The following is a 248401-nucleotide window of genomic DNA, read 5'->3' on the forward strand; positions in this document are numbered from 1 at the left end:
GCCTCCCTCCCTCACCCCAATTATGTTTACACTTATGGATGCGCTGGCCAGTGACAGATGAAAAGAGCGCTGGCTGGCGTGACTGACGCCATGCGGCTGGATGAGGCTTGTTATTTCCAGTCTCTGAAAAAGGCTGGGGGAGGGGCCGGAGGGAAAGGGGTGTGTGTGTGTGTGTGTGTGTGTGTGTGTGTGTGTGTATAGTTCGTGCCCACTGAGTGGAAGAAAACCGCAACAGCATTCTGTGATTCAGCTGACACATCCTTCCATTGCCCTTTCAATCACCTGGGTTAATGGGGACCACAGAAAGCAGAGCTAATGACCGAAGCTCATCTCAGTTTAACCTTCTCTTTCAAAGCCCTTCCTTCCATGAGTTCCCTGCCTTCATTCTTCTGTTCAGTGGGGCTGTTACTGAAACATGAAATGGGAGAGGCCGGGCAGAGAAAGGAAGTGGGTCTCCAGGAAGCTGAGGGTTGCTTGTGTACTTTTCTGAAATGTTCCACTTTACTTTAGTGAGGGATTCTCCACTGGTGTGTTATCATGAAACAAGTCAAATAAATCTCTGAGCACAGGGCCTGTCTTTGATCAAATGCCAAAAGCAAACAAACAAACAAATAAATAAGCCATTCTTTGTTGCTCTTATCACTCTTTCTATTGTTCTGTTGGAAGCATTTTAAAGCATAGCATCAGAAAAACTCCTACCTCTGAGAGAGAACTCAGTGTTCAGTTCACTCAGACCCGAAATAGGAGAGAAGGAGAAAGAAATGCCATTGAAGGGATGGGAAAGAAAGAGGAGAAGAGACAAGGAAGAAAGAAATCAATGTAAAATGGAAACGTTAAAGAGACACTTTAAAGCACACAAGGAATACAGAAGGTGTTGCTGAGGGCTGTCTGCACTCAGAGCTTCGTGCCACACCCAGGGGAAAAACACTGGTGTAACAGAGGGTCTTTGTCTCCAAGTGCCTACCTTTTATTTGGGGGAACAGGATTGTTTATGAAAAGATGGTCCCCGGTTCAAGCTACAGTGAGTAGGATCTCAGAGGAGGCGGTGACTGCTGCCCGAAATAGTCAGGGTAAGGAGGAGGGAGGCCAGGAGAACAGACTGTGGGCTTGTGACGGTGGGGAAAACGGTGCTTTGTGGTAAGCCAGAGGATTCACAAGCCATCGGCTTACCTGGGCACATCTTCTTGGACCCTGGAGATTGGACTCAACCAATTTTACAGAGTGGCTATCATCTAAGATGTTTATATATTGATACAAACACAGATGGATGTATTATGTGCTAGGAATGCAAAATTCATATGAGTTTTTTATGTAAAACACAGGACTTGAAAGCAACATCTCCCTCTCTGTACTTGAGCCACCCTCCTCTGTAGTTTAGGGAGGCTTTGGTGGAGATGTTTGAGAGACACTGGTCTGTGAACACAGGGGTCAGCAGAGATAATGAGGAAACCACTGTGACTGGAGTGAAGGATTTCCTGAAAGGAAGGTCCGTGGGTTAGGTCGTGGAGACTCCAGTTGCCAGCCAGCCTGTGGGACCTGGATGCTCTCAGTAGAGAGTTGTTGAAAGTGGGTTTTTTTGTTTTGTTTGTTGAGAGAATGATGATTTGTGCAGAGTTCTAATAGAGTAATCTGGCTGCCTTGTAGAAGACAGTTTGAAGAAAGAACTAGCCAGACGCGGGAGGGGAAACAAGCTGGATATAACCAGTAGGTGAAGATGTCAATGGTCTAAATGCAAGATGGTGGCTGAGAGGCTAGAAGACGTAACGTTATGAATAAACAACGAATGGGAAGCATGGCTGGTGGCATGAGAGCAGGGAGAGAAGAGGGAGAAGAAAGGACTCCTGGTTTTGAGCTTGGATAAGAGAAGACACACAGTTCAGTTAGGTCCCCATCATTCCCCTGCCACGTTCCAGGCCTGGGTCCAGGTGCCGGGCATCAAGAGTGACTAAGAGACAAGATCCCTGCCCACAAGGAATGTTCATCCCAATGGGGACCTTAAAGACTCCAAGAGGTAAAAGAAGTGCTTGAGCAAAGTAGATCACAAGAGCCCAAGAGTGGGCACTTGCGACGTACAGTTCTGAGTAAAATTGTCATGTAAGATAAACATCTAAAGACGTTGGAAAGCCCCTTACAATTAGGAGAGATGAGAATCCCTAAACGCTTGATCATAACGACGATGATGCCTTTGTTACCGTCTCGCTGTGCGCCCGGTACTGTGCGTGTGCTCTGTATGCCTTATTTAATCCTTTAATGGCCCACAGGTAAGGACATCTGCCCAAGGTCAAAGGGCTAGGAGGTAACACATTTGGGAGTCAAATTCAGGTCTATCTTATCTTAAAGCTATTGTGGGGACTTCCCTGGTGATCCAGTGGTTAGGACTCCGTGCTCTCACTGCTGGGGGCCGAGGTTCCATCCCTGGTCAGGGAACTAAGATCCTGCAGGCTGCGCGGTGGGGGCGGGGGGGGGGGGTCACAGGAGAAAAAAAAAAAAAAAGCTACTGTGAACTGACTTAATCCAATTGGGCTGAGCACCACTCTTGGGTAATTTGGGTTTATGACGTCACTGAGACATTGAAGGCGTTTTTTATCATGTTATTAGGAAAGCAATTCTCAGACCAAATCTGGACACAAATACAGAACTTTTATTAAACAAGGGTTCCTTTAGAAAGCAGGCCCAGGACAATTCGTACAACCGTGAGCTTGGTGGATTCTATCTCTTGACTAAAAATTTCCCCTGAGGCACAAGCGACAATATTCCAGAGGTAGGGCCCTAGAACTGGCATTAGGCAACCAGAAATTTTAACCAATGGCAGCTCACAGGACTGTCTTTGGCCTCAGTGCCATCCCTATGCACATGACCCCAGCGGCACTGGCTCCTACAGCGTGCATTGGGGAGCATTTTTACAGTATTTTACCCAGGCTTCCGAACTTGAATACATTTCATTCTACCATTGAGGGTCTATTTCTGAAACTCATCGTGCAGACTAACAAGTCTCTCATTCTGCCAATAAAAACTCATTTCTGACATGCATTGTCTTAATACGCAAAGCCTCAGGTGGTGCTTGAAATTTGAAAAGCCGACATCTTTCTGATACATCGCCAGCTGACCACTCTCGGAGGCTGAATTTTCTATTACAGCAACTCAATGCCCCAAGAGTTAAGGCTTCAAATAATACCAACTCATGTTTCCATTCTCGATGTCAAGCTATTTTCAAGTAAACTATGGACAATAAAGTAAACTAATGCTCTTAACTGTTACTCCATAAAACCTGCCCTATAGATTTAAAAAAATTGATACAGGGACTTCCCTGGTGGCCCGTGCCCAATGTAGGGGACACGGGTTTGATCTCTGGTCCAGGAAGATCCCACATGCGGTGGAACAACAAAGCCCATGAGCCACAGCTACCGAAGCCCGCACTCACCTAGAGCCCGTGCTCCGCAACGAGAGAAGCCACCGCAATGAGAAGCCCGCGCATCGCAACGAAAAGTAGCCCCCACTCGCCGCAACTAGAGAAAGCCCGTGCACAGCAATGAAGACCCAACGCAGCCAAAAATAAATAATAAATAAATAAAAATATATATTGATACAGATAAAAAGTACCTATATTATTCTTTTTGACCAGGGAATCTTAAACTTATGGCCCAGGCATGAAAATAACAGCTAACGATGACCAGCTTTCATTATGGGCAAGGCATTGTGCTGAGAGCTTCAGACACATCTGCTCATTTAATCAGTAAAGTCGACTGATGATCAAGGTATTGTTATCACATGCCCACTTACGAAGGAGGAGAGTGAGCCTTAGAGAGAGTAAGTAACCTGTATCACAGAGCTCAGATGCGGTTTTGGGGTCTGGACCTCTGGGGTGGGGATGCTTAAGACCCCGAAATTATCCTCAAAACATGCATGTGTGGGTCTCCATGTTGTTTCTGAGGATGGGGGGTGGGAAGGGACTTGCTAAGGGTCCTCGAAGGCTTTCAGCCTGGGGGTCTAAATCAGCTCAGCCAGAATCCAGACGCCTCGTCTGACAGCAGCCCATTGTAAGTCATCTTCTTAATGGAGGCACAAGGCAAATACTTCATGTCCTCTTCCGCGGACAGACGTATTGAACTGGGTCTTTTAATCTAAAAACCTAGCATCGTTGTACTAATTTATGGAAAACATGTCAGGTAAGAAAAATCACATTCATAAGAAATCACTTGACCCTTTGTATCTCCCAATTTAGGACTGGGCTCAAAGAACAGGATGGCTTCACACCGGTGAAAAAGAAAAATCCAGGTCTTTTGCTTACTGTTTGTTTGTTAAAGAAATGTGACTTGAGGGAATTTTCCTGATAACGGCCTTGCAAGCCTTCCAGACTTTACAGGTGATTTCTAACTCTATGGTCCTTGGCTGTTTGAAAAAATAATCTACTACTCCCATATTTATTTATACCAAAGCAAAATGATCATATTTACCTCGGCTTTGGTGAGGTGTTGACAGAACGGATAATTGAAATATCTTACCGCCGGTAAAGCAAACTGACTTGAAAAAGAAGATGAGGAGAGATAGAGGAAGTAGACATTTTTTTGGAAATACTTTGTCCTTCCATCTTCCTTCTGAGGTATCTTGAGTCTTCATGGGAGAGTGCTTCAGGAATTCGTACAAAAAAGAAAATAGATGGTTTCTTTGATCCCTTCTCAAGCCAAACACATTTATCTTAAGAATTGCCTGAGATTTTTATAGAAGGAAGTGTATAAATTTTGCAAAACCTTGAACCATGTTCTACTTACACATGCCCAGCAATCCACCACTCTACTGCCTTTCTTATACTCTAGAAATGAGGCTAAAACAAATAAATGCCTGATTGTCCTTTGAGGCTCCTCTGCCCCTTATACAAAGAGTTCCTGTGAGCACTGAAGCTTTGCTCCTTATAATACGAGGATTTGGTTACATTAATGCAGAAATTCATGGATTTCCCATTATAATGCTGGGGTATGCGGAATTGAGAACCTATTTCGAGTTAGAATATCAGACCTGAGAGAGAAATTGGTGTGGAAATTGATTTTTCCAAAGCCTCCACATTGCAAATGCAAAACCTTGTTTATCTGGTTACTTCTGGGGAAATCACAGCTGGGAGCTAATGAATGGGAAAAGACACCAAGATATCTTAGTTTCGTGTTGGCCCTAATTCCCCTTCCACCACCAGTCCTAGGGGATGCTAGCTCTGAGCCTGAGCTCCTAGAAGTCTCCTCCTACTGTCAGTCCATGGCCAGTGGGCACTGGGGTCATTTTTCAGAGGTTGTCATGGTCATGCTGATTTACTCATATCCTCTGGCCTGATCCCAACTTCCTTGGGACTCCCACTCCCAATACATATGTGAACCACAGTAGAAGGGAGACATTTAAGGCTGGAGGCCGGTAAGAAGACCTTTCAATAATGAATAGCTTCCTCCTTCTTCAAACACCTAAAGCATCTCCACTCTCCACTATATGTCTCCTCTAAATCTCCACGACTAGATCGTAAATTCCATGAGACGAAAACCTTTGTCTTGCCTTTCTCTTGTGTATTTTCAACCACAAGCTGAGGGCTGTGAATACAGCGGACACCTGGTGAATACTGATAGATTAATTCCTTCTTTTATGAGGCAGAATCTTTCGTTGATGTTGTATTTTCTTTAGTAGATGGAAAGCTTCATGAAGACAGGGAGTATGTATTAAACACTTTTGCATCTTGTGCAACATCTAATTTAATTACTGATCGGAGTAGATGGAGAGACTGAAATAGATAAGGCAGCGATTTCAGGTTTTGTGCTGCTTCACCGGAGCGATTTATACCGTTGGAAAATGGGGAGGAGGTGGTATTTAGTTTTTCTTCCTGGCAATGGGAGCACTTCCCTGGCACGGCTGATCGCTCTCATCTCCCGGAACACTTTCTTCATTTGGCTTTCTTCTCACCTCATCCCGCTTCTCCCCGTCCTCTGCAGGGTTCGAGGTTAGAGCTCCCAGGCGGCAGAGCTCAGCTTGCAGGGATGATCTCCTGGATGTACTCTTACATCTACACTGAATTCTTCAGTGCTCTGCTCTACATGTGCCAGTTTCTAAATTTTTTTTCCTACAAAAAAAGACCTCTTTTTTTTAACCTCCAGATTAAATCTCCGATTTCCCTCACCTCCACTTAATATGTCCACAACAAAACCCCCGATTTGCCCAACCCCCAAATCACTTTCTCCCACCTTCCCCGTGGTCCTCAGCTCAGTAAACCGCGACTCTGTACTCACTGCTCAGGACGAGGCCTTGGGGTCAACTTCGGCTCCTCTTTCATTCTACCCAATCCTTAGAAAATCCTGTTGGTTTTACCTTCAAAAGATACAAAAACCCGACCATTTTCACCCCTCTGCCGCCTCCACCCTGTTCTAAGCTTCCACTGTCATTACGCTGTAAACTCAGGAAGGCACAGACCTGGTCTGTGTTGTTCGTCGCTGTATCTTCAGTTCCTGGAATGTTGCCCGGCACACAGTAGGCGCTCAGTTGCTATTTAATGAGTATATCTCTTGCCTAGATTATGGCGGTAATCCGCGAGCTCCGGATGTCTCAACCCTGGCACGACTGACATCTGGGGCTGGATGATTCTCTGTCGTGGAGGATTTGTGTGCCGTGCAGGTTGCTTGCAGCATACCCGCTGATACTCACCAATGCCAGTAGCACACTCCCTGACTCCCCAAGTTGTGAGAACCAAACGTGTGTCCAGGCACTGTGGGGTGTCCGCTAGGAAGCAGAACCACGGCCATGGCCCGCCCCCGCCTTTTGTGCTCATGCCACTCAGTGTCTGAGCGGCCAGAGTGACTCTCCAAACCTGTAAGTCAAACCATGGCTTCCTGTTGACTCAGAGCAAAATCCTAATACCTTACAGCACCCATAAGTCCTCTCCCTTCCCTGACCCCGTCCCTGCCCACTGCTCGCCCATCTCAGGCCCACTGTCGCTGGTCCTCTGGACACACCAGGCACGTTCTGCCTCGGGACCTCGCCGCTCACCGTCCCACTGCCTGCTCCACGGTCTCTCACATGGAACCTATAAAGCAGCATCCTCTTCTATCCTCAGCATCCCACCCCCTACCTTGCTCTGTGCCTTTGCAGTACTTACCGCCTCTTGATAGACAGATGTGCCCAGAATGGCACGGTGCCTGGTGGTGATTGGGTGTCGGGTGAACGGCCAGGGGATGGGTGGGTAGACACGGGCAACAGTGGTTCTATCGTGGGTCCTCCTTCACCCTCTGTCTTTGGCTCCCTCCTAAGTCTTGCCGAGTCACACGCTGGCTCTGTATCCTCCTAACACTGAAATAGGACCAGAACTCAACAAATGGTATAAAAGAAACCAACGTATTCAACCAAAAGCCTCACAGGGAATACCTTCCAGAAACCCGGCCGCTTTATGCCCTTACCTGTGACATGGGATAATAACATGACGGAATTCCCAGGGCTGTTGTGAGGATTAAGAGAGTTAATTATACATGTGAAGTGCTTAGGGAGGTAGCGGGCCCTGGATGAATATTTGCTGATGTCATTAGTCTGTGTGTGTTTTGCCTTCATGAGGATTTGGTGCCTGGTGAAAAGATGAGCCTTTGAAAGTTTCTGCAAGTCATTCGTTCAGTTGGTCCACAGGTATTGATGGCCTACTCTGTGCTGTGCTGCTCTAGGTGCTGGGAATATGGGTTGAAGAGGAGAAACAGGGCCCCTGGTTTTTTGGGGTTTACATTCTGCTTGGAGGATACAGCCAATAAGCAAATAAACAAAAACTGATCAGATAGTAGTAAGTGCTATGATAAGAATCGAACAGCGAGATGAGACGGGGGGAAGGGGTTGCCTTAGGTTTCATGATCCGGGCAATTTGCCCGGAGAGGCAGCTTTTAGGCTGTTACCTGAGTGACAACAAGGCAGCAGTCAGGCCAACACCCGGGGAAAGGATTTTCCAAGCACAGTTACCAGCTCATCGGGAGCCCTAAGCGGGCGTGGAACTAGGGGCACTGGAGACCACAGTAAAGGGTTTGGCTATTTTGTTCAAGGCTGGGGACTCATCAGAAGGTTTAAAGCAGGGGACTGGCGTTTTCCAAAGCCCTCTATGGCTGCTGGGCAGGGAACAGACTGCAGAGAGGCACGCATGAAAATCAGGACTCCCGCGGGGGACGATGACAAGTAAAGCACGTGACCAGTGGGATGATGATGGTGGAGGTTCTCTCACGATGTGATGCGCAGATGCAGCTGTCCATCCTGTTGTTGACGAGAGGCATCAGCACCCAGCGAGGATGTGGTCCAGGTACACGACCCATCCTCCCGACCCTGAAAAGTGGTTGGCTTAGCCCTTCAGGCCTCTTGCCTTTTTTCTCCCCAAGGAGATTTTAATGTAAAATTGTAACGTGATCAGTATGGGGGAAAAGGGTGAGGCTAGACTCCCTTTACTTCTAGAACTTTCTCCCACGGCTCCCAGGAATATTAAGAAAATAAACTAAAATAACGAATCTAAAGGGAGGAAAAGAGCATCTTTGCAAACGCTGACCAAGAATTCTGCGCTGACAATGGATTTATTTATTAAACAGCAAGTTTCTCATAGGGACAATACCTACATGTGGAAAATGTTTGTTTTAAGAATTTTGAATAAAACACACAGAGACTTCTTCCAAAGGTTAAAAGCAGAAAGGCCCCTTGTTCTCCCCATTCTATAAATTCTATTCTGAATGAGGCTGTATGTTTCACATTTAATAAACTGTCACTGGGTTGGAAGAATTTCTTCTCTGGATCTAATAGACTGAAAGCCAAAGGGTTTTTTGGTTTGGTTTTGGGTTTTTTTTTTTTTTCTGTTCTAATTTACACCACTATTTACAAACCTGCCATTTTCCGTACTTAGAATACTTTCCAAAATGCAGAGAAGAGGCCCAGTGAAGTTGTTAGAGGTCTTCTACCTCCTGGCTATTCAGAAGAAGCAAACAACTGCTGATCCCTGAAACAGTGGTCTTTGATCAGCCTATGTCAGATGTCCCCCCGTTTGTCCAGACAAGATCACTTATTGGGCAGCCTGGATTAGTGTTGCCAGATCAAATACAGAACACCCATTTCCACTTGAATTTCAGATTTTAAAAAGTGAATAGCAGTTTAGTATAAGTATGTCCCAAGCATCACAAGGACAAATAAGAGTTGTTTATTTGAAATGCAAATTTAAGTGGGCACACTGTCTGTGTTTTTATTTGATGAAGTGGCATCCCGAGCACTGGCTGGGGCTGGGTGGGAAGCATTTCCAGCAGCAGGAGCTGCTCGCTCACGCCACACATCTGCTGCCTGCTTGGGCCTGTCAATCTCTGGTCACCTGTTCTTCTTTACCCAGCTGGACTTGCCAACACACCCTAAGAGGGTGCTGTCACTGCAGTGACCAGCTCTCTCTCTTTACCTTCTTTCTTGTGTCTCAGTTAGACTCCCATGTCTATATTTAGGACATTCCCTCCTTCCCCTGCCCTGCAGTAGAAGCCATTATCCATCCAACCATCCATCCATCCATCCATCCATCCATCCATCCATCTATCCATCCATTCAATAAGTATTTATAGAACACCTTTTAAGTACCAGATACCATGCAGCAAAGCCATAATCTCTCTGGCAACACGTTATGTGAACAATTATTGCTCTGTCTTGGAGCCAACTTCTTGGAAACCCTCCAGAGCACAGGAAGAAGCTATCGTGACGAACATATCAGCATCTCTGGACCTTTCCAACTGAGCCTACATACCTCAGACGCCACCAGTTGTCCTGGAACTAGTCCTGTGAAATGGAGTAAAAGGAAGCCGAAAGCTTCCTGTCCCATTGTTCAGTTAAGGAAAGCTACTTGTTGTAACAAACAGACCCCGTGTGTAGTCACACGAGAGGTTTATTTCTTCTCCAGGTAATACTCCTGAGCAGGGGTGGAAATTGGTGGGCAGCCCGATTCAGCACAGCTATTCAGGGGCTTGGATTGGCAGAGGCTCTGTCCTCTTCACCAGGTCACTGGGCACTTCCAACGTTGCCCAGAGTCATCATCATTGCAGCCGGCCAGGAGAGCAGGGAGGCACGCGTGGGAGACTTACAAGACCACGCCTAGAAGAGGCCCAAGACGTTAAGGACATGGATTTGGTTAACGTCTCTGAGCCTCAGCTTCTTCGTCTGTGAGATTCTCCACAGATGCTTCTCAAAGTCAATTGGTAAAACCTCTGCTGGGATCCACCATTGGCAGGTCTGACAACATTCCCTGGTGCCCCTTTCCCAGCATCAGACCTCCCCATACACCCCAAAAGCCACCCTGTGGGTAAAGGAGAACTGATCCCTCTTCGATTTCCCCATCCTGCCTGTTTCTTGGTTCTCGCCCTTTTCAACTCACTGCAAGTGTGAAGACACTTCATCTGACAGGATGTGCCCCAGCAGTGCACTTACTGGCTGGTCTCTTTGGAACTTTGAATGCCTTTTTCCATGAAAGCAGCTGTAGGTGGCATGGTCCGAGCCCCACCGAAGCCCAGCCCCTCATCTTCTGGCCTCAGGGATGGGCTGGAGGGAGGCGCTGGAACCTGGGAAGTTCCCGAGGCAGCATCTGAGGAGGATCTGCGCAGGGAGTTGGGGGCGGAATTCAGGGCTCCCTGGAGGCTTTGTGACTGGCCGGTTCCCATGGCAACCGTGGGGTGGTCTCCACAACAGTCAGGAACCAGCGGCCCTGGCTCGAAGCTGACAGTAAGTTCTGTGCCTGTAAGTAAGCCTGGAGCCACCTGTGGATGCAACGCGGAGCAGACCGCCTTTCAAGCTGGGCTGCTTCCATCACCAGCAGGCCCCGGAGAGCTCTGTTTCTGTCTCACTGGAAGAAACATTTGCTGAGCATCTGTATGCCAAACACCGTAGTGGGTGCTGGGAACCCCAGAAGAAGATGGTCACTGGCTCTTGCCCGGCAGGACTCCCAGCCTGGAGGGGGAGTGAAACAAACATGCACACAGAGGGGCAGTGCCCATGGGACCCAGGCAGGAAGGAGGTGGTGGGAAGGCTCTGGGAGGAGGAGAGGCCGGAGGATGAGTAGGGTTTCAGGAGGAAGGGGGAAGGTTTGGTCTAAACAGCACCTGCAGAAGCTCAAAGCGAAGCTGCAGAGGCTTTGACAAGGTCATGTGCAGGGTGAGTGTGTGTGGGGGGGGTGGGGGTGGCACAGGGACTGCTGGTGGCCTTCTAGCAGGACCACCTAAGGACTCTCGGTCAAGCTCCAGGTGGCTGTGGACCCTGAAGCCTGCTCAGAGATGAGCACTTGAGGACGAAGAGTCCAAAGGATACATGAATACTTTCAAAAATTTTACCTAGATTTAGATTTCTTGGATTCGTTTAAAAAAAGAGAGAGAGAGAAAAACCCCAGGATGTTTCTCTAATGTTTGGCAAACCTTCTCCACTGACAAGTCCTGTGTGCACCCCGAAATGATCATGATGATTATATTCCGGCCTGGAGACCCGCTGGAACTTTTCTCAAAAGTTGGAGAACTTTACATTGTGGTCCCTGCCCTGCAGGGGGCGTCTTGTGGGCCGTGATCTTTCCCCTTGGTCCACGCAGCCCGGCATCTACGCTTGAGGCCACGGTAATGTCCAGGCATCCACATTCCCACGTGGGGTGACCAACTGTCCCGGTTTCAGCACCCAGAGTCCCTCATCCCAGGAAACCCCTCAGTCCCGGGGCAAACCTCCAGGACAGAAAGGAAAGACTCAGCCCAGACCTCAGGCTTCTAAGACGCTGCCGGGCAGGTGGGGTCATAGAGAGAAGGTTGGCTTTGAAGCCAGGCCTGCCCAGGTGTTGCTTGATCTCTCTGCTTAGCTGAGCGATCTTAGACAGGTTACTTCACCTTTTGGATCCTTTGTTTACTCATCTGTTATAGGGAAAAAAGAATACCTATCTTACGGGCCTGGTAGTAATGTACGTTAAACACTGACACGTAGGATGTGCTCAGTAAATGACAGTTCATATTTTCCAGGCGAAGGCATAGCAACAGTCACCATATAATGTGGTACAAGCTGTGTCGAGCTTTTCTGTAGAACGTTGAGGACGTAAAGGAGATGCGTATAACTTACAGTTGCTGCCCAGACTCGCAGGTGGGGCTCTCCTGCCTTGCACACAGCCACTGTGGCCTGTGATAGAAGTTAGAGGAAAAGCAAGTGCAGTGCAGGGAGGAGTTAGCGAGTAGCAAGAAAATTTGAGCGCAGAAGGTAACACACACAGAACACACCCAGTCTCTGAACTTGAGTTTCGTGCATGTCGGGGAAGGACACGCAGGGGGAGATTCTGAAGCCTGCAAGTGCCTGGAGCAGAGAGCTGGGTTGCCTAGATGGAGGGTATAGGCATTCCAGAATTCCCAGGGAGTCCTGGAACATTCTAGTATATCCTGGCATGCACTCCCTGTGGGTGAAGCTGGGGGCAGGGAGAAATTCACATTCTGTTTGTGAGAAGATGCTGCTTTTGAGGAAGAGGTTGAGTTTGCTGGCTTGTCTTCTTGAGGGTGTCTCCAGGAGGACCACAGCAGCCGTGTGGCCACATCTGGAGACGGCCACCCCTCTGGAGAGGTCAAGACTCTGGACAGTGAAGCAAACTTCCTCCAAGAGAGAGGCCAGGTCAAAACTGTACTGTGATTTCTTTCCCAGAAAAGCTGGATGTCTCCTCAATTTTTTTTTTTTTTTTTTTTTTTTTTTTGCGGTACGTGGGCCTCTCACTGTTGTGGTCTCTCCCGTTGCAGAACACAGGCTCCGGACGCACAGGCTCAGCGGCCATGGCTCACGGGCCCAGCCACTCCGCGGCATGTGGGATCTTCCAGGACCGGGGCACGAACCCGTGTCCCCTGCATCGGCAGGCGGACTCTCAACCACTGCGCCACCAGGGAAGCCTTGGATGTCTCCTCTTGAAGGTCATCTTTTGTGCTGAAGCTGCAGAGAAGGCACTTTTCTTTCTCGTTCAGGAGCCAGAGCTCCTTTAAGCACGGCATCTACAGTGACGGGAAGCAAGGTTAGTGATGAGAAGGTGTCCAGCCTCCCGAGGCTGCTCCTTGTCTCAGGACCAATGGCTCCAATAATGGTGATGGGGAAGATGAGGCTGGAAGGAACAGCTGGGCCTGGTGGCTTAGCTCAGCTGCCATCTAAAACGGCGGAGAAGTCGTCACGGGCCACATTTCCCTCCCGGAGCTGTGCCATGAGGCAGCTTATTAACAAGGCCGGGTCTGGGTCTACTGTCCTGTGAGGACCAGAACAGCGTTCTACCTCGACTTCTCCACTGAGCCATCTTTCCACCCCTCACCTGTGCACCTCTGATGGCTAGATGTCATCCCCAGGGCCACGTGCATCCCCTTCACCTGTTGACCCTCTACCTGGGGGGCCACTGATTAGAGACAATGACCATGGGCATTTCAAATCTGAGCCCTTTTGGGTGGAAACGTCCTTGATCTTAGCATCTCACCGGAGTGACCCTGGCAGAAGGTGGAGGGTGGTATTGCGTGCTTTGCCTTTGTCTCTGCATACTTTGGGTTCTTAATAAATATAGTAAATTCCTAAGCAGGGCCCCCCAAATTCAGTCTCATAAAATGTGGGCTTGTGTTATAATGGGGTAGGTGAAATGACCAGGTGAGCTCGGTGCAGAGGGCAGGACGTCAATCATCCCTCACTTTCTAGCCACCCGATCTTACATTATTGTAGGTGAGCTATCTTGGGGCTTCATTCTGTATGGAATGAAGGCATCATTTCCACCAGGTGCAAAACGAGCACATTTTACCTGCACTTTGCAGACACAGTTAGTGCGACGATGAGAGATTCAGACGATTAGGTCATGGTTTGAGCTGGGGAAAGCTCTGGCCTCGGTACTACACTCGTCCTATCGCCTGAGCCAGGCGTCCATGTGTGCGAGCGGCTGACCCTGGTGCACACCTGCAGGGCCCTGGGGTCAGGCAGTGGGAGTGTTGAGCCCCCAAGCCGGGCAGGGAGCCCCTCAGAACAGCGCCTGCACACCCTTCCCCCAAGCGCCCGCTGGAAAGCTGAGCAGGGCTGCTGGATCTCATTAGGCCACAGCTGCCCCGCAGCCTGGATACCGTGAGCAGAGCGCGGGCCTGGTTTCCATCACCTGAGTGCTGATTCATCCTGCAATCATCATCAGAGAGCACATTCCAGGTTCGTGGTTTAAGAGGAAAACAAACTTTTGTCTACAATCAAGGAGCCATTCCTCTCTGAGCGTTTAATGCTTCGCTGAGGTTTAGCACACCTCCTCCTGTCTGGATCGGACCATCTAGCTTTGATTTCAAAGACAGACCAGGAGGATGCTTGCAAGGGCACGGGGGCCCCCAGTCTGGATTTGCCTGAGATCTTAAAAGTGCAGATGTGGCCAGATGAATGTGCGCCGTGTGGATTCCCCAGGGAACGTTGGGCCCTGCGTCTTTATTGGAAACACCCAATAAACCACGGGCCTCAAGGCTCTGTTGTTTCAGTGCAGGGCTTAAATGCAGCATCCTTCAGGCTGCCAAGGCACCTTTGAGCACACCGCTGGTTGCGGTCCCCAGCAAACACGACGCCCTGAGGCCCCAGGCTGCTCCAGCAGAGCCAGCTGGGAGCAGAGGAAGCTCCAGTTTGCCCTTCATGTGCAGGGCACGTTCTCAATGCAGGAACCCACTCTGCTCTGTGCACCAGATGACAAGAGGGCCACCTGTCATCAGGGATGGAGCGGTGGGAGAGCCGTGCCCAGCCAGGCACCCGCTCAACCACGGGACATTTTGAGAGCCAGCTGGGTGCGCCCTGGGGTGAAGGGACAGAGTTTGTCTGAGTGCGGCCAACCCACGTTCAACATTTCTCTAGGTCACAACCAGCCCAGACAGCTATCCAATAATCAAGCTCAGATGGAATTTCTATTGGCCGGAGAGCCAGGAAATTAAGGCCCGTGTGTTGCATAGCTTCACGTAAGAGGAAATTTGTGTCTCAGCTACAGGGAGGTTCTGTTGTCGCTGAGGCCTGGAGAAGGCTGGCCTCCCGGCCGAGGGCTCAGCCGGCTCACGCTCGGAGGGTGGCCTTCCAGGCTGAGCTCAGTGGAACGCCACCAATGGACACGTGCGCAGCGGGCCAGCCAGACACAAGTCAGGGCAGGCTCCTGGCGCTCAGGAATCTGGGGTCAATTAGGGATCAATGGTGCCAGAGGACTGAAAACAATTGCAAACAGCAGGGCAGGCACTGGTGGTAACAGCAGTGGAATGCAGAATGCACAGATACAACTGTGCTATCCCTAAAGTAAATCAAAATTTTACCCCTCGGCAAGGCCTTTTTCTCCACAAGTGGGATTGTCCGCGTTCAAGCTCGAACCACTGCTTAGCGCAAAGACCAATGACTTGGCTGATCACTTACCCTTCGCCATGGGTGCCAAATTCATAGTCATTTAGGGGAGGTGTCTGCAAGCTCCTGAAGTACCACTGATCCTTTCCTCATCTGATTTCACCCACACCTGCCATTTTTAAGCTGCTGGATTCCGTGATTCTTTGACTAACCAGAATGCTGGGTCTATATTTGTCTCTGTCATTTTTTCTCATGGCTGTGCCTGCTGTTACCTCCACGGCAGGAGTTGGGGGTGGGCTGAGTTTCTAACACAGAGGGAGGAACACTGACTCAGGGGACTGGAGGGTAAGTGGCGGCTCTTGGCAGAAATCAGAGGCAGCCGGACAGGACCTGGACACCCCGGTGACAACATCTAGGAGATGACAGAGCCCTCCCAGGCCTCCTTTCCCACAAGCTGCTGTGTATACACTGAAGTTTGCATCCTGGATTCGAATGACTCCTTCCTGCTCTTGCCGCCTGTCCCCCCCTCTTTGATGGAACGGCCTTTGGTCCCCGAATGGGAGCTGTCATCCGTCCCTCTCTAGGTCTCTGCCTCCCCTAGAGGGGAGGATGTCTGAGCCAGCCCCTCCCTGAGATGCATCGGGATGACAGCTGGTGGGGAAGAGGTGCTCCTTTTTGGGAGAAGAGCCTGGTGGCCGCTGGTGGTCACGGTCCCCATCTCCTGGAGAAAAGCGTCCACCACCTTCTGGTGACAATGAAACCAAAATGCGGAGAGCAGCATATGGCGAGAGCGGCCTGCAGGTTCTGTCGGAAGTTGAATGCCTGCTCCCGTGGTCCCCGCGTTGCTCCTGCTGTCTCTTGGGTCTATGGGCCGATGCTCTTCCTTCTGTCCAAGTTCAAGTTGCGTTTCTTGCTATTATACTTGTTAACAGATTCTTAGTGTTCAGCGTCATGTCGTCACTATTATTTCTGGTGCACAAGTTGGGGCACATTTTGGCAGCTGAACACCCATTCATTTCAGCAGCTCCCGACACGCGGGGTGGGCTTGGGCGGCGATCGTCCCGAGCGAAGGCTCAGAAGACAGGCAGGACTTTGCTTCTTCCCATCAGAATCTGGCATTGAACGAACACGTTCAAGCTCCTGTTTTATAACTGGGTCAAGACACAGTTACACTCAGGTATAGACAGCCGATACTCAGTATAAAAAGTGTTATTTCATTTTGCACTTAGTGAAACATTTACTATTTATGAGGAAAGATGAAAGGCAACAACAAGAAAAGATAAGCTGGAGATGACTCTATAACCTCTCGTGAATACTAGGGTTTGCGGTCCTTATGGAGGCTGACAACCGTTAGCTTCCCCTCCAATGAAGAGTGAGCACATGGGATTTAGATCAGATGTCAGATCTCCCCGTTCTTTCAATCCATCCTGCAAATCTTAATTCAGTCCAACAAATAACAATGGAGCAGGCACCAGAAAGGTAAGTCCCTGTCTTACAGACAGACCCATAAGTATCCCTAACACGTTGATCTCATCCTGTCACTCAAAAACCCTTCAGCAAGCCTTCCCAAATGCCCTCAGCCTAAAGTCTTAGCTGGAAGTAGCTTTCAGGCCCTATGGGACCTCCTGCACTCAGCCTGTCATCCTCACATCCCCAGAGGCTGCGGGGGGGGTGTCTCTGTGCTGTGCTGTTCCCCACACTTGCCCAGCCTCCAGCCTCCGGGAGGGCCAGCCTCCACGAGGGTCAGCCTCCACACTGAGAAGGTTCCTCCTTCACCCCCAGCCCCCAGCCATCTACTCCCCATCCCCCCATCAGTTCTGACTCACACCCTTGCCTCTCGAACTCTTCCCCGCGTCCAGTCCTTACACATCTTTCTGGTGGAATTTCCCCACCATTTACATTTTTTTTTTTTTTTTTTTGCGGTACGCGGGCCTCTCACTGTTGTGGCCTCTCCCGCTGCGGAGCACAGGCTCCGGACGCGCAGGCTCAGCGGCCATGGCTCACGGGCCCAGCCGCTCCGCGGCATGTGGGATCCTCCCGGACCGGGGCATGAACCCGCGTCCCCTGCGTCGGCAGGCGGACGCTCAACCACTGTGCCACCAGGGAAGCCCCCCACCATTTACTTTTAAACTCTCTCAAACAGGGACTTCTATGGTTGATTTAAACTGTGCCCGCAGCATGCATCTGGTTGTCCCTTTGCAGACGATACACTCCTTGAGGGCCGCCAGCAGCTGAGTCATTCGTGCAGTGTCCCAAAGCAGCAGAAAGTGCGGGGGACGGAAGGTCTAGGTCTCAGCTGTGGGATCTTGGGCAGCCGCCCACGCCCCCGGGGGGCTCCCTGGCTCCCCCTGCCTGCAGCTCCCTCCCCTGGGCTGCCTGGTGGTCTCCGCTGACTGCCTTTTTGAGTTCAAGGCTCTCCTCATGAGAGGGACCTCCCAGTTAGCCCCAGTCTCCTTCCTCTGGGTCCCTTCCAATCTTGGGGATACTGCTAACTGGTCTTGTCAACCGTGCTGGCTGTCCTTGCTGAGGTGTCTGCCTCGCCTCCTGCCAGGAGCTCCCAGGATTACTGCAGGACCTGGTGTCTAGTAAGGACTTAATACGGGTTCATTTCATGAGTCTAAGTTGGATCTGCTGACCTCACGGGATAAGATCTCCCAAATAACAACAAAATAACAATTCTCTAGTAATAGTAGGTCACTAAATGGCCTTGTCTTTGTCATGTGTCTCACCTAACAGCACAGTCTATGAGGTAAGTATGGACTATTGTTATCGGCGTTGTAAAGATGCGTGTATTAAATTACCTGTCATAAATGACCACAAACCCAGTGGCTTGAAACAACACAAATTCATTACCTCATAGTTCTGGACGTCAAAGTTCTAAAGTCAAGGTGTCGGCAGGGCTGCGGTCCTCCTGGATGCTCTTGGGAGAATCCTTCCTGTGTCTTTTTCAGCTTCTAGAGGCTGCCTGTATTCCTCGGCTCACGGCCACATCACTCCAACCATCTGCTTCTCTCACCTCATCTCTTAGGACAGACTCTGACCCCTTGACTTTATTCTATAAGGACCTTGGTGATGACACTGGGTTCATCTGGATAACCCAGGATAATCTCAATCTCAAAATCCTCCATCTCAGCTGCAAAGTCCCTTTTACCACGTGAGGTCACCTATTCACAGTTTCCAGGGATTAAGACGTGGGCATCTTGGGGGCACGATTCTGCCAGCCACAGTGAGGAAACTCAGAAACACAGAGGCAATTCTGTGAAAGTGTGCTGCGAAGTACAAAGTGCTTTGTAAGCAGGCGATCTTGATAATTTTCCTCATAGCATCAAGCACTTGGGAGATATTCAACAAACATTTTGGAGTTGAAGTGATTCTTTAAAAGGGAAATGAATTGTCCCAGTATCTATTAAAATACCTGCTTGAAGATTTTAAACTTTAGTTTTCCAGGTTTTTAAAAAAATTATCTTCGAATTCTAGAGGTCTTCTTATTCTCATTTTCCTATGATCTTTTGAACATTAGGTTATTATTTAGTTCCTGGTTATTCCTTCGGAGAGATCTGTGAGACAGTGTAAGCTTATTTACCACCTGAGGAAACAAAATCATAGCGACTATCTTTGAGTGAGAAAGTACTGCATTAAGTTTGCAACAAAAGCAATGATCAGACCCTTCCTGTCGCAGAATATGGATTGGAAATGCAAATGTAGTTTCTCTTTTCAGGCCACTATGCATTCATTCCTCTGCCATTCGGCATCTATAGGGCGCCTTCCAGGCACCAAGCCCTGGACGACATACGCGCGGAGCATAGACGAACACAAGAAGATCCACCCTCTGAAGAGCGTGCAGTTCGCAGAGGGGGACAAATGTGTAACTATGCGATTATGACGCCACGCAAAAGGAGTATCAACCAGCAGGGAACAAGCAGGCTGTACTCCTCGGCAGCGGTGACTAGGGAGCCCAGGCACCACGCCGTGTAAGAAGGAACTGTGGACGTAGACGTGGCTGTGAGTGATGCAGGGAACAGAGGCTGGAAGGGTCTGCTGTGGCTGGTGAACCCTGAGGTCTGTGTGGGGAGCAGAGGGTGCTCAGGAGGGAGCAGGCACAGGGGCCGGGGTGACGGAAGGTGAGGGCGAAGCAGGCTCTACGTCTCTTACGATTTGGCTTCCTTGGTCCTGTTCACTGCCCAGTCCCTTAATCCTGCATTGTTCTATTTGCGTTTGCCTCTGTCTTTCCATTCCCTTGAGTCTTAATAAATATATACGTTGAGATAAGACAGAGTCTATTTGCCCAGTGGGCATCCAGGAGGCATCAGAGGCTTAGCATTGACCTGGGAGAGACCTGGAGGCGTCCCGACCAACACGGGAGTTCTCTCTAAGTCTCTGAAGGTAAGTTACTGACGAGGCTGCAGGGCTAAAAAGAGCAGCATTGATTCCCTCTCTCCATCAGCAGATCTCCCAACTCTGGCCTCATCCTGTAGCCCCCTCGTTCTGTGAGCAGACAGTTTAACCTCTCTGAGCCTTCATTTCTTGGTGACGATAATAAGAGCCCCTTCTCTGGCTGTTGTAAGGATTAAAAGATTCAATACAGACGGACCCCAACTTACGATGCTTCGGATTATGATTTTTCGTCTTTACGATTGTGCAAAAGCAGTCTGCATTCAGTAGAAACCTTCAAGCGCTTCAAATTTTGAACTTGGATCTTTTCCTGGGCCAGTGATCTGTGGCCCGAGCCTCTCTGGTGATGCTGGGCGGTGGCAGCGAGCACAGCTCCCTGCCGGCCATGCGATCGAGAGGTAACCGGCTGATACGCCTACAGCCATTCCGGACCCAGACTCTGTTTTTCAGTTTCAGTATAGAATTCAATACATGACATGAGATATTCAATACTTTATTGTGAACTAGGCTTTGCGTTAGGTGATTTTGCCCAGCCGTAGGCTAATGTAAGTGTTCTGAGCACGTTGAAGGTAGGCTGGGCTAAGCTATGAGGTTCTGTGGGTTAGGTGTATTTACCGCATTTTTGGCTTAAGATATTTTCAGTTTACGATGGGTTTACCAGGACGTAACCCCACTGTAAGTCAAGGAAGATCTGTATATGTAAAGTTCTCAGCTTAGAGCCTGGAGCTTAACGGGCACACAAGAAATGTGTTAATTCTCATCACTGGGAAATTTTGCCCAAGGGAAGCTTTAATTACAGTTCCTTTCTCTCTCTCTCCCAGTTCAAGGATTTGTTTCCAAGACAATTAACAGGCCACGGAATTCTGCCACCTATCAGCCACTGGTAGTAGCCGAGAGACTCCTGGTATTGGCATCAACACCGTCTCTCTCTCGAAGCCGGGACGCTTAGGCAGGTGACAGTGTGTTGCTCCACGGCTCCCTCTGCATCCAGATTGGTGACCGTTACACAAGACACGTGCTTAAATATTTACTATGTGCAGAGTCACCCCAGCATGGCAGGGCTCAGGAGAAAATCCAAGAAGCAAGACGGCTTTGGTATCATCCGCTCCCTAGCCTGGTGGAGCATATGCCTTGACGGGAGGTATCGTCAGCAGCCTGGGCAAACTGTTGCTTGAAAAATCTAACAATAATTATCTCCCCTCAGGGACTTCCCTGGCAGTCCAGTGGTTAAGACTCTGCACTTCCACTGCAGGAGGCAGGGGTTCGATCCCTGGTCGGGGAACGAAGATCCCACATGCCGCGCGGCGCAGCCAGACCACCTCCCCGCAAAACAATAATTATCTCCCCTCAAACTCAGGAGTAAATATCAGGTGTGACAGATTGGATGTCAAACGAGGGCAATTAGAATGGCTCCCTGGTACCATTTCCCTGAGTGTCCCAGTACCTGAGTTCCCAGCCTGGATGCCTGGTGCGAATGCTATAGGCAGAGAGGGGGAGGGACAGACATGTTTCACATCATCTCAAAGCTGCAGGAACATTATCTTTATTGTTATTATATTTTCTCTTTTACAGGTAAGAAAATCTCTGGCTCAGAGAAGGTGAATTATGTACCTAAGACTATGCAGAATGAGAGGAAGGGCCAGGGTTTGGCTCCCAGCTCCCTGCTTCTACAGGCATGGCACAGAGGAAAGGCTCGCACAGGAAGAATGTCCCAGCATCCTTTCGAAAGTCTCCTTGAGGAGATGGGTCTCAAGGGCTACCCTGGTGGCCAAGAGGCCCTGGCTTCATTTGGCAGTCAGAGGTAGGGAATTCCTTCCACTAAAGGCAGCCCTGATTCTCAGGCCTCTCTGTAAATTTCCTCCAGAGAAGGTTCATGGTAGTGTCTCTGGGGATGCGAACAAGATAGGGCCAGATCCAATGCCAAACAGGCAGCCAGGGGGACGAAGGCCATCGCCAGGGTAACCAAAATCCATGCTATCCAGGGATTTCTGGAGGGATTCGAATTCTCTCTTGGATTCTACCCAGGGGCATGGAGATGAAAACAACACCAGCGCACACAAGAAGATTTCAGAGTCCGGAGGGGAGGCAGGCACAGCCTGCTGACCGCCGCATTGGGAGGGCACGCCTCAGAGGTCCCCTGCAGCCTCCAGGCAGCGTTCCCTCCCGGGGAGCCTGGTATTTCTACACCTGGAAGAAAGTCTGCTCGGACTATCATGGGAGCCCAGGAGGGAGGCCTGTTTCGGGGACCCAGAGGCCGGTGCAGACACCCTTCGGGTCTCTGCCCTGTGTCGAAGCCGCGTCACACCCCCCCACCCATCCCTGGAAAGCTCCTGATTCTGGAGGTGGCGGGGCTGCTGGCAACGCTGAGGGAGAGTCTGCATTTTCCTGGTGACTCTGATGTGGAGGCCTGTGGGCCGTATTGTGAACACTGCTGCTTTTCCTGCCAACACAGCTTCCACGGCCTCCAGTCTGGCCACAGCAACACCTACAGCCACCTGGAGTCTCAGGGCGTTCTCTAGAAGACGAACCCACACTGGCGTCAAGAGGCGTCTTCCCTGGGCTCATCATAGAGCTGTAGGGGCCCAGGGGCGGGGCTGCTCCTGTGATTCCCCCCGGGGAGCAGTGTCCCCACCAGGAATAGTGTCCCTCTCCTACCCCAGAGCCCGGAGAGGGCAGTCTGGGCTCACCCAGAGACGGACAGGCATGTGCTCAGAGCAGGACGGCTCCCTGCAGCCCGCTGGCCCCGAGAGGGTTAAGGGTCTGCCTGGAAGCCTGGATTCCAAGGAGTAACTTGAGCACCGGGAAAACAGGGCCCTTTCTGTATGGCGCTCTGGGCACCCCAGCTTTGGTGCCTGCCCCTGGGGGGTCAAGACCCCGAGCCTCCCCGCCACGGTGGGAAGGGGTCAGCCAGCAGCCCCAGCACAAAGAACGTGCGCGCAGGGGAGGATGGGGCTCCATCTACACAACACTTCTGAACATTCTCAAAAGGAAAATAAACAAGTGCGTGAGGTAGTGACTGAGATATTCAAACTATTTCCCTCTGAAGTGGGAGAAGTCTGTCCCCTGTCTCTCACTTCACTTTAGGCCCTTCTGGCTTTCTTGATCTTTCAGGGTTATAACTGCTATCTCAGTGACTAGTAGAAAACTCCATTAGGCTCCTGCTTGAGGAAGGGAATTAATGACTGAAAGTTTAGTGCTTTGTAAACACAGCAAGGAAAGCGTTTCCCCCAGGCTTTGCTGATTCCTTGGCAGGGAGGGAGGCTGGACGGGAAAGTGAATGTTTCCAGCAGAGGCCTCCACACCAAACACTGCCTGCTTCTTGTAAAGTCCAGCCCTACAGCACTGGGGTGCTCAAAAATCCTGAAAAAGGAATCCCAGAGAAAGCAAAAGAAACAGCAGCCAGGGAGAATGAGACCCGTCTGTTGAGTTGAAAAAATACCAATGGGTGAAATTTTCTAATCTAAATGCATATTTTCAGTAAAAAATGTATGTCTTTGGCAAGTCCAGCTTTTGACCTGAATTAGAGAAATCAGTTGTTTACACAGCCCAAACCCGCAGACTAATTACCCCCTTTGTTCTCTTAAACGGTTAGGCCTGGCCGATGACATAAAACCCCTGGAAATAGAAAACCTCTCAGGACAAGCATTCAGAAGTAGGCATGGGAATCGGGATGGTGGTGTTATGCGTTGCTGGCATCCGTACAGCAAGTTACTAACACTCGAGGGAGGGGAGGTCAGGGGAGAGGGCGGGGAGGGGGCACGTTTGATAAAACAGCAACGTTCCAGGCCCTTTCCCAGAGAAGTTTCCTGGGCCACCAGATCTTTCTCCTTCAAAGCTGCCTTTCCCAGAGACTGGCCCTTTCCTGCCTAGTTACTTCCTCCTTGAGAAAACCACAGTAACATCATTTTAGTGGATCCTCATAACTCTGAAAGTTGGCCAGTCCCACTTGGAGACCTGGGGGATGGAACTGCCAAGGCTTGACCCAGGAGATTCACTCATTCTTCCCCAGCTTCTTGGTTTGGTTGTGGGAACACATTTATTCTTTGAACAATGGTACTGACTGCTTACTGTGTTCAGATTTTGGGGGCGAATCATTGAGATTCAGGAATCAAGGCCTTCAAAGACTGTCTCAATATTCGTCATAGCAACAGCAGCCAAAAAGGCGTATTACTTTGGGGATATCTGAGTTTTCGAGTCAACCCGCCATGACTTTCTCTCTGTTTCTTCCTATGTTTCCACGGCACCAGCCAGACCTGTGCAATGGTATTGCTGTGGGTCTTCCAGGCCTCGGAGCTTGGAATGACCCTTCCTATTATTTCAACATCATTGTGTATTTAATTTAATTTGCAAAAAAGTTCAGCAGTCATTTATAATAGGATTGTAAACCAGTCTAAAATTTTAAAAAATGAATCTGCTACCTAAGTCCCCTGAGAAGTTAGAATATACTTTCCGAGTTTAGAAAATCAGAAAAATTAGGCTTTGTGTATCACATACGAAAGAGAAAAGTCTAGAAGACACAACTCGGAGGTGTCCAAATCAAAGATTAAGCAAAATTAAAGATGCTGGTAAGTAAAATAAATAGCATTGGAAAATGTCACCGCTCAGGTAGGCTGGCAGAGAATTTTAAAATTCTCTCTTCTTACAAAGGAGTACAGGCAACAAATACTCAGGAGCCCTTTGACCTAATGCTGTACCACAGAAAGAATGCATCTGATGTCCATTTTATTTTATTTGCATTTTGCTCTGTTCCACAAAGGAAGGGTTTAAGGGAGTTTACAGAGGAGACACAAAATATAAGTTTAATATACACTGAAAATAGGAGCAAGTGAAAAAGGAAAGATAAGGGTGGTTGACATACAATGGAGCCAGGAGTGAAGCGAGGAAAAAATAGAAAATATACTGCTCAGGTTTATAGACTTCCCTCCAATTGGCCACAAGTTTGGCACTAGGAGTTAACGAAGAAAGGGAAACAGATGAGTGTTTAACATAAAAGGGATCAGTTACTTCCGAGATCACTATTTTTGGAACCAAGGAAAGGCAGGCATTTTTCCTGAGGGCCTTTCCTCGCCCATCTGTGTAATGTACTAAGCCACAACCTTAATGGCATCCTGTATATGACCTCGCGTCAAATTTAGAACTGTGACACTTGCTTAGGACTTCATTTTTTCTTGGTGCACAGTCCGCTCCCACATACCACATACCTGGGCACACACTTATTCAGTTTGGAACTGTGTACTTTGGTCCAGACAATGGCATCTTCCGGAATCTGCCCTACAGATCAAGTAGACAGAAAATATCACCAATGACTGTATTTTTCAATCCCCACGTTGTAAGGAACGTCCTGACAACGTGAGTGTCCGAGTGGGACTAATAAGAAAATTGAGTATGAAGCAAAGATCACCTGATGGGTGTGGAGTATTGGACAAGCCCCCAACCTTCAGCCTGTCTGGGGGAGGGGGCGGGGCTCCGTGGGATCCAGGCCCTCTTGAGACCCATCCCAGGTCCAATCTACATGCCACGGAGACCAGAATGGGCGGTTTGGTATTTTTAAACGGTAACAAGTCTGTATTCCACCCCTTAGATGCTCTCCCCCTCTGGTCACATTAAATGTGTTTAATTGATGCTTCTTCATGTTAGAGTATAAATAAGCTGTTCCCTTTGATAGAAGCCTGGAGCTTTCCCTAGGAGGAGGGCACATCGGGATCAGCCTTCTCATTAAATGGCAATTAAACGACCGGTTTCCTCGCCTAGTGCCCGGGCTCCCGCGCTCCCGGAGTAGGGAAGGGCGGACGCGCCATCTAGTGGTCGCTCTCAGAACGTCCCCCAAGGGCGGGCTCCTGAGGCTCCAGGCACTCTGGGATGAGAGGCCCCGGCACTCCAGAGGTTAACCAAGAGCTTGTTGGGTCTCGCGTTCTCCTTCCAGCCCGGCTGAGCCTTTCCGTGACGGTGGTCGCAAAGCGGCCTGGGCTGGTGGTAGGCAGGGAACCCGGTTAAGAACGATGCGGCGTACCCTCCCTGCAGGGCAGCGTGCCTTTGCCGCAGGGACCCCCTCCTTGACTCAGACCCCTGGTCCTTCTGCATCCCTGTGTTACGTCTCTCTGCTGCCTTGGCCGCAGAAGCCCTGGGACGCCCCTGGCTCCGCACCGCAGCTGCTTCTACCCCCTAATGCTGGCACATTTCTCCTTGTCCTCTACTGTGCAGGGTTCCCGGGGCAACTCAGAGGAGATCGCCCTTGGTGTCTTCCGGGTCTTGGAGCTCAGGATGACCGATGACCCTTCTTACTATTTCAACATCATTATGAATTAAATAGGTTTTTGCAAAAAAAAAAAAAAAAAAAAAAGCCCCGGGGAACATTTATAATAGAATTTCCATGAGAAAATGTATTCCATATTCCAAACAACTAGCGTGTATACAATCCAATCATAAGGTAAGGGCTTCCCTTGTCTATAACCTCTCCTACCCAGCATCTCATCCCCCCTAGTTCTCTTCCCCAGGCCAGGATCAGGGCCCAGGACTCTGGGACCCCGTATTCGCTAAGTCAGGGGTGAGGGGCCCAGCTTGGCTTAGGCCGGGCCACTTGTAGGAGTCAGATCGGATCTGCCTAGGCAAGTCAGATGGACTGTGCAGTGGCCGCCCAGAGCACGTAGCAGGCACAGAGATGCACGGCCCAGATCCCCTTCTAGAAAGGGCATGAGGCCCAGTTACAAGGAGCGCGGCTGGCTGACAGCCTCCAGCTGTCAGCTCCTCCAGGACATGCCTCAGCTTTCGAACCTGGTTCTACACTTCTTCGGGCGGCCCAGGCCAACCTCAGAGCAAGGCTGTGGCCCAAAGGCCCGGTGTTTCTGCCCAACACGGGACTCCTTTCCTGGACGGGCTGTGCTCCAGAATCCCTGCTGAGATGCCCCTCTTGCCTGATGGTACCCCTCCCACAGGAGTTTCTCGGCTGCCTGCTTCACTCCATCTCTGGGTCGTTCCTGGAGAAGGAACCTAACAGGTTGACTTACCCTATGGAAGTCAGCATCCTTGGCATTTTGGGGGTCATGATACCCTTTGAGAGCACGACAGTAACTCTGGGGGTCTTCCCAGGAAATGTACACACACACGCTCAGTTTCACTGAGTGCACGCCTCCCAGGCCACCCCAGGGGGCTCTGAGTCAGGTTGAGAACCCCTGGTTTGAGGGAGGGTGTGGGCGCAGGAGGGGAGGGGGATGGTGAGATGGGGGTGTGGGTTGATGAGAGAGCTTCAGGCATTTGCAGAGAAGGCTTAATTCTAATTTCTGCCTCGGCTGTGACCCTTAGCCCAGCTTCCTATGAGCTCATGGACTCTGTGAGGACAGATCGGAAGCCAATTCCCTTAAGTGCTCTGCAAGGCCCTTCAGGCAAGCTGCCCAGCTTGGTCCCATATGGCTCTGGCTTAGAGAACAGAGCTGGCTCAGCCTTGGAGCGCCAGGGCCCGGTCGCCCATCTGGCAGGGATGGGGGTGGGCACCACGTTGTCTGGGGAGACCACCATGTCTACCAGGCCCTGGAGAAAAGGTTCTAGGCACCTTGGAAGGCAGCATCCTTGAAGGTGGACGTCACTGAACAATGTCCAGCCGGAGAGAAAGAGATGCAGCTCGGAACTTGCATCTAACAGTACCTCCTCCAGAAAGTCCCCCTGCCTGAAATAACTGGCATGGGTGTGCAGGGGGTAGGTGTCCTCCATGAGCAGGTGGGAAAAGGAGTCAGAAAAACAGGATTCTGCAAGCTGGGCAGTGGTGTTGTAGGACTTACAAAGGCAGACACAGAGCACTTATTATCTACCAGGCACCATTTAAGCACTGACATATAGCACCTGATTTCGTTCTCATATAAACCCATGTGACAGGTCCTATCATGAGTCCCATTCTGCACTCAAAGCCACTGATGCCCAGAGAGGTTTAGCGACCTGCTAAAGTCACACAGCTGAAAATCAGCAGAGCTCGGATTTGATCCCACACAGTGCGGGGGTCTACGTTTTTGATCTCTATCTGTGCTGGCTCTGTGCTCTACAGTGGTCAAGAACTTGGACCTTGATGTCAAATGGCTTAGAGTACATTCCCAGCTCCCCCTCTTACAAGTTGTATGATGTCAGTAGGTTTCAGACCTCTCCATGACTCAATTTCCTCAACTGAGTGTAAAATGACATTAATCCCACCTCACAGAGATCTGTGAGGTTTAAACGAGTTAGTCCTGTGAAGGGCTTTTGCTGGCACTCAGAAAAATGCTCAGTGACATTGCATGTATAACGAAGTCTTGGATGTATGCCATCCACAGAACTCCAAGTGGCTTCTTCAAAGAAACTTGTGTTCCAAACCTCCCAGGCTGGCCCAGGCCAGCCCAGCCACAGAGGGCCTTGAGGTCAGGAGGCCTGGGGCAGGCACGGAGTTAAGGAAGCCAGGCGCATCTTTCCCCGCGGGTTCCTTGCTGGGCCCGCCCACCCCCCCCCCCCCACCACCTCCAAGCACTCCTGGTTGCCTGGAGCTCTCTATCTTCAAAGGGTTTATGTCCTGGGAGCCTGCCCAGGCCCTGCTCATTCCTACCAGTGCCCGAATCAATAATGCTATTGTTTCCCTGAGAGACGAGGGGCGTGTGGGAGAAGGCTGACGGGACCCTGTCACCCACCCAGCTGTCTGAAGGCTGGCCTGAGCCGGGAGGGGAGCGCCCACGTGGGCCCCAGGTCCCGCCTGCTTTCCATCAGGCCAGCCTGTGGCTTCGAACAAAGGACCGGTTACAGGGAGCGCGGCTTGCTTTGTAAGAAGACACCCTTCTAGGGGGTTTAAAAGCCTCTGATGAATACAAATTTAATCAACGTGAAACTTCTCTACTACACGTACTTTGTGTAAAGCAATACGCACTCACATTCAGGAATACCGAACCCCAGTTCTACAGAAAAGTTCCTACAGGCAGAAAGAAGAGAGAATCCCGGTTCTGAGACAGGGGAGGTCGGGGAGAGGCGGTGGATGAGGGCGGGGCTGTGTAGGTGTAGAGCGTGGGGCGCAGGGCTGGGAAGAAAGGAGGAGCTTTTGGAATGGATTTTCACCGATTAATACATTATGTGGGTGTTTGTTTAAAATAGGATATGAAATAATTAAAAACACAACGCAATTTCACTTTATAATTTGCATTCCATCAATCAGGATCCACAAATACTCAAAGGCCTTCAAATGGAGGCTTTTCTTGAATGAACCTAAATTTTAATCTTTTACTTCTTATTTCAGAGTTCATTACTCTTGTCTCCTTAGAGGCTTTTTTTCCCCTGGCATGGCATTAAGAGCTGGAGAGTGTAGTCTCATCATATAAATGAACTTTATAAGCCACAGGTTCCTCCATTCTCACTTTAGCTGGAAGCATGAGCTACTTGCAAGGACTGCAAATAGTCATTTCACCCCTGACTTTCTTTCCCTGTACGCAGCATCAGAACTCAGGTCACTTTGGGACTTCCATGGCCGTCCAGTGGTTAGGACTGTGCTTCCACTGCAGGGGGCACGGGTTCGATCCCTGGGTGGGGAACTAAGATCCCAAAAGCCGTGAAGTGCAGCCAAAACAAAGAAACAAACAAAAACCAACCAAACAGAAAAACCTCAGGTCACTTAGCATCTTTTACAGATACAGCAGTAAGAGGTGGGTTTTTTTTTCCACACAAATTTGTATAAATATATTTTTCCTAACAAATGATGCTTGGTTAAATCAGTTCATTTAATTATAAGAGCACCAGAAAAGTTTATTTTTAAAAACTGTCCTAGTGACTTCCTTGGCGGTCCAGTGGTTAAGACTCCACGCTCCCAATGCAGGGACCACAGGTTCGATCCCTGGTTGGGGAACTAAGGTCCTGCATGCCACATGGCATGGCCAAAAAATTAAAATTAAAAAAAAAAAAAGCATCAGCCCAACATGCTTCAAATAATTCATTGATGTGGCTCTACTCCCTGTAGATTGGATTATATAAGAGATTGCCTATTACTTCCTGCTTAAAAAGAAAAATAAAACTGCCCTATAGTTCTTAGTTTTCATTTTTATTCTTTTTTATTGGCTTTACTCAACAAATTGTAAGTGCTTATTATAGACCAAGCACTGGTCTAGCCATGGGGATATAGCACTGAACAAAATAGACAAAGGTTCTGCTTTCCTGGAGCTTTGATTTTAGAATAAGCATATTTTTCAGGCGAGTGAACTAATTTCTGAGTGTTACGGTAGTGGTGTGCAGGAGGCATGAACTGGCAAGTCCTTCCGGGGGGTGTGTGTCTGGATTGAGATGTGGATGCCAGCCATGTAAATGTGCGGCAGTAGGCTGTCTAGGGAGCAGGACAGCAAGTGCAAAGGCACCGAGGTAGGCATCCACTCAGCGAGTCCAAGAACAGAAGGGTCTCCTGGCTGGAGCGGAGTGAGAAGATGCCATCCGAGTGGTCAAGCAGTGCCCTGAGTGTCCCAGTGAGGTTAGGGCTTCACTTTCAATGCCTTGAGAAGCTATGGTAGGTTTTTCAGCTAGGAAGTGACTAGATCTGATTTGCTTATAAAGATCCTCTGCTGTCAAGGATCTGCTGCAAAGTAGTGTGGGGAGAGGGGAGAAGTGGGTCAGGGTCTGGTTAAAACAAGACTGGCCGTGGGTTGCTAAGTATTGAAGCTGGGTGGTGGGGTTTCGGGGGGGTATTACATTCACTTCTGTTTTGTGTGTGCTTGAAAATTGCTGTAATGAAAGTTTACAGGAGAACTCTTTAGACTGCAGAAGAAACAAAAGTGGGAAAAAAGAACCCTTTAAACTGCAAACGGACAAAACCAAGCAATAGCAAAATACCTTCTCTGGTGAACAGATTATGTCGGGCTGGAGGGCAGGGGACATCCAGGTAGAGGGTTTCTGCAATGGTTCAGGCAAGCACCGTGGGGCAGGGGGAACGGAAGACGTGAAGTAGGTCTGGGCCATTTTGGAGCTGGAGCCCACTGGACTTGCTGGTGGGCTGGGGGTGTGGGGAAGGGTGGGAGGTGTCAGCACAAAGGACTGTAGGGCAAGTCATTATCCCCAAATGTGCCTCTTGCCACTAGACGGGACTGCATCTATTGAACTGCATTAATTAGCTTATTAGTTGGAGGATGTGTATTTTTATCACATCTTTGAGTTTCTGTATTTTCTGGTGCTTTGACCTGTGGGCTTTGCTGTTCCTGGAGGGACTGCCCCTCCCAGGGTTAGCAGTTCCTAGAAAGAAGCAGCAACTGGCCTGTGAGAACACTTTTCAAATACAAACCAACCAATCCAGAGCCCACAACCCACATCCTAGCCACCTCCCTTGTCTATCGGGCTCTTACACTCGGGGCCACTAATCCCCGGCCCTAATCACCCCAGGCCCAGGAACCGGACAACTGAGGCCAGCCTGTATACTCCAGAGCCTGCTGAACCATTCCCAAAGCCAATCCCAAGCCTGCTTGCCCTGCCTTGTCCATCCCCACCAGTGGGTAAACCATAGTGAAGGCCATTCCCCCTCATTCCCACCTCCATCTCTGCCTCCTGATTACCTAGTGCTTCCCCGTGTGGCCCTGCCCTTGGAAGCCATGAGTCTTACTTTACAATAGCAGTTGTCTCCTGATCTGCTGGCCTCACCATACCTGAATAGTCATACAACTTACATTTCAAAACAGAGGGCATTGCCTGGTGCTATTCGAGGGGCACCAGGAAGCCCTCCCCACCCAAATGGATGACCCTCACCATTGGCAGCCTGAAGTCCTTCCCTTTCTGTCTGCACGGATCTGTGTCTGCCACCGACCTCCTGCGTAGACGCAAGTGTCTCAGAGTTGAGTTGTGTTGTGTTGCGTTTTCAGTCCTTTATGACTTACTGGGAGGAAACCCAGTAGGACTTCTCTCTTCCAAGCACCCAACTTAAGACACATTGAAAAGGGGGAATTTGATGAGAGAAGAGAGAAAAAAGGACCATTTGCCAATGGAGCCCTCTTGGGGCTGATAAGCCTGGCAGGATACTGAGGGACGCGGGGCAGCCAGTGGGGCCACGTTAGGGCACTGCTACCTGCTAGAGCCTTCCAGAGAAAAGCCAAGAAGAGGGATACAATGAACAAGGGAAGTGGAAGGTACCTAAAAATTCTCTCGTGCTCTTAAACAGGGCTGCACGTTACACAGCTCCAGGGGAGTGGTAGCTGTGTGGATGCTGCCCTGGAACTTGTAGGGCACTTGGCTCTTCCAAGAGGGTACAAGAAGTGGCAGGAGGTCAAGAAGTTACGAGAGCTTTCTCTCCTACAGGCTGTGACCTGCTGCCATGGCAGGGACTCTCAGGGTCCCCTTGTGAGAGCTATTGCTGGACGAGGCTGCCCACCACAGGTTCCATCTCTCATGCCTCTGCCCAGTCCCTGTATCGCCATGGGACCATGTGACCACCTGGCTAATGGAACTCAGTGCAAGCTGTGTGCATCACTACTGGCCAAGAGGGTGAGGTGTCCAGGTGTCTTCCCATGATCTTTTGTCCATAAAGGTGACCTGGGAGGCCAGGTGTTGAAGCTGGAAGTGCCACATGACAGAAGGAGCCTTGAGTCACTCCTCGGAGGAGGACATTCATGAGTGAGAAATGAACTTTTACGGCATTCGTCTGAGCTTCTGAGATTCAGGGGTTATTTGTTAAAGCAGTCGGCCTATTCTGACCAGTACTACTGCCTGCTCTGAGTGGACAGAAATCTCATGGATAATTGGAGTCACAAATAATCCCCACATGATAGCTTAGCCAGTAATTAGAGCTCTGGTCTTGTGTGGACTCAGTGAAAGAGAAGCAAATGTCTTTTCCTACCCACTCCATGATAAGGATTGTTAATGAACATCAAAATGGCCAGGAGACTGAGAACAAAATGCAGGAGGAATGAAAGGCCTTAAAAAAAAGCACAGATCGAACAACCAAACCTGAGAACATCACTTAGCCAAATTGTAGAGGGAACTGTGAATAAGAAAAAAAGTTTAACACAGTGACTGCCAAATCAGTCATCCTTTATGCAGTAAACATTTAGTGACCACCTGCTATGTCCAGGCGCTGTGCTGGGTGTGCCGTGGAAAATAAGTCAGACAGGGTGCCTGTCCTGAAGGAAATTATAATCTAGGTTTGGGAGATGGAGACAAAAATGAATATGTAAAACAATAAGTGAAATAATTGTGAGTTGTATCAGGGGCTTTGAAGGACTCAGAAAAGGGATGAAACAGAACAACTGTGGGAAAGCGTAAGGGGGAGAGGGGAGATCTCTCCCTCAGAGCCAAAGGGAAGAGAAGGGTGGGTTACAGGCTGAGCAGGGTAAAGGTCAGGGCTTGGAAAGCTAGGAGGATGGAGAAGGGGAGCCAGAAGCATTCCCGGCAGGGGGGCAGCACGTGCAAAGGCCCTGAGGCTGTGGCTGTACATGCTTGAGCAGCTGAGTAAAGACCACTGTGAGACCAGGTCGGGGTGAGGGAAGGTGGCATGAAATGAGAGACAGAGAGGCTGGATTAAACAGGGCCTGGGCCGTGGTGAGAATTCTGACTTTTATTCTCATTTCAGTCTCTCACTGCTTTCTGTTTCAAAGGGCCCACCTCCTACAAGCTATTAGGTAGAAAATAAACTGCAAAGATCTATTGTACAACACGGAGACTACAGCCAGTATTTTATAATAACCATAAATGGAATATAAGCTTTAGAAATTGTGAATCATTATATTGTACCCCTGTAACTTATATAATATTGTACATCAACCATACTTCACTAAAGAAATAAAGAGATTAAAAAATTAATAAGTAAAAGGGCCCACCTCCACCTTCATCCAGGCACTCTGGAAGTTTTACAGAGAACCTCTTTCCAGCCTCTTCTGAGTGGGTGGCCATCTGCTCCAGATTGAGTGCAGCCCAGCGGGGGCTTCATTTTCTCCACCTCCTCTAACTCTAGCACCAGACACAGGGCATGGCTTCCCGCCACATGAAAGGCAGGACCCGGGCTTGTGGGGACCTGGACCTGGTCATCGCTGCTGGAGGTTTCCATCCTGTCTCCGAGGAGCCAGGTCAGCCTGTTGCTGCCAGGAAGCTTCACACCCTGTGCTTTTGGGATCAGGGGAAACACACACACACACAGCACCATCCTCCCAGGGCCCTGGCCTGAAGCCAGCATCGGAGGGGAGTAAGCTACAGAGGAAACTGATCAGGGACCGCCCTGGGTGCACCGAGGGGCGGGGCTGAAACTGCCTGCCCCGCGGCGGGCGTGGTTCCGGTGAGCAGGCCCCGCGCGGGGTGATGAGGTCAACGCCGAGGCATGACGGGAGCTTGCCTGACACGCTCTCTGACACCAGCCTCAGTGGCCAAGCTCTGCCTTGAGGACTACTCACACAGTGTCCAAACCAGCCCTGTCGCTCAAGCCACACTATTTCTGACAGGCAGCTGCAGCGGGGCAGGCGCCGGCCGCGGCGCAGGTGTGGAGCCTCCATGCTCAGGCTCCTTCCACCATCCTCCTTCCCGCCCAGTTAACTCCCCAGAGACCCGGCCTGAGGACTGATTTGTCATGAGGACGGACAACACGAGGGTCTGTAGAGCGTGCTGCACGGAGCCGAGGCTGGAATCCCAGGCGCTCTTTCCTAGCGGGTCCTCTGCTCAGGTGGCCTGATTTCAGCAGAAATCCACAGCGGAGGCCCAGAGCTGCACCGCCACCTGCACTGCAGAATTCAGAATCACAGGTAATGGGTCCCAATGGGCAGGCTTTCATGAACGTCCTACCAGCCTTCAAGGGTTCAGCAGTCACGGGTCACGTAAAACGTACGTACCTTTAATATACAGTTTCATTTGCTTGACTAGCAGCCTGGGTGCAAGTCATCAAAGAATGGCTTGGGCTGGACAATTTCCAGCCAGAGCTGCCAAGCCATATATGTGTCAATGTTGCAATTTCCACCCTGCACTTCAGGTCAAGATTAACTCGCTGAAAAATATTATTTCACAATGCAGTAGACACCTTCTGAGTTGGAGAGCAGGAGGGATCCAGGGGGATAGATGAGGCATGGGGTATGTTTTGCCAAATGGTGAAAGCGGGGAAGTCTTTGAGAGAGGGTTCCAGGGAGAGCAGTATTTTTCTTTGCCTCAACTAGTCAACTCTGCTGTCATAGCAGACGGTACATAAATGATGTCTCTGTGTTCTAGTAGAATTTTATTTGTGGACACATAACATTTGAGTTTCACATGTAATGAAATAATCTTTTCGTCTTTTTCTACCATTTAAAAATGTAAAGGTAACTCTTAGTTCACGAGCAGTGCAAAACTAGTTGGTGGGCTAGATTTGGCCCCCAGACCTTAGTTTTCTGACCCTTGAGATGGTTAAGGGTTCTCTCTACCCATCACTCAGTTTCAGCAAAAATCAGCTCATGGTCCATCTTGTTTCATCTCTTCCCCTATTCTTTCCCCTCCCATTGGATTCTTGGAAGCAAACGCTAATCAACAAATTATTTCATTCGTATTTATATTTCAGTATTGATCGCCAAAAGAGGCTCTAATTTTAAGTATAAAACTACACCACCTTGGGGCTTCCCTGGTGGCGCAGTGGTTGAGAGTCCGCCTGCCGATGCAGGGGACGCGGGTTCGTGCCCCGGTCTGGGAAGATCCCACATGCCGCGGAGCGGCTGGGCCCATGAGCCGTGGCCGCTGAGCCTGCGCGTCCGGAGCCTGTCCTCCGCAACGGGAGAGGCCACAACAGTGAGAGGCCCGCGTAACGCATAAAAAAAAAAAAAAAAAAAAAAAAAAAAAAAAAAAAAAAAAAAAAAAAACTACACCACCTTGATCACATCTAAAAATATTAACAGTAATTTCTTAATATAAAATATCCAATTTGTATTCAGTTTTTCCAACTGTCTCATCAAGGTTTATTATTGCATGTTTTGAGGGTTTTTTTCACCCAGTTTGTTTGTTTGACTCGGGATCTAAAGAAGGTCCCCATATTGTAATTGCTTGATAGGTCGCCTAAGTCTCTTCAATCTATGAGTTCCCTTTCTATCTTTTTTGTTTCTCTTTACAAATTATTTGTTAAAGAACTTGTAATTTTGTTCTGCAGTGTTCACAATAGTCTGTGTTTTGCTGGTTGCATCCCTGAGTTGTGGTTGGATATACTGCTTTGTTCTGCATATTTTCTACAGTGCGATGGTATTTTCTGCCGATTGGAAGTTAGAGCTAAAGGTTTGATGGGATTCAAGTTTTCTTTTGTTTTCGGTTTGTTCTGTGGTACCATTATTCTGCAGGTGGTATTCTGTTCTTTCATCAGGAGGCATATAACCCGCGGTTGTTTTGCTGTTTGTACATTAGCAGCCGTTGATGACTGTTGCCTAGATCAATTCCTTTTAAAAGAATAAATAGAGTTAATATTTTTAGGAGCAGTTTTAGATTTACAAAGAAATTGAGCAGACATTACAGAGAGTTCCCACAGACTCTCACGCTGCCACCCACAATGTCCCCTATTAGTAACATCCTGCAACTAGTGTGTACCTTTGTTACAACTGATGAACCAATATTGATACATTCTTATTTAATCCGTAGTTTACATTAAGGCTCACTCGTTGTTTTGTACAATTCTATGGTTTTGACAAATGTGTGATGACATGTATCCACCACACACGATCATGCAGAATAGTTTTACTGCCCTAAAAATACGCTGCACTCCACCCATTCATCCACCCCTGCATCTCTAAGTCCCTGGCAACCAGTGATCCTTTTATGGGCTCCATAGTTTTGCCTTTTCCAGAATTTCAGGTAGTTGGAATCATACAGTCTGTAGCCTTTCAGCTCGGCTTCTTTTACTTAACAACATGCATTTAAGTTTCCTCTATATCTTTTGGTGGTTTGAGAGCTCAGTTCTTTTTAGATTCTTTTTATTTCTTTTATTTATGTGCTGAATAGTATTCCACTCTATAGATGTACCACAGTTTGTTGATCCATTCATCTACGAAAGTTTCCAGTTTGGGGCAATTACAGGTAAAACTGCTATAAACGTTCAGGTACAAATTTTTGTGTGGGCATAAGTACTTAACTCGGGCAAATACCAAGGAGCACAATTACTGTAACGTAAGGTAAGAATATGTTTAGCTTTTAAGAAACTGCCCGTCTTCCAAAGTGGCTGCACCATTTTTACCTTCCTACCAGCGATGAATGGGAGTCCCTGTGGTTCCACATCCTTCCTACCAGCGATGAGTGGGAGTCCCTGTGGTTCCACATCCTTCCTACCAGCCATGAATGAGAGTCCCTGTGGTTCCACATCCTTCCTACCAGCCATGAATGAGAGTCCCTGGGGTTCCACATCCTTCCTACCAGCGATGAATGGGAGTCCCTGGGGTTCCACATCCTTCCTACCAGCGATGAATGGGAGTCCCTGGGGTTCCACATCCTTCCTACCAGCGATGAATGGGAGTCCCTGTGGTTCCACATCCTTCCTACCAGTGATGAATGGGAGTCCCTGTGGTTCCACATTCTTCCTACCAGTGATGAATGGGAGTCCCTGTGGTTCCACATCCTGTGGTTCCACATCCTTCCTACCAGCCATGAATGAGAGTCCCTGGGGTTCCACATCCTTCCTACCAGTGATGAATGGTAGTCCCTGGGGTTCCACATCCTTCCTACCAGCGATGAATGGGAGTCCCTGGGGTTCCACATCCTTCCTACCAGCGATGAATGGGAGTCCCTGGGGTTCCACATCCTTCCTACCAGCGATGAATGGGAGTCCCTGGGGTTCCACATCCTTCCTACCAGCGATGAATGGGAGTCCCTGTGGTTCCACATCCTTCCTACCAGCGATGAATGGGAGTCCCTGGGGTTCCACGTCCTTCCTACCAGCGATGAATGGGAGTCCCTGGGGTTCCACATCCTTCCTACCAGCGATGAATGGGAGTCCCTGGGGTTCCACATCCTTCCTACCAGCGATGAATGGGAGTCCCTGTGGTTCCACATTCTTCCTACCAGTGATGAATGGGAGTCCCTGTGGTTCCACATCCTGTGGTTCCACATCCTTCCTACCAGCCATGAATGAGAGTCCCTGGGGTTCCACATCCTTCCTACCAGTGATGAATGGTAGTCCCTGGGGTTCCACATCCTTCCTACCAGCGATGAATGGGAGTCCCTGGGGTTCCACATCCTTCCTACCAGCGATGAATGGGAGTCCCTGTGGTTCCACATCCTTCCTACCAGCGATGAATGGGAGTCCCTGGGGTTCCACATCCTTCCTACCAGCGATGAATGGGAGTCCCTGTGGTTCCACATCCTTCCTACCAGCGATGAATGGGAGTCCCTGGGGTTCCACATCCTTCCTACCAGCGATGAATGGGAGTCCCTGGGGTTCCACATCCTTCCTACCAGCGATGAATGGGAGTCCCTGTGGTTCCACATCCTTCCTACCAGCGATGAATGGGAGTCCCTGTGGTTCCACATTCTTCCTACCAGTGATGAATGGGAGTCCCTGTGGTTCCACATCCTGTGGTTCCACATCCTTCCTACCAGCCATGAATGAGAGTCCCTGGGGTTCCACATCCTTCCTACCAGTGATGAATGGTAGTCCCTGGGGTTCCACATCCTTCCTACCAGCGATGAATGGGAGTCCCTGGGGTTCCACATCCTTCCTACCAGCGATGAATGGGAGTCCCTGGGGTTCCACATCCTTCCTACCAGCGATGAATGGGAGTCCCTGGGGTTCCACATCCTTCCTACCAGCGATGAATGGGAGTCCCTGTGGTTCCACATCCTTCCTACCAGCGATGAATGGGAGTCCCTGGGGTTCCACATCCTTCCTACCAGCGATGAATGGGAGTCCCTGGGGTTCCACATCCTTCCTACCAGCCATGAATGGGAGTCCCTGTGGTTCCACATCCTTCCTACCAGCCATGAATGAGAGTCCCTGTGGTTCCACATCCTTCCTACCAGCGATGAATGGGAGTCCCTGTGGTTCCACATCCTTGCCAGTTGTTGAGATGATCACTCCTTTGGATTTTGGTCATTCTAACAGGTGTGCGTTGGAATCTCGTTTTAATTTGCAGCTCCCTAATGGCGTGATGTGGAGCATCTTTTCAGATCCTTGTTTGCCATCTATGTATCTTCTTTGGTGAGGTGTCTTTGCCCATGTATAAATTGTTTATTTTACTGTTGAGCTTTAAGAGTTCTTTAGACACAAGTCCGTTATCAGATTTGCGTTTTGCAAACATTTCCTCCAAGTCTATAGTTTGTCTTAATAATGTCTTTCACAGAACAAAAGTTTTTAATTCAATAAAGCCCAGATTTGGATTATTTTCTTTCTTGAGCCATGTTCTTGGAGTTGTATCTAAAAACTCATTACCAAACTCAAGGTCGTTTAGATTTTTTTCCTTTGCTATCTTTTAAAATGTTTTATATTGATATTTGGCATTTTACATTTAGGTCTGTTGTCCCTTTTGAGTCAGTTTTGTGAAGGGTATACGGTCTATGTCCAGATTCATTTTATGCCATGTGGATGTCCAGTTGTTCCAGCACTATTTGTTGAAAAGACTATATTTTCTCCCTTGTGTTGCTTTGCTACTTTGTCAAAGATGGATTGACTGTATTTGTGAGGGTCTATTTCTGGGCTCTCTATTCTATTCCATGGACCTGTTTGTCTATTTTCTCACCAATACCACACTGTCTTGATTACTGTAGCTTTATAATAAGTCTTTTTTTTTCTTTTGGCTGCGTTGGGTCTTCGTTGCTGCGCGCGGGCTTTCTCTCGTTGCGGCGAGCGGGGGCTACTCTTCGTTGTGGTGCTCAGCCTTCTCATTGCGGTGGCTTCTCTTGTTGTGGAGCATGGGCTCCAGGCACGTGAGCTTCAGTAGTTGCAGCACGCGGGCTCAGTAGTTGTGCCGCGGGGGCTTTAGAGCGCAGGCGCAGTAGTTGTGGCGCACGGGCTTAGTTGCTCCGCAGCATGTGGGATCTTCCCCGACCAGGGATAGAACCCGTGTCCCCTGCACTGGCAGGTGGATTCTTAACCACTGCGCCACCAAGGAAGTCCCTATAATAAGTCTTGACATCAGGTAGTATCAGTCCTCTAACTTTTTTCTCCTTCAGTACTTTGTTGGCTGTCCTGGGTCTTTTGCCTTTCCGTAAAAACTTGAGAATCAGTTTTTTTGATACCCACAAAATAACTTGCTGGAATTTTGACTGAGATAGCACTGAGTCTACAAATCAAGTTGGGAAGAACTGACTTAATAATATTGTCTTCTTATCCATGAACATGAAATCTCTCTCTGTTTATTTAGATTTTCTTTGATTTCTTTCATCAAAATTTTCTAGCTCTCTTCATATGGCTCTTGTGCATATTATTTTGGATTTACTCGAGTATCACATTTTTGGATGTGTAACGTAAATGGTATTGTGTTTTTTTAATCTCAAATTCAAATTTTCCTACTAGTGCAGATCCACTCTTTTTTAGCAGGCACAGAATAGTGATATGCTATCATCCCTTCTTCATTTATTAGCTGACAAACTTCTATATTAAAAAAATTCCCCTCATCAACTCTTTGGTTATTCAGAAGAATGGATCCTTTAGGGAAAAAAGTATCTTTATGTGATACCTTCTTTAATTATCATTATAAAAATATTTTATATATTTTAGTATCCTATTGTATTTAGTTTCCTTATTGGTGCTTATACTGTCCCCTTAGCACTGGGGGACCTTTGCAATTGACATCTGACATGCCCTGCGGCTTCTGATAGTTTCTTTCTTTCCTTATGTGACAAGGTGGTCCGGGCTCATCTTATACGTGTCCTTTCTCTGACCTATAACCAGCCATTTATCCAAGGAGCCCAGGTCCCTTTTAGTAGGAAACGGTGTTTAGAAGCCACTGAAATACACATGTCTGTCTTTTCAGTGGTCAGAGCTGGGAATTGTACATTTCATTTGTTTAAGATAAAGTATATCATGAATTTATACTGACATACTCAATTTAGAACAGTGAGGTTTTCACTTAGTCCCACTGGTTTTGTAATGTTTTCCTTTCTTCCATCTTGGAATTGCTTTATTCCACAGTACACATACAATAGTCTCAGAATATAATACCACTGTTACCACCAACAATATATTTATGGAAAACAGTTTAGGTTGTTTTTTTCTCTTTTCTAGTCCTTGTGCTTAGGGTATATCCCATTAGAGATATACAACAGAATGTGGTGTTTTAAAGTTTTCTGGTGTCGTTCCTGTTTGTGTGGTTATGCCACCAAGAGGTTATAGAGTGAAGTTTGTTTCAATTTGGTTTTGCTTTTTAAAAACTTAGGCATTTAAAAATTGCTATGTGCGTTTGTCTTTTCATATTTCTTTTTATATTTTTGCCAGTTTATCTTTGGAATGAATTCTTAGAACTGGAATTGCTGCTTCAAAGGGCAAATACATATGTAATTTTGCTAGGTACTGCCAAATTCCCCTCAGCAGGGGTTGTACCATTTTACATTTTACTGGCAAAAAGAACCTGATTCCCCATCTTAAAGGTTCATCCCTTACATTTGTAAAGTGTGTTAGGGCGTGCTAAGTGTTTTCTTACAACATATTTTATTTTATCCTGGCAACAGCCCTAGGAGTTAGGTATCATTCTCACGCTAACTTTGTAGATGGCAGAACTGAGGCCCAAGAGAGCTGAAGTGTCCTGAACACAATAGGAAATGAGCTGACCGTAGCCTGGGATCCACGCTCAGGATCCCTTGGCACACTTGGGCAAGACAGTGTCTGTCTCTTGTGTCCAAGTGGCTCTGCCCGCCAGCCTCCAAGTTTTCTTTGAGCTTATGGAAATTTGCCAGGTGTGTTCCACAGCAGATCAGAAGTATGGGCTCATTAACGTGCCCTGGGGTGTCCTCCAGCCACAGAGAACGGGAGCCCCGCATCCTTCAGAGGCATGGCTCTGAGACCCATTATTCCTCAGGGCGCCTCCAGTGAGATGGAGCCCGTTGTCACAGCCGTAACCTGCTCAGTAGCTCACCTTTCACTGGTTTTTCCCTTCCTTCCTGACTCCCTCCCTCCTTCTTCCCGGGATCACCTTCCAAATAAACACACCAGACCCAAGTCCCCAGTGTGGGCTTTGTTTTGGGGAAACCTGAACTAGACAAACGGTAACAGCATCTGCCTGGCTCTGAGCTGAGCTGGGCTTCGGGCCCCTTGAGGTCCCAGCTGGGTGGACTGTAGCTCCAGCTCCCTGGGGATAAAGCAGCCCGACTCCTACGGGGCCACCTCATAGCTGGTCCCTGGCCCTCTCCCCTATAACCATGGGCACAACACGCTCTTGGAACAGATGCGCTGGGAAGTACGGTTCTATCAAGGCTCTCCCTGCAGTGTTTGCCCCTCACCCTCTATGGCCCCAGACCATTGGTTTGTGTGAGCTTTGCCTGAAGTTGGACCATCACTCGTGTAGAGAGGGGAGGGATACAGCTGTGGCCCTGCGCTGGCTTCAGCATTCTTTGGTTTAGAAGACATTTGCTTCCGACACTCTGGTCTTTCCTCGGTGTCTGGAAAGGGGCGATTGGACATAGGGCCTTCTAGATACAAAACCCGGGAAAGGGAAGAAGATGCCAGTGTCTGCTGGCAATGGCAATGCAGTTGCCTAGGTGGCCTTGATGGTCTAGATGTTTCTGCAGAGGTCGTGTGACCCATGAGGTGTGTACTTGGAGGTGTCCAGCAGAACGGAGGTTGCTTGCTTCAGGGAGGGGCCCATTCTCCAAGGTTCAGGCACACACTTATCTTCCGTGGCCTGGCCTGGTGGTTCCTGTTGGGACTACATACCCCAGGCCCTTCACACTCCTGGGACAGCTCCTCATGTGGGCCTCACGGAGAGTTTTTTCATCCTCCCACCCCCATCCCATGTAAACCATTCCTGCAAACCGAAGTGCCCCTCTGGACGGCTCCAAACTCAGTCCCCTCCACCCTCTCGGTAAGAAAAGCAGAGAGGTAGATTAGATGAGGTTCAGGATTTGCAGTCAGGAAACAACTCTTGGTGTTTCCTTGTCTTGTTTTCAGCTGGATTCTCCCCTCCCCCTCAGAGTCTGGAGGGTGAGGGCATGGCTCCAGCAGGGTCCCTTGGCTATTTAATTCCTTCCTTCATTTATTTAAGAAAAGGCACTAGGCAAGAGGCACATACCAGGGAAGGTGAGAGCTCACTCAGAGCTCTCGGTCTGGGGAGGGTACATGTGTGTAAGTCTGCCTCTGCTGTGGAGAAAACCTGGGGAATTGAGGAAACTGCAAAGATGTCCAAACGACTGTAAATTGTAGCGTGTCTGGTTATAGAATTGCCGGTAGGTTCCTTAGAAGTCCCACAGTAGTGTCCGGCCTACCAGGGTTTGGAAATCCCAGTCTGTGACATGATCGTAAATATCTCAGGTCCCGCCACCTTCCTGTGTCTGCTGTCACCACCCCAAAGCTTCCGACATTAGGCAGAAATGCCTGTTTCTCAGGGGTCTTCTCATGTCTCCCCCACCCAGCCCGGTGGCAGCCACTGTGGACCAAAATCTGCAGGTGACTGGTGTACCAGGAAATTCTGAAGGCTAGCCTACCAGCGAAAGGCAACCTAAAAATATGCAGATTAGACAGCAATTGGATTATAGAAAACTGTGTCTGGGAAGAGAGAGAAAGGAGGAAATGTTTTTCGAGTGTTTACAAGTCTGAATTTGCCTTTGTTTACTAGAACAAAAAGTTGGCTGGTGAGTTAAGGGACTGAGAATTACACTGAACCTTGATCAACATGTTCTTGCGGGGGGGGGGGGGGGGAGGGGGCTGATAAATAAAAATAAAGATCTTTGCCCCAGGATCAGATATATCCTTGACCTGCTTGATAGAGGTTAACGGAAGTAGTGAGATTAATGAGCAGTGATCCTGGGGCAAACTTCCTTGATTTTGTATGGGCGAACCCCCAGAATAAAACTTCGGGGCCCACAGTAGACACTGAACCTGCCCCCAACTCCACTGCATCAACCTGGTCTCTCCAAACCATCCAGGGCACATGTAGGTACATTTGACTGAAACATTGTGATACATGACTCTTTAAACATCGGAAACCCTAAGGTTTCTCCTGTGTAGAGATAACAGTGATCCTTTAAGCTAGCTGTTAATGGGTTCCCTAGAACAATGAATCAGTGTGGATATGAAATTTAGGAAGTTGGATGTGAAGTTATGTCACTCAGATCATTTCTGCACTTCAGAATCGTTTTCCAGAAACCCGAGGTCTGTTCTTTTCTCTCTCGTCTCATTCATGCCCAAGACAGCCATGACCATCTAGACAATGATAAATTAATTCCCAGTTTGTATCTCTAGCCTGCATGTCTTATCTGCATGTCTCCCAATGGCTGCTCGGATGTTTCACTGCCACCCCATCCTGCAAATCTGTCCAGTTCTGGTGGGTGAGACCACATTCTTCGAGATACGTAAACCGAAAGTGTAGGAATCCTTACTGACACGCCCCTCCCCCTTGTTCCTGGAGATCTGTTTATTCCCAATGCCTATGTATTTTATCTCCTGTATGACACTTGCATCCATCTCCTTGTTTCCATCTGTCCTCCACCCACTTTCCTAGTCTCAATACCAGCCACTCAAGGCTAACTAGCTTCCTAACTAGTCTCCCTGACTTCCTCTGCTTTTACATCTCTCCAATCCAACTTCTGCATTGCTACCTAAACATTATTTCTCTGTGTGCACCCCTTCTTAAAACCTTTGATAGGTTCCAGTTGCCTTTAGAGTGAAGGCCAGTTCTTCTTCCTTGTTTTTTAAAAAATATTTATTTATTTATTTGGCTGCGCCAGGTCTTAGTTGCTGCACGCGGGGTCTTTAGTTGCGGCAGGTGAACTCTTAGCTGCTGTATGTGGGATTCTAGTTCCTTGACCAGGGATCGAATCCGGGCCCGCTGTATTGGGAGCAAGGAGTCTCAGCCACTGGACCACCAGGGACGTCCCGAAGACGAGGTTCTTGGACTCCTGGCTCCATTAGGTCCGGTCCCGTCTGCACCTCCCCTGACTCTTGCTGCTCAGGCCACACCTGTGTCCTTCACTGTGCATCACAGGCCGCGTCCCTACCCCACCCTCCCCTCAACACGCCGCCCCTGTGGCCTTCCGGACCCCGAGCATCCCTCACGTCTCAGCTCAGACGTCCCTTTCTCGGCCACACCTTCCCTGACCTTCAGCTTAGACCAGGTGTGTGGTCATCTGCTCTCAGAGAGCTGCTCCATCTGTGCTATCATGCAGCCCAGCTTGGGATTATACACTGTACGTGCCATCACCCCATGTCCTGTGTCTGCCTCGCCAGCCCAGGGCTTCATCAGACCAAGAACTGTGTCTGTTTTTACCATTGGACCCTCAGCTACTTGCACGGTGCCTGGCACAATGTCCCTGCCCAGTCCACGCTCATGGGGGGTGAATAAAGCAACTGAATCGCCTCCAGGAAGGGCCTTTGAGGTCTGTGCCAATTCACCAGAATAATCTAAAATAAGCAGCTCTGGAAAAAAGTACTGTATACATTTGATGCCACAAAGTAGAATTCTAACAGAAAAGCGTGCTCTGAACCTTCTAAGGCACTTATACTAGGGAGATGGGGTCTAGAATGAATAGCTTGTCAGCTTAATAATGAGTTTGATGTTTTCTTTCCTGTAGGATTATGACTAATGTAACATGACTGTAGGTATAATTAGCCCTGGTGTTTGCACCTTACCTTTTGCACCTATCAGTTTTCATGGAAGTAAATCTTGACTCCTCAGCTGTCATTGAAGTGGATGCTGAAATTGCAATGACATCATGGTGATAATGATGTGGAGTATTTACGACTGAGCTCTTTGGTGTGCGCACTTGTGATGTCTCTTCTGTTCAGCGTTACTATATCTCCATGATAATTATTAGGCTGATTATTTGTTAAAACAACACAGACCCACTTTCCAGAAGAGAATTCGGTGCCATCGCATGATAACCTGCTCTAAGCAGAGAATGATGAAAACATTGAGATTTGCTCCCAGCGATGCAGAACTAATCCTGAACGGATAATAAACTAGGTCATATAGTTAGGTCTGCGGAGAATAGGTACATCCTCTGAGCGATTAAGACCTCGGAAACCAGTACAGCTTCCAAATGGGAGAAACTAGTTAATTTCCACATACTGTGATGACCTCAGGGGAACCTCAGTCAGATTTTAGAAATGTCCCAAATAAATTTAAGGCTGGTATCCTGGATTAAGCAAGGGTCAAGAACACAGCGGGATGAGAAGGAACATGTGTGTTATGTGTGTATGTGTGTTGGCCAGGATTTTTTTTTTTTTTTTTGCGGTACTTGGGCCTCTCACTGCTGCGGCCTTTCCCGTTGCGGAGCACAGGCTCCGGATGCGCAGACTCAGCGGCCATGGCCCACGGGCCCAGCCACTCCGCGGCGTGTGGGATCCTCCGGGACCGGGGCACGAACCTGTGTCCCCTGCATCGGCAGGCGGACTCTCAACCACTGCGCCACCAGGGAAGCCCTGCAGGTATATTTTAAGCCTTCAGTTTGAGCACATAACTCCCATTGACAGTAATAGGAATTGAACATCCAGACAAAGAGAACAAAATGCAAACCAATCCCCAGGGCACAGTGTAAATTAGCTACGTAAAAGAAAATGGAACCAGCGACTCACTATGTGAGTCTAAGAGGAGGAAGACATCTTGAAACATTAATAAGCATCGCCTGTTAAAAACTGGTCCAAAACCGTCCTCTCAATCCTCTTAATGCTGATGGATGTGGCATTACTCTCCGAGCAGTGTGTGTGACCAAGGAAATACACTGTTCCTGATTTTTATGCTTGGACCATCTTATACACAAATGGACATTTTTCAGGAATAGGATGCACGAACTGACATAGCTAAATAAGGAAAGTCAGTGCGTTAATCTTGTTTAACTCCGATTCACTGACAGCTTCAGCTTCCTGCTAGTCTAAATAAATGTTCATTCATCAGGCTGTGCCTGTGCCATAAAGGCAAAATTTAATTCACTTTGGCCAAATTTTGACCCATTTAGGAGGTCTGGGAAGTAGAAGGTGTTAGGTTGATTCCTTTCCCCTGTGAATTCTCCAAGTCTCCTGTTAGAGGGATTTGTAGCCAGAAATCATACCTACTTCCTCAATTATTATATGCCTACCCTTTCATCCTAATTGCAGAAAGGGGATGTCTTTGAAATAAATCTAAGGGAGTAGTTCCCAAACCAATCTGCTTGACAGAGTCCCCTGGGGAGCTTTAAAAACATACAGATTCCCGGATCCCATCACAGATCTACTGAATCAGAGACTCTGGTGGTGGGGACAGGAACAGAGGTCCCCAGGAGATTCTGATGCAGTCAGCCTGGGCCAACAATTAGAAGAAGCCCCAGCCTTTATTGCAAGAGAAGAAGGAAGAAAATAATCGCGGGGTGGAGTTTTAGAGGAAGGAAAGTAGCCTTTGTGGCAGCAGCTGAGTTGTAGCTCCGAGTCCAGCTCAGACCCTTCTAAGTCCTTAGAACATTTCCAGGCTCTTTACTTGGGGGTGATTCTGGTCCAGTGTGTACCTGGGCATCCAAGGCCTCAATTTTCCTTGGGTGGCTCTGGGTAGCTGCCTCCTGGAAGGAACATTCTACTCTGTCCGCTCTGCACTGCTTTTCCAAATCCAGAGCATCTTCAAGGCCCAGCCAGAGATCCACCTCTTCCATGAAAACGGCATTGCATACATTAGCTTCTTCTCCCCCTGGGCTAGTCAGAGGCATATAATTTAACACTTAATTGTTTTCTAATTGCTTCCGATCTGTTCTGTTCCCTCACCCTATTATAAGCAGCTCAAGGGCGGAGTCCGTGGTGGTTTTAACAAGGCTGCTAGCCTGCCTGGCTCACCATCGTGGCCCCAGAGCTCCAGACTGACTTGGAGCTGGTGCTCCATGAATATCTGTTGAATTAATGAATTTGGTGATGGAATGCCCATTGGAACATTTAGTCAGAAAACCACAGCCTGGAAACAAATTACCCATAGCATGCTCCATTCTGTTCCAGTCAATCAGCATCTAGTAGATATGAGCCAACCAACAACCTCCTGTGGGCCAGGCACTGTCCTAGGTGCTGGGGGTACAGCAGTGAATGTCCCTCATTGTCTACTAAGTGCTAACTTTTAAAGGAGGGTAAATTTGAAGCTTCTGAAATTGCTCCTACAGGTCCTGTAAAATATGAAAAACAGGACAGAGATCAGTTCAATAAGAACCATTATCTCCGGGAAACATAGGATGACGATCCGGTGCCTGTAATTGGATTTTGCAGTATTACTGTGTGAAGTAGCCCAGTGACAGCTGGATTTCTTCCCTTTCAAAGCCCTCCCCATCACCTTTCTGGAGTGATAAAGGCCTGTACAAAAAAGGCACCGTTACTCATTTTCGGTTTTTGGTATTTTTTATGTTAAGAGTTTCGCTCTTTGGCAGTATACGCAGAACAGGGCCGAGTCTCGCCCATTGGCCATTGGTGTCCTCTGATGTCGTCTCTTTGTGTGTGAAGAATTCTAGAGCCGAGATGTCAAGACTTCACTGTGGGCAAGTTGATCTGAAAGCACCCGAGACTTGGTGATTTGGGTCTAAAGGGACAACGGTGTTAGTTTTGCGGAAACAAATTCTCTTTTTCTGTTCGAGGTGATTTTGGTTTTGAAAACGTGGTGAATCTGTGTCTCCTGCTCTGCGTTTCCGCTGTACGTGTTGTCCTTCTGTGCACACACGGCCGTCAGCAGCCCCAGAATCTCAACCTGACCTGCTGCCCCTCCCCAGCACGTGGCTCTGGCTGCTCTGGCTCATGGTAATTACTGAGCGAACTGATCGAGGGAGAAGCAGCCCACAGAGATTTCTACTGCCAGGCAATTACGGCCAGAGAAGTTCCATAGACCATTAGTGTCACTTTGGGGAACAGGATTTTACAGACATCGTGGCAGGCACTTGATCCGAAGTCCTGTGTCTTTTCAAGTAGGAATGAATGTCAGAAAAAGAGAGGAAGGGACGGAGACGTGAATGAGAAAACAGAGGGAGAGAAATTCATCCAAATAGGGATGAGGAGGAAAGGTAGAGAGAAAGAGAGAGAGGCTTAGGCTGGGGCAGTTTTCTATTTATCAAAGAAGACAGCCAGGGTATTCACTTAAAGGATCAAGGATTTGTTTTGACCCTGTAGCTGTCTCTGAGCAAGTTGCAATCCAAATGACACCAGCGATGTGTCTCTCCCATTGGCTTCCCTAGGTTGGGGGCCATTTGCTCCCAGGCTGCCCCTGAGTCCCTGGCAGGGGAGGGACTTCCTATAATGGGGCACCTGGTGCTTTACCTCATTCCCTTCGCCAGGAGTCCAAGTCATTCTTCCCAGCAAAGGTAGCTTGGTGAAGTTTTGGTAGTTACTTTGAGGCATTAGTAAAATGGATTTGGTTTCAATAAATGGTCTATCTCATGAGGTAGGAGTGAGATCAGGCTCAGAGAGGCAGGGAAATGACTTGTTTTCTCCTATCATGCTCAAAATACATTTGAGTATATCGGTTTTCTGGTTTCCTGGAATAGAGGTGCCACCACATCGTACCAAGGCAGGAGTCAGACCCGTCCCTGGGTAGTGTCCAGCATGGATTTCTGATTTGATGTTATTCTGATTTCTGTACACCTGGATTTCCTGATTTGATGTCACTGAACATCTTCAGTAAGAGCAATTATTATATGACAAAATAAACAAGACCTCATTTATTTATTGATTTTGGGCTGTGTCGGGTCTTCGTTGCTGCGCGTGGGCTTTCTCTAGTTGCGGCGAGCAGGGACTACTCTTTGTTGCAGCGTGCGGGCTTCTCATCGCGGTGGCTTCTCTTGTTGCGGAGCACGGGCTCTAGGCACGGGGGCTTCAGTAGTCGTGGCATGCGGGCTCAGTAGTTGTGGCTCGCGGGCTGTAGAGCGCAGGCTCAGTAGTTGTGGCGCACGGGCTTAGTTGCTCCGTGGCATGTGGGGTCTTCCCGGACCAGGGCTTGAACCCGTGTCCCCTGCATTGGCAGGTGGATTCTTAACCACTGCACCACCAGGGAAGCCCAAGACTTCATTTTTAAACCTTTGTAAAACCTGATGATAAAACAAATCAGAAAAGTAAAATGATGGCAGTCTGTGCAGAAAATTTTTATTTTAAAAACTGGGTCACTCTAGGAGACCCCAGAAATCTTGGGCTACATACCCCCAACTTGGCTATCTATCTATCTATCTCTATCTAATCTATCAATCACCTATCTATCATGTACCAATATCTATATCTTATCTATCTATCTATCTAGTATTTATCTGTCTATTAATAATTTCTCTAGCAGTTGTTTCCTCACAGCAAGCTGTGTCCCTGAGTTCTGGGTGATTCTTCATACTGTCCTCATATCACATCTCAGAGTCTAGCATTCGCCTGGATTCTTAAGGTAATGCCTCCATACTATGGGCTTGTTCCTTGTCTTTAGGCTTCCCGAACACTCTGAAAGCTGAGGGCCCAGCCAATCAACACCTCAGTGGGGACTGTGCTAGAATTGCATCTGCTGGATGTGGTCACTCTAATTTGTCTCAGGAACAACCTGTTAGTTCCCCAGCTTGAAAACAGTTCTGCTTGTGAAGTTCTCGCCGACGGGCTGTTCTCTAGCCTGGTGCCAACAGCAGCCAGCAAACGACATCCAGGGGCCAGGCCCTGCATATGCTGACATGCACGCTCTGTGTCCACCTGGGCAGCTCTGCCTGTGTCCAGAGCTCAGCTCTCCCATCACCTTTCCTATGAAGGCTCCTCCAGCCACTTCCTGATGCTTCCCTGCCTCTCCCCGTGGTGCTCTGTATTTGTGTCTCCAGTTGTACTTGTGTGGCAACTCTGCCAGGAGCCCCACCAGACAGACCGTGGCCCCCCGGGATGGAAGCTGTGTTAATTCATCCTTGTTTTTTGAAGACAAGTACCACGCTCAGGTGTGGGCTGCAGGTGCTATGTGGCATGTGGGATCTTAGTTCCCCGACCAGGGATCAAACCTGTACCCCCTGCATTGGAAGCACAGAGTCTTAACCACTGTACCGCCAGGGAAGTCCCGGGTTTTGTTTGTTTTTAACTGCTCAGTCTAAATATTTATCACCGATTGGCTGGGCCTCTGCTCTGTGTTGCCCTCTTTCTGGGACCCAAGTGATGGAGAAGCTTCCGTCTGGGTTGTTATTGGTCGATGGGACACAGGTGAAAATACTGCAGTGAATCACTCACTGGCTCTTGAGATTTTCTTGCAGAAGTGACACCATCACTGTTCACATCTCATTGTTCACATCAAGTCACACAGTCGCACATAATTTCAAGGGGGCTAGAAAATGCAATTCAGCTGTGTGACTAGCGGGAGAACCGAAAATGTTTGGCAAAAGGTACTGATGACGACCACAGCCCAAGAGAGGATATGTGTATGTATGTGTGCATGTGTATGTGCGTGTATGTGCATATATACATGTGTGTATGTGCGTGTGTGCATGGATGTGTACAGAGAGAGGGAGAGAATGAGATTTATGGCCACACCTCTGCTTTGCTGAGCCCATTTTACTAAGCTGGGGGCTTCTTTTCTCCAGGTATACTCCCCCCTTTAATACCTCCTGTTACAAAAGGAACCCCCAAATGAAGGCGACACCTGGGCTTCTCCGTATGTTCTGACCCAATATCCAAACTGACCCTGAGAACCGCCTTCCATGACGGCCTTACTCTATCAGTTTCATTTATCACCCCCACCCCCAGGTCTGGGGTGGTGATGGACGTGGGGACAAGGAAGTGTCAACAGCCTTGTGGGAAGGCAAGCAGGGGGTGCTGAGGCCCCACCAGGCCAGTTAGGACTTTAAGCCTCAGGCTCTCTGCACAAATGACCTGCTGCTCTGTCCCCTCCGTGAGCTGAAGCCTCAGCCTTCTCCCCTATTTGCCTCTGTCTCCCTGACTGCATCCTCTCCGCATGGGTCTCCTGTGTTCTGAATCTTATTGTGACCACGGAGTGGGGAGGGGACCCTGTTCTCCTGGGTGTAGGGCAAGTCCTTCCCTAATGTCCCTCCGCAAAGCAGAAACCAGGTTGAAGCAGAGTCCACAGGGCTCGAGAAGGTCCAGGGATACACGGAAGGGAAGCACGGCACAAAGAATGTGATCCTTACAGACCCAGACCCCAGGCGCCTCTTACTGGGCAGGCCTCCTGCTTTCTTCCAAACTTGGCTCCAAGGGCATCATAAACATCCCTGAATCTCTGGGCCTCGGTGTCAGGGCCACCACGTATGTCTGGCTGCAGGAAAGGACATTTCCTGCACCGCAGCCTCCTTTCTGTCCCAGGTGGGCTGCTCCCAGCATGACAAGCTGTGGGAACGTTAATTCCTTTCTAGGGACAGTCCGCTTCCAGCCTTGGTCAGGTCAGGTCTTCCAAAGAGCAGACAAGGGCACAGGATGAGATGCACTAGAGGCGTGTTGGGGGAAGTGCAGGTGAGGCACAAAGGGGAGGGACTATAGGAGAAGGTGCGAGGTGGGGGTGGGGGTGGGGGTGGTGGGCTGCAGTCAGGGGGCGGAGCTGTCACCGCAGAAGGACACTGAGGAAAGGGGGTGGGAAGAGTCTCCGTCTGCTTCAGTTAAGAGGGTCTCCGCCAGGCTTCGGGGTTGACCTCGAGCAAAGGGTTCCTGTAGCAGGAGGCCGGTATGTAGCCATTGGCCGGATGCATCCCGGGGGCGGGGAGTGAGCTCAGCGGAGGCCCGGGGGGGATCTGGAAGTGCTGGAGGCCGCAGCAGGACCCTCAAAGGGGAGCTGAACGCCACACTCCACGGCCGCCACCATCCACCCTTGTGCTGGACCGATTTGCTCCTGCAAGCAGGTTTGGGGAATACGGTCCCTTGGGCCTTTCTTCCTAAGAGGATACTTAGGAGAGGGAGGGGGTGGGAAGAACACCTCCCCTGTCACCACAGGTGGTCTTGCGACGCCACAACAGGTATCCCTTGCCTTGTTTCTTGGCTCTGCCCTTTTTTTTTTTAATAGTTTATTGAAAACCCAAGACCACCTTACCTACTAATTTTTCATCACTGACTGTGAATTTTTAAAATTTTATTTATTTATTTATTTATTTATTTATTTATTTATTTTTGGCTGTGTTGGGTCTTCGTTTCTGTGCGAGGGCTTTCTCTAGTTGCGATGAGTGGGGGCCACTCTTCATCGCGGTGCGCGGGCCTCTCATTATCGCGACCTCTCTTGTTGCGGATCACAGGCTCCAGACGCGCAGGCTCAGTAGTTGTGGCTCACGGGCCCAGTTGCTCCGCGGCATGTGGGATCTTCCCAGACCACGGCTCAAACCCGTGTCCCCTGCATTGGCAGGCGGACTCTCAACCACTGCGCCACCAGGGAAGCCTTGGCTCTGCCTTTTAAATCCCCCTCTCCCTCATCTGTCACCTAGACAGGTCTTGGTGGTGTGGCCCGTACCCTGATTCCTGAGCTTCTGAGCTCTTGGTGATGTGCCCTTCTCAGGCCAGGATGGATGCTGCACGTGTTTGTTTACAGTTGTAATAGGGCCAGGAAGGACCAAGAGACACCTACGGGGTCACCTGGATTCCAAACATACTCCCACCTGAGCAGCCCCATCTTCTCCTGCAGATCAGAATCAACTACCGCTGCCAAGGTGCGAATCCCCCTCTTGCCTACTGGTCAGTGGACACAAGCCGTAACCCACAAGCTGGGACCCTCCCTGTGGTGTCCCGTGGCGAGAGCGCATCCCCTTTGGGGACCGGGATCTCTAACCCCGCAGAGCCCAGAATTGTAGGAACTGGAGCACAAAGTTCCGGCTATGGTTTGAATGTTCAAAATCCGTATGTTGAAGTCTGCTAGGGAAAAAACCATCCTGTGTGTTGCCTCTACTTTCAAAACACTGTGGTGATGGTACTGCATATCTGACACCAGATGTGTGGGTTTTCCACACGCCAAGCAGTTCTTTTTTTTCCTTTTTAAATAAATTTATTTTTTATTTATTATTTTTGGCTGCATTGAATCTCGCCCACACCTTGGTAAACAAACCCTTTTTGTTTACCTGAAATGAAAATGCAAGCCTGCTTCCCCCTCCACCCCTCCCCGCCACCCCGAATAAGCCATTCCTTCAGTCTTTGCTTTGCCACCTGGCCGCGCTTGGCAATCGCCAAGCGAGACACAGATCTGTAAGGCACAGATGCCAGGGCCCAGCCCAGAGACTCTGTTTAATGGACCAGTGGGACCCAGGCGACTGCATGTCTGGATCCTCGTGTGCAGCCAGGGCCTCCTGAGAGCTGTGAGCCTGAAACCTTCATCGGTTGAGTCTGTGTGCCCAGAGCCATCTATGAGCAAAGCTGGTGCCAGGTGCAGGCCGACGGTAGATTGCGGGGGGAAACCGGGGGTCGGGGAGTGGCTAAAGGCCTTCATAGTTTTGTCCAGTGCTGGCCATGCTGGGGTAGAGAAGATTCGGGGACTTCCAGCAGGTCTTGTTGTGGTCCAGCTGGCCTGGGACGCGGGCTCAGGAGATGCCCATCTGCTGGGAGGAAGGCATTTGGGAAACTGTGCATCCGAGGTGCACGGTGTGCCTCCAGGGAGCGAACCAGTCTCTGGAGCGGACGGTCCAGGGCGAGCTGAGGGGGGATGCGCCCTCAGGTCCCACAGACACAGGCTGCATCTTGTCTTCCTTTCTGTGTTAAGATTTGGTTCATCATGGATGTTTTGCATTAATTTCGGTTTTTTAAATATTGCATTCAAACATTGTTTATTGTCATTGAGTTTTTGGTGCTCGGTTCCATTTTGCACCGGAAGCCAGTAAGACTCACCTCACCCTCCTCCTGGCCCTGCTCTGGGGAAGGGAAGTGGCATTTACTGCCACCCTCCTGGGTGCAGCTTACAGTTATGGAACAGGCTTTGTGGTGGAACGGACTTGCATTTGGATCTCAGCCTCAGCTGTGTGACCTTGGACAGGTCACTAACCTCTCTGAGCCTTAGTTTCATTCACCGTCACCTGGGGATACTAATCCAAGCCCTATTAGGAGGGTTTGCTGTGGGCGCAAAGTTAACCAATAGGGTGTAAATGCAGTGGGTAACTCAGGGCCTGGTACAGGGTGAATTTAATGAAGGACCCTGCCCCTGGCAGTGCATTTGGGCATCACATGGGAAGGGTGAAAGGCAGGGCTGCCCCACAGGGTCCCTGCACTGGGCCTTTTGTTCCCTGTGGGTTTGGGTGCCTTCTCTTTCTAGGTATGAATGATCCTGGGCAGCCTGAGGACCCCATCACCCACTGCACCCAGTGGCTAGGGTGGGGCCGCAGGCTTCCCCTGCTCCGGGCGCCACTTCTGGCTCCCCACGTGCTTGTCCCCGCCGCGCACAGGAGGCCCCTTTGTCTGTGCCCACACCTGACTCGCACGGGGAGGTGTGGAGAGAACTGCTGGGCGTGGCCAGGGCACCCTCAGCAGTGACAGCAGTAGTCGTGCCTCTTCCAGAAACTGCCTCGTAAACTGCTTCGGGGTCTGGGTGGCCCTGGGTGGGCGTTTTTCATTTCCTTTCCATGTTGGTTTTTAAAGGCAGGCTGCTTTTTTGTGCCAAGCAGAGACTGGGTCAGTCTTGGGTCGGCTCCCTGCTGCTCTGGCTGCAGGGGACCGGTCACCACACTGGCCCCCTGCAGAGCTGTCCAGTGCAAGCTGTCCGCCCCCCCCCCCCAACACCACACCCAAAGGCTCCAACATGAGTGCAAACCTCTAGGTCCCCTGCCACTTAGGAGGGTCACCTTGAAGTCAGCTCCTTTGTTCCCAGAGCAGGTGCTGCCCCATCATTGGCCCTGGCCCTTCTCCGCAGATGCAAGGCTGCTCAGAACTACTGGTTTTCTTAACCAGCCCTCGGCTTCCATCATGGGGGAGACAGGAATCGTGTTTGCATTTGGAACGGGGATGACAGTGAAACCTGCTCGCTCAGCATGTTGGGATGCGACAGCCCCGCACTAGATGGGATCCTTCTCAAAAAGCCCTGGGACCCGTCACTGGGGGGCCTGGCACTAGGGGGCTCCTGGCCTGGGGCTGAGGTGGGACTGGCAGTAAGATTTGAAGCCGGTTGTCAGTACAGCTGAAAATTGGAGTGTGCTGACTGAGGTGTTCTTTCTGGCTGTCCAAGGAGCTTAGTGTTTTTCTCTCCCCATCCCTACCACCCGGGCATATGGTAGGATGACATTTTCTTGTCTTGTTGAACTCGGGCATTTGTGTCCAAGTGGCTGGGTCGCTTCTGAGTGTAAGTTTTAAAAGCCTGTGCTTTGCTTTGCAGCATCCTTTCCCTTTGCAGCGTCCTTTCCCTTTGCCTTGCTAACTGGCGATGTCCTAGATAGTGGTCTCCCCGTCCCACTCTCCACCCCTCCCTCCAGCCTGGGTCCCGGCGTGGGGATGTGGGCGGCTGGCGTCGGGGTTTGTGTGCCACCTCAGTGTGACCCAGCCTGTGGGGACTGCGGCACTGACCCGCCCCTCCCGGCTCCTTGCTGGCCACCGTGAGAGGCAGGAGGAAACACAGTGCCCACCCCTCCCCTTGCAGGCCTGCAGTTTCTCCTTGTGACGCAGAGGGACGTCTCTGCAGGGGTCAGAGGGGCACGTGAAAGTGTGGCAGCCGCGGCTCTCTACGTGCCCACATCTCCCTCATCTTTGAAAACTTAGATGAAATATTGTTTACTCCCTGAAGTCTTCCAAAAATAGGGTAGACAGGTTTAGCACATAAAACCCCAGGACACACAGTTAAATTTGCATGTCAGACAAACAGTGCTAAACAATACGTCATGTTTTTAGTATAGGAGTGTCCCAAGCAATATTTGTGACATACTAACAAAATGTTCATTGTTTATCTGACATGCAAATTAACTGGGCATCTAGTGTTTTATCTGGCAACCCTATCTGTAAACCTCTCTTGCCTCTAAACTACATAGCATCGGAGGTCTATCAATCATTTTCTCTCTGGTGCTGTAATAATCGAGACCCCACTTCATCTGTCCCATGGGACTTCCGGCTTCTTTAGGGCACACCCATATCTGATGCAACTTGGTATCTCCCTCGGCTCCAAGCGCGGACCTCCCTCACACAGCACAGGTGTTCATTCAATGAAACAGTTGGTTTTGATGTGGCAGAAGGCTCTGAGAGGTACTCAGAGAAAAGCAATCAAAAGTGCAAAGCATCAGACACTTCTGTACTTTTCTGTCTTCCTCCTTCCTTCCAAACGTTAGGAGGATCTAGCATTGTACATCCTGCCGTGACCGTGGTCCCAGCAGCTGGTATGAAAGCCTGGCATCTTTTTCAGGTTGTGCTCATCTTTCCCAGCAGACCCTGTGCAGGAAACTGACCCGTTCCTCCAGGGACCTCCAGGGACCTCCAGGGTCCCTACATCACCCCGGGAAGGTGCACAGCAAATGCAGTGTCCCAGGGGCAGGAAGCACACCTCTGAAAAGTGAGCATCTCACGGAGGGTCAAATTCCCCGGGGGCCTTCCTGTGCGTCCGGCACCTAGGCTGACCCCCGAGGCACCTCTGCTGATGCAGGTTCTGCTGACGACACTTGAGAATGAAGCGACAGGTGACCGCAGGGTCCTGCCGGCCTCCACTCGGTCAGTGGCACCTTTTCGGGGGGGCACACTACCCCACCTCGAGCCTTGCAGACCATCTCCGAGGTGCTGAGGTCCCTGCAGGCTGGACCTCTGCCAGCATCTGCGTTTTGGCCCTCAGAGAAGTGCCACTGGGTAGCTGCCTCTCACCTCTCTTCCATACCGTGTCTGTTCATCCTCCTGTCACAGAAGCTTCACCCGGCACTGAGGCCCCGACTGGCTGGCCATGTCCTCCCCAAGGCTCCTGGGACAGTGGCGGGGCGGAGAAGGAAACTACCCCAGTTTTCAGAATCATGAAGTTTTAGACTACAACTACTGCTGGTAGTAGCCAATCTGATGCCTCAAACCCAACTCAAAGGGGTAAACTTTCATAGACATTTATGCAGCCAGTGCATTTCTCTACATTGCAATATTTCCGCCACATTCATTCCAGTTCAGTTCTCCCCCGTCTCCATAACAACCTATATCCCAGAATAAGCGGAGAGAGAGAGCTGTGACCAACAGAACTGGAAGGGGGTGCTCTGGGTATTTCTTTATGGGGTTTTCTTATCTTCTTGTAGGCCCTTGATATGTGGCTCTTGTATTTAGTCCCCCAAACGGGCCACAACGGATCGAGGGGTCCCCAACATTCTCAGCACTTAGGTCCATATGAATGTTCCCGCATAACCAACACCCATACAACGTGTGCGCACAAGGCAGGCACGAGAATACACAGCCTGCATACAGAAAGGGGGAAGGAGCTCTGATTACTCACTAATGCACTAGTTCTCTCCTCTCTCTCACACACACCCCATACTATCATAAAGCATGAAAGCGTGACAGTGTCATGTTACCTGGTGGAATTAGCACAAAAGAATTTCCAAAGGAATCAAGCACACTGCTCAAAGGACCCAAAAGGGCAAAGGGGAGGTTCCTGCTGCAGTGTAACCGACACCCCGTCCCCACAAAGGCCCAGGGGAGGGGCTTGGGGAGCTCTGCCCTACACAGCAGGGAGACGTGCGAGAGCACAGATGCCCCCAGAATAACCTCCATAACAAACCCCCATGGAACCCTCAGCCCTTGCACAGGGCCTGGCATGCAACGTATACCTGCTGAATGAATGAGTGAGGGAGGGAAGGGAGGGAGGACGGATGTGCATTTTCCCTCATGCTCCTTTTCTTCCCTGAGCTCACCTGTCCTTGATGCAGAACAGGACCCATTCAGAAGCTGAGGGCAGGATGTGGATGTGGAGAGATGCCTCAGGATCGGGTGTTCCAGATCTCCTCCGACTCTGGGTCCCATTTCCCTTTGAATTTTCATTTTCCTCTCGGCATCTTGCATATACTCCTTGATCCCTGCCCCAGGATCAGCCCTAGCACGGGACAGAGCTATCCCCCTCAATTTCCCTGCAGCACTCCCCCTGCCCCCCATTATCAGATAAATGAACAATTTCTACTGGAAATGAGGCTTAAAGGCAAAAAGGCCTATATCTAGCACCACATATCAACTAAGTAAAACACGAATACCAGGCCTTCTGTTCTTAAAAACCCTCTTGGCCATTGCCACCAACTCCCGCTGTGGCCTCCCACCGTGTCACCTCCCTGCCCCTGTGTCCTCTCCTCCAATTTTTCCCCACCTTAAACTCCTGCCCACATGAAGCTGTGGCCAGGAGGGGCTCACAAGGCAGGGCTTCTGAGATCCTGGCCGTGTTCTCTGTCTTAACTTCGGTGCTGGTTACGTGGGTATTTTCTCTATAATTATTTTTTAAACTGAACATATATGACCTACTCTTCTATAGGGACATCTCACATACAAAAGAGAAGGAAAAGAAATTCTTGTTCATTTCTTACGTGCTGTGGTTCCCTGTCTCTTGCTTATTTCCTTCTAACCAGGTCTGAGAGCCCCGTCTTCTATCCCAAGGCAGTTTACCTGGTATTTTTCTAGTATTTTGCTCTGTGTAGGCAGTTCTCCCCTCAAGAGGAATGGCTTTAACAGAAGTTTCTTAGCAGGATGGGCACCACACAGTTTTGAAAACAGCTTGGCTCTAGTATGGCCGGAGAGTTGGGGCTGAGGGGAAAGAGGCAAGAGACCAGGCTGGGAAGGTGAGCTGCACCCAGCTGAGGCCCTACACACCAGGATCCGACATGTACCTTCCTTCTTGGAGTCAGAGGGGCCACGGACCTGAGCACAGTCAGGCTGGGTCAGAGGTCACGATGGGGTGAGTTTAGCACCTGGGAGGCCAAAGAGGAGGGGATGCAATGAGTTCAGGGACAAGTGGGCTGGAGCTGGGGCGATGGGAGTGGAGAGAAAGGGACACACAGCAGACGTGCTTTGGGGATGGGAAGCACAGGACTAGATGACAGATGAGACATGGCGTGAAAGGGGGAAGAGTCTGAGATACAGTCAGAATTCTAGCTTGACCACCATGCGGATGGTCCTGCCACTGTGAGATGGAGAAGGTGGAGGGAAGCAGGCTGCCTGCCCTGGGTTGTGCCTCTGTGGTACCCACGCGCAGAATGCAGAGAAACTCCTTCAGAACCCCAAGGTGGATAACGATAACACAGAGGGCTCGCTCTTTTCTTTTTGCACCCATCTAGGAGTCAACAATTTCCCTTCTGGCTAGTTAAGACGGCAAGTAGGCAACCCCAGCCCTTCGTCTCCATGGCCTGGGTGAGCGAGCTCCTTAGCTGTGAGCATCACCGTCCTAGGCAGGGACAGTGGAGAAAAGGCTAGGAAGGAAAGTGGAGGAAAGACATGGGGCGGGAGGGTAAAGGCGGAAGGGAGACAGGAGAGGAAAAGGGGGAGGATGGAGGTGGGGATGGGGGAGGGCAGGCCATAGGTGGCATTTGTTTCATCAGGGTGTTGACTCATTCATTCAAGCATTCATTCATTCAAGAAGTATTCCTTGAGTGCAGGCTCTGCACGCAGGCTCAGTGCAGGTTCCCTGATAGATCAGACACGGTCCCTACCCAGCTGGAGTTTACAGTCCGGTAGGTGAGGCAAACAATGAGCAAATAAATACAAGTTAAATATATAATTACAAAGTGTGATAAGGGCGTTGAAGGAAGTAAAGGAGGCTGTGAGAGAGTCACAAGGGGGACTGAATTTGGGCGTGTGTGTGTGTGTATGTAAGCAGAGCCGAGGAAGACTTCTTCATGGAGGGTTGACAGTCTCTCAGCCAGGCTGCACTGGGCAAAATAGGTGGTAACAACCAACCCCCAAATCTCTGTGGTGTAGCCCATTAAAATGTTACTTTTCACTCACATTAGATCAGCTGAGGGTCTGGGCAGCTCTAGGACAGCTGCCTTCCACATGGGGCTTAAGGTCCAGGAGGCTTTGATCTGACGGCACCTCCCCATTAACTTGTCTCCCAGAGCAGCGTGGCAGGGAGCAGGGCGTGCAGGAATGCACTCCCGCTCTTAATGCATCTGCTGGGGGTGACGCACGTCACTTACGCGGCACTGCACTGGCCACAGCAAATAGCACAGCCAGGCCTAACTTCAAGGGGACATGAGCCCAGGAGAGAGAACAAGAAATCTTGGTGAGTGCTGGTAACGTCCACCCTCTCTGCTCTGGCCAAGAGTGGGGAGAAGGGCATTCCAGAGGGGAAAAGAGCTCAGAAATGCGGGTGAGGATGGGGGTGGGGCGGAGGGAGGGAAGTGGGCAGAGGTAAAGTGGTGAGAGTTGATTAAAGTGGTGGTCAGGGCTCAGATCGTATACGGGAAGGGTTATGTATTCTATCATATCCTATTCTGTGCTATTATGTACAATTGAAGGTTTTAAAGCAAGGGGTGTATAATTTATTGTTTAAAAAGGTGGTTTGCATTATTGTATGGAGAAGTGGATGAAGAGGCCATTGAAATAGTGCAGGCTAGAAATGATGGTGCCTTAGAGCAGGATAGTAGAGATGGAGAGAAGCGGTATAATTGAGAGATATCTTGGGGGTAGAATTGATGAAGTTGGGTGATGGATTGGAATGGAGCGAGAAGAAGGGTCAAGGATGACAGCAAATTTTCTGACTTAAGCAACTTAATGGAGATGTCGTGTGTGAAGGCAGGGAGGCTGTGGGAGGAGTAGATTCTGTGTGTGTGTGTGTGTGTGTGTGTGTGTGTGTGTGTGTCTGTGTTGGGAAGAGCTCTACTGATGTACAGTGCAGGTAGAGATACCTATGGAACACCCAGCAGGGATGCAAGGGAGGGCAGCTGGATATGATACCTGGATCTCTGGGGTATCAATATTAGATGAGCAAAAGCCTCAGTGTGGCTCTTATAGGAAGCCGGAGACTGACAGGACAGTGCTGGATTCTCTCTCTTCTCACCCAAAGGCCTTTCCCCAAGTACAAGAGTTACTGCCGGTTTTAAAATGTAGTGTATGAATAGGAAACCTGAGACACAGTAAGACCAATAGATCAGGAGCTGACTGCCATTGAAAGATGGCTTATTATATTCACAGTTTCCAAGAGGAGGGGATGTGCCAGCCCCGGCAGGCAGGGCCACATGGGCTGCTCTTCAGGCAGAGGGATGGGGGGAGCCTCAGGCCAGAGCCTTGGTTGTGGTTTCCTAGGGAAGGAAGGGCTGAGACAGGGCCAGCAGGCTTAGGTTTGGCTAGCTTGGGTGATTTCAGGGGGCTCTGGGCCACAGGCTCTCCCTAGGTGTCTGGTCCTGGCCCCTGGGCTATTCGGGCAGGTAGAGAATGGCCCAGGGTCTGAGAGCCCATAACCGAGGTGGTGCAGATGTGGGCTCTGGATTAGTTGGTTTGCGTTTGAAAAGCACGTCGCTCACGAGCTCTAGGGCTTGATTAACCCTGGGGGGTCAGTCCCTCCAGGGCCAGCAGAGCCCCTCTTGTCAAAGACTCAGAATATAGAAAATAAAAGGCCTGGTCACGGAACTGCCGCCCTGTGTAACAGATTCCCACAGTGTGCCCTCAAGGTGACCTAAAGTTCAACGAGGCTTAGAGGAGGACTGTTTAATGGCATTTTTAAAAGCATTTGTGAACTGTGTTGTTAAGAGATATCCCAACATGTTCCCCACCCAACAACACATTTGTTAGCTGTCTTGGCCCAGAGACCCATATAACCACAGTATATATATATCCACTCGACTCCCGACCAAACACATACCTTTCTTGGCCTCAGTGACTCTGTAAATGAAGTCAGCGTAGCCCAAACACATGGAGAAAGATGGAAAAGCCTTGGTTTTATATTTAATTCTAATTTGCTCTTCCGAGAAGTGGTATGTTTTTGTGAGAGAGATGGGTTGCCTGGGAGATACGGTTCTCAGGCCAGAATTTCAGTTGTCTGCAAAGTAGCATGGATGTCATTTAAGACGTTCTCAGACAATGGAAAGATGGAGAAGAGACACTTGGAGAGATGGAGATGCAGAGGCTGCGGCCTGGTGTGACTGCCCCACACACCCCTGCCGTGTATGCCAGACGGCAGGGCTCATCACACAGATGCCTAAGTAGGTCAAGGTGCCCACAGCGTCTGCCCTGGAACTGCTCCCTCCCCAGGAGTGGGGGGCGGCTTGCCAGCTGCCGGCTACAAGGCTTTCTGCTCACTCAAAGAGCCCTGGACCCTGGGCTCCCGAGCTGCTGAGTGACAGTATGTGGTTGGTCATGTAGCTCCGTGGACTTGGGGCAGGGGAACCAGGGCAAATGTGTGGACACTCTGTGGAGTGAGACTCTTGTGAATAATAGTTTTTCATCTCTGATTCCGGCATCTCGTGTCCGGGAAACGTCTTAGCTTGAAGGTGAGGTAAAATCACAGACCCTCCGCAGGTCTGGACATAAGAAAGCACTGTTGCATCAAGTATAACTGGGTGTGAGTTACAAAGCAGCCGTCAGTCCACTGAACAAGGAGACCTGGGCTAAGGTGAGAGGGACTCCTAAACACTGATGGCTGTTTTAACAAGGAGGCCAGCACCTGTCTCATTAGGATTCAAGGCTGTTGCGCATGAGATGACATGAACCTACAAGAAAGAATCAAAATGTAGTCAGAACACCTTCTTCTGCATTCCTTGTGATTACAGTGTTCCCGGCAAATTAATGATGCTTTGTTTTAAAGATGTGTAGAGACGTGGATGGACCTAGAGACTGTCATCCAGAGTGAAGTCAGTCAGAAAGAGAAAGACAAATATCGCATATTATAACACTTATATGTGGAATCTAGAAAAATGGTAGAGATGATCTTATTTGCAAAGCAGAAATAGAGACACAGACATAGAGATCAAATGTATGGATACCAAGGGGAAGGGGGGGTGGGATGAATTGGGAGATTGGGATTGACATATATACACTATTGATATACATTGATATTGATGTATAAAATGGATAAGTAATGAGAACCTACTGTATAGCACAGGAAACTCTGCTCAGTGCTCTGTGGTGACCTAAATGGGAAGGAAATCCAAAAAAGAGGGGATATATGTATACATATAGCTGATTCACTTTGCTGTACAGTAGAAACTAACACGACATTGTAAAGCAACTCTACTCCAATAAAAATTAATTAAAAAATAAAGATGAAAACTCCTAGGGCAAGAAGGGGTCACTGGGAAGGAAGAACTTAAGCTTAATAATGATCTGTGGGGTGATTTTCTGGAGAGGAAAGCATGCTTTGTTCAGGTGGCGATCCTCCTGGGGAATTCCATGGAAGCCAGGGAAGACAGCCTCCCCAGTCATCCCCCCACCCAAGGGTTGTCTCGCACTCGTCCAGGCAGGTGGCCGGAGACAGCACTGGTAATGGGTGGACGGTGGGCTAGCCCAGAGCTGCCCTGCAGCCCCGAGAGGCTGTCCCTCCATCACCGTGGTCCCTGGTCACTGCAGTGGGCAGAACGCACACGACCCCTCCCTTCCTTTCGTCTCCTCCAAGCATGTCTCTGTTGCACCCGTGTTCAATTTTAGCCTCAACATCTGTCCTTCACCACAGGCTCCTCACATCTCTGTGGGAATTTAATGATCAAGAGGTGAAGACAGGCCCCATGTGAAGGGATGATTCACACCCTTTCACTTGACAATCTCAGTCTCAAACCTGCCAGGGAGTGATTTGTGATGTAGCTATTTTTTCCCAAGTTCAGAGTGAGGGCAGCCAACGGAGGACCAGGTGGGTATCTTAGTCTGTTCTGGCTGCTATAACAAAAACCACAGACTGAGTGGCTTACAAACAACAGAAACTTATTTCTCACAGTTCTGGGGGCTGCAAGTCCAAGATCAGAGTGCCAGCATGTCAGGTGAGGGCCCTCTTCTGGGTTGCAGATTTCTGGTTGTGTCCTCACATGGTTACAACAGCCAGGGAGCTGGGAGCTCTCTGAGCATCTTTTGTAAGGGCACTAATCCTATTTATGAGGGCTCCACCCTCATGACCTGAGCACCTCCCAAAGGCTTCATCTCCAAATACCATCATGTTTCAGCATTAAGATTTCAACATATGAATTTTGGGGGGGACACAAACATTTAGGCCACAGCAGTAGGAGACTAAATGTCTCTTGCTTGGTGACGAAGACTTCTAACTGGTTTCCACTCTTGTCCCTTTCAATTTCTTCTCTTCACACCAGCCAGAGTCAACCTGTTGAATTGTAAGTCAGACCAGGATCCTCCAATGTTCAGGAAATTCAATGGCATCCAACCTTATTACTCAAAATAAATAGCAAAGTCCTAGTATGTGTCCTAATGTGCACACGTGAGCCACCGAGAATCTTGTGAAGATGCAGATCCTGACCTGGGCCTGGGGTAGGGCCTGAGATTCTGCATTTCTATCAAACTCGGTAGTTGTTGGATGTACTAGGTGTACTATTAATCTCTCTCATGATGGGCGAGGAATTAGATATACTTTCACCAATCATAGCAGGTGCCCAAATGTTTTTGAATAAATTAAAAGTAAGAACGGAGCGCTCTCTGTGCCAGGGACTGGACTGAGTGTTATACTTACCTTATTTTCATACTTCTGTGATGGTTAGTTTGGTCAACGTAGCCAGGCTGTAGTACTCAGTTCTTTAACCAAAGACTAATCTAGGCTTTGCTGCGAAGGCATTTTGTAGATGTGGCTAACATCTCCTGTCAGTTGCTCTTAAGGAAAGGAGATTACCCTCCGTAAGATGGGTGGGCCTCATCCAATCAGTTGAAAGGCCTTATGAGCCAAAACTGAGGTTTCCTAGAGAAGAAGAAATTCTTCAGAGTATCAACTCCTGCCTGAGTTTCCAGCCTGACTCATGGCTTCTGACTTGCCAGCCCCCATAATCCTGTAAGCCAACTCCTTAAAATAAATCTCTTAATATATATGAAGGATATATCTATATATAGAGATGGAGATATTCTGTTTCTCTGGAGAACCCTGATACATCTTCTAACAATTCTATGATTAGCTCCGTTTTGCAGCTGAGGAATCGGAGGCTCAGAGATGTTGAGTTAGGGGATTTCCTCCAAGTCCAAGTTAGTAAGAGGCAGAGCTGGGTCTGTCTGTTTCCAAAATCTGTGGTTTAAGTGCCCCAATCCATGGCCTCACCAGGGCAGCTGAAATAAAAGAAGTCCAGCCAGGGAGGGCTGGAGAAATGAGTGCTGAAGTGTATATGTCAGCTCTGTAGTCATTCCTGAAGGGTTCCCAGGAGTTTGAGTTGAAGATGGACTCTTGATTCTTGGAGAACCAGCTTCTTCACAACCTGGACATCGCTGACAAACCAATGCTGGCTGCTGCTCAACTCTTTCGGCCGCCGCTCACCCTGTGGGCATCCCGGCCAACCTGGCCCACCTGCCCCTTCGTCAGCACCTGGACCACACACGTCCCCAGCACACCTGCGCCCCGCTGCGGGGTAACTGGTGACCGGTCCGTCTCCCCCACGTTTCTGTCTCAAGGGCAGGACCATGTGTTCATCTCTATCGCTGGGGAATTCCGGACACGCGGCTCGGTGCTTGGCACTTACTTCAACCCCGTAAGCATGTGTTGAAGGAAGTCGTGAATGGTTGCTGTAAATGTTTCCACTTTGCAGGGTGATTTGAACTTGTCTCCATCCTCCATTTCTGGGAAAGTGCTGAAAAGGGGCCAATAGCCCCAAGACTTGCAGTCATTATGGAAGCAGATCTCAGATTTCAGCTGTTGGATGAGCTGCCAGTGACTGCACAAGCAACCTGCCGCTTACTATCAGCGAAGACCTTGCCCGGGGCCTCCAAGGGCCAGGAAGGCACAGCCAGAGACACCAGCCTGCTCCTGGGTGGTCTTCACCCAGGAAATCCACGTTAGCTGCACCCCCCTTGGAGTGCACTGTCAGAGTCAACAACCTAGGGACGGATTTGCAAAAGCCTGTCATCCAGTATATAACAAGGGCAAACCTTTAGAAAATGCGCATTCCTTTAGACTCAGTAAACATCCGCAGGACCGGCAGAAACCGGCCCTTGGGATAGAGCGAGCTGGGCCAGACAGGAGTAGGGAGTGCTCGGTGTTTGTCATGTGACTGTTGGGCTGTCGCCCAGAGTCGGCTGGGGAATTCTCAGAGTCGAGTGATCTGGTGTGACGTGTAAAATCGTGATATAGTAAAAAAAGTACTGGTTTGGGGGTTTGATGATCTGGGCAAATTCTTAAACCCTCCAGGCCTTAATTTCATTATTAGGGTAATTGGTCATCAGGGGCTTCCCTGGATGTTAAGGCAGGATTGCCTCGAACCTCCACTTGGGCAGCGTGGATGTCCGAAGTCCTCACTGAGTTTGTGCAAAGCCCTGGGGACCTCCCCCCTCGGTTGCCTTTCCCTCTCACCCAGCAGCAGCTTGGATCCCAAACTCAGTCACAGCAGTTGTTTCCCCATATGCCCCGCTCTTGCTAAGATCTGTCCACCACAAGGTGGTGAGTATGGGGGGGTCCACACCGACATCACCTCCACCTCTACTCAGTGCTGCACCCGAGACCCCGGAACTTTGGACGAACCAAGGCTGCCCGGCGCTCTTCTCTAAGACGGGGCAGATCCTCGCTGGCACCAGGGGGCCCCACTTGTGTGCTTACGTCTTCCAGAGGGTTTGGCTAAACAACCAGTGCCCTGAGATGCTGGCCTGGGAGACCAAGCTGGTGGCCCTTGCCAGGCCACGTGCTGGAGCAGCTTCCCTCGCTTCCCTCGGACCGCAGAGCCACATGGGGCCCCTCTGCTTCATCTTCTCCCAGTGTGGGTTCTTTAATGCCTTGGCGAACATGGTCGCGGTTGTGGTTCTGTTCTCCCAACATGTGGGATGAATACTGGGGTGGACGCAGCTCAAGTTCAAGGGCCTCCACTGCAGAGGAACAGGCGAATGAATCAGGAAACCTGATTCCAGGGCAAGTTCCAGAATGGACCAGCTGTGTGACTTTAGGCAAGTCTCTGACCTCTCGGAGCCTCAGTTTCCACTTAAGATGGCAAAAGAGCCATGTTTTCCATTCCTTCCACAGGTTGGGTGAGGCTCAAATGAGCTAACATATGTGAAAGAACACACTTTATTTCACACGCAATCTCAATATACGGTGTTACAAAAACACAAAGCATACGGAGGGAGCTTATCTCTCAGTGTTCACATTTAGGATTCTCCTCCTAGCTCTGCCTGGAATGGAGGTGTGGAGGGGGGTGAGCTCAAATTTTGCCATTTTTTATCCAGAGAAACTTGGAATAAAATCTGACAATTGCTCACATAAGGAGGAAGCTGAAAGCATCAAGATAGTTAATGCTTGGTCAGATGCTCATCTTAGAAAGTGTTTGAACGATGTGACTGGGTTTGGGGTGGATTTTTTGAAATGTCCAAAGGATGCACACCCGGGCTTGAGCTTCTGTGGCTCTTGTCACAGTGGTGATGCCCTTCCTTTCCCGGCTCTGGCCGTGCACATCCACTGGCCAGTGTCCGTGCCGGCAGGTGCACCATGAACCCCTCCAACCAATCCCGCTAATCAGGCAGGCTTATCAGCAGGAAGTTTGGCTGAGTTTTCCCCTGAGTTTGGTGCCCACCTGCACCTATGGGATAATTACTGTTTTCTGACTTTCACATATGAGCTGCTTCCTTCTGGGAGATTTCTCAGGCGGATGGGTCACCTGAACTCTCCGTTTCCTCGACTCTCTCTGCCCCAAAGCACCTGTGTTTCTTTATTTTGGTATATTCTGTTCTCTCTTCTCTTAGGATAGGAAATTGAGATTTGGTTTAGCAGTGTTAAATCTGAGATGTCCTTTCCACATCCAAGTAGAGGAGGAAGTTAGATGCGGTATCAGTGATCTAGTGCTGCGTAACAAATGACCCCTAAACTTAGAGCTTTAAAACAAATGGTATTTCACAGTTTCTGGGGCCAGCGTCTGGGTGTGGCCTCGCCGGGTCCTGTGATTCAGGGTCTCTCGGGCTGCAGTGCTGTCCTTCACAGCTTTGGGCTGAGGGCCTCAGGTCCCCACTGGCTGTTGGCCAGAGGCCACGCCCAGCTCCTCGCCATGTGGGCCTGTCCTTAGGGCAGCGCGCAGCAGGCAGCTGCCTGTGTGTAGCCAGCAAAGGGAAGGGCAGGAGGGCCAGCGATGGGAGCCAACTGCGGAAGCAGCCTCCCATCGCTTTGGCTGCATCCGATTTCTCAGAAGCAAGTCATGGATCCAGCCCACACTCAGGGGAGGTGAACCTCAAGTGGAGGGGACCTCAGGGGTCATCCCAGAGGCTGCCCCAGGATGCCAGGCTGGGGTTCCAGGGAGGAGCGGGGAGCTGCCGGGCCGCTTAGAGACAAGCTACCAAGAGTGAACGTCTACACCAGAGAAGAACTTGGAGGGCTGAGCCTTGAGGAATCAGAATCTGGGAAGGAACAAACAGGAGGGGACCAGGACCAGGAGGGCCAGTGAGGTCGGATGGGCAGGGTGGGCTGCAAGGGATCAGAGATGCACAGTGAGATGTGGAAGGGGAGGGGCTCCCAGCTCCGTGGACGCAGGGAGATGGAGGTGGGAGATGGGGAGCAGGGAGCGAGCCCCAGCCCCCTGGCCACTCCCAACGTTCTGCTCTTAAAGAGGTTGTTCGCTGAAAAGAGGAGCCCTTCTCCATCCTCAGAGCTCAGTAACCCCTCGTCCCCACACCCAACCATTTAAATAATGGACAGTAAGCTGGTGGTCAGCCCTCTTAGCTTACGGCTGGCAGGGGCGTCCTGGGAAAGGGGCAGGGGGCAGGCATACAATCCAGGAAGCATCTGCATAAGAGGGAGAGGGGGGTCGCTGCTTCCCCTGATCAGTGCATTTAGGCCTCAGCAGGCAGGACCGCTTGGGCCAGCACAGGAGCTGCGGGAGCAAAGCCGTTGACTTTGCTCCGAGCCCCCCCAGAGCTGAATTCCCAGCCAGGCAGTCAGATGGGAAAAGGTGCAATTAAGCAACAGAAACAAAGAAGGACATAAGGACAGGCAGGCAGGGAACTGGCGGCAGTGTGAGAATGACTGTTTCCTGTCTTCCGGGGCACTCCCCTGACTTAGGATGCCGGGTGTCCGTTCATTCATTCATTCAGGAAGTAGTTATGGAACAGCTTCTATGCCTCAAGTCCGGTGTAGATGCCAGGAATCAACAGTAAGCAGAAATCGACCATGGTCTTGCCCTCGAGGAGCTTAAGTCTGGAAGAGGAGGCAGACACGAATGATGCGGCCACACAGATTCATAAGCATTAGAGTGCTGGCAACTGACGAGAACTCTCCTCGACCCTGTGGTAGCCGGGCTTCTCGACTAGATGCTGGGCTCGCATGGCGCGTCTTAGCAAGAAGCCTGCTAAGTTAGTATAGTGAGACTCCCCCTACCCTTGATTCCTGATCACCTAAGGTATGGGATCGAATTCCTCATCCCCCGCCCTTGACACCTGACCATGCTGGCCTGCCTTCAGGTAGGCTTATTAAGTCGGGTTAGCAAAAAGCCCTGCCCTTGACGTCTCGTTAGTAATTTCCATCCACTGACCCCCTCCCTCTGCTGGTTGGCTATAACCCCACACTTGTCTTTGTGTTGGGAGCTGAGCCTGGTCTCTCTCCTACTGTAAAAGTCTCAGCACTATTGCTGATCCAGAATAAGTCTTCCTCACCATTTTAACAAGTGTCGGAATAAGATTTTCTCTCACCTAGCTGCTGCGAACGGGAGATGCTCGATGCTGTGGAAGCAAGTGAATGGGGGATCTGAGCTTGTCAGGGAAGTCAAGGAAGGCCTGTCTGAGGAACGAGGCTTGAGCTGAGACCGAATGGCTTAAGGCAGGATGGAAGCGGGATGTTAAAATTGGTCCAGAACTTGGAAATAAAGCAAGAGGGTGACTGCACGACCTTTCAGGGTCAAATTGGAACATTGTTGAAAAGGCCCACGCTAGAACCATCTGGAGGAACAAAGCTGGTTTGATCTACTCATTACTTGTGATTAGGGCCCAAGCTCTGCCAAGTTAGAAGTTGACTCGTAGACAATCAGTCAGCTGCAGGTGATTTGTTTGTCCAGTAGAGATGCACACATTTCCATCCAAGTGAAAAAAATAACCTGAAAGGTTACGGTTGTCTTGCCCTGTAGGACATTAACTTGCTTTGTATCTAACTTAGCAAAATTATTTCAACATGCCTTTCCTGAGAGAGCATATAAATGTCTGTTCCACAAATGCTCTTTGGGCCAGTTTTACCATCCTGCTGGTTTCCTCATTAGTGAGAAAAAGAACTCTTTAGGGCTTCCCTGGTGGCGCAGTGGTTGAGAGTCTGCCTGCCGATGCAGGGGACACGGGTTCGTGCCCCGGTCCGGGAAGATCCCACATGCCGCGGAGCGGCTGGGCACCTGAGCCATGGCCTCTGAGCCTGCGCGTCCGGAGCCTGTGCTCCACGATGGGAGAGGCCACAACAGTGAGAGGCCTGCGTACTGCAAAAAAAAAAAAAAGAACTCTTTAGCAGGTGCTCTGTATATATTTGTATGCGAGTCATGCTTTGAATGATTTAAAAATCATTAAAAAAAAAAAACCCACTTGGTCAGAGGTGGGTGGAGGATGTCAGAAAACTGTGGGTGGTACTTATTTACTGAGGACCCAGAACCTGGACTTTGAGAAAAGCTGGCGAAATCTATTGATGTGGTAGTTGTGTTTGTTGAGTTCCTGGATTCATGAGCAAATAAGGACATCACTAGGTTGTCTACTCAGCGAGGTGTCGCACAGCGAGGGCCACACTGTCTCCTAGTCAGCCGTCGTCGTTGGGGGCTATTGATGTCCATCACTTGACACTAGTTTATGGATCTAAACAAGCCCCCCACCCCCATCTCTTCCTGTTCCATCTTTGCTGGGGTGTTTTGTCAAGGAGGCATTTTCTCTCCATCTTCCAGGTTCAAAGCCCCGATGTTGCCCTTGGGTGGTCCTTCTCCCTCCCATTCCTCAGCTAGTCAGTTACTAAGTTCCATCAGTGCTTCCTTCAGCCTCGACTCTGGGAACTGCCCCTTCATCTCTGTCGCCATGGTCACCACCCATTCCAGGTGCTTGAATCCTTGAGGACTTATCCTGGAATCCTCATGATTCTTCCAGTTCTCAGGCCTTTCCATCTCCAATCCATTCCCATATGTTTTTTTAATAAATTTATTTTACTTTTTATTTATTTATTTTTGGCTGCATTGGGTCTTCGTTGCTGCGCACGGACTTTCTCTAGCTGCAGAGAGCGGGGGGCTACTCTTCGTAGCGATGCGCGGGCTTCTCATTGCGGTGGCTTCTCTTGCTGCGGAGCACGGGCTCTAGGCACGCAGGCTTCACTAGTTGTGGCTCGCGGGCTCTAGAGCACAGGCTCAGTAGTTGTGGCGCACGGGCTTAGTTGCTCCGCGGCATGTGGGATCTTCCCAGACCAGGGCTCGAACCTGTGTCCCCTGCATTGGCAGGCAGATTCTTAACCACTGTGCCACCAGGGAAGTCCTCATTCCCATGTGTTGTTGCCAGATTCGTCTTCCTTATAAAAATGCTGCTTTCACTTGTCACCACCCTGTTTAAAATCCTCGGGTGCCTCTGCAGTTGTAACTCAGATTTATTTCCGGACTTTCAGAAACTTTGTACAGGAAAAGCCAAGTGAGGTGCTGGCTGGGTGTATTTTCTCCTTCTGGGAATCCTCAGGGTGTCTCTCCTCACCCCTAGGGTGCCCCAACTAGTGGGATCTGAGCACAGCTTGCCAAGCCGTGAGACCCTCTAGTAAACTGGTTAGCCCGTGAGTGGGTACTGGATTCGTGAGCAGCCGGCACAGGTGGCCTGGCATAAAGATCTGCCCGACAGGAACAGCTGTGCTGGATGGAGGCCACTGGACGAATCTGATCCTCTCCTGGGAGTCTAACTCCAGACAGGGCAGTGGAGGAGAGTCAGCAAGGGGCTGAGGATGAGTCACCCAATCTGCGGCACTGGAGTGGCAGCCACGGGGGCAGCAGGACGACTGCACTGCTAGAGCCACACTGGTCCTGAATGATCTCTTGGTGTATTAACCATGCATGTCTTTAATTTTCTATATTCTGATTCTTTGACATCTGGGGCTTTGCTGACCCTGAAGGGACTGCCTCTCCTAGGGTTAGACAAGTCTTAGAGCTGGTAAACAACTCATCCAAGAACATGCTTTCCAAACCCAAACCAACCAATCCAGAGCCCACGCCCCACCACCTCTTTATGGCTCTCGCACTCGGGGCCACTAGTCCCCTGCCCTAATCACCCCAGGGCCAGGGACCCAAAAACTAAGGACAGCTCTGTGCCCCAGGGACTGCTGAAATTACTCAAACCGGCCAATCCTAAATCCACTCCCTCTTCCTCACCCACTCGTTCTGCGTACGTCACAATACAGGCTCCTGCCCCAGCTCTGCCGGCCTCCCCCGGCCTGTAGACTGGCCCTGGTGCTGCCCCGTGAGGCCCTGTGTGGTGTGGTGTGCCCCCTCCTCTTGAGTGCTGTGAGTATCAAACTATCCTTTCAGTGGAAATCATCTTCTAACCTGTTGGCCTTACTGTACCTCAACTTTTCTGTGAATACACGGGACCTCGAAGCACTCTGTTCCCACACTCCACTGTCTCTATGGAGCTTGGCGGTGCGGTTGTCCCTGCTGTCCTCAGAGGCAGGACTGTGCTCTTCCTTCCTTATCCCTCACGTCTTAGATTCAACCCCCTTCGCTTAAGGTAAATTAAGCGGTTCTATTCCTTGCATTCCAAAAAAGCCAACTACAGGATTCCAGATCTGACCTGTACCTACTTCTCCCACCCTTTCTCTTACTGTGCTTCTCAGACCTTTCAGCTGCAACCACACAGGGTATCTTTTTATTCTCGACTGTTCCCAGTTTCCACATCTTGTTCATCCAAGATCTCCGTCAGGAATGCCCTCCTCCTTCCCTCTGTTGGCTAAGTCTACTCTTCCTTTAAGGCCCAACTCCAGCCTCACCTTTCCTTTGAGGTTTCCATGACTTCATCACCATAACAACCATATCCTTCTCTGGACGCCTGCATCTCCCGCTGCATGGGACATTTATAGGACAGTCCTTGCCCCTCACATTGGCATCACTCACCTCTCAATGTTCTGGAAGTATCTTAACCTAAGGATTTTTTTGTTTTCTTTTTTAGGATTTTTTTGATGTGGACCATTTTTTAAAGACTTTATTGAATTTGTTACTATATTGCTTCTGTTTTATGTTTTGGTTTTGGGGCCATGAGGCATGTGGGATCTTAGCGCCCTGACCAGGGATCGAACCCGCACCCCCTGCATTGGAAGGTGAAGTCTTAACCACTGGACCGCCAGGGACGTCCCTCTCCCTAAGGTTTTACATTCTCTTAGTTCAGGGACCAAATACTTGATTCTGTGCAATGACGGGATGCACTTGATACCAACTATATCCTCCACATCTTCCTTCTCACTGAGCTGGTATATAAGATCCCCAGATGCGAGAACAGTTGTTGCCATGTTGAGCCAGGGCCTGGCCGGGAGGGGAAGCCAGGGAACTAACTATCTGTTCACCTGTCCATCTGGGCCTAACCCATCTGGGCGGTGGGGCCGCCTGACCCCAGCTTCCCTGAGAGGAGAGCCTGCCTTCTCCTGACACTTCGTGACACTCGGGAAGAGCTTGCTTCCTTTAGTTCCCTCTCTGGCCTGGGAGGGAAGGTGAAATGTAACTAAAAGAAATGAGAGAGGAACTAGAGGGGGTCCCAGGTCACAGGGGATGCGGGGACTCTTTCTTTGTGGAGGCTTGGAAATCAAACGGGTCCTTCACAGTTTGGTCTTAGGCTGACTTGTTTATAATAAAAACATTTGGTTTGACTTCCAGAGAATCCAACCTATGATGTAAATGCTCAAGCGTTCCAGCCCACATTCCTTTTAGTCCCCAGAGAAGTTCTGTTCAGAAAGCATGAGGGGTGGAAACAAACAGTTCCTGGGACTGTCTCCAGTCTGCGACCTTGCATTTAGAGTCTGAGCTGTGGAAATAATTCAGATACCAAAATTCAAGCCCTACATATACCTTTTAAATGACATATGAATTATGTGTCCAAGGAGATGGACAGTGTCTCTTTAAATGTTCTTTCTGTTCCCCGGGCATGTTGTAATCAGCAGATGGCCGGCCCTACCTTCCCCACGGCCCCCCTTTCAGCAGACCCTTCTAATAGCTAATATCCTGCAGTGACCAAAGCCATTAGAAGGATTAGGTCCTTACCATCCTGTCCAGCAAACACACAGTGCTCACGAGGACTGCCTTTTCCGCTTTGGTGGTTGTCTTCATGGATGAATCAGGACCCAATGATTGATTGAAAAATCAGAACGGGGAGGGCAGAGGGTTATGGTCATTCTTTTCGGGGACACCTCCCAAACAGCCTTGGGATTTGAGGTTCCTTTGTAAGAAGGAGGGCAGATATCAGCTTTGTGGCTTAAGCAAGCTCTGAGAGTACAGACAGCACGCGGACCTCTGCCCTCGTCACCATAATATCTCCTTCTCGATTTCTCAATTTCTCGAGCACCACGGCGAGCCTCTTTGCTCTGCCCATTCACGCCGCCCTGTCCCTGCCGCCCAAGACAAACCACCAGCCCAGCCCCGAGCCACGTAGCAGGCTGAGGAGTGCTCTGAAACACTGCCACCCAGAGGCGCCTCCGAGGCACAACAGTCCACAGCCAAGGAGCAGGGAACCTGGTGTTGGGAGCTGAAGGACCAGGGGCAGGGGTGGGGGGCTGGGTGTGAAAGCTGGTCCGGAACCGCGAGGGCGAGCTGCAGAAAAGCACGCTTCTAGGCACCAAGGCAAGTAACTAGTTTGGAGCTGGCTAAATCGGGTGGGTGATGGAAACATGGAGAGAGGTGGCTGGGATATAAAGAGAATGAAGAAGGTAATGACGTGGTACGGATGAGCCGTTTTTTTCTAAATGGAAGAAATACACACTTTCTCTAAGTGAGAGCTGGAGAAAGATGACAGGGAGGTGAATCAATGGAATGCACTCTTTGGAGTCGGCCTCAGTTAGCATGACTCAGTCTCTCACATGTCTGGGTGTTTAAGGATCCTTGGGCTCTACTGACTCGGGGGGACGTCACTAGACCTCGGTTTCTTTACCCAAAGAAGCTGAGCAAGGTCTCTAAATCTCCTTGCAGCCCTAACATTGTGAGATTTTATTATCCAAGCAAACAAGCAACGCAGGAATACAGGCAATGTAAGCCGTGGGCAATCCATAAATCCCTGGTGTCTGACTTCCAAATGCAATACGAGAGAACAGAAAAGATGCCTCCATTTTCACCTCTTGATGGCTCCGTGCTGGGACAAAGCTTGGAAGGTATCCCTGCAGGACGCTGGGTGATTCTCAGAAAGAACCTGCTGGCTCACCTTGCAGCACCAGTGGAGGAGGGCCAGCTCCCCGGGATCTGGAACCTTCCAACACTTTCTGTGTGTAGGGGGAGGGGGAGAGGGCTCAGAAGGGAAGTTCTACTCCGTTAAAATCGAAGCTAAACCAGAAACGAGTGGGTCAGTCATTTAATAGTTCACTCTTTTCAGTAATATATTTATTTTTAAAAGGAAACTTCTGTTAGAAGGCAAGTTATTCCAAAGAAGTCAGATTCTGCTGGTTGAAATGTGAGGAATGCAGGCCGGAGGGAGGGGGAAGGCGTTTCGGTTCCTCTCATCTTATCTGATAGCTCCCATCCAGCCCCAGTCGGCAGTATTTCTTGGGAGACAGCATATGTGATCACAATTTTAAAGACTGTTGGAATCCCTTTCCAGCCAAAGTCTGAAAGAAGATTTGGGTCCAGGCTCTATTTGAAGAAACCCAGGTTGTACTTCTCCCAGCATTCAAGGCTCGGTGGTTTCTGCTTATCTGAAGTGCTCACATTGCAAATATAAGCAGCAGAGCCGGGGATTTAAATTCTGTCTTGATGGGAATTTGAACTGAAATATTCTGCCCACTGCCACTTTATAAGCCGGGAATCATCAAGCTGCTACAAATACCTCCAGGGGGCCTTGCAGTTGCTCAACATAAATCAGCAAAATGACAGGCAATTGACTCTGAAGACAGCTCTCACATGGCTGAGTGGCTGGAGCTGCCTGAAGCAGACGAGGGCATTTTCCCGTAAACATGTCTGTGATCAGCCCCGGAGTGAACAGGGGAGCGAGCTCTATCTGTCGGACTCCAGGCTGCTCTGGATTTTCCATGAGGTAGAAATCAACGTGTGACTCGGTGCAGCAAAGTTGGCAATTCTGAGAAAGAAGTTTGTATTGCAACACCTGGTGAATACTTCTTCCGATCTCCCCGGGAGGTAAGCAAGAAGGTCACTTGACCTGGCTGTGTTTTTCTGGAGCAATAAAATAGGAGTGTGGGAACCAGACCGTCCAAGGTAAAAGGAGTCGGCTTGTAGTCCATGATCTGATGCTGCCTAACGAAGTTTGGCACAGCTCGGCCTTTGGCGAAGGGGAAAGGTGCACCTCTGAAGGGCTGACCTTACTAATGCCATCTGAGGTCACCCACTCACAGGCCTGAAGAGGTCAGGAAGGTGACATCTGTAGCTAAGCTGCCTGGGGGGCCGAGGCCACCTGGAGTGTGCAGGACACATCCAGGGAGGCAGGCTGATCCTGCTTCAGCTGGGGTTTTGCCAAAGGGGACAGAGAGGCTGGGGTGGGCATATGAACTGAGTTTTCAGAAGAAGCCAGAAATCAGGATTCTCATGAGACACTATGTCTGCCAAAGCAAATATGCCTACAGGCCAACAACAACCTCTGGTGCAAAGGGAACCCTGCTACACTGCTGGTGGGAATGTAAACTGCTGCAGCCACTATGGAAAACAGTATGAGGGGTACTCAAAAAATTAAATAGAGTTGCCGTATGGTCCAGCAATCCCACTCCTGGGCATATATCTGGACAAAACTGTAATTCGAAAAGATACAGGCACCCCTATGTTCATAGCAGCACTGTTCACAATAGCCAAGATATGGAAGCAACCTAAATGCTCATCGACAGATGAATGGATAAAGAAGATGCAGTGTGTATACACACACACACACACACACACACACACACACACACACACACACACAGTGGAATACTACTCAGCCATAAAAAAGAATGAAATAATGTCATTTGCAGCAACATGCATGGTTGGACCTAGAGATGATCATACTAAGTGAATTAAGTTAGACAAATACCATATAATACCATTTATACGTGGAATCTAAACTATGACACAAATGAACTTATCTATGAGACAGAAACAGACTCACAGACATAGAGAACAGACTTGTGGTTGCCAAGGGGGAGGAGGGGTGGGAGAGGAATGGATTTGGAGTGTGGGATTAGCAGATGTAAGCTATTATATGTAGAATGGATAAACAACAAGGTTGTACTGTATAGCACAGGGAACCATATTCAATATCCTGCAGTAAACTGTAATGGAAAGGAATATGAAAAAGAATATGTATATGTATAACTGAATCACTTTGCTGTACAGCAGAAATTAACACAACATTGTAAATCAACCATACTTCAATAAAATAAATTTTTTTAAAAAGTGAGATTGGTTCAAGATGGCAGAGTAGAAGGACGTGCTCTCACTCCCTCTTGTGAGAGCACCAGAATCACAACTAACTGCTGAAAAATCATCGACAGGAAGACACTGGAACTCACCAGAAAAGATACCCCACATCCAAAGACAAAGGAGAAGCCACAATGAGACGGTAGGAGGGGCGCAATCACAATAAAATCAAATCCCGTAACGGCTGGGTGGGTGACTCACAGACTGGAGAACACTTATACCACAGAAGTCCACCCACTGGAGTGAAGGTTCTGAGCCCCACGTCAGGCTTCCCAACCTGGGGGTCCGGCAACAAGAGGAGGAATTCCTAGAGAATCAGACTTTGAAGCCTAGTGGGAATTGATTGCAGGACTTCGACAGGACTGGGGGAAACAGAGACTCCACTCTTGGAGGACACACATAAAGTAGTGTGTGCATCAGGACCCAGGGGAAGGAGCAGTGACCCCATAGGAGACTGAACCAGACCTACCTGGTAGTGTTGGAGGGTCTTCTGCAGAGGCGGGTGGTGGCTGTGGCTCACCATGGGGACAAGGACACGGGCAGCCGAAGTTCTAGGAAGTACTCTTTGGCGTGAGCCCTCCCAGAGTCTGTCATTAGCCCCACCAAAGAGACCAGGTAGGCTCCAGTGTTGGGTTGCCTCAGGCCAAACAACCAACAGGGAGGGAACCCAGCCCCACCCATCAGCAGACAGCAGAATAAAGTTTTACTGAGCTGAGCAAAGAAAACAATAGCAAAGATCAATAAAACTAAAAGCTGGTTCTTTGAGAAGACAAACAAAATTGATAAACGATTAGCCAGACTCATCAAGAAAAAGAGGAAGGGGACTCAAATCAATAAAATTAGAAATGAAAAAGGAGAAGTTACAACAGACACCACAGAAATACAAAGCATCCTAAGAGACTACTACAAGCAACTCTATGCCAATAAAATGGACAACCATCAAGAAATGGACAAATCCTTAGAAAAGTATAGCCTTCCAAGACTGAACCAGGAAGAAATAGAAAATATAAGGAGACCAATCACAAGTAATGAAATTGAAACTGTGATTAAAAATCTTCCAACAAACAAAAGCCCAGGACCAGATGGCTTCATAGGTGGATTCTATCAATCATTTAGAGAAGAGCTAACACCCATCCTTCTCAAACTCTTCCAAAAAATTTCAGAGGAAGGAACACTCCCAAACTCATTCTTTGAGGCCACCATCACCCTGATACCAAAACCAGACAAGGATACTACAAAAAAAAATTACAGACCAATATCACTGATGAATATAGATGCAAAAATCCTCAACAAAATACTAGCAAACAGAATCCAACAATACATTAAAAGGATCATACACCATGATCAAGTGGGATTTATCCCAGGGATGCAAGGATTCTTCAATATACACAAATCAATCAATGTGATACATCAGATTAACAAATTGAAGAATAAAAACCATATGATCATCTCAATAGATGCAGAAAAAGTTTTTCACAAAATTCAACACCAATTTATGTTAAAAACTCTCCAGAAAGTGGGCATAGAGGGAACCTACCTCAACATAATAAAGGCCATATACGACAAACCCACAGCAAACATCATTCTCAATGGTGAAAAACTGAAAGCCCTCTAAGATCAGGAACAAGACAAGGATGTCCACTCTCGCCACTATTATTCAACATAGTTTTGGAAGTCCTAGCCACAGCAATCAGAGAAGAAAAAGAAATAAAAGGAATACAAATTAGAAAAGAAGTAAAACTGTCACTGTTTGCAGATGACATGATACTATACATAGAAAACCCTAAAAATGCTACCAGAAAAGTACTAGAGCTAATCAATGAATTTGGTAAAGTAGCAGGATACAAAATTAATGCACAGAAATCTCTTGCATTCCTATACACTAACAACGAAAGATCAGAAAGAGAAATTAAGGAAACACTCCCATTCACCATTGCAACAAAAAGAATAAAATACCTAGGAATAAACCTACCTGAGGAAGTAAAAGACCTGTACTCAGAAAACTATAAGACACTGATTAAAGAAATCAAAGATGACACAAACAGATGGAGGGATGTTCTTGGTCTGGAAGATTCAATATTGTGGAAATGACTATACTACCCAAAGCAACCTACAGATTCAATGCAATCCCTATCAAATTACCAGTGGCATTTTTTTATAGAGCTAGAACAAAAAAATCTTAAAATTTGTATGGAAACACAAAAGACCCCAAATATCCAAAGCAGTCTTGAGGGAAAAAAAAAAACAAGCTGGAGGAATCAGACTCCCTGACTTCAGACTATACTACAGAGCTACAGTAATCAAGACAATATGGTACTGGCACAAAAACAGAAATATAGATCAATGGAACAGGATAGAAAGCCCAGAGATAAACACACACACCTATGGTCAACTCATCTATGACAAAGGAGGCAAAGATATACAATGGAGAAAAGACAGTCTCTTCAATAAGTGGTGCTGGGAAAACTGGACAGTTACATGTCAAAGAATGAAATTAGAACACTTCTTAACACCATACACAGAAATAAACTCAAAATGGATTAGAGACCTAAATTTAAGACTGGACACTATAAAATTCTTAGAGGAAAACATAGGAAGAACACTCTTTGACATAAATCACAGCAAGATTTTTTTTGATCTACCTCCTAGAGTAATGGAAATAAAAACAAAAATAAACAAATGGGACCTAATGAAACTTCAAAGCTTTTGCAAAGCAAAGGAAACTACAAACAAGAAGAAAAGAGAACCCTCAGAATGGGAGAAAATATTTGCAAACGAATCAACAGACAAAGGATTAATCTCCAAAATATATAAACAGTTCATGCACCTCAATATTAAAAAAAGAGCAAACCAATCCAAAAATGGGCAGAAGACCTTAATAGACATTTCTTCAAAGAAGACATAGAGATGGCCAAGAAGCACATGAAAAGCTACTCAACATCACTAATTATTAGAGAAATGCAAATCAAAACTACAATGAGATATCACCTCACAAGAGTTAGAATGGGCATCATCAGAAAATCTACAAACAACACATGCTGGAGAGGGTGTGGAGAAAGGGAACCCTCTTGCACTGTTGGTGGGAATGTAAATTGATGCAGCCACTATGGAGAACAGTATGGAGGTTCCTTAAAAAACTAAAAATAGAATTACCACATGACCCAGCAATGGGCATATACCCAGAGAAAACCATAATTCAAAAACACACATGCACTTCAATGTTCACTGCAGCACTATTTACAGTAGCCAGGCCATGGAAGCAACCTAAATGCCCATAGACAGACGAATGGATAAAGAAGATGTGGTACATATATACAATGGAATATTACTCAGCCATAAAAAGGAATGAAATTGGGTCATTTGTAGAGACATGGATGAATCTAGAGACCGTCATACAGAGTGAAGTAAGTCAGGAAGAGAAAAACAAATATCGTGTATTAGCGCATGTATGTGGAACCTAGAAAAATGGTACAGATGAACCAGTTTGCAGGGCAGAAATAGAGACACAGATGTAGAGAACAAACATATGGACACCAAGGGAGGAAAGTGGTGGGGTGCAGGGGGTGGTGGTGGGATGAATTGGGAGATTGAAATTGACATATATACACTAATATGTATAAAATAGATGATTAATACGAACCTCCTGTATAAAAAATAAATACAATAAAATTCAGAAATTCAAAAAAAAAGCAACCTCTCATGTTGAGTGGCAGAACTATTTTCATTTTGGTTTCTCCAAACTCATTCCAGCTATACCATGTCTCTGAGCCATTTAAAAGGATTTCCAGAAGGCGAGAGAGAGGTGGCATAGACCCCCTTGGCAAGAGAATAGAAAGTCTACCAGCTCTCCAGATCTAGAAGATTTTTTTTTAAATTTCAAATTTAGATCTTTCGTACTGCCACTTCAACCCCTCTTTTTATTCTCAGTCAGTGGAAATCCAGAGCTGCTCATCACTGCCAGAATAGTCATAACTCACAGAAGAATTTTAAACTCAATTGGCAGTTAGCAGAAGGCAACCCTGTTGATCGCTCTGGATCCTGTTCCCTCGCAGGTAGCTTGTGCCGTGGGGGAACAACAAGGCCGTGGCTCTGCTGGGCCTGGGACTGGTCACTGGGTGCTGTGAACCTCCGTTTGCCCTTTATAGAAAGACCCCTCCACCTCACCAGGTGGTCTCCTGTGAAGGACAGGTTCTGGCCGAGGGCAGGAAGATGTGTCTGTCTCTTCAGGGTTCAGCTCGTCTGACTACGACTCTCAAAGCCACTACTTGTCACTTGTGTGACTTGGGGCAAATTTCTTCGCCTTTCTAAGTCTTGTTCTCATCTGTAAGATAGGCATTACAATAGTGTTTGCTCCATAGACTTCTGGTGAGAAGTAAATGAAACAGTCTAAATTTGTGCTCAGCTCTGGTCCTGACATGTGGTGAGTCTGGAAGGAACAGATTAGGTGATGAGCTGGGTGCAGTCGTGGTATAGGGAGGGGGGAGTCTAAGGGGATTCCAGGTTTCTGGGTGACTGGGTGGGTAGTGGAGCCATTAACCAAGACACGTGATACCAGAAAAAGACCAGGTTGGGAGACACGTGATTTGCTTCATTCATGATATACTAGATGGAAGTCACCTCAGAACTTTGAGGTGGAGCAGTCCAGTCGGAAGCTGAGATGTGGGTTTGGATTCTTTTTTTTTTTCTTTAAATAGTGATCTTGAGGTCTTCTTATTTTTATTTTATTTATTTTTGGCTGTGTTGGGTCTTCGTTTCGGTGCGAGGGCTTTCTGTAGTTGCGGCGAGCGGGGGCCACTCTTCATCGCGGCGCGCGAGCCTCTCACTATCGCGGCCTCTTTTGTTGCGGAGCACAGGCTCCAGACGCGCAGGCTCAGTAGTTGTGGCTCACAGGCCTAGTTGCTCTGCAGCATGTGGGATCTTCCCAGACCAGGGCTCGAACCCGTGTCCCCTGCATTAGCAGGCAGATTCTCAACCACTGCGCCACCAGGGAAGCCCTGGGTTTGGATTCTTGGTTGGGACCGTCAGTCTCAGCTTGGAGGCAGCAGTGGCGACTGCGTGTGGGGGAGGTTGCCCAAAGTGTAGCTTCAGGGGGGGAGGGACCACAAGAGGACTGAGACCCTAAACCAGAGTTTCAATGGCCAGGGAGCCAGGGAGGAGAACAGAGAGGGTGTATGTCAGACAGGTGGAGGGAGGGACCCCCAGAAAAGAGTTTCATGGGAACCAACAGAGAAATGGAGGGTGTGGTTCCACCTTTGAGAGGTTTACAGTCTGATGAAAAAGCCAAAACAAACGCTGGCAACAACCAAAGGGCTTCTCAAGATGATGTGTCCAGAGAGGTGGAGGGAAGGACCCCCAGAGCGTATCTCCACTATAGCATAGGAACGACGCTGATAGGTGATCCTTAGGGCTGAGCGGTGTCTGAGGGCATGTAGGTGAGGCCCTTTGGAGACAGTGACAGCGGAGGTTTGGGGTATCCACACAGCCCAGTGGCCCGCACTGGAGTGCACCGGGGGCCCCAGAAGGCTCTGCAGGGTAGAGTGGGGGGCAGGCCTTCTGCCTCCAGCAAGTGCACCCCAGGGTCGCGTTTGCTTGCTCTCTGCTGAGCGTTCTGGGGCCTGAATGGGGAACAAAGGCTCCAGGTCGCCATCTCCCAGGAGAGGCAGCAGCCTCTCTCTGCCTGTTTAGGGCTGACAGCAGGTACCACAGGGGGTGGAGTGTGCAGGGGGCCCAAGTGCCGGGAGGAGGGCGGGGCGCTGGCATCGCTGCATGGTGCTCCGTGAGCGTGAGGGGACCACAGAGAGGCGCCGGAAGCAGAGGGATGGTGGAGGCTAAGGGACCCCAGCAGACGGACGGAGGAACACAGAGAGGGATGGAAAATCCCAGAAAATGAAGAGAGATGTTTCAGAGGGGAAACATCATTGCACCAGAGGAAGTAGCCGTTACATTTTGCTGATGGAGACAGGAGCCCACCAGACAGTGCTGGAGGCTGCAGATGGTCACTGAAGGCCAGCCACCATGGGCCTGCAGCCCTGAGCCTGCCCTGGCCCTTCCGTCTGTGTGGCCGGGACCTCCCTGCCCCCCGGGGGAGGAGCAGCCGGTGGACACTATGCTTTCGGGAAGATCCGGTTGCCTGTGCGTGGGCGCACTTGACGGAGACACAGGGTCACGTGGCAGGGACCTGCCCGCCAGGGGCAGCCAGATAGCCCAGCGAGGCTGCCACCGCACAGCCCAAGTCCTTCCCAGGCTTCAGGAGGGCCCCTAACTGGCATCTGTTCTGTGTCTCCCTTTGAACTCGAACCCAGCCAAGCCAGAGCCACACTAAAAACAGCACCCGGAGCAGGTGCTGATGCAAGGTGGCAGGGTCAGCCCCCGGCTCTTCTTCCCAGGCTGGCCCGGTACCTCTGGAGCTGTTGCCTTTGTTCTTTTCCCACGTAAAACTGCTCAGGACCCACGTCAGCTCCCAGTTCCGATGCGGAAAATATAGCAGCACACAATATGTTGTTTTGGCAGAAAGCTATGAATTTGAGTATGGAATGTCTGTTACGGGGGCCCATCCAATTAACTCGCGTGTCGAGAAATCAGAATAAATAGTTGAGAGGAGGTGAGTGATGCAGTGCTCAGACCTTTATTTCTTGCTTGCTCTCCTGGTTTAGCAAGTGCACTCCCCAGGGCGTCGATTTCGGGTGGAGGAGGAAAGAATACGTGTCTTCCCCTTGGTTCTGCTCTTCGAGGGAAGAAAGGGGGTCATTTCCATGCCTTTCGCGCTCTAGAATTCTGGTGAACTTCAGTTTACGAAAGAGTTAGAGGGGCAATCCTGGCAGACTGCCTGGAGTCTCAGGTTTACTGCTTCTGTTCAGTCTGAGACAAGGCCTGGGCTTGACCCCAGAAGGCTTCCCTCCCTCCTTAGATTTTCCTCTGAGGCTGACGGGCTTGGCTGTGTCCAGCAAGCGGGGGGACAGGCCAGCCTGACACACACGCCCGCGGGAGCTGGGATCCCTGGACAGGCCCTGAAGGGAGGGCTCCAGGCTCTGGGGATGAACAGAGGCACTGGCCCCCTGAGTTGGGAGCTGATGTGGCCTCCAGGGTAGGCTTTGCGAGAGGACCCCCTACACCAGCGAGGCCCTTGAGAAAGAAGCACCCGGGGCACATGCAGGTCAGAGCCCCGGGCAGGAGCTTTCCCAGCTCCAGCATTGCCCAGGATGACTTTAAAGGAATTCAGCAGAGAAAACTCTGCGCAGAGAACGTCTTCCTTGGAGCTTCTTCCCGCGGCTCTCTGTCTTTACATCCTTGCTAAGGTGGAGGTGAAGCCCAAGGCCCTCGGCATGGTGCCTGCATCTCTGAGTTCTGAAGAACTTATGGTGAGTGAGTTTCCTGCAGCTACGGGGGCAGCCGAGGGACTGAGCCTCAGTGGCCCACGAGGGGATGGCCCGGAGCACCTGCACACCTGTGCCCCGCTCAGTGCTTCTGTAAAGGTGCCCTCCCAGCATCCGAGGGCCCCCGTCCCTACCCCCAGTCTCCAGCACTGCAACCTCCCCTTCCCAGCACCCACACACTCGGGGTTTACATCAGTATTCCTCCAATAGTGGTGCAAAAGCTCCATCCCAGGCAAAAGCATTTTTGGACCTTTGCTCTTGGAGGCAAGCGCCCCAAGTAATGAGGACCTGGAAGAAGAAAAGGGCATCCTGTCTGTAGCGCTGCAGCCCAGATCCCACATCTTGGGCGTCATCAGGAGTCAAAGCCTCCTTCTTCAAGGGCTGCAGACTAAGTTTGTCTTTGTGCTGTGGTACTGCTTCCATTTCAAAGGCTTCATCAGCGAATCTCGTGAGTCATTCCTGGAACCTTCAGGAGTCTCCATGGTGACGGGGTTGAGTGGGGGGGGGAGGGGGGTGGAAGCCAGCATTCACTCCACTTTCCGACTAGTTCCTCTTCTCTGATTTTTTTTTTTTTTCAATAGAGACCACGGCTGAGGATTTAGCTTTTTGTTTTTTAAGCAAATCATAAAATGGGAACTCCCTAAGCTCCTTTTCTGTTTTGTCAAAAAACCTTCTATGTAAATATGTATTCTTGTCTTTACCTGCCTTTGTTGAGACCATAAAAAAACAAAACAAAACAAAAACTATGCATTTGTGGGGTTTTTTTTTTTTGTCCAGTGTTTTGAGAAAGGGTCTGATTTTCCTGTTTACCTCAATGGAAAGGTTCTGGGTAAACTCTTGTTGTCTGGAACGAAGACATCAGCCTCATCAACCCTAGAGGATTGAACGCCTTTCTAGCCCACCAGCCACACAGCAGAGGTCGACCAGAAGTCTGAAAATACCATCCACTCACAGTTGGCAGAGATGTGCCCCCAGTTCTCCTTCTGTGATGCTCAGGGCAAAGCATGGTACTCTGGGCCCATTAGGGAATGAGCGTTGCCATCACTGTCTTGGTCAGAAGAATCTGAGCAAGAATCTAGGGTTTTTTGTTTTTCAAATAGAACTGACTATTAAAAGCTGACCCCGGGGTTCCCTGGTGGCGCAGTGGTTGAGAGTCCGCCTGCTGATGCAGGGGACGCGGGTTTGTGCCCCGGTCCGGGAAGATCCCACATGCCGCGGAGCGGCTGGGCACCTGAGCCATGGCCTCTGAGCCTGCGCGTCCGGAGCCTGTGCTCCGCAACGGGAGAGACCACAGCAGTGAGAGACCCGCGTACCGCAAAAAAAAAAAAAAAAAGCTGTCCCCAACGTAATGAGCATTGGTCAACCTAAATATATTTGTATAATCTTTTTGTGGTACAAATCCTGTGTCACAGCAGTGTGTCACCTGAATATTCCCATGTCTGTGGGTGGCGATGTGTCTACAGCACATGACAGCCTGAATTCTGTTGTTTACATTGTCCCCCTGGCTGCAGCAGGACGCTCAGCCCCCTGAATCTCCCCCCCATCTCTGGGGTCTCCAGAGCCATCGTGTGTGTGCTCTGCTCTGTAGATGCAGCCAGTCTCCATTGGTGGTTACTGAAGGCTCAGTGGACCAAACCTTTGCAGGGCCCTTGGGAGGGGGATGGAGAATGGCCTTCTATGCTGCGTCAGTCCCTGATGGGGCCCCAAAGCAAGGGCACCCGGGCCTCTACATACCAGCCTTCCAGTCGTTGCTTTCAGTCTTCTCCCGTCACCTCTAGGAGTCCTGTCAAGTCGAAGCTGTGGCTTTGGAACTAGAATTTCTCTGACGACTGAAGCTGTTCTCATGGGTCTCACTCACTAAGTCTTCCTCTGGTTTCTTAGGACACAGTTTCTTAATTTTGGGGGGTCACAGAGGCTTTCAAAAGGGTAATAAAAGCCCTATCTCAGAAAAGTGTATGCATACACGTAGCGTTTCACAGACACACTCAGAACTTTACAGACCTGGGAAGCCAATGCCTGGGCCTCTGGGTAAGAATCCTGCCAAAGGAGGAATTTTCTTGCAAGAATTTTCTTAGCACTGCTTTGGTCTCTCGTCCAATCCAACTCACCAGTGTGCCAGACACACCCAGTACAGCTGAATCCCCACCGTGGGTGTACCCAGGCCCAAGCCGAGGATATTCACACGTGCACATGAATTTTCAATTCCCTTATTCCACATATGCTGTCTATAAATAAGCATGTACAAGAAAGTGTTTCCTACTCAAGCCTGCTCTTCAGGGCCTCTTGTAAAGATGAGTCTAGCTCCACTTGGAAAGGCAGATTGCTGAGGTTACGTGCCAAACCCCAGACAGCCCAGGACTCCAGCACTTGGGGTTGATGGATCCAAAATATATGTGCGTGGGTCCTTAGCTAGTTTGAATTTTTAAGAAATCACACATGCCATTAATTTTCCTATTTTTCTGCCTATTGTTTTCTTTCTTGTAAAGAAGCTACTTAGAAAGCAAATTTTATCTGTCGTTTCCCTGCCCTGCATTTTGTCCCTAAGCTTCTGGATGTTGGGATGGTCCCCTGTATCCATTTCCTAGGGCTGCTGTAACAATTTACCACAAACTTGGTGGCTTAAAACAATAGAAATGTATTCTCTCACAGTTCTGGAAGACAGATGTCCAAAATTAAAGTGTTGGCAGGGTCACGCTCCCACTGTAGACTTTAGACGAGGATCCTTCCTTGCTTCTTCCAATGGCCAGTGGCTCCAAATATTCCTTGACTTCAGTCTCTGTCTCCATCTTCCCATATCTCCTCCTTCTCCCTGTGTGTCTCTTATAAAGACACTTGTCACTGGATTTAGGGACCACCCAGCTAATCCAAGATGATCTCATCTAAAGATCCCTAACAGAACTTAATTACACCCACAAAGACCCTTCTTTTTTTAATTTTTGTTTTTACGGTACACGGGCCTCTCACTGCTGTGGCCTCTCCCGTTGCAGAGCACAGGCTCCGGACACGCAGGCTCAGCGGCCGTGGCTCATGGGCCCAGCTGCTCTGCGGCATGTGGGATCTTCCTGGACCGGGGCACGAACCCGCGTCCCCTAGCATCGGCAGGCGGACTCTCAACCACTGCGCCACCAGGGAAGCCCAAAGACCCTTTTCCAAATAAGATCACATTCGCAGATTCCAGGGATTAGGATGTGGATATACCTTTGGAGCCACCACTCAGCCACTATGGTATTGCTCATTTATATCCCCAGGATCTCACGGTGGCTGGCCCATAGTCACAGCCCAGCAGGCAACTGTGTATTTGTGTTTGACGGTTTGGAATCAAACTTTGCACCCGTGTATTCTATCTGCCCGATTCTGAATAAAGGTGGTTTGTGCTGGGAAGAAGCTAGTGTCTTCAGCATTCCTTGACTATGAAAATAGCTACCAGACTAATTAAAGCATATACTTTCTTGCTTTCCTTGGGGAATTGCTGATAGAGTATTTGATGCCGTTGTTTCAACTTACCACATTTATGTATGCAGGAATTATCTGGGAATAAAGCAAATATGTTTGAAGGTCTTTTTTCTCCCCTGAAGTAGGGTCTTTTCAGACCCTCAGTGTCTGAAAATAAGTTGAGTTTTATTTCTGAGATAACCTTTTGTGTATATACTTCATAATATTTATTAGGATAAAAGATGCGCATTTATAAGAGTACAACTATAAATTTTCATGTAGGTGGTCTCATTTCTGTCATATGGCATTTCATTAACATCTAATATTGACTTCATTTAGATGATACACGTACAAAGGAAGTGACATGCCTTTTCTTTCCTTAAAAACACATAATAGAGGGGCTTCCCTGGTGGTGCAGTGGTTAAGAATCCGCCTGCCAATGCAGGGGACACGGGTTGGAGCCCTGGTCCAGGAAGATCCCACATGCTGCAGAGTAACTAAGCCCATGTGCCACAACTACCAAGCCTGCCGTTCTAGAGCCCACGAGCCACAACTACTGATCCCACACACCGTGTCTACTGAAGCCCACAAGCTCTAGAGCCCACGCACAGCAATGAAGACCCAACACAGCCCAAAATAATAGGTAAATAAAATAAATTTATAAAAAAAGAAATATTTTAAAAAATACATAATAGACGCCATCATAGAGCATAAATGAATATAATCAGATTTTCCCCTACTCTAGAGTGCAAATTTTAAGCTTTCAGCGTACCGTGAAGTCTCGCCAACCTCCCTATCTGGAGTGGTTTTATTTGACAGGGTTAAAAGTGGCAGTGCGAAGTCTGGCTTTGCCAGCAGGAGCTTTTGAAAACAACGGCTCCTTGTGAATATAATTCCCACAGTCCATACCTTGCAATTTCATGCGGCTGGTCATATTTTATTTATGAAATGTTTGGAATCTGGAATCCAAAATTAGGGAAGGTCCAAAGTCTTTGTTCCCTATTCATAGTGTAAATGAGTTCAAGTTGCTTTATTTTCATGGTTTTGGTTCCACATTCTTTTATATATCAGGCTTTAGGGGGGTTATTAATAATTTTTGTCATCATTTATCCATCTTCTAATGAAGAAACAACAGAAGAATCAGAAGAGAGCCGGAGAAAAAGCAGGTTCCCTGTCTAAGTGGTCACACCACGTGCATTCGGGAATGGCAGAAACACCCAAGCCAGACTGCCACCCCATCAAAGCACACTGCCCAGCACAGTTAAGTTTAAACGAGGGTGTGCGTGGTGAGTCTTGAAGCTGAAGATGCGTTAACATCAAGCGTTTCAACTTCACATAGTAACAAACCCCAGCAACAACACAGCATCGGTCAACTAAATGAGAGTTCGCTAAAAAAAGCCTACACGTACCCCCGCGGGATCCCTGCAGACAGATTCCACGTCCGAGTTGAAAAGATGGTTAGAATTGCCCCCTTCGGGCTTCCCTCGTGGCGCAGTGGTTAAGAACCCACCTGCCAATGCAGGGGACATGGGCTCGAGCCCTGGTCCGGGAAGATCCCACATGCCGCGGAGCAACTAAGCCCATGCGCCACAACTCCTGAGCCTGCGCTCTAGAGCCCGTGAGCCACAACTACTGAGCCTGCGTGCCTAGAGCCCCTGCTCTGCAACAAGAGAAGCCACCGCAATGAGAAGCCCGCGCACCGCAACGAAGAGTAACTCTCGCTCGCCGCAACTAGAAAAAGCCCGCGCGCAGCAACGAAGACCCAATGCAGCCAAAAATAAAATAAATAAGAAAATGAATTTATATTAAAAAAAATTGCCTCCTTCTTGTCCTGCCCTCTGCTCTGTGAACACTTTACAATTTTCTTTCTTTCCTGAAAGTATTCTAGCTCATCTACAAATAGTCTGGCTCCTCTGCAAAAACTAGCTGATTTGGCTGCCACGATTAGTAAGCCTCATTGTTTCAAGTTACTATGTATTTGATTTTTAAGCTCCCTGACGGCTCTGTGTGGTTTTAATTAACTTCTTGGAATACAGTTTTTTTCAGCTCAACTGTTCCTGGATAAAAATGATCGCGCTCAGTTTGTGTCAGTGTGTGTGTTGTAAGCCTGTGGTAAGCTTTTCCTTTTGTGTCAGTGTGTGTGTTGTAAGCCTGTGGTAAGCTTTTCCTTTGCTTTAACTGGCTGCAAATAGATGGAAGGCTATTTATTTATCAAAGGCTGGCTTTTCCTGCATATCTTTGTGATAGATACCCACTGGGATTATTTCGTATAAAGTTGGGCCCAGACCAGATAAGGTGTAGGGAAGAACAGCCGACTCTGGCTTTCAGTACTATTTGTGGTTGCAGTTACTTACAAGTTCAGTGTCTGAGACCCATCTTGTTTATAACACTTAGCTAGCATTGTGACACAGGCTTTTAAAAACACGATTTCTTGAGCACGTTCAGTACACCTAAGTGTTGGGCCCTACCTGTTGGCTCTTTGAACTTGCCAGATACAGGGTAGCCGTATACGTTTTTGTCCCTGAAAGTGGATGGGAGATGGGATGCCATGACAGCAGGTGTAAACCAGGACATCCTGGCAAACGGGTGCATAGGGTCCTCCCCAGACACATGGAACTCTTCTGCCCCCTGGGCCACTACCAAGGGCTTTTTTGTTTTGTTTTGTTTTGTTTTTGCGGTACGTGGGCCTCTCACCGTTGTGGCCTCTCCCGTTGCGGAGCACAGGCTCCGGACGCGCAGGCTCAGTGGCCGTGGATAGGAACATGATAGTACCTACCTCATGGGCTTGAAGCAAAGATCAACTGAGTTAATATACGTAAAGTAGTTGTCATGGCGTCTAGTGCATAAGAGGCACCTGGTGTAGATTGGTTGCTGTTCTCAGCATCTGTCCTGGAACTTGAGGTGATGGTCATTGGGAGACGTGTGTCGGGTGTCCTGGAGAAGTTGCCCTCATACTTCCTTCAACTGTGGGGAGCCCTGTGTAGCTCCACCAGGGGAAATTCAACAACGAACTGAGAACACAGGGCCCCTCTTTTTATTAGAAGCACTGGTGAGGACAGCACCACCCCCTCTGAGAGCATCCACTGCAGGAAGGCCAACGTCAACTGCTGGAGAACCATCAGGCAGAGATGGATACAAGAGTGACCATTAGCAACACAAGTGGAGACAGATTACGGCCATTAGGTCACAGGCTGGAAACAGGCAAGAAATCTTTATTAATCACCAAGGAGAGACTCTGCCAGGAGGAAGGAGATCAGAGCACCCATGGTTCGTCTGGGTGGCAGCTCAAAGCCAGTGGATTGCCACCAGCTGCACCTCTAGTATGACCCAGACTGTGGTGGTCTGTAGAACTAGGGGTTACACACAACACAGAATCACAATTCCAGGGAAAGAAAACTGTTTCCAGGTACATCTGTACCTGACTCATACATCTGTCTTATTCCAAGAATCCCCAAGGAAGGGAATTCCACCAAATTTTCTTGCCACTCTGTGCCAATAATTAGCAATTTTTCTTTATGTGTATTCTTATTAAGGCCTTTTTGTTCTTCATTTCTGCTCATGGAAAGATAGACAGCTAAGGGGGTTTGCAGTCTCCTACAGCAAGCACGACTCAGAGAATCCAAATGGCGGTTGCCGTCAGTTGATTTTCACTTAGAGCTTAAGCTCTCAGTTTATTTCACGTGGACTCTGGATATTAAAGTAGAAATAATGCTTTGTGACCTTCAAGCAAGGCACCGGCTGCTCCTCCACCCTTTCCCCTGTGGTTTTGTGAACCACACAGTCCATTGCTGTAACACCCTTATTTCTGGACTCCCAACCTCTCTCCTAGCGGGAGGTGACTCATGCGAAAAGCCACGTGTTACACCATGGCTGACTAGGCACCACACCACATGCCCCGTTTGAGGCATCCTTTCAAATGGCAATACCTGTCCTTGGAATCAAGGTTAAATTGAGTTAAAGAAAGAAGCCCCAACTTTGCCCAGACCCCTCTTCAAACCTGGTGCCTTTCCCTCCCTAATGATGTAACGAGAAAGATTTCAGAGGGGAGCACACTGGTGGGTCTCAGAAACACCCCGGGGGAGTTCCAGCGAGTGCTGTGACTCTGTGATGCTCTGACCGTGGAGTGGGCTTGCAGTAAACTTGTCCTTGGCAGGAGCTGTGCACATCATCATTTCTGCTCTGGTAAAGTAGATTTCAAGGGCAGCGTAGGGAGGGGCTGCAGTGGGGGTGAGGAAGCAGTAAGGAAAATTTTTTTTTTTTGCGATACGCGGGCCTCTCACTGTTGCGGCCTCTCCCGTTGAGGAGCACAGGCTCCGGACGCGCAGGCTCAGCGGCCGTGGCTCACGGGCCCAGCCGCTCCGCGGCATGTGGGATCCTCCCGGACCGGGGCACAAACCCGTGTGCCCTGCATCGGCAGGCGGACTCTCAACCACTGCGCCACCAGGGAAACCCAGGAAAACTTTCTTTAGTGTTCTCCAGATCTTTCAAACCAAGCTTTCCTCTGTGTTGCTATTCCCCTCCCATCCCCCTACCTCTATCCCCCCGCAGAGGTCTGGGTGGTAGCTCAGGCTCTGAAGTTGTCATGGCTTCTAGGTTGATGGGCTGGAGGAGGCCAAGGAATGAAGAGAGGTCAAGGCTGGAGCGATCGCTTGTGCGGGGACAGGGTTCAAGGACTCCACCCACTCACCCACCCAACACTCCTGTCCCAGCCCAGCCCGCGCTTCCCACGCCCACCTCCAAAGAGGAAGAAACCTGGCTGCATAAATACTCTGTCACTCTACAGTAGTGAAGACCCGAGGGAGCCGGGTGTGGAGAGAGGGAGAGAAAAGCAGGGCCAGCTGTCTGGACAAGCGTGGGGTGAGAAACCGTGAGGTGGGCTGGAAATACCCAGGGGAGTATGCTGGGGACCGGCCCTGTGGGTCCCCTTTGGGTTTTCGGAAAGTGAGTCAAAGGTTGGAGTTATTTTGAAATTCCATTTGTTTGTACAACTCTGTTTGTTCTGCTGCCCCCTGAGGGTCCAGGCTGGGCAAAGACCACACAGGGAAGCAGGCAGTGGGCCTGGGGAAGGGTTTCTACCCCCTGGGTCCTGGGGTAGCATAACCCTTGTGGAAAAGGAGTGAAAAGGGAGACGCTGGGGTGTGGGGTGTATGGAACAGGCACCGGTGAGAAGTGGGAGTGGTGCTGTAAGTGGAGGTGGCCTTGGTTTATGTGCAAACACCTTGACTAGTGACTTTATATTCTGCCAGGAAGCTGGAATCCCGGAGTCCTGGCTGGTGGGCTGTAGGTAGGGAACTTCCCTTCCTTGTGTCCTCCGTGGTCTCTGTTGTTGGCAACTGGAAACAGGAGGGGACCATGAAGACAATACTAAAGTTTAATGTCCTTTTTACGACGAGCTTTTGTTGCTGGCACCTTCCTCTTGGAATAAGACACTGATTCATGACTGAACAACCGCTACACCCAGAGAAAAAAACCTCCTTGGAGTCTCTCGGTTGGTTTCTGTTTACAAGAACGGATGGTTTCCAAAGACTCTTCAGAAAATGGCTGAGAGAAGTCAGAGCAAAAAAGTTAATGTTTTTATTTCTGTCTCTTTCTTTCCACGGAGGAGTCTGAAATTCTTGCTTTGGGCCATATGGAGTGGATATTCTAGAAGGAAATTATATACGGCTCTGTTTCTGCTCAAATGCTTTTCACTTTGTCAAGCGGACCCTTTGAAGCAGACTTCTCCTTACCTCAGATTCTGACATGAATAATTGTTTAATTGCCTTTCAGCCTACACAAGATAAGGACGCACGTCTCAAAATTGTGTAATTCTCTTAACCAAACAATAGCTGAGCCACCCAGAGCAGTTTTCAAAGAAAGAAAAGAATTCCTTACATATGTTAAGCATTTTATTCCTTGCAAAGTGCTTTGCTCTGGAGTGTTTTGTTAAATTGGATAATGCGTATGAAGCGCTGTGTAAATTGTATCATATAACAGAAAAGTAAGATTTTATAACAATTATTGATTTGATTTTCCATATAAGAAACTGAAGCCCAGGGAAGGGAATTACAGCCCAGATCACAGCCGTCAAGCTCAGCTCAGACAGAGGTCTGTCTCCTTCCTCTGTCCCAGTCGAGGCCAAGATCACCCTGGACCCACCAGAGACTTCCTGGGAGGGCTGGGCCCGGAAGCGGATCCACACAGGCATGTTTCCTGATCTGGGTTACCTCCCCCTGACCCGCTGTCTCCCCTCACAGGCTTCAGGCAAAGACTTGCCTTTTTATCTTGCTCCTTTTCTGCCAGCCATTCTCGGCAGAGCCCTTTTCCTCAGGCTGGGACAGAGGAGTTGTTACTTACATTAAAAAATATATAGGTTGCTTTCTCTTTTAAAAAAATGTTGTCCCTGAAGTAAGCACAGGCTCAGCGGCCATGGCTTACGGGCCCAGCTGCTCTGCGGCATGTGGGATCTTCCCGGACCAGGGCTCGAACCCGTGTCCCCTGCATCGGCAGGCGGACTCTCAACCACTGCGCCACCGGGGAAGCCCCATTTTCTGTATCTTTTAAAAGCTGTCAGTAAATTCTCCTGGTAGGATGTCGTCTTTAGCTTCCAGTGTGTTAGGACAAGGCCTGGGGAAGCCCTGCTGGGGGCTGGAGTCACAGGGAATTGGAGCACCCACCAACCCATCCTCCACCTGCCGCCAGGACAGAGCCCACCTTGCAAGGCAGCAGGACGCAAGGCCTAGGAAGGTCCCAACGTCCGCTAACATCCCTGTGGGGATGTGCAGGGGAACCTGAGAGAAGGGGCTGGATGCAGGTGGGGACGGTGTTTCATGTGCCACAGGAGACGGTCCCTGTGCAGCAAAGGACACACTCAGAGTGAAAAGGCAACCACGGAGTGAGAGGAAATATTTGCAATTACATGTCTGATAAGGGATTAATATCCAGTATGTATAAAGAACTCACAAGTCAACAGTAACAAGAAAACAGCCCAAATAAAAAGTGGGCAAAGGACTTGAATAGACATTTCTCCAAAGAAGATATACAGATGGTCAATAATCATGTGATAAGATGCTCAGCTAATCATCAGGGAAATGCAAATCAAAAGCACAATGAGATTCCACTTCACACCCGTTAGGGCCACTGTTGTCAAAAACAAAACCCAAAAAGACCCTCAGCAAACCAGAAGATAACAAGTGTAGGTGAGGACACAGAGAAACGCACTCTGTGCACTGCTGGTGGGAATGTAAAATGGTACAGCCACTGTGGAAAACAGTATGGCAGTGTCTCAAAAAATGAAACTTAGAATTAACACATGATCCAGCCATTTCACTTCTGGATATATACCGGAAATCATTGAAAGCAGGAACTCTAACAAATATTTGTATACCAGTGTTCATAGCAGCATTCACAATAGCCAGAAGGTGGAAACCACCCAAATGCCCACTGATGATGAGTGGATAAACAAAGTGTGGCACATACATACAATGGAATACTATCCAGCCTTTAAAAGGAAAGAACTTCTGACACAGGCTATAACATAGATCAACCTTGAAAACATAAGCTGTAGTGAATATAATGGCTATAAGTTCCACCTGTGGAAGAGGTCCTTTATAATTGTTTTATGTGGAATTCTGAGTGTATAACTCTGGCCTAGGGGTGGCCCAGCCTTATCCAGATAAATGATTCAGAGGTTTTATTTTTTTTAAAGAAATGAGAAATCATCATACTTGACTAACTAGTGATTTGAATAAGATATTTAAACAGGAAAAATCTTTTTAAAAATCCTTGAAAGTATCTATCATCAGACAGGCATACCCTTATTTTTTTTAATAGTTGTATAAATGTCAAAAATTCATCTAAACTATATAGCAATTATTTGGAGTAGAAGAGCGAATTATGTCAATGAATCTGTTAATTATCTTACTTATCAGAGCCCTAATTGTGTTTCTGTAACCTTTATATACATCATAGAATGTCTATTCATGCCTCTAGTTTTTCCAAATATTGAGATTTTTTTTAAGTTCATCTGGCGCTGTAAAATGGATTTCAGGCAGCAATGCTGGTTGACTCTTGCTTCAAATTCAGCTAATGGTTGCATATTCTTTATCCATTTCCCTTCATCCCCATTCTCTACCCAGGAGCCAACCACTTTCTACTGGGGATCCATGAGGTTCCAGGGAAGCTGATTTCATGTCCATCTTCTCGGTTGGGGTGTGTAGTCTATGCTAAGCCAGTCCATCTTCTCGGTTGGGGTGTGTAGTCTATGCTAAGCCAATCAGTGCCTTCCATCCCTCTGGACACAGACATTGGTTACAGAGCGGGCGCGTGACCGAAGGAGGACCAGTTGGAATGGATCTTAAGATTTTTTTTTTTTTTTTTGGAAAGGCTGGGCAGGGATGCTCTGTCTTCTCTTCTGGACTAGAAGGAGGAAGTACCATCCCTGAGAGCTGCTGGAAGCTATGGGGGACCTTAATGGGAGTTAAGAATTTAGAATTTGACACCAGAAAGGGCAAAATGAAGAACCTTGATGGTTTAAGCCATTTTAAGAGAAGCTTTCTGTTACTTGCATTGTAACTGATAGAGCTTATCAGTGATATATTAGTATACAACTAAACAGTTTACAAATCATCTGATCCTACTTCATTTTCACAACATCTCCATGGGGATATTCAGAACGGCTGTAATTCCTCTCATATTATATGAAGAAAAGAGCCACGAAGGCATTGCTCCAGGTTAACCAGATGGTTAAGTTAAAAAGTTATGTGAGGGGCTTCCCTGGTGGCGCAGGGGTTGAGAGTCCGCCTGCCGATGCAGGGAACACGGGCTCATGCCCCGGTACGGGAGGATCCCACATGCCGCGGAGCGGCTGGGCCCGTGAGCCGTGGCCGCTGAGCCTGCGCGTCCGGAGCCTGTGCTCCGCAACGGGAGAGGCCACAGCAGTGAGAGGCCCGCGTACCGCAAAAAAAAAAACGTTATGTGAGGATAGGCAGTATACTGTATTCTCAGCGTCTTTTACAGTGCTTGTCAACTGGATAGAAGAAATGTTGAAAAAATAAAGAAATTGAAGAACAGAACCAACATAGAAAAAAGAGCAACCGGCTTTGTTTTAATTATTCCTTTTTTCAACAAATATTTACCAAATGCCTACTCTGTACCAGGCATGAGACTACGTGTTCAAATTCAATACTTTCTGTGTCAGCACCTCCCATACAAAAAAAAGAGAGAGAGAGAAAAGTGTTGAAGTCTTTAATATTCTTATGCTCTTTTAAAAGTTTCAAACAGTTAAGAGATTATTTAAGGGTCTGCAATGATTTGCTAGAGAGGATCCTTGTGTTTTAAAACCTCTTCTCTTTTCTGTTACTTGTATCCATGTTTTCTGCCTCATTGAACTCGGGTAGAAAGACGCGTCGGTGGTTGTATGTTGTAAGTTCTCCATGCAGCCCAATACCTTGTAAATACTGAACTACAGTCTCTTCAGTGTCTAAGTCTTTCTCTGACTTTATGTTAGATGTCTGCTCATTCAAATCTCTGGGGGACCATTAAGATGGACTTTTACTATTTTAGTATGTATCACAGTAGATCAAAAATCCATACTTAACCAGAAAAGGCAATATATAGAATTGAAACTCTGTCAGTTTTTAGAGTAACAAGAAAGTATAAGGAAGATTACCCTGAGGGAATGAGGCACTAACCAACTAGTCAGGAAAATAGCCTGAACTGTAATTTCCCAGGGATGGAATGTGGAACCGAAGAAAGACGCAACCAAGAAAGGTTAAGCCCTTATATCAAATAGAAACCTCAGAGAATTAAATCCACAGAATCAACGGATGAAAATTGTTCCATGATTTAAAAACTCAGCAAGGTTTTTCCCCCCTTCTCCTGTCCTGCATGAAAACAGAGAAAAGAGCTGCCCGTTCGATGCCTTTTGGAGGTCAAATTTAGGAAAGTCAGCCCTGAGCAGTGAGTGGAAAGAGCAAACTCTTTAGAGGAAGACTGAGCTGGGTTCAAATCCTACCTCTGATAATTCAGGCCGGTTACTTAATCCTTCCGAGATTCCTTTCCTCACCTGGAAAACAGTGATAATAGTTACTTAACAGGGTGCTGTGGCAGTCAGATACGTGCATATCAAGTGCCTGGCATATACCAGGCGCGTAGGAAGTGTCAGCTATTATTTCGTACTTTTTATATAAGTAGGACAAACTTGGATTTATTAAAAAAGGGTTGTCACACCTAACTTCTGCTTTTCTGATCAGTAAAAAAGATTTCTCTTCACATAGTGTCCGATGGCACAGAAAGGGAAAAGCAAATGAAGAACACATGGTACTTTGCAGAGCATTGAAATTTCTTACTCAAAATTCAGTCACGGCTGCATAATGAGGGTGGAACATGGCCCTCGTGTACCTCTTACTGCTAAATTTACTACATTCATCTGAGAAAATGAGGGAGGCTTTGTTCACATCCTTGAAAACCACTCCAAGTGCCTCATGTTTCTGACATTGTCCTTCAGGACCTTGAGCAAACTAACGATAAAAGAGATGGATGACTGAGGATTATTCAGTGGGTTACTGGCAGCCTTTCAGAAATGTTAAAAACAGTTTTGTAACTGTTTACTCATAAACCTGTGCTGTTTCCCCTTAGGTAATGTCTCTCATCTTTGAAGCTGAGTCCACGTCGGCTGTCAACGGCGCGGTCTGTTCCTGTTAAGTACCAAGGAGGAAGCAGAAGGGTGAGTGGCTGTGGGCCCCCTCCTCGTCCCCTCTGGTGATGGATCCGGAGCACACCGGGTCCTGGTGCAAGGCTACGTGTGGGTGGAGGCAGCTCTGAGCCAAGCCCTCCGACCTACTCCTTATCTACACTATTCTGATTAGAGACAATAACAAGGCGAAAGTTTGCAAATATTGTGCTGTAGAAGTGGCAATCTTGCACAATACTGATAAATTTGCCATGAGGTTTACGGAGAATCAAAGCAATTTAGGAAATGGAGGTTTTTTTGGGTTTTTTTTTTTTCCAGCTGAAATACGTAATAAGAACCACTTCTAACTTTTCAAGTTATAAAACTTGAATTTTACTTTTTTTTTTTGGACAGGATATAAAGTCAACTCTGTGATATTCTAAAGGTATAAAGTGTCGTTGACATGTTGAAACCATACCTTTACGCCATAAAATCCCAAATGCCTCCCTGCTCCCGGCTTTAGTAAGCTTACTGGTCATTCAGAATCAGGGAAACTTAGAGCTGAAAATTCTCACTTCTCCTCAAAGTCTTGGAAGAAATCCTCAAACCTTTCAATTCTGTGTCTCACGCCTTTCACATCCTAAAGTTGAATTTGGTGGGAATTGTATACACTGCTATGTCACTTAATACTTTTCAAAATGTGTATATTCACAATATAGCAAGCAGGGGAGATTTCATTATTTTCACTTTTTGGAGGAGAAAAAAAATTGACTGAGTTGGATAATGATCAGTTTATAGAATCACTGAGTCTGCGGGAGAAACCGTACATATTAGAAACAGGTGGCCAAATAAGCTTGATATAAACTCAATTTTTAAATGTAAAAATGAAATTATAAGTATTTTGGAAGAAAATAGAATAATTATTATAATCTGAAGGGTGATTCTAGAGAAGGATTTTATAACCATGACTTCTAGGACAAAAGTCATAGTGGAAAATATTGCTGGATTTGTGTACTTAAAACTTACATATGCACACAAAAAAACTTCTGAATGGTGAAAAATATACTCTGACATACTTTGGCATTTAACAAAATTTAAAGGCAGACGATAAACTTAAAAATACAAGGAACACCTATAATATATAAAGAGCTCTTACAAACCAATAAGGAAATGATGAATCCATATGTTAACAATGGACATAAATAGCAAATTCCCAGTGGAAAAATTAAAGTAGCCAATAAACATAAACAAAAATGTTTAACCTTGCTGGTATCAAAATAAATAAAAATGAAAACAATAAAACTCCCCAACCTGATGAAAAAATAGAATAGGATGAAAATATCCAGTATTATCAAGAATTTAGGATAAGAGGCACCTTCCTGCTATGCTGCTGGGATGTTAAAGTCCCTTTTGGAGAGCAATTCAGCATTATGTATCAGAATCCTTAAAAAAGAGCACAGCATCTGACCCAGCTTCTAGCCATAAATTCTAAGCAAGTAATTGGAAAAGTTGCCAAAGATCCAAGTGCAGAAATGTAAATGGCAGTTTGCTTTTTTTAATAATAGTGAAGAATGAGAAACAATCTAAAATACTGACAATATGAGATCATATATATCATAATTAACCCACAAAAAAGAAGAGCTACCAAATACCGTGAATAGTTGATGTATTTGTTGAAGAAAAATGCATGTATATATTAATGAATACACACACACACACAACACACACGGAGAGCAGTGCTAGTTGCTGTCTCAGTGCTTTACATATGATACTCCATTTAATCCTCACTACAACCCTGTGATGTCGGTGCCATAAAGAACTCTACAGCACAGTTGAGGAAAATGAGGCAGAAAGAAGGCAGCTTTTGCCTGAAGTCACACAGCTGGCAAGGGCAGAGGCTGGATTCCAGTCCAGGTCCTGTGGCTCCAAGGCGCCTGGTCTTAACTACCAGCCCGGCTCCACTAGGTGAAAAAGTGTGCTTTACGCACTCACTTTACACAGAGAAAGAAAAGAATGGGGATCACACACTGCCCAGCCTTCAGTGCTGCCTCTGATGGGGGAAGTTACAGAGGGAAGACTTCTGTTTATTTTTATTTATTTATTTTTTTAAGACTTCTGTTTATTAATTTAAAATTAGAGCAATGTCTTCTGATTTTTCCGCACTTGACACACATCCCTTACTGGTAACAAATTACAAGCTTTTCAAAGCTGCAAGGTTGTCGAAAATGGTGAGGAAATATTCATTCTCCCCCTCGTTCCGCTGTTTTGGTAATTTACAGACCAAAATAGGATTAAGGAAGGGCCCACTCAGCTTTCCCAACCCCTGTCTCTGCTAAGCCCTTGATTGTAAAGCCTCACAAGACACAAAATGTGTTGTGTGTTGTTTGTTAAATTTCACTCCTTTCTGAACATTCTGTGCCTGTCCTTTTTTTTCTTCTAAAAGGATTACTGCACTAGGGCCCAGCATTCCAAAGGCCTGACGCTGGGACTGGGGATTCGGGCCCCTCTTCCCACTGCTGTCGGCCCGATATTGCCAAGATCCTTATTATTTCTGTTCTGTGTTTTCTCAAAAATCCCAGAGGATCTTGGTGAGAGGAAAATTCTTATTTTTTTCCTGACTCAAATCTTGAGATTGTAACAAATACCAAGGGGACTAGAAATAGCACAGTGTTCCCTGGTATCAAAAGAGAGAACACACTCAGGGTTGTTTTCTGTAAATCTGTGTCAACTTTATCTGCTCCGAGATGGGGACTGATTGGATTCTTCAGCAACGAGAGAGATGTCCGTGGTGATGCTGGTATAATTCTCTGGAACTGATCCCGTGCACCCTTCCCCCGTACAAAGGACTTTGCACACACTATTTTCCTTAGCGCTCCACACAAAAGTGAGAGGGGGGTAAAAGCACCCCCACTTCTTCACTTCTTCAGGCCTCATTAGTTTAGACGCTTCTGTGCAGGCGGAGTTCGCAAGTGGCAGAGCCAGGATCTTAACCCAGTTCTGTCCAAGTGCCAAGTCTGTGCCTTGACCATTGAGGTCAGGGTCTAAGACTGGAGATAACTACTGACTCTGTGGGGGCTGAAGGTCCACTCCCCACTCCCTCACCCACCCTAGAGAGCACCAAGGCCAAGGGACTTGACCACTGTTTGTGGAATGAATGAATGGGTGAATGAATGTGTCGACAGGGCTACCGCCAACCTGCCAGGGTGTGAAAGTGGCCATGGAGTCAGGTTACTTTTTTTTTTTTCTTTGAGAGAGGGGTTTGGGGGATTGAGGGTCTGGGTTTTGGGGGTAGCTTTTGTTCTCCTGTGGTCAGGAATCTCTTCCATGGTGGGTGTGGTGGGGTACTTTATGCTATGGAGAGATTGCGGGGGCAGAGTGCTGCCTCCAGGACAGGGAGGTGTCCTGGCGAGGGGAACTCACTCCAGACTCCAGTCTGGACCCAGAACAGGGACTGGCACGTGTTCTCTGTAAAGGGCCAGGCAGTAAATATTTTATTATTTTTTAAAACTAATTCATCTTTGTTTTTAATTGAGGTAATGCTGGTTTATAACATTACGTAAGGTGCGTGTGTACAGCATTATATTTCTACTTTAGACGTAAATATTTTAGGCTTTGAGAGCCAGGCACGCCCAACCCTCCTGTTACAGCAACAGCAGGCAGATGTCAACAAGAGTGTGGCTGTGTGTCAAAAAAACTTTATTTATGGGCACTGAACTTTGAACTTCTTAGAAGTTTTAGGCATCATGAAATATGACTCTTCCTTTGATATTTTCTGACTATTTAAAACACATCCTTAATCACAGGTGTACAGAAACAGGTGACAGGCTGCACTTGGCCTGGGGACCATGTTCTGCCCACCTGTTCTGGACTCAAGGCCAATGAAAGGAGTGAACCTTTCCATCTAGGGTGTCAGTTCAGCCACCTGGAGTAGGAAGGGGTTTAGGAAAAGTGCTTCTCCATTGTACCACCTCTGCAGCCTCGGGCAAGTTACAGGTGTTCAATGTGCATCTATTTCTCCATCCATCCTGTGGGACTATGAATAATCCCTAGCTTGGAGGATGCGAAGGGATAATCCATTGACGCCACTTAGGACAGGGAAGTCTTCACTAAATATTAGCCATCATTGCTATGATTACTATCATGGCTAATGCTGTAACTGGGATGCAGAAAGATGCAAAATCCCAGAGACAGTTTGTCATGCTTATTTCTTCCAGGGACAGCAGTGATTTTGAGGGTACTGAGGGGGTCCCTGGGTCCATCTCTCCGCCCTCCCAATCTGCTCATATTAGAGTCTTAAGTGTTCAGAGTTGGAACCTCTTATTCCAACAAGAGAAGTTGCAGTTGGAATCTTATCTGCAGCCACTATTACAGAGCCACCTCCAACCAGTGAGATTTCAACTGCATCCAAACGCATTAAAAGTTCTGGAGATGCCCTTGGTTCCCTCCTATATCTAATTAAGACTTTGCATCCTGACACTCTCCACCACGTATCTGGATGCCTTCATGCCTCCTCCTTTCTTCTCTTTGTCCTTCTCCATCTCCTCTTCCAACAGTTATTGAATACTCGTACCTGGCTTGGCTTGAGGTCCCTAGAGGCAGGAAACAGATCTTAGGCATCTGCATCCCAAGCCCCCCAAGCCCACACGAGCCTCCAATCAGCATTTGTAAAATTGAATTGGCCGTTTGTTCCCACACTTGGTTCTCGTCAACACAGCACTCTTCTCCAGTCATCTGTGCTTCCTCCAGATGCTCTCCTTGTGCCAGGTGCTTCCGGCTGCTGCAACATCCTAACGCACATTCGCCTCCGTGCCCACATCACTCGGTGCCCCACCAGCAATTAAAGAGGTTTAACCAAGGGGGCTTCCCTGGTGGCGCAGTGGTTAAGAATCCGCCTGCCAATGCGGGAGACATGGGTTCAATCCCTGGTCCGGGAAGATCCCACATGCCGCAGAGCAACTAAGCCTGTGAGCCACAACTACTGAGCCCGCGTGCCACAACAAATGAAGCCCACGCACCTAGAGCCCGTGCTCCACAACAAGAGAAGCCACCACAATGAGAAGCCCACGCACTGCCCCCGCTCGCCGCAACTAGAGAAAGCCCATGTGCAGCAACGAAGACCCAATGCTGCCAAAGATAATAAATAAATAAATTAATTTTAAAAAATAAAATAAAATAAAGAGGTTTAACCAAATCTCCAAAGAACGTAACAGGATGAACCAGCTGGCCTGGGTAGGCTTGCGTGCGAACTCTGCCACGGAGAGGGAGTGTTTATTTGGGCAGACAGTGGACTCAGAGATGAACACAGCCAGAGCCCGATGAGGTCAACATACAGGGAAGGAAGTAAAATTTTCCATTCCAGTTCAGCCATGACTAAAGTTATCAGGAACCAGTGCAATAACTATGAGTTTGAAGTGCTTTGCATGGGTAAATCTCTCTGCAGATCTGGGCTTTTATTTTCCCATATGTTCTTACTTTAGCTTTCAGAAGACTCCAACAGCTACAACGGCAGAAAAAGTGATTCAAAGCATGTTCAGCATAATTTTGTCCATTTAATGAGCAAACACTCAATAGTACATATTGGGTGTCAGGTACCATTCTAAGAACTTTATGTATAATGGCGCAATGCTGCCTTTCATTCATTTATTCATTCATTCAATACAAATAAATTGGATGTATTCTGTGAAACCACACTGTGCTAGGAATGAAAAAGGCATCGGATACAGTTTTTTTTCCCTCTCTCTCATGGGCTTAGTGGGAGAGACAGACAAAGAAATCAACAGCACAATGTCTGGAATAGGGGCACGCGCAGCAGGTATCATTTGTCCCGAGGCTGAGAAGAAGAGCGTGTAACCTGCCCTGAGAAGGTGATGTTTACACCGACTCTTGAAGGGTGCGTGCGGGGCTGCAACAGGAGGGGCAGGGTCCCAGGAGGAGCCTGTGCACAGGACTGAGGGAGCGGCAAGCGCTACCCCACAAGCCTAGAGCAGAGGGTGTGGATCTGAGCCTGAGGCGGGGTCTCAGTCTGCTCAGTCTGCCATACAAAAAGCCACGGACTGGGGCGGGGCTGAAACAACATTTATTTTCTCACAGCTCTGAGCCTAAAGTCCAAGAGCAAGGTGTCAGCAGTTTAGGTACCTCCTGAGGCCTCTCTTTGGCTTTTAGATGCTGCTGTCTTGCTCTGTCCTCACATGGCCATCCTTCTGGGCAAGGCTGTCAGGTGTCTCTTCCTCTACTTATAGGGACACCCATCCTATTGGACGAGGGCCCCTCCCTAGAGGGACACAATTCATCTGAATGCCACGAGAAGGAAGAGGGATGGAGGGGGTGAGGCCGGTATGGCAGCTTCTGAAATAGTCCAGGGGGAGAGTGATGGAAAGCTAAGTGAACAACAGCATTGGGCGTGGAAAGAAAGCAGGAGATTCTTGAGATTTGTATCGGTAGAAGAATCTGCAGATGGAGGCAGCCAGTGGGCTGGGAGGACACAGGTGGAGGGAGGAGGTCAGAGGGTGGGGTGACTCGAAAGTTCTGAACCGAAGGATGGCGATGCTTCCTGGCATGAGGAACAGTGTAAGAGGAGAGCATCTGGAGGTGGAAGGAAGATGGTGAGTGAGAAGTGCCAGTGGAAAACCACGGGGAGAGTTTAGCAGGGAGCTGGGATGGTGGTCTAAGAAGCTGGAAACAGGTCTGGCCTGGAGCTAGAGATTCGGGAGCCATCAGCTAGCTTGGGGCCAAAGATTTGCAGCCAAGGATTTGAACAAGGTCACCCAGAGAAAGAGAAGGTGGCCAAGGACAGACCCCTGGGACTCAGGAAAAGGAGTGGCCTGAGAAGTGGGAGGAAAACCCGGAGGTGAGAGGGAGCTGGCGCTGACCAAACGTGGGCCTGCACTGAGCCAGGCACCGTGCGAGGTGCGGTGACAGCATCTCATGTGACTCTTACAGAAGTGCCCTCCTGTAGGCGTAAAGCAAACACTTAAAGAGCGCTTACTGTATGCCAGCCGCTGTTCACAATAATCTGTGGTAGACCATCGAGTTCCCACCAAGCCTCCCCATTTACACCTGCGGAAACTGCAGCACACGGGGTGACCGCTCACGATCGCAGAGCTGGACACGGAACTGGGTTCCAGCTGATAAGACACCGCAGGCTGAGCTCAGAGCCACATCGCTCTTCTGCCTCCACCCGCCGCGCACTGATTTTAGGGATGAGAAAGTCAAGGACCAGAGAGGGGAAGACGACATGGCTAGTAAGTGTCAGAGTCCGGTTTCAAACTGAAATCTTTGATTGGAACAGTTGCTAATGGGGGCGGGGGGGCAGCCAAGAAACCACCCGAGGCGAGATTAAAGGGACCAGAGGAGCTCAGCAAGATTAGGAGGCGACCATCTGAGAGGAGTTCAAGGGAGTGCGCCCTAATCCTCTCAGCAGCCCCACCCTTGAACCATTGTTATAAAACCCCTCATCAGGTTGGGACGCAGAGGGCAGGAGCCTGCTGTGGCCCCCTTTGCCTGGCAAAGTAATAAAGCTGTTCTTTTCTACTTCACCCAAAGCTCTATCTCCGAGATTCCATTGGGCACCAGTGTACAGAGGCTGAGATATTGGCAGCAAATTCAGGGGAAGGAATGGTGCCGGGAAAGGCTGAGAGGGCGGAAACGCAGGAAATGATCTGGAAGGGAAAAAGCCAAAACTGAGATTAGGTGACGGTGGTTGGCAACTGACTCCAACTTGGGGGCGGGGCGTGGGAGCCGAGGTGAGAGGTCCAGCGCTGCCCGGACGAGCCGGGCCCTGGTGCGGAGCGGGGAGAGGGACGCTTGCCTCCCTCTCTGACCAGTGCGATGAGGTGTGGTGCTTTGGGGGAGGGTGGGAGCTGCACACCCTCCCTCCCACCGCGGGCCAGACCCGGCACCCCCGGTGGAGTCTCCCGCACCCGCCTCAGCCTCTCCCCACTCCCTCTCCCGGCAGCGTCCCCCCACCTCCGGCAGTGTCCGTCCCCGGCAGTGTCCCCCCACCCGGCAGTGTCCCCCCCCACCCGGCAGTGTCCCCCACCGGCAGCGTGTCCCCCCCCCAGCCCCAGGCAGTGTCCAGGCAGGGGCGGGACCAGCCCCAGGCGTGGAGCAGCGCCCCCCTGGGGGATGAGTAACCCTTGGCTGCAAGCGGGCGCAGCCAGGCGGGAGCGTGCCAAGTCCTGAGATGCCGGAACGCGCCCTGAGCGTCTGGGGTCGTGCCCGAGGGCCGGGAGGGGCGCGGGGCGGATAAAAGGGCCGCGCGGCGCCGGGGCCGCTTTCTCCGCGCGGTGCCTGCAGAGCTTCGCTCCTCGCCGGCGGGCAGGCGGCCCGGCAGCACCTGAGCGGCGACCCGGGCGCGGGGCCGACCGAGTCGGGGCGCCCGGCCCCTGTCGGGGTCCATCGACGGCAGGAGCGCGGGCCGGGCCATGGCGGGGCTGGAAAGCGCGCCGGCGGCCAGGCCGAGCCTGACCTCCATCTCGTCGGGGGAGCTGCGCAGCCTGTGGACGTGCGACTGCGAGCTGGCCCTGCTGCCCCTGGCCCAGCTGCTGCGCCTGCAGCCCGGCGCCTTCCAGCTGCGCGGCGACCAGCTGGTGGTCCCGGGCCCCGCGGAGCCTGCGGCCACGCGCGGGGGCTTCAACGTCTTCAGCGACGGCCTCGTGCGCCTCGACGGACAGCTCTACCGCCTCAGCAGCTACATCAGGAGGTGGGTGGGCCCGCCCGCCCCCTGGTCCCCGCCGAGGCCTTCACCCCGCTGCCCATCCCAGTCCTCTGGCCTCACTTCCTGAGATCCAGCCTGGATCGCCTCCTTCATCACATTTTCAGATTTTTCTCATTGCTAACGTCACTCGGAGGTGCAAAGCTCCCCCAATTCCCCCGCCCCGCTCCGCCCCCGGCCCTGGCTTTCTCTGCCCTTGGCACTGACGTTCTGCAGCTGTCCAAGCTGCCCCGGGAGGGCATTAGGGCAGGCGCTTGAGGGAGAGTAGGGTGGGGAGTGCGCGAACTGGTGGATGATTCTTCCTTCTGGCTCCTTAACTGGATCAAATGAGCTCAAATTGGGGGCACACCCTTTGGGGATGTTTGCTAAGCAGAGACTCACACCCTGGCTTTAGACTGGGGGGGAAGGGAAGGGGAGAGGATGTTCTCTTCTGTGCCCTAGGAGCTTTATCTAGTGAGGAGGCCCGGGGAGAAGCGTGCAGAAGTTTAAAGTTTCCCATCTTTGGCCTCAGTGAGTTTTCAAAAAATAAATCAATTAACGGTGGCTGAGAAGGGACCAAAGACCTGTGAAGTCCAGCCCAGGGCCGTGTGGGCTGTCGAGTGGGCAGTTCAGTTCTGGGAAAATGAGAGGGATCGAGTGTGGCTTCCAGGATCCGGGGACGGAGCTTGGGCCAAACCGAACCTGATGGAGGGTCATAGGATGCTTAACTGTGGTGGCCAAAGTGCCTGAAGCGCTTCCTAGCAGACTGGAAGCCAGCAGGGATGTAGTCTATCGGAAGCAGGCTTTGATGGGGTAAAGGAGGAGGGAGCTTCACGCTGCATTCTGCGCCCCTTGCTACCAGAGGTCACCCTGTGCCTCCAGAGGTCACGGTGGGGGGGCGGGCGGGTGGTGGTGCTTATGTTTGTGTTGCAGAGCTGAGTGCTGGGAAGCGGGCAGTGCAGTCTCGAGGTTGGTTCAGAGGTGGGGAAGCTGGCCAGCTATTAAGATAGAAAGCCTTAGCTCCGGGGAAAGACAAGGGCCGGGGTCACCCTGTGGGTGGGACCGAGCCAAGAGGGGGAAGCAAACAAAATGAGATGTTTAAAATACCTTCTTCAAAGCTGCTGGGGAAAACCTTGCTTTTCCACACAAAGATACTAAGGGCTTTGAGGGCCTGAAAAACCATTCCCCAGCAAGAATTTCTCCCTTTCTTAGTGAATTGAAAATTCCAAGCCATAAGCAGGGGACGGTGGGAGGAACTGAGTTAGAAATAAGATTTGCAAAGATTTTAAAAGAAGATAACCGTTGTATTAACAGAGTATGAAAAATTGAAATGTCCAGAATTAATTGAAGCTATAGGTTAGGCTTTGACAGAGTCAGCTCTCCCAGTCTCAGCAAACAATGCTGCAAAGCTTACAATGGTTTTGAAGTCTGGTTGTTCAACTCTTGCTTTGAACACCTCCTCCCCGAAGGAACAGCAGTGTTCCCCTGGCAGTTTAGAGTCCAGAATAAACAATGACCACAGACCAGGGTGCAAACCGGAATCAGCAAATACAAGGTTCTCGTTGTCTAAGCGATCGTGTGAAGGCTTTTGTACCCTGGGAGTACCAAGGCGCCCCTGAGAATAATCGGGGAGGTGGAAGGAACAACCTGTCTTCCTCTCCGGGGACACACTGTGCCAGCGCAGCAGCCTCTTCTACCTGGGCGTACAGTCCTGGAGGACGATAGGGAGGGAACCTGGTCTGAATGGAGAGAGCCTTCTAGAAAGAGGGGGAAGACGGCCGTGGACAGCAGTGAGAGGTTTTGCTCTCATGCATCAGGAGTGGGGTGCATAGCTGAATACAGATGTCTGAAGTGGCCGCTCCTCAAATTGACACAGATTTACCCAGTTGTCTTTGGTCTGGAGATAGCATACAACTTCCTCTCTCAAAAAGCAGTACTTCATTTCTCTTTTCCTCTCTTCCGCCCTTCCTTCCTCTCTCTCTCTCTCCCTCCCTTCCTTCCTTCAATAAGCTCTAGCCAGTTTAGCTGAAGAAGAATTTTACACGGTTTCCTTTTTACCAGTCAGCTCTGGCACACTTCTAAAGATCCCAGAACCACGTGGCTCAGGGACAGCCCCTTGCATACTCTAGTATTTCTTTCAGGCTCTGCCCAGTTCAGTGTCATCGCCCCTGTGGTCCTGGACACCAGTTTTGGCCGACGTGGCATATTTCCTCGAGGTCAGGCAGTTCCTGGCGAGGATGGCCAGTTTTGCTTTGCCTTCCTAGTCTATCATCTTCAGAGTCACCTTGTACTCCACCATGCACTTTCCACTTTTTATAACACCCTGGGGCCTAGAGTTGATGGACTCCAGTGGCGTTTTTGTCTTCTTTGTGGCCCGTATTCCTGCCTTAGGTGTATGGTCCCCAACCAAGAGCAGCTGCCGAGATGGCTGGAGAGTAAGAAACACAGGGTGATGATTCTTAATCATTTTGGACCATCAAGCTTTTGAGAATCATAGGTAGACCTTCTTCCCAGAGGGGTCGAGTTACACCTAATGTTGCTGACCATGCAGGTAGTTTATGAGATGCTTGGATCCAGGTGAAGAACCCTTCCTCTTTACTTAGTTTTTTTGGTTTTCCTTTAATCATTCAACAAATATTTTGGTGTGGGATAAGCCCACAGCATAAGCAGGATTTCTTTTCGTGGCCTCAGAAGTGTGTGCTGTGACTTTCACAAGGTCCTTTCCCAGAGAACCCCGAGAGGCTAAGAGCTACTGACGCTGACATTCATATAATTCACGTGCTCAGAGAGTAAGAGGAGATTTCAGTGGTTCTACGTGCTCTGGTTTGTTTTGTAATACTGGAACATTTTCCTAAATATGTACCTGCTAAATAAGCCTCAGGAAAACTAGGGTGGTGGGAAGGTCTAGTGATGGCACCCAGTCCTGAGAGCCTGCTTTAAAATTCTTTGTCCTCCTGTCGGGGATTTATGGCGAGATCTCTATTGCTATTTTTTTTCTTTCAAGCTCAGGATTCCCACCCATGTTACAAACGAAACTTGCTCAGGGTTCCAGGTGCAAATTACCATTAACTGCCCCCCCCCCCCACACACACACCCTTACCTCTTTTTCCTATAACGCAGCCTTTTAGTGGGATGTAATGGCACACATTTGACAAAGAGGAGCTCTACTTCCCTGTTTTCAGTGGTCCTCTAGCATGAAAGAGGCTGCTTGGGTAATAAAAATAAGAACAATGATAGTGGTGGCCGCTAATGCTTACTTGAGTACCAGCAATGAGCGCAAAGTATCTCACAGCTATCTCACAAAAGCTGACAAAGTCGGCACCATTGTTTCCCTTTTTTACAGATGAGAAAATTAGGACTCAGAGAGATTAAATAATTTCCCTGGGTGAGATGCTGGTGAGCTGCGGGACCGGGGCCTCTCCACAGCGTTTAGCTAACCATGCAGCCCACCCTGTCAGCAAACTGCCTCGAACCTGGAATAATTCTGGCTTCCTATAGACCGCAGCAGCTTTCTTATAGATTTCCGGAACTTCAAATTAATAACTGGAATGACGTCAGCCAGTACACATCTTATATAATCAGCCTAAAAGAGAAAGTAAGTCCAGTGGTTTGAAGGAAGCCACTAAAAGCAGTGCTGTGACCTGCTTCTGCCCAGATCTGACCAGCTGTTAGCTGGGTGACAGTCACACCTACCTCGAGATCAGCTGCCTGGGGCAGGGGACACAGGGGAGGAGAGTCAGGGTTGGATCATACTTAGATTTTCACTGGGGGGAGGTGCTTGGGCTCTGTCTGTGGCCCAGGCCACCTCTCAGAAACATCCCTGTATGCAGCCCGGCCACCCTTGCTGTTGCCCTCCGCAAGCTCCCGACCTGTCCTCTGCTTTGGTCCTCATGTCTGAGTCTTGGATTTGTTGACCTGCCCAGGACAGCAGCCCCTAAACAGGACTCATAGTGATATTGATGAATTATAATCTCTCACGTGTTGAGCTATTTTTACGGGATTCAATTCGGAGTAAGTGTGGACAAGCATGAACGCCAGGACCAGGCTGCCTTGGTTTGAGTCCTAGTTCTGCTGCTTACTAGCTGAGTGACTTGGGAAAGTTACTTAATCTCTGTGACTCAGGCTTCTCAGCTGTAAAATGGGAATAATATTGCCAACAACCTTATAGGGTTGTTGTTCACAATTAAAATGTATGAAGTTCTCAAAACAGTCATTGGTACCTATTCATCATGGGACAAATGTCAGCTTATGTACCTCCCAAGCAACCCCAACGCCAAGTGCTTCACACACACTATTTAGTCTTTCAGCCACCTCATGGGGTACCTCTTATCAGCCAGATTTTACAGGTGAGGAAATGCATCTCAACAAGGTTAAGAAACTTGCTGAACTCACAGAGACAGGAATCAAACACAAATCGGGTGATTCAAAACAAAGGGCACTAGACTTTACTACCTTCTCCCTCCTGAGGCTCTTGCTTTGCCCTTTCAGCTACACTCCGATCCTTGCAAATGCCTGTCTGTGGGCCTGGATGCCTCCACTTGCAGTCCACAAGGCTTAGCTAAACCAAGACTCCCCCCGGGGTCCCCATCTCCCTCCTGCTTCTGCCCTCCCATTGGCAGTCTGTTTGGCCCAACGGAACAATCCCTCCTTTGTTCCTGTCCCAGCTCAGTAAGTGGCTCTAGCTCCAAGCCCCTTGGCTTTGCTCCTTCTTATTTACGTTACTAGGACATGGCCCTGTGGATGCCTGAGCGCAGAGAACTGTGCATCCTTCTGGCATGTGTGTGTTTGAATGATTAACTCGTTTGTAAGCCTCTGAAAAACAGGGACCGTGGCTTAGATCAGTGCTTCTTAAACTTTAAATAAGTTTTTGCAGGTCTCCTTAGGCTCTTGTGAAAATACAGATTTTCGAGCAAATACATTTGGAGAGGGACCCAGGATTCTGCAGGTTTGCAAGCTCCCCCGTGATGCCAGTACTGTTGGTCCAACGATCAGACTTGAAGCAACAAGGCCTTAGATGTGTATCATTTCATATTGAAATGATACATTTTCTTAGCTGTCTCCCCAATAGACTATATGCTTCTGGAAAGTGGGACTGTTTCCTTCTTCGTTTTGTGTCCCCGGTGCCCAGCACATAGTAGGTGCTCAGTAAATGTTTCTTGCACGAAGGAATGAATGAATGAATGAACACGTGTATCGTTAATTAGAGTTACAGATGTTAGAGTGATAAATCTGAAATGTTTGCTTATTTAACAAACAGTTGGGGCAGAAGAAGGAGGTGAGGGAGTGAACAGAAGGAATTGTTTAAGTGTGTAGGGAAGGCTTTGCATAAAACTAACAAGTTAACACTGGAAAGAATGTCCCTGTAAGCTTTTGCTTAGTCACAGCAAAGGACTGTGGAAGCTGTTAGCAATTTCTGGCCCTTTTACACAAGGACTATTCCAATATATTTCTCTTTTTATCTGCTCCTTCCTCCATACTTTAAAAAATGAACACACACACACACACACACACACACACACACACACACACACACACACGAGATGGGAGCCGTGTGTTTGAATTCCTATTTGTCTTTGAGCATTCAATTATCAGGGGCCAGGGAAATTTGGAGCAGCTTTTCAAATCATGCTAAAGATGATGTAAAATTTGAAGAAAACTCTGGAGAAGGGTTGGCATCTTAGAGGGTGGGTGACCTTTCAGCTACTCCTGATTTGCTAGAAGCAAAATTTCAATGTTCTGTCTTGGTCCCATCTTTCAGGTGTTGCCTTCGTTAAGCTGCTCCCTCTAGCCTTCCAAACTGAAAAGATGAGGAAAGAAATTGGAGCAAGGAAAGAGAAACCCTTACTTATTTTTTAGATATTCATATAGTCCTCCTTTCCTGGTCACTCAAATGAACACAGGCCTGGTTGTGTGTCAGAAGCTTACAGAACTTCATGCTAAGGCCAGCAGAGTTGGCCAGAATTAAAGACACTAATAATGTTTGTTGAGCATCTACTATGGGCCCAAGTACATATGTCTATGTTACTGGCACTGCGTTACATCATCAAATGGAAGGCAATACCATTATATCCCTTTTACAGATGAGGGAATGGGTTCAGTGGGTTAAGTAACTCACTGAAGGTCATAATGAGTTGTGGCTCTGGGACTGAGTTCACACAGCCAGTCAATTAGGACATGAATTAAATCTTATTTCGAATCACTATGCTTTCTATCACATTGTTCTGCCTTTCAATCTTTGGATTAAAGCCAGGTGTAGAAAGTTCCAGCCTAGCAGCATTTTGGGGCCAGGATAAAAGCAATGAAGAAATGAGAGTTTAAAGGAACTATCTTAAACTGTTTGCTTCTCATCCCTAATGAAAACTTCAGCGAATAGAATAAATATCTCGGACACAGAAGCTATATTTGCATGAGTAATTCATAAATATGCATGATTGAAGATGAGCTAACTGGTCCCTAAGGTCGTCTTGAAACAAAACTGGTGGTTGAATGTCAGGTACTTAAAGACCTGTGAGATTTAGCAACTAGGTCCTCAATCTTTGTATTTTAGTGACTTACATATCCAAATTTCATACCAGTGAATTCCAAAGGGATGCTCACATGTATTTATTCCACTGCAATTTTGAGGTGTTTAATGATTGGACAGTAACTGGGAGGCTGGGGATGGATGAATTAAGGAAGTGGTTCTTATTTGTGACCTGGTTTAAACAGAGAGTTAAGTAGGGATCTTGCCACAATCTCTTGTCTGTAAATTGTGTTATCAGAGCTCTCGAGTGAGCAGCCTTTTCCCACATCTGTGGTACAGTGATAACTGGCGATGCTCTGTGATGATGTTTACAGCCCTGTTAAGATCCTAAGAGTGCCTCTAAATCATCAAAGGAAGATTAAGTTATGTCGGGCATAGTCTTATGATTCAGGATATCTTATTAAATTCAGACTCCAAAAGAGGTGACTCATGGATAGGTTATGCATTAAACTCAATATGTAACTCTCCAGAAGATGCCCCCTTCCCCTCCCCCGCCCAGTCTCCCCTCTTTGATCCGGCCAAATAACAGCTCTTTGAGCCCTACAGCAGTCAAAAAAGTCTTCCAGAGAATTTGGTGGAAAACTGATGATTTTTCCAACCAGTGATCGTTGCCAAGTTGAGATTTTTATCTTCCTCCTGCCAGTGATGCCTCCAATGAGATGTCAGTCGACTTTGTCGGCAGAGGCAAGTACTGCACTGCCATTTGGGTCATCAGAATAGTATTCAAAACTGCAGATTTTCTGGGTGTCCTACACACACGCACGCACCATGTCCATGCCCTAGAGAGTGACAGTCAGACCGTGGATATTGAGAGAGCAGAGCAATCGCTTTGAGGGAAATATTAAGTGCTTAAATGACTATAAATTAACTCCATGATACACAAGGTGGGAGAACGTGAAAATTGCTTTGGATGGATCACAGGTGGTACCCGACTCCCAGCCAGCATCGTGCATCTATCTCTTTGATGTTTAGTCCAATCAGGCTTGCCCTTCTTTTGCTAAAGGCTCTTCTTCCTGCTTTCTCCCCCTGCCCCTCCCCACACCCCCCGGCAACCACAGGCCTCACGGGCCGGCCTCTCCTGTACCACTGCCCAGGTCTCTCTGCCCACCTGGGCCAGGTCCTTGGCAGCTGAATAGATGGATGGTGGAAGGGTGGGGCGTACAAAGGGTCCCTGTACTGCCGCACTGCTACCCCATCCCCACTTCCTGGACCCTGAGCTCCTCAGATGTGCAAGGCACGTGTCAGCACACCATCGGTGCTTAGTGAACGCTGCTGAATGAATGAGAGTGAGTGAACCCAGCAAATCATGGTTCCCTTTCTCCTTCCTTCTCCGTCGCTTCCTTTCTCCAGTACCTTTTGGCAGTTGGTCAGTTGGGACAAAGAACAGGAAACTTCTCCCTCTGCTGATGTGGGACACAGTGCCGCTCCCGCCAGGTGCCCCTTTACCCCATCCTCACTGTGCACTGCTCTGCCCAGAGGAGGATGGGGGTAGGGGAGGCACGGAGGGAGAACCCTAGGAAATCCCTGGTCTGCGTCTGCATTATCATACCAGTCCACGCCACTGCGAACCCCCTTCTCCATTCCCACCCTCCTCTCCCCTCGCTCCCACACCCCTGAACAGCGACACCTGCACCCACTCTCTTTCCCCGGGTGCACCAGCCCGTGTGCCCCTCCCCACCGCAGGACCAGCCCCCTAACTACCCACGTGCCCCGGGTTGGGAGATGGACGCTACATTAAAAGCCTAGTGAAATAGAAGGCAGGAAGCATTTTAGATGCTCCATCGGGGGTCAGGTTTTAAAAGCTCTCAAAATCAGATCTGACAATCCAAGAAAAAAGGATAATGACACAGATTTCTAAGAAACCAAGTTGGAGGCAGACAGTGGAAGCTGTTTTTTCCTGACTCGGGGGGTGGATATTCTCCCACTGCTCTTGATCCAGGCCTGGGTCCCCGTCTCGTGCTCCGGCCCCTCTAAGTGGGCTGTGGGGAGAGGACAATGGGGAAGGAGGCTGAGGGGACTTTGCGGCCAGAGCTCTCTGCTGCGGGCGCTCCCCAGGGCTGGTATTTTCATGTCAGGCTCTGGAAGGACAAGAAGCCGGAAAGAAATGGAGGAGCCGTCTCTGCCGGGGACTAGATGTCAGAAGCCAACATGCGGCCCTTTAGCAAAAGCAGCCCATTCAGTCCATGCAGACCTCACAGTAGTGCCAGTCAGTGGGGAAGCCGCTGTATCTTGAAGAGGGACTGGGGTATCCGCATCCCCAGCATGCTGGATGCCACTCAGCCTGCCCGTGTCCACGCCGCTTCTGAGCTTGGGTTTGGTTAGAAAATTAGCGTTCTTCTTGAAGGAAGCCAATTTGCACTTGCATCTGTCTTTTTTAAAATCAACAGTGCAGGTAGAGACACAGAAAGGCTGCTTGGAAAATGTGCAGAGCAGGGAGACAAAGCTGACATATTGGAGGACAGAGTCAAAAAGCACAAAGATCTTCCTGGGCTGGAATAATGAACTAACACCAAGGAGGCTAAATGTAACAGGGCCCTGGGCAGAAATCCAACATTAGTTTTGTTTTTTTTAACTTGCACAAGCTCATGATCAGGGAGATGTGAATTGGTTCATATGAATATTGGTTGATTGTCTAATCAATGGAGCCGCCTGGGTTTATCCTGGGATTAGAGAAGGAAAGGAAAATTTCAGACCCACCAGTTAGGATGACTACACTGGAGAAGACCCAGAAAATTCCACTTACTGAGTATAATTCATTCTCAACCCAGAGAGACATAGGGCTCCTGTAGCTTCAAATGAACGCTTACAGCCCAAAGATAGACGGTACTAGTCATCATCTGGTACAGGCTGCCCTTGAGAGCCAGGTATTGGTGCCAGCACCCCCAGGACCAGGGCCACCTTTAGTTTGCATGCTGATTAGGGGAGGGGATTTATTTATTTGGTACAAGATATGGTTGCCTCCCGAAGGACACTTTAGGGGACTTCCCTCAGAGGGTCTGAGGATGTAGTAGGCACCTGTCCAGTACGTCCCCTTCCTGACCTCGATGGGAAGGTACATCGCACTTGTAATCATCTCTTCTTTTTTTCATAGATATGTGGAACTGACCAACTACTGCGATTATAAAGACTACCGGGAAACTGTATTGAGCAAACCAATGCTATTCTTTATTAATGTACAGACCAAAAAGGACTCCTCGAAAGGTAGGTTTGTAATGTTTGGGTTTGGTTCTGCCTTGCTGGGTTGTGGACTGTAGCCTGCTGATGAGGTAGAAGTTGGGTGTGGAGAAAGCAGGGCAGATGTCAGCTTGTGCAAGGCTGGAAGCCTGGTGTGTGAGGCCATCAGCACAGCACAAGCCTGCAGAGCAAACCTCTAAGTGATCCTACGGCAGAAGCCATCTGTCTCTGAATCTTGTTTCATACTTCCTGTCTAAGCAGGAAGTGATCTCTGAGCCTGCAGGGGTTGCAAAAATGACCAGAGTGATGAAGATGATGATATATAATATTGCCTACCATGTATCAAGCACTTCTGTGAGGCATGTGCTAATGTGAATAATTGGTCAACAGCCCAGTAGGGCATATCATCCAAAGGAGAACATTTTTGAGCATGAAAGCAGGAACTGTAATAAGTATGCTGGGATAAAGGTATAAACTAGAACTGACTCAGGCATAACTAGGATGCCTGGCCATCCTGCCTATGTGGTACTTATCCCATCCCCATTTTATAGATGGGAAAAGTAAGGTAAAGAAAATAAACGCTTATGTAGATGCTTTTATGTTTCATGCTCTGGCCTTCGAATTTCAATTTTAGAGATATCTCTTTATTGTTTCTTCGGAAATCAGACTGATAACAACTATATTAACTCAAATTCCGATACGAAAATATCTCAATTTTCCCTTCTCCCTCCCGCTCAGTGATACATGGGGAAAGTCATGGGCATAAGTGCTGTAATAGCAGTAGCATTTCTTACACTTACTTCTAAATAACGTTCTTCAAATGAGACCAAGAGAGTAAGAATTGATCTACAAATTCCAAATAGACTTCCTCAGACATGCCCTTCCTCATTCAGATTCATTGGACCTGATTCTCTGCTCGTCTCATTCAGAGTCATTCAGATTCCCTTCTCACTTCATAATTCAAAGTCACAATGTCCTTCTTGGCAGGAGGGGCCGGGAACAGATCACACTGTAACAAGCAATGCTCGGTAGAGCATCTGAGCCCCTGATGCTATTTGGCTTGCTGGTGACCAGAAAGCTGAGAATTCTCTAAGAATGTAATGCACAGATGTATCCAGTATACCTCCCGCATTGATCTCTCAGGAGGGTTCTTAAGAAAGAATAAGAGACCTCTCCATTTTAACATTGTAATGAACATACAGGGAGTGGTATAAGGAAATATTTGTGGGTGACCTTGAAAAGATTCACAGTTATATAATGCTTGTGGAAGGAGGTAGAGAAACCCAGTCCTCATTGGCTGTGAGGAAAGCCGTGAAATGAAGAGATTCTGTGACACAAAGCTTAAGATGGTCAAGTTTAAATTATGAAAATTTTGATTAGGGCAACACGTCCAGCCCTGCTGCTATCCTAAACTTGTACTTTTGTGCAAATTTAGAAGCAGCCACCATTAACTCAAGACAATTTACTGATCCTTCCCAGAAGTTTGTCATAATAAATGTACAAGTAGACAATGTGGAAGCGATTGGCATCCTCTAGAATTGTGCAGTGCACAGCCTGCCCAACCTGCACAACGGTGGATGGAGGGTGGCGGCCTTAAGTATCTAATGAGCCCAAAGGTCTTGGTTTAGTTTATGTGAAAGTTAATTCAAGGTATCAAATAGCTGGCTTGCTTTACTTGCTTATTTATATATTTTCTCAAAGAGGAAATAAGGTAGTTTCTATCTAAAGTGCCCCAAAAAATAATCTGGGGGAAAGGAAAACAGGGGAAGGAAAAAGAAGATGGATAAGGTTAGTGCAAAGGTTAGTTCAAAATGTATTCCCCAAGGACGTAACACTTGCTATTGGTGGACCACAGGTTTGATGCTCAAAGCCCGTGTAGGATGTTCAGTTCCCCAAATCACATGATGGCTGGTCCATGGCCTTTAAACAAAGGGTGGCATTCTATGTTATGGGTCTTCCTAGAAAAAGTGCTTGAGTAATGAAGGACATGGAGCTTGATTCCGGGGGCTGGAAAAGTTAAGAGGTTGTTGGTTCGCAGTATTTAAAATTTCCTAGGGAGTAAACAACCACCCCTTTGCTTAGATTAGATAGAACTGGACAGAATTGGATTTAAACCAAACCAAACCGATCAAATAAAGAACAAAAAACAACGGCCAGGACACAGACATGGCATTATTTAAACAATGGGAGGGACATTTCCGCTGGGCTTGTGCTGGGCTGGGACGTGGAGGAGAACCAATCTCAGATTACCTTGGTCCTTAGAACTCTAGACTAGCCCTTTGCAGACTGAAAGCCAGGTCTCTGGGGGAGGACAGGGAATGATGAGGGAGGGGGAAGGCAGGGGGAAGCGTCCTTCCCTGGACTGATTTTCTGCTTTGTAAGTGAGGAAATGTGGGTGAGAGCCAAGCTGCTGTTTATCCAGCAAGGCAGTGACACGAAAACCAGCCATCTCCAGTTTTCACTTTGGCTCCCATGCTGGCTGCACACAGAGGAGACTCAGTGCTTATCTGTGATAATTATGGACTGGAACTTTCGATTTCTGAGGCAAGAGTGACAAAGTGCAGCCTGGGGGGGAGCTGATTTTCTAACCTGCGTTGACAATATCCTGGAGCTTCCTCACGCCTGCAAATTTCTTGGAAACATTTCTAGAAACCTGGTTAGGCTTTGCAGTGAGGGAGCAGCAAGGGAGCTTATAAATTAATAAAATCTCCAAATATGGTGGGAATCACTGCTTTGTCAGATACTAAGAAGTACACATGCACCCTTGTTTTTTGACTTCTACTTCCTAATTTCTAGAAAGAACGTATGCGTTTCTTGTGAACACCAGGCACCCCAAGATAAGAAGACAGATAGAGCAGGGGATGGACATGGTCATTTCCTCAGTGATTGGAGAAAGCTACTGGCTTCAGGTGAGGTTGGCTTGTGTGAATCCAGGGCTGCCAACACACAGAAGAGGGTCTGGGCGTTTCAGGCCAGGACTGAGTCCCTAGAGCTTAACTCTAACTTAAATGAATCCAGACACAGACCTTTTCGATTGCTTCATTATCACTACCAGTAAAATGAACTTAGTTTCTAGCAGCTTCTTAGAAATAGGGTAAGAATAAATATAAATTTGACCAAGCAGTTCACGGTCTTTACACGGATTTTGATGCAAATGCAAAGATTTGTTTTAAAAAAATAAAGGCAACTGACTGAGGGCAGACACCAAAACCAATAGGAACTATGAACCTGCAGCCCGCGAAAAGGAGACCCTAAACACAGTAAGTTAAGCAAAATGAGAAGACAGAGAAACACACAGCAGATGGAGCAGCAAGGAAGGAGCAACACACCAGACCAAACAAATGAAGAGGAAATAGGCAGTCTACCTGAAAAAGAATTCGGAGTAATGATAGTAAAGATGATCCAAAATCTTGGAAATGGAATGGAGGAAATACAAGAAACGTTTAACAAGGACCTAGAAGAACTAAAGAGCAAACAAACAATGATGAACAACACAATAAATGAAATTAAAAATTCTCTAGAAGGGATCAATAGCAGAATAACTGAGGCAGAAGAACGGATAACTGACCAGGAAGATAAATAGTGGAAATAACTACTGCAGAGCAGAATAAAGAAAGAAGAATGAAAAGAATTGAGGACAGTCTCAGAGACCTCTGGGAAAACATTAAACGCACCAACATTCGAATTATAGGGGTCCCAGAAGAAGAAGAGAAAAAGAAAGGGACTGAGAAAATATTTGAAGAGATTATAGTTGAAAACTTCCCTAATATGGGAAAGGAAATAGTCAAGTCCAGGAAGTGCAGAGAGTCCCATACAGGATAAATCCAAGGAGACACACTCCAAGACACATATTAATCAAACTATCAAAAATTAAATACAAAGAAAACATATTAAAAGCAGCAAGGGAAAAACAACAAATAACTTACAAGGGAATCCCCATAAGGTTAATAGTTGATCTTTCAGCAGAAACTCTGCAAGCCAGAAGGGACTGGCAGGAGATACTTAAAATGATGAAAGGGAAAAACGTAAAACCAAGATTCCTCTACCCAGCAAGGATCTCATTCAGATTTGACGGAGAAATTAAAACCTTTACAGACAAGCAAAAACTACTAGAATTCAGCAACACCAAACCAGCTTTACAACAAATGCTACAGGAACTTCTCTAGGCAGGAAACACAAGAGAAGGAAAAGACCTACAATAACAAACCCAAAACAATTAAGAAAATGGGAATAGGAACATACGTATTGATTACTACCTTAAATGTAAATGGATTAAATGCTCCAACCAAAAGACATAGACTGGCTGAATGGATACAAAAACAAGACCCATATATATGCTGTCTACAAGAGACCCACTTCAGACCTAGGGACACATACAGACTGAAAGTGAGGGGATGGAAAAAGATATTCCATGCAAATGGAAATCAAAAGAAAGCTGGAGTAGCAATTCTCATATCAGACAAAATAGACTTTAAAATAAAGACTATTACGAGAGACAAAGAAGGACACTACATAATGAACAAGGGATCAATCCAAGAAGATGAAATAACAATTCTAAATATTTATGCACCCAACATAGGAACACCTCAATACACAAGGCAAATGCTAACAGCCGTAAAACTGACAGTAACACAATCCTAGTAGGGGACTTTAACACTCCACTTTCACCAATGGACAGATCATCCAAGATGAAAATAAATAAGGAAACACAAGCTTTAAATGATACATTAAACAAGATGTACTTAATTGATATTTATCGGACATTCCATCCAAAAACAATAGAATACCCTTTCTTCTCAAGTGCTCAAGGAACATTCTCCAGGATAGATCATGTCTTGGGTCACAAATCAAGCTTTGGTAAATTTAAGAAAATTGAAATCACATCAAGTATCTTTTCTGACCACAACACTATGAGACTAGATATCAATTACAGGAAAACAATCTGTAAAAAATGCAAACACATGGAGGGTAAACAATACACTACTAAATAACCAAGAGATCACTGAAGAAATCAAAGAGGAAATCAAAAAATACCTAGAGCCAAATGACAATGAAAACACGATGACCCCAAACCTATGGGATGCAGCAAAAGCAGTTCTAAGAGGGAAGTTTATAGCAATAGACTCCTACCTCAGGGAACAAGAAACATCTCAAATAAACAACCTAACCTTACACCTAAAGCAATTAGAGAAAGAAGAACAAATAAAACCCAGAGTTAGCAAAAGGAAGGAAATCTGAAAAATCAGATCAGAAATAAATGAAAAAGAAATGACGGAAACAGTAGCAAAGATCAGTAAAACTAAAAGCTGGTTCTTTGAGAAGATAAAATTGATAAACCATTAGCCAGACTCATCAACAGAAAAAGGGAGAAGACTCAAATCAATAGAATTTGAAATGAAAAAGGAGAAGTAACAACTGGCACTGCAGAAATACAAAGATCATGAGAGATTACTGCAAGCAACTCTATGCCAATAAAATGGACAACCTGGAAGAAATGGACAAATTCTTAGAAAGGTACAACCTTCTGAGACTGAACCAGGAAGAAATCGAAAAAATAAACAGACCAACCACAAGCACTGAAATTGAGACTGTGATGAAAAATCTTCCAACAAACAAAAGCCCAGGACCAGATGGCTTCACAGGTGAATTCTATCAAACATTTAGAGAAGAGCTAACACCTGTCCTTCTCAAACTCTTCCAAAATATAGCAGAGGGAGGAACACTCCTAAACTCATTCTAGGAGGCCACCATCACCCTGATACCAAAACCAGACAAAGATGTCACAAAGAAAACTACAGACCAATATCCCTGAGGAACATAGATGCAAAAATGCTCAACAAAATACGAGCAAACAGAATCCAACAGCACATTAAAAGGAGAATACACCATGATCAAGTGGAGTTTATCCCAGAAATGCAAGGATTCTTCAACATACGCAAATCAATCAATGTGATAAACCATATTAACAAATTGAAGGAGAAAAACCATATGATCACCTCAATAGATGCAGAAAAAGCTTTCAACAAAATTCAACACCCGTTTATGATAAAAACCCTCCAGAAAGTAATCATAGAGGGAAGCTACCTCAACATAATAAAGCCCATGTATGACAAACCCACAGCCAACATCATTTGCAGTGGTGAAAAACTGAACCCAGTTTCTCTAAGATCAGGAATAAGACAAGGTTGTCCACTCTCACCACTATTATTCAACATAGTTTTGAAAGTTTGAGCCAGAGTGATGAGAGAAGAAAAAGAAATAAAAGGAACACAAATTGAAAAAGAAGAAGTAAAGCTGTCACTGTTGGCAGATGACATGATACTATACATAGAGAATCCTAAAGAAGCTACCAGAAGACTACAGCTAATCAATGAATTTGGTAAAGTAGCAGTATACAGAATTAATGCACAGAAATCTCTTGCATTCCTAAACACTAATGATGAAAACTCTGAAAGAGAAATTAAGGAAATAGTCTCATTTACCATTGCAACAAAAAGAATAAAATACCTAGGAATAAGCCTACCTAAGGAGACAAAAGACCTGTATGCAGAAAACTATAAGACACTGATGAAAGAAATTAAAGGTGATATAAACAGATAGAGAGAAATACCATGTTCTTGGATTGGAAGAATCAACATTGTGAAAATGACTATACTACCCAAAGCAATCTACAGATTCAATTCAATCTGTATCCAGCTACCAATGGCAGTTTTCACAGAACTACAACAAAAAATTTCACAATGTGTATGGAAAAATAAAAGACCCCGAAAAAAAAAAGACCACGAATAGCCAGAGCAATCTTGAGAAAGAAAAATGGAGTTGAAGGAATCAGGCTCCCTGACTTCAGACTATACTACAAATCTACAGTAATCAAGACAGTATAGTACTGGCACAAAAACAGAAATATAGATCAATGGAACAGGATAGAAAGCCCAGAGATAAACCCATGCACATATGGTCACCTTATTTATTTTTTATAGCCCTGTTGCTCGCACATGCGAAAGCAACTTCATTGACTGGACTTTTTTTCTTTTTTTTTTTTTGCGGTATGCAGGCCTCTCTCTGTTGTGGCCTCTCCTGCTATGGAGCACAGGCTCCGGACGCACAGGCTTAGTGGCCATGGCTCACGGGCCCAGCCACTCTGCAGCATGTGGGATCTTCCTGGACCGGGGCACGAACCTGTGTCCACTGCATCGGCAGGCGGACTCTCAACCACTGCGCCACCAGGGAAGCCCCCGGTCACCTTATTTTTGATAAAGGAGGCAAGAATATACAATGGAGAAAAGACAGCCTCTTCAATAAGTGGTGCTGAGAAAACTGGACAGGTACATGTAAAAGAATGAAATTAGAACACTCCCTAACACCATACACGAAAATAAACTCCAAATGGATTAAAGACCCAAATGTAAGGCCAGACACTATAAAACTCTAAGGGGAAAACATAAGCAGAACACTCTATGACATAAATCACAGCAAGATCCTTTTTGACCCAGCTCCTTGAGAAATGGAAATAAAAACAAAAATAAACAAATGGGACCTAATGAAACTTAAAAGCTTTTGCACAGCAAAGGAAACCATAAACAAGACCAAAAGACAACCCTCAGAATGGGAGAAAATATTTGCAAATAAAGCAACTGACAAAGGATTAATCCCCAGAATTTACAAGGAGCTCATGCAGCTCAGTATCAAAAAAACAACCCAATCCAAAAATGGGCAAAAGACCTAAATAGACATTTCTCCAAAGAAGATATACAGATTACCAATAAACACATGAAAGGATGCTCAACATCACTAATCATTAGAGAAGTGCAGATCAAAACTACAAAGAGGTATCACCTCACACCAGTCAGAATGGCCATCATCAAAAAATCTACAAACAATAAATGCTGGGGAGGGTGTGGAGAAAAGGGAACCCTCCTGCACTGTTGGTGAGAATGTAAATTGATACATTCACTATGGAGAACAGTATGGAGTTTCCTTAAAAAACTAAAAATAGAACTACCATACGACCCAGCAGTCCCACTACTGGGCATATACCCTGAGAAAACCGTAATTCAAAAAGAGTCATGTACCAAAATGTTCATTGCAGCTCTGTTTACAATAGCCAGGACATGGAAGCAACCTAAGTGTCCATCGACAGATGAATGGATAAAGAAGATGTGGCACATATATGCAATGGAATATTACTCAGCCATAGAAAGAAACAAAATTGAGTTATTTGTAGTGAGGTGGATGGCCCTAGAGTCTGTCATACAAGTGAAGTAAGTCAGAAAGAGAAAAACAAATACAGTATGCTAACACGTATGTATGGAATCTAAAAAAAAAAAAAAAAAGGTTCTGCAGAACCTAGGGACAGGACAGGAATAAAGACGCAGACTGAGAGAACGGACTTGAGGACACGGGGAGGGGGAAGGGTGAGCTGGGACGAAGTGAGAGAGTGGCATGGACTTATTATATATACGCTACCAAACGTAAAATAGATAGCTAATGGGAAGCAGCCGCATAGCACAGGGAGATCAGCTCTGTGCTTTGTGACCACCTAGAGGGGTGGGATAGGGAGGGAGGGAGGGAGACGCAAGACAGAGGAGATATGGGGATGTATGTATATGTATAGCTGATTCACTCTGTTGTACAGCAGAAACTAACACACCATTGTAAAGCAACTATACCCCAATTAAAAAAAAATCTATACCTTCTTGTTTGGAAAAAAAGTATGTCAGAAAGGAAGAGAAATAAGGGGTGTGATATTTTGGACATTTGGACAGTTGTTAATTCTATAATATAATTCTATGATATAAGCTGTAATACAACATTATCATTATATCACTGAAATTAATCAAATGCTTCGCTCTCTTTCAGTTTGATTTTCAAGAGGCAGTAAAGAATTTTCTCCCTCCAGGAAACAAGGTGGTTAATGGAGAAAATTTGAGCTTTGCGTATGAATTCAAAGCTGACGCATTATTTGATTTCTTCTATTGGTTTGGGCTCAGCAATTCCACTGTAAAAGTGAATGGAAAAGTTCTGAATTTGTCAAGTACAAGTCCAGAAAAGAAGGAGACCATTAAATTATTTCTGGAAAAAATGAGTGAACCTTTAATCCGAAGGAGCAGTTTCTCTGACCGAAAATTCAGTGTAACTTCCAGAGGTATGTTAAAAATTCTCAAGTACCCGAGGAACGTAGTTAAATTAAAGGGTAGAATAATATCATGGGGGAGAAGAATCAATTAATGGAAAAGGTAAGGCTTCTTGGTAAAGGGGAAATATAATATCCCATATTTCGGAAACTAGGAAGTGAGAAACATTTACTACCAAAAAGAAATATAGTAAACTAACACAACATTGTAAATCAATTACACGTCAATAAAAATTAAAAAAAAAAAAAGAAATATAGTGACTTTTCCTTTTAGGCTCCTTTAAGTTTTCTGACATAACAGTTTTACAGCGCAGCATACCCAGAAAATAATTTTAAAATATATATTTAATGTAAATACACATTAATGCTCATTGAAATATTATTAACAATAATTTAACTATAGAAGAATGCTGCTTTCCTGATTTGCATATTCAGGGCAACAGAATGTTAAGGAAAAGTGTTGGCTGAGGGGGGAAGACACATGGTCGAGATATCCATCTTTATAAATATTTGGAAGTGTTCTGCAGGGTTTCTAAGACAACAAAAGAATATCTCTTAAGACTGCTTCACTGAACAGACCGCAGGTCACACCTGGTGCGTTCTAGATTTTACATCCAGGGTCTCCTTCCCAGGACTTGGGGAGACTTTTCAGTCCGATGTGGCTAAGGCAGTGATATCAGTCAAGTCATCTGGATCTGTCTTCTGCTGAGCCTGCTGTCTGTCCCAGGCTAGTCTGTGCTGGAAGGCAACTTCCCTGAACCAGGACTTTTGCTGCTCATTGCAAACAAACAAACAAAGAAAAACAAGCAAAAGACAACAACAAAACACCAGTCTCTACGAACCTGTCGTTTTCAAAAAATTAAAAAAAAAAAAATTACAGAGGCTTCATTAGTTGCATTTAATGACAATTGCTTTCTTCCAATGTTTCTAGCGAAAATGCTTACTCCTAGCTATTTCTTATCCTGGAAAGTAGCTTCCCTCTGTCTCTGTCTGTCTCTGTCTCTCCCTCCTTCCCTCCCTCCCTCCTGCCTTTCCCCCTCCTCCTTCTCTCTCCCTCTTTGTTGCTTTGCTTTCTCTGTCTGGGTGCTTCTTACAAAGATGCCTTTGTTCTCTGCTCCATTGCTGCCATGGTGGGGGGGGGGAGGGGAAGTTATATGCTCATCCTTTTGGGGGAAGATTACCTTGCCTGGTTGTGGCCATCCCAGATGCCAGGTCCTTCCTGGGACACCCCCCAGCCCACCCACTGGCCACAGCAGCCTGAGCAGGGTTTTTCTGTTTCTCCATCGCTCACCCACTGTCCTTTATGCTGCCCGGGTGTTCACTGGCATCCTGGGGGGACTGAGGGGCATGTGAAGTTGGGCAGTGCTTCCTTGCAAGTTTACTCCAAGCCGGCCCTGGGGCCACTTCTACTTCAGAGCAGTGGGGAAGGATTCTTCAAGGCCCCCCTGAGTCGTCATTATGCACTGCAGGTGACCCAACCGCCATGCATCAGCCACTCAGCAGGCAGCTCCGCTGGCTCAGCCCTGGTGATCACTTAGCCTGGCTTCATCTCCTTCTCGAGAACAGACCTTTGTCCTAGGCATCTTTTCCCCACCTGTGGGCCTTTTGTCATCAAGTGAGAAAGGGTACCTGTAACTCCAGCCCATGGAGAAGCAAGTGACAATCCACATCCTCCTGGTGAACAGAAAGCAACACGTTTCTGTCAGCTTTTTGAGTTTTTCTGAGGAAGCCAGGATTCCCTATTCATTATTGAAATGGTTACGTTGGATGCTGCATGGGCCTTAGGTACCGTTGGATTTGGGTTTTAGTTTTCCAGAGATGGTAATAATGCAAGCCCTGTTTACTTTTCTCAGGTTCACTAGATGAAGTTTTTAACTGCAGTCTGTCACCCAGATCATCTCTGATGGAGCCTCTTTTGGCAGAATTACCATTTCCATGTGTTCTGGAATCTGAAGAGACACCCAACCCATTTATCTGATTGGATTGGACATTTTGCAGCTCCTCCTACACCCCAGGCCTGTGCCAGAACCCAAGGCTGAGGGGATCCAAGAGAGATGGGAGGCGGGTACCTCTGCCCTCTGCTCCTACAGAGACCCCACCTTTCCATTTTTTTTTTCTTTTTTTTTTGCTGTACGCGGGCCTCTCACTGCTGTGGCCTATCCCGTTGCGGAGCACAGGCTCCAGACGCGCAGACTCAGCGGCTATGGCTCACGGGCCCAGCCGCTCCGCGGCATGTGGGATCTTCCCAGCCCGGGGCACGATCCCGCGTCCCCTGCATCGGCAGGTGGACTCTCAACCACTGCGCCACCAGGGAAGCCCCTCTCCTTTCCATTTTTGTGGGTGATGCTTTGGCAGGGCTGATGAAGCTGTCTTCAGGATGGGAGGGCTTTGGCCCCATGGCCTGGGCGGTTCCTCTCCTTTTAACACTTCTCCAAAGAGGCAGAGGGAGTGGCAGAGTCCTGCCACCCTGAATATTTCGCTTATACCCTGGCGTCCTGGGAGCTCCCTGGGTAGCCTTTGTGGGAGCCATCTGACCTGGGTTTTGCCCTGTGATGCTTCATAAATCTGGGTTTAGCCCTCTGCTTGTCTGAACCCAAACCCAGCAAGCATGGGGTTAGCGGTGCCATTCTCTTGCAAACCTTGCTGAGCAAAAAGCCCAGGACATCCTTCATCAGAAGGCAAGTATGTTTTTCATCCTGCCCATAGGATGAAACCTTAGGAGAAACATTCACGGTGAGGCTCGCGGGAGGATTGGCCAGGTTGATAAGGCGGTAACCCTGCCACCCGCTGCCTGAAATTTGAACTCCCTTGACCTCCCTCTTAACAAAGTGGCCCATGTAGAAAGAGGCCAGGTGTTGTGATACCAAACATGACAGGAGAAGGATAATGTATGCGGCATTGTCCTCTCTGTTAAAAGCACATTATGTCAGTTGGGTATTTCATAAGCTTTTAGCAATCCTTACACTAAAAGCAGAATAGAAGAAAGCTATACCATTACCATAATACATTGTTACAGCAATACGTTTTTCATCTCATAGCTACAGTGGAGTTCTTCCAAAAGAAACAAAAAATCATCCTATTTACATCCTAAAAACCTGCATGAATGAGTTGCTACACAGGCTTATAATGAGAAAGATTTCTGGGTCCTGAGTATAATTTTTCTGTCCTTTTAAAAAATATTCCTGTATTATACATTATGATAGCACTACTGATTGTCCTTTCATTTATATTTGAAATGGTATGTACTATATTTGTGCAATTAAATTTTTCCTTAACATTCAGCATCGAATTGAGTAAATTTGTGACCAAGTATGTGTGATCTTTCCGTCACACTCTGCAGGTGGTATGTTGGCCTTGTAACTTATTACAGTAAGAATTGTGGTTTTACAGCTACTTTATCAAGAGCCTTCTTTGAAGAATAGGTCTATGAAGTATTTGGAGAAAAAGAATTGATACTGATGTTTCAGAAAACGGGAATGTTCCTTAATAACAGAAGATGATAAACATTTGTTATTCACTCTGCAAAATGAAGAGTATTAACAAAAAAGTAAGTTATACACCAGAACAAACAAACCTTAGGTGAATATCCAATGGTATCTGCTTCCCAAAGGAAACAGAAACTCTATTCACAAAAATTGACAAAGTCCATTTATTGAAAATAGTTGAATTCAGGAAAACCTTTGGTAATCGCTCCAGAAATGGACTAAAGATCTGGAAGTTTTCTTTTTTAAATTTATTATTTTATTTATTTATTGTTTTGGGCTACGTTGGGTCTTCGTTGCTGCCCGCGGGCTTTCTCTAGTTGCGGCGAGCGGGGTCTACTGTTCGTTTTCGTGCGCGGGCTTCTCATTGCCGTGGCTTCTCTTGTTGCGGAGCACAGGCTCTAGGCACGCGGGCTTCAGTAGTTGTGGCTCGCGAGCTTCAGTAGTTGTGGCTCATGGGCTCTAGAGCGCAGGTTCAGTAGTTGTGGCGCACGGGCTTAGTTGCTCCGCGGCACGTGGGATCTTCCTGGACCAGGGCTGAAACCCGTGTCCGCCCCTGGAAGGTTTCTTTTATCATTAAAAATTGTTTTCAGTCAACTCATAGCCAAATGCATTTACTTAATTCGATATTCACTTACCAAAGTTTTATGACTGCCTCCAAGGAAATATACAGTGTGCTAATGTATATTTCATTAGCAAATGTCACAAAGAATTGATACTGGGAAATCTATAAAATGGGTGAAAAGTCTATTGGGACAGATCTCCCTGGGTCAAAGTGACCTCAGTCTGGATGTATATTTGCCCTAATTCAGACATCTTAAACAGTTTAAGATCAGTAGGAATGTATAGGACAAGAATGGCCTAAGCAATCATTCATTCCATTCATTCATTTATTTCTCACATATGATTGAGTGCCTACTGTGTGCAGTGCACTGGAGCTGGTATATAAAGGCGCCTAAAACATGGCCCCTGCTCTCAAGGAACATCCAGTCTTGTAAAAGACAGATGTACAGCTAGTAAGAACAATAAAATCAGTGCTACGGGAGAGATTCAAAAAGGAGAGCGTCTAAAACGCTTATGATCCAGTTTTGGAGATAAAATTACTGACGTGTAACTGTAAAATTTAGTTTTAAAAGAAACATGTAAGGATCAATTTATCCAAGCAACTGATTTACTGAAGTTCTCAGTGAAAGAGTCACCTTGGAAGCTATTAATTTTTTCCAACAAGAATGCAATCCGGACATTATCTACAGAATAAGGGAGTTTTTCTCTTATTACCTCATGGTTAGAGTTTGATTTTTGGCCAAAGGAAAACATTGTCCAACTTGATTGCCTACCTTAATTATCAGCTCGAATGTCTTCTTACTGTTTCAAATACCCGTCTATCTTCAAAGAGCAAAGTTATACCCCAATTTAAGAAATTCAAAAGAATGTGCATCAGTGTTTGAAGGGAGTTTCTAAAGAATTTCAAAGATGCTTTAAGCAATGGCAGTGTCATTATAATAAATGCTTACTTTGAAGGAGAGAACGTTCATTTGGATGGCTAACTGCCGGTCTAACAGATTTAGAATGACTGTTCACACTTGATACTCACGGCTTGAATAAACTTCAGAGACCCAATAATGCAAGGCGTTAGTAATTGTTCTTAAGGGTTCATAGAAGAGAAAAACACAAGAATCAGAGACAGCAGAGATGGCCCAGGAAGGAGGTGACATTTATATACGATTGATGAGGTTTTGATAGAATCAAACGTCTGAACTTGCTGTTACGGCTTTATTTGGATAAAATGTGAGTTTGGTGAGTGGCAGGTTAGAAGCAGAGCTTAGAATTTACCCTGTTAAACTGGACTGTCCTAATAAAATAGAGACCATTACAAAATGTTCTTTTCTGGATTTTTCAATAAAAACAGAGCAATCATTCTTGGACGGCTTAAACACAACCCCTCTTAGTGTCAGATGTGAACCAGGTGACCTCAGGAAGACCTGGATCTCTGATGGTAATTTTAAGTGTCAGTTTGGCTGGGCCACGGTGTCCAGATGTGTCGACAAACATTATTCTTGATGTTTCTATGAGGGTGTTTTGGATGAGGCTAACATTTAAATCAGTGGACTTTAAGTAAAGCAGATTGCCCTCCACAATGTGAATGGACCTCTCCCATCAGCTGAAGGCCTGAATAGAACAAAAGTCTGACCTCCCCTAAGCAAGACAAAATTTTGCACAGATGACCTTCAGACTTGAACTGCAATGTAGGATCTGCCCTGGGCTGCCCTGGTCCTCTGGCCTGCTGGCCTACTTTGCAGATTTAGGACTTGCCAGTCCCCACAATTGTGTGATCCAGTTCCTTAAACTAAGTTTCTTTCTCTCTCTCTATACACACACACACACACACACACACACACACACACACACACACACGATTGGTTCTGTTTCTCTAGAGAACCCTTAATAATACAGAGTCCATCACAGAAATGGAGAAAATGTTTTACGAGTTAATCCATCAGCTAAAACAAAGAGAAAAGACAGTTTTGTTTTGTTTTTTTACATGAAGACACTTGAATAAAAGCATTGCATACCACATAATAACAGGAAGTCTTGCCAAAATACAGCAAGCAAGCCAGAAAACCTTCACTCAGTACATTCATATCCAAAGCACTTGGCATTGCTGAAGAATGTCCGTGACCTCTTCTGGGCTTTTGGAAACAGTCACCGGCCAAGTCTCCCATCAACTCTTTCACATTCTTCCTCTTGTTCCGGAGACAACCTTTCCTCTCATGTTACCCGGAGCAGAGGTCCTCAAACTTGAATGTGCCCTGGAATCTCTTGGAGGTTTAGCTGCAGATCCTGACTCAGGAGCTCGGTGGGGGAGGGAGGGAGAGCTGTGTTTCTGCGTTTCTAACCAGTTCCCAGGTGATGCCGAGGTCGCCGGCCCTGGGACAAGGCTCTAGACCTGTCCATCTCGAGCGTTACGAATCACCTGGGGATCTTGTTAGAAAAGCAGAATCTTGCTCCCCCACCGACTTACTGACTCAGAACTCGTGTTCTTGTCAAATGCCCAGGTGGTGTGGACACGCTCAGTTTGGGGATAGCTTGCTGGCACATCTGCTTTCTCCTGGCTGGGACCCTGTCTACTCTCTCCTGGAGCATCAAGTCCTCTCTCTCTCTCCCTGCTTCTTACCTTTGGCCTATGAGCTTGGTTATTCTTCTCTCCTTTCAAGTAATAACTCTCCATGTGATCCACACCCTCCTCCCCCACTAGACCCTCTTCTCCTTCACAGGCAAAATTTGAGTGTTCGGGCTTCCCTGGTGGCACAGTGGTTGAGAGTCCGCCTGCCGATGCAGAGGACACGGGTTCGTACCCCGGTCCGGGAAGACCCCACATGCCGCGGAGCGGCTGGGCCCGTGAGCCATGGCCGCTGAGCCTGCGCGTCCGGAGCCTGTGCTCCGCAACGGGAGAGGCCACAGCAGTGAGAGGCCCACGTACCGCAAAAAAGGAAGAAAGAAAAAAAAAAAATTTGAGTGTTCCTTCGTTGCTGTCTCTTCCCTCCACCACCCACCCCCATCTTGACTTCTTCATATCACGCTCCCTCTGTACGTGTGTGTGGCAGAAAGAAATTTCTTGTAATAATGTGAATTGGAAACCAGTTCCCATTTAACTCATTTGATGCAGCTACTCTCGGTTGGTTTTTGTCGATTCAAAACTCTGTCACAGGAGCATTGGTAACCTCAAGGTCTTAGTTTCTGTGTGATGGATCTACTCTGGCAGGTGAATGGAACCTTGCTTCTCTTACTCCTGGAAAAGAGGATTTACTTAAACTACTGACCTGCGCCCTCACGCCGTTGCCTAACCCGCTCAGTGCACACTCCTCGTGTTAGGTGGAGCTCCTCAGCGGGGCTCTGGGGCTGCTTGGCTGTCCCCCTCCCCCTTCACAGTATGGCAAGACCAAGCTCGCAGGACCTCTGGAGGACACAGGCCGTTTCCCCCTCCTGGGTCCTTCCTGGGCCTTGGGGCACCTCTCCCTCTTCACCTGGTTGCCTCCCAGGCATCTTGGAAAACTCAGCTCAAGCAATTCCTCTCCCCCTCCCCCAAGGTCCCATAATACTCTGGGCACTGCCCTTAATGTCATCATCCAGCTCACTTCAGGTGCGCAGTATTTGTTGAGGGAAAGAAGAAAGGAAAAATATTCTGCTTAATCCTTAAACGGAGTTGCCTCAAGGAACCCAAATTCAAAGGCAGGAAGAGTGCTGTACTGCTCATAATGAAATGGACCTGTATCAACCATCCGTCTGCAGAAGCAGAAGCAGAAATGAAAGGCTATAAAAAAGAATGAAGGACTTCCCTGGTGGCGCAGTGGTTAAGAATCCACCTGCCAGTGCAGGGGACACGGGTTCAAGCCCTGGTCTGGGGAGATCCCACATGCCGCAGAGCATCTAAGCTCGTGAGCCACAACCACTGAGCCTGCTCTCTAGAGCCTGTGAGCCGCAACTACTGAGCCCGCGTGCCACAGCTAGTGAAGCCCGCGCGCCTGGAGTCCGTCCTCCACGACAAGAGAAACCACTGTTATGAGAAGCCAGCGCACGGCAACGAAGAGTAGCCCCAGCTTGCCACAACTAAGAAAGCCTGCACGCAGAAATGAAGACCCAACACAACCAAAAATAAAATAAATAATTTTAAAAATTTTAAAAATAAAATAAAATTTTTAAAAAAAGATCAAAAGAGTAATAAGACAAAAGAGCAATACCTTAGGTGTGTGTGGCTTTACGATTTATAAATTATCGTTAGAATGATTCATCTTTACAGCCCATTGAGGTGGGTACTCATATATTCATTTTACAGGTAAGGAAGCTGAGGCTCGGAGCAGTACCTGCTTTACGCCCAAGGCCTTCAGGTAGAAAGTGACAGATCTTCTGGCTCTCGATTCAGCACGTATCCCTCCCCGCCATTTCACAGCTTGCCTAAGACGAGACACATGTAAGATATTAATACAAATTCACTGCAAAAATTCTATATACTCACTGCTCTATTTTTAAAGTGTATTTCTTTTAAATTATGCTATGCTAATTAGCTCTACTATTTCCAGACAGTAATCTGTTATTGGGTGTTACTTTCTTTATTTAGACTCCACTACTAAATCCTAATTTAGACTCATCCCTTCTAATAACATCGACAGAAGTCTGTGTGTCCCACCATTCATTGCTATAGATTTGAGAGCCTCAATCTGTTATATTCATTCCATTACATGGATGGGACTCTACTCTCAGAAACTTCTGGTTGAGCTCTTCAGTTTAGAGAAATCCTTGCATATATACATGGGTCCTTACTTTGATGCCTATTCTGTCTCCTTTGATAAACTCCCTCTTGTTACTTCACTGTTCACTTAAGGTCTATGTTAGAATAACCCCTTGAAAGCTTAAGGGATGGTTGTAAATTGCTTTCTAAACATGGTGCCAGCAGTCTCCAATGCATACTTACTGTCTCCTCTTCGCATCCAAGTGGGTAATAGCTGTGTCCTAGCCGGGAGACATTCAGTATCACTAAGCACCTACTATGTGCCAAATGACCAGGTAGCTGTCAAATAATATGAATATAAAAGACCCTCCACATACATGGGGGTGAGAGACCCAGTTGAACCTGTGGGGACAGAAGAACGATGAAATTGACCGTCACAAAAAACGATTTTTGGTGCCAGGAACATGGCCTGGTGAGAAGAAAGGTGTCGCACACATCCCTACTCACTCCTCTTTCCAAGCGCACTTTTCTTTCACCTCCCTGCCGGCTCCTAATTCCTGTGCAGAGATGACCAGTTTGATGGCATGAAACTGTCTCAGAAACTCTGGTTCTGGTTCCACGTAACACAAGATTACTTGTGATTTTTAATTTCTTTTGCTCGGATCCTGCAAGATCCCTGACGACTTCGACTTCATTCGCTTAAGCTGAAAACTGTGCATAGCTGGAAATTTGCAGTTGAAAATCTGACAATATTACTTTCTCTTCAGCCCCTTTTGCTCCTCTCCCCAAATATATATAAGACAGTTCTCGGGAAAGCTCATTGCATGAACTAGACAAATACACGAAAGTAAGGTATCCATCATATTACTAGAAACACATCTTTTTACTTTCATCACCGGGTCCCCCAGCCGGCCCGGTGAAGCGCCCTGCACCTCGTCTGCCAGGGGCTGAGCCGCTGGGAACCTACCCGCGTCTCCATGGCGAAGCGTCTCAAAGCAGCCGCGCAGCACCCAGCCCGGCTGGTGCGAGAGGCCCAGCGACGGCCTCTTCTAGCAAGAATGGCAGAGCCTGGGCCCGAGGCTCCGTGTGTCCTTCTCAATGCGGCCACAAGCTCCTGCCAAGTAAAACTGCGGACCCTGCCAGCCGGCGGGGGGCGGGGACGGGGTCTCCCTTGGAGACGCGGTGCCTGGAGCGAAGGCTGCTCGGGTCTTCAAGGGCGTGTGCCTCCCCCTTACGGGTGGGACTCGATTTAAGGAGAGGCTGGGAGTCAGGGAAAATGAAAGGGTGTTCACGACCTTGCCCCTTTCCAGCCCTTCGCCATACCTTCTGTCAAAGCCCTCCCTAAACAGCTCGGAGTTTAAACACCCCATGAAATGTCCAGGAGGGGACAAGCAAAAGGAAGGCCTAGTGTCTGGAGAACAAAGACAACGACAAAGAAGCAACAGAGGTCGGGAGCTCTGAAGAGAGCAGACCCAGCGGGGGCCCTGATCCCCGGCAGGATCTGGGAAACAGCGCAGAAAGAGGGCGGGGAGGGGCTGCAGAATGCAGAGAAGCAACCCCCAAGTGGGTCTGCAGCGTCCCCCACCCCCACCCCGGTGGCTGTAGCAGAGGCTGGGAACTATGGCATTCAGCTGTTGCTTCTAAACTTCGCTGGTTTTTCTTTCAAAGGGATTTTGTATTTAACAGAGGCAGTGCTTCTAATGCTAATGTTGCATGCGAATGCAGCTGGTTTACTAACTCAGCTTTTTGTGTCAGTGGAAGGAGAGCCACTCTAGCTGTGGTGCTACTGGCGTGACTACTGTGTAGTCAGCTCCACCCTGGTCTTTCTCATGGCAATAATAAGCCATCGCAGCCCTCTAGCTGGGTAATTGTGGTTCCCTGGCGGCTACAGAGCAGTGGGGGTTGTTCAACTGCAAACTCCCTGGAACTGTAGTCCCAGGAGAATGAATGAAATGCACACTTTCATCCCATTCATCCCTTTGTAAATTACGAATAGCAAATGAAAACAATTAATACAAAAATATTTACAACACGAGTTTCTCTATGGTGTCCAGGCAGAGGAGCTGGAGCCCTCCCCAGGAACCCCGCCCCCCGCCCCACCCCCCTGAGTCTCATCCTCCATTTCTAGCCACCCTGTCGTGGTTTCTTTCACTGTCTGCTCTCCCCCCTCTTGTCTGGGAACGTTGGCATCCTCCAGGTTTTCTCCTTCTTGGTTTACATCTCCTATGTGAGCGGCCATATCCTGCCACAGGGCTTCTAGTCTACATAAAGGTGCCAATCAATGGCTCTCTCATCTTTATCTCTAACTCAGATGCTCTTCCTAAATCTCAGACCAAAATATCCATCTGTCTACCAGATGCATTTGGATGTCACAGAAGGGCCTCAAACGCAACACGTACAAAACTATACTCTTTGTCTTCCTAGACTTGGAAGCTCAGTATGGAGGGTCCCATCTGCTTAAAGGAGAGGGGAGGGCAGCTTCACTGACACCTCAATGTCATCACCAGGTGTCACTGATTCTGCCTCCAAAGTGTCCCTTCCCCTGGGGGAGTTTGCCCCTTCACCTCCGGTCCTGAGTCTCTAACAGCCACTCTGTGCTACTCCATCCTCCACTGATGGAAGGGTCACCCTCTAAAAGGTGGGCCTAATGTGTCACTGTCCAGCTCTGGTCTCAAAATAGGATGAGGCTGATGACGTCTATGGACGAATTGCTATCGAACTATTACTATCGACTGGGCTCTTAAGTGCTGTATTCCTTCCAAGGACCGCCATAAACTTCCACAAACTGGTGGCTGAAAACAATAGAAATTTATTTTTTTCACATTTTGGAGGCCAGAAGCCTGGTATCAAGCTATTGGCACGGCTGCACTCCCTCTGGTGGCCCTTGGGGAGAATCCGTCCTTGCGTCTTCCAGCTTCTGGTGGCTGTCGGCATTCTTTTTTTTTTTTTTTTTTTTGCGGTACGCGAGCCTCTCACTGTTGTGACCTCTCCCGTTGCGGAGCACAGGCTCCGGACGCTCAGGCTCAGCGGCCATGACTCACGGGCCCAGCCGCTCCACAGCATGTGGGATCCTCCCAGACCGGGGCACGAACCCGTGTCCTCTGCATCGGCAGGCGGACTCTCAACCACTGCACCACCAGGGAAGCCCTGTCAGCATTCTTGACCTGTGGCCCATCACTCCAGTCTCGGCCTCCATGGTCACATCACCTCCTCCTCTTCCGTGGCCAACCTCCCCCTGCCTTTCTTATGAGGACACTGAAATTGCATTTAGGGCCCACCGGATAATCTAGGGTGTTCTTCATCTCAAATCCTACTTGCGTCTGCAAAGAGTGATCAGGCCTAGACTGGCGTTGCTTGCTTCGGAAAAAGACAGTCTCTGTGCAGAAGATCCTTCCAGATCCTTCTAAGAGTCAAGCTCAGAGCTTCAAATCAGGTGAAGTGCTAGTTTATTTTAAGAGCAACACAGCCTCACAATTTCTCCCCACCTACCTGTCCGTGCTTGAAATTCTCTTAACAAAGAACATTAATTCTGCTGTTGGAATAAAATGCTTTAAAGTATAAAGTGGTTCCCACTAAAGCAGAAGAATCAAAGGATAATGTCATTTCTAGTATAATGGGATCAGAGCGTAGACACCAGCCAGGAGTCTGTGAACAGAAGGACAGAGTGTGACAGGCAGGGGCTAAGGCTTTAGTTAGCCCGGGGAAGCCTCAAGTGGAGGTGAAACTCACCCTGTGTGAAGGCGGCGGAGGAATAGTTACAGAGGGGCAGATGCAGCTGCCTGACTGGATTCAAGGACCTGTTCGATGAGAAACAAGCCCTGGATGGCAGAGATGGAGAGATGGGAGAGATGGGGAGAAGTACACAGATGGCAAAAATTAAATGTTTCTTTTTTATATGTAGGCAGTGGCATATAGGTTTTCAGACTATTTGGAAATTGAAGACACCTTTGAGAAAGATGCTTTACGGCAATTGTATTCAGGATGCGTGAACGGGAGAAAAGGCAGGCAGTGAGGTGGGTGCGGTGTGAGAGGTGAGGTGATGGACCCCAGACGGCTTTGCTTCGAACATGGAAGGGATCATTTCACCCAGGTGCTAGTGAAATCTAAAAAGCCACAGGTAACTGCCTAGATATGAAGAAAGAGAGAATGATCGAATTAAATTTTTAAAATATATTCCCAAGTAATCTGGTGGTACCTCCGTTCACAAGGGGAGGTTGGGGCAGATCAAGCCTCGTGTCTGCATACCGGTGAATTCTCCATCCTCACCCTCCGGGCCCGCCAGCAGCATTTGCCGTTGTAGGTGTCCCTCCCTCCTCCTGGAATCATGTTTTTCCTTCGGCCATCAGGACACCATAGCCTCCTGGGTCTCCACTCACCTCGCTCACTGAGCTTCTCAGCCTCCTTCACCGGCTTCCCCTCATCTCCCCAGCCTCTTGACACTGGGGGGCCCCGGGCTTCAGCCTTTGGACGTCACCTCCTCTAATGCCACTCCCTCCCTTGCTGAGCTCACTCACTCTCACAGCTTTAAAGAACAGCTGTGCCGCGGAATCTCGCACAGTCGTTACAAAGAATTACTTAGAGCTGCACCAGACGAGTCAGAGGGGCTTCCCATACGGCGCCGTTAAGTGACAGGTAGAAGAGGACACTTTGTGTAAGATGAGCCTGTTTTTGTAAAACAAAATAGGACTAGAACCCAATGTGATAATGTATTGATATACGTATATATCAATCTGTATATGATTATAGTAGCAGTTATAAAAATCTGGAAAGAAACAGGCACAATTGTTAACATGGGCTACCTGGGAGGAGGGTGATTACAAGCAGGGCCAGGAAGGAGCCACGACAAGGGGTCCAGGAGAGAACCTGACATGGAAACTATGACCCTCTTTGTGTAAAATCAGTTCATGCATTTACAGGTATATCTAATATGATGCATGAAAAGTCAGGCAATAAAGCAGCGATGGTGAACATCCTCAGATGATAGAATTTCAAATGAACTCTTGTCTTTATGTTTTTATGTATTGCTCGAATTCTTTAAAATAGTATATGTGAATTCTCAAGAAAAACAACAGACCTATTTTCATCTAGGGGGGCAACTCCTAATTAAATTGAGCTTCCCCTCTTCCCTAGTGGAGCTCACAAGTTGGCCTTCATTCCTCTACACTCTGCATTACCACCCGGAATGTTTGTCTCTTGCAAAATTATTTTAATTATTAAAACAACATTTGATCAAAATATGCTGGCTTGCCACATTTAAAACTGTTTTATTGTGCTTCTAGCAGGTGATACCGATCGGGATTCCTACGCCACCACGACGAAGACTGCGTTCACACCTAAGACAGGAGCGGTGCCTGCTTTAATTCGGTACATCCCTATTCAAATCAGATTGATATACACGCTTGAATTTGTTCACCTTTCTTCTATTATTCAGAGTCCAAAACCAACAGAGAGTAATCAGACAAGGCTTATAGAAAATGAACTCAGATAAGACCCACTGCACGCACAGGTCTCCTCCAAGCATCAGAGGGGGTTTCCCCTTCAAAGAGTATCCCAAGCTCCTACAGGAAAATTGAGAAAATTAACACATGGATCCTTCATAAAGCCACTGTGTATCATGCTTTACAACAGAGCCAGTATACAGTTAATAGAACTGTGCTACCTAAACATGGAGCATGTATTGAGTTCATTACCTGGTATACAGTAGGCAGGCAATGACAACTGAATGACTGGATAAGTGAGTAATTGTTAGCACTTCCACCCAACACTAGTCTTGGAAGCTGGAACAAGGCCACAGTCCCCTTACCCCTACCTTCACTCCTCCAACTATTGCTTCCTAAAGCAACGTTTGCTTACAACTTCTCCCTCAATTCCACCTGAACCGAGGGTGGTGGGAATTTCTGTCCATCAGCTGCCTCTCTAAGCTCATTGGTGGCTGAGAGAGGGTGGGGCTGCGAAAGCCCTGCCATCTTTCATTGCATCAACGGTAGGTGGGAAATTAGCATGGAGGACCTTCCCTTGTCTGTGTTCACTCTGTAAATTACTTCCAATATAGAGGATCTTTTCACCTTTAAAGTTCACATTGTCGAGAAGTCAAATGGAGTACTGTCCAGACTGTGTGGTGCAGTCAGGCAGAAATGGGTTCCAGCCTCAGCTCCCTGCTCTAATTACCCCTTATTTTCTCTGCTCCCTTAGGCGAGTAACCAGCCAGCTACAGCTCAGGTTTATGGTTGGCAAAGTGGGAACGATGACTGCTGCATTAGGTGGTGGTTCTGAGGACAAACTGAAAGCACTAGTCCAGTGACTATAGCACGAAGAAGTTACCCCCCAAATTTTCATTCATTTTCCCCCAGCATAATATACGACAGACTTCCAAAAAGTGCAGGTCTAAAGGACTCCTAATTTCCGAGTTACCGGCTATCCCACTGAGTCACGTTATATCCCCTACTGGGAGGTTTACCATCTGACGGTAAGGATTATGCCAGCTTCCCAAACAGTAACAGTTGTCTGAAGAAGAAACATTTGGGATGAAAGCCAAAACCAAATGGGTACTTATGGAGTCTAGGTCAGTGGTCTTCAAATTCACATATTTTTAAAGTCCACAGAAAAGTTCTTATTATAAATTTAAATAGCTGTAAAAGATAAAACTTCCAGCCCATCCTAAATATTGACGTTTTAAAACAAGACCATTAAATCATTTCTTTACATATAACCAGTGGGTAATCTAACCACCTTAGCAAATTGATACTCACTCTGACCCTTTTAAAAAAATATATACGAACAAGCTCTTCTTTAACAGATCATTTATTTCATTCCCTTTCCTTCTTGAGCTCTTACTCCCAGTCTACTTCCTCCATAGAATTTTGCGCTGCTCTAATATATTTTGTGTTTGAAAGCAATTTATCGATCACCCCATTATACCTCTTTGCAACTATTTCAGTACATTCATTGACATTAATTTTTAAACATGTTATAGGACCCTAAGTATTGAGTTATCACAATTATTTTTAGTACAGACTTGCTCAAAGCAATAAACACATTACAAATGTTAATAATTACTAAACAGAAAAAGTAGATTTTTTGGAATTGCATCTTGATGAGATAAATGGGGCTGTTTTGTTTTCAATTACTTTATGTCTCCAGATTTGAGTGTTCTTATGTTGGGAATGAGACCACATTCAGCATCAATTTTTCCTGCTTTTTTTTTTTTTCAATTTATAAATGCTAGTGTTGAGAAACCTTGTTCTCATAATTAAGTAGATGTGAATGAAAGGAGTTTTAGTGTAGCATTGCCATTCGATACTCTGAACTCTTTATGGTTATATGCCAAAAATCACAAGGTGATTTTTTAATGATTGATTGGCTGACAGCTTGGTTGTGTACTCCTTCAGTTTCATTGAAAGCAAATAATTAGATGATTTGTCATCCAGTTATTGAGTTATTCCCTATCTCGTTTTTCTGAGAAGTATACTGAAAAGGCCTGTCTTTTTTTTATATTTGAATTTTATTTTTATTTTATTGTATTTTTATATAAAATTTTTATTAAAATATTTTATTTTATTTTTGTAGACATGTTCTTATTAGTTATCAGTTTTATACATATTGGTGTATACATGTCAATCCCAATCTCCCAATTCATCCCACCACCACCAAGCTCCCCCCTCCCCGCCACTCCCCCCTTGGTGTCCGTACATTTGGTCTCTACATCTGTGTCTCAATTTCTGCCCTGCAAACCGGTTCATCTGTACCATTTATCTAGATTCCACATACATGTGTTAATATATGATATTTGTTTTTCTCTTTCTGACTTACTTCACTCTGTATGACAGTCTCTAGGTCCATCCACGTCTCTACAAATGACCCAATTTCGTTCCTTTTTATGGCTGAGTAATATTCCATTGTACATATGTACCACATCTTCTTTATCCATTCGTCTGTCGACGGGCATTTAGGTTGCATCCATGACCTAGCTATTGTAAATAGCGCTGCAATGAACATTGGGGTACATGTGTATTTTTGAATTATGGTTTTCTCAGGGTATATGCCCAGTAGTGGGATTGCTGGGTCATATGGTAATTCTGTTTTTAGTTTTTTAAGGAACCCCCATACTGTTCTCCATAGTGGCTGTATCAATTTACATTCCCACCAACAGTGCAAGAGGGTTCCCTTTTCTCCACACCCTCTCCAGCATTTGTTGTTTGCAGATTTTCTGATGATGCCCATTCTAAGTGGTGTGAGGTGATACCTCATTGTAGTTTTGATTTGCATTTCTCTAATAATTAGTGATGTTGAGCAGCTTTTCATGTGCCTCTTGGCCATCTGTATGTCTTCTTTGGAGAAGTGTCTGTTTAGGTCTTCTGCCCATTTTTTTGATTGGGTTGTTTTTTTTTTAATATTGAGCTGCATGAGCTGTTTATATATTTCGGAGATTAATCCTTCGTCTGTTGATTTGTTTGCAAATATTTTCTCCCATTCTGAGTGTTGTCTTTTCATCTTATTTATATTTTCCTTTGCTGTGCAAAAGTTTTAAGTTTCATTAGGTCCCATTTGTTTATTTTTGTTTTTATTTCCATTACTCTAATAGGTGGGTCTAAAAGATTTTGCTGTGATTTATGTCAAAGAGTGTTCTTCCTATGTTATTTTGTGCATTAATTTTGATTTTCATTTTGAGATTTTTGTGCATTAATTTTGTATCCTGCAACTTTATCAAATTCATTGATTATCTCTAGTAGTTTTCTGGTGGCACCTTTAGGATTCTCTATGTATAGTATCATGTCATCTGCAAACAGTGACAGTTTTACTTCTTCTTTTCTGATTTGGGTTCCTTTTATTTCTTTTTCTTCTCCGATGGCCATGGCTAGGACTTCCAAAACTATGTTGAATGATAGTGACAAGAGTGGACATCCTTGTCTTGTGTCTGATCTTAGAGGAAATGCTTTCAATTTTTCACCACTGAGAATGATGTTTGCTGTGGGTTTGTCATATATGGCCTGAAAAGGCACGTCTTAACAAATGACTATTAAATTACATCTGTTGCTCCTTCATTTGGAAGAAACTTATTTAATATTGTATACTCAAAAAGGACTTGGAAAATAGGAACATTAATTTCAATAAAGGTTTTCCAATATAATCTTTTTTTTTATAAAAATGCTTTTGTCATTGCATACTCTAAATATATTTTTATCCAAATCTTTGAGCTGAAGATTTAACTCATACAATTTACACCATGTTCACCTAGCTGGTAAAATCAGTCCTTCTGCTCCAACCAACAAGTGAAATTAGGTTTACTTCCTGTCAAAATAAAAATCTGACTACAATTCTAGTTTAAATAAATGTTAATATATGTTTTGAGGGATATTATGAAAACTACTGATAAATTATAGAATACATATTGTAGGGAAGATTATTAAAAGTAGACAGGAGAAGTGTAGAAAGATTCAGGTCTAATATGATTAATTACATCCAAGTAACAAAAATAATGCAATGAAATGTGTAGCTAAATATGTAAGTTATCTGTGAAGTGAGGAGTATGATAAAAACTATGAGGTTCTTTAGTTAGATATGTTCTCATGTGTGCAGAACTCTGGTGCTTGACTTTGGAAAATAATTAAATAATATCATGCATAAAAATCAGAAACAATTTCATTGATTTCTTTGGAAACCAAATCAAACATTTACTATGTATTTAATGAAAGAGAAAGTTATATATGGTAAGTATATAGTTATGTATGGAAAATTACTAGTCTGACAAGCTAGCGTATACTTTCATGTATTGTTAAATATCTTACATCATAAAATAAAATGAGGACTGGCTATATTGAAGTAAATATTCCATAATATGTTTGGGTTAAAAACTTAGCTTTAAATACCTTATTGAATGATGAATACAAAATCTGAAAAAAAGATCACAAGATTTTTATGTACCAGTTTTATCCAGTGAATCTTTAAAAATTTGATAGTCTCAGAAAAGATTCCAGGTACATTGAAAAGAATCAGCATCGCCATCCTGTACTGCTTCATCTAAACAGAGATGCTCTTCTTTCCAGCTAGTGACGTATCCTAGGGATTTTTTTAAAGCTGGAAAAATGCTTACCTTTAAATATGTAGGGGAAAGAGCCATTTTCAGCAATCTATATTCTCTGCTCTCCTCTTAGAAGCTTCTCCTTAAAGAGGGATGAACATTTGATAATTTTTAGGACAGGGAAAACTAGCCATTACTCTCAGCCACACCAATCTACAGTGTACCTACATTCAGAACATCCCTGCACCGGCCATAATGCTCTGGTTATAGCCCCACCCTTTACTCTTGACCTAGAACAGCAAGCCCTAGGTAAGTATATGGAATTTGGGTTACAAAGGAGTTCCCTGAAATCACCAAAATGAAGTTCCCTTTGCCCGGCGTCCCTCTCACCATTGGCAGCTAACACCCTGAGGTGTAATGCACCTTAGTAAGATCCTATGGTGAAGTGGGGAAGGGAGAAAAGGATGCGGGAAGGAAAAGACCCACTAGATATGCAGCTTTGTTCTCAGGCAGATACATGTTAAGAAAGAATATGCTGAGAAATGCGGATGTGAAAATCTATTCCTTTAAAGCAATTTGTGCTGTGATCCCTTTGGAAAGGTCTTCATGCACCTTCGAGGACTTCAGTTTGATTTAGGACCACAGTCATGCTTGAATCTGTACATCTGAATGACAAGTGAAATAGTACAGCATCCAGATGTATCCCAATTTCCAGATGTTTGGTTTCTTACAGACGTAACCTGAATCTTACCCAGCCCTCTTTTTTAAAAAAGTCAATATGAAATATTTTAGACACACGCAAAGGAATATACAATAAATCCCCAGCTATCATCCAGCTATAATAATCAACAACACATGGACATTCTTAATGTATATCCTCCACTTAGCCTTCCCACTGGCTAATGTTGAAGCAAATTCCAGGCATTATATCATAAGTCTAAGTATATTTTTATGTATCTCTTGAAAGATAAGGATGCTTTAAAAATATGTAACAATACCATTATCTCACCTAAAAAAGCAATTCCTTAATATCAAATAGCCAATAAGCGATCAAGTTTTCCCCAGTTGTCTCATAATTTAAAAAAAAAAACCAAACAGTTGGTTAGAAATTGAATCCAGACAAGGTCTCTGCATTGTATTCTCTTACTTCATTTAATCTGCAGGTTCCTCCACTTTTTTTTTCTGAGAATTTCTTTGTTGAAGAAACAGATGATTTGTCCTGGATTTTTCTGACTCCATCCCCATAGTGTCATTTAAAACTATCCTTCTTTTCATGTATTTCCTGTAATCTAATATTCCAAAGACTTCATCTGATTCAGGTTGGGTATTTTCACAAAAGTATTTAATAGGTGGTGTTGGGTATGTATATCCAATGCTGATCATCGCCTAGATGCATTATTTCATTAGGGACTTGCAAGCTAGTGGTATCCTAATTCTTATATTTTTCCTTTTATTAACTGGAATACTTTTTACATAAAGAAACTTTCCTTCACCAAGTATTTAGTTATACTCAAGAACTGTTTACACAGAAGAGTACTCATCTCTTTAAAAAAATTAATTAAAAAATTAATGAATTTCAGATTATTCTTTTAAATTTAGGACACTCTTACTTTTGTTAAGGGCCATAATAATATACAGGATTGTTTCTTTTCAGGGAAACCTAGAAATTAAATTATTTCTGGCATCAAGTCTTAAGGCAGCCAATCTTTCAAAAATTATTTGACATGTGTACTCTTGTGAAATTTGGTATTTAATCCCTTACTCTAGTTTCCACCCTTTTCTCACAGTCAGAAAAGTACCAGAAGATTAGGATATACATATTCACTTAGTTATCCTGTTCCCAACCAGACACAGTACAATGATGAGTATGTTTGGAAATCATATTCTAAAGAAGATTTGATCAACATTGGAACTTCAAGAGGAATCAAGAACCACAAATCTTATTACCCCAGTCAAGTAAGATAATATCTACATATCTTTTGAACGTGAGATTCTATCAATAATCCGTAAGAATGAGAGTTTGGATATATCCCAAAGATCCTTCATCATCTACAGCTGTGGTCCTTCTTAGACTATTTTTTGCTCACCTTCTCACATTTATTTCTAACTCCTACTTCCTTATCCCCTTACATAAGAAACATTTATTTTAATAAATTTATTTATTTTATTTATTTATTTTTGGCTGCGCTGGGTCTTCACCACTGTGTGCGGGCCTCTCACGGCAATGGCCTCCCCAGTTGTGGAGCACAGGCTCCAGGCACATGGGCCCCAGCAGTTGCAGCACGCAGGCCCAGTAGCTGTGGCTCACGGGCTCCAGAGCACAGGCCCACTAGTTGTGGCGCATGGGCTTAGTTGCTCCACGGCATGTGGGATCCTCCTGGACCAGAGCTCGAACCGGCTTCCCCTGCCCTGGCAGGCGGACTCTCAACCACTGCGCCACCAGGGAAGTCCCTGAAAGTTTTTTTTTTTATTGAAGTGAAATTCACGTAGCGTGGAATTAACCATTTTAATGTGAACAGATCACTGGCTATTAGTACATTCATAATGTTCTACAACCACCACCTCTGCCGCATTTCAAAATATTTTCATAATCTCAAGAGGAAACCCTGTACCCATTAAGAAAGTATTCCCTGTTTCCCTCTCCCCTAGTCTCTAGCAACTACCAATCTGCTTTCTGTCTCTAGATATTTTATATGTGGAATCATACTATACAATATGTGACCTTGGTCAGGTCCTTTTGTATCAGGAACTTCTCTTAATAATGCCGAAGGAGCTCATTAACATGAAATTTTATACAGACAATAAAACCATTAGTCAAGAAGAACTAATAGGTACTTTAAGCACATATCACATAGGCAGTAACTAGAGTGTGGTTCAGATTAATTGCTAATACATAGCAATTACATTTCTTTTTTTTTCTTTTATTCACTCTTTAATTTAGTAAATATTTACTGAGGTCTATTACAGTGGTATGTACTAAGGATCAATGAAGAATAAGACTTAATCTTAATTAAGTACATAAAGGCACAGACGTGGAGAACAAACATATGGATACCGAGGGGGAAAGTGGAGGGATGGGAGGAATTGGGAGATCGGGATTGACACATATACACTATTGATACTGTGTATAAAATAGGTAACTAATGAGAACCTGCTGTATAGCACAGGGGACTCTACTCAATGCTCAGTGGTGACCTAAATGGGAAGGAAGTCCGAAAGGGAGAGGATGTACGTATATGTACGGCTGATTCATTTTGCTGTGCAGTAGGAACTAACACAACATTGTAAAGCAACTCTACTCCAATAAAAATTAATTTTAAAAAGAGACTTAGGGGCTTCCCTGGTGGCGCAGTGGTTGAGAGTCCGCCTGCCGATGCAGGGGACACGGGTTCGCGCCCCAGTCTGGGAGGATCCCACATGCCGTGGAGCGGCTGGGCCCGTGAGCCATGGCCGCTGAGCCTGCGCGTCCGGAGCCTGTGCTCCGCAACGGGAGAGGCCACAACAGTGAGAGGCTCGCGTACTGCAAAAAAAAAAAAAAAAAAAAAAAAAAGACTTAATCTTTATCTTCAAAGGAACGCAGAGTAAATCCAGAGCCTGACTTTTGTCTTTTCTGGGTCTTCATCTCCAGTTGCTCTACTTCTATGCTGGTCCATCCTGGTCCACATGGACCAGCCCCTCAATACCCTTCTCAGCGTGGCTCCTAACTTTCCTCTCCTGCTTCACCCTCAGCCAGTCCCCACTTCCCTGCGTTCCTCACTCGCACCAACTAGACCGCATTTCATGAACACTCTGTGCATCTTTTGCTTCGGTGTTGACCCATTTTCAAAACACGCCTTTTGCTGTGTGTGCTTTTTTGATTCTTGTCTTCCTTCCCTTCCGGTAACAGAGCCTCTGGGCTTCTGTAGCACCTTATCCACAGCTCTGAGTGAGTGATTCTTATGAGAAGCTTGTTCACAATATAAGTGCCTGGGTCCCACTTCTAGAAAGTCTCAATGTCTGGGATAAGGTTCAGCAGGTATATTTTGGAATAACCTTCCTAGGTATTTCTGATGTATTATCTCCATGTGAGAACCACAGTTCCAAGTGTTATGGTTGCAAGATATCACATTCCATATCCGTGTATCCTGTATATCTCTTTCTAATCACACTGGTTTGAGATTGTCTTGAGGTAGAACAATGACTTAATTACCTTTAACCTTGGCACAGAATCCATATAGGAACTGAAAACATTTGCTTTTGAGTGTCAGCTAGGGGAGAAGGATAGGCATCTGTATCAAGTATTTCAACGGGAATTTATTTATTAATAAAGTCATTAGTAATTTACAAAAACCAACTTATAGATGCTGCTTACTGGGAACAATACCAGATGATTTTCCAAAATAGCTTAAGGAATGTCCTGATGTTTGAGCCCGAGAGTTTTCTTCTCTCTCTATAACCTTGCCTTCTCCTCGGGTGGTTTATGAGGTCATTATGAGGGCCATTGAGTACCCATGGCCTCTCTCCCTGAGTCATCTAAACTAAGAGGCACCATGTAGTGAAACCCTTTCCCACTGTGCTGGTCTGGACAGAGATCAATTTTTACAAATCAGTATTAAAATGCTCTCGAGTACCAGTAGATGACATCACATATTGTTTGATATACAATGTACATTTGAATTTATTTTGAAAAGACCTATTGAAAAACTATTTTGGAAAAAGAATAGAGGTTTGTGTTAACAGTAATTAGCACTGTTGTGACATTGCTCATCATATTTGTGGCTTTTTTTTTTTTAGGGTTATGAATACTTTATTTTTTCTAGTATCACTTATTTTATTTTTTCAGAGAAGACTTTGATCTTTATTTCTAATCTCTTTTTCATCTCCTATCACAAGTAGCTGATTTTGTCCATATTTCCACGATTTGAATTTTTTCTCTTCATTTTATTTATTTTTAAAAAATTTTTATTGGAGTATACTTGATTTACAATGTTGTGTGAGTTTCAGGTGTACAGCAATGTGAATCGGTTATATGTATACATACGTCCACTCTTTTTTAGATTCTTTTCCCACATAGTCCATTACAGAGTATTGAGTAGAGTTCCCTGTGCTATACAGTAGGTCCTTATTAGGTGATATTCATGTTTTTAATATCTGTGTCCCAATTAAAGTTGGTGTTGTATGATGTGCCTCTGAATCAACGTTTTGTAGCAAGAATTAGGGATGAACTCGCTCCAGGTGAAATGACGTGTGATTCTCTCCTCAGTTAATCTGGTGGTGCTTGTGGAACCTGGTTTTAGTCAGTGCTTCAGAGGTATTTAAGGATCATATGTTTAATGAGTATTCGTCAGCAGAGTTATTTCCAAAAATAATAGTGCTACAGTCCACTAATGACAATGATCTTACCTAACCCTCCATCGGTAAGGTTCTTTTCCTTTGAGTGGTTCTTTTCCAGATAATGGGGATGATATGCACTGCCCTGTCTAAGGTTGCCAGGTTTAGCAAATAAAAATACAGGGTGCCCAGTTAAATCTGAATAATGATGTATAACAGGTAAAAAAATGTGTACCTATACATACTTACACTAAGAAATTATTCATTGTTTATCTGAAATTCAAATTTAACTGGCATCCAGGAATTCCCTGGTAGTCCAGTAGTTAGGACCCTGTGCTTCCATTGCAGGGGGCACGGGTTTGATCCCTGGTTGGGATCAAGTCACATGGCGTGGCCCCCCCCAAATTTAAGTGGCACCCTATGTTTTATATGGCGACCGTAGCCCTAACTAAAATCTCTCACTCTGCACCCTAACCCCTGCCCCAGGGACTAGGCAGGACTACTGGAGTGAGACATGCTTCCTGAGTCCACGGAGCAGAAACAAATGAGCACTCCTAACTGATGTACAATATACTCATTAGAAACTACTTCTAATCATTTGAACTTGTACTTCCTGTGCCTCATAAAGCAGAAAATTATTTCCTGGTTGAAATGTCCCTAAAAAGTACATCGACCATACCTCCAAATGCAAGAAGAGTGTGTCTTAGTGTGATAAATTGGGAGTTACTGACAGAAGCAGAATGGAATGAAAATATGAGGCTATTTAGAAAGAGCCTACAAGGAGTAATTATTGCCTTTCATCTGTACCCCAGCTCAAAAGATTAAGCAACATTCTCAGATGTTTCTGGAATGGAAAAACTCACTTCCCCGACCAGCAGACACTGAATCTCGATGGAATTACCAAATTCCAGCTAAAATTCCTGAGCTTCAGGATTTTAGTTTCAAATATGGATGTTACTCAAGCCTACCCATTACTTCTCAGGGCCTAGGTAAGTACACCTGTAGCTTTTTTTTTTTTTTTTTTTTTTTTTGCTGTATGTGGGCCTCTCACTGTTGTGGCCTCTCCCATTGCAGAACACAGGCTCACGAGCCATGGCTCACGGGCCCAGCCGCTCCGCGGCATGTGGGATCTTCCCGGACCGGGGCACGAACCCGCGTCCCCTGCATCGGCAGGCGGACTCTCAACCACTGCGCCACCAGGGAAGCCCTCACACCTGCAGCTTTTAAAACAACTTCATAGACTGTTCTCGCTCCAAGATTCCTCAACACATAGGGCCCTGGTGGGTGACCTTGATAATAGTCATAGAGAATGTCAATGACCCCTGAATGGAATCAAAACTAGGACTCTGGGGCACTTAGCCTCAAACCCAGGGAATGAGGATGATGTCTCAGAAGAGAAATGACTGCTTGTGCTGTGAAATGAGTACATCCTCTGCCTGGGAGGGACAGTTGTTGGGATTGGGGGACATGCCCCCCACATAAAATGAAAGGAAGGGTTTAGTTGCTATTAAACAACCAAAAGAAAAAAAAAGTTCCTCGGGAATCAAATTAGACTTGTCAGTTATCCCCTGGAAGTTTATCCACACAGCACATCCTTCAAGCATCTTTGCATTCAGCAGTGATTTTACTTGAGTGTTCTTTTATGACCCCAACTGCTACTGTTTACAACAGAAAAGTTTTTAAAAGTTCCATTGACCAAGCCACCTCCGAGTTCCTGGGTAAGAGGACGATCTGGCGTTAGTCTGAGACAGTGATTTATTCCTTGCATGGAGTTGGGATCAAGTAGCGCTTTAGACAAAAATCACATAACTGGAGAGTAAACCAGGAACACCCCCCGCCCCCCCCCCCCCACACCTGATATCCAGCCCTCAGCTGGCGTTTGTAACACTGAGCATGACAACATGGACATTGAATAGGAAAACATGTTATCACTCGCATTCTTCCTTTCTCTTAGTTTTGGCTGCAGAGATGGCAAGTGCTAGAAGTGACAAAGCTTTACAGTTTCACAAAGTACAATTTAAAAATACGTCATTAGGATTAGGGGACCATAGATGTTCAGAACCAGAAAAGACTCCTTCAATTTCTAGGTGAGGAAATGGAGGCCAGAGAGTTGAAGGGCCTCCCATGATCAGTTATCACTCAAAGATTGCAAAGCTTCCCAACACTGCTGGGCAGAAAAGCAACGCTGGCTTGGATGAAACTTTTGGAACAATAGTCTCTATTGTTTTGTTTATCATCACATCACCCAGACCAAGCCCTGTCTAGGTGCTTCACACATAGCATTCCTTGTCCATTCAACTGCGCTAGGTAAGTATCATTACCTGTATTCAAAGATGAGGAAATGAATAAATGGAGAGGACAGGTGTATTTGCCAGCGCAGAACTGAAACCTAAGTTTATTTCATTCCGAAATCCATGCTCTTTCCAGGAAGTCTTGCTGATCCCTTGAATACTGTTTGCTCTTTTTAATCAATAATTAACATAATTGTGTCTTTTTAGCTATTAGACATACTATCCTTTGATTATTTTGGTCTCATTGATTTTATATTTAGAGTACTATTATCAGGTATTTGCCTCCTTCCTAGAATTTCTCTATTTAGCATTTAAATAGTTAAATAGAAATTTTCATCCTGTTTTTCTTCATAATTTTCAGACCGACAGATTCTTGATCGCTTTATTTACTCTTACTGTGATGTTGACAAAGGGACGGAGATGTTGACAAAGGGACGGATAAAAAAGGAAAATAGTTCAAATGAAGAAAATCTGAACGTAACTAGGTTATTTTCTCAATAATCAAGGAAAAATAAGATCCAAATTGTTCTAAGTATAATTTCATCATGACTTTGTGTTATTTTGTTTGTGTGTGTGTGTGTGTGTATGTGTTTTAATTAACTAATTTATTTATTTTTGGCTGCGTTGGGTCTTCGTTGCCGCGCGTGGGCTTTTCTCTAGTTGCGGCGAGCGGAGGCTACTCTTCATTGTGGTGCGCAGCCTTCTCACTGAGGTGGCTTCTCTTGTTGTGGAGCATGGTCTCTAGGCGCGCGGGCTTCAGTAGTTGTGGCTCGCGGGCTCTAGAGCGCAGGCTCAGTGGTTGTGGCGCACGGGCTTAGTTGCTCCGCGGGATGTGGGATCTTCTTGGACCAGAGCTTGAACCCGTGTCCCCTGCATTGGCAGGCGGATTCTCAACCACTGCACCACCAGGAAAGCCCTGGGTTTTTATCTGTTTGTTTTGTTTTTTTTTAAGAAGATGTTGGGGGTAGGAGTTTATTAATTTATTTATTTTGTCTGTGTTGGATCTTCGTTTCTGTGCGAGGGCTTTCTCTAGTTGTGGCAAGCGGGGGCCACTCTTCATCGCGGCGCGCGGGCCTCTCACTATTGCGGCCTCTCTTGTTGAGGAGCACAGGCTCCAGACGCGCAGGCTCAGCAGTTATGGCTCACGGGCCCAGTTGCTCCGCGGCATGTGGGATCCTCCCAGACCAGAGCTCGAACCCGTGTCCCCTGCATTAGTAGGCAGATTCTCAACCACTGTGCCACCAGGGAAGGCTACCCTGTTTGTTTTATTTTTAAACAATAAAATCATTTAGGGCTGCAAGTCATCTCTTCCCTTCCCACCTCCCTACCTACCTAGTTTTAACTGTATCCAGTAGGTTTTTTTTTTATTTATTTATTTTTTATTTATTTATTTTTGGCTGCATTGGGTCTTTGTTGCTGCACGCAAGCTTTCTCTAGTTGTGGCGAGCAGGGGCTACTCTTCATTGCGGTGTGATGGCTTGTCATTGCTGAGGCTTCTCTTGTTGCGGAGCACAAGCTCTAGGCACGTGGGCTCAGTAGTTGTGGCGCATGGGCTTAGTTGCTCCACGGCATGTGGGATCTTCCCGGACCAGGGCTAGAACCCATGTCCGCTGCCTTGGCAGGTGGATTCTTAACCACTGTGCCACCAGGGAAGGCCCCAATAGCTTTTGATATAATGTTTTTTTCCTATTCTCTTTTGGATGCTTAATTTGTGTCTTCAATTCTGATTTTCTCTTTGAACCAAGAAGTATGTGGAAGAGGTTTCTTAACTTTTCAATAATTACGGGATTAAAAAATCCTTTTTATTATTGATTTCCTATTTGAAAGTTAAAAAACAAATCTCTGCTTTGGGAAAATTAGCAAGAAAATTTTTATGCCAAGATTAATTTGTGTATTAGATGAATATCAGAAGAAAAAATGTGTAGTTTATTGTATTTTTCAAGCCCCTTCTACCTTTGCCTTAATTGCATATTTGACCTGTCAAATTCTGAGGCAATAATATTTGAAACATTCCACAATAAAAATGTTTTCATCAATATGTCCTTGTATTTCTGGGATTTTTGCTACATATTTTTGGCTACTATGTTGTTTATCAATGCTTATGACTTATACAGAGCTTCTTCATTAATTAATTTTTTTCCCATTACATGTTATTCCTCTTTGACCCCGTTAATGATTTTGACCTTAAATTACATTTTAATTGATATTCATGTTGCCATTCATGCTGGGTTTGTATTTTATTTGCATTTACTTAATTCCCCATTTTTCTTTTTTGCTGTTTATGTCTTTCTTGGAGCACTGGGGACTGTAGCTGTGGCCAACCAGTAGTTTCATGTGGATTCTCTCTTAGTTTAGTATATATAGTGGGACTTCCTGTCCTCACAACACTCTCCAAATCATGGTCCATATTCCATCGGGATCTTAAACTAAATATTAAAAAATGAGTCGTCCTTCATTCAATAAATATTTATTGAACACCTGCTATGTGGCAGTGTTGTAGGTCATGGGAATATATTTGTAGTGAAAAAACATACATGGAGCTTACATTCTAGAAGAAGGGCCAGATCAAAAACAAGTCAAAATGAACAGTATAATTACAAAATGTAAGTGCCACACACAGTGTAAGCAGTGCTGTGATGGGGGGCCTCACAGCACTCATGTGAGGAGGCCTCACACAGCTGTGAGGAGGCCTCATTTAAGCTGACCCATTAAGAGGGGAAAGAACCAGCCATGTGAAGAGATGAGCAACAGCTTTCCAGGCTTGCGGACCAGCAAGGCAAGGGCGTCAAAGTAGGAAAGAGCTTGAAGTGTTTCTTGAAACGTCCTAGAAACAGTCAGAAGGTAGAGTGGCTGAAGCATTGTGAGTTGGCTAGGGACAGGGCAGAGGGTCAGTCATACAAAAGAGGTCACAGGGGCGGGGGTCAGATCATGCATGGACTGAGTGCCATTGGCTCCTAATAGCATGGACTCTCTTGTTGTAGTTTCTGTGTTCCAGAATAGTCAATAAATTTCTGTTGGTTCAAGTTGTGGGCCCCTCATGAACGTGGTTTGGTTTTACGTTAATCCTCTAACAAAGCCTTGTCTGGGGCTGGAGTGTTCACCCCTGCAGACGTGTTGTGGCTGCGTCTTCAGCATTTGCTGTCCTCCGGGAATCCCAGATGGGATCCTTGACCTCTTAAATGAATTTCTGAAAAAATTTATATACATTAGAGTTCACTCTTTGTGCTGTAAATTTTCTATGTTTTGACAGAAGCATAGTGTCATATCCATCATTATAGTATCATACAGAAAAGTTTCACCACCTAAAATATCCCCTTGCTTCACCTAGTTGACTCTCCTCCCAAACCTGTCGTTACTTCTTTGGAGACAGTTTTGGTATTCTAAGGGCAGGACAGCCAAGAAAAGCCACTATCACCCACTGCCTCGCAGCAGACAGCCTGGGGATGAATGTAGCCTCCCATCTGGCTGGAAACAGAAAGGCATACCACATACAGAATTGTAGAACAGGTAAGTGACTGCCACTCTAGAGCCAGAAATGCTACATTTATAAACATGCACTATTAGACAGACTTTTTCTTTGGGCACTGTGGTAAACTAAATTATTGTCCCCAGTTCTTCATCTCTCCCTGCCTCCACACTCTTTGGAAGGTATTTCCCCAGCCTTTGACTGTGAGCTTGGTCATGTGACTTGCTTTAGCCAATGGGATGTTAGCAGACATAAGTCTGGGCTGCCCACTGGTCCCAGGAGAAGGATGAGAGTCACGTGGATGGGAGCTACTGCTGTGGTCAGTTTGCGTACCCCCAGAATTCATCTGTTGAAATTCTAATCCCCAAGGTGACGATGGTATTAGGAGGTGGGACCTTTGGAGGTGATGAGGTCATGAAGCAGAGCCCTCATGATTGGGATTAGTGCCCTTATAAAAGAGACCCCACAGAGCTCCCTTCTGCCATGTAAGGACACAGAGAAAAGATGGCCATCTGAACCAGAAAGTCCTCACCAGACACCAGATCTGTTTGTGCCATGATCTTGGAATTCCAGCCTCCAGAAATATGAGAAATAAATGTTTGTTGCTTATAAACTACCTAGTTTATGATGTTTTGTTTTAGCAGCCTAATACAGCTACCCTAGCTGACCCTCCCTAGGGACCCACAAAGTGTGAGTGAGAAATAAGTGCTTCCCATTGCATGCCACTGAGATTAATACAGCAAGAGCTAATAGATACAGGCACAGTATTTATTTAGATGAGACGTCTCTGGAACCCTCAAAATGAAATGAAAGGTTTGGTAGAATCCGCTTTCCCTCTTAAAAATATTGTCTGATCACCACTGACAAATGCATTTAAAAAGTGATTGTCTTCTAAGATAGGAGAGTGTTGTTGTGGTCCTTTTGTATTTTAAAACCTGCCAAATAATGAAGGCATTTTAAACGTTGAACACTTCAAAGGTTCTCACGAGGCCAGTGGCCACGGCTTATTTTAATGTGCCAAAGGATGTGAATGAGTGCTTTAATATGTTCCTTTTTTCAGAGCAGATTGTCAAGACCAGATCAATGTACTTGATGTGAGTTAATTATGTACCTTCATTATTATATTTCAAAGAGAGCAGTGTTTCAACACAGATAATGATTCTGAAATTCTTTCTATTGTGGTATATACCCCTGATGGCTCTTTTGATTCTCTTTCTAACCTCCTGCAAAACTCACTGCCCCCTGCCGACACACACACATCCTATCCCAAAAAGTACATGTTTCTATGCTTTCCAGAAACATCTGTTCTTTGTTTTTAACCTCTTGAAAAAAACTGTTTTATAAATAGGTTTTTTCCCCCATTTTTTTCTAGTTTTATTGAGATATAATTGATATATAACATTGTATTAGTTTAAGGTGTACAACATAATGATTTGATATATGTTTATATTGCAAAATGATCACAATAGGTTTAGTTGACATCCATCACCTCACATAGTTGCAGTTTTTTTCCTTGTGATGAGAACTTTTAAGGTTTACTCTCAGCAACTTTCAAAAATACAATACAGTATTGTTAACTATAGTTACCATGCTGTACATTAGATTCCCCAAAACGTATTGATCTTATAACTGGAAGTTCGTACCTTTTGACCACCTTCACTCATTTCCCCTTCCCTCAGTCTTCCGTACCCCCCAACTATCACCAGTCTTTTGCCTGAACCTTATCATTCAACCTAGCTCTAGCTCTTGGTTGTCTCCTTTTTTTTTTTTTAATTTTATATTATTTATTCTTGTATACAGCAGGTCCTTATTAGTCATCAGTTTTATACACATCAGTGTGTACATGTCAATCCCAATCGCCCAATTCATCACACCACCCCCCCACCCCCCCGCCGCGTTCCCCCCTTGGTGTCCAGGCGTTTGTTCTCTACATCTGTGTCTCAATTTCTGCCCTGCAAACTGGTTCATCTGTACCATTTTTCTAGGTTCCACATACATGTGTTAATATAACATATTTGTTTTTCTCTTTCTGACTTACTTCACTCTGTATGACAGTCTCTAGATCCACCCACGTCTCTACAACTGACCCAATTTCGTTCCTTTTTATGGCTGAGTAATATTCCATTGTATATATGTACCACATCTTCTTTATCCACTCGTCTGTCGATGGGCATTTAGGTTGCTTCCATGACCTGGCTACTGTAAATAGTGCTGCAATGAACATTGGGGTGCATGTGTATTTTTGAATTATAGTTTTCTCAGGGTGTATGCCCAGTAGTGGGACTGCTGGGTCATATGGTAATTCTATTTTTAGTTTTTTAAGGAAGCTCCATACTGTTCTCCATAGTGGCTGTATCAGTTTACATTCCCACCAACAGTGCAAGAGGGTTCCCTTTTCTCCACACCCTCTCCAGCATGTGTTGTTTGTAGATTTTCTGATGATGCCCATTCTAGCTGGTGTGAGGTGATACCTCATTGTAGTTTTGATTTGCATTTCTCTAGTAATTAGTGATGTTGAGCAGCTTTTCATGTGCTTCTTGGCCATCTGTATGTCTTCTTTGGAGAAATGTCTATTTAGGTCTTCTGCCCATTTTTGGATTGGGATTTTTTTTTTTTAATATTGAGCTACATGAGCTGTCTATATATTTTGAAGATTAATCCTTTGTCTGTTGATTCGTTGGCAAATATTTTCTCCCATGCTGAGGATTGTCTTTTCGTCTTGTTTATGGTTTCCTTTGCTGTGCAAAACCTTTGAAGTTTCATTAGGTCCCATTTGTTTATTTTTGTTTTCATTTCCATTATTCTAGGAGGTGGATCAAAAAAGATCTTTCTGTGATTTATGTCAAAGAGTGTTCTTCCTATGTTTTCCTGTAAGAGTTTTATAGTGTCCAGTCTTACATTTAGGTCTATAATCCATTTGGAGTTTATTTTTGTGTATGGTGTTAGGGAGTGTTCTAATTTCATTCTTTGACATGTACCTGTCCAGTTTTCCAAGCACCACTTATTGAAGAGACTGTCTTTTCTCCATTGTATATCCTTGCCTTCTTTGTCATAGGTGAGTTGACCATAGGTGTGTGTGTTTATCTCTGGGCTTTCTATCCTGTTCCATTGATCTATATTTCTGTTTTTGTGCCAGTACCATATTGTCTTGATTACTGTAGATTTGTAGTATAGTCTGAAGTCAGGGAGTCTGATTCCTCCAGCTCTGTTTTTTTTCCTCAAGATTGCTTTGGCTATTCGGGGTCTTTTGTGTTTCCATACAAATTTTAAGATTTTTTCGTTCTAGTTCTATAAAAAAAATGCCACTGGTAATTTGATAGGGATTGCATTGAATCTGTAGGTTGCTTTGGGTAGTATAGTCATTTTCACAATATTGATTCTTCCAGACCAAGAACATGGTATATCCCTCCATCTGTTTGTGTCATCTTTGATTTCTTTCATCAGTGTCTTATAGTTTTCTGAGTACAGGTCTTTTACTTCCTTAGGTAGGTTTATTCCTAGGTATTTTATTCTTTTTGTTGCAATGGTGAATGGGATTGTTTCCTTAATTTCTCTTTCTGATCTTTCGTTGTTAGTGTATAGGAATGCAAGAGATTTCTGCACATTAATTTTGCATCCTGCTACTTTACCAAATTCATTGATTAGCTCTAGTACTTTTCTGGTAGCATTTTTAGGATTCTCTATGTATAGTATCATGTCATCTGCAAACAGTGACAGTTTTACTTCTTCTTTCCCAATTTGTATTCCTTTTATTTCTTTTTCTTCTCTGATTGCCATGGCTAGGACTTGCAAAACTATGTTAAATAATAGTGGCGAGAGTGGACATCCTTGTCTTGTTCCTGATCTTAGAGTGCTTTCAGTTTTTCAACATTGAGAATGATGTTTGTCATATATGGCCTGTGGGTTTGTCATATATAGCCTTTATTATGTTATTATGTACTTTTCTTTTTTTGTAGTATCCTTGTCTGGTTTTGGTATCAGGGTGATGGTGGCCTCATAGAATGAGTTTGGGAGTGTTCCTTCCTCTGAAATTTTTTGGAAGAGTTTGAGAAGGATGGGTGTTAGCTCTTCTCTAAATGATTGATAGAATTCACCTGTGAAGCCATCTGGTCCTGGGCTTTTGTTTGTTGGAAGATTTTTAATCACAGTTTCAATTTCATTACTTGTGATTGGTTTGCTTATATTTTCTATTTCTTCCTGGTTCAGTCTTGGAAGGCTATACTTTTCTAAGGATTTGTCCATTTCTTGATGGTTGTCCATTTTATTGGCATAGAGTTGCTTGTAGTAGTAGTCTCTTAGGATGCTTTGTATTTCTGCGGTGTCTGTTGTAACTTCTCCTTTTTCATTTCTAATTTTATTGATTTGAGTCCCCTTCCTCTTTTTCTTGATGAGTCTGGCTAATGGTTTATCAATTTTGTTTGTCTTCTCAAAGAACCAGCTTTTAGTTTTATTGGTCTTTGCTATTGTTTTCTTTGCTCAGCTCAGTAAAACTTTATTCTGCTGTCTGCTGATGGGTGGGGCTGGGTTCCCTCCCTGTTGGTTGTTTGGCCTGAGGCAACCCAACACTGGAGCCTACCTGGGCTCTTTGGTGGGGCTAATGACAGACTCTGGGAGGGCTCACGCCAAGGAGTACTTCCTAGAACTTCTGCTGCCTGTGTCCTTGTCCCCACGGTGAACCACAGCCACCACCCGCCTCTGCAGGAGACCCTCCAACACTAGCAGGTAGGTCTGGTTCAGTCTCCTGTGGGGTCACTGTTCCTTCCCCTGGGTCCCGATGTGCACACTACTTTGTGTGTGCCCTCCAAGAGTGGAGTCTCTGTTTTCCCCAGTTCTGTCGAAGTCCTGCAATCACATCCCTCTAGTCTTCAAAGTCTGATTCACTAGGAATTCATCCTCCCGTTGCTGGACCTCCAGGTTGGGAAGCCTGACGTGGGGCTCAGAACCTTCAGTCCAGTGGGTGGACTTCTGTGGTATAAGTGTTCTCCAGTCTGTGAGTCACCCACCCATCCGTTACGGGATTTGATTTTGCTGTGATTGCGCCCCCCCACCATCTCATTGTGGCTTCTCCTTTGTCTTTGGTTGTGAGATATCTTTTCTGATGAGTTCCAGTGTCTTCCTGTCGATGGTTGTCCAGCAGCTAGTTGTGATGCTGGTGTTCTCGCCAGAGGGAGTGAGAGCACGTCCTTCTACTCCGCCATCTTGGTTCCTTATCTATAAATATGTTTATGCTCTATTTTGTTAAAAAATGCTTTCATGAATAGAAGAGTAGAAAAATAACATCACTTTAAACTGAAGACTGCAATAATTTGTAAAAAATTTAAAAATCACAATGGGACATGTGTAGATGAGTTTTCATTATGTGGTAAAAATCTCCTGTCTGTACAAGAGGTATATGAGCCAGAGCAATGCTTCTCAATCTTGACTGCACGATAGAAGGGCCTGGAGAGATTGGAGGATAGAGGCCACTCCCCAGACCAACTGCATCAGAAAATCTAGGGATGGAACCTGCAGCAGTCTGTTCTAAAATTCCCTAGGGTGATTCCAATGCACAGCAAAGAGGAAGCCACACTGACCTAGGGGAGCGGCAAGTTGTACCTGCTTAGTTTAAGTGGATGGCTCAGTCAGGCTCTAGGCAGGAAACAGAATCCCCCCCATTTGTTTCACATGATGGGGCTTGAATGAACGGACTACTTCTGAGGGTGAGGTTTGCAGAGGCTAACAATGGAAGGAAGCTGTTACCAGCTCTAGGCCTGAACGGACAATGTGACTGGAGCCCAGTGAGACCCAGTTGCGTGGAGGAGCTGCTGTCCCCTGGGGCTGTGGTCACAGAGAGAAAGAGCCGTGGCCAGAGACATGAAACAGGGAGAGACAGGGGGAGAAATACTCCACTCTTGCTTTCTCCTTCCCTCCGATACAATCTGAGCTCCTCCAGCGGCGCTCATTGACCAAGCCCAACGGACGCCACCAGAAATGTACTGAGGAAGATGCAGCCCAAAGGGTCAGGCTCCGGTGGCACAGAGTGGGCTAGGGAAGGTATTAAGGGGATCTGGAGGCCAAACAGAACATAACCAACACAGCCGGCCAGCTTTTCTCAACCAAAACCAAAAGCAGAGTGTGTGGCCAAGTACTGAATATGATTTCTGAATGTGATTTTGTAGAACACTTTATAAAACAGCGAATTTATTCATTTAAAGAATCATCTTTTAAAAAATAATCACATTTCATGAATTGAGATGGTTCCAGAAAATCCAAACTGTTCAAACTTTATCCCTCATTCAACATTTAAAGCAAAATATTTTCAGGAATTCCCTGTCAGTCCAGGTTGGGACTCCGAGCTTTCACTGCCGAGGACCCAGGTTCAATCTCTGGTCGGGAAACTAAGGTCCCACAAGCTACATGGCATGGCCAAAAATAAAAATAAAATATTTTTAAGTCTTTTGTGCCAGACACTGTGCTGTACTAGATACCGAAATCAAAGACGGAATAACCATTCTTAAAGATTTAAGAGTCTAGTGGGGAATACAGACAAGTTAGCGATGTTACATTTTACCAGCCCAGGGTGGTGTACCCCACTTCGGGGGCACTCCCTGCCCCCAACTCCAGGCACATGGTTCTGATGTCAGCTGAAAACCCACTGCAGTCAGCCTGGGCCATGTTTCGTACCTCTCCTCTCTGGCCACCGTTGGGGTCCAGCCCGGGTTTTCCTCAGTGGAGATGTGGGCAGAGCTCTCTTTCCTCTGTGCTTATGAGGCTGTAAGACACATCCAGAGCTACCCGTGGTCTTTCTTCCAGCCTCATGGGGACAACCAGCCAGAGAATGGAGACATGGGAGAGGATGCATGAAAGAGAGGGAGGGTCCTGATGAGACTGGAGTGAGTCCTTAAGTCCAGCTGCACCTCAGCCACACGAGCCAATTCATGTCCCCTTTTGACGAAAGCAGCGTTGAGCTGGGAGTCAATAGTGTTCTAACTAATACAGAAAGAATTGTCAATAAACTCTGAAGAGACATATGACAGAGCCAAGCACAGGGTGTTATGGGATTTCTGAGAAGCTTGCCTAACCCAGCCTGAAGGGTCAGGAAGGTTGCTGGAATGATGTTGGGCCTATAGGTCTTTCCTGGAGGCGATGGCATTGTGATTATGCTATTTTCACAAGCAAGAGCCTCAATGCCTACAGCGGCCTGGCAGATGACCGAGATGAGGGCAGTGGGCCAGGTGTGAGGCCATAGGGGGTGGTGAGGACGAGGGTGAACTGGAGAGTGCCTGCCATGTCTGGAAGGGGCTGGTGACATCCCTTCTAGACAATTGTAGCCCTGTTAGCTTGTATCAGTTGTGTAGGGTTTCAGGAAAATCCCTTTTTTCACTGTATCACTACAATGTCCCTCTTTATGTTCCATAGTATTCCATATGCTGAAGTCTACTTTGATATTAATGTAGCTATTTCTGTTCTTTTGGTTAGTTTCAGTATACTTTTCCATCCTTTTGCTTTTAACCCATCTGTGTCTTTTCATTTAAAGTGGGTTTCACATACGTATAATACGCCATGTAAATATATAATACAGTGTTGAATTCAGGAGTATGAAGAAAACTACAGCAGGCTAAAGACAGAGAGGCATGGGGGCTGCTATCTTAAGTGGGGTGGCCGGGAAGGCCTCTATAACATGGCACTGAGCTCACTCCTGACAGAAGTGAGGCAGGAGGGGAGAAGCTTGTGGATGTTTGCAGGAAGGACTTTCCAGGTAGAGGGAACAAGGGCAGAAGCCCTGCAAGTTATAAGAGAAGGTCAAGGTTGTCCTGGAGAAGTGAGGGGAGAACAGTAGGAGATGAGGTCAGACAGGTAGAAGGGCAGATCAGAGAAGCCTCCAAGGTTATGGATTTTACTTTGAATGATATGAGGAGCATGGCAGGTATTTGAGTAGAGGGTTGACATTGTCCAACTTCTGTTTTTAAAAGACCACTCCTTACATAGAACACATTGTAGTGGGGGCAGAAATGAAAACTGGGAGACGAGTCAGGAGGTACTGCCAAGGTCCAGGTGAGAGACATGGGTGGCTTGGACTAGGAGGTATTGGTGGCAGAAGTGAGGAGTGGCTAGATTCTGAAGACACTTCAAAGGTAGAACAAATAGGATTTGTTGGTGGACTGAATGTGTGCTTGGGAGAAAAAAGAGGGGAGGGAGATGACTCCAAAGGTTTTTCCCTAGGCAATTAGGAAAATGGAGTTGTTATGTGAGACAGGGCAGGTGGAGGAGGCGTGGGATTGGGTAATCAAGGGTTCCATTTTGGACAGTGGATAGCACCCACATATAATTACCATTAATTGCGCCCTGGCAGGACAAGATGGTAAGAGAGCATTTTTAATACCAGTTATTTTCCTCTTTGTTCACTCCCTGGCATTTCCTCCCACCCCACCTCCCAGCTTCATGTTAGCATCAATTACCTTCACATGTGATGGGATTAATGCACCCGGGGTGGTGGGGGAGGGAGGAGGGGGAGAGGGGGGAGGGGGAGGGGGGAGGGGGAGGGGGGAGGGGGAGGGGAGGGGGAGGGGGGGAGGGGGAGGGGAGGGGGGAGAGGAGGAACCTCCCCAGGTACTCCAGTTACAAATCCTGGCACAGTGAGGGGTGAGCCACCACTGTGGGTACAGCTCATCAGCACTGGCTGCTCCCAGCAAGAAAGTAGCAAGATTTTCTTCACCTGGCATCTCTGTGATCATCAGTAATGACCCCTGGGGACAGAGTAGACATGATCCTAATCAGTACAGGAGTCCCTGGCAGGTTTTGCTGTCTGATACCACGAACTGGAGAGGAAGAAGAGCAGGTTCTGCTTTGGGAAGGTTAGAAACATCTCATGCTAACAGGTAAGAAAACGTTCTCTTCGTCCTTTTCTTTTCTTTTCTTTTCTTTTTAATCTCATAGAATTTTCTAGAATTCTGCTTGGGGTACAGGCAGAGAGCTGTTTGCAGTAAAAATGGGTATTATAAGGTAACTGTTTACATTGTCAAGGAAGCAGGTTTTGCTCCTCAGGAGGAAGGTAAAGGGAAGTTTGTCCCATTCATTGTAAAGACTGACCACATGCCCCCCTCAGCCTGGCACAAACATGGGGTGCAGCAGTGCACGGGGCTTAGTGTGCTCAGCTAGCTGTTGCTATGGAATTTTGTCCCTGCAATCAGAGCCTCTGCCTTGATAACTTAATTGTACTTAAAAAAAAAACACACAAAAAGAACCCTTGAATTTGAGTAAATCCTGAGAATATCATGAAGGCTTTTGACTAATGTAAAATTAAAGCTCTTTCAGAAGCATTAATTGAATTAAAAAAAACACTATTCAAAGAGCTGTAAGGATGGCCCAAACCATTTGAAGATATACAGTCATTATCTTAAAATCTGGTTAATTAAGGCACTAAGTGTCATCAAACACCTTGACTTCAGGGCACTTTATTTATATTTAAGTTCCTGTCTCATTTTCTTGTTGTTCTGACCCTTTGATATCTATGTTTCCTTCCTGCATTGCCCTATCCTGAATCTTTTCCATGTTCGCTGGAAAATAAACCCTAGAATATTTCCAGCTCTCTTTCTCAGCATCCTTCTTGCTGACCAGGTGTGGATGAGATGTCATAATTAAAAGTGACCCATTTCTTCTGAGATTGCTGAGATAAAACATGCTTTTAGCTTGGCAGAAGAATTTTGTCTTTGTTGAAAGAAACAAGCTGTAAGCATAATATTAACTCAGTATTAAGAGTGACAAACAATACACTTAAAAGTTGGGGAAATTACTATTCCCTCAAATAAGGTAAAAGAAGCCGTTAAGTTCTGAGCGAAACGTCACCCTCAAGCCCTTGGCACAATCCTCTCACCAGCAGGCGTGAGTCACCTTGATCTCTGTCGTGTGAAACCACAGGTACCACCTAGGATGCTTAGAGCTACACACAGGTCATAGAAACCCACAATGCCCGAATATTTAGAAAATTGATTACCTTACAAAATAAATCTGTTGGTAGGGAGTGCTCCACACTTGGTTAATTCAACAATTCAAAGGTGTAATTTAACACAAATATCCTTTGTAGCTTTGTTGTTTGGGCTCTGGGGCTCACATTTGTCCTGTTGGCAAGATGGCTGCAGCATCTCCATCCAGAGGCCACATCTGAGGCAGGAGAGGCACTCAGTTTCCCCCCTTCCTTCACTTTTCAAAAGCATGGGAACCTTTCCCAAAACCACCCGGTGGACTTCCACTCACACCCGATTGGCCGAAGTTGCATCACATGCTCATGACTAAACCCAGACCAGCAAGGAGAGCAGATTACCATGGTTGTCTTAGACCCCACGATGCACCCCCCGAGAATGGGGAGAAGCTCTGCCTCTCATGAAGGGCATGACCCCCAAGACCTACATGAGGCAGAGTTCTGTTAGCAGGGGAGCGCTGGGGGGAGATGGCTGCTGGGTGGGAACGATGGGCAGACATCTATGTTTTCCGCTGCCCATCTTCCTGTCTCCCTAGCTGCCCCTTTATAGCCCCCTTACTTACTCCTCTTCCGTCTGCCTGTCCTTGAAATACTAGGATTCCTCAGCACCCAGCCTGGGCCATCTTCTCTTCTCTGTGTGTGATCCCTCAGTCCTGTGGTTTTAAATGCCATCTACACGTTGGCAACCCTCAAAATCGGTATCTTCTGCCCAGACCTCTCTCCTCTGAGTTCCATATTTGGACATCTAACTTCCCACGTGACAGCTCTACTTTCATGTCTCAGAAGCATCTCAAACATAATACGCCCAAAACCGAGCTTTTTATTTTCCCCCAACCCAGCCCCTCCCCAGGTTTTCCATCTTAGTAAATGGCACCTCCATCTGCCAGGTGTCTCATGACAGACGTTTGGGAGTCAGTCTTGACTCTTACCCTCCCTAACTGCCCATCACAACCACTCTTCTCTTATTCAACGTGGCATCGAGCACGCCGCTCCTACAATAGGTGTCCAGCCCACAGTAGGCACTCAACAAATATTTGTTGAAAATGATTGAGTGTGCTTGTATGGTACATCCCTTGACTGGAGAGTGGAAACATGGAAGTTTAGAAAGAGCTTGAGGGTAATAACATGTGACATTCTGATAAAGGTGTTCATTTGGGGATGAACTGAAAGAAACATTGACAGTGCTTTCTGAGAATGATAATGCCACTCTTCCTCCCCAGTTCAAACATATGACCACCAATCTTTTGGCAGGACTTCCATGAGCACTAAAAGAGTAGAGATGAAATCTTACAATTTACTTGGAGCTTCTCTCAGGTACACGGGCTTCCGTATGGCTCCTGGTAGCAATGCCACATTCAATGGTATAGTGCACAGTGAGGGCCCGACGTGAATTGAAACTGTGATGCAGGATCGGCATTTTCTCTCAATAAGTCTCGTGATCAGCAACTACTGAAATGAAGAGTTGAGGGATGTTGTTCTTTTCTTTTCCAACATCAGTGACACTGATGGCTGTGATGTTGAAAAGATGGAGGATTTTAACAGTCAGCTACTGCTGCATAACAAGCACCTATAAAATCTTGGTGGCAATGAGAATTTATTCCCCATGCATCTGCAGCTTGGCTGAAGTGGCTCCTCTGGGCTGGGTATTGCTGGGGTGGTGCTTCAAGCCATCGATCTGGCTGGGTTTGATGGTGGTGAAGAGGTGAATGTTCCACATGTATTCATTGTGGGTCCCACTCAAGGGAAGTTCTTCTCACACTAATGACAAAAAACACAGGAGGGCAAGTGGAAATTCTTGAAGCTTCTTAAAGCCACGACTCAGAGCTGGCACACTGCCACTTTAGCTAGTTAGTCAAAGCAAGCTGTAAGATCAAGCTCAAAGTCAAGGGCTTTTCTGGGATGATCTACAGAGCTACAGGGCAAAAAGCATGGATACAGGGAGGAGTGTTGAATTGGAACAACACTTCAATCTGCCCGAGTATATACTACACATCAAAGAAAACAGAAGAGAAAGCTTGTGTTCAGCTTGAACTGATCAAGTCCAGGGTGGGGCTGCATCTCCCTCTGCTTCTGTCTGCTTTTCATTGTAACTCAAACTATACCTTATGGTCCCTGTGAAATAGACTACCCAATATAGGTTCCATCCCTCCCCAATTCATTCCATTTTTTATCTATTCAGTAACACCCAGACTACTTCCCGGGATGGTGCCCTGGACGTTGATTTCTTAGTATGGTTGTTATGGGAAGCTTTTCATTTCACATCTGCTGACACAATTTGCTGTCTCTCTAAAATAAAAAATAAAAAAAAAAAAGAGAAAGAGAAAGAGACTCATACTCTGATGGCTGTAAAGGATAATGAGTAATTTATTCAGAGCTATATACAAATCAGACTATCATCTTCCAGACAGAATCAATAATATAATTTTAAGCCCACACACATTTACAAATGCGAACACTCCAGTGCAGCTGGGTTGCCATGGGCAACCAGGGCATGCCAGCTTGTGATCTGAAACAGGCTGATGTCTCCCAGCCTGGGAAGCACATTCTGCAAACAGACTCCAAGGGAGGAGAGGATGTCAGTGTTGACTCTGATCTGGCCGCCACACAAATGCACCCCTGTGATGGTTTCGATTAGTTCTCGTCTGAACTGCGCAGCTTTTTAAAACTCCTATTTACACAGGACTTCTTCAGTATCCCTTCTGTGTCTGTGTTGAAGCAGGCTGGGGAATGGAGTGGGGAGAGTGTGATGGAGCCGTGTGGACTAGAGCAGGCAATGAGAAACTCCATCCATAGCTGCTGACGGTCTGAGGTCAGAGCAGCAAAAAGGATGATCAGGTCAGAGGCCAGGAGGCAGGCTGGTTGGTCAACTGGAAAGTGGGCTCAATGGGTCTTCCCCAGAAGAGGTCCTGATCAGATGTCGGGAACTGATGTACGCTGGTTGGAAAAACAAGAGCAAGAAACAGGAAGGCAGGAAGAGGAAAGAGAAGGTGGTCTGGGGCAAAAACAAACACTGGGAGTGGGGTGAGGGGCAGACAGGTCCCATTAAAAGGGCTGGAGGGAGGGGATGGCACACAGGAATGACCTGTGATGACTCCATTTAAATATGTCGATACAAACCTAAATTCATTGTCAAAAGAGCCTGTCTCAGTCAGCTAGGGCTGCCATAACAAAATACCATACACTATCTGGCTTAAACAACAAACATTACTTCTCAGAGCTCTGGAAGGTGGTGCCATCATGGTGGCAGTGTGGTGGGGTCCTTGCTGAGGTTCTCTTCCTGGCTTATAGATAGCTGACTTCTCCTTTTCTCCTCACATTGTGAAGAGAGATCACCTCTCTCGGGTCTCTTTTTGTAAAGGCACTAATCCCATTCGTGAAGGCTCTACTCTCATGACCTTACTACTTTCCAAAGGTCCCATCTCCAAATATCACCATATTGGGGATGAGGGCTTCAACATATGAATCTGGGGGGAGAGGACACAACTATGAATTATAGGATGTTCCTGGTGAGAGCACCACTGACGGTCACAAGAATCAGGAAAACATTTAGTTAAGAATTAGGTGATTTTTTATTATACCATAACATGATCTGTCCCCACCTCACTGACTAGTCTTGGTCAGATTCAAAGAAGAGCAGACTGGTTGAGAGATAGATCCCACACCCGCCACTGAAGAGCACACTCCTTGACTTAAAGCTGAGGCGTCTATGTCAGTTTGCACACCTGCTACAACAGGGAGGTGCCTCAGGTGGGAACAACGAGAGCAGAAGGTCTTAGATGAAGCTGACACTGGGTGTTCCTGGACTGTGGGGAGACCCAGAAGCCTCAGGGTCTGTGTGAACTGGGGTGGGAACCCATCAGGAAAGTCCTTTTTTTCCTACCTTTTTTTTGGTGAGAACATTTAAGTTCTACTCTCTTAGCAAATTTCAATTATATCAATACTACATTGTCATCAACCACAGTCACCAAGTTATCCATTAGATCCTCAGACCTTATTCACTTTATAACTGAAAGTTCATAGCCTCTGACCAACCCCTCCCTATTTCCCCACCCCCAGCCCCTGGCAACCACCACTCAGCTCTCTGTTTCCATGAGTTTGACTTTTGTTTTAGATTCCACATATAAGTGATATCATACAGTATTTGTCTTTCTCTGTCTGGTTTATTTCACCTAGCATAATGCCCTTCAGTTTCATTATTCATATTGTTGCAAATGGCAGGATTTCCTTCTTTTTTTCCTTCCTTTTTAAGGCTGAATAATATTCCATTAAAGATATAATGTATATGTGTGTATATATCACATTTTGTTTACCTATTCATCCGTCCACAGACACTTAGGTTGTTTCAATACCTTGGCTATGGTAAACAACACAACTGTCAGCTGGGGAGTATGGATATCTCTTTGAGACAATAATTTCATTTCCTGTGGATATATATGCATTCCAGAAGTGGAATTGCTGGATCATTCTATTTTTAATTTCTTGAGGAACCTCCATACTGTTTTCCTTAGTGACTGCACTAGTTTACACTCCCACCAACAGTGCACAAGATTTCCCTTTTCTCCACATCCTGGCCAGTACTTGTTACTTGTCTTTTGGATAATAGACACCCTAACAGGTGTGAGATGAGGAGAGTCTTCGAGGTGCAGCAGAGAAATCATAAAAAGCACCTGGGAGATCACCTGGTTGAACCTCCTCACTTCACAGACACTAAAATTAAAGCCACAGAAGTTAAACAATTTGTCCAAGGTCAGAAAACCAGAGAGGGGCATGTGTGTACAGACCGTGGAGCAGCGGGGAGCCCCTGGGCTCCAGGCAAAGGGATGGGGTGAGGAAAGGGGGCTTCAGGAAAGTGGATCTGGGGTCAAGAAGGATCAGGGATGAGAGCAGCAAGAGTCAGAGAGACCCAGAAACCACCCAGGCTGTGGGTCGTGGTAACAGAGGGTAGTAGGAGGACTGAATGACTTGGTGGCTGGGGATGGAAGGTGAGAAAGAGGAAAAGAATGACTCAGCTTCGGAGTTTGAGCAGCTGGTCAAATGGTGGTTCTGCTTCCAGGAAAGTGGGCAGTAGAAAGAGTCAAAAAGGACTCAGGCTCTGAGGATGGTCCAAAGTGGGGGTCATTCTGGGGAAACCAGGCTGGAGCAGCATTTGGAAGGTGGGATCCAGGAGCCAGCAAGACAGCCAAGAGGAGAGATTCTGCAGCCAGTGAAGGCTGCCCTGGATCTTTAGGAACAGAGGGACCCCCCACCTCCGCCTCCCAAACCTCATTCAAGGGCCAGCATGGAGGCCTGGCTCCAGAGTTTGCCTCTTGTTCATATCTCCCTCGTTCTTAAATCCTCTGGCTTCATATTTCCTATTACCTACACCCCCAAGCTCTGATCCTTTATTAAGCTGCGTGCACAACCACCTCTGAATTACTAACCTTGACAGTCACTCCCTGCGCATGTGGACTTCAGTGACCCTGCCATTTCTGAGTGAGAACAAGGCACCCTCCACCTAAGACTTCCCTGGTCCCCTCACCCTACAATGACCCCTGTCGTGACCTCACTTGACAGTGACCCCTGTGGTGACATGTCCAGACCTCTCCTGTGCTCCAGACCTCCATTTCCAATTGCTGGATGGACCTCTCTACCTGGATATCTCAAAAGGAGATTCAATTCAATATGCCCCCAGTGGAACGAATTACCTTATATTACACGTCTTTTTACTCTCCCCGTGTTCTCCTAATAGCCTCTTCCCATTCACCTCATCCAGAATCCTGGTGCCATCTTCCATCTCCCCAGCCTCCAGAGTCATGGGACCCTGTTACCGACACGCATCCTGCATCTCCATTCCCACTACCATCTTGGTTCAGGCCCTCTGCAATTCTCTCCGAGATTCCTGCAAACAGTCTCCGTCCCTCCCCATCTCTCTCCTTCATGCTGCAGAGAGCATGGTCCTACGATGTCTTGTTAAGGTGGCTTTTCATTTTCCTAAGGACAAAATCCAGCCTCCTAAGTATGACATACACTAGATACACGGGGGTCAAGATTGTTTGACTTGCTCTGTCTCTTCCTGGAAGGCACTGCCCCTCTAGTCTGCCTGGAAAACTAATACTTATCTTTCCAGTGGCTTCTCCCTTGAGAAGCGTCTCCCCACCCTGACCTCTCCAGCCAGCGTTAAGTGCTTCCTCTCTGTGTAGTTCCAGGGCTCCAACAGACCCGGTGCTTATCAGAGTGTTAAAATTACTGGCTCACCTGTCTGTCCTCTGTTTTGTCTTCATAGCCCCAGCGTCTAGCCCAATATCTGGTATAGGTCAAGCACTTAATAAATGCTGATCGGGCTTCCCTGGTGGCGCAGCGGTTGAGAGTCCGCCTGCCGATGCAGGGGACACGGGTTCGTGCCCCAGTCCAGGAAGACCCCACATGCCGCGGAGCGGCTGGGCCCCTGAGTCATGGCAGCTGAGCCTGCGCGTCCGGAGCCTGTGCTCCGCAACGGGAGAGGCCACAACAGTGAGAGGCCCGCATACCGCAAAAAAAAAAAAAAAAAAAAAAATGCTGATCAAGATGAGAGAATGGATGAAGAAATGAACGAAGAGTTTCATAACGCTATACCACTATGCACACACCCCCATTCTGAAGGGTCACTGCTTCCAGAGCTCTGAGTTTGACTCAGGAGAAAGCCACCCTCCTCAGACCAGCTACAGGTGTAGGAGTACAGATTCTGACAATCTGGGTAATAAGTGAGATAGCAATAGTGTTTTGAACCAAAATGAAACCTAGAGACTCCTTCACCCACTTTCTCATTTTAGGGGCCAGGGCACAGGACTAGATAAGGTGAAAGCCACTGGACGTAGATCTGACTTAGAGTTCACTGATCTTCCCCAGGCAAATGTTCTAGTTGCTGCGAACGTGTGGGCCAATTCTTTTACTTAAGTAGCATTTTTTTTTCTGGTTACAAAATAAGTCTTCATTATAGAATATTATAAGTTGATTGTATAGGCTCATTGTAGAAAATATAGAATACAGAGAAGAACAAAGAAAAGGAAATAGGAACCATGTGTGGAGCCCTCACCAGAGACAATTCGTTCTTTCAATCTGGCTTTTTGGAAGAAACAGAAATCCCCTCAAGGTGGCTCAACTCAAGGGGCTTTGTGGTGAGGACACACATGCAATGACAGGGAATCTCATGGAAATCTTAGAACAGAAAGCTGTCTCTGAACCGGGCTTTCATGAGGCAGAGTTGGGAGTGGCTTTGGATTCAGAGGATATCTGGGAGCCAAGGTGCACTAGCTCAAAAGCTCTACTCTGGCGCCTCCTTGTTCGTGTAACTCAGCTGCCTCCACTTGTCTGCTTCTGTCTGTCCTGTCTCCATTTCCTGAACATTTTCCCACCATTTCCTGAACACTTTTCAAATGTCCTAGTTTAGACACTGAGACAGAGAGAGACTCTCACTGGCCCAGCTAATCTTTTCAGTAGTCCTCAGGTTGATGGACATCTTTTACTCCTCTAATCAGCTGTGGGCAGGAGGGTCAAGGGTACCTGATGAGCCTTTGGTAGGACAGAAGGAGCAGGGCTGGCCTTAATAATAATAATAACAACAGGGCTTCCCTGGTGGCGCAGCGGTTGAGAGTCCGCCTGCCAATGCAGGGGACACGGGTTCGTGCCCCGGTCTGGCAAGATCCCACATGCCGCGGAGCAGCTGGGCCCGTGAGCCATGGCCGCTGAGCCTGCGCGTCCGGAGCCTGTGCTCCGCAACGGGAGAGGCCACAACAGTGAAAGGCCCGCGTACCGCAAAAAAAAAAAAAAAAAAAAAATAATAATAACAACAATAATAATAGCTACCATACCTAGAGCACCTACTATGTGCCTTGAACTGCTCTAAATACTTGACATACATGATAACATTTACTTCACTTTTTACCCTGTGAGATGGGCACTATAATTACGACCACTTCATTTGGGGAAATTTAATATTATGATCCATGCAGCTGTATGTCTATATTCTGCCACCCCAGAAAAAAAGGTTGAGTGTCTGCAACACTTCCGTACCCTAACCTCTTCTCTGTCCTTCAGCCCCCCACACTGCAGAGGTTCGTGCTCTCATTTTAGTTGTCCAGAGCGCTTCATTTAAATGCCCCATGTCCAAAACCACCCTACTCCTTCTCCCCTCCCCCACTCATCCAAATCCTATTCCTCTCGGTTCACTTGCAGCTCTCTGCCCCTCTCTCCACCTGACTCCAGCAAGCCTGATGCGTTGTGTGAGGTCCGCCATTATTAGAGTGGTCTTTCCTCCAAGACAGATTTTATCTTCTTTTGGTTACAATGAAATAAAATTTCAAAGCACCAAGAGTGAGAAATTCTTCAAAGAGTTTCACAGGCTCTGTAGACTCAATTCCTACATGCAACATCCGGGATGCTCTAAAGGCGGCCCTCTTAATCATCCAATAATCCTGAACCCTGACGAGGACACACAGTCTGCCCTAAGGCTTACAGCTGGGCCTCTGATGGGATAACTGGTCTACCGTTTTGTTCCTTTTCCCAGAGACTAACTATGGACCCAATCAGCTGAAGTGAGATTACAAACTTCTTTTGCCTTACTTGGCAACCAAAGAGATGAGTTTTCCCCCCAACCTCTATGTTTCAAAAAGATCCAATAAGCAAGATCTTTAAATCAAGGAAGTTTAAGAAAGAGTAGTACTACTCTAAGAACAAATACAAAAGGGCACAGTACTTAAGTAAAAAGCCGCAAATCTATTATTGCCTCTGTTTCCCTAAGATGGAAACACATGGAAAAACCAGCAATCCCAGGCACCTTCGGGGACTTTCCCCCTATAACAGTGTTGTCAAATTAACAGCAATTAGAATTACTGCTTAAACAACTTGTCATTTATACCTAATTACTACAGACTACAATAAAAATTATCATGACAGATTCACTTTGTTGTAAGCTTTATTTAATTACAATCCTTAACTTCCATGGATTTAGTCTTAATAGTTTACTGCCTACTTGTTACATTGTTCAGAACTGAAAACGTTTAAGAAACCAGGAGTTCTGGGGCTGTATCGGGGTCTCTTTTTTCCCCCCTTTACTTAGAGTGGGAAGGGCTCAGCTTGATGCCCTCCGTCGTGGTCAGTCAAGGCAGAGATCCTGCCTCCACACCCCCAAAAGTCCTGGCCCGCTTTTGGTGCCCCCTCTGAGAAGGTGGCTTCTCAAAAGGGAATTAGACGTGGGGTCATGGGCAATGGGGGTGGAGGGGGACCCAAGTCTCCTTACCGAGACCCCTGACAGGACTGTGTCTCGGGGTGGGGTCCGGGCAGCAACCTGAACGCAGTGGCGATCCTGGGGGAGCCGCTAACGCTTCGAGCTCAGACTTGCCCCGCCGGACCTCGGCCTTCGGGGTAGCAGGGGCTGCGGAGGGCAGACCCCCCAGCCTGGCTGCCGCGGGCTTGCCTCACCCTGGGAAGATGCGCAGCCCCTCGATCGGAACCGAGGACGTGGCCCGGAGGTGCGCGCCGCCTCCACACCAGATCCTGCGGAAGGAAAGGGTGAGGGAGCGGCGATCGGACCGCCTTTGTGGGCCATGCGGGCTCTCGCGCAGGGCTGAGGGCTGCGCTGGACCCCCCTAGGGTCCGTGGCCAGCGACGCTGTTTAAAGCTGGGGTCCATATCAGGTGTGCTGTGGCCTCCTCTTCCCACGGAAGACCCATCCAGACCCATCCGCTGTCTGCTGCTCCGTTACCGACCTTCCCAGCGGGCACGCACCTCGCAGAGCATCCCTATAATCGGCCGGGCCCAGCTTCTGCAGGTGTCTTTCCTTTCTCCTTTCCACGCCTATCAACATTTTCCTTTCTTAGGTCCACCTCCTTTCAAGTCTCATTCTTTGCTTCCCAAGATCACAAATGCCTCTCCGGATAAATCAGATTCATGCTAATATGTTAAGGGTATGAATAAATTCCAATTAATCCATCTCATTTGATTTTAATTTGGCAAACATTTATGGAGCAGTATCATATACCGAGCCCTAGAGAAAAACTCAAATTTAAACAAAATATAGCCCCTCAAGACCTTACACAACCGGCAGTTTTTCCTCAAAGGAAATGTTCTAGAGTACCAAAATGAGATTTTTTAAATTTAATAATGGCATATTTATGTTAATGTTCCCTGGAAATCTAGCAAGCACATCGAACCCAACCATGATTTCATGATCACCATTGTTTTGGATGAGGCTAAAGAAGGTAATATGTACAATAAGTGAGTCTATTTAAAGAAAAATATTAAGTAAATAAATGAGAAAAATCTGTACAGATAATGGACTCATGACTAAGTTTTAGGAAAACAGGAGCTCAGTAAGAGACAGAGATGTGTATCCAAAGACACGTGCCCCTGATGGGGAGACGGGGAGGGGGACATGACTTCCGGCTTTTGAGGACAAGGAAGGCTTCTGGGAGAAGGTGGCATATGAGATGGGCCTTCAAGGATCTCTAGGAGTTTTTCCAAGATATTACAAAGTGGAGGCCACCCCACGTGGAGGAAACAGCACACCAGGCTACCCAAGTGATTGAAGTAAACGGGGCCCGAGGAGCAGAAATGGGATGAATGCTGGACAGTGAGCTTGGAAATGGATGATGAGGAGATTAAAAAATAGGGAATTCCCTGGCGGTCCAGTGGTTGAGACTTTGCGCGTTCACTGCCGAGGGCCCGCCCAGGTTCGATCCCCGGTCAGGGAACTAAGATCCCACAAGCCGCGCGGCGGGGAAGAAAAAAAAAATTGGGGTTTTGTTCTTTTTGCCATTGTGACCTATGCAGATAATATATCAAAAGGAGCTTTCCTCAGGGCAGGGATCTTCATAGTGAGGGCGAGATCAGTTAATGGGTCAGGAGACTGATTTGCTGGAATATGACTGACATCTAAAATAATGACAGCTATTAGTTAATACCAGAGCGTATCTTCTGAAAAAGCACAAGTCGTGTATTGTGAAACTTTTGTTGCCTAGTGTGCATTGAGTCATGATGTCAAACGGGTCAGAATATTTGAAACGAATTGCCCCCGTGTGATCTCAGCCACTGAGGTTCTTCCTGAACAATCTATTTCCGGTCACCTCTCAAGTCAGTGCATGGAGAGTTCAACCATGTAGGTCGTACTCCGACCTTCACTTTGCCCAGCAAACACTTTTTCAGTCTTCCATGAGAACTTTTCAGTCATTGTCAGAGGTTATGGGACATTTCCTGGTTGAGGGTGACCTTTTCACCGACTGCGGCCAGGCCAGGTTTTGCTCCTTTGCTGATTGGGTGAGCCAAACTGGAGCCTGCGGTGACCCAGGCCATATTGCTTGTAGCTGGGCTGTGTTTGACAGGGTGCGTCCGAGGCCTGAGGCTCCCCGTTGCCATCTCAGAACGGTGACGGGATCTGCAGCTCCTGGCTCGAAGCCTGTGTGGGCTGGTGTGGAATCAAGGCTGTGCAGGAGGATGTGCGATGATGCCACTTCAAAGGAAAAGGCATGGCTTCAGTGACACATATTTAAATGAGCTGTGGGAAAACGGGCACACAGCAGCTATTTTTTGTGTGTGTTAGAACTACAAGAGCCAGAGTTGCTCACGGAGTACGGGCTTTGGATATAGATGAAGACTTTTTTTGCTCTGCCACTCACTTCCTTGGGCACTTGTCTTTTCCGGTCCTCAGCTTCCGCGCTGTAAGGAAGGGGCGTGACTATAACGGTTCTGAGACCCCTTCCAGCTCAGTTCTTCTCTATTTCTCCATCGCCTTGTTCTTAGTATAGGTCTGTTGCTTCTGTTCTCTCTCCTCCCCCCAGTGCTCGTGGCAAACTGAGCGAATCCATCCTGGCTTTTCCCTGCCAAGAGCCTCAGAATCCTTCTCAACATAGTACTCGACTGCTACAACCGATCAGTGCACACGTGCAAGGTCAGCTTTGCCATTCTTATTTGCTAAGGCTGGCAGAAGCATTTCTCTCTCTCTTTTTTTTTAACCACTGAGAGGCCATGGAATCTACCCACGCAGCTGGAAAACAGCAAAGTATTCATTTTAGGTTAATTTAGAGAAGCAAGCTGGGAAATGCTTGGGGTGCTCCTTGCAGCCCATTTGGATCCACTTTAAGACTTGTAGAGGGGACTTCCCTGGAGGCCCAGTGGTTAAGACTTCACCTTCCAATGAAGGGGGTGAGGGTTCGATTCCCGGTCGGGGAACTAAGATCCCACATGCCTCGTGGCCAAAAAACCAAAACATAAAACAGAAGCGATATTGTAACAAATTCAATAAAGACTTTAAAAATGGTCCACATCAAAAAAATCTTAAAAAAAAAAAAACTTTGTAGAAGCTGTAGAATGTCCCCGTGGTGGGAAGTCTTTAATACTCACTGAATGAAGGAGGAGGTTTGACTCTTCAATTGTCACCGTACTTTTAACCGTATAACATATAATTGTAACTAAAACAGCAAGGTAAAAATGCCTCCAAGTAAAGGGGAATTTGAGGTTCACTTCTAGGGGACTAGTCACTTGGGTTGAAACAATCCACTCTGTTAGTCTCTCCAGAGGAGAGACATGAGTGATAGTGGACATTGGAGGTCTGGAAGTCCACACCCCTCCGGTCTACCCATCTGCCTGTGTTCTCTTGGGAGATGGAACAGGAACTGGCTGGGGACCTCCGGCAGAGGTGTGGCAGCAGAAAAGAGAGCTGGTATTAGGTCCTGGTGCCAGCACTCACTGGTTGTGAGACAGTGGGCAAGTTAATTGAGCTCCTGGTGCCTCAATTTCCTGGCCTGTAAAATGGGGACCATAATACTGTCTCCCTCACAGAGTTGTTATGAAGATTAATGGAAACCTGCGTGTAAAGTATCCAGCAGCTTGTACCTAATAAGCTCAAATAAAGGTTAGATGTTAGCGGCAGTGCTGTCTAAGGCTGCATCAATTAGTTTAAAATGGAAGCCACCTTCTAACCTTCCTGCTTCTAAGATGGCTAAAAAGACAATCTTTTTTTTTTTTTTAAGCCTCAGTTTATCATGAGTTTGAAAGTTCCTGGCAGAATCACCCAGGCCTTTTTTTTTTTTTTAGTTTTATTAGCAACTCATCAAGATGCTTTTTTTTTTTTTTTTTTTTTCCATTTTTGCGGTACGCGGGCCTCTCACTGCTGTGGCCTCTCCCATAGCGGAGCACAGGCTCCAGAGGCGCAGGCTCAGAGGCCATGGCTCATGGACCCAGCCGCTCCGCGGCATGTGGGATCTTCCCGGACCGGGCCACGAACCCATGTCCCCTGCATCGGTAGGCGGACTCTCAACCGCTGCGCCACCAGGGAGGACCCACAGGCCTTTTTTTGACTCTTCTTCCTGTGGTTATGATCTTGTGTCACACAAGAGAAAGGTCACTTTCACAGTCTAGGTTCACTGGAGAACTCCCTGCAGCCTCCCCTTTTCCTCTTCATCAGGACGCTCCACCATGGGAGCCCCTAAATTTCAACCCGGAGAACCCCTCAAATCTTCTGGAGTTACTATCTCTTTTAAGAATCTTAAGACCACGGGATCGTAACTGTCTGTTTTCTGAAGCTATAGAGACAGACACTCAAGGAACAGATTTTCAAAAGGATACTTTATTCAATTAATTAGTCAATTCCCTTGTCATAGATGTGAAGTTACCCCTAAACCATCCGGACTGAGGAGACTCTACAGTGAGAAGCAAAGAAATGTTGGGATGTAACAATAGGAGAGCTCATTTGCATTGCAAATGAGCAACCAGCCGGCAAATGAACCCTTATGGGAAAACCACTCTAATCATAAAAACTGCTCGCTTTCGGGGAGACTGCGGTGTAAGGACAAACAGAGTCACAGCTCCATGAGCCCTCTGCAATACAGGATATCAGAGAATATCTAGGTAGGTTTCTCTGAAAATGCATTTGAATACAACAAAATGCATTGCTGGGCAATAGACAGTATGTTTAAAACTTGACTCCACAACTGTGGACTCAATTATTTATGGTTGTCACTATAGCTATGATAGTTTGGAAATAGTCAGGCTTTTCTCTGTTTTTATTTGTAGGAAAACAAGTCATTCAAGCTTTTTAGTGATGCAATGTGACTGGCTGTCGATGGCAGTTACAAATTTTCAAGCCCTGCCAAACACAGGAGTCCCCGAAAGGGACATATGTTTTCTCTGCTTTGTGTTCCAAATTTGCCTTAAAAACATGCAATTATGTGAAGGCCTGACTTATATTTTCAAGAAAGAGCACAATAATGGCTCTGTTTTGTAGCTGTGTTTCTCCAAAACGTATTTATATTGCTGCCTTTTCAAAAGAAGTTGGCTAATGATCGCTGGATTTTTGCATTCCGTCACGACATGTGAAAATTTGATTAGGGCTGTGAGATTTAAGAACTGATTTTTTAAGTGCAACAGAAATTTCGTTAACATCATTCGGTACGCAGCCCCGAAAAGTCTTCTGTACTTAGGGTTAGGGTTAAGGTTAGGGTTTTCATTCACTTCCTTATTTTTGTGGACAGTGGGAGAAGGGGAGGCCGGAAGCACGTGTATTTGTAACAGGAGGCCAAGATGGAATAGAATGACCAGGATAACAGAGAGCAAAGCTTGGAAGGTGCCAGAGGCTGTAGGTGTGTCATGAGCAAATAAATAGGAAGCAGGCTGGGTAGGATATTTTGGGGGATAGAAGGATGGCTCTGGGGAGAAGTTGTGAAGGGAGAGAGTGAGGCTTTTTGGTCACATTTTATACTTAACTGAAAACTGCTGTAAAACCTTTCATAAATTATATAATCACTGGCTTTGGTTTCATGCCCTTCATTACTATTATTAATGATGGCATTCACTTCACTCTCGCAGAAGCATTTCTAGTAAATTTAAGGAGAGAAGATGAATTAGTCTCTTTCTGGATTGGGGAGCCCCCTCCTGGGAGGTAGGCAATTTTTTGTTATTTGTTCTTTTTCAGAAATGGAGGTAGAGAAGGGTGAAAGGCCCATTTCACATAATAAGGTGGTTAGTGGACAAGTAATGATCATGATATAAATTTCAGGAAATTCTGAAGCTAAGAGAAAAAGATATTCAGGGGCAGTGGAAGGATAGAATTCTGTGGTAAGGATAACATATATGCAGTATGTTTTGACTGCTTTGTACAAATCTAGAGTCACCACTTTTTAGGGATATAAGTGTTTTTAGGAATATAAATTTAGGAATAAATGTCTTACGTAATGTATAGACTCATAAAGTATACTGTGTATTTAGAATTGTAAAGGCTCAGAAAAATACAATATGAAAATTGAAATAATACCATGTTTTTCCCGTAATATTCCAACCTTAAGGGGAATAGTTTTCAAATCCTTAAAAAATTGTTTCACCCTCTGGAAGTCACATCTGGGATGTAGGATAAGAAGTCACATGCTCTTAGAGGCAACATCTTCTTGTTAGGTCTCAGATTCGAGTGCATTTTTCTCATACATGTTGTGTGTGAGCCTGATGTGAGCCTGGTATCCTCTCACTGCTTCTTTGGATGCTGGAGAAGGCGTAGTCTAAGAAAATGTTGAATTCATTCAGTGGTAGTATCTCTTACTGGGGAGGGCAAATGGCCCCTCAGTGTGATGGAATCATCTTTCACGTGTAGTCAAATATCGTTGGGGTCTTTCTCCCAGTCAGCTTTTTAAACATTACCTCCTGGGCTCAGGTCTTGCCAAAAGAGCCCTACCGGGAAATTTTAAGCGGAAACTTCAGGTGGAGTGTTTTCCCCTTCTAGAGCTAGGTTTCCAATTTTGTTCCTTGGTGAAAGCAAGTTCAAAAGTAATTATTGAGTCATTTAGGACAGAATTTGAAAGGTGCTTCAACTTTACAAAATTGTGGATCTCCCAGGAGCTTTGGTGTCAGTCTGAGTTTTATGGTAAAGGCCACCACCTTGGAAGCTTGGAGGTGGTCAGAGAGATTTCAGAAGATGATCCTATTGGGGAAATAGCCTATTTCCTCCTTTGCTATCTTCCTCGGGCCTCAGGAGATAGTGCAAGAACGTCAGAGCTCAGCTCGGCTCTACCCACTGGTAACAGTTTATTCATTCTTTCTAAGCCGGAAGTTTAAGGATTTTCATTTATAAAAGCCAAATTGTTGAGATAGTAGCTAAGAGACTGGAGGTGAGGCAGAGGCATTCTCTGGGGAATCTGTTTATTGAGCTAAGGACAGGGGACTAAAAGGTAACCAAATTCCCTAACACCAAGGGTACCAAGAGCCTCTGACCATAGCTTCAGAAAATTTACCCCAGAAAAAGAGGCCACAGATCAGTTCCCCCAGGGCCTCCTCCTGTTTCAGCCTGGGGTGAGATGGACCAAGGAGCAGAGGATGCGGCACTAGGCAGTTCTGATGCACTGGACGCCTGACAGGGAAGAGAGCGTCTTTGGAATGTGATCTGGCAAAATATTTTCACTCTCCCTTTTCTCATATCAGTCCCGTCCCTGATCTTTTCTTTCCCAAGTCAATGTCTATCCTCTCCTTTCCTTCCACCACCCGCCACCTCTTCCTTCCTTCCTTCCTTCCAGCCCAGTTGAGCCAAGCCTACCCCAGAACTTGGGGCTGAGGAATCAGCTGAATTGGAGTAGACACTGGGAACAATGACGGTTGGAATAGCCTAAGTGTTACTCAGAGGCTTAGCCACCCGATATTGGCCTCCCATAGAAAGAGGAATTATGGGTTTCCAGAAATTGCATGTTATGGGCATTACTATTAGCATTATATGTTTTTAATTTATTTTCTTTTTGTTTTGATGAGATTGAACATCAAGTGACCCTTGAAGAGCTACAACACTTAAATGCACTCTTTCAGGTAGGAATTGAGCAGGTGAGCTTTCTAATTTGATTCTTTTTTTTTTGCGGTACGTGGGCCTCTCACTGTTGTGGCCTCTCCCGTTGCAGAGCACAGGCCTCAGCCTGTGCTCACGGGCCCAGCCGCTCCGCGGCATGTGGGATCTTCCCGGACCGGGGCACGAACCCATGTCCCCTGCATCGGCAGGCGGACTCTCAACCACTGTGCGACCAGGGAAGCCCTTGATTCTCTTTTTGATGGTTGATTTTTCAGTGAAAAGTACACGCCTTTTAATTCCTACAAAATAGCAAGGAAGAATAAATTCTCTGTAATTGTCACTTCTTAATGGAATTAGAAACAAAGTATGAATGCATCAGAGAAATGAACAAAAGGGATAGCACGCTAGAAGTTGACAGAGAGTTCAGGTAGGTCCAATTAGACATTCCATTCTTTGGACTCTTACACCCAGACTAAACAAAATGCAGCTATGTTCAGAGCTAACTATTGTTTTTCCCTCCTAGGAGTATGAGAAGAGAGGAAGGCTGCTGGATATGGAAAGTTAAAAATGCATAATGAAGCAAGCATGAGGTCACAGAAGAAAGTAAATGGGTTTTAGAAATGTTGGATCATCGAAACCACAGTGAAAATTTCAACCATAGGAACCAATTAGGCCTGATGATCTATCTGTACAATCACTGTCAGCTCTGAACTGTGATTTCTGCTAACACCCAGCCGACTTACTGAACAACAGTTCATATAAGAAAATATTTTTAAATTAGTACACTAGGCCAACAAGATATTTAGATACTTTTCTGGAAAAGGAGAAAAAGGCTCTTATTAGATCACTGGTTATTTCCATGTGGGTTGTTTCCAAAGAGTTTGGACACTTTTCCCACCCCCAAACTGCTGGAATTAAGGATTTTAAATATTTTCTCTGCAGTCCTGTTTAGCCCAGTTTTTAGCCCAGAATATGAAATCTTATTGAATCTCTTAGCCTGTTCAGGCTACTGTTAAAAAAAAAAAAAAAAAACCATAAAATGAGAGGCTTATAAACAACAAGCATTTATTTCTTACAGTTCCAGAGGCTGGAACTGAGGTCAGGGTGCCCTCAGGGTCAGGTGAGGGCCCTCTTCCAGGCTGCAGACTTCTCGTTGGATCCTAGCAGGGCAGAAGGGGTGAGGGAGCTCACTGGGGTCCCTTCAGTAAGATCACAAATCCTATTCTTGAGGGCTCCACGTTCACGCCCTAAGCACCTCCCAAAGCCTCACCTACTAATGCCATCACATTGGGCATTAGGGTTTCAACATATGAATTTGGCAGGGAGGCGGGGACACAGAACTCCAAACATAGCAATGAACAAGGCTGTATTCATAAGATAAAATACATATGATAACAGGAGAGGCTGTTTAAGCTCTACTTGCTAAGGTTTCATGATTACATCTTGAACTGTGGAAAAAAATTATTCAAGGTAATGCACTATGATCTTGTCCCTGGAGTTTAAACAAAATCCCACCATCGTCAGACAGTAGGCTGATGAGGTCCCCAATGCCCCTTCTGAGTTACAAAGCCCTCGGTTTCCATGGCTCGAGTGGAAGTTTATGTGTGTTTAGAGTTTCATCTGCTGTGGAGAAGTGATCACTAAAAAACACCCGTCTTTTAAAAATATCTACTCTGTATGCATAATATTAAACAAAAAACTATGGGGTAGAGAGAGGAGTGTTTTCCATGGATAAACTATCAGGTGTTTTAACAACATCCCAGATCTTTCTAGCCAAAGCAGTCTAATCACCCGCATTTTTAGCATGCCTGCCCCCCCCAGTCAGTGATCTACTCATTCTCTTCTCCTCTCATGCATTCATTCACTCACTCATTTATTCATTCAATAAACATTTACTAGTGACACAGCATCAGTGAAGTGGACTCTGCCCTCGGGGAGGTCAGAGCTGGCCTAGAATTCAGCCTGGGTGCTATGCGAGCAACTAAAGCAGACCAGGGAGCCAGGAAGGTCTCCTGGAGGAGATGAACCTTGGGCTGAGTTTTCAGGGGCACAATATACAGGGTGAGTGTTTCAGATATGGGTGCCACCTAGAGGAATGGGGGTCTTACACCAAAACTTGTGGTTCCCTTGGGGAGCAGAGAAGGTGATGCCCTATTTTCCTATTTCCGTATCTTCCCACGTGCTGTTCCCTTGCCTAGAATCCTCTCCTCCCATTTTTTGCCTGAGTACTAATTCTCCCTGGATTCTGGTTTTTCTTATGTTCCCAGAATTTAGGACCGTGCCTGGCCCATACAGATGTCCAATAAATGCTGTTGAATGAATGAATGACTTTAATGCAGTACAGTCATCATGGACTCAGACGAGTCTGTCCTCACTTTCCTAGAAAGAAGTAGCTGCTCTTCCTTTCAACCTGATGGTGGTCTGCAGTTTCCTGTAACACAGAATTTGTTTTTGGCACTGCATTGCTGGTTTGCTGTGACCCTGCTAGACAGCGAACGCCACGAGGGCAAGTAAGGCATCTTTCAGCTCTGAAGCTGCAGCATCTGACACAGGCCTTGTCATGCCATTGGTGCTCAATGAGTGAGCGATGTGAGGAGGAAGTGGTCCAGTGTCTCTCACGTAATCGTGCCGAGAAGGCAGTTCCCCAGGGCAGGGCCAGAGGATGTTCATGCAGACCCCAGTGCCCCTTAGCTGTGACTGACGGGGGAGGCTGCATCTCTCTGGGCAGAGCCACGGTGCTGCAAGGCCAAGGAGTGGCCGTATGATGGCCCACGTACTGCCCGAGGGCCCACTCCCACTGTGGTCCACAACACTGCACGGCCCTTGCCCCATGCCACCCTGTCCGGAGCTCCAAGTTGCCCAGGTGGACCCACACCTGTCCCAGGTTCTGCTCTGTGGTGACAGGGGTGGTCTGGGGGGTCAGCCTGAGCCCAGGCAGTGACTGCCCTCCTCCTGAGCTTTTCTGTTTCCTGTTGCATCTCTCATCCTAATCTCTCTGGAAGCCATCCCTCTAGGTGTTTTGGTCTGTTTGGACTCTCATTCCAAAAATATTTGTTACTTATTATGCGCATGGTATTGCCTAGTTGCCATGGTAATGTCTGTGCTGGCAGCCACACCCAGGGGTGTGAGATGTCTCCTTTGGCGCATGATGTAGAGGGAACTGGGTCTGAGCTCAGTCCCACAGCCAGGGTCTCTCCTCACGACCCCTACCCTGGCACTGGGTATCGACTCACCAAGGGGCAATGCCCTGGTGTCTTGAAATAAGGCATCATCTCATTTTTTCCATTTGGTATCATTACTGAGCAAAGGCAAACACCCCTGAGACTTATAAGAGAAAAGCCAACACCTCACTCCCCAAAATAGACATAAAACCTGACCATCTCTGTTGAAGCTGCAATTATGGAATCCTGGGGTTTGAAAGCACCTTAGAGGTCACTTAGTATATAACCACTTCAATGCACAAATTCTATTCACTGCTAAGCCAGGAGCCAGCACATGCCTGAATACCTTCAGCTTAAGGGAACTCGATACTTTATAAGGTAGCCCATTTCAAGGCTGGAGAGCTCTGACCTTAAATTTGTTTTTTTCCCTTTATGAGCTGAAATTGGTCTTTCTTGACATCCTACCCATTAGCCCAGTTTCTAAGCTTTTGCACCACTCTCTGAGTTATCTATTGCACCAGAACAAAATTACCACAAACTCAGTAGCTTAAAACTACACACTTATTATCTCTCAGTTTTTGTAAGTTAGGCATCCAGTCTTGGCTTAGCTGGATTCTCTGCTTCAGGGTGTCTCGTGAGGCTATATCAAGGTGGTGGCTATGCTAGGGTCTCATCTGAAAGCTTGACTGGGGAACAGTGCACTTCCAAGGACACATGGTCTCGGCCAGGATTCAGTTTCTTGCAGGTTGTTGGACTAAGGCCTCAGTTCCTTGCTGGCTGCTGGCCATTTCCATGTAGGCGTCTCTATAGGGCAGCTCATGGCTTGGCAGCCAGCTTCCTCAAAGCCAGCGAGGGAGAGAGAGAGCCTACCAGAAGTTATGATTGGTTTCCAGCAAGTTACTCAAAGAGAAGGGGTTTTATCGGCCTGAATACCAAGAGGAAGGAATTGTGGGGTCCATCTTATAGTCTGCCTGTTACAGCCACACAGAAGGAATCTACTCTCTCTCCCACAGAGTGATCCTTCTAACACTTGAAAGTAATTTTTATGACTTGCGCATCTTTTTATCCTGGCTACACCCAAGTGAGTATCCTCACCATCCCAACCGCTGTCCTCAGAATTTGCTTTGCTGTGTATCTCAAAGTGGGGATACACTCAAAGATACTGATACACTTTGAGTTTCAGTGTCTCAAACTGAAACTCAGTTCAGTCCTCTGGCTGGAACTGACCAGGCTGGAGTGGGACCCCCTGGGAGCATAAGCCCTGGGAGACCCACAGCTCCTCCTACTAATTAAGGCTTGATTTCAAACATAGACATTCTAGGAGCTCAGCCTCTTGCTGGGGAAGAGTTTTGGTGTCAGTGCACTGAATTCAGATTAACAGTCCTATTAATGTTTTGGAGCAAACATTCCAGAGATCTTAGAGTAGTATGCATTTTTGAGTATGAAAATTGGAAAAATGAATATTTTCCCCCTCCTGTATCCTCTCGCCCACCAATCTAGTGAATAGTTTACTCTAAAAACAGATTGATTTTTTTCTCTCTAGAGTATTGAACAAATAGAACAACTTTTCATGAAAATAGACTATGAAGCAGTGGGTAGAATTCAGTGGGTAAGTTGGGTTGTGTTTTGTGAATCAGACTTGAAGTTAGCGAGGAAAATGTATAAAATGTTTGGTTCTGAGCCTTTCTGGAGTATCCTATGCCCCTCAGTACCCTTGCCAAGCTGAAGTTGAACCAAGGGGACATGCATATTCACAATTTTCAAGTTCTTGTAACGTCAGGATATGCTTGGAATAGCTTCACTAGGAATTGCAGTAGCTCAGGCAAGTTCCAAGAAGGCATTCCTAAAACCAGGAAATGAAGGCTACATCTGCCACCGTACCCAAAAGCAAAAGTGAAACACCGGTGAGCAAGAAATCCTGTGAACAAGCAACACCTGGTGATAATCAGATCACTGACACATGGAAAGTGTTTAGAACGGGGCAGCCACAGAGTAATTTCTCAACAAATGTTATCATCATCGTCATTATTAATGTTTCCCAGTTTGGGTTGTATAATGAGGAGCTGAGACATCTGCTTTTAAAGCCTCTGCCATTGTGCCTGAGTATCCTATTGTTCTAGGATGAATCAAGTTCTAAAATGACAAGCTGAGCGGCATTCACCTCTATTCAGACCTCGGGCCAGTGCCCCAACCAGAGCAAATACAGTGTTTTCACTGTCATCTCATTTGAAAGGGAACAGTCAGGATTCCAGGGAAGAGAAGGGAAGAGTCTAGTGAGTTAGGGCTTTGGGGGAAGTGGAGAGAAAATGGAGATGTTCCCAGGCCCTATAGGCACGCCCACCCCTTCCCCAGACCACAGGCTGGCTTTTCCCTACGTGCACTGCTGAGTTTCGAAATGAGGCATACATCCTGGTGGGTCCGAACTGTGCAGTCAGACCAATGGGGGCTCAAGTCTCAGGTCAGCCACTTACCAGTTGTTTGATCTTAGGCAGATTATTTAACCTTTCTAGGCTTGAGTTCCCCAATTTGTAAAATGAGGAGAGTAACAGTACCTACCTTATCCAGCTATGGCAAGAATGGAGGTGAAGGTCCACGTTGCACGGAGCAGGGTATGTGCTCAACCATCACCATCATCTTTAGACAGAGAGACTGGGCAGGGAAGCGACACACTGGGTACCAGATTTCCAGCCCTAGCCGAACGGGCGCACCCCAGTTATTAGCCCCGAGTTTTTGGCAGCCAAGTTCACATCGATAAGCTAATAATTATGTCAGGACTTATCCATGTCCTGAGGATAAAGAGAATTTTTGAAAGACAGTAGACGTTTAATGAATTTTCCTTTCTTCACCAGGATGGCTTCTGCACATACCTGCAGCTAGTGTATTCACAGCAAGCTGATGCTCTGGCTCGACAGAAAGAGGTTTCCTTCCAGCTGCCTGCTGTGCTGCGAGGGCTGTCGTATGGGGGTCCCGTGCTGTGCATTCTCTCTGCGCCTGATGACACCTTAATCATGATCAGAGAAGATGGGGCCGTTTATTTCTGGTCCCTGCAGCTGAAGTTGAAAAGAAGAAAGCGGGTTTTTGTATGTGATTCTCATTTGATAAGGATGCTGAGTGCTCCAGTTTGATTTTATTTGCTATTTTAAACTGCTCCTCGAGTGGCATGATTACAGAAATTGTGTCCTTGAATATAATATATTCATGTTGGATTTTGCCAGTCTATGGAATGCAAATAAAATATGATCTCTATATGTAGTGCAAGATAATTCCTCATTTTGCTTCTAAATCAGACGGATGAATTACACGTGATTCCATCATGTGCTTTATCATATGTCTTAATGAATGACAAATGGAAAAGAATTTTTCTCCCTGTTAATGGTTATTTCAGTTTAGGTTGCTCTGTGAGGGTTTCTCCTTAGAGAACTTACAGAATCACAGAATCAGAAATTCAGAAGGCAAGAAGCATTTGGGAACTACACTTGGGATAGGAATAACAATACCTGACCCATTCCAGAATATATTCTATCTTTAAAGTCTTTCTTTTATTATCTCACTCAACAAATAGTTGAGCCCTTGTCACTGCTCAGGTTCTGTGTTGTGTGTTGGGGGTACAGACACCCATTTCTGCCCTCAGGAAACTTATCATCCACCCTAGACGTTACAGCTAAACCACAACCCTCAGGCTGCCAAATAAGCCCGCTCTAGAGAGAGAGAATAAAGGTGGTTCTTCCAATCTATATAGCAAGTTCTCTATATAGGCAGACCCTGTTTTATTGCATCTCACAGATACTGCATTTTTTTTTACAAATTGAAGGTTTGTGGTAACCCTGTATCGAGCAAGTCTATAAGAACAATTTTCCCAACAGCATTTGCTCATGTTGTGTCTCTGTGTCACATTTTGGTAATTCTCGCAATAGTTCAAACTTTTTCATTATTATTGTATCTGTCATGGCGATCTGTGATCAGGGATCTTTGATGTTACTATTGCAAAAAGATTGCTACTCACTGAAGCCTCAGATGGTGGCTAGCATTTTTTAACAAAAAAGTATTTTTAAATTAAGGTATGTACATTGATTTTTTTTTAAGACATGGCACACTTAATAGACTACAGCATAGTGTAAACATAACTTCTGTATGCACTGGGAAATCACAAAATTTGTGTGAATTGCTTTATTGCAGTGGTCTAGAACTGAACCCTCCCTCAATATTTCCGGGATACGCCTGTAGTTGAGAGCGAAAGTCAACTAAAGAAAACTATAGAGTGGCATGGACATATATACACTACCAAATGTAAAATAGACAGCTAGTGGGAAGCAGCCGCATAGCACAGCGAGATCAGCTCGGTGCTTTGTGACCACCTAGAGGGGTGGGATAGGGAGGGTGGGAGGGAGACGCAAGAGGGAGGAGATATGGGGATATATGTATATGTATAGCTGATTCACTTTGTTATAAAGCAGAAACTAACACACCATTGTAAAGCAATTATACTCCAATAAAGATGTTTAAAAAAAAAGAAAACTCTACAATGTTAAGTATGCATATTAAGGACCAGAGTGGTTTGAGACAATGGAAATTGTCTTATCATTAAAAGGGCATATTTTTGTTTATTTCCACCCTTCAACCCTTTAGGACAAGCCCATCGTTCGGAAGCCCAGGTGGGTGACGGATGTCACCCGCACACCACAGTACAACAAACTGATCCTAGGGACTGGGTGAGTGCCTGCAGCTCTTCAATGGCTAAGTGAATAATCGTTGGGCTATGAAATTCATTTCCATGTGTGGGTTTACACAGACACATACCCATCTGTGGTAATAGGGTAAAGTAGGAAGACCTTAAAAAAAAGCTGCTGTGCAAAGAAAGCTATCACTTTGGCCTATTGCAATGATACTGTCCTTGCCTCAAACTGACAGGGCCCTCTTCTGGAATACTTCCAGAGTGAGAGAAAATGTTACCTTTTAGTACCATTTATTTTAGATTCAAAATAATATTGCCACTTTATTGTCCACCAAAATTCAGTCCAAAGTGATTTTATTTTTCAAAAAATAAAATCCACAGTAAAAAACAAACAAAGAAAAAACGAAACAAAACAAGGCAAAAAACTATACTCACTGCTGGATAGCCTTCAAAGAATGGGTCAGGCTGTTAAGGAAGATACTGAAGGTTTCCATCAATGGCAGCATAATGAAAATGAATGTGCAGCATCCCAGGTGCCAAGCAACTTCAGTAATGGGCCAAGGCAAGGGGGTGCGGCTTGGTGGGAAGGAATTTTGGAAAATGCCAAAACAAGGTTGAAGCAAAAGAAAGTTCAACACTGGAGGAGGGTGAACTGTGATGGGGGCAGTGGTGTCCAGGCTGAGGAATTAGGCTGTTTAGCATGGGGCTGGGGGCGTGGCTAAGTGAAGGGGCGGAGCTTGAGTGTGGTTCCCACCACCCTGTCTGACTCCTCCCACCTCCTCTGACTCCACCCAAGCCCAAACTTGCCTCGTTTAGAAGCCCCTGGTTTCCTAGGCTTCAATCACCTTAGCGAACAGTTAATACAACCTCACATCCTCCGGGCTATTAAATACAATTAAGTTTAATGTTAAGTTTAATTATTAAAATATACTTAACATATTAATATATATTCTTATAAGTAATATTAACTATTAAAGAGCAACAAATTTGGATTTCTAAATTCAGCCCGGTTTGATTTTAAAAAGCATGCTCAGGAGTCAGGATGGCAGTGTGGGAAGACGTGGAGTTAGCATCTCTCCACAACTAGGGCACCTGCCTGCCGCTGGTGGGGGACTCTGACGCCCAGGGAGACGGGAGGAACCCCCAAGTGAACCAGTAGGATGTTGAGGGGGCTGAGGGGGGAGGAGAAGTGGAGGCCAGACAGGATCAGCGCCCCTGAGGCCGGGGAGATCAGGAAAGTCAGGCGCGAGGGACCCTCCGGGAGGAGCGAGAGAGGAGCAGAAGGCAATCACCTGGCCCACTTGGGCTGGGGAGTCTGCTGAGCTCCCAGGCTGGTACCCCCGCTCCAAAGCCCCCTCCAGGCCGCGTGGGTCCTTGGGGGCATAGGAGGGAGGCCGGGGAGATCAGGAGAGACAGGTGGGAGGAGCCATCTGGGAGGAGCAGGAGAGGAGAGGAGGGTGTTTGCCCCTCCCACTCGAGCCCAGGAAGCCTGAGGGGCTCCCAGGTGAGGTCCCCCGCCCTCTGAGACCAGGGGTGGGGGGCACACCTGGGCCCCTTCTGTTCCTTGAGCCTAAGCCCCACCCCCCCACAGCCCCAGGGCCTTTTCCAGCCCTGTGGGTCCTAAGCATAGGCCCCACCCAACACCCAAACCTCACCCTTGCTTAGGCCCTGCCTCCACAGCCAAGGCCTTCCCCCCCCTTTTCTTTTCTTTCTTTCTTTTTCTTTTTTTTTTCCTTTTCCTTCCTCCTCTGTTTTACTATTGTGGTACTGATGTACCTTGTGGTTATTGATTCATCTATATTTTTATTTTATATTCTTTCTAACATATCTGTTAGTTTCCTAGTCTAATTTTATTTTTTACTTTGTTATTGCCTTTTTTTTTTTTTTTTTTTGCCACCCCACACGGCTTGTGGGATCTTGGTTCATGAGCCAGGGGCCAAAGCTCCTGCAGTGGGAGCGCTGAGTCTGAACCACTGGACTAATAGAGAACCTCAGACACCAGTGAATATTCATCGGAGTGAGGTCTCATGGAGGTCCTCATCTCAGTATCAAGACCCAGGTCTACCCAACAACCTACAAACTCCAGTGTTGGAAGCCTCAGGCCAAACAACCAGTAAGACAGGAACACAATCCAACTCATTAAAAAAAAAAAAAAAATGAGATAGCAAAAAATATGCCACAGAGAAGGAGCAAGGTAAAAACCTACAAGACCAAATAAATGAAGAGGAAATAGGCAATATACCTGAAAAAGAATTCAGAGTAATGATAGAAAAGATGATCCAGAATATTGGAAACAGAATGGGGGCACAGACTGAGAAAATACAAGAAGTGTTTAGCAAAGATCTAGAAGAACTAAACAACAAACAAACAGAGATGAACAACACAATAACTGAAATGAAAAATACTGTAAAAAACACAAATACATGGAGGCTAAACATTGAGCTACTAAATAACCAAGAGATCACTGAAGAAATCAAAGAAGAAATTAAAAAATACATTGAAACAAATGACAATGAAAACACGACAACCCAATGCCTATGGGATGCAGCAAAAGCAGTTCTAAGAGGGAAGTTTATAGCAATTCAATCTCACCTCAAGAAACAAGAAATATCTCAAATAAACAATCTAACCCTACACTTAAAACAACTAGAGAAAGAAGAACAAAGAAAACCCAAAGTCAGTAGAAGGAAAGCAATCATAAAGATCAGAGCAGAAATAAATGAAAGAGAAACAAGGAAAACAATAGCAAAGATCAATAAAACTAAAAGTTTATCTTTGAAAAGATAAACAAAATTGATAAACCCTTAGCCAGACTCATCAAGAAAAAAAAGGGAGAGGACACAAATCAACAAAATTAAAAATGAAAAAGGAGAAAACACAACTGAATCTGCAGAAATACAAAGGATTATAAGAGACTACTACAAACAACTATATGCCAATAAAATGGACAAACATCAAGAAATGGACAAATTCTCAGAAAGGTACAATTTTCCAAGACTGAACCAGGAAGAATTAGAAAATATAAACAGACCTATCACAAGTAATGAAATTGAAACCGTAATTAAAAATCTTCCAAGAAACAAAAGTCCAGGACCAGATGGCTTTACAGGTGAATTCTATCAAACATTTAGAGAAGAGCTAACATCCATCCTTCTCAAACTCTTCCAAAAAATTGCAGAGGGAGAAACACTCCAAAATTCATTCTACAAAGACACCATCACCCTGATTCCAAAACCAGAAAAAGATATCATAGAAAAAGAAAATTATAGACCACTGATGAACATAGATGCAAAAATCCTGAACAAAATACTAGCAAACAGAATCCAACAACACATTAAAAGGATCATACACCATGATCAAGTGGGGATTTGTCCCAGGGATGCAAGGATTCTTCAATATATGCAAATCAATCAATGTGATACACCACATTAACAAATTGAAGAATAAAATCCATATGATCATCTCAGCAGATGCAGGAAAAGCTTTTGACAAAATTCAACACCGATTTATGATAAAAACTCTCCAGAAAATGGGCATAGAGGGAACCTACCTCAACATAATAAAGGTCATATATGACAAACCCACAGCAAGCATCATATTCAATGATGAAAAACTGAAAGCATTTCCACTTAGATCAGGAACAAGACAAGGATGTCCATAGTCGCCACTCTTATTCAACACAGTTTTGGAAGTCCTAGGCACAGCAATGAGAGAAGAAAAAGAAATAAAAGGAATACAAATTGGAAAAGAAGAAATCAAACTCTCACTGTTTGCTGATGACATGATACTATATATAGAAAATCCTAAATATGCCACCAGAAAACTGCTAGAACTAATCAATGAATTTGGTAAGGTTGCAGGATACAAAATTAATGCACAGAAATCTCTGGCATTCCTACACACCAACAATGAAAAATCAGAAAGAGAAATTAAGGAAACAATCCCATTTACCATTGCAACAAAAAGAATAAAATACCTAGGAATAAACTGCCTAAGGAAGCAAAAGACTTGTACTCAGAAAGCTATAAAACACTGATGAAAGAAATCAAAGATGACATAAACAGATGGAAAAATATACCATGTTATTGGATTGGAAGAACCAATATTGTGAAAATGACTATACTACCCAAAGCAATCTACAGATTCAATGCAATCCCTATCAAACTACCAGTGGCATTCTTCACAGAATTAGAACGAAAAATGTTACAATTTGTATGGAAACACAAAAGACCCCGAATAGCCAAAGCAATCTTGAGAAAGAAAAATGGAGTTGGAGGAATCAGGCTCCCCTACTTCAAATTATACTACAAAGCTACAGTAATCAAGACAGTATGGTACCGGCACAGAAACAGAAATATTGATCAATGCTACAGGATAGAATACCCAGAGATAAACCCACACACATATGGGCACCTCATTTATGACAAAGAAGGCAAGAACATACAATGGAGAAAAGACAGCCTCTTCAATAAGTGGTACTGGGAAAACTGGACAGGTACATGTAAAAGAATGAAATTAGAACATTACCCAACACCATACAGAAAAATAACGTCCAAATGGATTAAAGACCTAAATGTAAGGCCAGACACTATAAAACTCTTAGAGGAAAACGTAGGAAAAACACTCTTTGACATAAACCACAGCAAGATCTTTTTTGTCCCACCTCCTAGAGTAATGGAAATAAAACCAGAAATTAAAAAGTGGGATTTAATTAAACTTAAAATCTTTTGCACAGCAAAGGAAACCAAAGCAGGACAAAAAGACAACCCTCAGAATGGGAGAAAATATTTGCAAATGAAACAACAGACAAAGGATTAATCTCCAAAATATACAAGCAGCTCATGCAGCTCAATAACAAAAAACAAACAACCCAATCCAAAAATGGTCAGAAGACCTAAACAGACATTTCTCCAAAGAAGATATACAGATTGCCAACAAACACATGAAAGGATGCTCAACATCACTAACCATTAGAGAAATGCAAGTCAAAACTGCAATGAGGTATCACCTCACACCAGTCAGAGTGGCCAATCAGTTTTTATATTGAGAAATACAGAGAAAAGTTGATGTATTTAGAAGGAAGTGATTGAAAAGCAAACCTATAGCCGAGTGTGTTCCCATAGAAGAAAGCCAGGCAGAGCCCGTCCCCAGCGCCCCTCGTGCGCATGTGCGGTCCTGCCCTAGGTCCCACTTCTCCCCAGAGGGCTGCACACTTGACTCCTCAGGAGGGCCCCCCCCTTCCGGGGGGTCGGGGGAGGGGGCATTGGAGCCTTTCCCTGCGCTGTGGGGCCCAAGGTGCCCAGCCTGGCCCAGTGGGGGCGGCACATGATTGAGTTGTGGGTGATTGATTGCTTTTTACTCACGCCATCTCGGAGAGTTTCCTGAAAGTGATATTTTGTGTTATCACTGCTTTCAAGAAAGGCCACTTTGATGAGACAATAAAAAGGATAGCCCTGAGAGGACTCGTGCAGGCCCAGCAAAGCGAGTGCAGCTCCTCCCGGCGGGCTTGCCTCCTGCCTCTCCCACCCCCGGGCCAGACCCCAGCTCCCAGCATGGGGGGCAGGGCAGCAGGGCTGGGCTCCACCTGGCGCAGCTTGGGGACTCTGGCGAAGGCAGGACTTTGTGGTGGACTCAGATCTCAGTCCCTTCACTCATCTCTGGGGACCTGGGCAAGTCCAGTCTTCATTCTCAACCTCAGGTGGCCCATCTGCACGACGGAGATGATAAGGCTGGCCTCACAGGGCTGCAGTGAAGATGAAACCTGCGCCCTAGATGTAGGCGCTCACACTTCACCCAGCACAACAGGTGCTCCTCACAGCCAACGCCCTTCCTCTTCCAGTCCCGACGTGCTGGGAGCGGCATGAACAACGCATGACCGCCCGCAGGCCTCCTGTGTCCTCACCATGGCCTCAAAGCTCTTCGGACCCCCTCCCGCTTCACTCGCTCCCAGTCTCTGGAGCACCAGCCTCCGTGGCCTCATTCAGTTACTCAGATGTCCTCAGCAGTTTCCCATTTCAGGGCCTTTGCCCTTGTTCCGTCTGCCTGAAGCACCATGCCCACCCCACCCCTATCTTTCCCTTCCGGTCTTAATTTAAATCTCACCTCCTCCTTATCTGACTATGCGCCCATTGACCCTGTTCATTTTCCCTATTGTGCATGTCATGGGCCTATGAGTATAGATGGTGAATTCTTTGTCTACTGACTGTCACTAGAGTGGGAGGGTAGGAACCACAACTGTTTTGTTCCCCACTGTAGGTCTAACACCTATCACAAGGCATGGCACATAATAGCTGTTCAATACTTTAAAAAAAATGAATAAGCAATCAGAAACTGAGACTCTGATGTCAAATCTCACTAGGATTTACTGGCAGGTGGTCTGAACTCTTTGTGCCTCAGTTTTCCTTGTCTGTAAAAGTGGTAAATAAAAATAGTACCCAGCTCATTGGGTTGTTAGGAGGATTTCATGAGATAATCCTTGTCAGGTACTTGTCTGGCACTCAGGAAGGACACTATAAATTCTGGTTTCCATTATCATGATTAGGTGAACTCTTGACAGGGGAGGGCTGAGTGGAGAGCACCACAAATTAACAAAGGTTCCAGGGACACTGTGATCCCAGGACATCATGAAGACCTTGTCCTGTCCCACCACTCTTGGGGCTTGGAGCTGGGGGGTGAGGAGGAGTCTTTTGCTATAGGCTAGGGATTCAGGGATCGAACACACAGGACACCCAGCCTCAAGGAGAGCACATTCTAGTGAATGTGAATGTATAAATCTGCTGGGGCTTCCCCAACAAAATGTCACAGACTGTGTGCCTTAAACAATAGGAATTAATTTTCTCTCAGTTCTGGGGTCTGGGAAGTCCAAGATCAAGGTGCCATCACCTTCTGTTTCTGCTGAGGGCTCTCTTCCTGACTTACAGCCAGCCACCTTCTCACTGTGTCCTCACATGGCCTTTCCTTGGTGTGTATGTATCGGGGAGGGGCTCTGTAGTGTCTCTTCATAATCCTATCAAGAGCCCCACCCCCACGAACTCATCTAACCCTAATTACGTCCCAAAGGCCCCATCTCCAAATACTATCACATTGGAGGTTAGGGTTTTAACATACAAATTTTGAGGGGACACAAACATTTCGTACACAACAGTGAATATTTACTGACTTGGGTTGTATACTCTAACCAGTCACCCCTCCCTTATTGAGGGGTTCACTGGGATGGAGCCAATGGTATGGGCCATGTACCAATCCCATCAACCAATGGGACTGTTTGTTGATGATGTCATTCTCTGAGAGCTTCTCTGTTGGACTAGGGGTGAGGTTCAGGATACCCTGCTCCTCTGATGTGGAGACTAGTTTTCTCGTTTTGGCATTTGCCTTCTGATATTTAGCTTCCAGACACACCCAAAAGAAAACGAATTTGAAACAGCACTTAAAACCCCCACAGAGCGGGCATGGGTATGTGTTGTGGGGTGGGTGGGATGTCTCTGTGTCACCCCAAAACCTCACTTTAGGATTGCTGGCTTGGTTTCTTACTGAATTCCAGCTAAGCAGACAGAACATAAACTTTGCATTTTATCTCCATTTCATCTCACCACCCCCTCTCACACCCAGACCTAATCACTTACAGCAATATTAGAACCAACGTGGTATTTATCATAATATCCTGGGAGAATAGTGTTCTGGTAAGTACAATGACAGCCAGTTACAGAGACTGAAGGCTCCAGGGAGCATTAATCATGGTGTCTGAGTGCATTTGTGGGAGCACATTGTAAACTAATTGCCATGTGCAAAACTCACTCTATTATTACCTGTAATATACAATTTCACACACAACTTCTTTTTTGTTGCTTTTACACCCTTGTAGACACACTCTAAGGTATATCTCAGCCTTAAAACTCTTAGCTATAAAAACAAAACAGGAAGGCAAGAGAAATACTTTTGATGAGTGATAAATGTATCTGCCTAATAGAGCCCTTAGATCATAGAAGACGTTCAATGGCTAGTTTTTGATTAAATAAATGAATATGTAAAAAAATAAGTGTTTTTTAAATCTCAGCTTGATTTACTGCTAATTTGTCTGCTAACCTAGGGCAAGACATTGCCCTCTTTGAACATAAAGTAAACTAACAATAGAAGAAGGGGGAAAAAACCTACTGTACTAAGGGATATGACATTACTACCCCAGAGGATTTCTTGGAAGAAAACTTTATTATGTTGAGATACTTTCCTTCTATTCCTAGTTTGTTGAGAGTTTTTATCATGAAAGAATTTTGAATTTTGTCAAACACTTCTTCTGCATCTATTGAGACAATCATGTGATTTTTATCCTTCATTCTGTTAATGTGATGTGTCACATTAATTGATTTCTGTATCTTGAACCATCATTCATTTCAGTGTGCTGTTGGATTTGGTTTGCTAGTATTTTGTTGAGGATTTTTGTGTCTAGATTCATCGGGGATGTTGGCCTGTTGTATTCTTTTCTTGTGGTGTCTCTGTCTGGCTATGATATCAGGATAATGCTGGCCTTATAAAATGAGTTTGGAAGTGTTCTCTGCTCTTCAATTTTTTGGAAGTTTTTGAGAAAGACTGGTCTTTTTTTAAATGTTTGGTAGAATTCACCAGTGAAGTCATCTGGTCCTGGGCTTTCAATTCAATTTCTATACTAGTTATATGTCTGGTCAGACTATGTATTTCTTCATGATTTAGTCTTGGTAGATTTTGTTTCTAGGAACTTGTCCATTTCTTTTAGGTTGTCCAGTTGTTGGCATATAATTGTTCATAGTAGTCTCTTGTGACCCTTTTTATTTCTGTTGTATCATGTGTGATATCTCTTCTTTCATTTTTAATGTTATTTATTTCAGTCTTCTCTCTTTTTGTCTTAGATAATCTGGCTAAAGGTTTGCAAATATTGTTAATCTTTAAAAAAAACCCTCAGTTTTATTCGTTTTTTGTTTTATTTCTTTTCTAGTCTTTGTTATTTCCTGCCTTCTGCCAACTTTGGGCTTAGTTTGTTCTTTTTTTTAGTTCCTTCAGGTGTAAAGTTACACCTCACCCTGCACGTTCAGGGACTCACAGCATCTTGTCCCTCATCCTCTGCCATGTGCCCATGACGCCATCACTGCCAGCCTTCACTATCTCTCACTGAACCTAATACAATAACATCCCAAGAGACAAATCTTTTCCCTCTATTGAGTCTTCATTATACCAACCTGTGTGACATATACTTTTTCTTCCCTTGACTTTTGCAGTAAATCCCTCCCTGGTTCTCCAACTCCTCCTGTCTTTGTCCTCCTCTTCCCTCTCACATGCTGAGAGCCCCTCAAGTCCTAGCCTTGGCCTTCTCCTTCACCACATTACCTCCTTAAGTATTATCTTTCCTTTTTATGGCTTTGGTATGATTTTAAATCTACTTCTTGACCCCTGTCCTTTAAATCCTAGGTTCATCTTTTTTTTTTCTTTTATACATTTTTATTTATTTATTTATGGCTGTGTTGGGTCTTTGTTGCTGCGCACGGGCTTTCTCTAGTTGCAGTGAGCGGGGGCTACTCTTCATTGCAGCGTGCTGGCTTCTCACTGCGGTGGCTTCTCTTGTTGCGGAGCACAGGCTCTAGGTGTGTGGGCTTCAGTAGTTGCAGCACGCAGGCTCAGTAGTTGTGGCTCACAGACTCTAGAGCGCAGGCTCAGGAGTTGTGGTGCACGGGCTTAGTTGCTCCGTGGCATGTGGGATCTTCCCGGACCAGGGCTTGAACCCGTGTCCCCTGCATTGGCAGGCGGATTCTTAACCACTGCGCCACCAGGGAAGCCCCTAGGTTCATCTTTGAGTGGATATCCTACAGGCGTTTCAAAACTGAAGTGTCAAAATACAACAGCCCTCCCCCCGCCCCCTCCCCCCACCCAGATTCTGCAGTGTTTCCTATGTTTTCTGTCCTGATTACAGCCTCCATCTCATCATTCAAATTGAGAACCTTGGAATTCCCTGTGGTTGCTTCCTCTCTTCCTCACCTTTTACTTCCAATCACTAACGAATTCTTGTCCCTTTTCTCCTCTCATTTCTGTAGTCACTGCCCCAGTGTGGGTGGGAGCAATTGCTTGCGTGTTCTAGTTGATTGGCTCACAGCCTCCAGGCTCTCCTCTTTGCAACTTGGCCCACAAACTCTAGACAGCTTTGATTACACTCTGCTTACACTCTTGAACAAATGTCAATGATATTGGGCCCGTATCCCAGTGGGTCGAGGCCTTTTTGGACACTGATGCTTGTCACATGATCTGCACTCCCTCCCAGCTTCTTTGAAGTATGAAAGTGATCAGAATCACCATTGTTTTCTGGGTTTCATCCAGGTTGATGTTAAGACATGCCTGGCTCTCTCAAGATATGGTTCATCCCATAATGGCATCCCCATGATGCTGCAGGTGAGACTCCTCACGTAAGTGACAGAATCCCAGCCACCCTTCAGTGCCTTAGTACAATCCATTGGTCCAGGTCAAGCATGCACTGAGTATAAACAGCCTGCCTTCTTTCCTGAGCTGAGTTATGAATTGGGAGCCTTAATGATCCACTTATTTTATTCCTGGAAGGCTGATATCTAGAGAGGAAGAATCTAACGTCAATAACTAGGGACACGTTCAGTGTGATCTCTTATCTTACTGGCCTTTCTCTCTTTTGCCACCTAAAAACAGAAACACTGATGAGCCCTTGTGGACAGTTGTCATTGGCCTCAGTCTCCCCATCACCTTTCATAACTGGACTCCACAATCCTCTCCATTTTGAAGGGGGAAACCAGGAGATGTACCCTACTCTTTAGCTCACTGTGATCCGGACGGAAAAACTATGGAGATGGTAAGGTCATTAGGATATAGAATACTAAGACTTGTCAGAAATTGGCTCACTTATCATAACGCTTTGCAGTTTAGAAAGGTTCAAAGAAATGAAATCTGGAGCCAGTCCAAGCCCTGCTGGGTGCTTCCAATTTCCTGGCCCCCCTGTTCTTTCCAGCGGCATATGCTGAGTACGCCCTGGGTCTGGGGCCCTGTCCTAAGCACTGTATGGAAGCTTCAGGTTATTACATGTGACAAAATGCTCTCCTGAATCCCTGGGCTGCAGCTAGTTGGATAAGATTCCTCTAAACCTAACTCTTAAATGAGATGACAGCCTTGCTGCCCTTACTGAGATTAAAACCTACAGATTAGCTAGAGACATTTCTGAAGAAGGGAGGAGATTATCAGTCCTCAATTGGACTTTTTGCATCTTAAAAAAAAATCAAAGGTAGCCCCTTTGGAAAACTCCATCCTTCTAGATTGTTATGGCCCACATCTATTGCTGTTACTGAGGCACAGTGAAATGATTTGGACGCCTCGAATTCCAGGAATTCGGTCTCTTGCCAGAGCTGCAGAGTGATATGAATAATTTCTGGGCTCTGATACTCAGGATGGATGTATTTCTGGGATTTTCTTTTTTTTTTTTTTTTTTTGGCAGAAATACCACTGGAGTCTCTCTCTTAGAGAAGTTGGCGATTTCACACTTTGAGGCAGGCTCGGAGCCTCCTTTCAGGGTAAGCCACAGCAGGGCAGAGATCTCCACTTCAGGCAACTCTCTCCGTTCTTTAAAGTCTTGTTGTAAGAAAAATATGCCAACATCCAGGGGCAAAGATTTGTGAAAGATAAGCCAGCGGTGCACGACACTTTGTTTCCCCTGATCTTAATGTACTTAGAATAACGGAGCAAGTGTGAATCTTAGTCTGTAACCTTGGATGTGCAAGAAGGATAACTTACTTTAGTTTCCAAAACTCGAGTTCAATTCTATTCTGAGCACCCACCATAATATCAGTCACTGCAGGGGTTACCCCACCCACATGGTGCCAGAGTTCGGGGGGCGCATTGGTGGGAAGCCATCACCAAGGCCCCTTCACGCCTGAGGCTGTCTCGTACACAAGACTGCACCAGGTGGCACGTCTGCCTGGAGCTCCACGCAGCCACTTTTCTCACGTTCCTGGGGAACCACTGCTCCCCCGGCAGCCCCTCTGGGAAGCTGGGCTGCGTGCCCACTAGGACCCTCAGCCCTCTCTTCCTGCCCCTCCCTTGTGGTTCTTTTGCTCTTACTCTTCCCCCAGCCCAAGGAGGCTCTCCTTTGGTTCTGGGGGAAATCCTCCTCCCTTTATTCTGTCCCCACTAGGACCCTCCTGCTTGCCCACCCTGCTCCAGGTCTCTGCGTGCCTTACCGCTCTTTGAACACCCCGAGCACACGTGCACCTCAGGGCCTTTGCATTTGCCATCATCACCCTCAGGAGTGACCTTCTTTTCTGAAATCCATGTGGTTCAATCCAGTGTCACCCACTTTTCCGAGAGGCCTCTCTGACCATGAAAATACACTCTCCCACCCCCAGACCCAAACTGGCTTATTCCTTCACCCTGCTTTATTTATCTCCATAGCAATTAGCATTATCCGACACGATGTATTGATTTGGCTGTTTATTTATTATCTGCCTACCCATTAGAATATGAGCTCCACAATGGCAAGACCTTTCTCTATTATATTCCATCAGCCTAGAACAGCACTGGGCACATGGTATATAGTCAATAACTATTTGAAGGATGAAGGAATGAATGGCTTGGGGGGAGTGCCTAGCCAGTGACAGACACTGGGCTAGTCACCAACATTCATTCAACAGGATGACAGAGTCAAGGGCGGGCGAGAGGCTGCCCTGAGTTTGGCTGGGTGACTGAGGCTCAGAAATCAAGGAGGCCACGGGCAGTGGGGAGTGTGTGCTGGGAGCCCTGTGACTCCCAGGTGAGGCTGCGATATTGGCTGAGGCTTGGAGACCAATCAGGCGGGGGTGAATGAGGGCCGCCCTGAGGACTGTGGGTGCCGTGTGCAGGCCAACCACTGCGTCCAGTAGTGCTGGACAGTGTTCTAGTCTAGGCTCACGGTGACAAGTGTGGGGGTTGATCACAGAGAACTTTGTAAAGGGTGCCTTCTAAGGAAGTCCCATCCACACATGCGTGCCAGGCACTGTTTGGGTGCTGGGGACCCAGCAGGAAACGAAACAGATAAAAGCTCTGCTCTCAGGGGACTTCCATCCTAATGGAAGGAGACAGGCAATGTACAAGCTCAATAAGGAGTGAGTTAGGGAGTGAGGGCCAAGGAGAACAAATATAGCATGGAAGGTACTAGAAAGTATGTGGGTGGGGGGATAGGCAACGCTCACTAGACACTGCTGGGGGAGGGAAAAACACCAGTGAGCCACAGGGATTGCAGGCGAGGATGTATGACTCAGGAAGCAAGATCCTCATCTGAGAATGGACATTGGGAAGAAGCGTTGGAGATTTTCAGAGAAAAGAGGAAGTGTGAAATGGTCTTGGAGAGTGGGAGATGAGGGATGGCCGCCAGGAAGCACTAAGAACTTATTTGTGGTTTGTGGTCATGGATTTGAAGTCGGACCACTCAGCACAGTGGTGCGGTTTGTCTCCAGCCACATTTTCACATGCGTGCATGCAGGGGATGGAAAGGGTGGAAAGTCAGTTTGAATCGGGGGTGTACTTTTGCCAAGGAAGAACGGCAACAACGAAAGAGAGAGTTGGGGGTATATAGAGGAGGTGGTTATAACTGACCATGGAATTTAAGCCAGATATGAAGGAAAATGAGGCATGGAAGGGTCAGGGTCAGTGAAAATGTGTTAGGATCAAGGGATCGAAAGTCCTAAGCTAAAGCTGGAGTATAGCGCAAATACATTAGAAAGACTGGAGGTGGGATGTTTGAAATGGAGATCCTGGAGGGGTTCCAGGTATTACTAACAAAATCAAGGGTACGACCGTGGCAGTGAGTGGCTGAAATACGGTAGAAGACAAGACTATTAAAAGGTAGGTCAAGCAAATGAGAAACCAGTAGACTGGGCAGATTATTTATGATATTCAAATCCCAAGAATTATGAAAAGTCTTGTGCTGGGGAGAATGGCAATGTGTGCAAGGAGTTGAATTTTATATTTTAAATCTTCTATAGAAATATAAGGGGCTTCCCTGGTGGCGCAGTGGTTGAGAGTCCGCCTGGCGATGCAGGGGACACGGGTTCGTGCCCCGGTCCGGGAAGATCCCACATGCCGCGGAGAGGCTGGGCCCGTGAGCCATGGCCGCTGAGCCTGCGCGTCCGGAGCCTGTGCTCCGCAGCGGAAGAGGCCACAACAGTGAGAGGCCCGTGGACCGCAAAAAAAAAAAAAAAAAAAGGTATAGAGAAAAATTGGGGGTCCAACGAGGTCCTTTTGATAGCTTAGTGGAGAGCCTCTGATCTTGGTCTTCTTGAGGGACGTGTAGGATTTATTTGTAAAATTTGTTTGTAATTTATTCAACTGCCAGTAGTTCTTACATAGTATTTCCAACATTGTACATGGGCTGAACTGGTCTTTGCTGGGAAAAGGTATGACAAAACTTTGCAGGTGAATATGGCATCATAACAGGAATATCTTGGCTGTGAGGAACTTGACTCTTTAAACTACCTTTCTCACTTCCTCTCTAAGGAAGAAATTGACTGGTAGACCATTGATTATTCCCAGAAATGACCTTAACAAGAAATGTGTGAGATATATCTAGAGCAATAACGACCTTTCTAAAAAGAGTAAAATAAAGCCCAAATAAAAGGGAAGCAACGGGCTTCCCTGGTGGCACAGTGGTTGGGAGTCCGCCTGCCGATGCAGGGGACATGGGTTCGTGAGAGGCCACGACAGTGAGAGGCCCGCGTACCGCGAAAAAAAAAAAGGGGGGGGGAAGGAACTATGTTCCTCAATGGGAAATTTTAATATTGTGAAGATTTTACCTCTCCCCAAATTAAATGTCAACTTCAGTGGAATTTCAATCAAAATATCTAAGAGATTGCTTTGAAGCTCAACAAGTTGATTCTAAAGTTCATCTGGAAGAGTAAATATGTGAAAATAGCCAAGAAAATGTTGAAAAAGAATAAGGAGAAAAGACTGGAATTACTGGGTATCAAAGCAAGCTGTTACGTTAAAGTAAATGAAAGAGAAAAGATACTGGTACAAAGGAGAGACAAATAAGTCGATGACAGACCTATGTATAAAGGGAAGGTAGTATTTGATTAAACAAACATTTCAGATTAGTGGGAGAACAGTCTAACAAATAATTTTTAGCTTTTTGTTAAGGGAAAAAATTAAGTCCTTAAATTACAGTATACATAAAAATAGATTCCGAATAAAAATCTAAATATTTTTAAAGTAGATACTAGAAGAAAATATAAGAGAACATCTTAATAAAATGAGGGTGAAGCAAAGTCTTTTGCAAAAGCAGAGCTCTAAGGACAGAAGTCCAGAAAAGATTAACCAACAGATATGAGAGCAAAACTTGAGGAATGTTCTGTGCAATAAAAGATTAAAGTGTAAGAACTTCCAGGACAGGCAAAAATGTATTCATTTGTGTTTCTGTTTATTAGTAACTGCATTGTCTAAAAGAGGATTTGGGGACACTTACAGCAATGGATGGGAATAGAATAAAAGGTAATACACATGCACACAGATGAATGAAGGTGAAGGGAAAAAATATATATAGGAAGACAGAGTCAATGAACAAAATATACTCCCATAATACCCTAAACAATGTTTTTAAACGAAGAGCGTATTTTTCTTTGAGTTTCCTAGAAGCCAGAACAAAGAGGAAGACGGCATTCATTGCCACTTCACAGTGTCCATAAGACAACAACTAAGGTGTTTAAGACACATACAGATTTCTGATACTGACACTGGAAAGAAATGTGTCTAGTAGGTCCCTTCTGTCTTTGGAAATAAAAAGAGCAATAAATTAAATCTAATGCAAAGTGACAAATTATTTGTCAAATTTAATGTAGCCATGTATGGGGACAGATGGTTATTAGACTTCTGGTGATCATTTCATAATGTATGCAAGTGTCAAATCATTATGTAGTACACCTGAAACTAACATAATATTGTACATCAACTATACTCCTCAAAAAAATGTAACGTAGCCACGTAATGTCAAACAAGCCTTGTAGCTGTAGTGTTGATACTTCCCAGACACTGGCAGGACTTCACCTCTTGTATCAACCAGGCCACTTTACTGGCTTTGACAAGAAACCCAACCGCACCAAGCATTTAATGATTTTTGTAGATACTGAGATTTGAGGGGTCACTGGGAAAGGTCACACAGTCAAGGTCTTGCCACTTCATTGCCCACTGTCCCCACCCCCTCCTTCTACTCTTTCTTGGCCCCTTCATCCCCTCTCCCAGCCAACTCCACCATGCTCAAGTCTTCTTCCGTTGGCAGCTGTTTCCCTCCCTCTGGTCCTGGCACCAGCCAGTGGGCACCCTACCCTTGGAGCCAGCCATTTACCCAAAGTGGGGTGGTGTAGCATTTCCCCATGAAAATCTGGACGCTCTCCATCTTGTACACTAGGATAGGGAAGCCAGTCTCTCCTTCCTCACTCCCTCCATCTCCTGTCTGGCGAGGGAGATGCTGACCATGTCAGGGAAGTCCCTGCCTCTCCTTCCAGGCTGGTCGATGCAGTTTGGGGTCTACGTGACAGAGGGTTCATCAGCCTAAGCATCTCTTTATAGTTAGCGCTCAGCTCCAGCACTGGTTTTATAAATAAATTTCTTATTTTAATTATGAACCTGCACAGTGGAAGGAGATGATTAAACGAAGAGAAATCTGAAATCACTTCTGATCTGGGCGAAGTAAACAAGTGCCTATTTCCAAGACTGTTCTGCAAATAGAACACAGACGTGACATAAAGGACACTCGTCAGATCTCCCCCTCCCCTGCGCTGTTGTTGTTCTTGATGTCTGAAGATGATTTCTTTTTTCGTTCTTTGCTTTAGTTACGAGGATCCTGACAAGTGCCTGCTTCTCTATGGTGATGATCAGGTAGGTGTGCGGGGGGCAGGAGAGGGCAGGAGGGGGCAGTCGGCACTGATTCAGAGGCCAGAAGACCATCTGCCATCCTTTCAGGGAGAAGCAAGGGGGAGGGAAGCGGGTGGGAGCATCTGTGTCTTGAAGCCGAGGTGCAAGAAGAGGAAAGAGAAGAGGAAATACTGCATTATGGCAAATATGTAAAATACTGAGAAGTAACACGTACGGAGTGCTGGCCTCTGCCCGGTGCTGTGCTCGGTGCCTTCGATCCTCACACCACCGCCACCAGGCGATGTTCTTACTGCCCTCTGTGAGATCGGAGACAGTGAGGCACAGAGCAATCATGCAATTCCCCCAGTTTACATGCTGCTAGGAGGTGACAGAGCTGGGATTTGAACCCAAGCAGTCTGATCTGAACCTGCATTTAAGCACTGTGCTTTACTGGTTTTTAAGTAAAACGAAAGGGATGTTCCAGGTACATGTGTGGAGAAATGGGGCTGGGAATGAAGGAATCACTCGGAAAGCTTTAAAGCGGGAGCACAGGGGGAAACGCACGTTTGGTTTGCCTCCCATTGGGCAGGGGAGGCTCCTGTTAATCAAGGCCAGGAGGAAAGGGGCCAGGAGGGAGGAATCCTTCTCTGGTTCTTGCTTCACAATTAGAAATAAGGTTTAAATGCAAATTCTGGTGGAAGAGGAGACAGAGTGATGTAAACGCAACTGAAGTTGACGGTGTGATGTCCTAGAACCTTTTTGAAGAGCACACTGGAACAGGAAAAAGACAAACCATCAGGAGGGCGCCAGATTCTTGGATCAGAGAGTGGGACAGAGGAAGAAGGAAGAGGGACCATGGCAGACACTGGAATGCACTGGTCCCAATTTCTGATTTTGCTCGGGTGTCACCTTTCTATTTTCCCTAGAGCCCTTTAAGGCAGGTTTTTTAAATTGAGGAGCCGTGAGAAGGCAGATGGGCACTCCTACAGAGACCTACAGTCCAGGGCCCTGCACGGTGGGAGCAGGGAATCTGCGCTCACTGCCCAGCTCCAGGGGGCGCCACTCACACAGACTGCGACATGAATGGTGTCCCTGGATGTGTGTTGTGCAGCGTCCAGGCCTGGAATTCCCACCCCCCCCCCCCCCCCCGCCCCAGTGGACGCTGGCACCGGGATGGGATGGGAGAGGGAAACCCACCCCAACCCCGCAGGGTCATTCGTGCCCCTGTGGTCACCAGCCCCAGGCGACTGTTAAATCCGGCTCCCGGGCCCTGTCTGTCCCCCGCGCTCTAGTCCTGGGTGCCGTCCAGCCTGGTGACTGGCGGCGGTCCAGCAGAAGCCAGGGAGGCGACGCCAGGGCCCATCCGGGCGACACTGCCTGTTCATTATAATGCAAGTTCATTGGCAAAAAATGCAAATGATTCATTTCACTTCATCCTTCTGACAGACTGTGCTGGTAGCACTAACTGGATGCTCCCTGCACCTGTCATCGCTGCCGCACTGCTCACTTTGCGTAGAAGGCCTGCCACACTTCAGGTGCATATATAGCAACCGTCGTGAAAGCCGCCTGGGGGAAACTCGATCATTCACTGCCCCCTAGTGGACCGGAAGTGGATGAGCCCGTACACCGTGCTCCTTTGATTTAGGTTCTAAGCAAATCAGAGTTGTGCTTTTGTTTCAGGAATAGTTTGCGGGGTCTGCTGCTTTCGTCGCTTTTGCTCGTGGCTGTGGTTCTTAATTAACAGCACTTTAATAAGATAAAATGTCAATCATGGGTCGCTCTTTTGTGCAGCTATATTTGAATGTTAAAAAGTCTCGACATTTTCAAACAGTATTGAGCCTTCATCTGATGCTCATTTTAAAAACCAAATATTCTTTAGGCTGCAAAAAGGCTTACAGTGAAGGTAGCGTTCAAGAGCTCATGTTGCCATCTAGCAAAGTTATGAGTTGTGCCTCAGAGAGAAGTAACTTTATTTATCAAGTAGAAGCACCGGCTCTGCCTGTTTGATCACCTAAGGTCACCTAACCACCCTTCGGCAGCTTTCAAGGCCTTCACAATTTGCGTATTTCTTGACGGGTGCATATCCCTGGAATCGGGACATGCTCAGCATAAGGGAAGCTACAGTGGCGACCTGCTGGCAAAGACAAGGGAAACTTGATTCATCGTCGTCGAACCACAAAAGGCTGTCTCAACGAGTGACTATCCTTGGGCTTCTTTCTTTATCGCATCTGGCCCAGGATTACGCACTTAAATTATCATTTGATAATACTCATCAGTGTTGCATTCAGCATACTAAGAAATCTGTTTTTTTTTTTAATTTTTAAAAATTGAAGTATAGTCGATTTACAATGTTGTACCAATCTCTGCTGTACAGCAAAGTGACTCAGCTATATACACATATAGACATTCTTTTTTCACATTCTTTTCCATTATTGTTTATCACAGGATATTGAATACAGTTCCCTGTGCTATACAGTAGGACCTTGTTGTTTATCCAACCTGTGTATAATAGTTTACATCTGCTGATCCCAAACTCCCAGTCATTCCTTTCCATCCCCCACTTCAAGCCCCTTGGCAACCATGTCTGTTCTCTATGTCCATGAGTCTGAAGAAACCTGTTTCTTAAGAAGGTTAATAATCTACTTTTATACCCTTTCTAAGCTGTTGGCACATTGCAAGGACCTGAACAGATTTGTAACTATTTCAGAGTTAAGTGACATCATTGTTCTGATCTTTTGGCATATCTACCACTAGAATATTGTAGATACTAGAATAACTCCCTTTCCATAGCCTGGACTCTTGCCACAAAGACCTCAATTAATAAGGTCTAGGCCAATCATGTCCAGAGCATCCCTTGTATGGATGGATTAGCTTTTCACCTGTGCATCTAGAATGATGCTAGCTATGTGCCATTCTTGGGAGAACTGAAAAAAAAAAAAAAAGTCCCTCGAATTATTTTCTGTGCTTAGTGGTACAGATGAGGAAACTGGGCAGAGATAGTTACATAAGAAGTGGTATCTGGGTGAGATTAGCATGGGGGTAGTGCTATATTCCCCCTAGGACAGCCCTGTTCATTTAATTCATTTATTTCGGGCTGACTATAGGGTAGACATAGTCCTGATGATAGGAAACTTCTAAGAGAGAAAAATATTGGTGAGAGAGCTTTGGTGTGTCAGCATAGAGCAGAACTCAAATTTTTCCACATCTGTGTAAATCAGAAACCGCAGTAAGTGAATGCTTCCGAGTTCTTCCTAAGCAAACTGTAGTTTTCCCCCAGGATGTCACAGGAAGTTCTGCTGGTGATTCAACAGGTTAAACTTTTCCTCCTTAGTCAGAAAAAAATGAAGCTGCTGTCCAGTGTGAAGGCCCAGTGGGTTCTGGGCCCTGGGGATGGGGTGGGGTGGAGGGGGAGCAGGAAGCAGGCTTGTTTACTGACCGGTCAGAACATTCCAGCCGTGAGACTTGAATGGCTGCTGAAGAACACAGTGAAAGCCTCAACCCATGGAAATTTTCAATCCAATAATAAAAATTAAATAGGCGCGGGGTAGAACTTATCAGAGAGAAATAGGTCAGTAGAGCTGCCTTCCTGTAGGTCCTCATACCAGCCCAATGAAGCTCTGTGGCTGCCTGTTTTTTAAAGTTGGGCAAGACGCCCATCAGATGGCTCCATTTTGCCTGACCTAGTTTAAATCAGTCGGTCAACATGTCTCATGGACCCAGAAGCCCCAGAACTGAGTGGTCATCTGGTCTACCCCCGGCCTCCTCAGCCAATATCTTTGAGGTATCATCTCTAAGGAGGTGCTGGAGTAGGGCTGAATTAGGTGCTAGAGGCAAGGAGAAGGGAAAATAAATTGGGGTCGTAGGCAAAGCTAAGAATATTCTTTCAGCCATGTTGGGAACTTGACAACCTAACCAGAAGAACCAAGGCAAAATACATGGGAAATGATTTAAAAGTACCCATAAAGAAGGCACATAGAACACAACCAATATTTCTGCTTTCTGACCTTATCCTGGTGCTTCCTCCTCTTAAGATCACCGGCCTCCCTGCACGTGGGAGGTGGGCGCAGTGGTACAGCAGGCGGAGGTGCACAGAGAGGAGCCCCCGTCCCGATCTGGCCGCCATTCAGCAGAGAAGCTGGTTTCCGTGAGGCTGCACGCACGCCATGCTGCAGAAGCCTCTCCAGCTGGTCTCCGGCCAAGCTGCCTCATTGGTGATACTGAGCAGGTTTTATGTAAGAGTTTCCAAGCCGCTGCTGCCCCTGCAGCAGCAGCAAGTATAACCTGGCCTTTCATGTCTCAGTCTAGACAGATGCAGGGTTGAATAACGGCTTCCTCCAAGCCCCGTGTCATGTTGGCCATCTGGAACGGAGCCGACCACTCATTTAGCAAATTGCTCTGTTTAAATGCAGCTGCTGTGTCTCAGTGTTTTCTGCTACCAAGACAGATCGCATGATTCCTCTGCTTTCATTTATCTAAGCCGTTCCTCTCAGTCTGCCTGGGAACTTAAAAAGCCTGTTAATGCATGACAAGGCACTTGACCTGCGTGATTTCCAGCCCGGAAGGAGCATTCGTCTTGCGCTGGGCCGTCCTTTCCTCAAAAGCAAGGGCACCTTGCCTGTGCTCCCCGTCTTAATGAAAGCCTCCTTTATTAAGAATCCCATTAAGCTCCACCATGCCCAGCCATCCAACACTGTAAATATTACCCTTTAGAAATGCACCCAGAGGCCTGGCAGCAAGTAGGGAGGTGACCTCAGACCTCTGCGGACAGAAAGGTGTTGCCTAACAGCTTGGTGCCTCTCTCCTTTTGGAAAGAGGGATTACAGTCATTAGCAGATAATGTCAACAAAGCCCCTGAGATGGTTCGAACAAGAGTTGGGAGCAAAATGATTTCAGATGAGCAATGAGCACTCAGGTTTGGTTTGGTTTTCTTCTCCGTTGGTTTTCTTTCTTTCCAAAGGAAAAGGAAAAAGGGGAACCACCACGGCTAAGCACTTTATTGTCAGGATGTCACTGGTCACCGTGGCCTGGCCCTGATTATCCTCTGCAGTTTATGAAGCAAATAACCCTGCTGTGGCCACTGGTTTCACCAACCGCTTAACTCATTTGGGGTCACAGTATCTTTAAGTCTAGAAGTCAGAAGCCAAAAAAGTGAGTGTTTATTAAATAAATACCATGTGCTCCACCCTTAGCTAGGCCCAGTGGAAAAGAAAAAAAAAAAAGCACAGTAAATGATCTTTGCCATTGAAGCCTTTAGGAGACAAAAAGAAACAAATACAGAGTATTTAGCACAGGGCAGTTTGGAGGTATGTGGGCTTTGGAGTCAAATTTCCTGGGTTCAAATCCCAGATGCAGTTTGGGGCAAATTCACCTTCTGCACCTCAGTTTTCTCATCCGCAAAACTGGGTGGACATTTATTTATCTATTGGAGTTATTTTTAGTAGAGACTGAATCAATTTTGTACACTGTAGGAATTCAACAAACCCTACTAATGGTAGTTAAAGGATGCAGTCTTGACTATAAATGCTAGAGGAATTCAGAGGGAATGAAGAACATTTTGGACTGGGAGAAACAAGGCAATCAATGGACTGGTGAGATCCTGAAGGAAATATAAACTGTGGGTAGAGGAAGAGATCTGATATGAGCAAGACATAGAGACAGGGACAGATTAGGAGGCGGGGCAGCTGGGCGGACCGGAGGGAAGAGCTCCCACTTTGGGGTGTAGAGGTGGAAATGTTGAATGAACAAGGAGCCCCACTGATGGAGAATCTTGAAATCAAGCGAAAGGGTTTTTACCTAATCTAATTGGTAACGGGGAACCATCGTGATTTCTTTAGCAGGAAAGTGGCAGAAGGAGAGCCGTGGGTTAGAAAGACTTACCTGGTGCCAGGGAACAGGGTGGTTAACTGGAGAAACCGGGGCTGGGAGGCAGGGTCCAAGCCCTGCACTGTTCCAGGCCCGATGGATGAGGGGTTAAGTGGAGGTGGCCCCAGGGTGGATGGGGTAGAATAAGGCTGGTACTCCCTTCCCCAAAAGACTGCCTGATGCCTAGGTAAACACTGGGAGGGAGGGAGGGAGGGAGGGAGGGAGGGAGGGAGGGGGCGAAGGGGAAGGAAAGTGCAAGAAAACCGTTTTTATGGAGCGCCCTTTACGAGCCGGGCTTCCTCAGCCCTTCTCATTTCATCCAGACCCAACCGTAGGTCCTCAAGATGCCAAGAGACTAGCAGGCCCCAGGGGCTACGGAGCCTTTCAGAAGGGGAGCTGTGTTCCAGCCCGATGGGCTAATCGGTGTGGCTTATACATGTGGAGAATGTGACATCCTACACATGCAGGGTCGTGTGGGAAACTGCAATTCCAGCTCGGGATTCAGGGTGGAGCTGCAGTCATGGGCGCCACTAGCTTAGGGAAGACAGCTCAGCTATGATACTACAGGAGCATGAGAGAAAGAGAGAGTGTGTGTTTTGGAAGAAAAGAGCAGAGGGCTAAGACCCCAACCTTAGAGGCACAAGGAAGGAGCTGAGAGGGGCAAGGAACCAGAAGAAGCCATGGGAGGAGAGGTGTCCTGGAGGAAAGAGCTCATTAGTAGCTGAACACCCAGGGAACTCGGGGAAGATGAGAGACTGAGACAATTGCATTTGATGTATTAGAAATGGAGCCTGTAGCGACAAAAATGCCAGTGGAGGAACAGGGAGACAAGCCAGATTGCAGGGCTCTGAGGAGGGAACGTGGGGGAAGAAAATGACACATTGACTAGGAGAGATGTGGAAAGAGGGCAAGAGTATACCACGATTTCTTGAAATAAAATGAGTTTCTAAATGGTACTGTAATCGCAGGAAAAAGTGACAGAACCCAGTGACACTAATGTAATTCTCATTAATAGACTATGCACTGGAAAAATATTACAAGACACAAGACGCAGAATTTTGGGTGTATGTCATACTAAGGTTAAAAAAAACCAAAAAAAACAACACACTGAGACGCCTTTTGTATCCAGCAAGAAAATGACATGACCTACTGTGAACTCCACAGACTGTGAACTCAGCTAAGACCGTAGCTCGATCCAGCACTGATCCACCTGAGCTCAGAGACCGCGTGAAAGGTAGCAAGCCCAGAGCTTGTACCACTTAAGACTTCTGTTACCTTGGGCATGCCATTCAAGCTCTTTCTGCCTCAGTCTTCTCATCTGTAAAATGGAAATAATAAAATCGCCTACCCCAGAGGATTCTTGTGAAGATTGAATGAGATAAGGCATGCAAAGCAGCTCATTAGAGCAGTGCCTGGCACTTATTCAAGGAGGTATTTCATCATGGGACACCGTCCCTAAACTAGCAGTGTTGATTTCATATGAGAGACTGCAAGCTCTGCTATTCTACACGCCCTGCTGTTATGCAAGTGTTTTTCTCTGTGTCAAATGCTGTTCCAAGTGCAGGCCACTGGGAGAAGCATCCCGGAGCGATCAAGGTCCTCCAAGCGCATGATCACATGCAATACGGAGCTCCCTGTGACCCCGGTCTGAGCATTTGGACAGGGCGGCCTGTCCAAGCTCATGTTCCACTCAAGGTTATGGCAGCTCCACTTGCTGGATATGAAGGCCCAGCTGTTTGGCAAGAAACAGAGACACCTGAAAACTATCTACTCCCTTTTAAATGGAAAATGATTGCTTGTTGTTTCTGCCGAGGGAACACAAGCATTTAGTGTGCAGGAAATACATGGAATGTGTTGGCTTTTTACTTCTGCAGGGAATTTATTTTTCTTTTCTTTTTTAAACTGTGTTGCAGGGATGTGTGAACATTCTGTTTTTGGCTTCTGTCGGTGAACTATTAAGGTAAATATTGAAGTTGAAGTCTAATTTCTAAATGAAGGAGAATAGCACTTTTTTTTTTTTTAAAGCAAGGACATAATCTCTTTATGTAACTGTTGCCATGGGGTAAAAGAATAAACCCAGAAAATGCTCTTACAATAGCTTAGGGGTTGGCTTTGCTTTTTCTTCTTCTTTCTAATTTTCCCATTCCCACCCCCTGCTGTACTCATTTGCCTGCTCCGCTCTGATGTTCCCCTCTCCTGGATACCACTACGGACCTCCAAAGTTGGTACATTTATTCATTCATTCAAGAAATGTTTTCTGAGGATGGATCAGATCATTCTGCTGTGTTCAGAGGATAGAGCAGTGAAACCAATACTAGTCACAGAAAGTCAGGATGGACATTGCAACGAAACATAAAATCTTCAGAGTATCGGATAAAACATCATCCGCCTGTGTCGGTCAGGGTGGACACGCTGCTGTAACAAACAAGCCCCTACATTCAGTGGCTTCTCACATTAGAAAAGTATTTCCAGCTCATGTAACAGCTCACTGCCTGTACTTGGTGGGTGGCTTCCATGTGGTGATGCAGGGACCCAGGCTCCCCTTGGGCCTTGGATCCTCTGCATCCAGGCAGCATTTGAGGAAGAGACTGGGTGCTGTGGGGGATGGTTTGGGCTATGCCCGGAAGTGCTGTGGATCGCTTCTGCCCAGATTCCCAAAATCAGGCACATGCCACCCCGACTGCCATGGAGGTCAGGAAGGGTGAACAAGCACAGAGGGAGACGGGTTTGGTGAGTCGTCAGCCTGTCATTGCCAAGTAGCCTGAGAAGGAGGTACCGAGAAAACAACACACCGTGTGTCTCCTGGATCATTTCTGCTGCTGGCAGCGAATCCCCTGTCACCAGGGATTTCTCTCTTCCCATCACCTTTCCCTTTGCCTCTCTTTCTGCCCCTCTTTGCCACTGGCGGGCCCGCTGAGTCCATCTCCTCGCAGCCTCTGGTAGAGGTCATATTTGCCTGGCTACAAACGTCACACTGGGAATGTGTCCTTCCCTCCATCCCAGCTTTTCAAATCCCTCTCCCACCTTCAGCGCTCAGATCAAACCCCGCCTCTTCCACGAGGCCTCCCCAATTGCCACACAAAGCCCTCCCTCGGCAACATCATCATCTGTCCCTGACCTGGGCCTTTCTTCTTCACCTCCTCACTGGGAGATTTTACAGATATGCCTCATCTTTCCAACAGACTTAACGCCACTAGAGAGGACAGCACCTGCCACCCAGCAGGAGCTCGAGACATGGTTGTGAGAGAGGAGAGTGAGGTGATGGGACCCAGCAGTCCAAGCTCTGTCCTCCGAGGCTCGGCTGTAGTGAGATCCTACGGCTGCCCCGGTGTCCTCATCCATAACCCAGAGACAGGAATGTCTGCACCACCTTTCCTCCCAGAGGGGCTTTGAGGTTCGGATGAGGTCGTTCAGGTGTATCCAGAAGGAGGGCAAGGAAGGTTAGTCCCCAAGTGATCTGACCGAGAGGCAAACGCGGAGTGTCCTGGGGCGGGGGGCTCAGGTGGGTCCCAGCACCTGCCAGGGAGCAACAAACCCCCAAGTGTGAGACAAGGTGAAGGGGTGGCCGTCTGTGGGGCTTCTTGGAAATAGGTGTACTCTGAAGTCAGTGGGAAGGGCCAAGTCTGGAAGGAACACCCCTGGCTTCTGGCACTGAAGTTAGCAACGGAACAGCTTTTGCAAACAAAAGAAAGAGTTGGTAAAATCACCCTGTGGCTGCGTTCAGACTCGGCTTAAACCCGCACCGGACGCCCTAGAGCACAGGTGCGCCCAGGACCCAGACTTAGGTAAACCCGGTCACTCTCCCCTGCCAGTTTTGCCTCTGCCCCAGCCTCTGGCTCCCCTCTGGGATGTCACTCAACCTAAAGGGCGGCTCCAGGCTCGGGCCCGGAAGGGCCTGCTGAGCCCCATGCTGACCCAGCATCTGTGAGATGTGGGGCGGAGGGAGCTGCGGAGGAGAGAGGCCTTCCCCCGCTTGAAAACGTGGGAGCAAACACAAGCGGCAGCCCAGACTTCCAGAAAAGGCTTAAAGTTAATGCGGAGCCCAACACCACAGCTTAAATGTAAATCCCACCCTGCCCCCAATGGCCTCACGATGAGGCGACACGGATTCCTCCGAATGGATGTAACACTGGTTGATTTTAAACTTCTGGGGTAATGAGGGAACCACAGTCTCTACAGAACATTTCATTTCTGCTTAAGCAGAAGCCAAGTGGATGGAAATCCAAGCATCTTTGCTCTTTTGCTCATTTTTGGAAACTGCCAGAAAGAGAGGTGCCGGACGTGCCTCCTCTTGACTCCCCCCCCCCCAGTTAGTCCTAGAGATGACAAGTGTGCGCTGTGGTCAGTGGAGAACCCCAGGTGTGTGGCTGAGACCCCTGGATGGGGTGAGACCTCACGGCCATGTCCACACAGGCAGCAGTCTGCAAGACCTGGCCGGCTCCCTCTTAAGGGAGGTCACACACCCCGCTCCCTCTCAGGGGATGTCACACCCCACGTCCCTCTGTGGGGGAGGTCACACACCAGGGCCTCTAAACCTGAGGTCCTTCTCAGAGGGAAGGTCACACCCCGGTTCCTTTTAGGGGGAAGGTCCCACCCCAGGTCTCCCTCAGGGGAGGTCACACCCCGGGTTCCGCTCGGGGAGGGCATATCCCGGGTTCATCTCAGGGGGAGGTCACAACTCAGGTCCCTCTCAGGAGTGAGGTCGCACCCCAGTTCCCTCTCAGGAATGATGTCACAGCCCAGGTCCCTCTCAGGGGAAGGTCGCACACCACACCCTCAATCACTCAGGGAAGACGTCACTCCGGGTCACTGTGCTGTCGCTCTTTGTGACTGTGGGCCCTCAGCAGATAGCTGTCTTCGGCCTGTCACAGCGACACAGAAGCACGGAGGTGAGGGCCGTCCTGGTGAAGCATTCAGAGGCCATCTCACTTTCAGGTGTGGTGAATCCTGACACACGAGCTGCAGCGCAGGCACACGGAGATCCGCGGAGGCTCCCAGACCCCAGCAAGCCCTCCACCGACACTCGGCACAGACGCCCCAGAGACACCGCCCAAGATTCCCACGGGTAAATGTGCAGACACTCGTGAATGCGCCACGGTCCTCCACACCTGCAGAGACATCTTCACGTTCACCCCGCAGACGCCCTACAGGTACTGTCTGTCACGCTCACGCACGCCACGCCTTCCCCACTGTCGCCACACAGGCGCTTTACAGACACCCACACATCCTCCACAGACACCTCAAAGTATACCCCATGCCCCCTGCGACAGCGCTCCACAGGTCTCCCCCAGACTCCCACACTGGTCTCCCAATTGCATCCCACCGTTTCCCAACGCAGACACTCACAGATGCCCTGGAAAGCGTTCCCCTCCTTGCTGTGCACCGCGCAGGCCCAGCACTGTCACCTCCAGCACTCTCACACGCCAGGGGCACACACAGTGCCCCCCGACCCCGCGCACGTGGGCAGCCACACACCCAGGCCCTGTGCACACACACACACACAGAGCCGTGTCCACACCCACACACAACTCACGCCCAAGCGTGTCCGCCCCCTCCCTGCGCTACGGCACCATCCCCTCAGACAGGCTCTCAGCCAGACCTCACAGACCTCGCAGAAACACCCCGTCAGACACGTGAACGTGGAAGCTCACAGGCCCAACAAACGCAGACGAAGACACAGACGCCTCAGCTTCATTTCTTCGATTTGTCATTTCAAGCAGCCTTCCGGCTGTCATCTTGAAAATCACTAACAGTCCTTTAAAAGCTGTTTAAAGACAACTGAGAATATGGTGCAACGCTCTCTGGTCCTGGGGAAGGGGACAGAAATCCGCTGAAATGAGATCAAATGGTGCCCATGAGAGTGTCAGCGAGGGGACACCTCCCACCACGCCCTCCAAGAGTGGCCTGCAGAGCCCGCAGACTCAGGGGTGGCTTCTGGGACACGCTGGCCCCTTTGTCCCCCAGCGGCCTTGTCAGGAAACAGTCTGTTCTGACCCCTTTCTCGCGGGAGGCTTCATCCTGCCCTCAGAGACAGCTTTTCCTCCCATACAGCCCTGCAGCTGGTCTCCACACAATACAAAAGTAGAAGAAAAAAGAGGTGATGCTCTAAAAAAATTCTCTTAGAAAATAGGTGCTTCCAAAGAGGGGTAAATTGTGCCTGTTAGAAGCAGGAGGGGAGAGACAAGGAGATCAAAAAGAAAACCAAGAGGATGGATAAAGGGACTAGAATGCAAGAAATAGCCCAGACCAGCTGGTGGCCATCTGGGAGCTGCAGAGAAAAGGAAGAACAAAGTTGCTGAGTTTCTAGCAAGTGGGTACAGTTTATCATGAGAGGAGATTACTGCTTTGAGGAAGTGGAAAGAAGCCAGGGCCGTTAAAAAAAAAAAAAATCGAGTGGTTTCCCTAAGGATTGGACTGCAGTGAGTTTGCTCCGGTCTGAAGTAAACTAGTTAAGGACATTATCATTTGGGGAAAAGTTAGGAGGTTAGGAGGCATCTGAGATGTAGTGATATAGAGACTACATCTCTGGATGTCAATGTAAAAGTGGACAGTGGGGGGCTCCCCTGGTGGCGCAGCGGTTGAGAGTCCGCCTGCCGATGCAGGGGACACGGGTTCGTGCTCCGGTCTGGGAAGATCCCACATGCCGCGGAGCGGCTGGGCCCGTGAGCCATGGCCGCTGAGCCTGCGTGTCCGGAGCCTGTGTTCCATAACGGGAGAGGCCACAGCGGTGAGAGGCCCGTGTACCACAAAAAAAAAAAAAAAAAAAGGAGAGTGGAGAAAAGGGAAAAGATATCTGGATATACCTCATACAGATGTTTTTCAAACCTCAAGTAAGACCATAAGGAAGGCCAATGACTATAGGATAAGCAGTAAATTATTGTAACCAACTGTTTTGATTTTGGTAAAACTTTGAGGTACATTGAATGTGTCTGCATAGGGGCTGCCCATAGATGGGAAATAAATAATTATAAAATCAATACGTACTGTGCAGTACAGAAAGACTCGCCCCACAGAGAACTGAAGGACTGTGTCTGAAACTAAGCTCTTTGTGTCTTTGGCATCCACCCAAAATTAGCACGTCCTCTCTCTTCCTCCGGAGTGGAAGGCACTCCACTAAGTGGCGATGGCACCACTTAGCTCCCACATCCAAATAATTGGTCACCATGTCCTGACAACTCTGTCCCTTTAATAACTCTAACCTGGACTCTCCTTTCTCTCCCCATGGCCACTGCCCCATTCAACCCGTCATCATCATCACAGCAAACTCCTAACCGGCCTCCCCGGCCCTAATATCGAATCCCTGCACAGCTACCTCCACGTTTTCATAGGGTGGTCTTGTTAAAAAAAAAAAAAAAAAGCAGATCTAATTTCTCTTCATTCACTATTTGCTCTAGGTGCTGGGATACATTGGTGAACAAAGCAATGATATCTGCCCGTACAGAGTTAGAGTTTAATGGGAAGAGAAGGACAATAAACATAATGTTTTGTATGATATCTTGGAAGGTGATAAGTGCTGTGGAAAAGAGGAAAAAAACAAGCAGGGTACAGGGTATCAAGAGTGCCGAGTGTGTATGTGTGTGTGTGTCTTTAAGTGGTGTGGCCAGGATAGGCCACAGTGAGAGGCTGGCATTTGCTCAGAGTAGGGGATGGAATGAACTCCATGAATATCTGGGGGAAGCACATTCCCTGTAGACACACTAGCCAGAGACATGCCCTAATGTGGAATGTACCTGGAGGGCTCTAGGAAGAGCAAGGGCCATGTGGCTGGAGCAGAATAGATACAGGGTGAGAATGGAAGGGGGGTGAGGTCAGAGAGCTAAGGGAGGTTGGTCACATGGGCCTTGTAGCAGGTGGACCCACTGCAGGGTTTTAAGCAGTGAGTGACCTGCTCTGACTTCCATATTGAACAGTCACTCCAGTGATGATGGTGACCAGGGGTAGCAGAAGAGATTGTGAGAGACCGTGATGTGTCTGTCCGGCTCAGAATCCCGCAGTGACTCCCCTTTGCTTTCAGATAAAATCTAAACTCTTGTGTGTGACCCACGAAACACTTCAGGATGAGGACCCCGATTCTTTTTCCAGATTTCTCTCTTCCTGGCACTTTCACACCCCCAAGCCCTGCCATGTTCTGAAGCAGATGGGCTTCTAACAGGCATCCTCATCTCTCATGGCGCCATGCATTTGGGTAGGTGGTTTTCCCTGCCTGAACACAGTGCCCTTCTGGGCCTTCACTAAGCATTTCTCCTCAGGGAAGCCTTTCTCTCTTCTTGGAGCCACGCATCCCCAAAGCAGTCCGTGCGTAGTTCAAATATTGGGGTTATAGCCCTGAGTCAGAATGTCCTGTCCCCAATCTGTCTCTGTCACCAGACTGGGAAATCCTAGAGGACTGAAATAGAGCTCTTATTTCTGAGTCCCTGGTAGACATGGATGAAGGATGGATGGATGGATGGATGGATGCTGGCTCTTTCAACAGATCTTGAATTCTAGGGATTTCGTTTTTAGTTTAAAATTAGTTAAGCATTAGAAATGCTTAAAAACTGTCTATAAGACATTAACTTCTCCATCATGGAGGAGATGGCTGAAGGAGTGCGCTCAGGTAACTACTTGTGAGCACGTGTATATATCAACCGCACCTGATGGCTGTGTGGCTGGAAAGTTGAATGTAAGAAAAATTTGTATAAATGGCACTAATTTGCCCATTGACCAAATATAATTCCATACATGCTTTATTTTCTTGTCATGCTGTTCGATTAGCAGTAGCTCACGCTGTAACTTTAAGTTCCTTAATACTCATCCTTCCCTGCCAGCCGCCGTCAGATGTGTCGTTTGGCTACAGATGATTGATTTCTGTTCGGCAGAATACTGAGGAGAACCCTTTCAGGACATGAGAGTCTTTCCACAATACATAAGCATCTCTCAGTGCCTCTTGTTTTCTAGCGTTGTCACCGTCCAGTTTGGGTTGGCTTTAGGGTCTCCTTTTTTTATCTTGAGAAACGCTGGAACATGCAGACCATATGTGTTTGACCAGAAATGGATTTCGTCCCCACCTCCTGTTGTTTTAGGGAGGCCTAGGAGGCGGTTCCCTGACAATGACTAAAGACTGACTTTTTATCACCTATAACCTTTTGATGACAGAACCAGAAGATGCAAGCTTCCCCCCAGGTGTCACTTCTTCACCAAGGCCATTCCTCCACAAAGTACAGAGGAAGCGGTACAGAAAATGAAACAAAAACAAAAGCACATTTTCTCAGAGATATCTGGATATGAACGTTACTCCAAGCATAATGTAATCAGAGTTTTAAATGAGTGAGACAGTCCCAGGGAGGCATCTTATCTAACTTGTGACCACCCCAGTAGAAGCAGAAGCCTCTCTGCCACATCCCTGAGAAGCAGACATTCCAAATTGGCTCAGGCCTCCCAGGAAAAGGGAGCCCCTACCTCACAAAAGCAGCCCTTAAAGATGTGGAGTATTTCCAAATATCAGAACACAGTCCCTTAGGTGATTCCAAAGAGGCGTTCCACACTTCCAGGAAACAGAGCAGGCTGAATGCTTGCGTCTACTTTTATTCCCTCCTAAATAACACTTGTCTAAACAACAGGAAAGGGATTTTTTTTTCCCTTGAAGGTACAGCCCCACGAGGATGGGGTGAATGAGAGGAAACAGCAGCAATAAAATTTAGAGACTTAGGAAACCCAAAAAACGAAATCCTTGGATCAGCTGTGGGAAAAGCTGAGTCAGCATATTTCACAAAACAGAACCCACATCCTCACTCGCCCAGGCCCAAAAACTGACAGCACTGCCTCCTAGATTGCCGACAGCCGTACTTTCCCCTTCTAGGCAGGAAACAACGACACAATACCTTTATTCTCTTTGGAGAGAAGAGATGAAATCCATTAAATACGAAGATGCCACTACAGAGGAAAATCCAGAGGAAAAAAGAATTCTTGGATATTAAAATCGTGATTTTAAAAATTTAACTTAATAGAATGGTTGGAAGATAATATTCTCCCAGAAAGTAGAATAAAAGGACCAAAAAATGTGAAATAAAAGAGAAAAGATAAGAAAACCATAGGACCAATCTGGGAAGTACAGTATCCAAATACTAAACGTACAAAAAGAGAAAAGAGAGGGCAGAAAATAATCCAATAAATAGTTTGAGAATAGTTTCCAAAACATTGAGAGCAAAGAGAAGATTCTAGAAATGTCCAGAGGAGGAAAAAATCAGTTCACCATGCATAGGATCAGGACTCAGTAATGGATTTGGACTCCACCACAGCAGCACTGGGAGCTAGAAAGCAATGGAGCAATCCCTTCAAAAATGTAAAGGAAAATTGTCTCCAGTGTTGAATTTTATACCCAGATAAACTATTGTTGAAATTTGGGGGTAGAATAAAGTCATTTTCAAAGATGTAAAGTTTCAAAAATGTACTTCCCGTATATGTATCCTTCTCAGGAAACCACTGAAGGATTTTCTCTATAAAATGAGGGGGGAAACTGAAAAAAAGAAGAACCAGGATACAAGAAAACAGGAGATGCAAATGGTAAAAGGGGAAGCAGAGGAGCGAATGGCAGCCTCAGGATGGTGGTGAAGGAAGGACCTGAAGGGCAGCAGAATATATCACCCCAAAATATGCCTTTTTGCCATAAGGATTGTATCAGGCTGATTATTTTTAAGAAACAGCAAACACAAGAGAAGCTCTGAAAGCCAAGTAGAAGTTACCCTTTTGTAAGAGCATTTTACATTTATAAGGGAAATCTTCATTTGTAAGGGTATCTCCTTCTCTGTACTGGCAAGGGGAGGATGACTCTAAAACCCTAGAAATACTCACCAGGAGGAAGCAATGATTTAAACCTACGTAATGACCTTACCCTTGTTTACTGTTCTTTGCCTGATAATCTCCCATAACTGGCTCCTCCACCCACATCTTCTTTTGTCTTTAGCTGAAGACGGTATTTAAGGTGATGACTTGGGCCATTTGGGGTAAAATTTACTCAGTTTTTCTGAGTATCTCCCATGTATACGGGAGGTATACATGTTATTAAATTTGTCTGGTTTTCTTCTGTTAATCTGCCTTTTATTGTGGTAGGGAGGGTGGGGTCTCAGCTAAGAACCTAGATGGATCTAGGAAAAATTATTTTTCCTCTCCCGCAGACCCAAGATGGCAACTGTGTACCAGGCATAGGGCGGCCAGGGCCCTTCAGAAGGCAAAACCATTGGAATGAATATCTGGTGGAACCAACTATCTTGAGAGGAGATTGACATGGTTGGTAAATATGAACGCTAAGTACTCAGAAGTCTAAGCAAATGAAAGTCCAGAGTCCAAAGATCATACCCCCAACTGAAAAACCAAGAAGAAGCAGTGCAAACGTGCTATTTCGAGACATGGAATAGATACCAAATAATCATCTAAAAGAAGGAAACGTGGAGGCCTTTGGGGATAGAAAGGAAGAAAGGGGTCCAGCTTCTTGCAGAACTGTTTGACTCTTCAAGCAACTGCATGTAACTTAGATGAAAATAAAAATAAATTTTAAAAAAAGGAAAAGAAAAACAAGCAAAACTTCCCCCCAAAATTCCAGATTTTCAACTATTTGAAGATGACTATTAAGTTTTCCCTTCTCCCAGGTAAACTGTTCTAGTTTTCTTAACTGTCCTTCATCCGACCTCATTTCAAGATATCTTGTCATCCTGGCATCTCTTCTGGACAATGTCCCAAGTGCTCAGAACTGAGTACCACAAGGTATCACACAGCCCACCAACGCTTGACTCACTGGCATGTTACAATACCTCCCACTTTAAAGCCATGTATTCCTCATCTTTTCCTTATAAATTAATATTCTGAACCTAAATCCAGGGCTTTCATTCTTACTAAACTTCATTTCATTGATTTTTTTTCATCCTTATCGTATTTGGTTGAAATAATTTTAAATTCTGATAATACCATCCAGTAGATTAGCTCTGTCTCTCTCTCAGCTTTGGGTCGTCAATAAATTTAGCAGTATTTCTGTGTATTTATCCAAGTCTTAGAGGAGATCATTGAACTAGTCAGAGTGAGAACAGAGTCCTGAGTTACTAAACTTTCCCCTGGGTGGGATTCACCTGGCATCACGCACTTTGCTTTGAGTAGAGGTATTCATTCATTTGCTTGAAGATGTAATACAAGGACACTTTTGGGAGAGGAATGGAAAAGAAAAGGTACTGGTAATAATTCTAGGAATTATTCCTTCTAAAGAGTCACAGCAAGACAAATTCACAGTACCCTTCAGTTGCATCTGGGTGAAAGAGAATGAATTTTTCGGAGTTTTGCCCTCTAATGGAAAGCCACATACACACACATACACACACAAAATTGAGTGAAACAATTTCTCTGTGCATTTGCTAGAAGATAGAGTCCCATGTAGCATAAGCCTTCCATAGCCATGGAGCCAGGAGGCCGTGCCCTTGTGAGGTATGGAAAGGTACCACACTTCACCACCTCTCAGGGGTCCCTGGATGGGGGCAGCAGATTTGAGGTTCCAGTTGCAATGACAGCCTCCTCCAGTCTCTGCTTCTTTGGTGATTCATGCTGGTGCTTGGACAAGTGTTAGATTACTTTTTGACAAGCTGAAAGATGAAGTTCAAGGTGAACAACTGCTTGATGACCCAAATGTACTCAAATTCGACAAGCCAGCACTATACAGAACTGTTACCTGGATCTAATCAAACCCATTTCAGAGTAGATGAAAAACTGATAGAGGAAAGACTATTTAAATCTCCCCTGTAGACGCCTTCAAGAAAGAACAGCTTTTGTCATAAGTATCCCAGGAAATCTCTCTGTTTTATGCTTGGCGGAGATTAAAAAAACATAATATGATTCTTGTCTGAATTAAGAAAATATTGGTGGATAATACAGAAACTATTATCAGAATGAACTATAAATTACAATCAAGTCCTTATTTTAAAGACTTTGTCTCCATCAATTAATTCATCACAAGAGACTGAATCCATATTTCCAAGCAGTAATTCCAAGGAGTTTAAAGGTTTTTTCCTAAAGTTTTATCTCTTGAGGTATGAATGCATGTTTCAAGTCAGTTACTTTGATTACTGATTACCATCACCATCTCCTTAATCTAAGTCTGTAAACGTGTCCAGTTTTTCTCTTCTGCCCCATTTTCGGTCATGAAAATTCCTTCCCAGAGATTAAGTGTATCCCGAGAAAGGTAACATAGACGATGTATGGTATTATGGAGAGGTTAATGGGAGTGGGTCAGAAAAGTTTTTCTTTGAGGGAAGTTTAAACAAGAGAAGATTATTTGACAGAAAAAGTGAGTTGAAGGATTCTCCAAGTACCACAAAGAAATATGCAGGCTGAGGAGAAGTACTTGTTATTTGCTTTGTTGTTGGAGAACAGACACTTCATAAAGTAACAATAGCAGACCTTTTAAGCTGCTTCTCGAAAACTGCTTTTTAAAGAGAGAAGTTCCAATAACCAGTGAGATCAGATTCACTGGGGTTTTGTTATGGAAGCCCAGTGAATCTAAACCATAACATAAATCTTAAAAAGACAAGACCGCAGGCAAAATGGAGATTGTCTGGTAGTCAGGATTGGTTTCTGAAGTGCCTGTAATCTGAAAACGGACACAAAATGAGTAAGAGGTCTTGGGAGTTCTGAAGTTTGGGGATTGAAATCTACTCAGTCTATAACTGTCTGACTCCTTGGCTTAGGTGGGTAGAGGATAAGGAAGCTTGGATGGAAAGTTCGAGAAAACTCAGTAGTCAAGAGCTTCTTCAGGCAAAGATGGATGAAAAGGTGTGTCCAAGACATGGGGTACCCCAACAGAAATTCCTTTGGAGAGAAAGTGAGTCCTCACATAGACTCTCCCTCACCCCTCTACAATGCGTGACAGTCCAGTGAGGGTTATAACCAAACCGAGAGGAGTGCTCAGTGATTGCCAGTTTAGAGGGTCTCTTATTGTTCTGATAGAGCCACTCTTTGCAAAAGGTTCTCAAGAAATAACTTTTGAGTGTTTTGAAATTTACAAACTTAATACTTGAAAAGTAGTCAGAAGTAATGAAAAGATATACTGCCATGCCAGCAATTAAAACGTGCAGGGAGAATTTTATTATGACATAACTAATAATTTAAAAACACTACCAGGGGAAAAACAAACGGTATTGGGACTGCTTTGGGAAAGCCAATGCACTTCTATAATTGCTGGCAGTATGTACAGAAACATCTTGCCTACAGGCTTCAGTGATACGTAGATCACCATTCCAGGTTCATCTACTCTAATATTTTCAAAGTCATCTCAATGAATGCCTCCCAGCTTTAAATAGTTCCATAATTCTGTGATTTGTTAAACTGTGAGAATATCAATTGCTGACTATTGTGTACAGTTATCCATTAAGAATGCTCCAAAGGGGACTCCCCTGGTGGCGCAGTGGTTAAGAATCCATCTGTCAATGCAGAGGACACGGGTTTGAGCCCTGGTCCAGGAAGATCCCACATGCCGCGGAGCAACTAAGCCTATGCGCCACAACTAATGAGCCTGCGCTCTAGAGCCCATGAGAAGCAACTACTGAAGCCCACGTGACTAGAGCCCATGTTCCACAGCAAGAGAAGCCACTGCAATAAGAAGTTCTCCCACCACAATGAAGAGTAGCCCCCGCTTGCCGCAACTACAGAAAGCCCGTGAGCAACAACGAAAACCCAATGCAGCCAAAAATAAATAAATTAAACAATACAAAAAAGTGAGAATACTAATATGCCTATCTCATAAGGTTATGTAAAGGAGTAAATGAGTTAATATGTATAAAGTGCTTGGACAGTGCTTGACACATAAGAAGTTGATAAATGTTTGCTATTACAATAACATAAAAAATGACTAACAGGATAAAGGAGTTTATCTTTCTTTCATTAACAAAAATATCAAGCTATAGGTGATTGCTGCATTGGTTTAGCTTATCAATGGTGTCATCAAGAACCTTCAATCTCCATCATGTCACTTAACCATCTTTAGCAGGCTGGCTTTTTGTCTTTCAGCCCATGGCCTCATGGTCTCATAATGGCTGCTGTAGCTCCAAATATCTCACATCTCAACTGTGTTTAAAATCAGAAAGAACAACGCCATCCAGAGAAGAGGGAAAAGTGAGAAAGAAAAATGAGAGAGATAGAGAAAAAGAGACTATCTCACACTATTTTCACATTTTATGAAGGAGCAAAATATTTTCCCAGAGCTCCTCTGCTGATTTCACCTGATCTCATTGGCCAGAACTGAGTAACATGACACCCCTGAAATCAAGGGCTCTCTGCCTTGGTTTTGTTGGCAGGAAAGAAGAGAGAGAGTGTCTTAGACAACCACAGGACCTCCACAGTTAATCATTCCTCTGTTATACCAGCTGCTTTGTTCCTGCTGGGCTGTGGGAAGGACAGTCTGTCCCCCAGAGCTTTTGTGTGAATAAATCGATAATTACAGAGCTTTTATAACATGGAGATCACTGATGCCACCTCTAAGTTCTTCCCATCTGTCTTCATGCCTGATGCCTATGAGCAATGTCTACTTCTTTATGAGACAGACCTTGAAAGCCCAATATCTTCTTCTAAAGGTTGTTCAAACCCCGACTGGAACACACAAGGGTACCCATTGGAGTCCACAGCCGGTCAGCTTTGGTTGAGCCCTGCTCTCTACCGGGCCTTGTGTGGCTCCAAAGGAAGCACCCTGGCCTTCGGGTTGTACACACCTGGATGAGAAAATAAGAACAGCACGCATCAAGCATCAAGTCCATGCTTGGCTCTCCTGGAGTCCAGAAGAGGGAGCGGTCAAATGGTCTGGCACATAGTGAGGTTCCCTTGGAGGATTTACTGAGGTCACAGTGAATGGGAAGAATTTATATGAGCCAAGGAGAGGAGGGGGCAATTCCTGACCAGAAGGCTAGCCTACAAAAAGGCTGCTGATCGGGGTGAGCAGGATATGGGAGGGACATTCATTCTTATCCTTTCGAGATTTTTACGTTTTTCTCCTTAGAACTTGGAAGAAGCTGCCCAAAGTTGAGAACATGCCAAACATTAACATTACTAGTGCTGTCAACTTTCCAAATGTAAAGTATATCCGCTGGAAAGTGCACGGAGACTGGGTTACTCAGGTTACACACACACAAAAAAAGTTTAAGTAAATGTAAATTGTAATGTGCCAACCAACCTCTTTCCCCAGGGGTATCACACAAGCAGTCAAATAAATAACAGTATATATACTCTTTAATGAGTCCTCACTGGTCCTGAGACAACTTTATTAACCTAGCTGAAAACAAAGAAAAATAAATGTCACATGAGATACCCAGAATGGCACAAAGAATGCTAAATATCTGGTTTCTAAAAGTGAGTGAAAATAATCAATTTAACTTCCTGGCATGTTTGGGGAGTTTCCATCCCAGGTATCCTTCGGGTCTGAAGATAGCAGATTGTTCTCCTTCCTCTGGTAGGAGTGAGGGCCAACTCAAATGACCCAAGTGTCTTAGGACCCATAATGGGACTGTAGACATGAGGGCTGTTTCCCTGAGATTTCTACTGGCCCTGAGAAGTGAAATTAGTGCTTCCCAAGTGCATAAAAAAGCAAGACATTGTCCTTTATGTTAAGACAGCCCAGTACAACCAGGAAAAATGAAGACATACGTCCACACAAAAACTAGTTCATGAATGTTCATAGCAAGCACTATTCATAATAGTCAAAAAGTAGAAACAATCCACATATCCATCAACTGGTAAACAGATAAACAAGATGTGATATATCCATACAATGAAGTATTATTTGACAATAAAAGGAATGAAGTGGCGATACAAGCTATAACATGAATGACACTCAAAAGCATTATGCTAAGTGAAAAAAGCCCGTCACAAAAGACTCCAAATTATATGATTCCATTTACATGAAATGTCCAGGATACGTAAGTCCATAGGGACAAACAACAGATTAGTGGTTGCCTAAGGATGAGGAAATCGTGCGAGAATGGGGAATGGCTGTCAGTGGGTATGGGGTTTCTTTTCAAAGTGATGAAAATGTTTTAAAATTGATAATGGTGATGGTGTACAACTGTGAATTTACTAAAAGCCATTAAACTGTACACTTTAAATTGAAAGAAAAAAAGACAGTCCAGAAACCAAATGCAGAATGAACATGCAGGAGGGAGGGCCGGGGACCTCCAGGATTGATGAGAACCCTCCACCGGGGGAGGATAAACATCTCTTGTCTCTTTCTAAACGCATCAGGTTTAAACCAGGTAGAGAAGTTTTTTGTTTTTTGTGTGTGTGTGTGGTACGCGGGCCTCTCACTGTTGTGGCCTCTCCCGTTGCGGAGCACAGGCTCCGGACGCCCAGGCCCAGCGGCCATGGCTCACAGGCCCAGCTGCTCCGTGGCATGTGGGATCTTCCCAGACCGGGGCACGAACCCGAGTCCCCTGCATCGGCAGGCAGACTCTCAACCACTGCGCCACTAGGGAAGCCTGAGAAGATTTTTAATAAGGAAAACTTATGCAAGACTTATGCAAGAAAGGAAAGGTAGGAAATATTATTGGGTGAATGGAAAAGAATCAAACTTATTTGCTAAGTGAAAAGGAAAATTAAAGGGGAAGAAAAATTGGACTAGGAAAATGGCATTTGGCTAAAAGATGAAGACCAACGAATTCTCAAACACAAAGAGAAGAAAAGAGAATACCAGTCCCAGGACTTCCCTGGTGGCGCAGTAGTTAAGAATCCACCTGCCAATGCAGGAAACACGGATCCGGTCCCCGGTCCAGGAAGATCCCACATGCCGTGGAGCAACTAAGCCCATGAGCCACAACTGCTGAAGTCCGCGTGCCCAGAGCCCGTGCTCCGCAACAAGAAAAGCCACCGCAATGAGAAGCCCGCGCACTGCAATGAAGAGTTGCCCCTGCTCGCCGCAACTAGAGAAAGCCTGCACGCAGCAACAAAGACCCAACGTGGCAAAATTAATTAATTAAAAATTTTAAAAAAGAATACCACTGCTACAGTAGAAAGGAAATGGGCATTAAGAAAGCTAGATACAAAAAGAAAACGGTAATCTGACTGAATAAGCACACGTAAGATTGCCATGCAATACCATGTGTTTCTCGAAGGTGGCTGGAACCAGATTCTTTCCTTCAGTTTGTTTGAAGTACAATTTACCTATCATAAAATTCACCCATTTTAAGTATACAATTAATGAGTTTTGATAAGTTTACTGAGTTGTGCAATTATCACCATAATCTAGTTTAAGAACCCTTCCATCACCCCTGTAAAATCCCTCTTAACCGTACACAGTTATTTCCAATTCCTACTTCCAGCCCCAGGAAACCACTAATCCACTCTCTGTACCTATAGATTTGCCTTTTTTGGCCATTTTCTGTAAATAAAATCATACGATATACGACCCTTTGTGCCTGGCTTCTTCCACTTAGCCAAGTAGAGCTATGCTTTCGTAGAGTGTGGACGTTATTTCCCACGGAATTACCAGTCCCCAGACCCTGCTTTCTCGGCCAGCCCGTCTTCTCTTGCTTTTTTCAGTCCTCTGTGCCTTGGAAAGTGGAAAGAACAATACTGAGATCCAGAGCCAGTGCTGACCAAGGGGTGACCACACACGGAGGGGTGGAGGGAGGAGAAAACCAAGCCGGCGCGGGCCCTACAGAAATGGCGCCCAGCAGAGAAGAATCGTCTGTTGGGTAGAATTCCCCAGGGGCTCCTGTCCTTCCTTCTCGCCCTGCACCTCAGAGGGTATGTTCAGGGCCTTCCCGAGAGGTCAGCCTTGTGAGCTACCTCTGGGGAGCCTGTTCCCACGGAGAAAAGGCAGAGGACCGTTCTGGGCTCAGTGGGTTGCTCTGGCCACTGACTCTTGGTCCCTGTGCCACACCCAGCTCCAGGAACCCACCCTCCCCCCTCTGGAGCCTCTGGTCTGTGGTTTCTGCACTCCATAAGGGTTAGGGCTATCTTCGTCTCCGCCTCTGAACTAAGCATAATGTCTGGAAGGTCTAAATGAGAAGGAATCACCCTTTGTAACTAACATGGTGCTCTTTCAGCACTGCTGTGGCTTTATCCCATTTTTCCATCCTCTTTTTTGGCCTCGCCACGAGGCATGTGGGATCTTAGGGGATCTTGATTCTCTGACCAGGGATCGAAACGGCGCCCCCTGCAGTGGAAGCACCAGAGTCTTAACCACTGGACCGCCAGGGGAGTCCTCCGTCCTCCATCCTCCATCCTCATATTCTTACTAAGGGCTTCTGCAGGGGGAGAAGGAGGCCTGAGAGAACTCCTCAAATTCCACCCAGTCTGCTTCCTTGCCCCCAAGACCGGCCCTGAACCCCACACAGGGTCCTGACAAAAGCTCTGCTTCCCCAATCCCAGCACATCTGCTTCAGGGCCCGGCACACCATTTCCAAAGCCAGGGGAAAAGAGGCCATTGCCCTTCCCGGTACGACACTCAGCATGGCTTCCAACTGCAATCTGATTTACAGTGAAGTATACACTGTTTCCTCTGTGAAACCTCTGTGGCTATGCAGGCAGCATTCTGATTTTCTCAGAAATATCCAAACGAGGTAGTAGAAACTTCCTCACGGTCTATCAGACAGGACACCCAGGAGTTGCTGGTTCTGGTATCAGCCTGGAGTTGGTGTAAAGGGAAGCAAGCCCCCCGTGCTCCGTACCCACCACACCGCCCCACACAAATGTGGTTTCGCAAAGACGCACCTGTCCTGTGAACAGGGGGCTCCTTTCTCCCTCTTGAAATGTGTGTCCAAGGAACGCCTTGAATATTGTTACAAACTCTTACTTGACCTGCTGTGTGTTAATTAGCTTTTTTTTTTTTCTTCATTTCTAGCTGAACTACTACGATTCGATCAAAGCCGTCATTTCAAGCTCCACGCATGAGCCCCTGCTCTAGTCATAGGTGCTGCTTAAGCTCCTCTTAAGTTTGCCATGTTCTCTCTTTGTGTGTCAGGTCCTTGGCTGTCTCCCACCTTTAGAATTTCTGCATTGCAACAGGCATCCCACGCTTTGGTAATAATTCTCAGTGCAGCTCAAAATGGGACATCCTCCCACTGCTGAGTTCTATAAGCTGCACTTTAGGCTGAAGGGGAGGCGGAGGGAGGGAGGACAGGCCTATCACAGGCTTCGCCCAGGCCGAGAGCTCGATCAATATTTGTTGAGTTGAAATAAGAGCAAAGTCCACTTCAAGCGACCTCGGGCTGTACCATCTGAGCAGCCCTAACGTGTCACATGATAGATATTAAATATACACTGACATCGACACAAAACAGTGGCCTTGGGGCCTTTGTATAAAGTGGGGTTTGGGAATTTTTTAAGACTTCAAAAGGCATGCTGGATGTAACAACTGCCAGCGATGGCAGCAGGAAGACCCAGAAACTGAAGACGTTTGGATTTTCTGGAAGCTGGACTTGGATCAAGTGAATTCAGAGAAAGGAGAACCCAGGTCCCAGTTCAGCCTGCCCTTTTATAGCCCCAAATGCACAGCAGTCTGGGCGCGGACTTGACCAAGCAGGTCTTGGGTCTTTGGAGCAGGGAATGTGACAAGTCTGTGCCCTTCACACGCGAGTCATTTTGTCTGGACCAGACAGAAGTTGTACGTCCTGGCACTGGATGAACTCCAAGAGGTCGGTGATTCAGATTAGAACCGGGAACCAATCCCTTTACATTGGATCATTCCCTGGTCACCAGCTCATGGTCTGAAGTAGATGCAACCTCTGACTGACCCAGGGGCATTCTAACTGGAACACCTAGTGCCAGGCACTGCACTAAGCTCCTTCCATGTATTCTTTTATTTAATCTCCATAATTGCCTTATGATTAGATTCCACTACTAGCCCCATCTCACAGGGGAGTAAACTAAAGCACAGAGTAAGTAACTTGTCCTCAGGTATTGTTCAGGGCTTTTTTTTTTTTTTTTTCCTGTATTGAAAGAAACCCAAACTCAAATTGACATAAGCAAAAAGACAATATTTTGGATGTCTTATATAACACGAGAAGGACAGGAAAGCAGCTTGGTGTCCCCAAAGATGGCAACGAACCCAGCCTCGCACGGCCTCGCCACCAACAGAGTCTGGCTGATACTCCAGCGCCCCAGTCCAACCACCCCTGGGAAGGTTCTCATTGGCCAGTTTGGCCCATCTTTGGGACCATAATGATCCACCTGATGGAGGAAGGGCAGGGGCAAAAAAACCTGGCAGTGCCCATTCAAACCACGTGATTAGTGTATGGGAAGGGGTGCTTTCCAGAAGTGGGAACAGGAAGAGGGGGATTACTGATTACAAAAAATGAAGAATGGCTACTGCCCTGAGCCACGCAACTTGGAAATGGAAAGCCAGCAGCTTGAACCCAGGTCTGCCTCCAAAGCCTGTGCTTGTAATCCCTAGACCCACAATGAAGGCATCACTTAGGAGTGTGTCAGAAATGCAAAGTCTCAGCCACCTCTGGAACTACTCAATCTGTCTGCCTTTGAAAAGAGCTGAGGGTGACTTGTGTCCATGTCAAGTCCGAGGGGCATTCTTTAATCACGATAATATTTTTTTGCTACTTTTTTCCCCTATCTTTTCTATATTAGTCTATTTTTTTAATTAAGTTTTTTTCATTGAAGTATAGTTGATTTACAAAGTTGTGTTAATTTCTGCTGTACAGCAAAGTGATTCAGTTGTACATACATATACATTCTTTTTTATATTCTTTTCTGTTATGGTTTAGGACCTTGTTGTTTATCCATTCTATATATAATAGCTTACATCTGCTAAACCCAATCTCCCACTCCATCCCTCCCCCAACCCCCTCCATCTTGGCAACCACAAGTCTGTTCTCTCTGTCTGAGTCTGTTTCTGTTTTGTAGATAGGTTCATTTGTGTCATATTTTAGATTTCACATATGAGTGATATCATATGGTATTTGTCTTTCTCTTTCTGACTTACTCCACTTAGTATGACAATCTCTAGTTGCATGCATGTTGCTGCAAATGGCATTATTTCATTCTTTTTTACAGCTGAGTAGTATTCCATTGTGTATGTGTGTGTGTGTATATATATACACACACCAGACCTTCTTTATCCAATCATTCGTCAGTGGACATTTAGGTTGTTTCCATGTCTTGGCTATTTTAATAGTGCTGTTATGAACATAGGGGTGCCTGTATCTTTTCAAATTATAGTTTTGTCCAGATATGTGCCCAGGAGTGGGACTGCTGGATCATATGGTAGCTCTATTTTTAGTTTTCTGAGGAACCTCCATACTGTTCTCCACAGTGGCTGCACCAACTTACATTCCCCCCAACAGTGTAGGAGGGTTTCCTCTTCTCCACACCCTCTCCAGCATTTGTTATTTGTAGACTTTTTAATAGTCTATTTTTATCACTGTTTTGTAATAACTTGCCACTTGAAGATCTTCTTAATTCTTCACACTTACTTTATTAAACTTCATCCTTATTTTGTGAAGCTCTTGAGAGCATGCTGAAAAGGCCCATCCAATAATTCAACATCACCACTATCATACTTAATTTGCAAGTTGATACTGGTGACGATTCCTTACAGGTGTTTGGCACGTACTAATTTATAAAGCATTTTCACATTTATCAGTGGTTCTGAGCCGTGGCTGCCCTTAGGGATCTTCTGGGGGACTTTATAAAATCTGATCACTACCTGGGTCCTGCCCTCAGAGATTCTGACTTAATTGGTCTGGGATAAAGCCTGGGCATTAGGGCTTTTAAAAGCTCTCCCAGGGATTGTAGTATGTGGCCAAGATTAAAAGTACTGTTCAAGGGGTGCGGTCCAGGTATTTGTATCTTTTAGACATTTCCCAGTGACTTTAATTTGCAGCCACGGTCGAGAACCACTCACATATATTTATTATTTGATCTTCACGTCAGCAGGTGAGGTATGCATGTGTGCACTCCCATTTCACAGGTGAGGACGTGTTAAGTCTAGCGAAGTCTGCCCATCAGGTCACTTAGCTGGAAGAAGTGGAACTGGGACTTGACTCCAGTTTTTCTGACCCAACGCCTGTAGTCTACCTGCCATACCCTAGACTTGGCTTGGTAAAGCCCTATCCCACAGGCCCTGGGGCTTGTTTGGGGCCAGCCTCATTTCAAAAGGAGATTCTGACCCTTGAGCAGAATAAACCTCTGAACCATCATCATTCACCCTAGGGTGGTGAGAAAGTTGTAGCCGGTAGAGTCTGCTTCGATTTTCTTTGTGATCTCTGGGTGGGGTCCCTGCACATCTGGGTGGTAGCAGTAGAAGCAGCAGCAGCCTGAGAAAAGAACAAGTGAGGAGGCCAGACACAGACACGCATGTCCACTACCCAGCCCGGCCCAGCAGACAGGAGGAGTGGAAGGCTGGGAAGACAGGGCTTGTGTGTTCATTACCCAGAGGGTAGTTATGACTTGGGTCTCTTCCTACACGAGATCTTCTCCAGGTATTTCATTTGCTGGGATGACCTTTACCTTCTTCTCTTGGCCCTCCTAACTGCCCTCACCTTTTCTCACTCTTCCTCCCAGCTCCATCCCCAGCCCCACTCTTGGATTTTAAGGGCCTGATTTCACCAAACAGCGCATTTGTAATGAGTAAGATATTTAACACCATCTTCAGCAACTCAGAAATCGGCCACCCACGTCGCGACAGCCATTTCTTTTATGAAGCCTTTCAGCTGAGCTGCGCCCCAGCATTTCTGAGCTTTGGGAAAGCTGAAATCTTAGGGTTTTTTCCCTCCTTTCCTTTAGAATCTTGTTTCAGTGGCCACTGAACATCATGGAAAATCAGTAATGAGTCGTGTCCAAGGTCTCAGCCACCTGTGAAACACTACCTTGCTTCTTTCTTGACAGGAATCTGACAGAGGCCCCGTCCACCTCTGATTCATAGCTTTGGAACTCACATTTATCTTTCAAGGAAAGCTTCCTTTATCAATTTCGGATTCACTGACATTTAAATCACCAAAATGTTAGAAAGGGATGTGCTGTGAGTATGCAGTTTCTTGGGAATTTTCATTAGACTTTCCTGGAACTAGGGAATTGTGGTTTTCTAGAACGGTAATGGATAGGAATCCTAAGAAACTGAAAGTCAGCATTCAGAGACTGAAGACGCTCAGAATTCAGCGTTTGTTGTGACAGAACAAAAATCAATGAATCCGGAAGGAGGGTCTCTGGGTTCTAGCCCTGGCTCTGCCACTCTCAGAGTGGTGACCTCAGGCCTGTTTCCTCTCCAGTTCAATATGGAAGTTGGACACAAGGGTCTGTCCAGCTCAAATTCACAGATCCTCATTCTGCTGTAAGGCCCCTGTCCACCCCCTCCTTCTCACATCACAGAAAGCCCGGGACACGACAGCTGCTGACAGCCCCGAGCCACTGTGAAGTTTCTCTAGAGACCTAGATAACGCTACGGTAGAAGGAATCACTCCACCCCAACCCCCAGTCATCACCACTGTACTGATAGTGTCTCTGTGCTGGGTGCTTATGATGCGTCCGGCATCGTACCAAGATGAGAATATGGGGGCGCCTTTGGAGCAAAACTCCTGGAAGAGTTGCCTCTACTTGCCCTTCCCTATGCCTGCCCTCCCAGCCTGTCTAAAACACACTCGAACCCGGTTTTGTCCCTGCCATGCCACCAACATCCCTCCTGTAAGGGCCACCAGTGCCCCTCGTGTGGCTAAATCAGTGACCGACCCTCATCCCACTTGCTCTCTTAACACTTGAAGCCGCAGGTCACTTGGCTTCCTTCCCGTACTTCTCTCTCTTGGCTTGAGGACTCCAGCCACTCTTGGTTTCCCTTTCATCCCGCTTGTTGCTCCTTTTCTGAGGCCCTCACTTGCTCGTCTGCATGGCGTAATGTCCATGACGTAATGCTGGAGCCCCCAGAGCTCAGTCCTTGGTCCTCTTCTCTTCCTCATCTGCGTCACTCGCTTGATGATGATGTCAATTCCCAAATGCACATCTCCAGTCTGGCCACCTCCCTGAACTTCAGTCTGGTATTTCCAGCTGCCTTGGATTTATCCCTAAAGGACTTCTCCAACTTGGGTATCTCACAGACATCAAAATGAAACCCAAACCTGAATCCAGATCTTCTCCTTCACACCGTCTTGCCCGTCTCAGCTGGCTCTAAGTCCATCCTTCCAGTTGCTCTCCCCAGAATCCAGTAGTCACCCTAGACTCCTCTTTCTTGCAACCTGTTCTGACCTGTTGGCCCTGCCTTCGTAATACACCCGGAATCTGGCCTCTTCTTCCCAGCCCCACTGCTACCATCGAGTGAGAACCACTATGGTCCCTTCCCTGAATCACTGCAAGAGCCTCGCTGCTCGCCCTGCTTCCATCCTGCCCCTGTACTCTATTCTCTACACATCAACCAGAGATATGCTGTAAAACGAAAAGTCAGATCTGTCCAAATCCTCCAGGGCCCTTTGTGTCAGCCCGACCCTCACGTCTCTCACTTGTCCCCCACTTCCTTCCTCCCTTCCTTCTCTCTGTGCCAGTCACACAATTTCCTTGAATATATTTAGGATTTTTTCACTGCTTCGTCCCTGTTCCTGGAAGGTTTTCCCTGCAAATGTCTGCGTCGCTCACTCCCTCAGCCCCTTGAAGTCTTTGTTCAAATGTCATTTCTCAGTGAGTCTCCCTTGTCCACTTTATTATATATTGGAACAGCCCAGCCCCTGCCCTTGGCAGTCCCTATTTTTCTTACCGTGCCCCGCCCTTGTTTAAATCCATGCACCTAATCCCCTTCTAATATAATATCTAATTCGTCTATTCTGTTTGTTGTTGGTGATCCGCCTTCCCTCATCTGAAGGCAAGCCCCTCGAAAGCAGGGGTTTTGTCTGTTTTGTTCACTGTTTTGTCCCACACACTTAGAATAGCACATGGCACGTAAACAGGTGCTCGATAAACATTTATGGAGTGGGTTCCTTTATGAGGTCAGAATTCATAACAAATCAAAGTAGTGCTCTGAAGCATTTCACACCAGGAGAGCTGAGATTCTGTAATGACAAGCTCTCCAAGCGTTTCCTCCTGTGCCCTTCTCCTCCCGTCTCCCCGTCCGCCCTCCCCCGACACATCCCCACAGCGTCCTACACCTGTGTCATGCTCAGTCAGGTATGTATTGTGTTCCCTCACATGCCGCCCCACACACTCATCCACTCCACCATATGCTATAGCCCCAGCACCCCCAGCCCTGAGTGGTCACTAGAGACCATAACCCTGTCAGGAGAAAAGGTAGATGGCTCACCCCATCCCACAACCCCGTGCAAATTAGTTCCAGTCTCCACTTCTGGTCGGTCCCCTTCCACAGCCCCCCAGGGACCCCCCTTTACATACTCCTGGACTTCAAAACTCAGCCTCAGATCAGCCAGCTATTCCCAAACGGGATCATCTCCAACAAGAGGGAAAAACCATAACAGAAGAGACCAAGAATGGCACAGAGGCTCTGCGGCATAGGAAGTGCTTTCAAGTGCATTTGTTTACTTGCAGCGATGGAAGGCAGGACTTTCTTGCTTACTTTGGTTATTCATGAACATGAAAGGGGACATGTCTTGGTCAAGGTCATAGACCAGGCTGGGCCTCGAACGTCCTCTCTCCTGCAGACCTGAGCAGGGTCCCATTTTGTGACAGCAGATCTGTGGGCTCCTGCCACACTGAGGAAATGGATGGAGTGGAGGGAACGAAATATAGGGAGAGGTAAGCAGGAGAGGCCCGAAGGGCATCTCAGAACAGGAAGAGTACAGGTCTGAGCTTTGGGGGGACACCCTCACCTCAGTGCTAACCCCCGGGATGCTCTGAGCCCGTGACTGTGGCCTCTGGGTCAGCCCTGAAGCTGCAGTGGCTTGTCAGAATTCACCCTCCACCAGGACCCCAGAACCTGAAGACTTAGCGGCTAGTAAGTGTCCTGGGATCTGAACCCGCCTTGAATCTGCTCTAGGTTTCCATGGTGATTGCTTAAACTTTTCATCATCCAGTCTTTCAGACCTTGGGGGAGAGCAATGCGCTCTGGTTTCCATGACAACCACTTAAACATGTATCTCTGTCTGGCTCCGTTGGTAAAGAACTGCCAGAGATCATGCAAATGAACTGGCTGCTCTCCCTTCGCTTAAAAAAATAAAAATAAAGTGACACACCTGCTTAGACGTTTCAGATCTCTGCTCATAACAAGAGGGGTGAAAGTGTCAAACTGGTGTTTGTGAAGGGTTTCCTGCATTGCTTTGACATTTCGAGTGCCCGCCCAGATACACAGGCTCGTGTTGCCATGTGAAGTAATTATCTACACTCAGCACTTGCCCTCCTCTCCCCTCTGCCCGGCAGATGAAAGAGCTGCAAATTCAAGGCTGTTTACCTTTCCGCTGCACGCTAAAGGGGGAAGGAAGGACAGGGCCAGACCCACTACCCCACCCAGCCCTTGGCCCCTGTGGAGAGGAGCCATGGAGAGCAGGGTCCCCCCCTCAACTCACTGTCCATAAACCGGCCAGGGGTGGCTCCGGTCTCGGGGGACAGCCCCAAATAACGAGGAAGTCACAGACCCCAGTCGCTCGGAAATGACTCTGCTTCTCTGTTGGAATTCATGGAAGGGAGAACAGCCACGTGACTCTGAAGAAAAGCTCACAAGGGGAAAGATGAGGGCTCGTTCCCCCACCCCAGACACCTGCCCAATCCTCCCAACACACCCTAAACCAGAGGCCCTGAGAGGCAGTCACGGGCCCAGCAGCCACAGACAGGTGTAAAGCGTGTTCTGAAGCTGGGTACCAACACGTGCAATTCTGGCGGTTTCCAGTGAAAGCCAGAGATTTCCACTTCTCCGGGAAAATCCGCAGGCCTACCTCAGTCCTACCTCACCTGGGTCCGCTGGGTGGCAGTAGCTCCACCCTCGGGAGGTGAAGCCTCCACCCGCTTTGACTGAACTTTTCTGAGTACCACACTCCTCTCCGAGTCCCGGAAAAGAGTTGCGCTTACAATTTGTGACAACAGGCACAAGACACAGACCAAACCAACGATCCTTCGGCCAGTTGCCGAAGTCACAAACGACGGAAGAGGATTCTTATTTGGGGGCAGAGGGACGGAGAGGGGGTGAAGACAAATGTTCTTCCACCTTCGTCCTCCGAGGTCCTTTAGGCACCTTCAAGGCTGAGGTCGGAGGGGGAAAGCCAGACGAGTGGACGGGAGATGGCGCTGGTAAAGGGTATGCTCATCTTCGGGTGACGCTGTTACCAGCTTGGGTCCTTGGACTCTTTAATCAATAGATATTTGCAAGAGGCCCAATGAGGAATTCAGGCAAGGCTGTATTGGGACTGCAGGAAGGGAGCGAAAAGAAGTAACAGGTGCCCTTGCTCGCTTCCTGAAGCGGGGGTGGGGGGGGCGGGGAGATGGTTCCTTAAATGGGGGTGGGGTAGGGGCAGAGACCAGTGGGTCAGGCCCACAGCGGTGGCTTAGGTGGTCTGCCCACGCCGTTGGTGGTGCTGTGTGCAGGGAGCATACGCATACCCTGCTCTGCTCTCCCCACCTCAGAAATGTCAGTTGATGGCCTTTTTGTATCTTATTGTTCACGACTGCCCCAGCTGGGCACCCACGTAGTTATTTTTAGTCCCTTACAGTTACTCTGTATTTTTTTTCGGGAGGAGACTTTTATCTAAGTGCAAGCACTCCAGTAAAGGGTCCCAGGTCCCAACCTGTCTCAAGACCAACATCTAAACCTACAGGAAAGCCCTTGATCGTTTCTGCGGGATGCTTCTGTGGATGCTACAATTCTGACTCTACCGTTCAATAGACTGAGAAGCCCAAAAGTCATCTGACTAAAAATATCCGTCAAAATAACTGTAGGATGAAATCGGCTGGTTGGCTGATGAAGACAGACAGGCCCTGATTTAGGAGACAGACGGTGCTCCTTGGCCCTACTGTTTTTAACCTCTCCAGGTGTAAGTTTTCTTACCTACAAGGTAGCGGTAAAGGTGCTTGCCCCACTGAGTTTCTGTGAGATTCAAACAAGATTGTGTGTGGACAGGCTCTGGCCCAGTGCCTGGCACGCAGTACAGATCTGGGAAAAACCTTGCTTTTCCTACAACACCATTTTCATTCTTCAGACTATCTATAGTTTAACACCTGGGGTTGAAAAAGAAGAAAGCACTAGTCATCACTGAAAGTGAGCCTGAGTCCTTTAAAATTAGTAACTTGTCAGGAAATTGACTGATCATGTTAAGAAACTGTATTTTGCTTTTCTGTGAATGTTTTTAGGATGCACTATGGGAACAACAAACTGCCAAGGGAAAGATGAAAGAGATAAAGGACGTTAGAAAAGATGTCAAAGCGAGAAAAGGCCAAGCATTCCTCGGTTTGCCCCAAAGGCGAGCAGAATGTGATCGAACAGTTTTTCTCATCTATAAAGGAGTCAAGGTATTTTCTGTAAAGGAAAGAACTTGCTGCTGATGGGAGGAATGGATCGAATAATTAGAGTCTAGGATCCTTATCTGCCTGGGTAAGTCTTTCTCCAACCAATGGTGCCCTTGACCTAGTAAGTACAGGAGAGCAGGACCGGGGATCACTAATTCCCCTTTAGAATAACTTAAGAACCCCCGTCCAAAATTGATCTCCCAGACACACAGAGCCTGGAAAACTTCTGCTTGCGGCTGTTACAGTCATTCTTTGGGGTTAATAAGGAACTCACTTAAAACGCAAATACTTTGCAAGGACGAAGAGATTGTGTGGAGCCATCATTCACTCACGATCGGGAGGATTTTCTTTGATCAGACTGCTATCTTCCCTACAATGAACGATGATCAGTTGCAGAGAGCGATTAGGGATTGTGATGTATAGTGAATGTCCTTTCTGTGCACCTCACTCAGATAGCCCTAAGCTTACACTCACTTCTCCACTGGAGTTGTTTAATCCCAACTGAATTAAGGACTCTACCACCCCTGAGGTGTAGCAGAACTGACCTAAGAAAACAGGGATTGTTCTGGAAAGCCTGGAATTGAGATAGCAGGGTAGCAAACTGTTGCCATCACCCCCTCAATGTGTAATCATCATCCTCCTTAGAATTGGGCCCCTACCTCTCACATGTGCCCCTCCAGAGCAAGCCTCAGTAATGCTTTCTTGGAAATAACAGTAACTGTCATTTTATTGAGCACCTACTTTGTACCGGGCATTATGCACCATATCCATTCTCTCTAATCCTTACATCAACTCCATTTACCAAGGAAGAACCTGAAGCTCAGAGGAGTTAAGTAACTTTTTGGAAGTAGTGGCAGACAGGTTTCAAACGCAACCTGGCTTCTAAAAGCCTCGTTATTTCTGTTGATAAGTGTTGGAGAAGGAAGGAGGGGGGAAATGGAGAGTGGATAGTGGGACTTGGGATAAGAACCAGTCATCTAAGGAAAGCCAAGCTTCCTTGCTTTGCCTCTGTACAGCCATCACTTAGGAACTGCAAGGTGACCCTTGTCCCTCTCAGCCTTGGGGCAGTGCTGCGTGGCAGTGAAGCACGTGGGATCTGGTCCCGCCGCTGTCCCTTTCTAGCTGAGCGATCCTGAGCAAGGGCTGCAGCCGCCATGCCCTCCTCTATAAAGGCAATAACAAGAATACCCACTCCTGGACTAATATAAAGACAGCAAATGAGATGTTCCGTGTAGAGCACTCAGCACAATGTCGGATGCCTAATAAGAAAGAAAGAGACATGATTTTTCTACTCACTTCTATTACCTTAGACTCTCATGTGTCTGGAGACTGAGAACAACTTGCTTACTTTCCAGTGACTTGGTTATAAAAAGACATTGTTCTCTCCCCCTCGACCTCAGCCTGCTTCCCTTCTCCCTACCTCCTCACCCGCCCACTACATACCCAGCCCTGAGCCCCTCGGGGCACTGTGATCCCTCAGAGCTCCTTAAAATAAACTCTTATTAAAAAGACATTCACGCCAGATCTGAATACTGCATAAAGCAACAACCTGCGTGGAATCTGTTCCAACCCCACTCTGCGCTCTTCCGTGTTTATTCCTTTTATAGTGATACTGTCAGCCACGGGAGAAACCAAGCCCAGGGCTTCATCTCACACGGAGCTGTGTTGCTATAACTGGGTACTGTCTGCTTCAGACCTTTTATCACACAAGATAGATACTTGTGTCGTTTCAGAGGGAGACATAACCCCCCTCAGGCTGAATAGAGCTGCCAAGTCTGGGACAAGTTTAGTCTTGCATTTTTATTTAGAAATCGCAGATAGAACTGCTTGGTGTTCATCTGTTCTTTTTGCATTCTAGAAAGCCAACAGGTATGCTGAAAAGCCACACAGCTCCAGTGATCTACATCCATGTGTCTGCTGAGGATAACAAAATATTTTCCATGCCCACTGACAACACTATTAAGGTCTTTGTCCTCTTATGTTCTGATGCGTTATCCAATGTGGTTTCAGACAGAGAAGGTGTTCCCTTCATGTTTTCTTTCCCCTCTCTGTAGCCTTTGGGGCCTCTGGATTAGCAGATACTCAAGTGTTATTTACTTTTGTGGATTCGCTTTGGAAAAGGAGAACATGTAGGCAGTGGAAGGGCAGCCTCTTAGAGAACTTTCTATACCTGGTGTTTTGTTGGGAGGAGTTAACATTATTGCCTTGAAGGTCCCTGCTTGCGTTCTGTCCAAAGACTCCCTTTGTCTTTGGAGAGTGCAGGTTGGGGGATGGAGAAGGGGATCTGGGGACAGAATGGGGACATAGGGAGAGACAGTCCCTTGCCACTAGAGGTTATCACCTTATCTTGTAACACACTAGGGCGAGTGGGTCCTTTCTGAAACGTTGTCTATAAAGCTCAGAATTTAAACCTTTCTGACCCTGGCAGAGGTAGCGACATTACCACCTTCATTTTGTTTGCCTTCACACCTCTTTTTCTAGCGAGGGTCCTGTCTACCTCTAAAACTCAGTTACTCTGTTATCTTTGGAATACACTATTTTTCATATAAAAAAAACAAAAACAAAAAAACCTCACTGATTTATTTCATCCATCATCTCATATGCTTTCCCAGTGAATATGACACATTTTCATGACTCATCCACCTTCTTTTCTGGACTGTCACAGGGCCAGAGGGTGGGGATTTAGAGCAGCATGAGTCAGAGGAATGCTGGAACCTTGGGAAGGAGATCAGATTCACTGCTTTGTACAGATGCATAAAACAGCTCACTCACCACTCACATAAGAAAGGATTGATAGATGTTAAGGGCTGAATCGTGTCCCTTCAAAATTCCTATGTTGAAGTCTTAACCCCCAGTACCTTAGAATGTGATTGTATTTAGAGATAGCGCCTATAAAGAAGTACTGAAGGTTAAATGAGGTCATACTGGTGGGCCCTAATCCAATATGACCGGTGTCCTTACAAGAAGAGGAAGTCAGGACACTTAGACTGAGAGGCAACCATGCAAAGACACAGCAAAAAGGTGGTTATCTGCAAGCCAAGGAGAGAGGCCTCTGAAGGAACCAAACTTATCCACACCTTGACTTTGCACTTGAATATCTTGCTTCACACTGTATAAAAAGGTTAACTCAAAATGGATCATAGACCTCAATGTAAAAAGAGCTACATCTACAAAACTCTTAGAAGAAAACACAGGAGTAAATCTTCATGACTTTGGACTAGGCAATGATTTCTTAGATATGATATCAAAAGCACAGGAGACTAAAGGGGGGAAAAAATGAGTTGGACTTTCTCAAAAATAAAAACTTGTGCTTCAAAGCACACAATTAAGAAAGTGATTAGACAACTTACAGAATGGGATAAAATATTTTCAAATCATATTTCTGATGACGGACTTGCATTTAGCACACAAAACTCAGCAATAAAAGCACAAATAGCTTAATTTTAAAATGGGCAAAGGACTTGGACAGAAGTTTCTTCAAAGAATATATTCAAATGGCCAATAAACACAGGCCAAGATGCTCAGCATCATTAGTCCCTATGAAAATGCAAACTAAAACCACAGTGAGATACCACTTCACACCCATCAGAGTGGCTAAAATCAAAAGAGAGACGATAGCAAGTGTTGGCAAGGATGTAGAGAAATTGGAGCCCTCATGTGTCGCTGGTGGGAATTTAAAATGATGCAGCCACTTTGGAAAATATCTGGCAGTTCCTCAAATGTTACCAGAGTTAACATACGACCTAGCAATTCCACTCCTAGGTTTACACCCAAGAGAACTGAAAACATCTGTTCACACAAACACTTGCATATGAATATTCATAGGAGCGTTATTCATGATAGCCAAAAAGTAGAAATAAACCAAATGTCCATGAACTGAGGAATGGATAAATGAAATCAGGTACATCCATACAACGAAATATTATTCAGCAAGAAAAAAAAAATGAAGCACTATCACGTGCTACAACACGGAAAAGCTTGAGAAGCTTCGAGTGTTAAGTGAAAGCCAGTCACAGAAGGCCATGTATTGTATGATTCCATTTATATAAAGTGTCCAGAATAGGCAAATCCATAGAGACAGAAGTGAGTTTAGTACTTGCCAGGGGATGGGGTGAGGTGGGAATAGGGAGTGGCTGCTAATGGGCATGGGGTTTCTTTTTGGAGGAATGAAACCTTTTTGAAATTAGATAGTGGTAAAGCCTGAATATGCTAAAAGCCACTGAATTGTACGCTTAAAAATACAAATTCTGTAGTATGTGGGTTAAATAGCAATAAAGCTGTTATTTTTTGTTTTTAAAGGAGAGAGGGGAGAGAGAGGGAGAGGGGAGTCAAGGATGGCACCAAGAGTTTAGGCCTCAGCCAAACACCGCAGTGAGGAAGATGGTGGGTGAGAGGAGCATAAGGTCAGAACCCAGTTGTGGATGTGCTGGAGAGAGTCATCCTGAGTTGAGGGGAGATGTCAGGGCTGGAGATATAAATGTGGGAATAATCAGCATTTAGATGGAATTTTAAGCCATGAAGTGGATGAGATCATAAAAGGAGCCAAAGTGGGCAAAGGAGAGAAAAGCCCCCAGGACTGAGCACAGGGACCCTGTGACGCTCTGGGATTTTACTGTCTGTAGGGGCCTACATGGCTCCTGTGTAGTGAACTTAGAGTCTATCTCGTGGCAATGAAAAGGTTATTTTATACACAACTAGGTGCTGAGATCACAGTCAGGGATACAACAGGACCCAAACTCAATTCAGTTCTCCAAGAACATTTGATTAAAATGGTAAGATTTATGGACTTTAGTTTCTGATTTATTTTGAAAATCAAATTTAT

General features: G+C 46.6%; 2 protein-coding genes across 3 annotated transcripts; both read left to right on the forward strand.

The window, feature by feature from the left end:
• The first annotated feature begins 33978 nt into the window (after positions 1-33978).
• Positions 33979-130424, forward strand: MEDAG (mesenteric estrogen dependent adipogenesis). Of its 2 annotated transcripts, XR_004346731.1 has the most exons (6): positions 33979-34388; positions 99588-99675; positions 117928-118037; positions 120807-120919; positions 126870-127155; positions 128997-130424. XR_004346731.1 is itself a non-coding variant. In XM_032611688.1 (5 exons), the coding sequence occupies exons 1-5, from the start codon at positions 108045-108047 to the stop codon at positions 129119-129121; spliced, it is 912 nt and encodes a 303-aa protein (XP_032467579.1). In that variant the 5' UTR covers positions 107773-108044; the 3' UTR covers positions 129122-130424. The 2 variants fall into 2 exon arrangements, 1 of the variants encoding a protein (XP_032467579.1); XM_032611688.1 differs by lacking the exons at positions 33979-34388; positions 99588-99675 and adding an exon at positions 107773-108322.
• A 6486-nt stretch (positions 130425-136910) lies between these two features.
• TEX26 (testis expressed 26) lies at positions 136911-219275 on the forward strand. Its single transcript, XM_032611692.1, is given in 7 exon segments — positions 136911-136931; positions 136934-136973; positions 141135-141216; positions 147658-147826; positions 152001-152169; positions 218517-218591; positions 218995-219275. Coding segments are annotated over 7 exon segments (837 nt in total).
• The last annotated feature ends 29126 nt before the right edge of the window (positions 219276-248401 follow it).

The sequence above is a fragment of the Phocoena sinus genome, chromosome 18, assembly GCF_008692025.1.
Source record: "Phocoena sinus isolate mPhoSin1 chromosome 18, mPhoSin1.pri, whole genome shotgun sequence".
Lineage (NCBI taxonomy): Eukaryota > Metazoa > Chordata > Mammalia > Artiodactyla > Phocoenidae > Phocoena > Phocoena sinus.

What these genes read in the sequence shown, in the direction of transcription:
- MEDAG (XM_032611688.1), top strand. Translation starts at nt 108,045, where the DNA reads ATGGCGGGGCTGGAAAGCGCGCCGGCGGCCAGGCCGAGCCTGACCTCC. An exon ending in CTCAGCAGCTACATCAGGAG is followed by an intron (nt 108,323 to 117,927) that starts GTGGGTGGGCCC and finishes TTTTTTTCATAG; the next exon opens with ATATGTGGAACTGACCAACT. An exon ending in CAAAAAGGACTCCTCGAAAG is followed by an intron (nt 118,038 to 120,806) that starts GTAGGTTTGTAA and finishes CCTAATTTCTAG; the next exon opens with AAAGAACGTATGCGTTTCTT.